General features: G+C 40.8%; 2 protein-coding genes and 2 long non-coding RNA genes across 5 annotated transcripts; 3 read left to right on the top strand and 1 right to left on the bottom strand.

Moving 5' to 3' along the window:
• The first annotated feature begins 11107 nt into the window (after positions 1-11107).
• On the top strand, positions 11108-29133 carry UBE2N (ubiquitin conjugating enzyme E2 N). The gene is made up of 4 exons (XM_065842763.2): positions 11108-11246; positions 27255-27501; positions 27698-27838; positions 28451-29133. Exons 1-4 carry the CDS (start codon positions 11217-11219, stop codon positions 28489-28491), a joined length of 459 nt encoding a protein of 152 aa, XP_065698835.1. The 5' UTR covers positions 11108-11216; the 3' UTR covers positions 28492-29133.
• A 5391-nt stretch (positions 29134-34524) lies between these two features.
• NUDT4 (nudix hydrolase 4) lies at positions 34525-65666 on the bottom strand. 2 transcript variants are annotated; one of them, XM_065839403.2, is made up of 5 exons: positions 65316-65666; positions 51422-51532; positions 42393-42437; positions 39914-40001; positions 34525-38182 (listed from the first exon to the last, which is right to left on the bottom strand). In XM_065839403.2, exons 1-5 carry the CDS (start codon positions 65412-65414, stop codon positions 37980-37982), a joined length of 546 nt encoding a protein of 181 aa, XP_065695475.1. In that variant the 5' UTR covers positions 65415-65666; the 3' UTR covers positions 34525-37979. The 2 variants fall into 2 exon arrangements, with proteins under 2 accessions (XP_065695475.1, XP_065695483.1); XM_065839411.2 differs by having other exon boundaries at positions 39914-39998; positions 65316-65665.
• Positions 65667-65735: 69 nt separating this feature from the next.
• Positions 65736-164608, top strand: LOC136102390 (uncharacterized). The gene is made up of 5 exons (XR_010651434.2): positions 65736-65872; positions 100688-100905; positions 101075-101160; positions 112609-113206; positions 164511-164608. It is a non-coding gene; the product is annotated as an uncharacterized lncRNA (long non-coding RNA).
• Positions 164609-164821: 213 nt separating this feature from the next.
• LOC139825785 (uncharacterized) lies at positions 164822-170594 on the top strand. Its single transcript, XR_011735986.1, has 2 exons — positions 164822-164979; positions 169187-170594. It is a non-coding gene; the product is annotated as an uncharacterized lncRNA (long non-coding RNA).
• The last annotated feature ends 40569 nt before the right edge of the window (positions 170595-211163 follow it).

Raw genomic sequence — 211163 nt, 5'->3', positions numbered from 1 at the left:
ATATGAAGGCCTACCCATGAGAAAGATGGGAGTAAAGGAGTATCCAGAGATGTTAAGGATGTACTTGTGAGAGAGAAGGGAATAGAAGAGTAACATTGATGATAGCAAAATTAGCCAATGAGATGTTACTGCTGTAACTTGTAACCAATAGTGAAGAGACACATGAATTGGTATAACTGTATAAAAATGCACTTGTGGCAATAAATGGCATCTACTACTTTCATCCTGGAAGAACTTGGTCTATGTCGTTTGTCCGTCTTAACCACGACAGTCCTGGCTAATGCAACCTCTTCCACATGTCTTCGAACCATTGTGTCTTTTCTGGTTGTTGGCTGTGGTACAGTGACTTCACGCAGTTGGTGGTGGAAGCCTCATAATTTCAGCAACATCTCATTTTGTTCTGTAGCTGCAGAGTTGTAGTTATGCTGATAACTTCCAGAAGTATAGCCGGAAATCACTAGTTAAGAGCTAATTGTTCCCATTAGCAGGGGCAAAGGTTTCTCTTTGGATGGTGACAAAGCTGGTGAAGGGTCTGGAGCACAAGCCTGATGAGGAGCGGTTGAGGGAACTGGGGCTGTTCAGCCTGAAGAAAAGGAGGCTGAGGGGAGACCTTATTGCTGTCTACGACTACCTGAAAGGAGGTTTTAGCATGGAGGGTGTTGGTCTGCCAAGTAACAAGAGACAGGCCAAGAGGAAATGGCCTCAAGTTGTGCCAAGGGAGGCTCAGATTGGATATTAGGAAAAAATTCTTCATGGAAAGGGTTGTCAGGCATTGGAACAGGCTGCCCAGGGAAGTGGTGGAGTCACCATCCCTGGAAGTGCTTAAAAGGCATTTAGACGAGGTTCTTAGGGACATAGTTTAGTGCTAGAGTTAGGTTATGGTTGGACTCGATGATCCTGAGGGTCTCTTCCAACCAAAATGATTCTAAGATTCCATGATGTTTTTCCCAACAGCAGAAGATGAAAGACATCCAAATGAGCCTTCTTGCAATATTAGATTCAGTAAGCCATGAAGAGAGGGGGCAGAGATGGGCCAAAATGTTTTCCATACTACTTGGAGAGATGTAACCAAGGTGGACGATCACATCTGTGCTACAGGACTCCTTCACCTTTGTGGAGATCAGTTCTCCCCATTATTCCCATCAAGTTTCTGTGTGCAGCTGGTCTGGGCTCAAGCCCCAAACAGAGGCAACACAGTTCTATGTATCTTCTGCCGTATCAGATCATCTTTCCCACAAGTAATTCCTTGTACTAGGATGAGGGCTGCCTTTGGGTGAAGAATAGCCTTTTGAAGCTGAATACAAGCAAGAGTGGTTATACTGATGGACAAAGAAAACACATTGAGGATTTTAAACTCAAGGAAAGTATTGACAAAAATAAATAAATGGTTATAAACTGTCTGAAACAAATGCGGTCAGGAATTTAAAATAAAGGAGTGAAATTTAATTTAAGAATTGAGCTTCAGGAATATGTTGTCCACAGGCACAGTGGGGATGAGCAGAGTTACTTCAAAGTGGCTCTTGCCAAGTTAATGACCAGGAGCAGATTGTGACAAGGAGGGGACTGCTGCTCAGGATTCTTCCCTTTCTCCTGGATGGCCACAGTGTGACACACCTGGATGTGAATGCACCTTGCCATGGTCCCTGAGCACAGAATGCTGCCACGTGTGCTCCATCTGTGCCTGTGTGTGAATTTGTGGCACAAGGACATTCTACTTTCCTAGGAAATATGAAGTAAAATTAAGGCTTCTCTGATTTATCTTGAAGGTGCTCATGACTTAGTTGTCAGAGCTTCTATAACAGATTACCTAAACTCAGTGGTGATGATGACTGTGGTTGACACCTCTGATTCTTAGATGCCTTTTCAAAAGGATATTGTTCATCCACACAGGTGACAAAAATCCTTTGCTGTCCAGTGGAAACCTTGAAATTAACTCCCTTCACAGCTGGACACCACTGCAAATCACACCTGCTTCTTTCCCCACTATAAGACAGGTGTTTGTTTGTTTGTTTTAACTTCTCTATATTAAGCAGCATCTGTTAGAAAAATTGATTTTTGAAAACCTCTTGCTAGCCCCTTAGAAAATTACGCTCTCCATAAAAAATACTAGATCTTGATATGCTCGAGTATATTAGTCATCATTCCAATATAAGCCTTCTGTGGTGCTCCTACATTATTGTTTCCTATATTGATTTACTAGCTTTTATCAAGCCTTTTTTTTTTTTTTTTTTTACTTTTCAGTGCCATATGTATTTTTTGAGGATTGCATACAGACACATACTCACAGGTATGTGCACTCTCTCTCCTCAGACACAAGTTTGAAAGAGTAGAGTTTCTGATGTTACTGGTGAATGTGACGAACAAGTCTTCTAATGGTGGGATTTTATAAGCTGGTGGTATTCAGCTGTCAACAGCTAAAGAGCTAATTCATCAACGAGATTGTAAAAAAACAGCAAAAGATCTTGAATTTCAAGTTGGGTGAGTTTTTTTTTTTCAAATAAATGCTGCAGCACATGCTGGCCTGTACTCTTTGTTTTCAATTGTTGTATTTTTTTCCACACAGCAAATCCTACATGGTTCTCTGTGCGGAATTTCTGATCCAGACAGGGGACAGCCACCTGGAGGATTACAGGTATCTGTTGCCCAGTGCTACCATGTATTTAGTCCACTTTCATATCACTCTGATGCAATATCACTTGTAGGGTTCATCAGAAACAGTTAGCAATTTTCTGTCCCTTGTAAGAACTCGCTGGGAACGCCTGACAGCCCTCTTGAATCTTGGTTCACAAAACAGCCTTCACTAGATTTTTTAGATTCCTTGGTTTTATACCCTCATTGCATAATCAGTTTTAAATTAGAGGTAACCTGTGGGTACTTCTGTAATGATCTTGTTCTGGAAATGTGTGCTTTTAAAGCATCACTGTAATAGCAGATTTTTTAACTTAAATCCTGGTTCTGAAAGGTTGCAATTGAAGGTACTACAGAACTTTATTTTCTTTTTTTAAAAAAACAAACAAACAAACAAAAACTAAGCACATTCCCTGTTAAGTTTCCAGGCTATTTTTAGACAGTTTCTATAATAAGATTTTTTTTTAGGAGAGAGTAGATGAGGTCTATCCCCTCCCTGACACATAATGTTCTGCGAGTCTATTCTTAGAAGCGTGTTCTGATGGATTACAGCTTTCTGGTAGGGAGAGGGAAATTGCTTCAGGACAGCTCAGAAGCGTGACGATGAACTTCTCCAGCAGGTCTGGGGATAGTGTTATTAATAACTGCCAGTGGCCATGCTTGCTTCAGCAGGTTGTAGACAACGGAGAGGAGAATCACTCACTCTGTACAGGCTCAACAGAAGGAGATTGTTCGCTCCGCTAACTGCAGGGATACTGTGGAGGCACCAGTGGTGAGAAGTTGCAGACCTCCGGGACTTCATGTCTTTGAAGACCTGGAAAGTTGTGTTTCCAGGTTGCTCTCTTGCTGAAGAAAAACCATCATTTGTTCTTACTCAAGCAGTCAGTTACAAACTTCTTTGGGAAATATTCTAACTGATGAAACAGTTGCTCTATAGTTAGGCAATAAATGCTGTGTAGTAATGAAAGCAGGACTACGTTGGTTGGCTCTGTTTAAGAATAAATCTATAAATCAGAGCTAGCATCTGGATTGGCATGGCTTTTGAGTAAGCAGCTGCACACCCACACACTCCTCCCTCCCTCCCCTCATTGGAAATGGAAGATTTGGACTTGACTGTTCTAGCTCTTTTGCTGCAGTGGCATATTTATGAAATGTTTTCTTAGTAAAATAATTCAGGCTGCTCATTAGCAAAATGAATATAGTAAATACTGCTTTTTTCATAGAAGCCAATGTTTCAAAACCTTCCAGGAGTAAGCATTTGGTTGCCTTTGTTTCCTTTAAATCTGGAGTAGAAAAGGTACTATACAATCATACCTAGAAGTGGAACTGAATTTGTGAATGGATAGGTTTGTTTTATTGCAAAGGTGGTGTTTTAACAATGGAGATGGACAAGCCTTCGATCCTGAAATAACATCTTAATCTTTGTGAAGTCATTCTATAAATTCAGGATACAAATTTCTAATGAGACATAGTTTAGTTATGGTCTTAATTTTCAAGTCTTCTCAAGTTATGCTGTAGCCAGACAGTTTTCTGTGTTTTAATCAATAAGTAAAGACCCACAGTAAATGCCAATGCTTCTGTCAACAGGCGATCATCATTCTCTAGCAGATCTCATGCCATTCTGTCATTTGTCCATCTAGTTACTGGTAAGGAATCATGATGCAACTGTAAATAACAGATGACAAAACTAAAGTGCATGTGTTGGTCATACACAGCCTAAATAATTCGTGTTCTTGTCGATTATTGTAGCTGAAGTAAGCAATATTATGCATATATTCAAGCAGCCACTTAATAAAAAAAAATCAAAATTTATTTGCTACAGCGAACGCTCCTACTCATAGCATCCCATTCTGATGTCCTAAGTTGGTAAACGACATAACTGGTGGGTTTTTTTTACTTCTCTCAGTACAGTTTCAGGCAGTACTGCCAGTTAAGATAATTCAGAAATTGTTCAGTGACTCTTAAAATTAGTGCTAAGTGAAAAACACTGCACTTCTGTGCCTCAGTTTCCCCATTTGTACATAGCGATAATAACAACTCGTGAAATACTCTGGGATTTACTGAAGAATATTTTTAATACAAAATCTAGGTATTTCTGTGAGACTTCATTCTGTATGCGTGCATGCATCCGTTTTTTGCTGCTGAACAGACTTTCTGCCATACTTGACTAAGATATAAAAATGCTTTTATGCAAAATAATGAATCTAGGGTTTGAAATAGAGTTGTAATTGCAGTAAGACTTTTTTAAGATTGCAACGTGGGGTAGGAGGAGGAAGTGAGATTAGTCAGCCACAGACCCAGCTGGCCTGGATGCACACTCTCAGTGAATAACTCAATGACAGTAAAAGCTGTCACAGGAAGACAGTCAGCAGCTGTGTTGAATCGGTCTGCGAGTATTAATTGCATAATTGCATTTATTTGTTTACCTTTTCTGCCTACAGTGATATTATAGAGTACTTTGTTGGTGAGTAAGGTGATTGCTTAACTTTGTTCTCAGAACTGCTGTAATCCCAGCGACAATGTGATGGTTACAGATTTGTGGGAAGGAGAATCGTGCTCTCCATCCTGGCTTCCACATCGTTGTGGTGGGGCAAGGTCAGCTCAGCCAGCAGAACAAGTCACTACTGTGGAAAGGGGTAATCCTCAAACTGAGCCAAAAATAACCTCCGTACCCCAATAGATATATTGCAATGGAGGGAGGGGATCAAGAACATAGGGCTGAGTGCAGGGAAAAGGAGCAGGGGCTCAGTGCTGCCTGCAGCTTCTCCAAAAGGTTAAGAGGCATATAGAATTGGGTTAATGACTCATGGACTGTAAAAAGGGCAATTCAGCTCCCACTTCTGTTGCTTGCCTTTTGTTGTCTCTGATGCTTGATAGAGCCCACTGTAAGCTGAACCAATTCACCAGTCCAGCAGAAGATCAGACCAAGTGGCTGTTTTTCTGCCAAATTAGTGCATTGCATCAGCTCAGCAGAATCTCCCAAGCCCCAGCAGCGAACAGTGGGGGAAATGCTGTGCGTGAGGAAGGAGGGTGAAAGGATTGAGATGGGAAGGGGAAGTAAGAAGTCCTCATTTTGACAGATTGACTCAGCTGTCTGGTATAACTTGACCTCAAATATGTGGCTTCACACTATCCCTAATGCAATGAACTATAGAAAGTCCCTTTCTCACATGCTCAGGTATGGGGTCACGTCCTACACAGCTGCATGACCGCTCATGGTTCACATCAGCTCACTGCTCACCCAGAAACTCTTCCCGCTTCTGATCAGCTCATCTTCAGCGAGATCACAACGTGAGCTGAGGGAGCAGCAATGTGTGGCAAAGGAGGAGGGCAGGACCCTTCATTAGCAGCAACACAGATACAAAGTGGTGTAACCCTGACAGGAAACTACGCCCTAAATAGGCACTGAGGAGGCAGGCCTGGGTGGAGCTGGGCTGTAGGAATGATCGCTGATTTAAACAGGGACTAAAGGTGACGCCCGTCTTACTGAAATGCCAATATGAATGTTGCTTTATAAAAGCCAACCAGCAGCAACTGTAGCATGGCAAGATTGCTTTTCAAAAATGAACCTGCATTTTCAGGTGCTCTGAACTTGGAAGCAAAGCACTGCGGAGCAGCAAGGGCAGCACTGCTCCCTCTGGGCAGGGTACCCAGGAGCCGCAGGCACCCCAAGGCGAGCTGAGCAGTGACCCCACCGCCGGGGTGCAGCCCCACTGCACCAGAGGCAGGTAAGCAGAGCAGGGTGGTCACTGCAACAAGTCCTGCAGATAGTATGGGGGTCACTGGGCAGGAGATGATAATGGGCTGAGAGTGAGGCTGGTGCAGGAACCCCCGACACTCAGGAAGGACTGAACACTTCAGTTCAGCGGAGGATGAGGTTTGAGGGCCCCACTGAGGCCATCACAGCAATTAAGGTCTACTTGTACACTCAGCACCCCAACACAAAACTGTGGAGTCACACTGGCGTCTGACAAAACCTTGACTGATCTAAGGGCAGCACAGCCATTCAGTTTATCAGCACACATCTGACAAAATACAGGCGTAAAATAATCCCAGATTTCCTCACATTCTGCCTGAGATGCAGGGTTTATTTCAGGATATTAAGGGAACAAACAGTCAGCAATTGCCAGTGCTAAGAGAGCATCAGATAGAACTTCAGGTGATGGGTCTAATGAAAAATTTAAATTTCATTTAAACAAAAATATCAATCTAAATGACTGCCAGACACATAGCATCTTAATCTTTCAACCTAGCGAAAGAAAAATATCTGATTGAGTCAGGGAGGGCAGCTGTCTAAATGAGGATGCCTGACATCACTAAGTGCAGTACTTGGGATGAAAACAGAATGTTTTTTTCCATCAAACCTTTATTTTACAAAAGAAAAAAAAAAAGATTGCTGAAACACTCTGCAAGTTTTGACAAACTACACATGTAGCACTGTGGAAAGCTAGTTTTTTAGATCTACTTTCTCTTCTTCCCTTCCCCCTTCCCTTCCCTCCCCTCCCCTTCCCTCCCCTTCTCTCCCCCTCCCCTTCTCTTTTCCCCTTTCCCCTTTTCCCTTTCCCCTTTCCCCTTCCCCTCCTTTCCCCTCCCCTCTCCTCTCCCTCTCTCCTCTCCTTTCTGTGCCCCCTCCCATGCCCTCCAAGAAGAGAATGAGTTAGGGGAACAACTGGAATTTTTGTAGATATGACAACAGAAAACAATGTTGTTGTTCACTGCGATCTCCTGAGCAAGTGTACTTCAAAAGCCTCTTCCTAAAAGGAGCCAGAAAGAGGGATGTCATGAAAACTGTGCCTTTCCCAGGACATGGCAGGCCAGTTGTTGAGCAATGAAAAATATTAAAACCTAACAGCTTGCCAGACTGACTTGCTGCAACTTCAGACTGAAGCAAGATTCCTGCTCTCCAACACTTGAAAGGGGACACAGAATGCAACATTCATGAGCATTTGTTTGAGCCAACTATGCTCTTCTCTGTTGTTGCATCTCACAGACACAGGGCGATGTTCCAGTACTTTCAAGAACCTGAATGACATTTTAGTTGCCTTGGGCCTAAAAGCATCTTTCAGCACATGTTTTCTTCCACTTAAGCCAGTCCTTTAATGGCCGGTATTCTTGAAGAAGGGTAAAAGCAAAAAAAAAAAAAAAAAAAAAAGGAGTAGGAGAAGGCATAAACAAAGAAAAATAAGTAATTCTGCAAGCAGAGTAACAAAATATGTTGGTTTCCAATTATTTTGGTCTTGAGGAGATGGCCCAGTGGAGATTCCTTGATGTCTAATAAAGTGTTAGAGTCATGGAGTCTTTCTCCCAGTGGGATTAACAGCAACCTTTTTTTTTTTTCATCTTCCTACTTTCATAAAACTCACAAGGAATTAATATCTTTCACAAAGAATTGCTTCACCTCTCCAGCTGTATCTTCATATTTGTTTGGTTCTGGCAAGCACACATAAGGGTTACTCACATAGGAGAGAAGGGTGAAAAAGGATCATTTGGTTTAGGGACCATTTCTGGTCTTGGTCCCTAAACTGCCTACTGTATTATGTGACATTGACACAACACAGAGAGAACAATTTTAAAAATAACCTAAATATTTTCATTCCTTCTACATATGTCAGCATACTTACTAAATCAAAATGAAGGCTCCTAGTGATTACTGGGTATCATAGCAACATGATTACAAATATTTTCAGTTATTTAGGAAGTTTCAAGATTATATGAATGTTAATTTCCTCTTTTCACTAACATTCTGTCCTGATTTTTTTTCTCCTGACTCCCTAGGCAAAGTTCACTGTAATCCCATTCCTCAAAAGCAATTAGATTCTCTACCCGTCTGCTCAGGGGTAAGCAGTTATTTACAAGCAGATCAGCGCTACATTGTGGTCATCACTATATGTTAATTCATTTACATTGACTTCGCTCCCCTCCCAAGCGACAGACGATTTGAGAAGGCATTACTGTATTTATGCCTTGTAAAGTTTACTGCAAAGTAAGCCTGCATTTGTGAATATCTGAGTTCTAGAAACAGGCACTGAATATGGTCTCAAAATTCTTCCACTCAAACCAGGATTGCTTGAGAGCCATTTTAGTACCAGCGCATTCTAAACCCCCCCATATAAGCCCAGGCCTGGCGTTTACATTTGCCCACACAAAGAGCATCTTGAAAACTCTACTTTTCATTTAGACTGTTCCCACAGAGGAGTGGGAAGCTGCTCTGTAGTCATTTGGAAGCGGCTTCACATCTCTGTGTGTGATCCCAGCTATCTTGAAAAACAAACAAACCCTGAAGCAACCAACTAGTAAATCATTGAGACTACTGCCCTCAGAATCAAACAATAAGTCACTGTGCATCCTTAAGAGAGCCCTAGCGGCCTAGATTATAATTGTTTATTCTAAGGCACCAGATGTCCTATAGATACTTGAATATCTCTGGAGCTAGGAAAAAAACATGCTGCTGATAAACATGTTGTCTTAGATTTTTTTTCCTCCACCTTACATTTTTTTTTTCTAGAGATCAGCATTTCACTTTTTTGGGTTACATGGTAAGTACTTTGAGGGTGCTGAGTATACAAAAATATCTACTTAGTCTTGTTTACTAGTAGCAACAGGTTGTAATAATAAAGTAAAAAACCTCCAGTATTAAAGAACAGTCCTGTGTTTAACTAGCAAGACATGGATATTTCACATGCTAATGTATACAAATGAACTCAATCATATCTGCTGCAGAATGAAGGGGCGTTATTGACAAATGCTTTAAGCCCCAGTTCTGCAAATGTGTTTTCATGCACTTTTCTTGGTGTGCATGACTTCATTGTTAGTTTGACAGACTTCAGGGGAAGTGACATCCAGACACTTGGGAGACAAATTGAGTGGAGAAAGGGCTGAGGATGTACACAACAGTTCACAGCAATTATGGGTTTTCATGAATTGACGTGAAGTTTGGAATTACTGGTGCTTTCAACAGCTGGGAATATCAAATAGTACAGATCAACCCTGTGCTTGTTAGTTGGCTTCTATAGTGCCAACGGCTTAATGAGAGGGATAGAGAAGGAAAAATAGGGAAGCTTTCAGGAAATATTGTGAGGAAGGTAAAGCACACCACTCTTCTGACACATGCCTCATGTTATCATAACCAACCTGTAATACTATAAATGTTTAGATTTTAGGATATAGAACATTTGTAGTATCTATGATAGGAGCGTTTTGGCAATTACATAGTCCAGATTTGATAGTATCGGAGAATTTTCCATTCTGCCAGAGTGTACAAAAGTTACGTAGATGATCTAGAAGTGCCAGTTTTAATCCAGGAGAAAACACTGAAGAGGGAATCACATGTGTGCAGGGTCCTGTTCCTGGCTGCACTGCCGGCCTGATTGGTAACCTGTGGCAAACAGCATCACCTTTCTGTGTTTTTATTTCCCATCAACAACAATGCACAGTCCTAGATGTTACCACTAGTGTCCTAGGATGCTTGTGTGATAATTATACAGTATCTTGCTTTCTGCTAACAAAGGAGGAGGTTCACTAACCAGGTGTTACTAACACAAAGACGGTGTAACGTGTAACAGGTTTAGTGACATGCTGCCTAAAATCAGGAAACGGTACAGGTTGTACCATCGTGGTGCGCAAGACATGGTATTGAAATCCTACTTGTGTCAGGCTGACTGATGAGCTCACACACTTGATACAAGCGGCTTCTGCCTTTGCACAGAGCCAGTGCCATCCCGGAGCGGGTAAACCTGAGGGTCGGTGAGCAGCCCTGGCAGCTGGGTGCTGCTGGTGCGTACCATAGAATCACAGAATGTTAGAGATTGGAAGGGACCTCGAATGACCATCTAGTCCAATCCCCCTGCTGGAGCAGGAGGTTACATAGGAAGGTGTCTAGGCTGGTTTTGAACATCTGGAGAGAAGGAGACTCCACAACCCCTCTGGACAGCCTGTTCCAGTGCTCCGTCACCCTCAGTGTGAAGAAGTTTTTCTCATATTTAAGTGCAACCTCCTGTGTTTCAGTTTGTACCCACTGCCCCTTGTCCTATCATTGGTTGTCACCGAGAAGAGCCTGGCTCCATCCTCGTGACACTCACCCTTTACATATTTATAAACATTAATGAAGTCGTCCCTCAGTCTCCCGCACACTGCCCCCGGGCATTACCCGCTTCTCCCGCAGGGCGTGGGGAAGCGCACGCCGCTCCCGGGCCCGCAGCCCCAGCTCACGCCTGTGCGCAAAGGCGGCGCGTCCGTCCCGCCACTGCCGGCTGAGGCGGCTCAGCCCCAAGCACAGGGCGAGCGGGCCCTCCCGCCGCCTCACGGCCTCACAGCCACCTCGGCTCCCTCACAACGTCCCCAGCGCCGCGTTCGTGCCCACAGACAGAGCAAGAACCCCTTCCGATCGAGGGGCGGGCCCGCCCGGAGACCCGGCGGAGGCGGCAGCAGTAGCTGCCGAGCAACGGCCCCTCAGAAGCCGGGCGCGGCCTACATTGCCCGGCGTCCTGCGCCGAGGGCGGTGCCACCGGAAGCGCGGCGCGAGCTACTTCCGGCTGTGCGCGATCCCCGAGCGGAGGCGAGCCCGCGAGCCTGCACCCTGACGAGACAAGATGGCTGGGCTGCCCCGCAGAATCATCAAGGTACCGCCGCCCGCCCCGGGCTGGAGGGGCCACCGGGCCGGGCCGGCCGGGTCTTGCGCGGCGGGCAGGGCTGAGCTGGGCCGGGCCGGGCCGAGCGCTGCTTCCGGTGCCCGGGAGCAGGGCCGCGGGGGGGCAGGGCCGCTCCCAGGCCTCATCCTGCCCCTGTGGGGCGGCGGGTAACGCGCTGCCGCGGGAGCCGCTGGGGCAGGGGCCGCCCCGGGCCTGCATCCCTCTGCCTCCCTTCCCCGTCGTTTCCTGTTGGGTGTGCGGCCGCTCGCTGGGGCTCCCGGGCTCGGCGTGTGTGCGCGCGCGGGCGGGCGGGAGCGGCGGGGCCCTCTTGGCCGGCCGGGGGCGGCGAGCGGGAGCGGCCCGCGCCCGTCACGGTCACCGCACGGCCTCCGGTGCTGCCGTCCGTGCGTCGGGTGCCTGCGCGCCCTTTTCGGGGCCCAGCGCTTGAAAGGCACCGGGTGCACCGCATCCCCTTCGCCTTCCGCCGGCGGTGAGGCTTCTGGCCGGGGGCGCCCGGCCCGGCCCCGGCTCAGCCCTCGCCACGGTGCTCGGGTTCCTTCTGCTGTGCGAGCGGGGCCTGAGCATAGCGAGTGGTTAAATCTGAGCTTGAGCTGTGCGTCGGGAACATCCGTACCGGTACAGCCAGGCCAGCCTGGCTTCTTCCACGTGTGCCCTGAGCTGTGGGCTTGTACCGTTTTGGCGTGTTCGTGCTGGCAGTTCAGTGTCTTTCTTTGACTTCCATTTACCAGCTTTGCAAGGACTCTCAACTTCGGGGCGCTTTCAGCTGACCACCTGACTACAATTTCAGCTGAAGGCTTGAATGATTTGGAGTCACTCAGCAGAGGTACAGGCAGCTGCATTGCAATGCCTGTGAGTCCTTTCAGTAGGTTGGTCCTCTAGGATGTTTGTGCTGGGCTGCTGTCTCCCATTCAATTTGCAGTGATATGAACTGAAGCCCTCAGATTGGTGATTGTTCCTTTTACAAAAGTTATTAAGTGATTCTAGTAAGGTTCCTTAGGTTACTTGTTGAGCTGAACAATTGCCACAAATAATTCGTAACACAGTAAAGGTCTCTTGGTTGAGTGTGCAATGTTGGCAACTATTGTAGAACACTTTAGTGTACAATATGTTAAATACTGGATGAAAAAAATAAAATGGATTTTCTCTAACAAGTCAAGTAATGTAATAATGAGGTAAAAACAAGGCAGGAGTAGCCTTTATCTTGTGTCAGATAGGCTACACTATGATTGTTGTTCAGAATTGTAATCAGTAAAAATTACAAAGACAAATCTTACAGAGTAAGTTTGACACTCATCTAGCTGCCTCAGTGCATGGCATGCAAAGCTGAATATATTTCAGGTGTGAGAGGAAACACTGATTCATAATACAGCGGAACAGGGATTCCTCACAGAGGTGTCGTAAGAGCTCCGTCATGAGGCTGTTGTCTCTGTTAAATTTTTTAATAGCTTTTGACAATTCCCCTAAATACAACCAAGAAATGCACCCCCTTGTAAACTGGTGCATAAATTTCCTTCTTGGTGCTCTTGGGGTTTTTTCATGCTTTTCTAGAAGAAACCTGGAGCAATTCACACGTCTTACTTCAAAGATGTGTGATGACAGAGGAATGTTTCTTCTCCTGGAGAGGGGAGGTAGAAGGCAGCAGAAATGACACATGGAAGCTCCAGATCCTCCTTAGAGTTTTCAGGACTGTTATCGTTATAAGGTGATGTGTATGGTGGGTTGTGTGTTTCCACGAATGTATTGTAAGTTGTCTGTAACCAGTCTAGAGCTTTTAAATCTTGGGTTGGTTGTGTTAGGTGACCAGTTCTTTAGCTGCTGTGCTGTGCACGATGTAGGTTGAAAGATGTATGTAAGGTTCAGGATGTGAATCTGACTAGTTACTGCAACCTCAAAAAATGTGCAAAGTCATATTTTGAAATATTGCAGGTGCAGAGGTGCAGGCCTAGAAATGTGCCTGCTTGGGTCTTCAGGAGTCTGGAGTGAGAGTTGTTTTGACCTTTGCTATCCTACCCGTCTTGATGTTAAATTTCCTACTGGTGGTTGCCCTAATGGGAGGGAAGGGAGTGAACTCTGCTGCTAAGGAGAATTTGAGAGATCAGGAAAGGAAAAGGAAGAGAGAGAGATAGAAAAGGAAAGAGCTGTAGAAAGGTGAAATAACTCAAATAACAAGAAGATCCAATTTTCCTTATGGACATTAATAAATTTGATGATAAATAAATGGCTTAGGTTACTGCTAGGAAAAGACCTTCTCCCTCTGATCCACATGCACCCTTTGTGTTGTTGCCCGAGGGAGACTGTTGATGGTGGATTGGGGATAGGAGCGCATATTTGGGCTGTAATGAAGTACAGAAGCTAGCTAGCCATTCAAAATGCAGTTGGCGTTTCTCGTCTTGACCGACTGCTGGCAGATGGCCTGGTGCTCTGGTTGACTAGCAGCCCTGTGCTCCTCAGCCTGCTTCTTTGCTATGTGCAGGCTGTCATCAAGCTCAGTAGGAGAGCAGTCGCCTTCCTCGTCTCAGCAGAGAGCTTTCTTTGTATTTCCAATACTTCCCCCAAATTCAATTAAAAGGTGTCAGCATAGATTTTGCGAACTGGTTGTTACAGGAGATACAGAATTACTCCTGGTTTGCTGTCCTCAGATTACTTAGAAACACAGATTTTAAACAAGTGTGGGGGAGAGTGATCTGTAAGATCTAGAGATGACTTGCTTTAGAGTTACAACCTAGTGTTAGCACATCACAAATGATGAGTAGAAGTTGATATAGTTTTGAGCCTTTTAAAGATATACTCAGAATTGTGAACACTCAGAATCTTGTGAATAGAGAGTAGGTATTTTTATTTTCTCCAGTAGTCCAAAACCAAGGGTCCTCTAAGAATCACCTTGACAAGAAAATCTATTAATGTAAGATAAAATAAAAATGTAGTACTGCACATTTGCCAAGATGTGTGGTTTTGATGCTGTAAACTTTTTTTACTACTGCACAATATTAAAAAGTGAGCCTTTGCAATATACACAATAAATAAGCCCAGTGATTTTTACTCGCAAACATTTTTTACACAGTTTTGCTCTAGTGTTGCAAAGTCACGTAGCTCCAGTCAAGTAAGGAGTTGAATTGCATCTGACTTTTTCTTTTTTTTTTTTGGCTGACATTCAAACCACCTCATTGCCGTGTCAAGTGCAGTTGGTATATCTGAATGAGATGGGCAAAGCTGCCTCGTGTCATTCTTGCAAATGCTTTTTCTGCTGTTTTCACTGCTGCAGTGATCTCATTATTCATGATTTGATGTTCAGGTCTGTGCTAACTGTGTAGCCAGTTGTTAGTGGTGCTTCTCTTACAATCACTGCAGCTACTCATATGATGAAGTAAACCATCTGAAGCAGTATCTGAGACTCCTTCAGATTTTTTTGATTAATGAATTTATCAGTGTTAAATTACTGAGGCTTTGGTTTCTTTCCCTCCCTGGTAGTGTGTTATTGTCTGAGATATTCCTTCCTTGCTGTTTATTGTGAGAGGCTATTTCCACATTGCTGTCAGTGCTTGCAATATTTTTAGAGAATCTGAGTAACATTTGGACTGCTGAGTTCTAAAATCCTATGTCAAATTATAAAATTTCTGGGAGGTTTTATGGAGATTCTCATGGTGTATGTGGTGATAGGGACCTACAGCATTCTGTATCAGAGGTTGGTATAATGAGCTTTATGTTTTTTTAAAAATATAAATCAGGTATTTAGTCTGCAACTTCTGAAACTTTCTAGAAATTCCTAAACAGTATTACTGGTAGCCACCTTGAAGTTTCTTCCTTTGTGTTGGAAGCTATAGGCTTCTGGGACATGAGTATCTGTCTCCACGTGAAAACTTAAGTTGCCGTTAGTTTTTGATTTCTCTTACATATCTGACCAATTTTTAATTTCCTGGATGAAAAAAAATAAATAAGACTGGAGGGAAACTTAATACCTTTTGCTGGTATTTGGCATTTCTTTGCGTGGCAGTTAGACATAGAAAACATTACTTCTGGACAGTGCTGATCCTTGGCATTTGTCAGAGAAGTGCCATATTTGGTCTTTGTAATGTCTTTCTGCCCCTTGTATGCTGTTTGGATCTTGTGGGTAACTTCAAATTTGGCAGAAAAGGTGAAAATTTGGGGAATTTTCAGAGGTTGTTTGTTTTTTTTGTACTGTTCTTAAAACCGCCTTCCCTGCTATTTCCCAACATATGCAAGAAGGTAGACAGATAGCACATGCTCTACTTTGTGACCCTCTTTGAGTCTTCTTGCCAGGCAACTAGTGGCTGTGGTAATCAGGGAGTGTCTAGGCAGGTACTGGAAGCCTGAAGTTTGACAGGACAGGACTGTGGAGATGTGGGAGGGAGGCTGAGGAGGAGACTTGGGCCCTGAGGATAAGAAAACTTTCAAATTAGACCCAGGTATCAGTTTTAAAAGGAAAACATGGAGTCTTATTAAAAGATCTTAAGGAGGGCACTGATAACTTTTCACAGCCTTTTCCTTAAAGAAGCTTTCAGTAGACACTAGAGAATAAAAGCTGAGGAAAAGGCAGTAAATAATCCAGCTAGAGGCCAAAATCTTGTTTGGACCACCTTCTTGTGTAGTACTTGAGCAAACTTGGAGGTATACATCTATAGCACACCAAGCTTTCTGAGTACTGATGCTCATGGTTTTTTTATAACTTAGCACATGGTTGTTTTATATGGTACTTATGCTGAAAGTCATGAAAACATAATGGATATCATCAAAATTTGTTTTGTACAATATTACGAAACAAACCCATGTTTTCATAGTTACACTCGGACAGATGGGTTAATAGTGAGAAACAAGTGGCAAATTTTTGCCATATATGGCATTTGGACAAAAACTCTTTGAGTTATTGTTTGCTTTAACAACACTTTGATAGTTGCTTCCACACTGTATATTCGTGCAAAACTCTAATTCAAATGTGCTTGATTAGTACAATTGCAGGAATGGTTTACACTATTAGCTCAGTGAGTTCTGTTATGCCTGACTTTACTATACCTGGAGATGCAACATAAAAAGCTTGATCTATGCTAGTACATAGCTAATCCTCTAAGAATTTGTATAGGATCTCAGCTTCACAATTCCAAAAGCCTGTAATCTGCTGTGGAATATTTGAGACTGAGGCCATCCTCAGGGAAGAGTGATGCTGACCTTAAAAACGCCCTTCTTCATGTTCCTGTTGTTTGGCAACAAGGTCTTCTTCCGAGAGTGGGTTGATTCTGTTGGTGTGGGGTTTTTTAATTTTTGTTTTCAGGGAAGGTGCTGTTACCTGGAGTACATTTGCCTTCATCTCACTGTAAAGTGACTTTGTTTGTATGGTGGTGGGAACTGGAAAACCAGAAGTGCATGAGGGAAGATTATGAGCAATCCAAAATTTGCGGCACTTGCTTAGCAAGGCTGTAGTTTCAAGTTGCTGGACAATTGTCCATAGATTGAGTACTAGTTAGTGGTTTGTAAATCTGTTGTGTGTGTGTGTGTTCATTTGTTTGTTTGTTTTTATAGCTGATGTCTTTTACTTGTTGATGCTCAGATTTCTTTTTTTTTTTTGAGCTGGTGGGGCGGGTCTTGGGTTACAGTCAGAGCTGATGATGGAGTCTGGGAAGCTGTAGGGTGGTGGAAGCATTAATGTACAGAGACATTAGCCCGATAATGAGTAAAGCAAGTGCAGGCATGTGGGATGCTGACATGCAGGGATTATATGGCAAGGAAGAGAAAAATTCATGTGGAGGCCAGCGACTGGAAACCACAAGTGCAGCCTTCTATTTATGATGTTTGACCTTTGCATTACAGTTTAATGGGCTTCATTGCTAATTCTTTCTTTTCCTAAAAGGTGGACGTTATTTTCAGGAGAGTTTCTCTAATGTTGTTGTTTTACAGTGCTATAATTTTAATCTCAACATTCTGAAGTCTCTCTGACAATACATCTGCTTAGGTACCAAATTCAGTAATGCTGGTTATAGCTGATTCTTTATATAATTGTACCTAGTGAATTGATAGGCTCTGGGAGAATTTGTGCCAAAACGTGAATTTTTTAATTAGGTCATTGTTTTCTGAGGCAGATTTATCTTTATATGTAGAAGACAGTTCTGACTGGTATGTTTCACTTTCTCTTGCTGCCTCCTCCCTCAAAAAATCAAAGCAAAAACGTATATGTGGTTTACTTTCTTGTGTGCAACTTACCAGTTCTTGGTGAAGGAGATCGGTGTGATCTTCCCCCTTATCCCACTCTGACAGAACAGGAAAGAGTTGCCATTTGGCAAGTAATTGTAATTTGTCTGCGTGCCAATATGCTGCTTTAAGTTTTTGCCTCAGCAGATAAAACCTTCAGTTTCTATTTCATACCCAAAACTATTAGATGTAGTTGGAAGATAATAGCACTGGTAGCTGGCAAGGTTTTCCTGCAATCACAATAAAAATATGAAACAAATATATGTTGTATGTAGTCTGAATTGAAATGCTAAAGTTGTTGTACTTCTGTGGTTTTTGCAGAGACCCAGCACAAGGCAGGAAAGTTAGCACCTAGTTAAGTTAGGTGAACCAGAAGTTCTCGAGGTGATCAGGCTGCAGTTGGTGTTGAGCAGCCTCACTGAATAAACAGATTTAGCCTGGCCTGTGCTGGCACAAAAATTTTGGTGCTGCTGCAGCAAACTTGGACTGAAGGACTGATTTGGCTGAGAAATCTGCAGTAAAGGCTGTTTTTTTAAGCCAAATCAGTTCTGTGATGTCATTTGTTGTTTGACTTGGCAAATGCTTGGGCTGATGACAGATGAACAGTGACAGCACACGTTAGCACTGCTGCTGAGAAGTTAGGGGTTCCTATTCAGGGAAATCCTTGTGTTTTGTGAGAAAAGGAAAAGGTGCAAGTAATTACAGATGCGAGTCAAGTTGATCAAGTACCAGGCTGAAATCCTGAGAAGAAAAGCAGTTTGTCTCAATTATGAACTCAACAACTGGAGCCAATGAAGAATCAAAGGACTTGCAGTAATTTTTAGTCTTTGACAGTGGTACTTATGTGTAACTTTCTTTTAAAATCTCTTTGCTTTTTGCTATTGGTAGTGACTTTACATCTGCTTTAGAAATCTTCCTGAAGGACTTGTCAACAGATGTCTGATCTTCTGTAGGAAGCAAGTATTGAAGACACTGATGAGCAATCAGTTAAACTGAAAAATATATCTTTTTTCCTTATCACATCTTCTCCCACATAAATTGGTATGTGTGGTACCTTCCAAGTGATAACTGTTATCATTTCATCTATAGCAGAAAATGGAGCTAGTGGCTTTCATTTGAAGTCTGTCATTTCTTTTTTGAAAAACTCTAATTTGCAATATCATCTGTGGAGTCTGAAACTGTCTACCACATCCTCTGTAAAAGTGCTTCTGGATACAACAGCTCAAACACATTTAAAATTAAAAGTTACTTTGTGATTTATTCTGTAGTGGGTTGACCTTTGCCAGGTGCCCACCCAGCCACTCTCTCTTGCCCCCCACCTTGACCAGGTGGGAGGAGAAAATAGGATGGAAAAGCTCATGGATCAAGGCAAGGACAGGGAGGTGACTTGACTTGGGGAAAGTTAATTAATTTATTGCCACATAAACCAGAGTTGGACGGTGGGAAATAATGACGAAGTTAAAACACCATCTTTGCTCACGTTTTCCTACACTCAATTTCAGTCCTTCACTTCTGACTCCTTTGCCTCCTCTGAACCTGATGGTTGCAGGGGGATGGGGAATGGGGTTTGTGGTCCATCCATAACAGCTCCTCTCTGCTGTTCCCTCCTCTTCATGCTTTTCCTCTGCTCCAGCATGGTCCTCTCCATGGGTTGCAGTGTGGGTGTCTGTTCCACTGTGGTCCTCCATGGGCTGCAGGGAATCTCTGCTCTGGTGTCTGGAGCACCTCCTCTCCCTCTGTCTCTGACCTTGGTGATGAGACTAGTTTTGCTCACTCTCCCTGCCCCGTGTCCCCCCCCCCCGCCCCCCCCTCTGCTGTTCTCTCAGTGTGACATTTTCTGTACTTTCTTAAATATGTTTTCTCAGATGTGCCACCAGCTTTGCTGATGGGGTCAGCCTGTGCCCTGCAGCAAGTCTGTTGAAGGTGCCTGTGTGTGGCATGGGCCAACCCTTGACCGTTTCCCACAGAGGGCACCCCTGGAGACCCCCTGCTGCCAACACCTTCATACCTACACCCCATACATCTGCCTAAATGGTCCATACTAGATACAAGTTCTATGTCTTAAAGAAGTGAGGCAAGCTGATGTGTGTTTCTTTCAATGTGGATGCCTCTTTCCTTTTACCAGTAACTTTGTTTTAGTGCATCTTGGGACTAGTCGTGCAGCATTGCATCCTGCCATTCCTTTTATAAGTGGCTAAGGCTAGCAAAGAGGTTTGTTTTGTAGCCAGCTGTTTAGAGACCCTTGCTTGTAGCACCTATGGAATAAATGTATCAAGAAGACATGCAGATCTTTAAACATTTGTGCTGCTGAAGATGCTTTTACTCACAGCCCATGCTGACTGTTCGTCAGTTTCTGTTGGAAGTTACTGCCCCCTGCCAGATGACTGACAGCATAGAAACTCTGCTGCCAACATTTTTTGGGTTAAAGATCTAGCTAAGAGAGCCAAACTCACTTCTCCTGAATTGAACTGGGAATGCAGATAGGGTTTACTTTCTCAGTAGATTAGCGGGATGATGATTTCTGGCAAGGGGGAAGCAGCAGGCACTGGCACTTGAGCTGTAAACTGTAATTCCTGTTGCAGATTAAGTCTTATTAAGACAAAGATACTTATCCATGTTCTATCTTCCCTGATCTGTTTAGAATGAAGCCACCTAGGGTTAGTTGAACCTACAGGTAAAGGTGGGTATTACCTGTTGTTTTTCACTGTCTGGAGTAGATTAGAGAAGGCTTCTACCTTGCCTTTGTCTGATGAAGTTGCAGGGGTCTAGCCTCCATCTTAGTAGGTGATGCTGAAGGTAGATTACTTGACTGCTGTCTGGAGAATTGAGCTCATAAATGTACTGCTGAAAATACAAGGAAAGAATCATTCCCCTGAGGCTTTGCATAAAGATGTGGTATTGTGTCATTTTAAATATTTATTAGCTCTAAGTCCTGAAGTATTTTTTTCTTTGTGTGAGAGACCTTATTAATGTTTTCTGTTTTGAAGTTGCAGAATAGTTTTATCACAGCTATGTTGACATCTGAAAGTTGTAATGATATCTCTCTCTTTTTAAGGTACTAGCATAAAGCTGCTAGTTGTAAGGGTGCTTTTCTGTAGTCTCAACACCATAAAAGGTTGCTAGATAACTGTTCATAACAAGTAAGAAGATACACAGAGTATTTGGTCTTTAAGACTTTTATAGATGACTGGAGACTTTAATTTAGCAGTTTACCATCTGTTACTGAAATTAGTCCTGTTGGTAGTTAAGCTTTGCCCTTTGGAATGAGGAGGTGGCCTCTACATTTCCTTTTGAGGTTGGTTACAGAATAGTAATCTGTTACGCTAGTTTCTCGCTGTGACTGACGCTGCAGTCTCAAGTCTTTAAACCAGCCCTTTCACCAAAAGGAGCAGTCTGTTCTCCCATCCTTCTGACAGCATGTGTTTGCACCCTCCTTTTTGTTGGCACAGCTGTTTGTGTGGACATGTGGTGAACTGCATCAAGGACTCTTCTCTGTTGCATGTGGGTTTTTTTGTTTTGTTTTGGTTTTTTCTCCTTCCAGATCAGGGCTATGTGCTATGTTTCACCATGAGGTCAAGAGACAACTATACAGACAAAAATGAAGGTGCATAATAGGCTGAAGTGGAAATGCAGCACAGCTTTTTTTTCTTCCTTTCTCCAGCAGCTGCTCATTTATCAGCTTAGAATGTTCAGGGTTTCTAAGATGTTGGGATCTCTCTAAGCTTCCTTTGTTCTAATGGATGTTATGAATTTCACCAGGTGATTTCACAGCTGATATTAAGGGACTGTGTAGAGCAGAAAGACCAAGCTAGATTCTGTCAAAAAGTGTATTCCTTCAAATATAACAGCTCACTGAAGACTACGGTATTTAACTTGTGGTATAATATGCAGATATTTTTACTCGTTGGAGGAAACTATATAGCAGTAATATTGAATATGAAATAAGAAAACTGGGATGTCAGGAAATTAAGCTTGCAGACAACTGAATTACTAGGCAAAGCAAATTTGGCTCAAGACTTGGAGCTTGGATTTCTTCTTTGAGCTAGTTTGTGCTGATCTTGCAAGCGGGCTTCTTTCTGAAATTCTAGTGGCCTTCATATGGTAGCCTTAACGTTCCTGTATTTTGTAGGTGCTAGATATTGATTTGTTCTTCACTTTTTTAGCCAACATCTCTTGTCAGGCAGTGTGAAACTGGTGGTGATAAACTATTGCCATAATGCAGGGAACAGAATTGCCATTATTCTTCCAAGCAAAGAATATAGTACTCCTTTTTAGAAAGTAAGGAAAAAACTTTAAATATTGTCTAATCCCATGCAACACTTTCTTCCTTCACTACTGGAGTGGTCATTGTCAGACAGGTGAAACTTTAGAGATTTTGGTTCAGCTGCAGTGGTTCTGCTGTATAAGAAAGAATTTTCCGTTATGTTTGTTCATTTTTTCTCCAAATACTTGGATTAATGAGTTTTCAGGTTGTTGTTATTTGCCAATATGTCACTGTTTGATCCTGCCTTTGTGTGTTGATAACAAGTAAGAGTTCTGAAGTGGCTTTTTGTTTTCCAAATTGTAGTATACAGAAATCTTTTTGTTGTTTTCACTGAGGCCTTGGCAATTTGAGGCTTTTGTAAACACTTCTGCAAGACTGGAAGTGATTAAAATAGTAGCCTATTACTAATGGATTCCTTCTTTCTGTGCTCGTTCATATCTCTGTGTGCTCTAACAATTGATTTTCATGCATGTCTGTATGGAAGCATCTTCTGGGTTGTTCAGTTCCCATCCCTAATGTCTTGTTCTGGGTTTATGAACCAGGAGAATCCTGGTGGTTATGTCTGCTTTGCAGTAACTTTTTTTCTTTCCTTCCGCTGAGAGCAGGACAACCAAGCAAAAGCTCAAAGAGTGAAACATTGCCCCCTGCAAATCAGCCTCTTGTATTTGCGTGGCTTCTCAGTCTCAGCACCCTGAAAAAACCCTCACCCCCACTTCCTGCTCTGTTGGTCTCTTCTAAAGATCACTGTGCTCTCCCTGAGGCTTCTTGTCCTCATAGGTTACTGTAAAAACAGGTTGAGGATTTCTGCCCCCACCTTGGGTACAATTACTCTTCAATTTAATGTCTTCATAGAAGAATAGCTATGCAGAATGTCAGCTACACCATCTGTCCGCTCTGCGTCATCTGTCACTCTGCTTCAGGCCACCTGCGTTAATAAGAAAAGCTTTGCTTGTCAGAACACCTTCAACACTTCTGTATTTTTTTAACCATTTAATTAAAAATGAGCAAGATAAAATAGGGGGGGGAGCTTCAGCCAGCTGTGAATGGTTGATGGTTGTGGGCTTTTTGTTTTGTGGGGTTTTTATTTTGGTTTGTTTGTTTTAAGTACTGATTGGCATGTATCTTCATTTTGGGTTACTTAGTTTTCTTTAGTCAATGGAAATTATGACATTACTTCACTTGTTCCAAGTTAAAAGCAGGAGCGAGAAGAGATCTCTATCTAAAATCATTGCTGAGTATGACAAATAGAAATAGCTGCCTATGGCAGCATGGGATTGCGTTTTAGAGCTCAAAATGCCCTGAAATCTGTTCTGTGAAATTTCCATCAGCATGCTAGAGCAGAGCTAATAAGAAACACTATAAAGTGCTGTTCTGGAACATTTGCTTAGATAGAAATTTGTGTTCCTCTGAAGACTAAATTAATTGCTGTATTGTAAAAACATTTGTGAGCAGCAGAACTGCAGAACCTTGTTTTCTGTGGATTTGTCTTTTTTTTTTTTTTTTTCCCTATTTAGTGTTTTAATATTTGAATGTCCCATCTCTTTTTAGTCTTATTGGCAGGATTTTTCTTTGCCAGGCAAGAATACTACGTATTTAATTGGAATAAACTGCCCCAACAGTATGTAATATCTTCATGTTCTTCATGTCTTTCTCTTGGGTAGCGCTGAGCTTGGTTTCCCTTATAGCCACCGACAGTTTACAAAATGTACAGACAAGCTGAAATTGGACAAAGTGTTCAAAGGCAGTTTTGGGGAGAAAGAGGGAAGTAACAGATTGCACAAAACTGACTTCCTCAGCTAAAAAAGTGTTAGAAAGGCTTTGCCTAAAAAGATACTGGAAAGTCAAGTATTGCATGTGCTTGATCCTCCTGATTAGTTAAAAAAGGTGGAAAGTTAGAATTTTAATTAGAAGTTATTTATTTACGTATTTTACTGTGTTTGAGGGACTGTTTTTCATTGGGTAACCATCCTCTAGGGGACGTAATATAAAATTACAAAATAATATCAACATGTAGTTAAACATTTCCTTGTTTGTGGAGTAAGTCTACATCTCCTGACTCTCTTGTGCATGACTTACAGGTGAGGGGTGGTTGGGTTTTTGGTAATGTACGCTACAAACAAACAAAACCAAAACCTTTAAGCAGTTCAGTTTCCTGACCTGGTCCATAGTGTTGCCTTGTATACTGACAACTGTATATCTCAAATATGACTTTTTTCTCCAGGTCTTATGGCAAATGAAATTGATTTTAATATTGGTATGTCTTTAAGTGACCATCTTACTGTAAAATGTGGAAGTTGAGTGCTTGATATTGCCTTAGAATTGGACCTACTTGTATGTTTAAGCATTTTGCATGCTTAGACCTTACAACATTTGTCCCTTTCTGTTACTTTTCCGTGATTGTCCCCAAATCTATTGAAGATATTATAATAAATTTCTTAATTGAAGGGTGAAAACCATATTTAATGTCAGATTTTAGCAGGTGGTGTTGATGTACTTAAGTACAAACATTTCATGTTCTTTCAATAAATGGTGTTTTTCTTGTGTTTTACATAGTCTAACAAGCTTGTCTGTTACACTGTTTTAAAAAGATGCCTTTTCTGAACCAAAGATGCTTCTCAGCTTTTGCATAAAATGGTAGTGATATAGGTTCACAGGCTTTGTGACCTATCATTTTGTGCATGTCAGAGAAATTTAGCCTGGTACTCGCGCTCTCAGCATGATGGCTGCATCAGAGCCTGCTGGGTATGAAAGATGAGTGTCGACTGATTTCCTCACAGGTTTCTTTCTTGTGAGTGTTCCTTCTCATCTCCGCTTGGAAACAGCTTCAATTGTGCCAATAGCGGTGGAGCCCCGCCCATGGTGCAGGAAGCGAGACGTGCTTGCTTTAAAGCATTTTTAATCTAATATTAATGTTCCACAGGGGGCCTGGATGGGTTCTGAGTAGCCACAGCACTAGCGTAGCTGGATGCGACGTAAATGCTTTTCTTTGCACTCCCTTTTTCTGCGGTCTTTTATAGTGAGGTAACCGCATGTGTGTAACTGAGAGGTGTGAACGCGATGACATACTAGCAGTGGTATAGCCCCTTCATCATAATGCAGTACCTTGATTAAAAGGATTGTTTTTCTCATATGTGGAATCTCTCATTGTTTATTGACAACTAGTTTTCAGTGGCAAAATGTGCAGCTTGCACCCGGGTGTTGCTGCCTCTGTTATGCTGGCAGGTAGAAGTGCTGATGCTGCTGCCAGAGAACTGCTGATTCTGGGTTATTTTAAGCCAGGACTGGCTGCCCAGTATGGTTGCAGTCAGTGTACTGGTGTAATTAGGGAGGCAGTCTGGGGACCGGAGTGACTGAGTGGGGGCTAACAAATGCTGAGATCAGCCCAGCTATTAAAATGTGTTACCCTTAATAAGAATCATCATTTAAAAAAAAATGCCTGTAAGAACAGAAAATCATTATCTGCCTACTGGTGTGTATCTGGCAAAGTCCAGGTGCTAGCAGTTATGAAGATGTTTGAAAATTGGTTCTTTTCATTAAGTTTGTTCTTTTTTAATTTCAAGTTGGCTCGCTATATTAGTTTGCATTTGGCATAAGACACAGTTTCCTCTGCCAGAACTGTCCAACTGTAATATACATGGTCCTTCATAGGTGGAAATTCTAATTGTCCCATTTACCTGTGGCAACACTCATGCTGAAACCTTGCTGAAAGAAATGGAGAATGTTTTATGCATTTACAGGGATAATCTATGGTTTCTTACTCACTGACTTTCATACCACTGAGCTAAAGATTTAAGCATTCGTTATAGCTGCATTTCTACAGAATTACTGTACAGGTAAATAGCCAGCAGAATACAAGTGCCGAGTATGATATGAATTTATGTGTATAGTTGAAAATAAAATACACTTGCAGAAGTGAGTGGAGACAGGTTGAAGAAGCTTGGATGGCCTTTCAGTAAGGTGTATAACTGGCTTTGGCAGCCAATGCCTATTCAGATAAGCAGGCAATATGTAGTCAAAACAAGGAATTAGACCAGATAAGTTTATTTTTATGTTTGTGTACATAGTTATAAGTTCAGTATTAGGATTTGTAAGACCTTGACAATTTTGAAATGGATAACTGGCTTCACTTCTTTATATTGTGTATTTGGATTTTTTTTTTTTTTTTTTTTTGCTAGTGTGAGGTGTTATTTAATTGCATCACGACAGCCACATCACTTAAATGCTGTGTGAGTTTATTTCTATGAACTGCCAGTATTGAAACAGTCCAGTTATGTTTGAAGAACATATTAAACCAAGTAGAGGTAATCTGTCCGGTTTGTGCTTGAATTAGTGCTACTATAGACATGCAGAGTAAATATACTATAAAACTAGAATAATAAATTACTATTATACCTACCAGTTACCATTTTTCTTCAGTAGAAACAGGATCATTTTTATTTGTGAAAGCCAACACAGGTGGTGAAAAAGTTAACTCTACACAGTAAAAACATGCTAGAGGAAAAGCAGGAAATGGGGCTAAAATTACCTGAGGAAATGAGGCTTCGGCAGGAGTTGTTAGGTCTTGTGCTTAACGTCCTGTATTCTGTTTTGGCCTTGGATTCTTTTTTATCAGAAGGAGTACAATGGAGCCTATAAGACTTGTGAGGACTGGCAGCAGAGGAGAAAGATGTACTGGCCTTGGTGGGTCTGCGCAGTGTGTTAGTGGGCTGGATGATGAGAATGTGGGCAACTCTCAGCTATGGTCACAGCGTGGTGTCCAAAGTAGGATCTGTGCTGTGGGTAGAAGAATTGAGCAAAGATGGCAAATCTCTGTAGGACGCCAGGCTTTCCTAATTTTACAGAACAACTTCTCAATCTCCTGTTGTTTGTTAGGGTCACTTTAAACATGGCTATTTGTAGGTTGAAAGTGTTCACAGTAAAGCTGTTTATGCATATATATGTGTATATATGTAAACCATTCCTATAAACACCTTTAGTGTTGCAGCAGAGTAGTACTTTGAATTCTTCAAAGTTGAATCTGATTCCAATACAAATGTTCATCATAACAAATCAGTCCACTCTTTGTTAGAGTAAATCTTGAATGCTTCCTGTGAGTGATTAGCCCTTTTGGTTTTTCATTTACGAGATTTTTCTGTTCAAGGTGGAATGTGAAATGGTTTTGATATTTTTACTGTGACATTCTTTGAAGTGCTTTTAAGTACATTGAAAAATAACAACTTGGCAGTAGTTTAATCAACAGTTAAGTTGTTGAGGACAGCTTAATTGTTATCTGTTACTTTGTGCTACAGAAGCACATACTCTTACAGCAGTTGAGGCATCTGAGAGGAGATGTCTACCAGTTTACCACATCCTCGTCTTTCTGCAGATGTTCTTTGACGTTATTTGCCTAACATGATCATCTCTGTGGTTATAGGTGAATAACTCACAATGAATACTTGTTTTTAAAATAGTTTGTAGAGATGATGTTTATTTTAAATGGGTTGTATTTATTACATTTCCTTTTCTTTTTCTTCTAGGAAACCCAGCGCCTGCTGGCAGAACCAGTCCCTGGGATAAAAGCGGAGCCAGATGAAAGCAACGCACGTTATTTTCACGTGGTCATTGCAGGTCCACAGGATTCCCCCTTTGAGGGTGGGACATTTAAACTTGAACTATTCCTTCCAGAAGAATATCCAATGGCAGCTCCTAAAGTACGTTTCATGACCAAAATTTATCATCCTAATGTAGACAAGCTGGGAAGAATATGTTTAGATATTTTGAAAGGTAAGTGCTGCCTTGTTTTCTTTTTTTGATATTATTAAGTACAGAAATTTCTATTAAGTACAGAAATCTCCAAATTATTATTATTTTTTTTTTTAAAGAATACCTTGCTTATTCTTTAAGCTGGGAGAGGAAAACTTTTTACTTCTGTAAACTGTGATGAATATGGTGTTTCATACTGCTATAAATGTCTCTTCAGATAAATGGTCCCCAGCTTTGCAGATTCGTACAGTTCTGCTATCAATCCAGGCTTTGTTAAGCGCTCCCAATCCAGATGATCCACTAGCAAATGATGTAGCTGAGCAATGGAAGACCAATGAAGCCCAAGCCATAGAAACAGGTGATGTATCTTGTGCCTTTTTTTTTTGTTTTCCCCTAGTTTTGGAAAGTAGCTGATATACTAATTTATTGGGGGATGTAAATCCTGACCTCCTGTTTGATGTCTGCAACTTGCAGAAACAACTACAGCTTGTAGTCATAGTCTAAGTACCCTGAATGTGCCTGCGGTGCTCTGTTTTCAAGTCTGTGAGGCCTGCTGGAGGAAAAATGCTCTCTTGATTTCTTTTATCCTGAGTTTTCATGTTCCTAAATTGCAAGCATGTCTAGTCTGGACTCATGGTAAAGTAAAAGTACACACCACTGCTTTTTCTATGAAGCTTAAGGAGAAGATTGTCTGGTTTCAGAAAGTACATCTCTTCCATACCTGCTTCTGTGGCAGAATATTACATTATGTCTCTTCACATTTGGATTCACTGCAGTCAGGCCACTTTAGCAGCTGTCAACTTTTGTGTATTATGGGAGTTCAAAATTGTACTTAAAATCTCAGGATGGATATATTTTGTATACTTGCAGCAGCAGTATAAAAGTGATCTTTAAAAATAAGTATTTAAAATGACTTTAATAAAGCCTTAAAAAGAAATATTTTCTTAAATGTGTTTCTTTTTCTTTACAGCCAGAGCATGGACTAGGCTATATGCCATGAACAATATTTAAATGCGCTTTGAACATCAAGTGTGCATCACTTCTCCTGTTCTGCCAAGACCTCTTCCTTTTTTGTTTGCATTTAATGGACACAGTCTTAGAAACATTACAGAATAAAAGCCCAGACATCTTCAGTCCCTTGGTGATTAAATGCACATTAGCAAATCTGTGTCTTGTCCTAATTCACTATTGTACCGCATGAGCAGAGGCTAGAAGTATCATCTGGATTGTTGTGAAATTGTTTGAAAGCAGCAGCACATCTCTGCTTTTAATCATTTTTCCCATCATGGTTTAAGTATAAGCACTGTGAATGAAGGTAGGCAGGGTTAGCTGTGGGGCTTTTGTTTTAATTTTGTGGGCTCCTCCTCCCTTTTTATGGTGATGCTAATCGCATTGGTAAAAGCAGCTAACCAGTTATACTTTAGAATATACCCTCTAGCCCAGTCTAACGTAGACGCTGTAGATGGACAAGCTTCATTGTTTGAACAAAAAATGGGAACATTAAACATCCATCACCTTCACTAATAATATTGTGATTCTGCTGTCAAGTGTAGAAAAATCCCTCCAAGAAAAAGCTTGTGACCATTTTGTATGGCTTGTCTGGAAAATCTCCTGTAAATCTTATGTTTTAGTAAAATATTTTTTGTTATTCTACTTTGCCTTTGTACAGTTTATTTTGCTGTGTTTTCATTTCTCTAATGTGACAATCGTATTTAAAAAAAAAAATGAAACCAGAATTGACAATTTGTCTTCACCAGTCTGACCGATTAAACAGTAAAGAGGTGGAATTCACAAGATTTTTTTGCTTCTGTTTACTGACTCTTTTATTAGCCTGTGTTGTGTGGGTGACCTGCCCAGCCAATTTAATACGAAGTTGCATTTGGAGTGACTTTTAGAAACAAGTCTCCGATGTAACCATTGTAACCATAATATTAGTAGTGCATTGATATGCATTTTCATGGGAATAACCATAATCAAGTAGGAGGCTGAGAGCAAATGACAACACTAATTATAACTTCTCTTTGCTGGTTGTCATCAGATGTTGGGCTACATGGCTTTCTAACTTCATTAATTCCTGCCCTCTATTAACAGGAGATACCAGGGTGCAGAACCGCTGTTGCAGCCAGCCTGCTATCGGCTGATGTTTGCTTATCCACTTAGAGCTAGCGCCTCAGACCACTGGTTTGCTCTGCAAGCCTTACTAAGCTACTTGCTTGAGCAACTGGTCTGCTTAAATAGCAGCAAAGCTTCTTTATTGGAGGGAAGGAAAGTCATTAAAAACTGCCTTCTCATCCTTGATTTTTTTGTGTGCATCTTGTCTGGGTGTCCAGCATCTTTTCTGAGAACTTGTTGCTTCCCTTGATTTCTTGTATATCTATTCTCTTCCTTTCCCTCACACAAAAATTAAAAAAAAAAAAGGAAAAAGAAATCTTAAAAGCTTTTGGCAGGGCCAACCTGAAGTGTGCAAGTGACAGCTTGCAGTGGTTGCAGTGGGAAGTGTTTTGTCATGCACTTCAGGGGTATGGTTATGGAGCCTGTTGGTATTCTCCCTCTTTCACCCCTTCTGACTCTGGTGTCATCTGAAATTTCTATAGAATGTGGTGTATTTATTGTGCTCTTATGTAAGATGAGGAATATCTATTAAAGCTATGTTTTCCAACAGACAGTGCTTTCAGTAGTTAGTAGCTGGTGTTGTCCCTCACAGTACTCTTCGTAACGTGGTTGCAGCTTGGTTCAGAATTCAGCTTTTTCACCAGACTGAGTTATATAAAAAAAACCAAACTCGTTTTAAAAGTAGTTTCTGTGTTGAATATCAGCCCAAGTTGTGTTCAGGGCTTTTAACAAATTGTTTGTTCTTCAGGGCTGGTAAGCGCTGTTGAGCCTGCCTTCTCCTTACACACAAGCATGCGTTTGGGTTTATCTGACATATGTCCCATGTTCGCTTGTTAACGTGGGCAAATTTTGCAGCAGGCAGCTGAGAATACATGAGCTGTACCCTAGACCCTGGATTCACTTCACCTACCTCTTAAAGCTTTACCTTAGGCTAAGTACACGCCTTTCCTCAGCTCTGGCTCTAGTCTGAGGACAAGTGGCACCCCCAGGGGACACTCAGACCCTCCTGAGTGTCCCTGTTGAAAGTGGTTTTCCCCTCCTTGGGTAGAGAAACAGGACCTGAGCTGGAACTTGGGCAGTTCGACTTCTAACTAGGTGGGATGAATCCAGACCCAAGGTCATTTAGCAGATGGGCAGGTATTTGTGTGTTCAGGGCTTAAAACTCAGCTGGAGTTGGCAGCTAATTAGAGTATGTAATTAAAACTAAGTTCTTGGTGGAATATTGTTAATATATGAATAAAAAAATCCTCTGCCTCCATTTGCTAGTGACTGAGTGGAGTGGATTATAGAACCGTTTGAGTACACAGTAGCCAGTATGTGTCGGTTTTGTGTTTGGTTTCTTTTGTTTCTTTTTAACTATCTCAACAAATTGGAGATTTTTATTAAAGAAGTCCCTGCTGTCTGAGTTTGACCATTTGAGCCAATAGTGATGGTGTATCTGAAATTCATGGTGTAAAAGGATGGCTAAAATACTGTGTTTTAAAACACGTCAGAATATTTTCAAGTGATAGCTGTAAGGAAGGAAATTTGGAATGGGCTTCCTAAAAATTGAAATTTATTAGTTGTGGGGTCTGTTCAGGTATATTTAATTGCTTTAAAGTTGATTATATGTATTAAATAATATGTATTTAACTTTTAAACCTGATTAAGAGTCCTGTATAAAGCTGAGCTGGGAGTTTCATTCTATCTTATGTTGAGGGACGTGTGACACTTTTAGACTAAATTATTTGAAGCCAGTTAGATGCAACTTTTTCCTCAGTTAAGCAGGTGTATATTCAGAACCATCACTTGCAACTTCTGTTACATCTACCATTACAGCTGGTGAGCAAATGCAGCTATCTTTTAGAGAACATGACTTTTTATCTCCATTTTTGTGGATGTCCATTGGATAAATGTACAGTAAACTTTAAATAAATGGGTTTCCTTTAGCATTACTGGTGCTATGTGTCAAAACTCCTGAAATCCTGACGGAGAGTGGTAACATCGCGGTTTGTGTGTTGGAGTGTGGAGACTCACTGTAGCTGCTGAGCCTGCGTAATCACACGGGCTCTAAAACCACACGTGCAAAACACTTTTGCAGTAGTTTCCTTTAGATCAAGAGGAGGGTTTGGAAGGCTTTTATTTCTGCATAACCATTTCGTGGTGATCTCCTAATGTGTAGCCATGTTCTGTCATGGGTGTGAAGTGTGTTATCACTGGGAGCTGATGGAACGTGGGTTTTGTATGTTAGCTGAGTTTAATCTAAACCAAGTGAAACATTGCTTCTATAGCTTTTGAGAAAGTGTATTTCCAGCACATCGAGATTATTGTGAAACATCTTAATGGAATAGTAACATAAAAAAATGTGACATCTCAATTTATGTACATTCTTGGGATTTTTTTTTTTTTGTTGAGGGTTACTTTTAAAATCAAATGTCTGGTAGGTTTTGTCAATAACATGTCTTGACTGTAATATAATATGACACAAATAAAAGGAAGAGTGGTTATTCATTACATAGACACTGAGCTTCATTTAACTGTAGTGGGCTGCCATCAGTGTGCAATAGTTTCTTAACAGCTCTTAACATCTGTTAACATAAGGAAGATAAGCATTGATAACTTCTGATAACTCACTTTCCAGTTGCTGTGTCTTTCCCACCCCTCCTTTCTTGTATGGGTAGAAAAGAGAAATTGCTGTCCTAGAGCCATCAGAGGGACTGCTCTGGTAAACAAGCTCAGAGGAGGATATTATTATTATTATTATTTATTATTATTATCACTTTTTTTGTCTGCCTGTGTTTAAATCCACCTGTTTTAGTACAAGACTTTCCTACTTATGTGCACAGTGTGCACAATTTCTAGTGCAGTCACACCGATAGATGTGTTAAGCTTTGCTAAACCTTGCTACGTTATGAGCACGGCTCAGTTAGTTGTGCCTGCTGTGATGGGTTTCACATTGTGCCTTGCAGTCTTTTCTGACAAAGCACACAGGAAGATTTTAAAGCAAATACCTAATTACGTTGCTTTGAAGTACCTTAGAAGAGCAGCATCAAGGTTACTGCTTAATGTGTTTGCTTTTGAAAACTCCCCTCAACACTTAGGATAAAGGGCTAGGTGTGAGCAAGTAGGACTGTTCTCCATTTGTCTACAGGGCAGAAAACTGCAGGTAAAAACTGCTCTGATTTGAAGGGTGGTGGTGGGAGGTGTCAGCTGAACACTACCCCCTGGGTGGCATCTGTGTTAGGAAAGGGAATTGCACCCCGAGATGGCTCATTTGGGTGCTCAGTTTGTTGCCTGGGAGTTGTCACGGATCATCAGCCCATCACTGAGGCAATGAAGGCTCAAGAATCCCAGGTCAGGGAGTACTGGGAGGTACAGGACTTGTGGTTGCAGGATATCACACTGCGTGAGCCTTCCCAGGTGAAAGCACTGAGGCAAGTGTGACAAGTACCAGAAGTATTTATATTTTAATTTTTTAAAAAGGAAAGCATGAATTATTAAACATGGGAACCTTCTCTCTGACCGGAGGACTTGTTGGAAAATTGCGTTTCAGATACTCTGGTGTAGGCTGGGCTCTTGTCTTCAGAGCTGCTGTGGTGTATTTCTGGTTTCAGGCCTCATCTTCACCTCCCTGCCTGACACAGGTACCCAAGCTCAGATGAGTTCCCTGATTGCCCTAGACAGGCTTGCAAGGTCATTATAAATCTGAAAGGATGGGTACTGCTGAATGTATGGAGGGGTGTCTGTGGTCTTATGTCCCACACACAATTATTAGAAGCAGGTGAATCTCAGAATAAGACAGGTGATTCTAATGATATTTTTTCCTTTCTTCAGTTGCTGTGGATGTTTTCCTGCCTTATTCAGAGACAGGTTGTGCTAGTGGAGTACCCAGAAAGCAGGGAAGAAGGAAGTGCTTAGGAGAATGAAGCAGTTGAATGGCAGCACAAAGTCTCTTAGAACAAGGGCTTGTTACAGTCTGGATGGAACAGACACCAGGCCACAGCAGCATTGAGGCCACAAAAGTATTGAAAGTAAGAGGGTAAGATTAAAAAAAAACCCCAAACATATTAAAAAAGCTTGAAGATTCCTATTAGCATCAGTCAATCATTTTGTCTTTTTCCTCTCTTGTGCTTTGACACACACACTCTACCCTTACTTGTGTGCTTCAACTGCATGTGCTGCATGGGAGACACTGACAGGAGCCAGACGTGGCTATGGTGAAACTCTAAACTCGGGAAAAAGATGTGGGAACTGTCTGCTTGTCAGAAGTCACACAGAGAAAGGGAACTTCAGCTCACTGGCAAGAGAATGTGAAAGGAAGCAGGTTCATAAAACAAGGCAGGGGGAGGTAGGTGTGCAGCAGCCTGAGCTCTGGCAGTGCTCTCCAAGCTGGGGTGTGTGTTAGAGGCATGTTATAAGATGGGGTATGTGGTGCCAAGTTCAAGGATGAGAACTCCCTCCCTTCTACCAGCCCCAAATAAACTGTGGTTGTCTGGGCAGATCCTGAGCCCCAGATGGTGGCAGACAGGGGCACTTAAGGCAAATACACTGTCCTGTTGTTACTAATGGCTCCAGGCACTGTTAAAAACAAGGCCCTGGGCTACACAGACCTTTGGTCTGATGTGATGCAGCTGCTCTCACTGTTGCTGTATGGACATGAAATGCACATCTGTGCTGCAACTGGCAGCTATGGGACAGCAAAAGGAAGAAGAAGAGTTAGAAATCTTACTAGTGTGGGCAGCAGTTCCATGGGAGAGAGCTGACTGTGAGCTGGGACATGCTGGATCCGCTTTTCAGAGGGCTCTTCCGGAGTGCTGGATGAAGCTGGAGCACAAGGATGAGGCAAACAGTAGGAGACATTAAATGAAACTAAGTCTGGTTTAGATGAGATGGAAGACTCTTGCACAAATGCTTCTTTTGCAGTATGGGTGATGGAATGACTACATCATCCACTGGACTAGTTTATATTTTATTCTGGTATTTCTCAAATATAAAAAGTCAAAATTCTTACATCAATCTTTAAAGAAAATCCATGCAAACAGGTCAAAATGTTTACAACTTAATTTGTGCCCCCCTCCCCCCACCTCCCCTTCAGTTTTCACTTCACAAACCATGTTGGTAAGAAAACCCAAGTGTTTGCCTCTTTTTTTTTTTTCACAGCACATTAACAGACCAATGCTCAGCTAAATCAGGGGTGCAGTAAGCACCAAAATAAGATTTTCCACTTTAACAGCCTCTCTGCAATACCTCAGTATTTCTTGTGTTTAAAACCACATCCATTTCACTTTAATTCTGGATCCACCTGATCTTCAACTTTAAGGCTATTTCTATTTGATACCACCATAAGCTAATGCACAATCTGAAACCCTACCAGCCAGGAAAAGCAGCAGTACACACTAGACTTGCTGAAAGCTGCAGATGACAACCTGTCTCTTCCCTTTCTACCAAGTCTAGACGAATTGTACAGAATTTGTGGCATGAGAGAAATCCCAAATCTGCTCTGTACAAAATAGGTTTGGCCCATCTAAATAGAGATGCATGTAAAAATTAAATGCTTCTACATTTAAACTGATAGGTAGTTAAAAAAAAACCTTCAGTCTTCTGTTCTTATTTTTACACAGACCCTTTCTGGTGAAGTTTAGAGTCAGGTTTCATTAGGACTGAAGCCACTGCCCATTCACTACAGTTGTTTCCTGTAGCATAACTGAACTCTTCTCAATTTACCTTTACAGTTCACAGAACATTTATCTTCAAAAGGGAGCAGAAGTCAAACTAAACAATAGAGCTTCATTCTGAAGGTTGCATAGAGACTGAAGAGATTTATACAACAAATGGTATTTAAAAAAAAAACCAACAAGTTCTGTCTGGCACTACTGAACAACTCAAATGTGTATGACCAAAAAATAACCAAAATATTTATAGGCAATCAACTCTGAGTTTGCTAGCAACAGCAATACTGTACATTTTTACATTATTATCAAATACATAGTTCAAGAGTTACAAAATAAGATCATGCATTACCACTAAATCTCATACAAGCTTGGATTGGTTTTATTCCAAGACTCTGAAATGGAGACAGAAGCTTTTTTTTAATGAAATGAAACCCCAAATTCTTGTTTTTTGCTTTCACAGATTCTGTATCGTCTTGTTACAAGAAAGCCTGTTCAAGTTTGCTCAATTTAAAGTGTAAAAATGACTACTGAACAAAAAAGCAAGCATCAAAGTGATCAAAAAAGGGAGCTAAATTATCCGCTCTTTAAAGGCAGCTTTAGAGCCAGAGGTGCCCTTATACACTGTGGGGATGATTTTAACAGAGATTAGATGTTCCTCAATATGCTCAACTTCACCTTCTTCTGTTTTGCCTGGCAAAACAGGGCTTTTGGTAGACAGTTCGGTTTAAATCAGCGAGCTGAGCAAACCGTGGCCCGATCTGGAGTAGGTTGAGTGTAAAGTACGTGCACATGTGTGTGCACTACAGGAATATTAACACCAGCCCCCCAGCTCTTGACTGAAAGGATGGAGCAGCTGTTGGCAACGCTTCCAGCTTCAGGTGCTCTGAACGGAGCTGCATGTTCTTTCCAGTTCTGGAAGTGACCTGGAATAGGAGATAAAGGGATGGAAAAGCAGCATCCTACCCAACACTTCCGAAGTCTTCAGCTTCGCGGCTCATGCCTCTTGTCAGTAGTATTTATGCCTCTTCAAAGAGAGCAGCTTCAAGGGATCAGAACCTTTGTCTCCCCAGTTTTAAGTCATTTACATATGGCACAAGATTGGTTTTCTAACGAGTAACTTGTGGCAACAACATTTTTTTTCCTAAAAAAGTGTAACAGCACAAAAAAGTTTAATTTATAGCAGCATTTTACACAATTTATGTTAAAAAAGTAGAAGTTGACCATTTGTGTATTGAGTAACAAAAGGTTTAAATTACATTTATTTTCCATTTTACACTCACTATTTACTAGTTGGACTATTTACAAAGGTTCAAATGCTATGTAAGAGAAAGAGCTTTACCCAGAATAAACTTCACACGTGAGGTAATCTACCTCAAGCTCTGTTTTGGCTGACTATAGAGGAGGTACAGTTGGGTTTAGATCCTAGAAAATTCAGAATTAGGATGTTGATATGAATTAGATTGCGTTCTTGTAGAAGAAAACCATACACACACATACACAGACCAATCCTATGGTAAAAACATTAAGACTAACAGTGGATTTAGTTTTTATCTTTTTGGCTGAAAAAGAAGAGAAAATAATTAATAGGAAAGTTGTCAGCTGCACCTCATTTATTCCAGCTAGGTTCTCAAGAGGACAGCTTTTAATTCAAGAAACTAAAGCAATTGATGTTTTAACAATAAAACTGAAATATTTAGGAATTAACTTAAAATTGGGGCTTTCAGGATACCTTCTGAATATTATTTATCCATTAATCTAAGTACATATCAACCCACCTGTGTTCAAGCCCAGGAGGTACCACCAGTAGCTCCTGCTGGGCAAGACACCTCAACACATGCTTGCTAACAGACACCTCTGGAACGTAAGGGTGACCCTGGGCTAAGTCTTGCTTTCTGCTACACATTTTTAAATGACAACAGACTGCAGGCACACTAGGGAAGATGCTTCTTATTGAAGATTAGAAGTTTTTGGAACCTGCAGTGTAATTACACCATGAACACCACACATATCAAAATGCTAAAATAAAAAATGGGGGAAGAAAGATCTACAACGCTTTAAATATGACAGTTCACCAGCTGAACAAGCGATGAAACAAAACAACAGCGGATAGTTTTGGTAGTTGCAAGACAAAGCTGTTGTTCTTGCTCTAGTTACGTGAAGATTGCATAGGACAAGGCAACCTTTTGGGTGAGGGAAGCAGTGCTTAGTGTCAGTGCCCTTTGCTGTTGAGGGGCCGAATGTGGTTTAGTCCTTTATTGTAGGCACGCTTTAGCATCTCTGCCTTCAGCACACTCATTCACCCACATGCTACCGTCTTAAGAGCTCAGCGCTTCATCTGTGGATACCAAATAAAATTTATTATAAGACTATTTGCTCAAGCTTTTTCTCTAAGCAAGTACTCCTGCAGAATTACTGGCTAAAACTGGCTAGTCTTAAATAAGCTGAACACCACCGAGATACATATTTTATTTTAGTAGATATGGAAATTTATATACTCAAGTTTGTTTTTTTTTTTTTTAAAGTGGCCTATTAAGGCATCTTAAAAAAATCCATATATGGCTTTGGTTTGCTGAAATACTATTTTACATTGTTAAAAAAGAAAAAAAATGTTCAAAGAAATTTGACATCATGACACATTCACATATTTCACTTAGAACTGACAGTTACACAGATGCCTGCATGTGATCACAGATGTCTCCCCTTGTGATGACATGAATAAAAAGGTAATCCAAATGTTTATCTCACAGTAGAGGGCAACCCAGAAGTCTGTGCAGAAGTGACATATAAGGAGTTATTATCTGGAAGAGGGGGAACCACAGAGTTTCCATTCGTGGGTGAACAGCTCAGTTTCAGTTTTTCCAAGTATTCTGCATGAACAGGCTTGTGACACTGAAGGACCTTGATCGCATCTTCTACTTTAAACCATTCTCTTTTCCTTCCTGAAGAAGTATAATCCATAAAGAAAAGAAGTTACAAATTTGTAACAGCACCATTTGTTGCTATCTGATCATTCACTTTTTCTCATTCCTTTTACTTCAAAATGCAAGTTCTCAGGCAAAGGACACAGTGAAAAGACATTGAAAGGACTGATGAACACAAGAGGTTGACTCAAGCTTACTGAAATGCAGTTCATAATAAAGCCTTTCAGACAACTCTCTTGAAGCAGATACTGGGCTGAAGCTCATATGACTTTTCATATGCTAGAAAGGTCATATCTAGTCCTTACAAAAAAGGTTTTATTACTCAGGTGGCTTAATATTGCCTTCCTACATTGTCATGCCTAGCAGAAAACCAACCTGAAGAATGAATGTGCACACATGCATGAAGTTACAGAAGGATGGCTTGGTCTGATGTAGAAAGCTGTTTTCCATACTCAAAACATATCTATGGTATGGAGTTACTCAGGTTAGCCATAAGTTTTAAAAAAGTAAACTACCTTATGCCAGAAATATCTTTAAATGAGTTCCAAGACTTATCTTGGCAAAATAGTTCTAAGACCATCTTGCTTATACAAGTCAGCCCTTTAAAATAAGAGGCCTCTGGAAACACTTAGAGACAAGGTCAGGGATAGTATTGTTACAAGTGGGATTAATTCTATTTTTCATTTGGCTCTACAGTGTTACAGGTACTATGCTTGAACATTTTTAAGACCTATACAAACTGCTGACTTAAGGCTGAATTCGGCCCTTTGAAAGCAACTGCGAGGCCAATGCAGCCCCCAGTGAAAATGAGCTTGACAGGCCTGCTCTAAAGTAATGGATCAGTGGCCAGTGTTGCTGTACAGGGCACCTGGCACGCAGGTGGGAGGGTGCACCCCCCACAACTCAGTGGCATCAGAAACAATGTTCTCTCTCCACCTGAAAAACTGAGCACAGGTGTGGAGCTGCGCTTACAATTACATCCCACTTGCTGACAGATTGATAGCGCTAAGGTTATAAATGTTAGCACTCCTGAAAAGGGTAAAGCATAACCAAGCAAGGTAGGATGTAATTTGTATCAATTCTTAGTTAACTAAAATTTCAGCTGGACAAATACACTGAACTTTTTTTGTAAAGTTGATGTTTACTTAATTAAATTAAAAGTAGAAGATCCATACAGCATCACAAAAGATGTTAATCTAACTAAACTGCATGACAGTGGTATCTGTATGACAAACATGCATACGTAGGATAAATACCTCTTAAAATCAGCACTGTAATTGAAAAATTAAGCTAAGTAAATACTAGTTATTCTTTTCCCCCACCATAGGAAAAAGAACTTCAAAACTTTCCAAAGGTTTCTTTTTTCAAAGACACTTTCAAAAACACCCTAGAGTATCAGACAGCAAAGCCTTCAACTTTTTAAAGAATAATTTATCAGTATAATATTCAGCCTAAAATAACCCAAAACTAAAAAGCTGTATTAGCAACCAATAGTGATGTTTATTCCATCATAATACTTAGAATACCCTAATTAATATAATATAACAGTAACACAATATGTTGGAAGCAACCCTAGTTATATGTGTAGAGAAGAGTGGAAGAACAGCATAAGAGTTTCCAGTAATTTCAGTTTGTAGAACAGAATTACTATTCCCCCCCCCAACGAATTATAAGAATTGCTTCAGAGAACAAAAGAATTTTGCTTAATACATTTTAAATGTAGCAGAATAGGGCAGACAATGGGTTTACCTATATTAACTGAATCCTCCCAGTCTTCCAGTATTTCCGTCACAGTAAGAACATAAACATATGTCCTATGCTTCCGATCCTGGTTCTGCTTGAATATTAGAAGTAGAGATTTTAATTCACAGAATAAAAACAAACAAAACCAATTTACAGACTTACCACAACTATAAAATTGGAAATTACTTACCCTGAAGGATCCTTGCCAGCAAAACCTGGCTTTTATTTTCACTGAACAAACATTTGTACTGAGTAAGCCCGAAAGAATGGGAAAAAGTAAGTTTTATTTGAAAGCACAGCTATTCTATTTTACTAGAGTCATCAAAAAAAAAAAAAAAAAAAAACAGGCAAAATTGAAGATTGACCAAACTATGTTCTTGGTCATCTAGTTTAGAACTAGCAGTTGACCACTAGTTCTGCACATTGCTTATCTTTTACTTATGTTGTGAGTGACCACAGTAGAGCGCATTTGCTAAAACCATCTCCACAACTCATGCTCCTAGGTGAAAGGTTATTAAAAAAAAAAACCTCTGCAAGATGGAACCGCTGCATCCCGTGGCCAAATCACCCAAGCAATGCTGGATATAATGTTTCACTCAGTAAGCGAGGCAAATTAAACAGCCTATGTTTGTAATCATGACAAATGCAAAAATCACTGCCATCTGTTCGCTCGACGGGTTCGCCACGTTAGCAGCACCAACCGCCAGATTTTGGGACAAGACAATTCCGACACGGTGGTCTGCTCGGGGCAGGTTGCTGAGGTGCAGCCAGTCCACGTGAGCTCTGTGTAGACACTCCCAACAGGCCAGCAGAGCACTCCAAGGTGCCACCGCACTAACCAAACCATACCACCCCTTGGAAAAACCGAGCTCCTAGAAAATCCAGGTCCATTTACAATTACAACTACATTAAGAACCAAGAGATGTTACGCTGTAGGTCCCCGTACAGAAGGTTTTATCCTTGTTCGAATAACCATTCATACCTACCACTGTTTCACTATAAACTTAGTATGAACTGTTGTGCTTTGCTATCAAATAAGAATACTCTCAGACAGTTGTTTGTCAATAACCATTATTAAATGGAATAAATACATCTTCAACAGGCATCCTTTTTGGCTGTAGTTCTAGAACATGAGGACTTGGCAGCAATATCCTTTCCATCTTCTCTTAGTTCCATCACCAGGTAGCAACATGTGGCCCCTTCAATCGTACCGACAACTGTTGGTGGGGCCATGTTGTAAAACTGAGGTAGGTCCTTGATTTAAGTTAAAAGTAACCTAAAAAAGTGCCACTGAACACAGATTTCTGTCTCCTCTAGTCTAAATGATGGTAATGGCTTCACAAGAACATACAGCTGAATTACCAAAGAGTCATCATCCCTTGCAGTCTGTATTATGGCACAAAAATGATTGGTATCCTGTATTCCTTTTGGTCTGAGCTGGGAAACAGAATATTTCTGCAGACTAATCAGCAAAGTTAAAACACAGACAAGTTTCTAACGTGTAGGACCACCCAGGTATACTCAAACCCAAAACAAATTAGAAAAAAAGGGCAACTGCCACTACCTACAAACAGGAACTTCTCTAATTTTGTCATTGTTTCCATACTTCACAACAGGAACACCTTTAGCACTGTATCAACTAGTCATAAGTAACTACGGAATATTTCACGTAGGAAATCCCTATCAGGAGCACACTGCCTCTGGAAGCTGTTTTTATAATTAAACTGTGAAGATTCACACCTAACTACCAGACTAAGGGACATCCACTCTCACCCATCATAGAGCACAACATGGTAACATTGGCTGTATTATGATCTGAAGACTCACACCTACATTTCTACAGCCTGCTCCTGTGTAGGACCTGAGCAAAACCAGGCAATGCCAACACTGAAAGAGGGTTGTATCTTGTGTGTGCCCTTGTGCTGTCAGTAGTTCGGAATCTGATGTTCACACTATGAAATTAAAGTTTTTAGCCACATAGTATTGCTAAAGGTTAGATTTGTCTGTAATCCAAAGTATTACCTTTTTTAGTGAATCAAAACCATAACGAGATACTTCACACACAGACCTATCACTTTAGGTGTGTGAAAGGTGACAAGTTACTTCAGCAAAACCTCAGAAAGGAAAAGTCAAAATAGCATCCTAAAAGAGGATATGTGGTATTTCAGAAATCCTAAATCTATCCACGTTGGTTTCACTTTTTTTAAACCCTCTAGATGTTGCCCGAGTACTAATTTAATCTTTCCAGGAAAGTTCTAAGTACTTTGAAATCTTCCTATTGAAACCTTCACATATCATGTAACAACTGAAGGCAAACACCTGTATCATGTAATACAGCATTTCCAGTACCATTGCAAAATTAAAGGCAAGTAAAACTTAACAACGTATGCATGATTATGTTGTGTAGATGTTAAATTTCTACAGTTTTATCAACTCTCACAAAAAAAAGAACATCTGTTTTTAAAAGGTAAAAGAAATAGCTCACCTCAAATATCCCAAGCAGTCTGCCTAGCTTTCCCTTTACTCCAGCCTACAAAACAAACAGGAAAAAGTGTTAACATGTGCTTTTTCATTCAAGAACACTAAAACATCAGTACCAGCCTCTTACAGCAGCATAAATGAATTACTCCTCCTTATTAGGGTTATTTAAGCAAGTGTTTTAACATGTTTTAATCAGACAGTGCTGCATTGCTTCTAGAGTTTCTAGACTACTTACAACATTGCAACATGGAAGCTTGTTCTAATGGGTAAAGAATGCATGAATCTTTCAAGTTTTCCATCCAGATCAAAATACTTTTTTACTTACCATCTTTGTGTACTTTATTTAATTGAAAAGATAAATGACATCTAATACTGAAATAATCCAGAGAAGCAGACAGGACAAGACATAATTTAAGATAGCATAATAATAAATTTAGAGAAGGAATCATTAAAACTCCATTGCTATTTTAAACAGAAACTTAAAGTCTTCAAAATACAATAACAAATTAAACTAAGTTACTGGGTGGATCCTACAGCATAATGACTTCACATATGCTAGTTTTCATATGAAAGTGTAGCTTTTGGGATATAAATTTATTTTTAAACTTACTTACCAAATTTTCTACTACCAGTTTTGAATTACTTTTCTGGTTAGTAGCATCAGAAAAGGTTTCACATTATAATTTCACTCCAATGTTTTAAAACAACCACTATGTCTATCAGCTTGTGCTTAGTAATTTTTATCAATAAAGTTCAGGTGGTTATTATATTCTCCTAAGATTCTAGGATTTGTTTTTCCAGAAGCATTATATGATGCCACCTCCAACAGAAGTACTTGATGATCATCCATTTATTCTAAATAAATCTGAGTCCTTATGCTTAAGATATAAAAGCATATATAGCCTACTGGTAGACAAAGCCATATTTAGAATTTTTTTTTGTCTTGTTGTATAATCGATATTTAAAATAGGGCTTCTTGGCTCTAAGATGACATTTTCTAGCCTTCAGTCTTTGTATCCAGCTTTAACCAAGGAAAGTTACTGATGTCTTATGTCTTTATATGAAGGACCATATGGATCTTAATTACATTTTAGTGAGTAACTCTGACAGACAACTGGGCAGGCTTTAGCATTAAGTCTAATCAAGATCTTACAAGTGAATGTTTTCTGTGTCTTTCTTTTTACAGAAAGCAGATGGCTGGTGGTGTTTATTAAGCAATTTTGATGAAGGAAGAATCTGATCACAGCCCTTGCAACTCAACCAGCATTTTGCTTATCTAGAGCAAGAGCTGGACCTAAAATTAATACAAAACTACATACAATATTCTTTTGGTCATGTGCTGTGATGACAGAGATACCTTGTAGAGCTCATGAAGCTGAAATACATAACTGGCCCTGCTGGGTAAGTGATTAGGCAGTATGTTAATTGTCACAGTGACAGACCCTTATTTGGGTCTGAAAAGGTCAGTTATGCCACCAGAGGCACTACAGACTGATTGTGCTTTACAGTGGGCAATGAAAAAGCATTTATTAGCCTGAAGGAACACAGGCTGAAGAAATGTTCAGGTTTTACTGATCAGTCCTGATTTCCTCAACATTACAGTATCTCTTCAAAAAGAGAAACAGAACCTAAAAGGCTACAAACTTATGCTTCTGTCCCCAATTTTTGCCTACCTTCTCATGCAGCAATATTTAGGAATCACCATATCCTTTAGGATTTGTACTTTGTGGCAAACAAATAAAAAAAAGGCAATTTTCTATCATCGTATTATATCAAAAGCAACAACATGAATCTGTGGGATGAGTAATTTTTTAATACGTCAGGTGTCCAAGTGTGCAGTTTAAGCTGCACAAGTTCTGTAATGTCTTAATTTCTTCCCTAAAGTTGCAAAGAACAAGACCGTTTAATATTCTTAAAGATATGGCAAGATACAGCTTAACAGCGTGACAGAAAGCCCAGTGCAGGCTCTGCAGATTTTTCAAGCATTAAGAAAAGCTTTTCCAAGTACCAAGGAACTACTGTAAAGGGTACTATGCTCCACCAGAGGAAGGAAAAAAAACCCAACTCTTCTTCCACCCCAAACCACAACGAACACTCCTCCCCAACAAAATCTTCCAGTTTTATAACTCTAAGCCAATGCCTTATTCAGTATTACAAAGATTTTTTTCAAAGCAGGTCTATGCCAACAGGACTGCTGAAGGACAGATGCAGGCTGGCTTCTCTGCGCTGCTAATGGGAATCTGACAATTCACTGACACCCAACACGTGGCACAAACACCACAACCAGGTAAATTTACCAATACTAAAGAGCTTTCACAGAGAAGTTTAACTTATTAGTACCCCACAGTCACAATGTATCTATATTTTCAATGTTACTCTAAGTGCAATTTACTTAATGGCTTCTCTATTCTCCCCCAAGCAAACCAGCAATTTAAACAAATACTCTTAGCTGAGTAATTCTGAATGACACAATTAGAAGCATGCCCACAAGCTTATAATGAAGCTTTTGTGCAACCTGATGTTGCTATGTAAATGTGATTACCATCAGTGATGTCTAGGTGCTCTCTGAGCAAAGATATGCTTCCAAAATGCAGCAACATCCCTGCAGATTGTAGTGTCTTTTGAAACCTCTGTACACAAAAGAATAAGAAGGTAGTAACTAGAGTCCCGTGAAGACCTGCTGAGAGTTGAGGTTGTTCAGCCTGGAGAAGAGAAGGTTCTGAGGAGACCTTACAGCAGCTTTCTAGTACCTAAAGGGGACCTACAGGAAAGCTGAAAAGGGACTTTTTACAAGATCATGTAGTGATAGGGCAAGGGCAATGGCTTTAAACTAAAAGAAGGTAGGTTTAGATGAGATATAAGGAAGAAATTCTTCACCATGAGGGTGGTGAGACACTGGAGCAGGCTGCCCAGAGAAGTTGTGGATGCCCCATCCCTGGGACTGTTCAAGGCCAGGCTGGACGGGGCTTTGAGCAGCCTGGTCCAGTGGAAGGTGTCCCTGCTCATGGGAGGGGGGTTGGACTGGATTATCTTTAAGGTTCTTTCCAACCCGAACAATTCTATGATGTTTCTCTGGAAGTAATATATTCAATTGAGTCATCTAGATAGTTTATAAAGTGCCATTAAACTGTGATTTTTTTTAAGTGCTTTTGCTAAAAACAATATTTCCTCCAGGTTCTTACCTTACTGTAATCCCTTCAAATGTCAAAATTAAGTGCTAACAGACCAAAAAAATGCTTCAGCTTTTTCCCTAGAAAGTCAAAGTCCTCGCTTTCCCAGTCATAAGCTTCAAATCCAATACACTGGTTATGTTCTAGACTTCAAACCATTTTGTCTCTAATAAGAATATATTTCTTTCTGTGGCCATGATGTGCCCATGACTGTTAAAATACAGTTCTTTTAGTAACCAAAAAGCTACAGGCTTCAATAAACGAGGCAGTCTAAACTTGGGAGAAAAGCCTGAAAAAACAGCATTTCTTTCAGCAGACAAGCTCTTGAATTAAGTGGTAAACCCTCCCAGATCGATTTGTTAACAAAGTCTGTGACTCCTATGTAGATAAGGTCTCAAACCTGAATTTGTGCATATATTTTAGTATTAGCCTAAATCCAATCACACGAGGAAAAAACTGGCGACTTCATCCCATAATCTCTCTGGCCTGGAGGTCATTCCCTGTTGGCAGCTGCAGATGTTCTGCAGTCTCAGGTGTGCAGTCTGATTTGCCCATTGTTTCCTGTAGATGGAGCAAGAGTCACACTGCACTTAAATTTCTAGTCTAACAGTCTACCAGAGCAGAAAGTTGCTTAAAATCTGAAAGATTTATTTTTAACTGCGGGATGTCAGATAGTACTTCAATGGCTGCGCTCCTGAAGGCACAGCGCAAGACTACTCCTGACCTTTCTTGGATACTCTTATAAAACCCCAAAGGTTTTGTAGTACCTGCCACAATCTTTCAGCTGAAAACATGGTTTATTTATTTATTTTGTTTTTAAAGTCTCTACCCAGTCCTAGTCTGTACCACCCAATCATTTCTCAAATATGAGATGCTCACTGGAGCAGATTCCTATTTCCCATGAAAAATCTTAGATAATATGACTGATATTTTCACTGTTACAGCAGCTTAACCTCAGGATCAGCCTCCTCAGAAGCTGTATTCATGCAGGTCTGGGAGGAATTGTTTATTTTTCAGTAGGCATTTCAATATACTGCTAAGTACAAACAAAGCAAGAGCCTCATTTTTTTGGTGAGATGGAGGAAAAGGAGAGCGGGATGGTATTCCTTCCATTTAAGAGGCTGAACATCATCAGCTTGCCGCCCTCATTATTTGTCGTATTTCTCTTTGAACACATGTGCACGCAGTTCTTATTTCCGTCTTTCACGCTACCCAATTAAACACTAAGCTCCAAAGTCAGTAACACACTAGCTCCTAATTTAGATGAGGTTTAATACCTTTCTGGGAATGCTTTATACTGTAGCTTCATTTTGGTGTTCTACCTCCAGGTTTGTAGAAACTTATTGTACTTAAGGAACTTGACAGGCTACTGTAATTACTGTAACCTGTAAACTGTCAGACAAATGAAATTCTTACTCAACATTTAGTAGAGGCAAAAAAATCAAATCACTAACATGAACAGAAGATAAGGATAAAAAAAATCTGGAGTCATGCACACAGGCAGACTACGGAGCAACTGCAGTACATATAGATTTGACTACAAGGATCTTTGCTTGGGTTTTAAAACAAGGATTTAAAATACATGACTGTTGGTGGGAAAGTGACAGATATTTAGAGCCAGGGGGCTATAATTTTACAAACTATGAGCACTCCTACCATTAAGAAATGCCATTACAACTTCTCCCACTATCAATTTCTCCATTTTAATAAATTACTGGAAACCAACAGTTTGTGCGTGACTGAAGGAACACAGTTCAAACCAGTGCCAGAGTGTGGCTCCTCTGAAGTTTATTCATTCACAAAACTCTTAATGGTTCACTTCATTGTACTGTAACCAGCTTGCCAGGTGACGCTGACCTTAGTATAAAAATAGAAAGGACATCCATCTCTAGAAAGGATAAATTTCCACGGCTCAAGTCAAAACTGAATACCATCCTGGCTTTTCTTTGCAGTCTCATGGCAGCACACAAGATTCAGCCTGTAGCTTAAGAAATTTTTACTTTAGGGCATGAACTTTGAACAGTCATCAGCTATGCAAGCTACCAAACCTTGGAAACTCCGAAGCTGTAGAACAAGCGCCACCAAATGATTTTTGCTTATTAAAACCCCTAGCCTTTAAAAAAATCGTTATGCATTTGCAAGCACAGCTCAGAGCTGAACACAGCTGGCAGTTTGTGTCTTCCTCCACACCACCATAAAAAAAAAAAAAACTGTAGCCACAGTAGTAAAAGTGAATAAAAATTGGTTTAACTTGGAGCAAAATTATTCTGCTAGCACCATTTAAAAGCTTTAGATTTGCAGGGTTCTTTACTTTTAGATACAGTTTCTCTTGGTGTGTATAAACCCATCCCTACAACATGCAGCTTTTCTATTATGAAGCCTCTTACTGAACTTTCGATGGCAACACATTTTCTAAGCAGCTACAGAACAGCATAATGTACAATACACTGAAAAGTAATCAAAGTATTTGTCTAAGCCACAAGTTTGCATGTCACTGTGTGATAGTACTTGAATAAAACACAACTAAAAGAGTACAAGTGTACAAGTGAAGGAGGCTGACATCTGTATTCAGGATTCAAAACAGTGTAGGTTGCTGAGTACTGCAATTCTTGACCAGAACCACCATGATGTATGTGCAAGTCTTTTGCTTTGCCCTGATAAAGAAGTGAGGGCAAGAACAAAACTAAACTACGGAAGGGCTGCTTCACATCATAACAGCAGGTACTCCTATTTTTCACTTTCTCATCTGCTCTTTTTTTTTTTTTTTTGCCTAGTGCTGTGAAAGCGTGTCCAAAGAGAAAAAGATCATTCCGAAGCAACTAACATTTTGGTATCTGTATGAACTGGAGTAGCTTGCAGTGTCTGGGTAGCGTATGCACTCTAACTGGACTTTTACAGTAACAAAGAAATTGGTAGTAAGTTTATACTATTTGATGTATCCATCCAGTAATATTCTATACTCATTCTTCAGCTATCCCAGCTTTAACCTTCCCCAACATTCATGGCTCATGCATTGCACCACTGCAGAAATTTGTGAGCAGAGCTCCAGCAAAGCCAGGACTTGGAAGTGTTTCTCAGAATATTCTCAGGACAGAACCATGCGCAGCATCAAAGATGGAGCCAATTTCAAAGTGAGTAATTTCAAAATAGGTCCATCTTTTTGAAACACCCTGTAGTTATCAGACCCCTCTCAGTCACAACTCTCACTGCTGTACTACTGTGCTAAAGTCAGTCCAAGAGCTTTGTGTGTAGCACTGCATTCCCACAAGCTGAGAAGCGAGACCACTCAGGCAGTTTTCAATAGTTGGTCAAACTCCCACAGCAACTTTGTGGGTGTTGGTCTCTTCTCCCAAGTAAGAAGTGATAGGACAAGAGGAAATGGCCTCAAGTTGCACCATGGGAGGTTTATATCGGATATTGGGAAACATTTCTTCATGGAAAGGGTTGTCAGGCATTGGAACAGGCTGTCCAGGAAGTGGTGGAGCCACCATCCCTGGAGGGGTTTAAAAGATATGTAGACATGATGCTTAGGGACATGGTTTAGTGGTGCACTTCGTAGTATTAACTTTATAGCTGGACTCTGATCTTCGTGGTCTTTTCCAACCTAGATGGTTCTACGATGACATACTAGCTGCACACAGGTCCCTTCAAGATGGTCTCTATTCTTCACCACCAGAGAAAAAACAAATGTATGACTACAGTTCAGTTAGCTCTAGTTCGACATGGAGATGAGATTTTTCTATTCCTCATCTTGGACTCTGCCTTAGGTCAGATCAGCATCTAAAAACACCAGTGTTCCGAACACTAAGTCAGTGGTCCTGTGCAAGCAGCATTTGGGGCAAGCTGCATCTACAAGAAGTTCCCAAACCTCTAAAACTCAGAAGAACCAGTCTTAAGGGTAAGGAAAATAAACCACTAGGTAGTATGGCTAATAAAAAAAAATCATTGTACATACACTAACATTGTTGCTAATTAGCGTTTTAAGAACAGTGGTAGTCAAACAGGGATGAGAAAACCGTTTATGCCTACCAGAAAGTCTGTAGTTCGCTCACTTGCCAGCATGCATCTACATTCTGTGAAACGTTATACCTTCTATTTCAGAAGTATGATATAAGGAATTAAGATCCCAGCAGGGTTCCACAGGGATCCATCTCAGGGCCAGCACTCTTCGATGTCTTTATAAATGACCTAGACTCAGGACCTGAGGGATTACTTAGTAAGTTTGCTGATGACACAAAATCGGGAGGAGCTGTCAACACTCCTGAGGGCAGAGAGACTCTGTAAAGAAACCTGGACAAATTGGAGAACTGGGCAATCACCATCTGCATGAAGTTCAATGAGCGCAAGTGCCAGATTTTGCACCTGGGACACGGCAACCCTGGCTGTACATACAGGCTGGGGGACAAGATGCTGGAGAGCAGCTCCATGGAGAAGGATCTGGGCATTCTGGTCAACCACAAGTTGAACCTGAGCCCATGGTGTGTCCTGGCAGCTGAGAGGGCCACCTGTGTCCTGGGGGGTGCATCAAGCACAGCATTGCCAGCCGGGCCAGGGAGGTGATTGTCCAACTCTGTTCTGCACTGGTGCGGCCTCACCTGGAGCACTGGGTGCAGTTCTGGGCACCACAGTAGGAAAGGATATAAAGCTACTGGAGAGTGTCCAGAAGAGGCTGGTAAAGGGTTTGTAGAGGAAGCCATGAGAAGCAGCTGAAGTTACTTGGTTTGTTCAGCCTAGAGAAGAGGAGACCTCATCACAGTCTACAGCTCCCTCACAACAGGAGGAGGAGGGGCAGGCGCTGATCTCTTCTCTTTAGCAACCAATGACAGAACCCAAGGGAATGGCAGGAAGATGTGCCAGGGGAGGTTTAGGTTGGACATTAGGAAAAGGTTCTTCACCCAGAGGGTGCTGGCGCACTGGAACAGGCTCCCCAGGGAGGTGTCATGACCCCAAACCTGACAGTGTTCAAGAAGAGACTGGACAACGCCCTCAGACACGTGGTGTAAACTGTGGGGTTGTCACAAGCAGCGATGGGTTGGACTTGATCCTTGTGGGTCCTTTCCAACTCAGGACATTCTATGAACATTCTAGGAGTCGATCTGTAGTCACTTATGCATTGCATAATTTCTAGCTAAATCAAATGTAGGTTTTCCTGAAGTTTTATGTAGCATAATGTGCTGGCTGCTAGATATTCAAGTAACATTTAACATTTTTAACAATTTGCCTAGGAAAAATAAATAGCAAGTTAAAAAAATTTGAATTTGAAATGTAAGCACCATACTAGAGTGGGAAACCACATTAATTCATCAAGATTTAAAACTCTGTTTTGCCTAGAGATAAGGTCAGAGATAGAAAGGCAGATTATACCTATGGTGGTTTCTTCATAAATAAAGAACCTTAATAAGGCCTTTTTATTGTTGAATTCTCAACTGCTTAGATACATCAGTTTCTAATCTGTTTAGTCTGGAAATCTCCTCAAAGGTCTGTTTATTTCTCTTTCTTATGTAGCTATACATTAATGGTTCATTCACCTAGAACTGTGAGTCAAATGTTTTCTGCACAAACACAGAAACGCTACACTATCATGTTATTTGGCATAAAGTCACAGTTCCACTTCCACTAAGTGTTTATGAAGGCAGACAGAAATTTAGCCACAAAATGAAAGCACACTGGGAAACAAGCTAATTAGTTCACCTCGCCACACTACATCCCAATTCTAACACACAGAACTGCAGTTCTTTGAATTTCACAACTGTGGAAATCTTAGTCAAATCCTTGATAAAGGAGGTAGATTTCTCTCTTCCTCCTCGATTCTCATCTGAAGATAGCAACAGCAAAAGGCAGCTGGATGTTTTGTTTTTGTTACCTCTTCATACACCTCTCTGACGGCTGCTCCCCCTGGCTCTTCTTCTGGTTCCATTCCTCCGCCTGGTACAATCCACTGATCTGGGTATCGGCTACTGCTTACCAACAGCACCTATGAATAATTGCAAATGACTGTTAAATATAGCTCACAAGTCAGGAATCTTGGTACTATCTACTTTTTCAGCAATGCACTTTTTCACCTAGCCAGATGGATTATAGACTTTAGAAATGAAACATAACAGGCAAGCAGGAGTTGTAAGAAGTGTGTGTGTGTGTGGCGGGGGAAAGATGAAGGAAAATTATCAACATCCAGTATTTAATAAAACTAAGTCAAGACGACTATGTCATTGTAATCTCCTTGCATAAACACTTTCATCAGATGTTTAGACACAATATGAAAAATACACAATACAATATGCAAAAGAATGAGGATGTGCCACAAAAATCTAATAATACTCCCCAATACTGAATAAGTCTGAGGGTCATACAGATGGTGAAGTGTGAAAATTAAGACATTTGCATCACACAGAAGTTAAACCAATTCTTCTGAAATGACATCTTTTGGCCAGAAAACTGGGCTTCTGAACATATTTTTAATTTTTAGCTTTTGACAAGCTGCTTTTCAGTAATTGAGGTGTTATGCTAGCATGGCATACTTACAATATTGCATAACTAAACTATAAGGAGAATACTTCATTGGCTCTTGTCCAATTTGGTTTCTTCTAATATTTCTGTAAGAGGAAGAACTGCAACACATTGCATTCTAAGTGATTTCTAAATTTAGTAACAAGTTGTTTTTTTTTTCCAAGGCACTCTGACTTAATTTGACTCTAACTTGGTCACACTATCAATAGATGCCAATTTAAAAACCACTATCTGTAGGACCCGTTCTTCAGAGCCGAAAACATTTTAGCCACCTGTCCAACAAACTAGGATGCCTCATATCGAGTAATTGCAGTAGAAGATGATGAAAATAAGACCTTGATTGAGGACCACGTGGAAATAAACAGTGTAACTTGTATTTACCGAGACATTTTGATTAGTAAGACCTACTTAATCATCTGTGCAGTAGCACACTTCAGTTTCTAGGCAATACTTACCTAAGCCCTACCCTGAAGTCAAAGGACAACTGCGGGGAGCAAAGGGACAGGGTCAACACTCCAATCTTTAGAAGCAATTAAAAGACTAACAACAAGAACCCCAGTCTAAAGGTTAAAGCACTGACTGAACTGACAGTCTTGTCCTCACCACCTACTCTTACAGTCTTTAAACTCAATCCCCTATTGAGTTATATAGCAAAATTATTCCCTGATGGGGGCAACAAGGGAATACTCATCACTTACACTGCGTTCCTTTGGCACTCAAGGAAATACAGTGTAGTTCACCTACAGAACCTGGTGAGTGTAATTAAGATGACTGCACACCTTTGTGAGTGCAACAATGCGTGTCCATGCTGAGAAGCACACAGAAGAGCCTCATCTGACAGGTATTTTCTTGTTGTAGTGTTTATTTGTAGTAAAGATTTTTCCTACTCTGAGGGATTTTCCACTGTGCTGATTTCCCCCAAGTTTTTCCTATGCTAAATAAGGAACGTGGCAGAGACCTCATTTAGTGCAGAACCATTCTCAGCATTTAAGTGTTTGCATTTTCAGTCAAATATTTTATTCAGCTATCTAAAAACAGCCAGAAATGGCAACAAGGTTAGACAAAAAAGCATCTCAACTTGATCCTTACAACCAAAGGTTATAGATTCCTAGGATCCTTTAAGAGAAGATTCCCAAAGAGGGTACACAGTTCTACCCAATATAGTTTTAGAAAAAGGTTTTGAACACATATGTGGAGCATCTGTATCAGTACCAAGAACCACCATGTCGGCAATGGTTAAAGAGCAGTTGTGAAAATCAAGTTATGAATTCACTTGCGGGATCACAGACATAAGCATCACACATTATTTTCTGCTGATGAAACCAGCACTCACTGCAGTCATGTGGAAGTTAGCAACAATGATGAACAAAAGGATGATTACATCACATTAAATCATCCCCGGCTTGGCAGAATGATTTTGATCAGCATTCATTGTCTAGTTAAGGCTAAACATAAAATTCTTAATTACTGCTAAGGGATAAATCAGGTTGCTGGTTCTGGCAGTGTAGCATAAAGCCAGGAATTTTTTTATGCCTTTGTCTAATAGCTGACTACCACCAACCTGATCAATAATCTATTGAGCTGGGTTTGTGTATCTATTAGCTTTAAATTACCCTTTTAAAAAGCAGGAACAAATACATCTAGCACGTAAGCAACATTAAAATACATCAGCTCTGGTAGACAGGCTTTACAGCTATATATAAAATAAACTCCCAAGTGTTACAGCCTGGGAGTTCATTTTGGCAACTACCCAAGTCTCCACTAAACCTGGGACTGAAGCATTTTCTCAAGCATCTTTCCCTCTATGCTTTATTCTCCTGTGTTCCCACTGCTTTCACAGTCTGAATTCAAGGGATCACACTAAGTTATATCCCCGAGACCTTCAGATGCACAAGTTTTTCCATCCTGGGGTATCCTAGCAAAAATGTACTCAGTTGTAATCAATTTCTCCAAAAGCTGAGAGCTGATAGCTAGCAATTAAAGATCGTGTGGTAAGGCTGAAAGCACTCCACACAGATTCTTTCAGTTATGGTAGTAAGCAATCTTGTGCTCACTTGCACTTTATTTTTGTGTGTTGTTTTTTATTCCATGTAGTGGATGTAGTTTTCAGGGGTTTCCACCTGCAAGTGGCCAGCAAACACATCCCCACAGCACTTGAACGACTAGGCTGTAAATATACAGATCACTTAAAAATGAGGGCACCAAAAAGCTGTCCTTTATTGACAATGCACTCAGGTGCAAAATCAGCAGCAAAAAGCCAGCAATTCATCTTCCCTTAATACAAGCAAAGCAGGAGAATAGAGATCTATGTTGCCTGGACACCCAGTCTTTTTTGAGGAGGTTCATGTTCATGCAGATTCCTGTAGTTTACTGAAAAGACTGCAGAATCTCACATCTACGCACACCAAATTTTACATCATAACCTCATTAGGTTCAGAAGAAAACAAAGAAACTATGCAGGGAAATCTGTATCTCATATCTCTGAATGCAGAAAAAGGACTGAGATTTCTTGTATTACTTGTAAGTGATCACTGCCCTCTCCATGTTTCTGAAAAAGCCTTACTATTGACAACCAACTCCCTTCTTTAAAAGATATCCAAAGTACAGAGTAATGTCACCAAATCTGCTTGCCTGGTTACAATCTTATCTTACTCTAAAAACTAAGGTAAAGCTGTTATTTTCCATAATACTGCCAAGTGAAGCAGTAAAGTTGCAGAATTCAGTTAAGACGAGAACAAGAAAACTCCTCCACTGAGTCTTACTAGCCAAGTTTTTACCTCGTTTTCAAGTCCAGGAATAGCAATGACCTTTGAGTGCAGTGGGGAAGACAAACTGCTAGCCAGCCTACTTGTAATAAGCACCTATCGATATGTTTAACCAAGATACGGTTAACCAAAAACCAAAAAGTAACTACAGAGTATGTAGCATCATGGGACTTGCTCACTATAAATGCTAAGCCTGCAGACAAAACAACTGAAAAATTCTAGGTAGGGAAAGATGCCAAAGCTTCAGCCTGTAGTATTCTCAAGTCAAAAGAAACCCGTGAAACTGTTAGTAGCCGTATATTCCAGAAGACTAAAATGGCAACAGCTCAGAGTAATACAGAGTATAATTAAAAGCTATTCCTCCTTATGTTTTTTTCCATACCAAGAAATCAAAGAGCTAGAAAATGACTTAAGGTTATACCAAATATCATTGCTTTCTATCTTTCTTAACTGTGGGGCATTATAGCCTACAAAAATAATTGTATTAAAAGTCAGCTTACATTAAAAAAGAAGGAAGGTTAAGGTTGAAACTTGCCAGACAGAACAAACCCCCACAGCTGGATTCTTTTGACTTCTGAGTAGAGTCATCCACAGCTTGAAGTAACGAAACAACAGCAGCAGAAGACACTATAAATCAACTGCAAGATGTGAATTTTTCTATAGTGGACACATTACTTGCAAGGAAAAACGTACTTACAGTTGAAAAGGTACCACTCCAGTTCCACAGAAATTATTTGTCATTAGACAGCTTTGTAAGCTCTCTCCTCCTAGTCTAACCACATCTATTCCTCTCTTCCCCACTGCACACCTCATTTTTTTTCCCCTTTCATCACCCCCACTAATCCACTAGCTACGTGCAACTTGCTGTTTGAATTACCTCACTGAGTTAGCTAAGTTTCCCTTTTTTTCTAGTAAAACCAGCAGCTAAAAGGAAAAACTTTCAAGAGGAAGGGAATCAATCCCTCGCCCCACAAGACCGCTGAGCACGTGCTTGGTTGCAAAGAACACTGGATTACTCAGGTGTACAACTAAACGCTGCATGGAGAAGGAAAGGAAAATGCAGGTACATAGAAGAGAAATTATTTAGTTCCCAAGTTTTATGAAGGTGAGAACACGTTAACTATTTCAGAAGCTTTAAACTGGTCAGAGTATAGGAGAGATCATAAGGGCATCAAGATGTATTAATACCTCTCAGGTACAAAACAAACTGTCAAAATGCTGTCAGAAGGAAGAGATGTACTGTATGTTCTCACAGGCATCAGAAACATTAAGAAGCAAAAAAAGAACACCAAACAATACAACCCTATTCTGAGAAAAGAACAGGACACACTTTGATGTAAGTTAATATAGTCTAACACAGCACACTTAACATGGAGAACTTCAGCCTAGATGGCTGGTCTGCCCAAGTTACAATCACCTGAAAGAGTCATAAAGATGGCTTCATCCAAATACAGCCAAAAGGGTCAGTCCAGCACCATGATTTATTTCAAAATGGCCATTAGCAGATTCTCAGAGAAGAACATGAACAGAAAAATTTTGCTGTTCCCTAACACTTCCAACTTCCAATCGTTTTCAGCTCAGGAGCTTCTTTAAAAGTACTGGGAAATTACTCTGAATGCCACAACACAGAAATATTACCAAGAAGCATGGAAAAAAAAAGCATATCTTTCAAATCTTATCAAACCACTAAAATACCCAAATGGACCATATTTGCAGGATTCAATACATGAATTTTTAGGCAAAAACACGTTTCAAATTAGACAGCACATTTCCACCTTCCACTCTAGCTAAAAGCCGCCTTTATCTAACACTTCTTGCTATTTTTAAGAATCCCTGCCTCATTTCTGTAGTTCTGAAAGAGTTTCTCAGTTCACCTCTAGATTACTGTTGTATTCCTTTTCCAAGAATGCTATTGTCTCTTTTTAGACTCCAGAAAGCTGAAAAATGCAATGGAGCTTTACAACTTGCAAGAGCAATGCCACACAGGTAGCATTTAGTAAGGAACATACTTCTGAATTCCTAAAAGTATTCTCAGTAGAGCAATTGCTTATAGTCCTCCTTCTTTACTGCAATAGTTTTTAACATGACTTTTCTTAACCTGGAGATACAATGCGCACAAAGTTATTGTAGAGTAGTAAAAATCCTTGCGACCAGACTGGACAGCATTTCAATAAACTATTTTAATTATAAGTCAAGGCTGCAACACCTTTAATTTCTCCCTTACGCTGACACAATGAGTTCAGGAAGCTGATCTGGCTGAAAACCAGCTTGGACCATTAAAGCTTAGCTTTCAGCCTGCACACATTCAGCTCTAATCCATACACATCTATACAAGGGTCAGCACCACACAAACTGGGGCAGAAAGGTGTAAGTGCAACTACCCAATTTCAGATCAGCCTAAGCCAATTCAAGAGCCTTTAGCAAAGTAGTTTATAGACAACAGACTGAAAAGCAGTCCCCAGCTATAAAGGAATTTAAAAAGAAGATTTAGTCTCAATGAACAGGAACTGTCAGAGCAGCAGAGAAATGGCCTAACAGCTAGCAGTACGTGAATCCCAACACTCATTACCTTGAGCACAGCATCTTGAAAGCAACTCAGAAAACTGGGTTATGTCTGTACAATTTATTAAATAAAGTCTGAAATATCATCCCAACTTCAAGTAAAGATCAGTTTTCAAAGCAGCAAAATGATGCTTGCACAGCAACTAGTACAACTTTACCGGTATTCCGAAGGAGAATGATAAAGAAATATATGCATATATTAATACTTCAAAATCAGATCCGCAAATCATTTTCCCTTTGGGATTTTCTGATTTTAAGTCTATGGCAATAGGGAGAAAAACATCAGCCTTTTCACAGAAGTTTTGCTTTAACCTCCAATTAAAGTTCTACTATTCTATAAATTTTATTTCCCATGAAATCCACATATTTGACCTAGCATGTTGATATAGTGATTCAGAATTCGAGTACCTTCCTCTGGCTATTTAAAGTACTTGGTCTTATTCCTTGGCTGAAGTGTTCATGTCAGGATCAGACATCACTATACTACTATGGTACATCAGTCAGAACACATTTCCTCATGTCAACGGGCACTCAAGTCGCCTGTAACATTAGATGCCCCTCGAGCTTTGGTATGCTCCGGAGAATCAGATATAACAGGTCCCATGGTGCGATGAAGGGTGCGGATCTTGCAAAAGGAGATTCCTGGCTGCAAAAACACCCTGCAAACAAAGAAACCCTCCCTCCCTGATGCCTCAAGTGCCTATAAAAGATGTTTTACTTTTCATGCTGGGTCAGGTCCCAAATCCACTTTACAGTGTGTCCTTCTTGCCTTATGCTTGTCAATACAGACCACAGCAGAAAACATGTAGGGTATTAGGTGAAGAGCTAAAACTCGCTTTGCTGACCCTTTCTTTGTAACTTGAAACCACAGCCTAATCTTGAGCAGGAGAACTGGGCTTTACCCGTTACTCAGCAACATAATCTGTTTGACTAAGGGATCAGCTTCCAAGCACTTGTCAGAAACAAGAGCTCCGAGTCTCTGAGAACCATTCAGCTGCAGGTAAAGACATGACAAGGTTGTTTTTTGACGAGTACCAGTTACCTTTCATTCTTTTTTGTCTTTGACATACTTGGAAAAAAAACCCAAAACAAATAAAAAACCCACCACACATTAATCTTTGAAGACAAAATTTGTTTTAAAATATTTACATTTATAGGACTGGTTCCACTGAAGTACTTAAGCACTATGTCAAATTGTAGCGTCTCCTGAAATCAGTGGCTGGCCAAAGCCAAATATCTTTCTTCAAGGTGGATTAACCAGTGAAAGCCACCTAATTAAAATAAACTTTTTTAAGTGCTCTACAAACAGGACTGGAAAAAAATTACACACCAACCTGTGGTCCATGAACTCTCACATCTACAAAAGATGTTTAAGAAAACATGGCTACAAATCCTAGCTAGAGATATATATGCACATGTATCTCTAGCTAGGATTTGTATATATTTCTGAAGAAGTCTGCCACTCTGCTATTTCACAGAAACCGGTAACTTGGAAGTTTATAGAACCACTGAGTTAACTGGGGAAAAGAAATAAACAGAAATTTAGCCACCAGTTTAAGTCCTCAAAGTAAACATAGGATGGTGCAAGTAAGAAATAAATTATATTTTCTCATATATCTAAACACTTAGCATCTCCTAAACAGGGCAAAACATAAAACAAGTTTTGTTGCAGGACACCTTAGCCTTATGTTAAGACAGGTACAGTCATGTTTTCTTCTCCACTCAGCCCATTTTGAACAACCATCCACCCCAGCAAACACATTTGTATAGCATAGACATATAATACCATAGGTACTGGTAAAAAGTAATGGAGGTTTTGCAATAAAAACCAGCTCATGGATGACCAATTTCAGTATCTAAAGAGGCAGGAGTGAAGACTACAGCTTCCAGCCATGGTGGACAGCTGAATTCCTACAGCTTTACCGAACTTGAAGGCTTCTACTGCTGGGATGCAGTTGCTGTTTGTCAAAAAAGATCCCAACGTGAAGCCGCAGTGCACATGCAATGCCTGCAAAAAACTGTTTTTCTGTGGAAGTAGGGACAACAAGGCACTTTTGTTTTACAAGTCAGTTACCCGATATAAATCCTACCACAGCAATCTAACATTGAATTATTTTTATTTAATATCGACACAAGCTTAGGCCACTGCAGAACCCCATGTGAGCCTGCAGGGATACGCCACAAGCAGACACTGTCTCTGTAAACACACAATAAAAAGCCATTTTGGAAGCTATTTATAGGTCTCCATTTCAAGCTATACCCCTTCCTACACCACACAAATTATATCCAAATATCAAGAGGCAAAACTAAGGCAGAGACAATCTCATGACAATTATTCCTCCTGTATGTTAACAGGGCAGGGACTTGAGACAGAACAAGTAAAAGCTACAGTGTGCCTTGGGTGCACATCGAAATGTGTATTCTCTGGTATTTTAAAATACGCCTATATTGTATTAGGCAATCATAGAGCAAGCCAGGTAACCTGTATCAGTCCACACATTGCTTTGGAGAGCATGCCAACCTTAAATAGGGTGCCATGGTCATACTCCAAGTTATATTTTAAACCACACATTATCTGTGTGTTTACACCTGAGAGCTTACACTGAAGGATGAAGAAACCACATGCCACATTCTGAGTTAACTATGGAAAATCTTTCATCACTCTGCAAGTTTATTTACAAAAATTCCTAGAACGTCCCATTTTGCCAGGGTAGCCAGGTGACACTTCTGGGCCCAGGTTTTACAGATCAGGTTACATTACAACAGGTCTTTCTGGTTTTCACATTTAGTCCAATGGAAATAAAAATAAAATTTTACTTTATCCTTTAATAAAATTGTTGCTCTTATGAAGCAACAGCTGTAAGAAACTGAAGAAAGCTACTATTTTTAAAAATAATAAAAGGGTGACCACCAGAACAAAGTAGATCAAACAAGAGTTTCTTAAATCTTTACATTCTACAGCCAAAGAGAGTTCTCTAAATCAGATTTAAAAAGGAGATAAAACAGTAGTAGTCAATCATTTTAAACTCAAAGTTAAGAGGCAATAATTAACAGGCAACTGTACACCCTTCTCCAGGAAAAAAATTAAAAATTTACATTTCCCACAAGTGTGTGACAATAGTTATCCTCACTACTGTCTCAACAGTAACAGGAAACCCTTCCCATCTATTTTCATCTCTTGTACAAAGCTCAACAACAAAAATAGCAAAATTAAAAACTGAAAAACTTGAAGACTTTTTTTGCATATGAAACTAGTTTTTAGATCTGCCACTATCAACTGCTGGCTGAACACTAAAGTAGGGCTTTCAATACTACATTCAATTACATAAAGTAGTGTTACAGATGCCAAAATAATTAGAACACACTCAAGTTTTATATTCAAGGTATTTAAAAATAACTGCCCATTTATTTGTATAATATGTAGTTGATAGAAGAAAAATTCAATTAACTTTTAAAATTGTTGTAGTTATCCAAATTACTAGGAAAAAAAAATGTTTATTACTATTTACTCTCGCTACTTTAAAGGCTTGCCTCATTCACTGCTTTAAGAGGCAAGAATTTCCTTCCCTACCCTTTACCCAGACACCAAGACATCAGCATTTTATGTAAAACCACTGTTTGCAGAGTCCTGAATGCAGAAGCAATTCCAACCCGTGGAAGCAGCTGGTCCTCACTGTACTGAGAGGTTCTCCTATGGGCTCATCCTGAAGCTGCCATCCACATCTCCTGGTTGCTCGAGAGTGACTTGCATTTCCCCACACAAAAATCCACCAGCCCATCCCAGCCTGCCAAATATCAACAGCTTTCTGTGCACACCTAACAGCTTCTTGCTTGCTCAAAGCAAAAAACCTGCAGCCCCCACGCATTTCATGCCCATATAGACTTGTTTCATTTTTCATTGGATTGCTCCTGCGTCATTTCCAGGGTTTTTTTTGTTCAAATGGCAGACAGAGCCTGCAATTACTGCTTCATTTCCATTAAGAACGACAGAAGGAGCCAGCACTTAGGTTCATATCCAGCCGTCTTGCTCTCTCTTCAGCCCAAATGACAGCACAGAGACCTAAACAGGCAATAGTTTTATGACAGTAGTCTACGAGATCATCTTCTAAAACACTCAAACAAATCCAAAGCTAGTGGCCACATTACTTGGCTATTTGGGCTTTCCCAGGATTTTGTTTTACACATCACAGCATGAGGGCTACAAAATCTAAACCGAATGGGCTACATAGCACTAACTGGCATACGTGGAATCACTTGAAAATGAAGCAAGAAACAAGAAGCGAGGATTTTTTGCACTGGTGCACCTGGACAACCATCAGTCATCTCCCAAGCACATGCTTTCAGCTACAATATCAGCTCTCAAGACAAAGCAGCAGCTTTTGACAGCTTGCAAGACTGCAGGCAAGCCCAGTTTCCAGCCCATAACATCAAAGAGAACTGACTCAACAACTCTAAGTCTGGCAGCAAAGACTGTTGGTAAGGCTATCTGGACAAGGTGCTGTAGCAGGAGAGCAGGAGTTCTGTGGCTGTATTTCAAACTGTTTGCAAGTACCACCATACTAAATTTTGCCTCTTCACTATTACAGAGAACACCTATGTTTCAAATTAAGAAATAAAGAAGTGAATGCAAAACAAATGGAAATACAGCGTGGTTTTACCAAAAACGTCCTTTGTTACCACAGTCTTTTTCAATCGATATCTTGCTTAACTGTCAGTAAAACTCAGCTGTAACACAGGCTTTAACAAAGCTACAAAGGTAGCATAGAAAGCACAATACAGATAGGAAACAGACCAAGAAGCCATAACATGCAGATTTTGCTAGAACATTATTAACAATAGAGATATTAAATGTTTTAGCAACTGGCCTGATTTTCATTGGTGATGATCACAAAAAGCCATTATTGACATTTGTAAGTCTCCAAATTGAGAGGCTGTGTCCATAAGTCATGATATTAACAGGAAATCTCATGCTGAAGTTACAGAAGAAGGATCACATTTTGTTAAGAACATATTTTTAATCTAATGCACAGGACACTAAGAATTTCTGGTAGAAACTGAGAATTCATGAGGTGGGAACAAGTTAGAGACTTAGATACCACCACTAATCACAAGATGACTAGCTTTACAATCATAATAAAGAGGGGTCCTGTAACAGTGTTTTTTTAATAGTACGGCTAGAGAACTATTAGTACCTTCTACGCAACACAGTGAGATTCCATCTAAAGCAACTACAACTGTCACCCACATTCAAATAATAGGGTTGTCAAATTGAAGGAAACGAAAGATCTACCCTGATGATCACAAAGAGAAAACTGGTTTTAGGAGATGAGGCTGCAAGGCTTCAAGTTCATCAAAAAGTCCTAAGAGAGGAATGACTGCTGTCTACAGACATGTCAGAATGAAAAGTGCAAGAAAAGGGGAGAACAGCAAGAGCACAGGCACAACTGGATATGGACTGGTCTTATAGGAAGTCTGAACAGAAGAAGGAAGACAGGCTCATTCTAAGATTTGTATCAGAAAATTGTTGCAGACACCTATTCCTCCATAGAGAAACCAACCAGCTGAAAAGTAGAACATGATGTATTGAGAGAATCTTGTAGATAGAATCTCAAGTTGGAGAAAAAAAAAAATATTGCTTTAAGACTGCTAAAACCAAATATATCACTAAAGATTGCTTCCAGTTGTCTATTGTCTCTCTTCCAATCTCTAGCAACTCTTTGCTTACAGGACAGTAATGCCATAGGTTAAAACAGCTATGAAAGCAAATTTTTTCTCTCAGCCTGCTGTTCCCCTCTTCTCCCTTCAGTCATCCAAGTATTGCCTTGGTGCTCCTCCATAGCTAAAGTTATGTTTCATTCAAAGATCCCTGGAGATTTAGGTCAGCTGAAAATCAATGGTACAGTCTCCAGCGAATTGGAAACACTGAAGTTCAAACTAGACCTACACAGAAGCATATTAAAGTAACAGTGTTCAAGAACAACAGAAGCAAGCCTCATCCAGCCAATGAGGGGAACCCAGCTGGTGATACAAGTTACTCATATGCATCAAACTTGGCAGTCAGACACCAAACTTCTAAGGAATAGGTTCTGTATTGATACAGATACAGCTGGCATTTGGGAAACAGTCATGCAAATTCAAAGTGTTGCCATCACTTTTCTGGAAATAACTAGTCAGAAAGTGATTGGAACTGTTTGCACATGCTGAATCTAGGTCCCAAGTCTGACTTGGTGCTACCCCATTTACTTCATCCTCAAGTGTGTCTAACTGCACAGCGTCCGGCCTCATGGCAGCCATACAGATGTGCCATTTGCTACACCCCAAATTGCTCCAGTGCAACAAGTGTCAGCATCCACTCTTCTTACATAGCACAGCCACTACTACTGTCCTCAGCCTCAAAGGATGTCCTTAGGCACAAACAATTTTTGAAGCAGCCAGTGGTCTCATTTGGATGCAAGATTTAAAGAGAACATATGAAATCGCAGCAGGAAATGAAGAATGAGCGGAAGTTACTGACAAAGGTGACATCAATCACGAATTTCTAACTACAACTGGTGCAAGAAAGCAGTAATAGTGGCCAAGGTGTTTGAAATCAAAACAAATCTGAGCTGGAGTAGCATCCAAAAATAAATACGAAGACGTGGAAATGCGGAAGCATGGTGGAGCATCAGAAGCGCTGCTAAAACCAAAGAAAATCTTGACTGATAGTAACATTTCTGCTTGGCACCTTTCTCCTTCATAATATTAGGAAAAGCTGCCCAGTGTGATCCCAAGGCTGTATTTACACCACATAGGGAATGGCATATAGTAGAACATCACGTAAAATTTTTTGTCTAAATTCAGGGGTCGGTATTTTGGGGTCAAGCCTCTCCCTACTGCATCATATTCCTTACTACATGTTTAAAAATAAGCAAGAAATCTGCTGACTGACAGTTTAGATAGAATGCTAATTTATTCCAGCATGTAAAGGGATAAAAATGAAAATAATTTAAAAAAAAACGAGCCCTAACCTTTGTAGTTATTTTATAGCTATTAACAAAACGAAAACTCAGGAAAGTGTACGCTTCCAGCCTGAGACAGTCCATAAACGCATTGTGCAATGAAACCATCAGTGAAGTTTCCATATAGCAGCCGGTGCCATTGACCTTGGCTGAGAACACAGGACAACTTTGTTGCCACCTCCCGATTCTGCTGCAACATAAAACCCCAGCTGAGTGCTCTCCTCTACAACCCAAACCGCAACACCCCCCCCTCCCGCCCCCGAACTCCTCCGACAAAAAATATTTTTAAGCGACATTTTACTCTCTTGGTGGGAAACACCCACCAAGGCGCAGGTTTTCCAAACGACAGGACTGTTGTGGGTATTTTTTAATACCGCTAAAGTAGGGTAGGGGGCTCGTTTTGAGGGCAACACCCTCAGTGCGCCATGACACATGAACCGGCTTTCGGCGCGTTCCGGGCACACAAAGGAGAACCCCGGAGCTGCAGCCGGTGTCCGGTTCAGTCCCGGGGGCCCGGAGGCGCCGCGGCCGCGCACAAAGGAGGGCGCCGCGCACGTGGGCCCCACCGCACCGCGCCGCCCCAAGATGGTGGGCGAGAGTCGGGCCGCGGAGCCGCCGCGCCCGCCCCGCCCCGCCCCCGGCCCGGCACTGCAGGGGGTGCGCCCGCCACCGCCCCCGGCGCGGGTTTCAGGCCGCCGCCCCCCTCCTCTTCAACTAGCGGGGAGCCGGCGCCGCCGCCACCTCCTCCGGTGCCGGGGGGAGAGAGCCCCAGCACAACTCTACATGTACAGGGAGTGTCCCCCTGGGAGGGACCCGCGCCCCCCGGCCAGACAAAGGGACGCGGCACCCGAGGGCCCTTGGGGGAACGGGAGCCCCGCCTGGGCCGGGCCCGGTGCCCCCCTCCCCACGTGCTCGGCAGGCTCACCTCATCCTCCCGCTCGCTGCGGAAGCAGAGGCACGCCGCCCTCTTCTTGTAGCCCTCCCGGTCGTACGTCCGCGTCTGGTTCGGCTTAAATTTCATCATAGAGTCGCTGACACGCCGGCTGCCTCCGGCCGCCACCGCTGCCGCCACGGCTCCGCTCTCCGAGTGCCGCCGCGCTCCCGGGACGCCGGCGCGGGTCCCCTGCTCGGGAGTGGGGCAGGAGGAACACCAGTCCCAGCGGTCGAGCTCCTGTCACAGCAGCGCCGCGCCGTTGCCACCGCCCCAGGAGCCACGCCGCGCCATAGAGGCTCCGCTCGCCGCCCCGGCCCGGCTCGCCCCTGAGCCGCCGCCGCCGCCGCCGCCGCCGCCGCCGCCGCGCGCGCCCGCCCGCCGGCCCCGAGCGCCGCGGCGGCCGCCCCTGCGCCCACTATTTAACTGTAACGCACATTCCTGCGCGCGCCGCTCCGCACCGCGCAGGCGCCGGGCGGGGTGGGGGGCGGAGAGGCGGGACGGGACGCGGCGGAGGAGGCGGCAGGCGGAGCCTGGGGAGCGGGCAGGAGGTAAAAGGCCGGTCACGGCGCCGCGGCGGGCGTGCTTAGTCACCGGCGGGGTCCGCTGGGGGTGGGAGTTGTGTCTGCCCCTGAGGGGAGCGGGCGGAGGAGGAGCCTCTGGCGTGAGGCGGGGCGAGACTGGTCCCGCCCATACAGAGCCGTGGGCTGACAGGGACCGACCCGGGGGACGGCTTGGGGGGCGCCCCAGTGTCCAACCGGCCGCGGTTGCTGCGCTGAGCCGGAGGTGGGGCAGGGGCAGGTGTGGTGGGGCGGGCCTGCTCCACGGGCTTGTGCTACCCGGTGGCCCCATGAGGTGCGAGTGGGCCCGGCGGGGGTGTGCGGGGCGGCGCTGCCGGGAGTGAGTCGGGAGAGGATGAGTGTGGCTTCCGTAGCGTAGTAGAAGCGGAGCTTTGACAACGCGAGTTAATTCGGTTTTCGAAATCACTTCTTTTTATAAGGTGCTGGTGTATGCCGGCTGGGAGACCAGGCAGCCCAAGTTGTTTTTTTTTTGTTTTTTTTTTTTTTTAGTTTAATAGCGTTATTTAAGAGTTAAAGATGGACCAACGACCTTCCCAATACTGATGACAGACCAGAAAAAAAAAAAAAACCAACAAACCAAAACAAAAACTCTACTATCTACATACCTTTATTATGATTTAGCAAGATGAAAGCCCAGGTTGTTTTCATTATAATAAATCCTCCAAAAGCAAAACAAGCAAATGCTACTCTTTTTGATGCCCCTGGAAGCTGTAGATTTCAAGGAGTCATGAAAGCACTTAGTGCTTGTGCATGAAGACTGCATATTTATGTTGGCAGATGGGAGGTAGCACACACTTACATGCTTGTAGAATTCACCTATCCAAAGTCTTTCAGAAACTGCTTCTTTCATCTGAATCTTACTGATGTTCGGTAAGCTCCTTTGTGCTTTTATTGTCGATCAGTGTGTGTTAAAATTCTACTTGTTTCTTGTTCCAGAACATAGATTTTTCCATTTGATTTTTTTTTTAAACAATTTTGTTGATCTGTCGCAAGTCAAAGTTTTTATATGCTTTTTGTGGTATGCACTGAAAGTAGATTGGTTCATCATTGCTGGTTCTTCGTGAAATTTAGACCTTCTGTTCTTCAGAGCATGAACTAAGTGCAATGAGTTGGTACAATATCACACTTGAAAACCATAGAAGCTAAAGGAAGCAAAGCACAATTGTATTCAATTATATTAATTTGTTAAAGTTATAATAAGCAGTAAAGTCAAACACTCAAAGATTAAGAAACTCCAAGTTCAATTTGCTTTTACACATTGATTACTTGTATATTTTTGTTACTACCCGTCACCAGTTGGGCCTCAGGCTACATACAACTTTAGTAGGTATTTAATGGTATTTGTAGTTTTTCGGTTGGTTGGTTGTTTTGGTTTGTTTTTTTTTTTGGGGGTGGGGAAGGACCAATACTGATTTAGTATCTGAAATTTTTAGTTCAAAGTTTGAAGGGTTGAGATGTGAAACCTTTGAGAATGCTGAGGAATATAAACATGGTTTTGATACCTGTATTGATGAACTTGTCCATGATATAGAAAAAGGCGTGAGGTACGATGTAATAAAACCCAAAGGCTACAAACTAAGATTGCACAGTTAGTCATTGCACCAACATTTCTCTAGATTTTACATGTTCAACCTTGCTGTCATTGCCATATTCCTGTATAGTTTTAAAGGTACGTCTTTACAAACAGCAGAGCTGTGCATTCATATAATGCATATAGTGAAAAAAAGTCTTGCCATTTGTTTGCTTTTTATAATAGACCATTATGATAGAACTCATTTTGCTTTGGAGTGTGCCTTGAACTACTATTTCAGTGTTTACCTTTTAAGATAAACACATTTTAAGTCTTCAATATGGCTCTTTCTGAATTATCTTTTTAATTTTTTTGTTTTGTTTTGTTTGGGATGCTTCACCTCTTACGCAATTGGAGGAAGTTCAAAAGTAGGATTTATACTTAACGAGCTCAGTGTCCAAAGATCAGCTGAGCTTAGGCCAGATTTTCCACTTTCATACAAATTGCCCATCCCACCCCCAAAAAACAAACCAAACATTTGACTGCCAAATCAGAACATAACACACAAATCCTATCTCTCTTGGGAAACTCGATGGTTTCTTCATCACGTATCACTGAAGTAGGAGCTGGAAGACCGAGGTCTGTGAAATGAGCCAGTCATTAGACTGGCTATAGTTATGTTTGCTAGTCCACGTATCCTCAAAACACAGTAACAACTCCAATGATTTGTAAATTCATTGGGGCTCTCTTTGTTTTTGTGAAAGCCTGAACTTCTGCCAAGATGTAATTAGGCTTTTATTTTACAAACTAAAAGAATCCCAACTTTGTGAATATAGAAACATATTAAAAATAATGACAGATGAATCCTAAAGAGTGAAGTGGTAGGGTGGGTGTTTTGGTTTTTGGACCTTGAGGGTTTTGTTTTGAGAGGTGCTGGCTTTTTTTTTTTTTTTTTTTTGAGAAAAGTGGAGATTCATTGTGCTAGGAATTAATCTTTAATGCCTGATATTTTTTTTTTTGGTTGAAGATGTGATTCTTAAATGGCCCTTCATTTTTAGAATCATCCAGAGGCTTGAATCTTCAAGGTTTTTATATATTTTTTTTAAGCATTCGATCTTGTAAATTGTGTGGTCTGTCTGTACACAGAATGCAGCAACAACTGTATGTGAAACAGTGAAATCATCAGTAAATAATTAACATTTACAACGCTATAACGTACTCATATTCGCAGTAGTTCTGTAATGATGTGTTGTTTCATATTTTGTTAATGCAGTGTATGAATACTGGGTATCAAATTATGATAACGTGGGATATATTACTGAAAGGAACTGCTAGTGTGGTACCAAAGGTCTGTATTATTCAGAGGTGGTTTTTTTGGTGGGTTTTTTTTGGAAGAGTGTCACTGGATTTTGCACTACAGCAATAGTAATTGTGAAGTAACTGTTGATGCCTTGAGTACAAGTGTGAACCAGCACTGAGTACACAATACAGGATGCAAAGACTTTTGAAGGAAGTTCAAAAACCTTTACATGCAGACAAAAATAACTTTCCACCTACCTGTAGCCACACTTTGAGTGAAGACTACTTAAATGCAGGGGAACAATTTTCTTTTTCTTGAGAAAACGTTAAAAAATTTACAGAGTAATTAGATTTTCTAGTTCCCTTGACCTTCATTTATTGCTGAGATTAGAAACTGCAGTGTTCAATAACTGTGTTCTGGCAAGTTTTATGCAACTTTCTTTTCTACTCTAAGTTTATTATGGTTAATAAAAATGAAATATTTGCTTTGGACATTCTTTCAGTCTGAAGAGTAATAGATATTTAGATTTTTTTTTTTTCTCACCTCTGCAAAGAGCACATAAAATTAATTACTTTCTATTAGGGATACCAGTGTCTTTAGTTATCATAATACTAGAAGATCATTTGTTGTGTCACAGTTATAACATTTCTTCAGTATTCAACAGTTAAACCAGCACAGAAATCCAAAAGTTCTGGAGCGAACAGCATATTGGGAATGCAACCCTCTAGTACTGCATTGTGTGGGCTTTTGGAACAGTAAATCCTCGTTCGGCTCATTGTAGCCCAGTGAAAGGCTGCCTGCAGCTCTTGGCCCAGTCATCGTTTCAGCAGAATTTACAATAACCATAGTGTTGAGGCTGGCAAGGTTAACCTGACAACCAGACTGGTTGTTACCTTTCCCAAACCTAGAAAAAAATCGGAAGCATGTTTGAATATAAGAAGGTTTGGTATAAGGAAAGGGTGAGTACTTGTCAGGTTAGTTCTTATTTAAGGTGATTTAATCCCCCAAGATACAATAGGAGGGAGCAGTAATTCTTCTGAGATTTTATACTACTTTCTGGTGAGCTGTAAGGAAGCAAATGAGAGCTCAGCCAAACTAACTTCCCTGCAAACTTAAAATGTCATCTTTCTAATGAGGTAGCAGTTATGAAAATGCCAGCATTTGTCTTAGAATACTTTTAAGTGTAAAAAAATATGCAAAAGGTTTGCCAAATCATATACACACACTCTTCTGGTAAACACTGAACAGAGAGAACTAACTTTAAAAAATGGAACACTTATTTATTTCTAAATCACGCTTCTGCATAAAGCAGCTTTTATATAGTAAGTCCCACGTTGTCTTTTCCCTTAGAGCCAGATCTTCACCTGAATCTGATGTAAAATGCACTTTAAAAAGAATACACATCCATGCTCGCTATGATAAGGGCTGCATTCCCCATCCACAGGGCTCCCTTAGTTTTAGGTGAATCTAGAGCACCGCTACAGCTGCCAGCAAATAGTTTTCCTTTGGTTTGTTGTCATTGAACAACTTCTATGAACTGTATGCAATCGCACTATTACTATCCGCCAACCCAGCTTTATAATATTGCCTTTTATGAAAAAAGTGTAGTTAGCATTGCTTTGATACTCCCAGTAAAGATTGGATTTTGCATTGAGTGCTTCCAAATGGGGATAAATGATGGTTACCAGTGAATGAAAAGGGGGATATCAATTAAATAGAGCTATGTTTATTTGAATGTAGGTGTCTGAGCATACTTATTTTTATATGTTAGTAGTATGCTTTTGTGTGCTTTTTTGGGTTCAGTGGATTGTGATTGTTTTGGATTTGCTTAAACTGAGCTTCTTTTAGCAAAATAGCAAAAGTCATATTTTACATAACTGTTTAGTGTATTTTATTTGGCTTCTACAATAAAGCTAGACTGATGATACTCAACTTTGTTAGAAGTACCTGAAGAAGGTTTTAAGTAATGCAAAATTATTTTATCTTTATCTTAGACACAAGCTAAAACCCCTAGGATTTTGCTAGACTTCATGAAATAAGTAAGTATGAATTAAGAACATCGTTGTGTATTTCAGATGTTCTCTGACATTATGTCATCTTAAACTTGGGTTTAAGCTCCTTAGCCTGTAGGGCTTTGTTAGTGTGATGTCCTATTTTGTAGTTTTATGTTCATAAATATTCTTTCAGCGAACAATCCATTTCACAATTTGGTCCTTAGTATTTTCTCCTCCCTAGTTACTAATTTGCTGCCATAATACTCTTGTTATTCAAGTTTTAAGTTAATTCTGGTGGACTATTTTTTATGGAAGTGGATGTAGTTTGGAGAGACTATATGAGTTACTAGGCTTGTTCAGTGATAAAGTTATGGCTTCCAGTGACTACAGGGAAATCCTGCTTTACCTGAAAACATTTAAAAATTACAAATGTGGCTCCATGAAGATTGTAGCAGTATGAGTAGGCTCTTCCTTGCTCCTCTCTTAGTTTCCTGAATAAAATAGGGTAAAATATGTATTGGTTTTGATGAGCTGGATTTCTTGGGAAAATAGGACTTCACTGACTCAAAACTGAGAAAACACCTGAATTATTTTGCAAGTCTACCTGTGGTTAAGATGTTATCAATCCCATAGAAGTAGCAGCCATCTTGTACCCAATATCAACTGTTCCAGCGTCCTAGTTTAAAGTAGAGAGGAAATGGGACTGTGAATTGGGTTGCCAAGAGATGGGCACAAGTTTGGTTTAGTTAAATCTACTGTGGAATGTGTTTTCCAGCAATGAGGTGAGGGAAAGAGTTGGTAGTGGGATTACCTCAAAACCATGCAGTTCTTTCTGGCAGACCTCCTCTCTTAGAAGCCAGGTTAATAATAAAATGGTAGTTGCATTGTATTATTAACAGATACGTCAAAAATGGAAGGACAGACTGGCATTTAAGCAATCTTCTTTCCTAATCTAATGGAAGTCTGCTTGGCTAGACTTGGCATCAAGTCCCACAGAACAGGTGATGTATTTATTGTGTTTGTTTTGGTATGTTTGAGTAGCCAGGTTACTATTTACACCTGTCTATTTCTGATATGATGCTATATAAATCTAGTAGATGATGATGCACATCTTTTTTGACCGTGTAGAAAAACATAGTAATTTGTGGCAGAAAAACAGTGGAGGCTTGGCCAAGCTATGCTTTATGAGGAACTGTGCTATTAATACAATAAATAGGAGTGGAAGCTATTTCGCATAGCTGTGAGTTCAAGAAATACTTGAGATAATTATTGCAGGTAATTCTGTGTGAGAAATAAACAGTGATTAAACTTTGATCTTATATATGGGTGAATTTCAAAGGTAAATCCTGGTAGTAGACCATAGTGATTTCTGAAATATCTGTACAATATTTTGAGTGCTGTTGTGTTGCAGGCTTCAACCAACTTGCTGGAAAAAGTGATTACTGCAAAGGTGTGGTGGCAGAAAAAGCAATAAAAACCCCTGAATGTTCCTCTCCACTGTGTTCATCTGAAGGCTTCATTCCAAAATGTTAACTTTTGACCCTGGTGTGTTTAGTCAGGCCTAACCTTTCTTACACAAAGCAACCTTTAAAAAAGATCAGATCTACAGGTTGATATGGGTGGGGTAGACTCATAATAGGTACCACACCAATTTTTAATCACAATTAGTCATGGTCATCTTTATAACCTATTACAAGAGTGTAAGATTGACTATGGGCTACCTGAAAACACCTGGACATGCAAGCTGATTATTGCTCTGTTTTTAAGGATGGTGACTGAATGTTTTACCAGCTTTGCAGCCAAATTACAGTGGGGCCTGGTATTATCACTTTTATTTCAGTGCTTTTGTTTCAGGCTGTGGTTTAGCTACTGTTGCTAAATATATACATCAGAGTTGGTTTTCAATTTAACAGTTGAACCTCCTAGTGTTAAGAGGGCCAGCAGAAGGTAGCATTTTGGCTGTGCGTAAGGGTCTGCTGGAGTCAAAGGCACAGATGTGTCCCTGTTCTGGTTTTGCATATAGAGAATCCTGCAAGCACAGTTTGTGGGCAATCATAAGATTTGCATGTAAACTTACATGTCGATAGCAGTAGGAAATCACTGTGGTGGCTCTGGATTTTAGCCTAGTGATTTCCATGTGCTTGGGGTTCGGTTGCTCAGCTTCTGAGCAGGTAGAGTAAGTTTTCTGTGTATGGTTACAATAAAATGGCATTGATATAGGGAATGGAGTCAAACAAACATGTTATTAGACCTAGCTAGAACTTATCCAAGTTATTTTTTTCCTAGAAAATAAGTTTTTGCTGAGGAATTATATTTATTTTGACAAACTGTCTCTGGAAAACTTTCCAGGTCCTCTGAGGCAGAATTTGTACTTGAGAAAGATCAGAGTGGGCAGATGGTTGGAGCATTGAGACCCAGTAAGCTCCAAATTAGGAAATACCAAGAAGTAAACTTCTAGTTGTTTCTCTAGCTAGTGCTCTGAGTGAATGTTTTTCTTTAGGTCACAATCCATATTTATTATTTAAATTTCAATTATTTAAATTGCATGTTTTGATAAGTATTTGTTGAAACTTGTCTGTTTACCTTTTGTAAGTTTTGTTTTTTTCCCTTCGCACAACTAGTATGAGGGAAGTCCAGTACATGTATGCAGGTGGTCTTGAGAATGCATTCACTAGCACTATAGCTTTTCTTAACAGTAATTTAAAACATCTCTCCCAAATTGTAGGGAGAGAAATGAAAAAGAAATGCAGTTACACAGAATAAACCCAAGTTTTTCTCGTGGAGTTCCTCCCAAAGTTAGTAAATCAGGTGTTAGTTACCACATTGTCATAACTACTGCTAATTCTCAATAGAAGCCAAATCCATCATTGCTGAACTGTGTCCTGAGAGACACAAATGTGGACAATTTCAAATCAAAGCCTGGGGGTGTTTGATTCTGAAATGCAACTCCTTGTTGAGATGTGTGTTAACAGCTTCATATCTTTCAGAGTAATAAGGCTCCGGTTTTACTATTCCCTTGATGACAACTGTTAAAATATTGATGGGAGTGGTGTTTAATCTAAGTATGCTGTGAATTATTACCTTTTGCCTTGTTACTGGTTGTAAAGTTGAACCACAGTAAGAATTAGTTTTTCCATTGTTTTATTAAAGTTCTCTATTTCCTGAATATGGGAAGAAATCCAGCTCTTTCGGACTCCTCCACAAAAAAAGAGAGTTCTCTACTGCAGTGATTAAGTCTTTCTTAGGAAGAAGAGCAAAATCTTTTTATAATTTTAGGATTTATCTGGTCTGTCTGTTGCTAGTGTTGCTAGACTATGTCTCTTCAGCTTGTGGCTATGTCATTTTATTGTAATTGTCTCTTCGGTCATCTGAAGGTTGCTTTCTTTTCGCTTTTGCTATGTTACTTCGTTTGTTGTCTTACCACATTAAATAATTAATGTAGCAATTTTAAAACCTTCACCATACTTGTGCAAACTTTATAGCTTTACCTCACTGACCCGATTAGATACAACTGTTCATGTAATCTTAGTTGATTTATATTGTGACATTGTGGCTCTATATTTATCACGTGATTTCCGAAAATACTGTTTTCAACTTTATCTCAAGGCTTCCTTATTTGTGTGAGCATGCATGTGAATTTTCAGGGATGGTGCTGAGTCCAGCTCATTCTGAAGAGATCAAGTAGGAGCATAGAGAACTTACAAAGTGTCAACAGTGTTATGCATATTACCAGTACGAAAATTTTGTTTTAAAAGCTTTGTTTTCCATTTAATATAGATTTAAATAGTGCTTTTACTGAGATAAATGAGTAATAAATTAGTAGCATTTCTGATTAAATAAAAATTGATTCTTCTGAATGAGTGCTTCATATTTTCACTGTCTACAAAGGGTAGGTGGAAAATAAATAAGTTTTTTTAAAAGACAGTGTCTCTTGGTCCTTTAGCTACATTTATGTAAATTATATACTATGGTACAACTCTTGGACAAGAGTTTAGAGAACACTTTTTTTCTTATTTTATTTTTTGTAGTCAGTTTTAACATTTCTCATGGGATATAAAAGGCCAAAGTTGTAAAAGGATGAGACCTCTTTTGATTTTTTTTTATGTTATTTCCTGAGCCTTACTGTAACTATTTTTAGAGTTTAGATAAACCATCTTTATATGTATGTTAGAGACAATTCTGACAATAGCAATGCCTCTCTGGCAATACACAATGTGTCACAAACAGCTTCTTTTTTTTCTGCTGGCAATTATGAAGCGGATTTCTGTGGTTCATTGTTTACCACACTTCCCTTCTGCTTGAATAATGGAGATTCATCCTGGGTAGAGACCAAGGATCCCATGGATTGCTAGAATTGGCAGGAAACTTGTAAGAAAGACACACCTAGGACAGTGCTTTACTACAGATCTTGCCATTTTGAGTTGTGAAAGAAATGAGGATATAATGGTCCGAATTAAATTTTGAATAGGGTTTAGAATTTCACTGAGGATGAATCAAGTTTGAGTGGTTAGAAGGCGTAGGTTTCACAGTTCATATCCTGATTATGTAAACACTAAAAGATAGTTGTATTTGCAACTGCAAATTTGATGCTGTTTGAAGTGATGACGTCTTTTGAAATAATCTGTTAAAGATACTTGGTTTGGAATGTGGTTTGAACCAGATTTTGCAATTGGATAATTGGACTTTGCAATTGGGTACTAGTTTTCCCCTGATAGTAAGGCCAAAATTTTAAGTGCAGATAATGTCTAGACATGCATTGCTCATAGCACCAGGATCCAGTAACATCAATGAAAACTGAACATCTGAATTAAAACTCCATGATATAAATGCTGAGTGTGTGCTTTTTAGCCTCTACTACTCCTTCCTTTTCTGATTGTCTTCGATTATCCCAATGACATTTCCTTATATATATAATATATATATATATAAAATATTTTTTTTTTTCCTTGAGCAGCATTATCCCCTTTGTATCAGTTTTGTGTCATATTCATACATAGGGTGCTGCCAGATGGACTTTCACAAAGGTCTGCTAAAGTCCTTTGGGACTTGAAACATGTGAAAGTGCCCTGAATAGATCCCATTGTGGAATTGGGATTATGCCTGGTAAGAGCGCTGTGAGCTTGATCCGTAAGCATTGCCCCAGTATTAGAGATCATAAGGCCATTTCTTTCTGGAACATTGCAAAATAGCATACTAATTGTATTATGTGGACTCCAGTTGTATGCTTTCCTGGTTCAACAGCAGTGGAACAGTCCCATTTAACTATGAAGTAATGTCTGTCACTTGATATGTCCTGAGTTGAACTCAATATACAGACCTCTTATATAATAAAGTCTAAAATACAAAGAACGGATGTGTAGTACAAGTACTTTATTACACAGATTTAAAATTAATGATGACAATATATGTCCTAAACAGTTTTAAAATACAATTTGTATGCATTATACAGAGATGTTAGTTTATTTTAAGGTAGCATTAGTTATTTTGCCAGTTTCCCTGCTACAATGATTTTGCTTGATGCACAGAAGCAGTTTCAGTAGTCTCATTTCCTAAGGTACTATAAAATTTGTGCTTGTGTATACTTCTACAGATGAAGCCATAAAATGGCTCTCTTGGCAGATATCTGAAGAGATCTTACATGTCTATAGCTATTGAGCATTAATCTTATTGAGCTTTAACTTGTTGTACAGTGTGTTACCTCATTATACTTATGGGTGAATAGACTTAAAATACTAAAGGCAATTTGAAATATAAAATGATATAAAGAAACTGCTTTCAGATATTTTATTTTTGAGTAATACTTTATGAAATAAATATTTAGGAGAAAAGTGAACAGAAAGATACGCCTCTACAGGTGAAGTTCAGCGTAAGTCAGCAATAGAAGTAAGATTTTGACGTACATCAAGACAACTCACTAAGCTGGGAGCAAAATTTGCATCATGGTCAGCATCGGAGAGACGGAGCTGAATGTTTTGGCATAGGAGTGTGAATAGGATTTGCGTGAATAAATTGTCACCATGCAGGAGCACAAAAATAAGTTAAAAACTCAATTTGAGAAGGAGCAGTAGGTAGCTGGGTTACTCTACAGAGCGCTAACCAAGAGCAGCTCCTCACTGAGATTCTAAGGCTGGGAGAGAACTGCATCCTCTTGTACAGCCAGTGTGCTGCAAACTACATTTGTGGTGTTTTCTAAAAAGAAAAAGGCCAACATATATTTAAGTTCTCTTTTACACGAATTAGGAAATAAACTCCTAAACTCATTTCACTTGGAAGATACAAACTGAATGGGAATCCAGCTACTTAGATATTATTGCATTGTAAGGATACTGTGAAGCACCTGTTAAATGTGGATATGATATAAACTCAAACAGGATGTCCTTCCATGTTTCTCTTTTTGGGTGAACCATTGTATGATTCTACTTCATAAACCACACAGTAATGCACATTTCCACTTTACCTTTTCTTTCTGCGGCCACAAGAAAACACACTGAACTTCCACATTTTTGTTTTATAACATTCACATCTAGCAAAACTTTGAAACTCTGTCCTTGAGAGTGATATATTTGTACTTTTAAAAGTCAAACAATGCTAGAGGAAGAAGAGGGTGTGACTGAGTGAATGTGGGGAAAAGAATGTGCTCAGAAACAGCACATGCAAGGCAATGTGTGGAGTCAGCCTGGGTGTGTAGGTATATAAGGTTGTGGCAGGGAATGAATGAGTCTTCCTGAGAATTCAGAGTGGGTAATACGTATATTTTAAGGGCAAAGAGAGATGGACCTGAATGTTTTGGCATAGGAGTGTGAATAGGATTTGTGTGAATAAATCGTCACCATGCAGGAGCACAAAAATAAGTTAAAAATTTAATTTGAGAAGGAGCAATAGGTAGATGGATTACCCTACAGAGTGCTAACCAAGCGCAGCTCCTCACTGAGATTCTAAGGCTGGGAGAGAACTGCAGCTGGTAAATACTCACGCAAGGGCCAGGATCAAAGCAAAGAGGGCAATGAAGGCGAGGGCTGCTGAGGTACAGAGTTAACTCCTGCAAAGCTAAAAGGATGCACAACAGCTGGATGGAAAAGAGTAGTGGAGAACAGAACAAGACCAGTAGCAACATCTGCAAGCAAGGAAGGAGTTCTGGAGAGCTGGGCATTGGTCAGGGCCCGGTTCCTGTTGAAGCTTGGAACTTTGTTTCTGACAAGGAAGAAAAGATTCTACTTCATGCAGGACGTAAATATGTTAAACGCTTGAGATTGGGAGAAAACATATAGAATATACATTGACTCACCTTACTTTTAAAAAATTCTGTATCTGTTGATTTCCTTTCTCCTTTTCCTTTCTTCCCTTTATACCTGCTCCTTTCTGTAGTGATCAAGTTATCCTGGCAGTAAGGAAGTGATATGAGGTATAACCATTGCTAATAGAAGGATAATTATCCCTGATTCACTGTGTGGAAGGGCTGGACTGTTCAAAGATTACTTGAACTTTTATCATAGTTGATTGTACTCCAACAGACAACAGTAACAAAATATCAGGAAGCTGCTAATTGACTGACATTTTTAAGGTTTCATTTGTATTTCATTTACATTTCATTTATTTTAATGCTTCATTGCTCTCCCTCTTGTTCCAGACAGCTTCTCTGAATAGCCTGAAAGAGTATTCATCCTTTTGGTATACATCAAATACACATCGTTGAACTCTTCCCTATAAAAATGCACAGCTTGGAAAAGATGTACAAGGTTTTCTTTTTCTTTCACATAGATTGTAAGTCTTCCACAACTCTCTTGAAACATGTTATTAAGTCTCTGTGACTCGGATGTGGAAAAGCACACAGGATGGTCACTATGTCACCTACAGAAGCCACATCAATCCTTTGCTAACAACTACAGCTAATCCACAGGGTGGGTCACTGGTGTTAACGCTGTTCCTTCCCCTTCAGGAGATCTTTCAAGACCTATGTTTTTAGTGGATGGCGCAAGGATGTTGCAGACCTTGGGAGGGAAAACTGGAGCTTGAATTCTAGATGAAAAAAGGCAGAAGTGGTCAGATGGTTATTTTCTTTCTTCTCTAACTCATTCTGATGAGGTGTATAGCTTTGTACACCTCTATTGCCTTAATGCTTCCTACTAAAAATTTTTGATTGTGTGTGCAGTCCAGAGACTGGAAGTAGGATCCACTTTCTGCCTTCATCTCTTATTATGTGTATTGATGACCTTTATAATTTGATGACCATGATAGGTTTGGGTTTGTTTTTTTCTTCTTTTTTTTTTTTTTTGTGCTTGGTAAAATACTTATTTGGTAGTATTGTGCAGTCATATATTCTGTATGTGTTTTTTAAGGGAAATAGAAAACTAAACTAAATGGATGTAGCTAGAAATGTTGTAGAAGCATAATTTGTATCTCACTGCACCTAAAAGTGATCAATATTTGGTAACACTTTTCCCCTCCCCACCTCCTACTACAAAATAACCAGTCCTATTCCTGTATTTTTCATTGTCATAAAGGAAAACCTGGAGGATTAGGCACATGGTGGTTTTCTCACATTTTTGTACTGTTTTATATTACCCAAATTGTTTCTATATCTATATTTTGGAAGAGCTTTTACTCAGTAAATGTGGGTAACTTAAAAAACTTCAAATAAGAGGAAGTCTTCCATTTTCAATTTTCTCACATCTGTCTTCGATAATATGTCTTGTTATGTGGATGTAGTTGAAGAAACCGGCAATAAGCGAAATAAAGTCTGTGTATTCGATGTAAAAATAAAAATATTCTCTGTAATTAAAAAGAAAATTCCCAGATGGTCAAGTTCTAGAACTTGTCGCTTCAGGGCTTCTTATAACCTCCTTTGAAGGATTTTTTTACAGGTGCTCATGGAAACAACAGGATCACTGCCTTATCTGGTAGCATTATTTCTATGACTTTAATGGTAATCTTGTGCAGAAATGAACTATTAAATGACTTAAGTAGATCACGTAGACTCACATTAGCCATGATACTGATTTTACTAGTAATGAGTACTTTCAAACAGTAACCCAGGCCAGACTGGCCCGTATAAATCCTAAACAACTATGTTGCAATGTTAGTAAAACTGACCATTTTTACTTTATACTATACAAAAATTTGAAACTTTCCTTTAAAAAGTGTGCCCCCCCAGCTCTTCTAGCTGTGGAAATACCTCAAATTGCCTGCTGCTGTGCAAAAGAAGACTGAAATAAATAGCTGCAAGTTAACTATTTCCCATGTGTGGTGGTTTTTTTTTGTTGTTGTGTGTGTTTGTTTGTTTGTTTTAAGCTGTGGCTCAGCTGTTTTCTAGAACATAATGGTGGTTGGTTGAGAACAACAGGTGGGCAGTGAGTTCTAGGCTGATCTGAAAGTAAGGTGAAGTGGAACTACAGAAAGAATTCCTGAAAACTAAAATAAAAAGAGCAAGCATCAAGAAAGAGAATGGAATATAAAGGAGAAGCAGGTATCACAGTATGTTTGGGATTGGAAGGGACCTCGATGGAAGGGAAAGGCTGACATGAATAGCAAAAAAAACAAAGCACAAAGATACTTTTATGGTGCATACTAGCTGCAGCTAGTAAAAATAGTATTTCATTTGCCTATCTAGATTAAGATTTTTGGTCTTTCCATCAGTACAAACATGTTTCCTGCTGCTGCCAGCTACCGTTTTGGGAATCTTCTTGGATATTGTATTTGTGATATTTCCTCCTTAACAAAGAGCCAACATTTTGTTCCTAGTGATGACTACTCAGGAGAACGCCTCAGAAAATGTACTCAGGTTTTATTTTTTTTTTTTTTTTACTTTCTGGGGTTTTTTATTACACAGAAGTAATCCATAGAGTTGCAGTAAGAAAAGATGAATCTCTTCAAAAGTAAACAAGTTAATTCCACACATTGTATATAAACAGGCTTTAAATCACATTGTCTTCAGGAGGAACATGAAGCATCTGATTACTTAGATGGCACTTATCACCTGTAGATTAAACTTTAATTGCTATTATTCCTTGGTGAGAAAGGAATATTTGCTTGCCTGCAAGCTGGACATGCCAGTTTGTGTGTCTAATGATGTCTGTACTTGGGTGCAACGTTTCTAATAGATGCAGAAGGTAAAGCAGGTATTGTTCTGAATTGTTTTATCAGCCAGTTGTTATTAATGGTTCTGATTTGTGTACAGTATACCAAATGGTTGTAAGCAATGACAAGGCCGGCAGACATGGGCATTCCTGTGTTCAGGAATTCCCAAACCCAAAGCATCACTTTCAAGGCACAACACTGCAGTGTACGGTAACCTCCCACAGATCAGACCATGTAATTCAAGTGCGACTCCTAGAGTATCACCCTTCATATTTTTTTCCATAATTAGTTTGCAGGGTGGAAACCTGGGATGGGGGAGATTTGCTTTCACTCGTATCTTTTAGTCATTCTGATATAGGCTATTTTAGATACAGACTCAAAATGCCAAAATATAGCATAAACCATAACAGTCATTTTAAGTCCTACTTTTTCAAGTCCCTGGCCTAGGAAGAAAGATTTTTGTCCTGACTCGTAGCCCTTGGGAGCAGGGTAGTCTGACCAGTAGCTGTGTCTCATTTATGCAAAAGGAGATAAATTGTCAGTCAGCTGTCACTGCTGAAGATCTGTGATGACACTGTGGCATGCAAAAATAAGCGGTGCCTGTGGGGGTATGGCATAAACCATTTAAGACTTTAAGGATTGAATGAAATATAAGTACTGACTGTAATTTTGCACATTTCTCTCTGTTTCCGTAAAAAGAAGAACGTCTACTCTGAATTAGAGTTGATTAGGATAAGACCTGTTTCTGGAAAGTGTTTCTGCGAATGTGGTGGGGAAAAAGACTTAGCATGTGCTAGCATTCTCACTTTTCTTTGACATTCATGATTCCTAGCACGGTTGATTTTTTGCCTTTTTTTTTAAAAAATGAGTATCAGATCTTGGTAATGCCAGCAAGGATGTCCCGTTGCCAGGCAAAAAAACCTCTTTTTACTCTTAAAGTAACTTGAATAGCACTTGAATAGCATGCAGGGGTTCAGAACAAGATGTGGTCTTTGTTTATTTTGCTAATAGCTGCCATATGCTATTTTTCCCTTTTCTTCAATCGTCTCTCATAAAGAAGGTTGAACACTAACAGAACATAATTCTAAAGAGAGTCACCTTAGATACATTCCATTGTGTTGTTATAAACTGATACAATCAAACTGCTTGACAGCCAAGATAACGTATACACAAATACATTTTGCGTATAAAATAGCTGTTAAATGCAACACAAAAGCTAGTTTCGTAGAATCATAGAATCATTTCAGTTGGAAGAAACCCTCAGGTCATCTAGTCCAAACATAACCTAACCTAACCTAACTCTAGCACTAAACCATGTCCCATCAAAGATGTCTGAAGGAAAGAGAGGGAGAATAGGGATTTACTTAATATTGGACTATGCTGTCAGAGTTTCTGAAGAACTTATGATAATATAGTGGTAACCAGCCAGTGCTGTCACCTACTATTAAAAGCCACACATAATGATATACCTCTCAATATGTCTATTTGTACTGGCTATGTGTCTCTTTTCTTGCATAACAAAGGTGAATTGTGCTTAAGAAATGCATGTATTTTTCTGCTTTTCTTCTGGAAAGGTACTGAGGCAGAAACAGTGCAGTACAAAAGCCTCTCTCTGCTGTTGGAGGGCAGAGGCAGCAAAACTGAGGCTGGCAAATGCATTTCAGAGCCTGATTCCCATTGAAATCAATAAGAATTGGGTGCCTGTGGGTCTGACTTCTGGCGAGCCTGCATAACAATGTTATTGGGAGGAACCACAGATGGGATGGGATCAACCAGCGTGATTTGGGTTCCGCTTCCATTCTCATGTTGGTCCTGCCCATTGTTTGAACAGTGCCAGGCAGCCCTCGGACCACCATCAGTGATGAGTTTGCCGACAGCTTGCTCTTTGTGACAGTCAAGTTGAACTTTCAATTGACAGTAGCCCACAGCAAAGACTCCTTAGTTTCTGTGTGTCGTCTTTCCTTATTTTGATTCCTGCATCAGCCACAGATGTCTCAGTGCAAGATACATGTTGTTTCTCACTTTTTAACTTAAAAAGATCGTCCTTTCTGCAACCAGTAGGGTATGTTTGTATTTGTATTTAAGAAAGGGAATGATCCCACACTTCGGAAAGCTGTTTGTTTCTTGAGTTCTTTTGTTTGTTTTCTATTTGTGTGCAATTAAATGCCCCCCCATCCCCTATGAATAGAAAAAAAAAAAAAAGGAAAAAAGGAGAGAAGTTTTAAACCCAAATTTGTGTAGTACCGTATTTTGTAGGTACAGTTGTTGCAAAGGTGATATGACAGGCACTGACTCTGGGTCTTCCTCCTCTTCCTCTCTGATATTTGTGTCCCATCTTCTGGATGCCCACAGTTCACATTCTCTGAACTTAAATGTAAAATATGCTCAATGTTTATATCTACTGTCACTACACTGTGCAAATGTAGCCATCAATGTCTCCTCAGCTGCAGACTGCCTTGAAGCTTCTAGTGGTGCTGCCCACACAAGAGGCGCTGCAGATGGAAATTGCAGCACGAGCTCCCAGCTTTTGCTTTCGATCCTGGGGTGGAAACTAAAGATAGAATTTGCTTATTGGCAGATTAAAACCCCCAAACCATTGAGAACAGCCTGGATACGCTTAAAACAAATTTGTCTTATGATGAATGTGGATATATGAAAGGTGGTTTGGAGTCAGTAGGTCTTTCAATGGGGCCATTCTGCATGGGATGTGTGCTCAGAGTTAGGTGATAGGAAGGTGGCTGTAGTATTTTGTAACTTCTTCCCTCTCTATCTGGAGCGTGGCCTCTTGATTATTGCTTCCAAAAGCATCAGAGCTGAAACTGAATAGAAAATAAAATTCCCAGAAATTCTAATACACTTTTAAGTTTCAGCATTTTGTTAACCTTGGTTCTCTCCTGAATGCTTAGATCACCGAAGTATTTTTTTAAAAAACAATTTATCGGTGAGGCTGTGTGTGTGTATAAAATGTTATAGTTTACCTGAACTTTATACCTGCACTGCAAAGTAAAATTACACATTGTTACGATGGTATATTGCTTTCAGAAAAAGGTCAAAAGGAAAAATTTGTCTTAGTAGACTAATAGAAGTTTCTCATGGCTTAACCGCTTCCCCTCAAATTTTGGTATAATTTGAGTTCATAAGAGCATTAGGTTAGGCAATCAGAATGTGCTGTAGTGAATGCCTAGCATCCCTTCATTTTGAAGTAGCAGTCTTCAGGGCGTGTTGGAAATTTGGCACAGTTTTGCACTGAGATAGGTAAAATTCCTGCCTGCTTCTCTGCTTTTTCATGTCACTTACTCCTTTGCAATGTCCTTCCAACTCTGATCCATAGTTTCTTATAAAACCTAGCCTACTCACAAAAATTCAGTGTCTCAAACAGCTGAGAAAGCAAATTGCCGATTTTGGTGTCTGAATTCGAAGCACTAATGACAGTTCATGACAAGTACCTGTGACTGCATCTACATTACAGTTAAAGGCGTGACAGCAACATGCAGAGATATTGCTTTGCGAATATCGATCTAGCTAGCCTAGGCAACGGCAGTCAAGTTACAGGAGCATTGAGACTGGCTTCAGCTTTACAAATCTGGGCAGTATCCTGGTACCATGTGGTAACAACAGCTTCTGCGGTGGCACTTTGCTTACAGCTAATGGGTTATGGTGTAAGTCAGCTTCAGTCCTACCTTTGACTGCAACTTAGAAGTAGCGTGCAACTCATTGTGAAGAAAGAGGAGATACTAATACTAATGAAAGGGATTTGTTTGAAGAAAGAAACCAATCAAAATGAAAGAGCTGATGTTGCATCTTATGACTACTTGCTTGATCTTACGAGTGCTTTCTTCACAGGGTAGCACTAACGTTGCAGCATCAGCAGCCAGATCATGTCTGTCTGGGTTTTTGTCTCAGCTTGACCCATAAGCTGTGTTTATATGCAGTTCATATAGACCATCCAACTATTTTCTTTGTCTTTTTCATCTCCAGACTAAACTAGTTTCAGCATACTTTGTGTCAGCTATTGTTATTGTCATAATTGTACTTATTGTTGTAATTAATGCCACATATATGAATCAGGTTCCAGGAGCTCACGAGATATAGAAAAAATCCACGTACACCTGACTTCTGTTTGCTTCCCAAGGTTTTCACTCAATGGAGGTTCACATTTTTAAAGTTTTCTTTAGAAGCATGACATCCTTTATAAATCCCTTTTAAAAATGCCAATGTCTTCATGCTTCCGAGAATGATGTAAGAATCTGGGTTTGAATCCCCTCAGCTGAATACTTCCCTGAGCCTCTAGACAGTCATTTAAAAGGTGGGGGATGTCACCTTCTGCTTTGTCGTGCTTCTAAGTGAAAGTGTGTGTTATACCCAGAGTTTTAATCTGTTCTTTGTGTGGCAGTTGTTCTACAGGCCTGTCTGTTGGGTTGGTCAGCAGACAAAGCGCAGGCCTGGTAGCCCATGATCAGTAGGCATGAGGTGGACCTTTGACACGCTCAGCTGAGCCAAAATCTTGGTGTGCAGAGTAGCAAAATGTCCAGCACTCAGCTAATGTCACAGGTGAGAGTTAGAGCACCGATGACTTTTCAGGTGCCAGAGCTTTGGAAGCAGATTTATATTTATAAATACAAATGTTACTCGGAGCAGAGCCAGTTGGCATGAGGTGACAAGCTGCTGTGCCTCAGTAGGTCTGTATGCTCTGTGCTCTTCACATGTGGCAGGCACAAGTAATTTACGTGAGCATAGTCCATAGTGAAGGGAGCTGAGCTGCTGTGAGTTACCTTCCATTTTTTCTTTTGCTGACTTGCACAGTAAATTACTGTAGTTCAGCTGAGGTGTGATACTTGATTAGCTTCCAGCAATTCATTTGAACCTTCGGGCTTTCAGACACCTAAAAATCCCTGTGGATGTGGCACTAGTGATGTAGAAGCAAATAATCTGAAAGTTCTTTCATCTGCTAGTTGATGAGGAAAGACACCTAAGCTTACATTTGTAAGAGAGGGGAGCAGCTGGCAGGGCATTTTTCCACACTGCTTTGGAACTTGCACTTCCCTCAGTACCAAAATAGTTCTGGGACATGCTGCAGTGGCCCACTTGTTTTTCTTAGCAGTACGGGGTTGGGAGGATTCTGGTGGAAGATTGTAAATATATCTTTTCAGCTGTTGGGCTATGTTTATTATCAAGTAAAAGGGATCTACTGCTTTAGTATATCTTTATAACTGACACTCTAAAAATATAATCTCAAGCAAAGGGTAAGCGTCCCTTTCTTGAGAGTGACTGTATTTGTATGGAGTGCCAATGAAAACTCATACCTGAGAAAGAAGGCAAATCCATTTTGCTGAAAACTAGCAGAATGTGTAGCAGTGTATATGTATCAATATACTGAGGATAAGATTTGCTAATAAATCGAGGGTAAGTAAGTTCTCAGTGAACTGATATTAATTCTGTAATTTTAGCTATGGTAAATCTACCTGATATTGGATTGCCATTTGCTTCCTTCCTATGAACATAATCACTTGAAGTAGCAAAATATTTGAGGGTGGAATTGTGGTTACAAATGACAGAAAATGGGAATAATTTTTTCAGCTTATTTTAGGTATGTAGACTTTATTACTTTCAAACAAAAAATAACACCTCCCACCATTCTTCACATTGTGTGTTCACTCCAAGGAATGGAAGATAGGAGGAATAATAGTGATAGGGGTTTGAAAATAGGCTTCCACATGTTAGTGGCTGGGATGCCATGATAAATGTCAAGAAAGAAAGTCAGTCTTACTGAAAACAATGTAACTGCAAATAGAAGTAAAGAGCACAAAACCACCAGTGGATTGCTCAGCATGAGAGTAGTTTCTCCCACTTGTTTTCTAACTGTCTTATCTCACTGTCTTTCAAAATTTTTGAGAGGGTAGGCAGAAAAATGTAGTATTACAAGGCTGTCCTAACTCTATATAGAAGATGATGAGCTTGTATCTCATGAATAAATATATCCCGAACCTCAAGATGCCACGCGATCATATTTCATTTACGTCATAAGTGATCCCTGCATTAGCTTTTCCCCTCCTTCCATCACTTCCTACCTTCCAAAGTTCTTCTAAATAGATTACAGCTCTTTAGAGTTATGTTTGATTTGCTAATGGATATTTTTGGCTTATCAAATGGCTTGCTGTACTGCTGAAGCTCTGTTTCAATGTCTTCTCCAATTTAGAAACTTACTTAGAATGGAAATTTCAAAGCCCTAAGTCCCATTTTCATAAGTGACTGAGGAGCCTAAGTCACTTCTGCTACTTTTGAAAATTTTAACCCAGACACTTTTCTTATAGAACTAGATACATGCAGAGAACAAGTTTGAAAATTTTTCTCATAGGCGTGATTTTAAATGCAGGTTTACTGTTTGTTTAAAGAAAGCCAAACCCACCTACTCTCTGCTGAGTAGTTTGGTACGTGCTGGACTAACTTGAATCAGATCCTTGCACGGATAAGATCTTTCTACTTCTTAGAACATCTTATAGAGACTGCATAAGATTTCCTGAAAAAAAGCAGTCTGCAGCATCAGAGAATGCACATGGGTGGTAATGCAACCATAATAAGAAGACTTAATTTTGCTTAGAAGTAAGATCTTAATGAAATGGCTGCAGCCAGCATGACATAGCCCTATAATTGTGATGACAATTGTGATGAGGATGCAGAAAGGTACCTCACATCTGTTACCCACAGTAGCATGGACTGTAAGCACAGTGGTGGGAAGCACCTGAGTCTTCCATTGTATTAATTTCTCCTGTTTAGTCTGATAGGAGTAATCAAATGATCTGTTACCTACAAAGAGTGAGGAACGGACAGAACAGAGAGGAAGGCGTGAATATAATTTTTTGAGGAATGACGTATACCATTCTGCTCCTCTGTGTTCATGAAGGATGAATTAAAACTGGAACAGGTGCAGGGAAAGGCTATAAGGGTGATCACTGGAATAGGCAGCATATTATGGGAGCCCATAAAAGCTTTGTTTTCGTGGCTAAATAAGCCCGCATCTCTATAAATATATGGGAGCGGAAATATACTTCGGCTGAAGAACAATGTGGGGATAAGAACATGTGGGTGTGAGCTAGGCTAAAATAAGTTAGAGCAAGGTTTTTAAAACCACATAACCTTCAAGTAGGAGGTGTGAGAATGGGAGCCCTAACTTCATTTAGGACTGATTAGTGTAAGAAAGCAACACTTTAACATTGAGAAGATTACAACCTGGCAATTGAGGTGATTATTTTCCATCCTGGCCCCATGTAGCTTTTACAAGGAGAAATGGTAAAAAAAACCTGTCAGTGCTATCTCTGTTTTAGAATTCAGAAAATGGCTGATGTTGGAAGGAACCTCTGGGGATTGTCTGGTCCAACCCTTGTTCAAGCAGTGTCCGCTAGAGCAGGTTGCTTAAGGCCACGTCCAGCTGTGTTTGAATATGTCCAAGGATGGAGACTCCACAACATCTCTTGGCAACCTGGTCCACGGTTTGATCACCCTCACAGAGTACAAAAATGTTCTTTTTCCTTCAGATGGAATTTCATGTGTTTTAATTTGTCCCCATTGCTTGTTATGCTGTCACTGGGAACTACTGAGAAGAGTCTGGGTCCCTCTGCTTTGTTCCCTTCTGTCTGTTATTTATACACATGGACAGCATCCCCCTGAGCCGTTTCTTCTCTGGGATGAGCACTTGCAGTTCTCTCAGCCTCTCATGTCAGATGCTCCAGCCCCTTAATCATCTACATTGCCTTTTGCTGGTCTCACCCCAGTAAGTGCCTCTCTTGCACTGGGGAGCCCAGCAGTGGACCCAGCACTCCAGCTGTGTATCACCAGGACTGAAGAGGGGAAGGATCGCATACCATGACCTGTTGGCAACGCTGTTCCTAATGCAGCCCAGGAGGCTCTTGGCCTTTCTTGCCACAAGGGCACGTTGCTGGCTCCTGGTCAACATGTTGGTTGGAAAGACCCCAAAGTCCTTCTCTGCAGAGCTGCTTTCCAGCTGGTTGGCCCCCAGCCCATACTAGAGTGTGGGATTATTCATGCCCAGGTGCAGGATTTTGCATTTCCCTTTTCTGAACTTCATGAGGTTTTGCTCTGCCCATTTCTCCTTCCTGCTGAGGTCCCTCTGGAAAGCAGCGCACCCACCTGGTGTATTAGCCACTCCATCCAATTTTGTATTATTGGGGAAATTGCTGGGGGTAACTCTGTCCCTTCATATAAGGTGTTAATGAGAGTGTTAGACAGCACTGGCCCTAGTACTGACCCCTGGGGTACACCACCAGTGACCTGCCTCCAGCTGGGCTTTGTGCCACCGTTCACAAGCCTTCTGGCCTGACCATTCTTGTTTTCAATCCACCTCACTGTCCACTGATCTACCCCAAATATTCGTCAGCTCATCTGTGAGGATGTGAAACAGAGACAGTGTCAAAGGCCTTGTGAAAGTTAAGACTGCAAAAAGTTTCAATAAGTTGCCAAGAAATGGCTGTTAATAGCACTTAGACAAAGTGGAGTAACATAAGGAAAGTAGCAAGGGTAGGAGAGATGTGGCAACCAGAAATAAAACCCTGGTAAAGATAAAAGTAAAGATCCTTATGCTTTTCAGAGCAAGAACTGAACAGACTTATCCACAAATTAGCTAGTGTACTTTGCATAACAGCTTGTACACCAACAGCTGTTGCCTTTAAAGTTGTTGTTATAGAAATACATGGAATAGAATTAATAAAATTGTATATTACAGTTGCAACAAATTACTTTTAGTATATACAAAAAGTTGATCATTGTTATTGGTATTGGGCTGTTTCCAGCAGTTGAGCATGGTGAAAAATTAAAAAAATCAGTGCCCTTTTCCCAGCTATTTTTGGTATGCTGTCTGTGCTGCCATTTGCACCGTAAAAGAACGCTCTATCTGTCCAATGGATAAAGCTGACTTTTGGAAACAGGATTCCTGGATATTTAAATTACAGGAAAAGAAATCGCATGATAAGAAGGAATGATTGTAGTGAGGTCAAAGGGAGCAGACCAATAACGCAGAGTTTTATTTGATTCTGCAGGCAGCTCAAAAACAGCCTTAGGGTATGAGTGTCCTGTACTCCTGTATTAACTGTGATCTACCAATGACACTAAAGTCAGATTTCCAGGTTTAATAGTGTTTAAGCATACATTTATACCCGTATGGATGATGGTATTCTAGAATACCAAATAAAGTAGTATCTTAATTAAAGAGAATGTAATTACTCTACAATAAGCATATTTAATCCTTTTCTGTCAGAAATGGTGTGGATCAAAGTTAGTAGATGATACAAACATTTTAAGTTATACCAAAGCCTTTTAATTAAAAAACAAAATGGAGTTTGACTTTGTAGAGAACCTAGCGCTGCCAGTTTCAGATGCCATACTACAAGGCGTGAACAGGTGTTAACAACACTGTTCATCTTTCCAGAGCAAAATTAAAGCAGCACAGCTGTGTGCAGTATGCTGTTTTAAAGCAGGCTTTCTGCATAAATTAAACAGTGTTTCAAGCATACTCTATTATATCATAAGACAAGCAGCTTCTCAAGTGACGTTCTAAGTGGGTTTTTTTAACACGTGCAGTTTTAGTGACGTTTACATAGATGCTCTTTTTAAAGCTAGAAAACAATTTTAGTCGTTCTCAGACATACAGACTATTCTTTAGTAAAAATAGGTCCTTCCAGCTGAGGTCCTTAATATTTGAAGAAAAGCCAGTCTCAGACACTCCTTATAAGCAAAAGGAAAAAATGCTTACAAATCCATTTCAGGCTGTTGTGATGCTCAAATTATGTCATCCTGAGCTTGAGGTCTTGAGGCCTAAACAGGCTTTTAGTTGACAGCAGTGCAGATATGTATTAAAACATGGTTGTTCCCTGAAAAGCTTACAAGAGGGGAAGCCTGTAGACTGAGGAAGCTTGCAGTCTGCACTCAGAGAACAGCACATAAAACATTCATTAACCCAGAGTTAGCCCTTAGCCTGTCTCAGTCACCAGAGGCATAAACGAGAAGTGATACCCCACCATCACAATTCCAGAAATACATCTAATTGAAGGGAAAAAGATAATTACCGAAACGATAAGCTTAGCTTTGATTATCAAAGTTCATATAAGAAGAGCTGTCTGCTAAAGACAATGCTAATAGGACTTACAGTTTCTGCATGAACTATTCAGCAAGGAAAGATCCACCAAGATTTACCCCACCCCAGGCCAGAAAACATGCTGAAGGAATATCACACTGGTTGTCTCTATCTCATCGTAACCTGCACCTGCTTGGTTTGTGCCCTAAATGGTATTTGAGAGGAGGTGGAGCTTTAAAGTAACATTAACCCCAAGAGGTCTTCTAAAATATCCTTTTTCCATCCATCCTACATTTCCTATTTGGAATTTAATAAGGCCATAATGAGAAAACTGCTTCCTGCAGCCAAAAAAAACAGTTTTAGATTGCCTTCCATTTAATATACCAGTCATTGCTAACACTCAAGAGAGATAATGTTTATATATATATTTATACTATTTTTTTTTAAATTGATTTGATTGAATTCTAGTCTACTGAGTTGTTCTATTAATTCTTTAGTTTGAACTACCTGCTTTAAAAAAGTAAGCTCAACAAACAAAAATATCTGAATTCATAGCTGAACTCATGTGTTACCCAGCTAGCCTATCGCTAGACCTGGCTGGAGCATGGTCTTAGCTTTTATCCTAAAATCTGAGGTGGTGTCCTAGAAATACTGGTTAGAGTGGTGATTTTCAGAACTGACCTGGTGGTGGTGCATAGGTAAAACCATGAACAGCAGGTATTGCAAAAAAGATTTGTCTATAACAATTATCTGAAAATGTCTTTTGGATTACTGAGATTTAAAAGGGCTGTAGACCAGATTCTTTCTGGCGTAGGAGGGTATCAGAAATAACTCCTCACAACAGTGTTAAAGTGGGAAGAATAAGTAGGTGGGAAAAATATCCATCTCTGTTGATCTGAACAACATAAAACTTGAATAGCTACATTTTTTCAACCAGGACTACACCAAAGCTCAAAGATTTGAAGAGCCAGAGGGCTGGCTTACATTGTACTTACTTTTATGATATTTTTGTGTGCTCCGTGATAACTGCTTTTTAGAGGAAAATTATTTCAGTGAAGGTGCAAGTATTACTGAGCATGAGTGTATCTCTAACACATTCTTTAAAAATGGATGTCTTAACTCATGTCAGGATGAGCCAATTCTGTAACCACTCAAGTCAAAAGCCAAACTCTCACTAACTCGTAAAATGAGGTGGTTAAAGAGGATTTCTGAAAGGCTTTAAATTATAAACATGATTAAATTTACATTTTAAGTATAATATTTCCATAAACATATTTGCTAATTACCTGAGGCCTTTGAAATAGTTTGCCTTATAACCTGTATGAGCATTTTAAAGAAGACTATTGGATAGTAGTAATAGGAAGCTTTCTTCAATATGCTAGTTTGTTGCAACTTGAAACCTGGAGAGAAACTTAAAGTTTGTTTCCTTATGCTGATGCCTCTCAAAGACTGAGACCTGCAGAAGGCAAGTGGTATTTGTTAAATTTCCTTATTAAGTTTGAATTATCCCTTTAAAAATAGAATAGATTTTACAGAAGTTACTCCATCTTTCAGGGCTACAGAGTATATTGTTGCCTTCAGAAATTTAATAAGTGTAAATGGTCTCTCTAGGCAGTTTGGTGATGGATACCTCGTGTTTCCTAACCAGTTACTGAATGACTTCAAAGCAATCATGAAGTTCACCCAAGTTTTTGACAAGCTTGGTGCTCTAGGAAATCCATCTCATTTTGAGCCCCAGCCAGTACACCATGGAAATACGTTCTTTCAGCTTTTCTCCTAAAATGAGCAGAATTTCTTTTGCCACATTATGAAAATGGATCTCTGAAACATCTTGCTACCTCAGAGGTGGCAGACTGTAGTTTCTCTAAGTCAGCACTTGTTTTCATGTCTCTTTCTTCTCCTAATGGTCTTGATCAACTTGTTTAAGTTACTAATAGGATCTGAATCAGAACAAATTCGGGAAGGCAAGAACTTTCCTAGCTTTAGGATCCTGAGCTGAGAACATGTAAGTGGAGTTCGTTACAGTGGGAATCATTCGTTGTAACTCAGCTGGACGGAACCATTTCACTATTGAGTATGCCTGTCCAGGATCAGTTTTACCAGATACCAGAAGTTCTCATAAATCTGTATTAATGCTAATTGTAAATACTGTATAGTATTTACCACAGAGAACAAATGATTATTTTTGCTCATGTGACTTACAAGGTCAACTTTTCTATGACATTGCTACAATATTTCTGGTGGAGATCATGGAAATGTTTGCGTTTTTGCTTTTGTCCTAGTACAAGCATAAGAAATGGGATGGATAATTGATTAGTTTCTTATTTATCTTTGCATACAAATCCCATGGCTACCTTAAGGCAAGGCGGGCATTGACTCTTCTGTTATTTCAACAGAGCCCACACTTTAGTCTATATATATCTATATATATCTATATATATCATCACAGTATTTGAGTGTGTTCCTGTCCTCCATTGGGTCATCTGGCTGCACTTCTGTCCTGTACTTGATCTCATCTTCTCCTTGCGGGGATGAAGATGATCTGCTAAAGTATTTCATTTGACAGAAGGTTGGTTTGTTTGTTTTGCTATAAATGTCTTGCTATGAATATGTTAAAGAAGGGTTAGCCAAAATTGTTACAGATTCATTAATGTACTATAGATTCATTAATATACTATAGCTTCTGTAGGGAGGATTCCAGTGTAACTGTAGCTTCCTTGTGCTAACTTGTTAGTTTGACAGTAATTACATCTTCTCTCCCATACTTTTCATTAATAAAATCCCTCTTAAAAAACAAAAAATGTAAAGTACTTTCTAATACTTAGCTTTCTATTGAAGATAAAAGAAGCTGAAAACACAAAACATTTCTGTTAAATTAAATGTTGAACATTAAATGTTGTGGGAAAATGGCAAATCAGATGCCTCATCTGAGTCTTTTATGTGGTTGAGCATCAGAGTGTGTTTAGGTTATTCTCTTTGATTTTTTTCCTGATAAGACTTTCAAACCCTTCAAAAAAGTTTAAACAGGATCCATGCATTCCTGTAAAGTTCCCTATTCATTGCCTTAGTAAACTTATTTTAAGAGAACTTTCAAATACCTACTTAGTTTTCCAGCAAGGTGGTTTTATTGTTGGGCAAAAGGCAAAATTGTAGTGTGAAACATAAGCAATGGCTTATCAGTTTTGGTAGCACAGTGTATCTGTCCTTTTCATTTGTCCTAATGCACGGCCTGTAAAGCAACTTCAGGGTGGTGTCTCCTGGGGGTAACCAGCTGGAGCACTAAGCCTGTAGTGTCTGTTGCAGCATATGAAACCTCACAGAATTCTCAACTAAGTCCACATTTATAGAGTTTAACATCATTTTATTTGGCACTCACAGATATTTTCTGCTCTGTATTTACAAGGTTCAGTATGGATGATGGTGTAAATGGACATGCTGACTGGTATTGACTAATGACTAGAAACAGTTGTGAAGATAACCAGTGCCACCTTGTTGGTTGCAAAATGTTAATCCATCCAGTTAATACTGGAATCTGATGGAAATTCTGAAAGACAGTGGAAATCCATGGCCTTCTCTGAATGAGGAGATCTGGCTGGTGAACAGGCTGTTGGCATAGTGCAGCTAGCATGTTCTTTTGGCAGAATGGATTCACATTTGGCTCCTTCTGTTGGCAATATATTTCTTCATGGCTTCAGATTGTATTGGCAAAATACATGTAGCATGTAAGAGGATCTTGGTAACTGTATCTGTAGTGCTGTGCTGTACTCATCTTGAAGCCAAATGTGCTAACTATTCCTTCTGCACTTGTTAGGGCGTCATTATTACTGAATCTGGGGACATATGAAAACAGTAATTTTCCAGCAGGAAAAAATAATTAGTAGCGTTAGAGTTTTATAGCTCATTCAAGAGTGTCCTTACTGCTATGTGGATAGGCTGCATGCCTGACTGATTCAGGTGTCTGTGCAGATAAGATGGTTCCATGTCCTTAGGACAGATGTGTCATCACTTGCTGTGAAGGGTGATGGGGTTTATGGGCAGTCTGAGGTGTCTATTTGTAGAGCCAAATATATTAATGTGCCCTTATTTGGCATGCAACTAGGTGAGGCTGCTTTTGAATATTGTAGAATGCTGAGTGAGTATCCTTCAAATAAATGAGGGAGCAGCACATTAAAGCCACAGAAACTGCTTCCTCAAGACTGTAGTTAGTGTTCTCCACACCTTTTCCCATTCCCACCATAAAATTATTTGTGGTGGAAGGGACCTCTGGAAGGTCACCTAGTCCTGTCTCTTGCACAAAGCGAGTTTGACAGGATCAGGTTTCTCAAGGCCCTGTCTGCCTGAGTCTTGATCATCTTCAAGGACATAGACTCTACAATCTCTCTGGACAACCAGGTTTTTGACTAATCTCACAGTAAAACTTTTTTTTTTCTTATATCTACTTGGCATTTCCCCTGTTCAGCTTGTGTCTATTGCCTCTTGTTCTGTCACTGTGCATTTCTGAGAACAGTCTGGCTCCATCTTCCTTGTATCCTCCAGTGAGATAGTTGTAGACATCAATAAGGTCTCCCCCGAGCCCTTTCTTCTAAAGACTGAATGACACAAATTATTCCATCATCTCTATGTATGCCATGTACTTCATCTTGGTAGCCTTCTGCTGGACTCACACCAGTACACTAATGTCTTTCTTGTGATGAGGAGGCCATAACTGAACATGGTACTGAAAGCCATCAATAAAATAGCAAAGCTGTCCTAACAAGTGGAGGGATCTTGTCTGGTGTAAGATAGGCAAAACTTTGTTGTATAAGCAGAGCCAAGGTGCCCAGAATGAGTGATCACCAAAGAATAACCTTGTCTAATGAGACATTTGTTTTATAATAGGTGAAATAGTGATACCACATGTTGTATCCTACATAACTTTTGCAACTATAATGTCACTTGTGGGCTTGTTCAGGTGGAGAAATAAGCTGTTTCTACTAACTGTTGAAGTCAGAGATATGCTGGTTCCGCATGCCATGTGTACAAATTGTGGGAGCATAAAGGAGAGCACTGTGATGGTATGCTGGCTAGACTGGAAGTGAGTTAACTTTTTTCATGCAGTTAGAAACCTTTCTTTTTCATAGCTAGCATAGTTGTTGTTTGAATTTAGTTTGAGAACATGAGAGAACACCCCCGCACAGAGTTAATGTTTTTAATTGCTCTGGTCTGAGAGCCAAGGACATTCTGAGTGCTCTGCCCACAGGTGTGAGGCAGCGAGGAAGGGGGGCATGGATGGGGCAGAGCTTGACTGACATCCAGACTGATCTATAAGATTATTCCATCCCATTAGTGTCATGCTTCATATTTAAGGAGAGTCTGGATCTTCCAGTCTCTCTCTTGCTTCTTCGTCTTTTTCACTCTTTTTGTCGGAGCCCAGGGAGTTCTGTTTGGGGCATTTATTTCAGCCTTTTGCCATCCCACCCTTTGCAGAGGCCTCTGGGCCTTTCTGCCTTTTTCTCTCTTCTCTCTCTGGGACCGGCTGTTCGAGACCAGATGCTGCTTCCTGGGACTGGCTGCTTGGTGTGGATGGAGTTCATGAGGAATTGCATTGAGTATCTTCTATTTTATATTCTATTTCTATTTTATATATTTATATACACACATATACACGTATATATATACACTAATAGTGCATTAGTATTTTGTTACTTTATTAAACTGTGTTTATCTCAACCCAAGTTTCTCCTTTCCCTTTCGATTCTCTCCCCTATTTGGGGGGAATGAGGAGGGGGTGAGTGTGCAGCTATCGTGGTTGTATTGCTAGCTTGGGTTAAACCATGACAGATGGTATGCACTAACCAGCCTAACTGATTTTTTAATCACACATACAGAAATTGTTTTAGCAATTAATTTTAGGGACTTTCCATCTAATACAAAGTAACATAAACCTGGATTTTCAGAAAATAGACCCTTATTAAACTTGATTTATAGTATGGTCAGTATAAAGTATTTACCTTGGCATTTATAGCTGCTTCTAAATAAGAAGATGCGTAGCACACCTTCTCCTCCATTGGTATTCAATGCTGCTATCCAATGGAGCAAGGAAAGTACTGTAGGCCCTCGACTAAAGGGGATTATTTTTCATGCTGCGTTGTGGATTCTAGGTTGCTAGTATTTCAGTTCTCTGATCAAGAATGCAGCTTAGTATCCTCTTTTTTTTTTTTCTTTTTCTTTAAAAATGTATCAATGCAGGGTTTTTTTCCTTTAGAAATGTACCAGTGCCGTTTTCAGTCATTCAGTTTCTGTTATATGACTCTGCAAAGGGAGGGAGTTTGTGTTGCCCATTCAGGAAAGATCTTCTCTGATCCATTTCTTTCCCATTTACCATGTAGAATATTCTACGTGGTAAGATGTACCTTCCACGTCCATGTCAGTCCACGCAGTAGGATCTGATACCTTGGAATATCCCATGACTCCACAGTCTATCAAGAGCTCCTGTGGAGGAAGCCCGGTTGCCCAGCAGCCTGGAAGTGATGGAAACTGTAACAGCTATAACAAAAGTTTTCTGGAAGGAGTGAATGTATGCCACAGGCTTACTGGGCAGGATCCATCTTACCAAAACCAGATAATTCCTCATCTTGACTTCATTTATTGTGTATGGAGGGAAAAAGGCATTCCTAGGACTTGATTTTTTCTTCATTTTGCAGCACAATTTATCTCATTCCAGTGTCACTGTCTAAAATATATCAGATGAATCACTTGTTAAATGCTTGTTTTCTCCATTGGTTTTGTAGGAGGCCTGAGGTGACTCTTTCAGCTCTAAACGCCTGTGCTGTAGCTGGCTAAAGCCGGTTGCAATAGGTTGCCTTTTACTGCAATGGCAACAAGCCAAGAGAGAACTTCCCTTGCTTGGGGGAACTGGTTTAACGTTCCCAGCTTTTTGCCCCTGGTGTTCTCAGGGGGACTGGAAACAGAGCAGGAACGCACACAGACTTGTCCTGGCTGAAAATTATTTTTCCTGGCTAAGAGTTCTTTATTGTCTAATGACTGTTCCTGGATAAAATGTCGAATTCATCCATGCCTAAATTTTTCAGCATTTCAGTCTGTCTTCCTGAGGTTTTTGAGCTTATTAGAAAAGTGGACTTCATGCTGTCAGATGCACAGTAGGTATTTTTGGAAAAGATGCTACTGACTGATCATCTCTGTTTCTGGGATTTGAACAGCTACACCGTGCTCTAATTAGTTTCTGAAGCATTGGATTTTGCTTCTTGAAGGCATCCTGTGTATTTTTTCAGAGTGGCGTTGTAAGGTGCACATAAGTGTGAGCAAACTCAGTCAACAGGGATCAAGACTACTTGTAAATGTGCTTTGGAGACAGCAACAAAGTGAAACAGACCAAGGAACTGTATCACAAGCTTAAATTCATGTAACAAATTTACATTGTGCTCCTCCTTAAAACAGTTTCATTTGTGTGTTTGGGCCAAACAGTAGCCTGTAATGGAGCCTTGTCCTGACTGTCAATAAAAGGTATCTTTTCTCTTCAGTAGCTTCAGAAGGTGTCTGATTCAGTATTTGCATGTACAAGATGTCATTTCAATTACAGAGTAGTGGCCATGGCACTTGTGTAGGCTTTCAGAGTTCTGTCTTTTTCTACTTGCTGTCTATCCCATATCATAGGAATTTCTGCTTAGCCTTTGGGCTACTGTGAGCTACTGTGAAGTGGGTCTCATTTGCACACAGTATAAGAACAAATAACAAACTGTGATATTGTGTCCAAGCCAGAATTGTTTTGTGGCCTTCAGTCATGAAGATAAAGCATTTGATAAAGTTTGTCTAGTACCCAGAAAGAAGGACCCGTGTTTTCAGTTGGACCCATGATGTCTGTAAGATTGTTATACGGGTAGTCTTTGCTTGTGACTACACCTGAGCAAGCTTTCAAGTCTTTAGATGAAGTACCAAGGGTAAGGTAACTTTGATACTTTTTCAGTTACCTCGCTAGCCCATTCTCCAGCAGATTCAAAGAGCATCAGTGGGTACTCCTGCAGAAGGTGTGTGGGTCAGGTAGGGACTTGGTGTCATAGTGCTAAGGAGGGGAAAGCATGTCTTCCAGTTGCTGGTGGAAAGGTCTGAGGCTCTCTGGTGCTCAGCAGGATATCACAGACTTGAACTCAAAGTCCTCAGCAGGTTTGTTACAATTGCAGAAGGGACACTGTAAGGGTCCTCTGTCAAAATTAATTAATATGCTGTGGAATGCCTTTTTTGTGGATTCAGTTGGCCGTGTAATGTATGAAAGGCATCATTCTACCTCTGCATTTCCATTGCAGTGGCTGGATAGACCTGGGAAGAAACCTACTACTGTAGAGGCACAGAAGTTCCTTGTAGGAAGAAGTTTCAGTGATGACAATTGCAATAATGTGCATTATGCCCAATCTCGGACTATTATGTGTGTTTCTAAAGCCTTGGCTCCTGGAATTGGATATTTAAGATGGAAAGTTTCAAGCACTTGTATTTACAGAAGGTGCAAACCTGAAAGATTGAACCAGAAGGCAACAAAACCATAAATATATTTTAAAAAGCTCTCAACTTCTCTAGCAGTCATGGGATTTGGGTGTAAGTTCATTGTTTTGGAATGTTAATCTTAACAGTATCACCGTCTTTTGTCATGCTTCCTTTCTGCTGCCACTGAGGACTTCAAATGACAAAATAACTTAAAAACACCCAATATTTATTTTGAAATTATGTGACTTGGTCATCTGGTGTTAGATTACTCCAACATTTTCACCAAGGGAGTTGAACACAGCCACTCCATTCATGGCTGAGCCTTATTACAGCTGATTTTTAGGGGCTTTGAACCAGTTCCAGTTCCAAGCAAAAGCCAGTGGGAATTAGGGCTATGGCCATAGGACCAAGTTTGAAACCTTAATGACCAAATCAGGCCTTTTCTCCCCTGACACTCTACTGAGTTACTGTGGCAAGACAGGGGAATCTCTACAAGGAGATTGTATAATAAGCTTCCAAGGACTTTGCTATGTGCAGTTTTAAAACAGTATCTGATTATGAGCTTCCCAGATTTGAGCTCCCTTGTATGCGAAGTTTACATTTAGTTTATAGACCTAAACATGAAAATGTATGTTCAAACATTGAATATCACGTTTTCACTATATATGACCTGCCCAAGAGTTTCTCATACCGTTCAGAACCGAGTAACCAGTGCAAAGCCTCACTAGTCCCTAAGGCAGTGAGTTTAATACATACTTGTTCGAATTTCTCTATTCTGCCTGATAAAGGAATTTGATATCCTTGTGCTTGCTCTTCCTGAGTACCTCCATCAACAGAATAGCATTGGACATAGGCACGAAAATGTATTTTCAACTTATTTCTGTGAAGAAGGGACTAATTGAAAGGACATTTCATGACAGTAGAGGAAAGACTGTGACTTTTTCAAATCTTAAAGCTTGGAAAATTCAGATTTGTATGTGCTAGATTTAGCCAAGCTATTGTTAAATTGAAACATTATATAACATGATTTTCTGATCTTTTCCTGTCTGTTCTCTTTTACTTGCTTTTCCTTCTGAGTTCTGTTTGTGAACTTCCTGTCAAAATAGTTATTTTTAATATGTCTTTACAAAATATTTTCAGTTTTGCTTTTCCATGGTTCCTTTTTCAAATATGAGGTGATACTATTTCAGCTGTAGAGTCTGATGACAGTGTCAGTGGTTGTCACTTTTTGAGTCAGTTGAAAGACTTGACAAAAAAGTCAAGAAGCAAAAGGGCCTCAAAAGTTGCATTTTTAAACTGACTGTGTTTTTACAAGTTTGTTGTCTTTGTTTTCTTTCTAATTCCCCAGATTGAGCTGAATAACCAACTGCTGTATATTGATGTTAACTGTATCAGAGGATTCTGCTTGGAAATCAGAAATTCAGAAGGCTGTGTAAGAGCAACAGTGTGGCAGAGACCTCTAGTATATATTTAAATCTAATGGTCAGCTATTGCTTAATGCCACCGCTTTCTCGTGCTGAAGGTCTGATTTCATCTTCCAAGTGACTTATGCAATCAACAGCGCAGGTATGTGAGGGGAGCTGTAACTGGCAGTAGAGACAAATGATTAGGAAGTGGAACTTTTAGAGAAATAACTCTCGTATGTACTGAGTTGATAATATGATAAATATCCATCATTATTGCTATTTCCACCCTTGCTTCTCCTAACTTTTAAATTGCTGTTATTGTTTTCCAGATTGAGGAAATGGGAGGGTGAATTTGGGAAGCGAAGTTGACAAGAAGTCGACAGAAGTCAACACTGTACTGATAAAGGAAAGTGAGGTATGTTGGGCTGTCTTAGCCACAGATGCTGCTTCTGAGATATGTAGAGACCGAAGTTTAGAAATTGTCTATTTCTTTACCCATTCACTCTAGCTCATGCCAGGCAGTTTGTATCAGTAGGTGGATGCCATTTTTAGCAGGAAATTAAGGAAGCCACCCGGCTTCACTCTGTTTTCATTCTCTCCTGACATAACCTTTCTTTAATTCTGGCAACCACAGGAAAGTACCATATGTTACTACAAAGATACTTACAAAACAATCATATTATGACTCCATCTTACGTAGAAATACTTAAGTTAGTCTTAATTAGCATCAGTCAAATACTGCTATCCATATAGATTCAGCAGCAAAGAATTCAGCACAGATAAGCTTTCTGAATTTGCTTTTCAGGCAGGCTTTGCAGTCTGTGCCAAGTTCTGTAGCTTCAGTGATATGCTGCTTGCAGTCTATATGTTTAAATATACCTTCATACGATGCAGTCATACCTTGCTGGAAATGTAGGTGTGCCATATTGGGCTATATAACACCAAGCAGAATGGGTTTCTCTCATGGTTACAGTCTTTTACTGTAACTTTGAGATACTTAATATAGCTGATATATTTTGTGATTGTGTCTGGAATTTTATGGAAGGAAGTCCAAGTTTCAATGGCATAAAACTAGATGAAGACTGTAATTCAGTTTTGAATGTATAAGCAAAGGCATGCCACTAATGTTAGTGATGAGAAACAGCAGGTTGGGACAAAGTTTTGAGATATGTGTATAGAACAAGTGGCTACTGCAAAATAAATAAACTATTAACTATAAGACTGTGGCACTCATTGGATTTCTTGCCACTAGCAATATACTTTCTAAAGAGACCTGGCTATAAATTTGTTACCTTGGAATAGTGAAAATACTTGTGTTCAGAAAGAATGCACTAAATGGACAGTATTGAAAAACTATCAGTTAAAAGCTTAATAACTGCTGAAGGCACACGACTAATAGTCTAAACTAACTGGCTATGATCACCTTACGAAATTGGAAAGTCTCTTGCTGACTTCTACACTTAACACTGTTTTCTGAATGGAGTGCTGTGAGATAACCAAGGAATTATTGAGAATACCCCCAAGTGCTGTTGAAGCTTTCACACTGAACGCTTACAGATACAGTGAACTACAAATATACCTGTGTAATGATAGAGCCTAAGATGCAAAAGCTATTGTGGGCCGTGAGTTTATGAGGCAGAACATTTATAAATTGCTGTTGCAAAGGAAACCAGTTGCAGCTTAACAGTATTAGAACTGTTTTTCTTGGACATGGTAATAATGCACTAATTTTCATGGCCTTACTTGGATCCACGAGTTACTTGAATCCAAGAGTTAATGAGATTAGTCACAGAAACATTAGCTTAGAAGATATTTTCTAAAAGAAGTTTAAGGGAAAAGACCCTGGATCACCTATGTTCTTAACATCTTAAGATGAGATAATTCTCATATAATTTTAGGCATTTAGAAGATAAAACTTAGTACCCTCTTTATAGCAAATAGTGTAAAGTAAGTGGACTGAATTGCCCTCCAGAGGTGTCATTCCTCTTTGACACCTATTTTAGTATAGGAGGAATTATCCCATTGAAGCCTCAGAACTTCTTCTCTTAGTACAGAATGTCTATGCCACTGGTGAGAACGGACACCTGACTTCCACCTGGGTAGACAGATTCATCAGGACAAGTGGATCCCACCCCTAGTAGTTAAAGTAGTATTTATTTTACAGTAAGAAATCCTAAGAAGTAGCCACTGCAGGAATTTCTGTGTCCTCTCAAAAAATGGATAGATCCTGTTTCTTAGGGCAAGATTTTACAATTTTTTCAAAGATAGGTGTTTTGAATATATCTACAGGAAATATGCAGCGGGAAATGTAAGCCTTTACATTAGGCATAATGTGTGGAATATAGATGGGGAGGAGTACAATTTTCCATTCCCTGTAAATTTCATCCAATTTAAAGGCTACTCTGTATTCCGACAGTTGAAACAGTTCCTTGGGGACATTTTCTGAAGGGAATGGGTCAGATTATTGGAGAAATTTATACTTTGGCATCTACCCACTTCTGATCCCTATTTAATAATCCTATTTGTTGGCCTGCCACCACTTAGGGGCTTCCACATGGATGGGAAGAATGATGACCACTGTCTGTTCTATTAGTTTCACTGAGCAACCCAAGCCCAAACATGGGAAGATAAGTTTTGGTCTTGCTGAATGCAAGAGCAAAACTGGATTTTAGTGGTATTAAGATTTTACCTCTGATATGTTGACGGCCACTCTGAACTTTCTTTTCTTTGCACTTCTGCCCCGCTCTGTCATTTTATTTTTAGAGAACAGGAAGAAGTGACTACTCCTTTGTTTAAGCCAATAAATCTGAATAGGGTTTTTTTGTGACTAGAGTTAAAGCACTGCTTGAGGTTGTTGCTGTAATATGTAACAATACAGTCTAACAAAGTACCAGCCTACAGTTATTTACCGTACCATGTTTCACACATGAACAGGAGTCTAGAGGCAATGGGCAGTAGTTCTGACAGGTGATTGGACATCAAATGATTAAAACTGTCATTCTGGCCTTAGGAGACACAGAACTAATTGAGCAGATACTGTTTGCCTCGCCAGTAATTCACTAGACCTGTGAACACTGTTGGAAACTCTGCTGAAGTTCGGAGAACCATTGTTGACTTCAGTCATGCTTCTTTCAAAGTATTTTATTTGCCCCTGTAAGGGACTGGTGGTGGCTTTACCGGGGAGTTAAAAGAGCAATAAATCCCACTCCCCTTCCCCGCCATCAGCACTGCCCAGTGTGGTGTGCACTCCTCATCGCATGACGGGACATTGTCACGTGGATGTACGAAGCGTATCAATACATGAAGCACATGCACCCAGTGCTGGTTATGACTGAAAACTGATTGAGACTTTGGAATTGGAGTGTTTGACCAAAGCTGAGGGGAGAATGGAAAATAAAACCCAGTTGTTAAGTTGTTTGGGCATTTACTAGTGTTTTCATTGTAAACAGGGAAAGGTGAAGAATTACTTATACAAAATGAAGCCTCATGTTTGGAAGCTGTGCTCTGCAGGCAGAGCTCTGTTGACATAACCAGATGAAATTCCTGCAGAAAGCCTTTTCCTTTGCCAGTCGAGTAAGTCTAATAGCCTTTCAGGCTAAAACAAACTTTAAAGGATTTGTAACAACAACTTGCTATGGTACTACAGAGACAAAAACATGTTCATAAACTGGGACTAGTCATCTGATAGTGCCTATTTGTCTGACCTACTTTCTACTTGCACTCTGTAAGGAAGCACAAGAAGCAGATTTGGGGATGACAGAAGAAGGGGCAGACCAGAGAGGCAGAATGTTAAGTGGCTTACACACACATTGTATCTCATCATTCTTCAAATATCATAATTTATGGCCAAAAGAGAACGAGTGAGGGGGGATGATGAAAGAATACTAATGTCTGAGGAAACATAAGCCCAGGAGAGTAATTCCTTTCTCTTGGCTGTCACCAGTGGCTGCTGCGGCAGTGGCTATCTCTGGAAAGTCATTGTAAGGATCTCACTGCTTTTTATTTTCCTAAGGTGGATAGAAAAAACAGTCTGTATTCTGAGAAAAGCTTTTTCTCAGATGTTCATGTTCCCCTTGCCAAATGTTGCTATCCCTGAAACAAGGATGGCAGAATGTGTGTCAGTGTGCCAGCCATCCCAGTCAACAGTCTGGTTCACAAGGTGGGTTTTGTTTATTTACCAGATGGTAAGGTGGAGCAGCTAAAGTGTACTTTGCCACACTGCTCTATGCAGCTGAGCGTTGCCTTTTTGGCCTCATTGATCCTGTAGCTGAAGCTTGAACTTAAGTAGTGTGAGCTACTCAGCCACATTTGACAGCCAGCAGCCATAACAAAATCTTACTGGATGTTGGTTTGGAACATTTTAGATATAAAATGTGCTGATGTTTGGATTCTTGAAATCCCTGCTCTTTCTTATGAAGGCAGAATATCTGTTTTACTCTGAAGCTGAAAGCTAAAAGAAAGCACTGGATGCTTTCATTTTCTATTCAATTGAAAACTCAAGCCACTTTTTTCTTAATAATTATGCTTTTTTTCCTGTGCTTCACAATTACTTATGGCAAATATCCATGGCTACTTGTTAACCTGCTGCAAAAACTATTAAAAGTCTTACTGAGGCCAGGAAGTTTGCTATTAATACTAAAGCAGCCTAGTTTGCAGCTCTGCCAACACGACGCACATCCTGATCTGCCCTGGCTTCTGACATTCAGGAAAATTATTAACTTGTAAACTTGTATGGTTTTCCTCATGAATGAATTCTGCAAGAGATACATGTGTAAGTACAGCTTCAATGCGCAGGCAAGGCAAAAGCACCATTATGTTCTCCAGGTCAGGTAAATAAAGTTACGAAAAACGTAGATTCCAACAGAACTATGAGTGGAGGGGGAGCCCTTGAAGTCAGTGAGAGCTGTGTGTGTGGATCTGGTGCAGTGCATAGCACTCAGTTCTGAAATAATTGGGCAATAAGACACAGTGGCCATGTGAACAAAGTAATTAATACACTCAGCAGCACTTATGTTTTGACTGACCTCTTGCCAGAACTAAAAGCAAGAGCTGTGCCAGTCGGCTAAAAGGAGCAAAGGTTCTAGAGCAGGGAGCAGGAACAGCTTGTGTTCTCTCTGGATTTCCAAAGGGGAAAAGGTGTTTGCACACCGGGAGGGCTGGAGTGCCACTCGCCTTTCCTTCCCCTGAGGGTTGCTGTGCGCTGCCCTGACTCCACCAGCCTTTCCTCTTCCTTCCTCACCTACCCAATGGACTCACTAACTTTGTTGGAAAACATGAAGACACTGAAGTTCTCAGCAGCTGTTCCGAAAGTAGCGTAAAGCCTGGTTTATTTCAAGTCAAGTTTTAACGGACAAAATTTTTCTTTAAAGCATTTTCTCTCTTTGCTATTTGTACTGCTGTTGCATCATAACTATATGAGGGATGATAATCACAGCTTTGCTAGCTTTTGCAGCTTTTCCAGTGAAGTATGTGATAATACAGCAGCTTTCATAAAATCTTTAAAAATGTGAACTTGAGTCTAGGCATAGAAAGCCTAAAGAAGGAAGAAGGGCAGTAGGGCAGGGCAAGGTAGAAGAGATGGAGACTTCCACCTTCTAAACATCTAAAGGGTGAGATAATCAGAGGGCATTAGAATTTAATGTTTTTTATAGGGCCTTTCTATAATAAGTTGTTGCTTTTATTCTAGCCTACAGCTGACATACTATAAACAGAACTGGTGAACTAAATAGCAGTCTCAAAGGCCAAAGAATGGCTGGAGGTGGGGTCAAACTCTTTCTCTAGTGCCTAGAATTTCTCCAGGGGCATCAACATGGCGTAGTTGAAACATTTGAAAAGAACAGGTGATGTCATATTATATACTGTAGCTTTCCTATATGGATCATGATCAGCTGCTTTTGTAAGATGACATCTCTTTGTTTTCTTTTTCAGTTTAAGTTAGGCTGATGTGAAACATTACTAAAGTTTTACATGCTAGTTTGCACTTTTTAAAGTGGCTGATGCACCCTTACACAGCTAATCGTAATACTAGCACTTTTCCTTCTGCAGTGAGAAAGAAGGCAGAGCTAGACAGAGAAGAGGTTGAAAATGAGGCTGAGGGGAGACCTTATTGCTGTCTACAACTACCCTGAAAGGAGGTTGTAGCATGGAGGGTGTTGGTCTCTTCTCCCAAGTAGCAAGTGATAGGACAAGAGGAAATGGCCTCAAGTTGTGCCAGGGGAGGTTTAGGTTGGATATTAGGAAAAAATTCTTCACAAAAAGGGTTGTCAGGCACTGGAACAGGCTGCCCAGGGAAGTGGTGGAGTCACCATCCCTGGAGGTGTTCAAAAAGATGCGTAGTTGAGGTTCTTAGGGACATGGTTTAGAGGGGGACTTGATAGTGTGAGGTTAAGGGTTGGACTTGATGATCTTGAGGGTCTCTTCCAACCAAAATGATTCCATGATTCTACTTCTTTAGCATCTAGCAGTTAAATGACTTCATACAGCAGATACTTTACATCCTTTTTCATAACACTAACTGTGCGCTGCACATATCAAACCTCTCTCATGACTGGAGAAATGTCTCCAAGGCTGTCCTATTGATGCTTGAGTTAACAAACTGTAAAGGTCTGATCCTACCTCTGCACTTTTCCTGTCTAGAACTACAGGAATCTGTATCCACATTTTGCTGGTTTATGTGATGAACAAAGTGTAAGGAACAGATGCATTAGATTTGCAGCAATCTTTTGGCCCTGGACATGTATAAGAAACATGGACTTTTTTCATTTGTGTTCATATAGTTATGCCTTGAGTTCATCCTAGTGCCTTGACTCAGTCCAGTAAGCTCTTATTGGCATATTGTTGGTTTCTGAACTAGCAGTATCACACTGGCCTGCAGAGATTTTTTAGCAAAATTGGAATGATGACAGATTGTGACCCTCTTTCACTATCCCTAACAGAAAGCAGGTGCCTCTGAAAAAATATCCTTTAAAACTGTAAAAGAAAACACCCAAAGAGACCAAGGACCCAGCTTCGGCCAGAAATGACCTGAAAAACAATGGAAAAGAGGAAGTTCCCTCCCACACTAAAAGTGCAGGGTCAGTCACTTACAGGCAACCTCTGTGGTGGTAATGGGAAGTTTTAAAGGCAGGAGTAGTGGGAGCCAGGCTATGAAATTTCTGGATATTGGTCCTTCTGTTAACTGGTGATGTGTGAGAAACACTTGGCAAAATCTCAACAGGAAGAGCTCATAGCCTCTTCTCACTTATCCTTTTTCTCCTTTCTTACAGAGGATCAAATGAGGAAGATCCAATCTCTGATTCTGCCATGCTTTTCCCACAGTAGGAGGAAAACAATCAACAGTAGCTAACTAAAGGAACAGTGTTTTGTTATTCTTTTTAATCCAGGCTTTTGGATTAGTCTAACTCAAACCACAAACGAAAACAAAGGTATACTACCTGATAAAAAAATAACCAATATTGACTTCTATACATACCGTATCTATACAGATATTTCCCTGTGTTTGCTGATTCGTACAAATGCTACTGGATAGCACAGAGAACTCAAACAATACCCCAGATGTGTTAACCAAACTAGCACCAGCTGCCAGCTACACTCACTAAAGTCTCATGCTAATCAGCAGGGGTTGGCTGCTAACATGTCATTTTTACTGCTCCTTAGCATAGGGACTGAAGGTCATCATTGTGTGCAAACCCCAGTGTTGGCAGACAGACACAATAATACCAAAAGCTGGCCGTAGCAAACTATTATAAGATGGATCTCTAGAAAGGCCTTTTTATAAGGCCCATCTAATGTGTACAGACTCTGTCATCAGTGGGATATTCAGGATGAATATTTTTGATGAGGGTCTGGAAGAAAATTATCTACAATGGACTCTTTTTTTTAGAGTGTATCTTTGGGCCCACAGGGAACCCAGCTGTTTATACTAATGTCCATAAACTGCTGCCAAGGTTTTGTTGGTCTAATCTAAGAAAAAGGAGCATTAGGTCAAATGCTTATGTTACAGCACTGTGGAAAAAAATATTTATGCAGGCTTCATGTAGGAGGTTTAATCCACAGTTTCTGGTTTTTAAAAATATAATTTAAAATATTTCAAAACTTTTCTATGAATATTGTAAGAAAATATAGGCATATGATGAGGTTTAACTTCAGAATCTATTACTTCATGATGATCTTGACTCAGGAACTTTTTCAGCCACAGGGAACACTCGCTGGCTGCGGTACAACCTAATGACTTGGACTGTCCCTTCAGACTTCATTCCTGCTGCAGCAGACGCAGTCGTGTGCATCGTCGAGGGGCGCTGTGTAAATTATTTCATGCTTAAGTACTCTTTCATCCTATAAATTCTGTATTGCCTTTTATGTCAATAAATTAAGGCATATGATGATTTAACCCCATAAACTATTAGTAGATAGTAAAGCAGGCTTAGAGCAGAGATACATCACCACTTCACAGCTAGCCGTGTTATGGTTAAAGTGGCTGCCTGCAATGTTGGTGGCTGGGGAAGAAGCAGCAAAAAGCCTGTCAGTAAACAAACTTTATTAATAGAAATGTTATCACAAATGTCAACATGTAAAAGCAGATGTGACATTAAATTGCATGTGTTAATTCGCAAGGATTAATTATGACTATTTATAGTTCAAACTATATGAAACAGTATCAAATTTTGAGGAACAGCAACAAGCAATAGTTCTGTTTAGCTGTAATTTCCAACTATTTAATACGTGCTTCTGAAACAAAATGAGTTCCACGGTTGCTGCACAGACTGACTTTGGTGCATGAATGGCATGTACAAGCACCTGCGCTATGCAGCAGTATCTCTCTGGATCACGGTGATCTCAGTTTTACTAGTCTCTTCTGAATGTCCCAGGGACATTGCTGGCAGTTCCACATGTGCTGGAGAAGGATGGGACTGGTTGGGCAGAGGACTAATGATAGATGTAGGAGATCTGCTGCAGGTTTCCTTTGATTCTGAGTTGGTCATTTAGCTACTGAATCTTCACTGACTGGTGTCAGTGTGGATTATGTCACTGACTTCAGCAGAGTCTCCATACTTGTACCTATGCTGTGCCCAAGTGGGCTGGACTACTGAGAAACCTGACACGGGTTTGATCCCTCACCCATTTCTGTGAAGCCATGTTGTTACCCACTAGATACCTTTTGCTGAGTGTGTGTGGGTCTCCTAGGCTGTCTAATACTCCCATCGTCTGCTTTTACAATGTATGATGTCTGAATTATCTTAAGCACTTAGCAGCTGTCTTGCAAGAAGGGCAGATGGGAAAACTGTTGATGGCCAGACAAGTGCAGCATGGTCATATGGGCATTTGGGCAGCCCTGCCCATATGATCTGTACATGTGTACACTTGGATTCGTGTTAAGGGAAATGTAGGTCTGAGTTTTCTTTCCTCAGTCTTCCCTATATCTTCCCTTTATCTTCCTCATGTATGTGACTGGATTTGAAAGTTTAACCAAAGCACAGTTTTGAGCTCAAATTATTGTGTAGGTGTGACATCTGTACTTCAATTCCTCACCTCCAAAAATTTATGAAATAGGACCTTGCTGCTATTTCACTCTCAATGACGATACCACTGCATGTTAAAAAGAAAGGCTGAAGTACTTGAGTACTACAGTGACTGGGGTCATAAAAGTATCATACAGGATCGTATTGTAGTTATGCTGCTCGTTTCTATGGCAACATTCAGCCAAGAATCTCAAGGCTCTTTACAAGTATTCATGAATTAAACCTATGAGGTAAGCGATAGTGATTATTCTTGTTTACAAATAAGGAAACACAGAGGCTAAACTAGTTGATGAAGGTCACACAACAAGTCTGTACCCAGGCCAAGAATAAAAGCTGACTCTGTGGTCTGTGCTTCAGTCACCAGGCTGATAGTCTGTTGGAAGTGCCGTGTGGAGCTGAGAGGAAAGCCTTGTACAAACTCTACAGATTTGTTCATTCAGAAAGTACACTCCAGCTCAGATTGACTCACTGAAGTGACCTTATATTTTTATCTCTTTGTCTAGCTGAACTTTACCCATGTGAAAACATCATTATATCCAGTCAAAGCAGGAATAACATGATTTAAACATGAGTTTTGCAAATCTCTGACAAAGCAAAACTGAAGCCTGTGCTAAAAATGTATTACAATCTTTACATGTATGATTGCTAATCCTTCGGTGGCAAATAGATAAACAGATCCAGTACATGCCTGGTTCATTTCAGTGGCTACATAAATCAAAGAAAACAAATGCATTTACCCTGAGAACAACTATGAGTTTTTTTCTGAGGTTACCACTGAGATATTGAATTCATTATATGATGAAGAAATAGAGTTTGTTGATAGATGACAACAACAAAAAACCACACCGTTTTGTGAGTCTTTTTAAACCACTGATAAGGAAAAACTGTAAAATATTAAACTTTTTTGGTATCCAGCCTCTACTCCTCCCTCTGAGCATCATGCTTGCCAACACTAGAATATTGCAAATGGAGGCATTAGAGGAGAACAACAGCCACACCTTTTAAACTCCGTCTTCACACTGGATCCTGGTTGTAGAATGAAAGAGTGGAAAACAAGAAGTATGTTCTTAGGGATGTTTTTTTCCCGTCCGGGCTAAACAATAAAAAATGCTTTCTTGATTCCCCATCTGTTAGGCATATAGATGTCTGACCTAAGGCCCACTTATTTTCTTTCTTCTAGATACCATGCCTTACAGTTGTTATTATGTGGATGTTGGTCTGGTTGTTTACTATATCCTTGTGGTCATGCTCTTTTTTTTTGTCTGGGTGGCTGTGACTGAGTATTTTATACTGCTTGGCAGAATGGTTTGCTGCTGTTTTCTCACGACCACTGACTACTATGGATGTATTACGGTTCTGTTGAAGAAGAAGTCAGCTGGGTGGATGGTGGTAATTTAGTGAGGAGAAGTCTTGTGAGAGCCAAGGATCATGTTTAGCAACGTTTCCAAGTCCGACTAAAAAGTTCACAGAAGTGCAAAGCGGAAAGGAGGCTTATGGACTGGTTTTACTGCTTAAAGGGGGCAAAGCAGGGGTGGGATAAAGACAGGAATGGGGAGGACCGGCATTGCCCCACAAAAGATAAAGCATATAGGCATATATATCCCATTCTGAATCAATATCAAATAATTTTCTCAGCTGCTCAGAAATCCCCCCCCAAGCATTAAAATCAGTGAAACACTGAAAGGATAAAGTGTAAATGTCACTTAAGGTCTGATAATCAATCTGCATTTTGATCGCTGTGTTGAGTGACAGCTGTACCTCAGCTGCCACTGTGCCCTCTGGGCTGGGCAGTCAGAGATAGGGATGACTGTGTGCTGTGCTACTTCTCAAATTTTTCAGTTTATTTATTAAACTTTTTGCTAGCTGTTTTCTGAAATTTTTGGAGCAGCCAGGCTTGCTTGAAAATTTGTAAGTAGCCGAACCATCCAGTATTACCAGTCTTCAGCTTGTGTTACAAAGGATCATTTGAACGTACAGTGTCTCTGTCAGGTATGGGGCCAGACTTGCCAGCTGATTTTGACCAGCTGTGGATCCAGGTATACTGAAGTTTTACAAATCAGAGAAAATCAAACGGGAGAAATGTAAAAACAGAACATAGTTGAAACATTGACTCTACTTGACAATCTCAGGCTCAGGCCATTAGTTATTCTTTTCAAAAATGATATTCACATTAATCTCACATAGATCTTCACCATTGTGTCAATAAACATTTAAGTGGGAACACTTCAAAGAAATTACATTACTGGCTTTGTATTAAAAAGACTTAGTGATCTTTTAGTGCACTGAGATTTTTTTAGAGAAGATGGCTTCTTCTGTATATATCTAGTTTTGCTCTCCTTTCACAGATTGAAGACGAAGCAACCCACTGCAATGAGATCTGTAGGGAAGACCACCTTTTAAGTCCTTTGCCTGCCGTGTTGCTGCTTATGAAGGAAGAAAATTCTGGTTGCCATCGTGTCAGCGTGTTGCAGCTCTGTGGAAGATGGGCAGTTAGGAAGTGCTGAGTGGAGACATTTGGTTCTGCTGAACCCACTGGGTCCATGATCCTTGGCATGATTGGTTTCACTCCCTGTCAAATGCAAGTGCTCAGTGTTTCCTAGACTAACCTGAAATTTCTCCTAACATTGGGCAAGATTTATCGATGAGGTAAAATGCACTGAAGAAACTCTGTTGCATTTGGAAACAGATGAATAAATGTCACAGAGAGGACTCTAATGATTAACTGCATGTCAGTGTGAAGTTATGATCATCTTTGTCTGATCAGACCATGGGGTTGACAAATCCAGTGAAGAGAAAGGTTTTGCAGAATGTACAGCTTAGGTCCTGATAGCTGGTCTTTGAGGGATTTTCCTAAATGTCAGTGGAGTGGCCACCCGAACTCAACTCTACTTTGCCTGAAGCTTCCTCTTCTGAACTCTTGTAGGCACAGGAGATCCTAGTCAAGTAAGTAGACCCCTGTTATATTTCTGCAGCCTTGACAGTCAAACAAATTAAGATATTAAACTTATCTTGCTACTTAGGAAATGCAAGTCTATCACTATATAAGTTTCTGATCGTTGAAAGTGCTTCTCTGAAATGCATCCTGGAACAAGTAGAGAAACCAGCCTATTGATAAAAAAGATCCTTTATTGCTGTTCAGATTTGCCTTTTTCTGGACTGATTTGTAAGATAAACTCTGAATTGTCACAGCAGCTGTAGTGCAAATGGTTTATAACGAGTAATTGCGAAACTTTATTGGTGATAAAGAGGAATGCAAGCTTATCTCTAGTTTATGTAGAGACTAAACCTGCTAAGTAAGAAGATGAACATGAGAACAGTGGTGTTTGTGGAATATACCGCAGCTGCCCATCATACCTAATGCTATTTTTCTTCTTCTGTTAGAGCAGAGAAAGCGGTGGGCTAACAGAACCCCGATAAAAGCTGAATGCACCAGATACCTCATATTTCATACCTGGTAACACCTCCGCACGTTGTCTTATTTAAATGGACTTAATAGACATTTCTGAAGCAAATACTACTCAGACAGCATGTGGCCTTCAGGAAGAAACTAACTAAAGAAATTCTACACTCAGGCTGTCACTCCGTTGTTGACACAACTGTGAGGGGATTGTGAACTGGATCAGAGGACCAGATAAGGTTAAAAATAATGCAAACAAAAAGGGGGCAGGAGAAGGTACCAGCTTACTTCTGTGGAAGGGGGGAGGTTTTGCGCTTCTTCCTTGAGCTGAGCTGTGCTTTGCTCTGGCTCTCTCCCCCTCCTGGACAACTGCTTCAATATTTGTCAGGCCCTTCTGTGAAGTGATTTAACTCTCTAGATATAACAGCAGAAAACTAAACAGCCCTGGTTTTTGCTCTGCCATTTTAGCACATTAAATTAGCTCAAAGGAGGGCCTGGTGAGTACCAGAGCTAGCAGGAGATAAACTGCAGAAGCATGACCTCCTTCTCAGAGTTTCTGGGAGCTATTAGTTTAGCTTAGTGCACCTCTGGAAACCCTGTGCAAATAATTGCATCATTCCATGTGGGGCAGGAGGGAGCTCCAGTGCTGAACAAAACAAGTGACTGGCAGAGATGGTAGAGGAGAATTCTGTTGCCAAAATCCCCAGTTATCATGAAACTGCAGTGTCAGCATGAGACAGAAGGGCAACCCATGTCTTTCTGATTCAGAAAGTAAAAATTAGGAGATAAATGATCTGGAGAAGACTTAGTGCTTAGAAGCTGAAGTGCTTTATTTGAAACTAGTAGGAATTTTAAAGAAATGTAGAGCTGAGTATGGAACAACAAATGGAGACTGTAAAGTAAATGGAGATTTTCCCCCTTTAAAAACAAAGCTAATCAGTTGAAAGATAAAATTTAGATTTGCTTATAAAGCAATACTCTGTCTTATAATTGCCTAGAAAATAATTTATTTCTGATTTCGGTAGCAAATTCCAGATCACATCACAGACTGGTAGCCAAACAGCCCTGGCTGGATTTTGAGTACACACATTCTGCATGTAGATCTTGTCTTTCTGGCTCTGATGATGTGTTTGCCCCCTAGGGACTATCACCAATGGACCAGCTCATGATTTAAATTCGTAGTACTTCAGCAAACTTAATTTCTTTCCCATTACAATCATGGGTGTTTAATTAGAGGAAGCAAACTGCACATAGTAGAATAGAACTGAATTAGGAGTGTGTGGATGTAACGAGGACTTCTTCAGTCCCGGAGACACAGCAGATTGTTAGTAAGATGCAAGCATTAAATTCTGAGGTTAGCAAAGACCAGGTTGAGGTAATTGCTAAAATGCCATGGGTAGCTTATATCTGCTCAATGCTGCTGAAAGTGAACATGGAGCTTTAATCTGGTTCTTGAGGACAGAGTCTAAATAAGCTCACTACCGCCTCTGACATTATCACAGCCCATTTATGATCAGTATTTGTATCAGTGATTTTGTGAAGAAGCTGAAGACTGGACATGTCTACGGGAGACATTAAACTTGTTTTGTGGATAGAGAATGTCATTCCTCAGCCATGTTTACTGTAATGCTCATTTCTGATTATATACAATACCTATTAAAGACAAACACTGACATGTGACCAGCCACAGTTTGCATAAAACTACACTGATATACAGAAATTCACCATGAGGACTTGATTTGGTGAGACAGGGGTTTTGATAGGAACACAGGTTTATGGGACTGCCCAGTCTTCTTGGTGATGCTAAAACCCCTGCCAGAGGAAGGTGTTGCTCTTAACATGGATCAGCTCTTTGATCTGCTGCTCAGTGTGACCCCACAGAGTTTCACTGGCACAAAAGAAGGGCAGGAGGGAACAGCTGGGTTTGCTTGGTTGTGTCACTGAAGCACTTTTGTAATTAGCCTACAGCCAGAGAACTAGAAAAGCAACTTGTTTATCCACCTTCAGCTCTCATCTAAATGGGGAACCACTCGTCCCTGTTCTTGTGCTGCTGTTCACTCTTTTTTTTCAGTTGTGCTGTTGGAGGTTGCGTGAGGCTGTCTGTAAATTGTTCACTTAAATGATTCATGTTGAAAAGCCATTCCCATTCCTTATTTTAAGTTCTGACAGTTAAACTGATACTGTGTTAAACATCAGTCCTACATAGGTAGTTGCACAGCACAAATAAGAAGAAAAACTGTTGGCCAAGGATAAAGTACATTATTGGTTTGGTTGTAAGTGAAAATCTGAATAGAACTGCCCTTTAAATGAAAGATGCAGTTTAAAACTGTCTTAGATTATTAAAACAGTACACTTTTGTGGGAAGGCAATCTTGCACTTTACATCTTCCTCTGTGAGGCAGGTTTGAATCACTCACTGATACTCATGGAGAAGCTTGTACCAGTTTGCCTATGTGGTTTGAAACTGATGCTCTAGTCATACTGATTGTTCAAATTCTTTCCTCATTGCTTAGTTAAAAGCATTGATCATCTTGCTCCTAATGACCTTCCGTAGCCCTGAAGGGAATGCTGCTGTATGATTACCTTGTTGTTGATCAGATTCTCTTTCCTTTTGAATTGATAGTACTCTGATAAGGGCGCACAGCATTCATTAATTAGGTACAGGAAGAAGCAGCTCTGCTGGTGTGATTTTAATAGTTACGTAAGATCTGAATACAAGGCAAACTCAGGGTGACACATCCTTGGAAAGGTTCCTAGTCAAAACTGTCCTGGAGAGAGCATATCCAGCAAACAAAATTACTCAGGGCAAGGCTTGTCACTGCAAACTGAGAAGAGGCAGCTTGGAAAAACAAATTGAACATCGCCGTAAGAAGGAAATCATGCCAATGAGTTCTGCGAGACTGAGCACATGGTGAGGGTGAGGACACCCTCAGACTTGCCCTCCTCAGTGACACTTGAATGGGTCACTGAGGGCAGAAGAATTAAAAAAGTCATGACTAATACTTGGTGTCTGTGACATGTCTTGCAGCAATAGAACACTCAAATCCTTTGCAGTGCTCTCATTGTTAATTATAGGTCCCTTCAATCATTAACATTGGGTACCTCACAGAGTCCACATCACCTTGCAATTTCAAGATATCTTCTTTACCTCAGGTTTGGTTTTCTGTCTGGTCTAGTTTTAAAACTCCAAGTTAACATGACAGCTGGTGCCAACAGCATGCTAATTACTGAACTTCCTGTAGTGTGAGAGGAAAAAAACCACCCTTTTTTGAGAGGAGTTGAAATTTCTGTGTATGGATGGATGCAACCTCCCCATATTCTGCCTACTAATTACTCCAATCTTGTCCTTTCATATAGTTATTTAAATACCAATCCATAGTGCAGCTGAAGAAACAGCCAAGATAAATTCTTTCTCACAAAGCAGTTAAAAATGCAGCCTCAAATTGAAAGTTATATTTTTCTTAAAACTCACTGTTGTTTGTTAGGCACAGAAGGGGCTTTTTTTTCCCTAAATGATAGTACACTGGGTTAACTTTAGCAAGGAACAAAACAAGGTCTTAAGTAATGCATACATTACCTTCCCATCCCTTGAACACATGGGCTGCATTTTTGCAGGGTATAGCACTGTACCAAAACCCCCAGCATTGCAGACATGATGCTGCAAAGTAATCCAGACTCATTGACAATAAAGCTGGAGGTTTTTCCCACAAAGTTCTTATTCCCAAAGAACATGACAAACAATTTCAAGTTTACGGGTACTCCTGCACTATTTCATGCTATAATTTCATTGGTTGCTCTGCTTGTATTATATTTTTATTCAAGTGAAGAAGCTATGTAAATCCCAGTTAGTAAAACTTCACTAAAAATTTCACTGAACAACCCCTTTCATTATTGGCATTTAATGAAAGCATAATACATAACATTTTCTAATAACATATTAATTCTTTACAAGTACTTCTTTTGGGATAGATGTGAAGAAATAATACACACATGGTATTTTTTTTTCCTACTATACCAGATATTATTATGTTTGAGTGAAAGGTTAGGCAGCTGTTTTCATTTTTCTGGGTGCTAGAGTATGCTTGTGTATGAGATCTTGGCTTATAGGCTGGTATTATTACGCTAGACAGGGGGAAAGATGAGATAGCATGGCTGTAATGTTAACCAACTGTAAAAACGCTAAGTTTTTGAAAAGCGAACACTAATTTGAAAAGTCCTGTCATCTGAAGAGATGTGATCTTTTTGAAGTATATTGTAAAATAGTAATATATTGCATCTGTGTTCGTTGTTTGTTTGCTTTGGTAGAGGGATGGGAGGCTCACAAGAAAGAAGTTTAACTACAGAAGTACTTAGGTTTATGTTTTGTTAACATTTGCAAGGGTTTTATTTTGCATTGACCAAGTACAAGTTCATGTTGACAATACATCATTATTTTTCCAGCTGCTCCTCTATGTGTTAACAAACTAAGATATTGCTTTGACCACCATATCACTTCGATTATTATGTGCCTTAACCCAAATGTAATATCTAATGGATGTAGAAAATTACAGCTCTTGGAGATATTTAAATATGGAACCTCTTCAAGTGTTTAGCTGATGGACTATCCATTTGCCTATTGGAAAGTCAACAATAACCACCACAGGACTGTATTAAAATAATCAAAATCTCTTTAGAGATATTGAGTCACATAAACAAACAGATTATGTATCTTGCAAAATATGTCATTAGTGTTTATTCTTAACATGGTTCTTAGATATTGAAAATACTGAACAAATTGGCTGTTGTGCATAAACATTTGTGCAATTAGTACTGCAAACAAGCACAAGCAATGCTCTTAACAAGGGCTATACAATTATTTCCACAGCATTCCACAAAAGCCTACCTGAATTAGCCTAGCATACTCAAACAGTATGTTTTTTCCCCTAACATAAGAGATCCTCTGTGTATTTGAAAGATTAGCTCATATGAATCTGGCAGCCCGAACTGGAAACCCATGTGTTGTCATGCCAGTGAGCCAGCACTGTTCTGGAGTCTTGCTGAAGGCATCCATGCTTCATTTTTTTTCCTGTGAAAATCTGCACCGAAGTTACTATCCTTAAGTAAAGGACACGTGTGAGTGACAGTGGTCTCACCATTAGTCTCACTTTTAATCTGTGGGGCTTTCTCTGGCCAGGTTCTTATAAGGAGTCAGAAAGAGGAGACCAGGCCCAAGCTTCTGCAGGCCTGCTGAAAGCTGGTGGTCACCGATATGCCCTTTTCTATCAACAAATTAATTTAAACAGGCAGTGAATAATGCTGTTTTACTAAAGACTGAGAGTGTATTTGTTTTGTGGCTTAGCTGATAAACTCTTGACTGATGTGTTTGGGCCTTAATTTATCTCTTTCCAGTTTTACTGGATTGTTTATCACAAGAGCATAATATGGAAGAAAATCTCTCCAGCCCACTCACTGCAAGGCACCAAATAACTCCCATCTTTCCCCAGCCTCACCAAACTCATCATCAGAAACAATCTTCCCACAAACCTTATGTATCGCTAGTGGAAGCAAACTGTGTGAGAACCACAAATGTAAAACTAATACACACATTTCTACAACAACCACAGTAAATGCTCCAGTCTTTGAACAGAAGCATCACTTGTCACATCATACATCATAATGCTTCAGGGTTTTGAATGCTTCTAAAGAACAATTATTATGCTCTAGGTGGTAGTGTGAACATCAAACTGATGACTATTTTTTTGTGAATAGCAAAACTGCCCAAACATGCAGTTTTATGAGGGGTGAAACTAATAAGTTTGAGGTTGTATACGCAAACATTTTTCCATAAAAAAAGAAAAAAAACTGAGAAGCTAGCATAGTTCATTTTGTAAGTTTGTAAGTTCAAAATTTGGTTTTTGAAATGGGGTTTTGATTTGGAAGTTGTCTTCTTTCTTATCATTTTAATAGGAAACCTGACAACCTAGAGATGAAACAAAATACTGGTTTTAGAATAAGTAAAATGTTCTGGGTGAACTTGAAAGGAATGTTTTGTTTATTTTATATTATCCACAACTTGGCCAATTCTATAAATGCAAGGCACACAAAAAAACCCTGCTCATAGGTGCGTGTGATTTTAATTTGCTTATAATGAAGTATTTTGCATTGAGTTTTTCTTGGCCTTTAAATAGATGTAGTGTATACATATGGAGAGCCATGCTTTACAGTTACAGCAGTTTTGAGTGGCAAAACTGTTGCAGAAGCAGCCAGAAGTTGGTCTTCTTTTGTTTGCACAGCAAATGACAATTTTACTTTTCATCTAAACAATAGATTTCTTGTGATAGGGATGTATGTGGATTTTTTATTCCTTAGACTGTAGGACTTTTTGAACAGGACAGTGATGAAACAGAGGGCAGCTATTAATTGATACATGCAGTGTCAGTTATTCTAGTATATTTATTACATTTAAAAAAACATTCTCATCTCTGTGGCTCACATATTAGATGGGTAGCTGGTTTGGTCTTTCTGGTTGCACTACTCTCACTCCCTTCATGCAGCTGTGTCTGTTTTGAATTATATGAACATCAGCTCATGCTGAAACAGTAGCTTTTTAAATTGATTTCACACCATTGTGTCTGTTGAGATCAATCCTTTTGATAGTGGTTTTCTGTGCAATCAGTATGGACAAGAGTGAAAGGCAACTTCTGGAGAGTACATCCCCATAATGTCCTCAGGAGAGTTGAAACCTTGGGCAGACTATGACTTTGTGAAGTCACTCACAACTGAACCTTCTTCCCACCAGCATTGGGCTACACCTTTACATCAAGAAGACTCAGAAAAGCTTTCTATGGCTGAAGAATCAACCATAGAAATGCGTTTATACAGAACAGAACGAGCTCTGAAGAAAAGTGGAAAAATGTTTTTGTTCATAGCATTTAAACTTCTGGTTTCTAAACATTTGTATTTGATTAGCTTCACCCTCAATTATAGCTCTGACTAAGCTTGCAATCCATAATTCTGAGACCACAAAGAAGAATTTCAGCAAAAATACAGAATGTCAGAGTTGACATTCTGGAAATGTGTAAAGGAAAGGATAAACAAATAAAACCAGCCCCCACATTTTGTGCAGGAATGTTCTGTGCACTGGAAATACCTTTATCAAGTACAGTCACAAGAATCACATGCAATGGCAAAGAAAAGTAAGCAGTATGAATTACTGAATGTACTTTTTGTTTTTAAAAAATGTTCTCTAATCTTTGTGCTGGGATAAAAGTCTGAAGAGGATGTCTCTTGGAAGAAAAGTGAGACGTAAAAAGTTATTAAAGAAAAATAAAGATCATCAAACATCCATATGTGATGCAATCTAACCCAAGGGTTGCTAGAGCTCTGTTAAGCCAAATGCAGTAGTCTCCCAAGGCTGTCTTCATGCACAGTTAATTCCACAATCAATACCTTCTAGCAAAATGTGATTAAATATGGTGAAGTTAAGACACTGCTCTAAATTGCCCCCAGAAGAGTTCTTCTTTTTCATCAGCCAGATATCCAAATATTACTGCCAAATAGTGTAAAGAATACATCTCCTTCTCTGGTTTCACCTTTATAAAGCAACAATGATAATTCTGGTGAAGCTTTTAGAGAAATAAGGACACAATACTGAATGACACCTAGGTGTTGCTTTTAGTAAAATTGCCTGTATGCCAGCTTAGCTAGATATGGTGTTCAGAGTGTGTATTAGACTACAAAAAAACTACAGGATGAATTGTCAAAAAGATTTAGGGACTTAAATCCTATTTCCAAAATTGAGTTGAAAGGGGGATTTATTTAATGAAGTGTTGATATCTAGAGATGAGCTACCTCTGAATTCAGGGGAAAGAAGTGGGTACTTCATAGAGTGTTTTGTTTCATCCTGAAGGCAAAATCCAGAACAGGTCAAGTGTGTCTTTGCTGACCAGCTCAGGTCTTTTCTTCAGACATCTAATCCAGCATGATGAATTCTACTCATGGCCATCTAGGGCTTTATTCAGAAGGTCTAAGTTCTACCTACAGCTGTCGATCAGTTATTTCTTTTTGCACCTCTCAAAGCCTAGATTTGTCCAGAAGGAAATGTTACGCAAAGGAGTCAGGGAATGTTTAAATAATCTGGCCTGTAGCCTAAGGTCTAAGTCTTCTTGAAAGTCCAAAGGATTAGGGTCCTAAGTCACTCTGGCACTTTCAGAATATTTATTTTCAGTGCTGTTGGAAAAGCTGCTGCTTTAGATAATAAAACAGCACTTCCGTTTTGTGACAGATAGGTTTTCATCACATTGACAGCACGCATTGCTGAGCTTTTGTCTCATGATTCTGGGCCATCTTGTCACAACTGGTGATAAACCCTTAAGAAAAAGAAAAGCACAAGAAGGGAAGAAAATTCAGTTCTGTCTGCAGTATTCAAATATATATGTGTATATATATATATATATATATTTTTTTTTTCCCCATCAAATGGAAAAGGACACTGAACTAAAAGTCTTTTTTTTTGGTGATGGAGCTAGGAGGTCCAAAAGAATTTCTGCAAATAGAAAATGTAAAACAAATGGTAGATGTAAATCAAAAGAACATCCTGTTCTTGTTTATCTTGCAGATAAAACTAGAAATCCACCAACCTTTATGTAGACTTGAAAGCAAGTTTAAGACAACCTGTTGTCTGCCTATGATCTGAACAGCTGTTTGCAGGAAAATTTTCCACATAGGTCACCGCAGAAAAAGAGTAAGGTGTTGACAGCCTGATGGATGAGTTTGGCTGGCCTGATGCCTATCCAGTTGTACGACTAACACTTTCATGTACAGTATCGCACACATTCAGATTGCCTGGAATATAGTAGCACATCTTCTAAAGTTATAAACTGAAATCAGAAGATCATCTGAGTTCCTAAAGAGCAAACCACTCTTCTCCTAAATGCTTTGCTGAAGAGTAGTGAAATTTCAAATTAAGCTTATGAAAAGCTCTTTTTGTGAAAAGTTGTAGCTCTTAATATGTGGAAAGGATCATGCTTGCATGTGTACAGAGCTAAAAGATAAGCAAAAGTCCCATTGCTACGTAGAACTGCTCCCGGTTTGCCAGCCAGGAGCAGAGCTTTTTGTCTTTCAGAATGTTGCGGCTGTTGTGCAGGCAAAATTTTGCCGAATGGTCAGACAGACATGGACATGCACAGAGAGTCACATCATTGTTTCAGTTAGCTGGCATTGACTGGTATATAAAATCTCAGAAATCTCAACCTTTTGCTTTGCGCATGAAACTTAGTGTTGCTGCAACACACAAAAAAATCTTCAAGCTGTACTTTATATGAAGGAAAAGAAAAACATTTTCTTCTTTAATTTTTATTTTCCAAAAGATAAATACTTGTCCATTTCTGCTAAACCTTTCCCTGACATTTCCTTTCAAAAGGTAGACTCTTGATCTGTTGACCAGTCCTGGTCTGTTAGGGTAAGGAACTGAAAATGTGCGTTTTGTTTTAAGTCCCACTACAGTGTGGTTCAGTGGCCATATGTGAGTCATCTAACTTCCCTGAGGAACCTGTACATACCATGGCAGGTGCCTGCAGGTTGCTGGTTAACCTTGGGCTGGAAGTGAATTTGGGAAAGCTTTGTTCTGTGTGTGTCTGCCAGTGACTTACAGAAAAGAAACAGAACTGAGTTCCTTAACTTCTTCATTCCCCTGCTGCCATATTTGTAAAGTTGATGTTATATTTAGTATTTACCTGCTGTTTCAAACTGGTGCAAGGCATCTGCAAGGTGGGTATGCTACTGTACGGAGTGCTCTTGTGCCATGAGCCGAAAAGCTAAATGTGTCATCACCAGCCTGGCAAATACAAAAGCAGTACAAAAGGTTTCTCCTTGCCTTTATCATATAGGAGTCTTCATTATCCTAATTATTTTAAAAATAATATTGCATATATTTATACTAAATATATATTTAGCAAGGTTTTGGGATCTCTCTGGCAGGGAGTGTTAAAGAGGGAAATTTGGTTTCACCCTCTACTTTTTATTGTAAGAATAGGACAGCACATGGCACTTGATTTATCTCCCCAGCGGGGATGTGTGGCTGCCCTCCTTCCCTGGCTGGGGGAACCTGCAGTGGTACATGCAGAGCGAAAGGTTTTTGTAGGTGCTCCACCTTGTTCCGCCCCAGCCCCTTCTACGAGTTTTTCTACCCCTAGGAAAAGAGCATATTTGCCGTGTTACACGGGTAGAAGGTAATCTGGTGTCTGCTTGCGCTCTGTAGCCACATAAGGCAGAAAGGAGTGACGTCTGTCTTCATTTTATGGACGTCAAAATGGACAAGCATGTTGCCAAAGGCCTCAAGGCGCATCTCTGCTGGATCCACCACTGAGTTACTTCTATCAAGCCTATTGTCCTTGGTATATTCTTGGAGCGCTCCTGCCTGAAAGCACACAAAAAAGAGTCAAATTTCTTTTGACGTCAATACTTTTAATAAGAAATTGACAGGAAAGATCCCTGCCATGTTGGAATATATGTCATGTTTTAATTACACAGCTCTGATGGCCTGATTTATTTTTTTTTTCTTCCTTGATTAACTTTTTCCTCCTTGGGTTTTTCTGGGAAACCCTTTCTGAATGCCTGCTCTGCAGAAACATCAATATTTTTCTACTTCTTTTGACTACTAGAAATTCCATACTGTGCTGGCAATCTCACTGTCAGCTGCTATGTTGGCTAATATGTTAGCTAATTAGCTAGTTAATTAGGGTGTTGTGGTAGGGGCACAGTAGGGAGGATGTATTTCTGTACAGGTATTTCTAAACTTCCCATACAATCATTAACTGTTTTATTTTAGTCCCAGCTGCAGGGAAAGGAGCAGGAGAGTGGTTAACATTTAGCTTTGTAACAACGCTTTGTTTCACTGCCCTACTTATAAATAGCCCAAATTTAAAAATATAGCAGAAACCCACCTTTCTTGCAGAAACAAATGGAAAACACTGAAAGTACAGATTGCAAAAATGATGACATAGAAACTGGGTCATGGAACTGGAGAAGAGCTCACCAAACACTGATTTTTAATTATAAACCCTTCCTTCTGCAATATGCTGTGGCTCAGTGAATGGCTCAGAATCAAAGCCCCGGCCTTGCAAAAACTTATGTGGATTGAAATCCAGAATAATTCAAATATGAAGAAGTCATTCTTGAGTCATCGATGACCCTCCAGAATTTTTAGTGGCTTGACAAACTGTTCAAAATAAACTGATGCTGGGTTCTGTTTATAGATAAATCCCAAGGTTCGAGCCAAGGTTGCCAAGTCTCACATGCAGTGAGCTGAAACAAAATGTAAACTCTGAATCAACAGGGAACATTATGGGTTTTGACCAAATGAGGCACATTGCCACAATTGCCTTATTAGTGCATGCCACTGCAGGCTTCACCAGTGCTACAAAAGCCGATCAAACATGAATTAAGAGTGGCTCAGCAGGGCAACTGGTGATTTTTTTGTCTGGTAACTGGACATAAGCATATTCTTGCAGGCTCCCCACCTGCCTCCCTGCTGGATACAAACATGTACAGCCTTCATTCCCAGTGCCATGGTTTAAAATTGTTTCCAAAGCTGTCTTCTGGGATGAATCTGAGTGCAAAGAGCAGGTTTAACCTTCCCTGTCGCACTGAATGGCCACTTCAGGAGGGGTGCCGGGCAGAGCAGCTCACTGGGGAATGTTTCTGAAGAGGGGGCACAGCCCTAAGTCATACAGGTAAAGCTAAATGGGTTCACAGACAGCGACCTTAGTAACAGAGGAGACACACAGAGCTAAAATGCAGTGGATATTGCATCAATTCTTTCTTTTCTTTTCTTTCTTTTTTTTTTTTCCAAATCTTCCTTTTATTGAAGGAACTAAAAATGGCTATAAAGAGAACTATCCTTAGCTACCTTATGTAGCTACATACGTAAGACATAAAAGACGTTCAAAACAGAGGAGACCGCTTAGAGACTGTTGTCTACCAAAGATCTGCAGTAATATTGTAACTTATGTTGACTGTACTTTGGATTAGTTTGCAGATAAAACAACTGCAATGAAAGTTTCAGTGTATAACATAAACTAGGAGTAGAGTATAAACTTGACATAGGACTGAAGAAGTAGGTGACGATCCATAAATACGATTTGTCCTGTAGTAGAGGTCAGCTATTTTGTGCATAGTGAGTAATACTAGCCAGTCGTAAAACATGAGGAAACATCCAATTTAGATGATTTACCCCATAAGATGTTGTCACCTGTTATGTCAGATCCTTTTGATAAAGTTACAAGAACAGATCTATTTTTATCCAGCTCTGTTCAAATGTCATTTACTAGATCTGCAAGTGCTTTGGTCCAAAGCCTGAATGAACAGGTGTAAGAACATTATCTGACCAAATATGAACTCATGTATTTTATATATTGTACGTGCTCACACTTTTATTTATAAAATGAGTTCACTGCCCTTGGTATTTTACTTGTACTGTTTCTGTGTTGTCTGCTGAAATCTGAAATGAAAGAAAGCAGCACCAGTATCTTCAAAACTTTCATGATGAACTAGCAGAAGTAAAAGTTAAGTGAAAAATGAGAGGTTTTTTCCTCTAAGCTGATTTAGTGAAAGCACATAAAATTTAGTTGAGTTTTCAATTACTTCAGGAGTAAACGAAAGTAGTTATTCGTAAGTTTTTGTTTATGTTGCATGTTATATTTTCTTAATTTAAAGTTTTTACCTACCAAAATTACAGAGAGATATAAGAAAACTTCTAAATTCTATGTAAGGTACTTTTTCAAGAGTAAATAGAATACGAGCAGGATGTTAATATTTTTGTGTGGGCTTATGTGTTTGCTTACTTTTCCACAAAGGTTTTGGAAGGAAATGCTTAAAACATTATGGCTACGCAGGCTGTAAGGATCTTTGCACTTCATGGTTTTGTTTTGTGTATGTGTGTGTGTGTTAAAAACTGAAGCTGACCCCCCTCTTTATTTAACCAGGGGCAATATTTTTCACTGAAACAACGTTAAAATTAATGAAGCTAATGGATATTTACTCAAGCCAATAATCTAAATGAAAGCACCTTATATACACCTGTAGATAAGATTCCAGGAGAGGCAGGCAGCACTGTGTGTTGTTAAAGCTGCACAGCGTGTCCCGGTATGACTCCTTGTGTTCAATTGCTCATAACTCTGAGAAGCTTTAACAGTTTCTGCTTCACTTTTCCATAGCGGATGTCTGCTTGACGTAGTAAACTTTGACAAATAGCAGCCAAGTGATAGAGCTGTTTCTAAAAGGAATGTTAATGGAAAAATATGTTGCTTTTTTCCTTCAAAAATGTCCTTGACATCTGGTCTGTGAAGTGTTGTAGTTCAGCCTGGGAGCTGGGGGGTGGGAACAGGGAAAGGAATGGGAAGCAGCTGGATGATGAACTGGAGGGAGGCATGGAAATGGTGCAAGAAGAGGGAGTGAGGAAGGAAACTGGGGCTGGAGAGAAAACCAACATCTGAGAAGGCTGTAAGCTGGGACTTGGGTGGGCAAAAAAGAGGACAAGTAGCCACGGGGATGTAGAGGAGAGTTCACATGTCAAGGTCAAGGATGGAGACTGCTTGGGAGAGACACTGAAAGAGAGGCAGATTGGACAGGGTTATTGAAGACAAGGCAAGAATGAGGTGACTGGTACACATCTGAACAAGGAGCTGGGAGGATATATCAGTCTGGGAGTTGGGAGGCTGATATTCAAGCAGTGACCTTGGAGGGAAGGCAAAGGGAGAGAGCTGAGACTGGCTTAGCCGGGATGGTGGGACTGATATAAGAGCCTTGCTGGAGAAAGAGGAGGACATGGAGGGATGGGCCAAAGGCATGGACCTCTGACCAGGAGCTGCTACTATAGAAACCCTTATGCATGGATAGGGACAGATAGGAAGTGCTGTGCATTGTGAATAAAACCCAAAAAGAGTGGGTGAGATTTTTACGTGTCATAACACATTCTTCTGTGATGGAACCCACTATCCCTGAATTAACTTTCCTGTCAGCCAATAATGGTGGTAATTGTTACCTGACAAGGAAAATGCCTTGCAACCTCTTCTGCTGGTTCACTGACAGGAAGGCAGCTTGTCTGGCTCAGGGACAGAGACTTGTGCTTTGGGTCCAAAGGCTTGGCTTGTGGAGGCATGGTGGGCTCCTGTGACATGCATGCGGGAGTTGGTGTCGTGATTTACTGTGGCATTTCTGTGCTTTTCAGGTTGTGATCTGAGAAGAGTCTAGGAAATTGTGCACAAAATGGTACTTTTAAGACTGCAAAATTGAATGTGTAGAAGTTAGGAAGTAGCTGCAAGAGGCTGTTCTGAAATCAGAGTGATTAATTTCCTAATGCACTTTTTTTTTTTTCTTGTGCATCCCTGTTTACCTTATTACTTAATACTCCTGTGATGTGATGGGGCTTTCGTACCCTCTCTTTGTTATTCACACGAATTTGTGACTGACATGCCCAGGAGCTGATATTTGAGTACTCAAGTGTTTAGTACTGCAGATACTCAAAGCAAAGCATCCATAGAAATCAACTGCAAGCTGATTCTTCAGCTCTGCTACAAATTGGAACCCACAATCTCAAGCCACATATGGGAAGATGAGGAATATGCAGTTGTTAAAAAACAGTGAAAAGTGTGATTTAAATGACTTGGCTGGCACTGCAGAAGAACTCCATGGCAAAAAGCCACATTCATTTGCTTTCGTTGTGATACCTTCTGGTTTCTTCAAGTTCACCTTTAATCACTTGCCAATTTTTGCAACAACTGATATAGAGGAAAAAAGAGTGTCCAGAAAGCGTAGCCTCCATCACTACATTGTCTGGATTTTGTCCCAGAGGAAGTCCGTGTAGTAAACAGAGTAAAGCAAGGGCCCCAAAAAGGTGGTCTGTAATAATATATTTTAACACCTTTATTCACTGTACTTAAATAATCGTAAGCACAGCATCGTGTCACAAACTGAGGTCCTTTTGGAGCTTGGAAAGTACTTAGAAAAACAGGCTTAATGTTTTGGCTTGAGAGGTCTGTGATAACCAGGCCATGCCTTATAATGTGTGCTGTGATGCTACTGCTGCTGGAGGATTGGAACAAAAAATAACGACACGAGTTTCTGCTTTTATTTTGCAAGTGCATTCTTAAATGTCAATATACTCAGAAAAATGACCACCTGACATCAGTTTTCCATGCGTGTAGCTGTTACTCTCATGTCAAACATGTTCAATTTGCCAAGCCTAATGACTACTGTATCTGCTTCTAATCCAGCAAATTCGACTGGGGCCATACAAAATGAAGCAATATTTTTATATGACCATTCCAAGCTGAGTTTTATAAGCGTAGACAAGTGTTGGTAGAGGAGGAGTATTAGCTTGTGTGTTTGCTCCTGTGTTCTTCTGAGGATCTGGATTCTACACATGCTGTTGTTATCTGTGACTCTTTTGACTTGATGTGCCACATGTGGCTGGGTTGGTGCATGAATAGGAATGGCAGTTCTGCCCGGCACCTGAAGAAAGCATGTTTTCTCTCACGACATTCCCAAGTCTCGCTCCAGTGGGCAATTTACTCCTGCCTGTGGTGAGATAATGGCTGTTGGCTTTGTCCTGTAACTTGATGCAGTGGGAGAATCAGCTGCCTCTCCCAGCCTGTTCTTGAGGAGGTTAAGTCCAGCCTGGCCACTGTCAAGAATTTTAAGTCCCGCGGTCAGAATTGTGGCAACTGGCCAGTTAGTGTAGGCAGAAGACTAGAAATCAGTTTTTTCCCCTCCAGCTGATTTATCTCTGCCATTCCACCAAAAGTAACACTTTGCTAATGTCAATTAAGTTAGAAAAGAACCCCTGAACACCCTGGAAGCAGACAAGCAGAGTAATCAGGTATGCATGCCATTTTATAGAGCCACTTCAGTGCTTATAATTGTGCTTTAGAAGAGAAACACCTGAGGGAAAGTAATTAAGAAATTACAGTTATGTAGATAAATGTCATGCTTTATTTTTAAATGTAGAAGTGCAACACGTACCAAAGATGTGCGAAATTGCTATATTGGAATGGCCAACACTGTGTCTGCTCAGGGCACAGAATTTTTTTCAGTAGTTAATTGGTGAAAGTTTTTCATTTTTAAAGGAGAAGGGAAGGATTTGAATGTATTATAGAAGGGAATTATTTTTAAGAGGCAGATCAGAGACAGGGGACTGAGACACAGGTGTAAGAGGTCCTAAGAGAGGAAGAAGAGTGAGTGTGGACTATGAAAACCTCAGGAGAGTGAACAAGGGGAGACCCTGTGGATTTTACTCTTTTCTGATTTATGGACACTCCGCCCTGAAGGTGTGCATCCCTGGTTGGTGTTTCTGAGACTGTTAACAATAGCTTTCCTTTATATCTACCTTCCTCAGGCTCTCCAGCAGTGGTCTATAAACGTCCTGGGATCTGTGACCCTCTTGTTTAAAGTTACTGGTTTGCATAAAGAGAGTAAATGTTTAACGGTAACATCAGCACCTCTCTTTGGGAGGAGGAGCCTAAGCCAGGTATCAAAACAACATTCTGTCCTGAAGGAAAGAAACCGGCCTTCACTTTTACCTCACCTGCCTGCAAATACCGCATTTTAGGCCAGTGTTTGGATACAACTTTTGGATAAATGAAGTGTATATGTTAAAACATATTCCAAAGGCATAGCTTTTCGTTGTAACAATGAGAAGACTTAGAGCCAGAGGAGCTGCTTCAATAAAGCAATACCAAATACAAAATGACCTCTGTTATCTTCCACTGAAGTCCCTGGACTGGGAGGGATTTGATCGTTTGCCTAGAAGGTGCTTCCTCTGTAATTGTTTTCCAACCATTGAACTTTTAGGTGGGAATTTACCCTATTAATGTGTTTTTGTTCCAGATGGCACATTACATTTGCAAAAGACAAACACCTGTATCTTTAGCAGGGCTGGCTGCTGCTGCTTTTTTTGCTCTTCCTGTCACTGATGTGTGATCCTTGCTGTTCTTGTGTCTTTCTGTGGTTTAAGAAAGACCTCTCCCTTAAGAAGGACTGTGAACAAAGACCACACTTTAGAAAGACAGGTAAACAAATAAAGAAGTAGTCAGTGGAGGACAATGATATTTCTTTCTTTAGCTATTATTTTAGTATTTTCTTCTTCATGGGCAATTCTACTCCATTGTCATTTTATAAGAAGTTTGTAGGAATGAACAGACTTAGGATGTCCTGCAGGCATTCTGCCTATGTGAAGAATGTTCACTATCTGCCAAGTGGTTGAAAATAAAAGGAAACCTTGTTCTGAACCTCATTAATGTGTAATGAAATGGACTAGCTTGTTATCTTGGAGATACGGACCACTCTACCCTGTAATAGAGAACATCTGCAAAACAGAGAAAGGGAAAAATTATGTGCTTGTAGGAGGAGCAGCGTATTTGCCGTAACCAGAATTGCTCTGAGGCTGCGGTGCCTGTGCTTTCAGCCTGGGCAGTCACAGAGCCTCTGGTAGTGGTGTGATAAAGAGAGGTGTGGCCCTTCCCCTGTCAGATAAGTGTATATGTCATGTTCTCAGAATCTACCTGCCCTGTTGTCTGGCTGACACACGTCCAGGTACATGCGAAATGGGTCATCTCACTGGGGGCTGCCTGTGTGTCCTGTTACGTGGCTGATGCAGGTTTACTCTGTCCTGTGGTCACCGCACAGTGTGTCATATGGCCAGAGGTTGCACGTCTGTCCTGGCAAACGTGTACACAGCCCTGCCTTGCATCTTTCTTATAGTGATGGGACCTGCCTTTAGGCTATAGATGAGATGAAAGCAAGTGGCAAAAGGTCTGTGAGGCCCTCAGAAGAAATGTTTGGTGCAGGCTGCCCAGGTAGTCACCTGGTTTGTGGCTTGCTGCCTGTCCACATCTCAGGGATGCTCTGGAAGGAGGTATTAAGACTGGACTGTGGGTCTGGATGAACTGCTTGGTGTGCTGGATTAAGGTCATCAGCTCACCACCCCTGCACTCAAAACACTCTGACTCACTGGCTAGAATATAATCCATTAGTGTAATTAAAAGTAAAAAGAAAGGAAGCACAGCCAATGAGCCTTCTTTAATAATCTCAGTGGACATCTCTAGAACATAAACATAGGAATCATTTCGTTTTAGAATAATTAGACTTTAATTCATTGAAGTTTCAAAAATGACTAGGTTTTGGAAGTGCAATAAGATGGGTTTAACCAAATTCCAAATTCTAAAGCAGAGGTCATGACTTGTTATCAAACATATAAAGTCTTGAAATTTTTTCTCATGTTAGGATTGCAAACAGATGTTCTGAAGGAGTAATACATTCAAGTTGTTTTGTAAGCAAGACATGGGAAAGGGAATGCTTGTCTGTTTTTCCCTTGTGTCTTCTGAGGAAGGAAGAAAGGCCAGCAAAGGGAACAATGTTCAGAATTTCCTGAAATGGGGACTGACCATAAGTAGGAAAGCCAAAGTATATATGCTACTTTCCTAGTTTCCTTTTCTCCTATACTCTTCTCCAAGCTCCTGCTTGGATACATAAACAGCCTGCTTTTTACTGATCTAAATCTCAAATTTCACGTTGTTGTTATGCAGAAAGACTACAAAACCTGAAAACATACAGGGTTTGTGCTGATGTGTAGATGCTGAGCTCTCCTGATTTTGCCTGAATTGTGTTGGAAATCAATGTATCAGAAACTGGGAAAGACATCCTTATTTAATACACTTTAGCGTGAAACCTCACCAGCAGACAGGTTCAACTGTGAAACTGAGTGTCACCCAGAGTCAGGCATTGGCTGGGAACCAGCACAGTGCCTCACCTGTAGTCCTGGAAAAGCTTCAGGTTGTTGTCCCTTCCCCCAAACTGTGGGTCCTTTAGGTAGATGAGGATCGCTCAGCTCTAGGACTATGTCTACTGTGACAGTATAGTAGGGATAAAGAGCTTGAAATCCTGGAACTGCCTACTTAAGTGTGATTGGTTCTAGGAATTTTTGGATGGGTTTACATGAAATAAAAATAGCAAGAAACTTGTAAATGAGTCAGTTCCCTATTTTATTTTGTTACGAAGTATACGTGTCTGGACTTCAGTTCTGCTTGGGAGGAAAGGCTGAAAGGCCAGGTGCCTTTTAGGCTGCCCAGTGTTGCTGAATGCCTTGGGGTGCGGATCTGCTGGCACACTGGTTCCAAATGGGTCTGCTGGTTTTCTCTCTTGATCCTGGCTGCATGGTGCTGCTCCTTCCCATTCAAAACCTGCCTGGACGCCTTCCTATGTAACCTCATCTAGGTGATTGTGCTCCAGCAAGGGGATTGGACTGGATGATCTTTTGAGGTCCCTTCCAATCCTTAACATTCTGTGATTCTGTGACTCCAGTGGTTAGCTGCTTCTATGCTGATTCAACTCACTGAAGCAGCAGGAAAAAAAAAATCTATTTTATTTTATTTTATTTTATTTTATTTTATTTTATTTTATTTTATTTTTTAGATTAGTTTTCTGCCTCTTTAGTAACATGAATTGTTTCATTGAATGGCAGCAAAAGGCAAGAAGGAAGACAAGATAACATGCTGTGATTCTGTGATGAATGAGAATGCTATGAGAAAGAGGGGACCTCGCTCCTCTGGTCGCTGTAAGATGTTAGATGATACACTCAGCTTGTCTTGTCTTGGGAATTGCCCTGTAAGTGTGATCTGCATGAATAGAAATACCTTGTAGGTGGGTGTGGAGAAGGTAGTTCTTATTCATTCTCCTGAAAACTGCCATGTGCCTAACTGCACATACAGCTCTTTTCTCCTTCCCATGGTTTTGTGAGGGCTGCCCAGGTTGGCATGAACCATTATAACACGGTGTGTGTGGGTGGAGAAGGGTGTGTGGGCTGGGCAAGACCTGAGTGCAGAGCATGCACAGCTGTAGAGGCAGGAAGGAATGAGAACCAGCTGGGGGACAGAGAGGTGAGGACAGGAACCTTTTAACCAGAGAATTAGCTTTGATCAGAGCCCAAACTTTTGTAGACAGACAAAGGTGATGTAATATTCCCAGGAGCTGGAAATTACTTCACCTTAAACACTCCTCTGTGTTTGACTCACAGAGAAAATGACTTTAGGTAAAATGTATTTTGAAAACATTAGGGGGAGGATTTGGATTTTATCTTTTGTTTTATTTAAAAGGTGTAAACACAAAGCTTATTTCTGGCACTCCAGAAAATCAATTGGCTTCCATAATGTCACAAAAGTGATGGAGAAGATTGCCTCTGGATACCTGTTCAGTAGAAGTAAGCACTAGCACTAGAGATTAAAAATCACGGTCTCCTTTCTTAAAAGGCTCATTTTAAGAGCTTGGTAGGTATTGCTACGTGATGGCTTCAAGGGACTGCCATTGTAAGAGGCAAGGAACCCTTGTGTCAGCTAAACTCGGTGGTGGAGGGCTGATTGTTCAGTGCTCTCCCTTTGCTCAGAAACAGGTCCAAGGAGTGCTCTGTAAGCAGAGTGTGGCAGTGGGCTCAGGCAGGCAGGGCAGGTCTTGTAAGGATGCTTCTCCTTCCCTCTACAGGATGCTGGCCAGCAGTGACTAATGCTGGACAATAAGTAACAGAGAAACCAGGTATTTGTCTGAACTTTCAGCAGAAGATGGAGGATAGTAAGTTAAGTGATTTATTTGTATTTCTGACCATTTAAAGTAGTGTGTAAGTATGCCAAAGAGCTAACAAGTTGAACTTTATCAATATTCGCCCCCCCCTCGCCCCCGCTAGCATGGATACTTCAGCTTTTTCTGTAGAAGTGGGAGGTGGAACTGATCAGTGCAGTTGGGGCTGAGGCGATAACCCTGGGCTGTGGAGCGTTTCAGAGGAAAGCAATGAAGCTGGCTGTAGCACTGACAAATTATTTTCCACTCTCTGGAAAGAATCACTGACTTCCCTTCTGTGTCTTTAGGCCAGGAAGAAGTACCCAGAACAATGAGATTAAAAACAGATGGGACCACTGTTATGTTAGGAGTTGGAAATCCTGTTTTTTCAGAGTTTTAGGAAGAGGAATCAAACATGCTTCAAGTTCATTGCACATGTAAGGTTGCAGTGCTATGTGCAGCTGATGTGCATAAGCCTTTCCCAAATACTGTAGACATTAACAACAGCTCTCCAGTAACTGAAAGAGGATACAACTTTAGCAAGAATGTCAAGCATTTGTAGGAGCAGATAGTTTGAAAACACAACAGCTTTGCCTCGCCAGGTGGCTAAGTTTTCCTGATTGCGTTGACAGGAGAGTAAAGCAATACAATGCACTGCATAGTTTGTTCCAGTTACCAGATGGGACTGGTTGGTACTGGCTGAGCAGACTAGGCTGTTACTGCAGCTTTCCTCTTGCCAGTGTTAGTCTTCGTTCATCCTGCTTCTCCTGTCTTTACAAATGGTGAGAACAGCTTCCTTGAACAGCTCCTTTCTGCCCTAATTGTGCTCTGAAATAGTGTGATCTTGCAATGACTTCAAAACTACTGTATTACAGTGCAAGCACTGGCATCTCTCAATAAAATCAGAAGAGTGGAGCAGCAGGAACCTAACAGCAGGGACAGGACATGAAGGTGAGGCTTAGAAAAGCTGTCTGGCAGGAGATGAAACAAGGACTGTAAGTCTGAAAGCTTGCAAGGAAAGAGAAGTGGTGCTATCTCTCTTAAGAGTCACTGCTAGTGGCGGTGGGATTGCTAGCAGTGGAAACGACCTCTGCACTGTGGTAGAGTCAGGAAGAAAAAAGTGTTGGGGAACAGGCAAGCAGGCAAGGAAGATGTGGCCCCTTATCTGTCTGCACCTCACTTGTATCTTTTGGCCTGACTGTTGTTGATGTCTGCATAGCTTCCTTCCTTCATTGAAGGTGTCTAGGAGAGCAAGAGAGGGGCTCTGCCATTATCTGAAATGCTCTGTATCATGTTCAGAACAGGCAGGTCAATTGCTTTTGGGGGGCAAAACCTTTCTTGCCATCATGGATGTCAACTGGACCCTTGTTTACCCTCTGTCTTTGCATAGTTCTTGAATGCAAGTAGCAAAACATGTAGGACACTGTTGCTGAGTCTGTGGGCTCAGAGAGAGATCAGGTGGGGAGATGAACTAAGCCAGCAATGACTAGTGCACCAAAATTATCTCAGACAAGTGGAGCAGCAAGCATGCTGAAAGTATCCACCCACCACAGATGAGCTGGAGAAGAAAGAGAAGAATGGCAGAAAAATGTGAGGAGTGCTCATCCAAGGCAGTGACTGCCGAAGTGAGTCCAGATGTCCAAATTATTTTCCGGGCCATATCTTCCACAGTGTAATACTGGCTGACTGTCAGTGAGGAATAAGGTATTAATATTTTGACTTCTTTTCAACTCCTGGTAATCTCAGTATCTTCTCTGTATTTATAGGGTTTGTGTGCATTGTCTAGCAGAGTGCTTAAAAGCCAAGATATTCCTTCATCTACACTAGATTTTCACTAATAAAAGGTGGTGTGCCAGCCCTCCTCAGCATATTGCTGACTGATGCCACTGAACTGGGCCTTCTACAGTAATGGTTAGATTCCTGTTTCTAGCCTGGTTTTATTTTATTTTATTGGTTTTCAGATTAACTGCAGAAAGTGCCTGTGGACTTGTCCTTGCATAGTCTGAGCACTCTGAACACAGTGAGCTGAGGTTTACTGATAGCGGTGGAGGAGGAATCAAACCTGTTGTTTATCTCTCTTGGGAGAAAGACAAAGCAGACAAATGTATGCGAGACGAGGGGGATAATGAGGTGGAGGGGGACAAAACAACAGTTCAAGCAGTGTGTGCTGACTTCAAATTGTTGGAAACATCTTGCTCAGGTGGCATATGCATTTGATGAGATCTGTGCTTGCAAATGCTGTAATTACCTGTGCATATCAGCTCAGTGTAATCTTTTGTGGGGTTAATAGCAGTAAATGATCAACTCAGATTTTCCAGATTGTCTGGAGGTTAGATTTCCTTAAATCTCTTTGGGTGGAGGTAGAGCAAGTGAATAGCTCGGGCTGTGTGCTGTGACCTGTAACAGGATCTTGCTGGAATACACTGGCATGGGTGGCCTTCGGGAAGGCAGGCAGATGTTTATTGATATGAGGGGAGTGAAAGGGGGAGTAGAGGGAAGTTTAAAAATTAACACAAAAACTCTCAGCTCTTTAATTCCAAGTAAGACCTTTCAGCTGTGCCTATCAGTAAGAAGATGAAAAACAGACATGCCACAAATCCGTGTGAAAAGCATGTGAAGAGCAGTGGCACTGGAGCATCCTGAGGTCTGAGCAAAACAAGTTTGCATGCCTCAAACCGCCTTACACTTACACTATTAATATGTATGAGGTTGGTGTAGCACAACAGTTGTGCAACCTACCAACAGCGGTGGGGGTGCTCAGAGGCACCTCTTGAGTGGACGTGGTGGTGGCCCTGGGAACAGTGTCTGGCAGTCACAGGTGAGGTGGCAGCTAGATACGGATCATCAGATGTTCCTTATTATTAAGTGCTGACAGAAGCTGAAGGAGTGGAGAGAGAAGGATGCCAAGAGCAGGTCAGCATTTGGGAAGTTTTATCAATGGAGATTAACATTAATAAGTAAGAAACTGGAAGAGGACAGGCCCTGGAGCAAGGCAGGTAAGCATGGCAGCAGAGGCTGTGTGCAGCCTGGCAAGCTCACCTGCTGACAGGGGCTCACTCAGTCCCCTCCCTCCTCACACCTCTTCGCTGTGGCATCTGTTATCTCCATTTCACCCAGCACTGCCAGGTTTCTCCTGTGAGGACAGGCTGAGAGAGCTGGGGTTGTTCAGTCTGGAGAAGAGAAGGCTCTGGGGACACCTTATTGTGGCCATTCAGTACTTAAAAGGGGCCCGTAAGAAAGATGGGGACAGACTTTTTAGCAGGGCCTGTTGCAATAAGACAAGGGGTAATGGTTTTAAACTAAAGGAGGAGAGATTCAGACCAGACATGAGGAAGAAATTTTTTACAATGAGGGTGGTGAAACACTGGCACAGATTGCCCAAAGAGGTGGTAGATGCCCCATCCCTGGGGACATTCCAGGCCAGGCTGGCTGGGGCTCTGAGCAGCCTGATCTGGTTGAAGATGTTCCTTTGAAGGGACCTTTGAAGGTCTCTTCCAACCCAAACTATTCTGTGATTCTCCTGCTCCATGACTCTCTGCACTTTACCAATTTGAGCAGTATCTGCTTGCAGGCTGTATTTGCCATGTGGGAGTTGCAGAGGGAAAAGCCCATGGGATATTCATCTCCAAGCCAGGGTTTGTGTGTGCCCCTGCACCCCCATCCTGTGTGCCAGTCTCCCATGCCACTGGCCACCCTTTCCTCCCACTGGTGTCAATGCCCTGCATTCCCTTGCCCACAGCCAGAGGCTCTGTGAGCTCCTCCAGCCCCGTGATTTCTCCAGCAGGTTGAACTAAGCACAAAAAAATGCATGTATCTCAGCTCTAAACAGACAAAAACATCACAGCGGCGTTATCAGCATTGCGAAACAGCAGTATGAGCTAAAAGGCAAGCAGAAAACCTGATTTATTCACAAAAGCTGAGTTGCTTGGATTGCTCATATCTTCTGTACAGGTTAATGTAAGATTAGTATGGTTATTAGTCTTATAAGGAGTTTGTGTCCTTGTGCACAGAGTTTTACAGGATGCTTTAGTCATTTGCAAGCTCTAGCTTTTTTTTTTCAATGTATGGTAAACCTTTTAAATCAAAAGGTTTTCTGCAACTAAGGGCATCAGAAGGAATCAGTGTTCTTAGCAGAAAAAAAAAAGGCGTTATCCAAAATAATTAAATCAGAAGCTAGAAACAATAAGACTTAAGAGGATCTTATTTCAAAGAATTTGTCACGTAAACCAAACCTCCTGGATATGCATACACAGGCTGGATCCCTAGACAGAAAATGCATTTCAGTCGGCTGAAATGTTGACAAAAATAATCATTGTGCTGAAATTTCTTGTGCACTATGTGTCCTTAATTTCAAATATTTTTAATCAATAGTTTTATTTCTGGAATGGAACTTTCATATAGTGCCTGTGCCTATGGTTGTAATAAAGTCCTGCAGTTGTGATAACAATCTTGGTAATATCTTTCAATCTCCGATAGCATTATCTCAGAGTTATTAAGTTTGCATGTAAGTGTCCTGTAATTGATGTCAGTGAGGATTCAGGACAGTACTTAGGCACATTTGTAAACACTTTAAAAATGTATTTAGACATCACAGTCAATATGGTGTTATATACCTTTTTTTTGGAATGAATGTTGGTTTAAAGCTTTATCAGGCATTGTGTGCAATGGACAAACTCTGTGTGTCTAGTAAGAGACAGCATCTGAGAAAAGAAATGCCTTCCTTAGTACAATGAGAATAGCATCCAATAGGTATTAAAGTAGCTGTCTTCTCGTTGAGAGAAATTGGAGATAAGAAGAGTTAGTTATTTCTGACAAAAGAGATTTGTCCTATAATGCATTTTGTAGTCCTTCAAGACAGAATTCAAGTGGTTGGTAATACGAAGTATTTAGCAGAAGCTTTTTGTGGATTAATTTCTTCTCAAAATTTACGGTTTTTCTCATTATTTTAAGTAACTATGTAATTGTCACGTACAATACATGGGATTTCAGAGCCGTCTCATGCGGACTAGATCAGTTTTCAGTTCTCCAAGTGTACAATGGTAATGTGACATCCAAGGTATGGGACCACTGTAGTGTCCTTCAAAAAACATGTTTTAAGAATAGTTAAGCCAACTTGGGTGTCAGTTCGTGTTGTAGTTTAGATTATACAAAAGGGTGATTTTACAGAGTGGGGAAGCCAGATGTCGAAATTTCATTGACTTTCAGAAAAAAGTTGTGAACATAATTTCCCTTTGTGCTTTTTACAAACCTGAGTGTGGAGTTCATGTAGTTTTGCTTCCCTCCCCCGCCCCCCCTTCCCACTCGTATGATCTCTTTCTGGTGTTAATCAGAACTATTGTTCTCCCAGGGGCTGGTCCTGCAGGGTGGTGAGTTGTTAATCGAGCGGTGCGTGTAATCTCCTTTAAACCATGTATTCCAGGGGTAACTGGGAATAAGTTTTGTGAAGCTGGTTTCCTGTTATCGTCTCTTTTTTATGAAATGGGCAGCCTCCTAAGCCTGTCCAAATAAACAGAACTGAAAAAGTAAAAAACTCGTTTTGATGGCGGGGTGTTGGAGGTGTATGTACCAGTGCTTGTTTTCCTTTGCCTGGGCATGATGAAACGGTATGTCGTAACCACCTTATTTTGCTTGGCCATGCACCTTAGTTTCTCTTATGTGGATACAAAATAATAAAAAAGAACCCGAGCCAAATAATATTCAGGAACTTTTCATTTAAAATATGTCCCATTGCACAGATTTGCACCACAGAGTAGAAAGTAAGAATTACAACTAGTTTAGCTGTTTTGATATGAGGTACTATAAGGAATACTCTTGCACTGAGTTTTCAATGAAGTCTTGCATACCTTCTGGCTTCTATTTCTTTCAAGCATTGTCTTTTACTGCAGTTGCTTTTGTTGAATCAGTTTTCAGCTCCACATGGAAACAGTTTGATCAACACGCTTGAGGGACAGGTGAATGGCTGCTGGAGCGACAGGGACCGGCTTAGGCTTTGGTGCTGGACCTGTTGTGTTGTAAAGCTGGGATAAAGGTCACAGCACCTGTATTTGTGTGGCTGTGACAGTCTTTCTTATCCTTGTGGTATTTTAAGTGTCGTTCTGAGTATTTCTTAAGTGCCACTGTCAATGTAATAAACTGCTCCCAGCTTCCCATTCATGTCCACGCAGTGCTGCAGCCTTTGTGCTGTCACATCTGTTTGGGTATTTGCACACTTAATGGGGCTGAAAATGGACCCAACTGAAAATAACAATTTATTCTGCTGGGTTGTTTTACAGATGAATCAGCTCTCTGATCAAGTTCATTGCTTGGTTGCTCAAACAGCTTGACTGGCAGAGCAGAGAGGGTGCTAAGATGGAGAAGTTGCTCAAACCAGCTGAAATAGTGTTGTTGCCAGCCATGAAACCCAGCTCTTATTGCTTTGCTGTGAGCTGCTTGTTCTATACCCTGTGCATCTGATGGACCCAAGACATTTCTTGCTGTCTTTTTGCTTAGATCATTCAGTCTTGCATAATGCTGACTAAGGAAAATATCCTGGTGTATGGTTTTAAGAACCCCATTATTTCATCTGCTTTCCTCAAGAACCTTGAGGACTTTCTCACGGTTTCCTCAAATGAAAGGTGAAGCCATGTCCAAGAGATTCAAGCCAGCTTCCTGCACTTGCTGTTAGCAGCAGATTCCATCTAAAAGTGATGAAGCAGCATTGTTGGCAGAGGAGCTACTGGATGATATTGATGAACGTTTGGATGCAGGTTCTCAGTTTTGTGGCAAGCAGAAACATGCTGAATGGCCATTTCCTCTCTTACTCCGTTGTTTCTCTTGTCTTGCTATGTTTTTTCCACAATAGGCAGAACCAAAGACGCTTCACTAATCACATTTGACACTGGAGCATATTTAAATCTGTGGGTTTGCTTTCCCTCTGACCTGTAGTCATTATTGGAATTGAAGAAGGTGGTACGTAATGGCTATCTTCCAACATCAGAAATATGTTTAAACATTCAGCTCTGTGGCAAGGAGCGTAAAGATGTGACTATGGTTAGAAACTACAGAAATCGAGTTATGCTAAGGGGAAAGGGTAAAAGATGCATTTGTTTTGCTTATAATAAATGTAATAGGAAAGATGGAAGATTGTCTCAAATTTTATTCCCTTCATTATTCATCAAATAAGGTACAAGTATTTGAATGAATTTAAATGACATTTTCTCATTTTTGTTTTAAGTGAACTCTTCTGAAACTGATACATCCAGCTGCACAAATTTCATGTGAAGATCTTCTTTTCCCATGCCATCCTGATCTCTGTGGAACTTTGAACTTCAGAAATTACGTGTAAAACTATCATCCTTGAACTAAAATTGCTTCCATGTGTAAGAGACTATGCCAATACTGGCAAAGCATTATTTTTCATATCTTGTACTCAACATGCAAAACCTCTTGGATTTTTTTTACTTGAGTAGTTTTTAGATACTTTGATTTTTTTGACTAAGAAAAACTATCTATGCAGGTAGTGGCCCTCTTCCTATTGGTAGTCAATTAAATGCGGCATTCATATGTGATTTTTAAACAGCTGGTCTTAAGTGACTTTACAAGGATGTGTACTTAACATGAGATAACCTCTGCAGTTGCATTCACTACATCTGTTTATACTGTTATTGCATCAATGTGAGTCTCGTATTCTTGGAAGCATTTGGCATTTACACTATGAGGCTTCTGTGCTCTTAAGTTCCCAATACAATGCATTGGCTTCTCAGAAATGAGCTGGTGAGCTGAAAAGGGATAAAAGTGATTCATGCACAAGCTGGCAGATGTAGGTTTGCTCTTATTAACCCTGAAATGACACCATATGTTTATAATTGATTTTTATAAGAAATAAGTGGCCTTCAGTTCCTCGATCCCTTTTAAATTACCTGAACTATAGCAGATCTATCGAGAAGCCTACGTCATTGTGCATTTTTAAGAAAAATGGTGGCTGCCTGAGATTATCTACACTGTTGAGGATGACGTTGAGACAGTTCTGAGGTTCTTTATGTTATGGCAATAGATTGCTTCATGTTCTGTTTGTGGTTTCCTGCACTGCTAGGTTTTGTCCTTCTGCCCACTATGTATTTGTGCAATTAATTCTCCCTGAGCGCAGTACTTTGAACTTACCGTTTCTGAATAGAATCCTACGTGTCCTGTATTTTTTCAAGACCATTTTGAAGTCTGTTTCTTTCCTCTGTGGTGCTTGCAACACTTTGCGGCTTGTTATCATTTGAAAGATGTCTTTGCTACCTTATCAGCAAAGACAGTACTGAAAACATATAATAAGATTAATACACATCTAACATGAAACTCTGCATAAGGTATTTTTAGAATGTGAAATTACTTATGGTAATCTTATAGTGAAAATTACTCTTTGAATACAATTTTACAACTTGTTTTGTGGTCGGCATACCAAATTTGTAACATGACAATACCCCCATGTTTGATTATGGGAATGTTGTGTGAGAAAGTATCCAAAGCCTTATTAGAACAATGCTTGTATCATCTCCATGGTATCTCCTACAGCCACAGGGTATTTTTCCTTCTAACCATCCTAAGAAAGGGGTATTTGCTATGGGCTTGTTGTTCAGTTCAGCAGGCTATTTGTTGAAAATAGAAGTATTGACATAAGCAGGTTTTACTTGAATGAACAAAATGTAAGGATTCCCTCAAAGGAATGTTTTATTCACTTAATAAACATTAGAAACCAGTCAAATAGTTAGGTAAATAAAATTCTTCTGAACAACCTAGCTATGCCCTCAAAGCTGGTGGTGCTGTAAAATATAGATATCTCTCACAATTAAATACTTCGAGGTTTCTGAGAAGAGAATCCTGATTGTTACCTACCAAACTGAAAGGAAGTTACAGCTTTAATGAGTGTGTCTGGATTGCAAGTTGTAACAAGAAAAATCCAATTAATTATAAATTCCCTGCTTCAGAGGCATCTTAGAAGAGCTCTGAATAAAGATGTAGTTTACTGCAGCTGCCAGAATCATATTTCTCTCTTTTTTTTTTCTTTACATTTCAGTTTGTAGAAGTAGATAGTGTGTCTGATTGTCAGGTAGCTATGTGAAGAGTTCTTTGTATATGCAAATTCAAAACCAAATGTATATTCTTATTAATATAACTCCATACTCAATATTCTGCAATACAGATGAAGCCATGAAGTGTGTCTGCTGCTTCTCTTCTAGGGTGAGTAGGCTGATCTACTGACACAGTGAGAAACTGTTCCTTGTAAACAAGCAAGTCCCTGAGCAGTTCCTACCTCAGCACAAATATATTGATTTTGCCACCTTATTTCCTTTTATCTATTTTATCTTTTAACACCTCTCCAGTCTCTTATGGTCATAGATTGACAGTTAGCTCTTCATAACTTCACATAGTCATTGGTTAAAAGACATTTTGAACATTTTCATTTGCAGTGCATTTAAAGCAGTCGATCCTTGTATCTCTTCCACTGAAAGTCCTTTGCCAGAAGACCTTGATTTGGTGCTACAGCCGTGCAGGATCATGGAGCCGCTTATACAAAACCCAGGAAGGTCTGTTGTTTCACAGGATAGTTTTGATTTCTGCAAAGCTTGTTTAGCAGTAAAATTAGAGGTCACTTATTGCTGTTGTTGTATTGGTGCAGCACAGTGATATATCAGTTGCAATGTTTCCTTAGACTAAGATCAATTTTTAGAACTAAGGTCAACTTGAATGCAATAAATCTCATCAAAAGTCTCAAAAGCACAGTTTGTGATGAGAGACTGAGAGGAGCAGGTTTGTTTAGCTTGGAGAGTAGAAGACTGAAGGGAAGGATGATAACAGTCTTCAAATACGTGAAAGGTCACTGCAGAGAGGAAGATGACCCTTTGCTTGTTTCATACTTCTTGGCTTTTGAACCCAGTCCAGCAAGGTCACTAGATCCAAGATTTATATTCTTACTAGTGCTGCTGTGAAGTTATTGGTACTGTTGTCAGTCACTGAACCAGTGGAGCAATTATGTTTTTGCTGGCTAAAGTTGAAATATCATTTGCAAGCTGTTGCCTTATAAGTGAGTGAATGCAGGAACCTCAGCCTAATACTCACCTCAGCGGCTGAAGGCGGGTCCTGATATCACACTGAATTAATCTTTTCGCCTTTCTGTTCTCTCACTGTGTTTTGGGAACCAGCTAGGGTTAGCTGCAGTGGAGGTTTTTTATTTCATGGTCAGTTGCCCACTGGAATTTGAGCTGTCCAGTCACAAAGGCTACTTAACTTTTTGTAAAAAATGAGGGGAGAAAATTGTGTAGGAAAATACTGTGGTTGTGCCTATAAGGTGTAGGTTCAGGTGCAGATGACAGCTACCAGCTTGATCTTGAGCTCATTTGATGGCTTTCTGCCTGGAGAGGTTGCAAAACTGCCAAAGTTTTGCAGAGCTGATCAGTAGTAATCTTTTCTTTATTGCTAAAATATAGAATGACACAGCAGAGGGGGACTAATAACCTCTGCTCTTGTGCACAGGTGTGGAAAATCTTCCTGTTGGGGACACCCACTAATATTTATTTTTCCTCCGATTCTTAGGAGGTAGAGGCATATGCCTCTACTTAGGCCTCCTAGCCATTTGGTGATGTGGCAGTTTTCAGTCTCATGAAAATTCTGGGACAGTAGGAAAATTGTAGAGTTCTGTAGGACTTTGGATCCCTGTTTACTGTTATTTCTCCTTGCTAACCTTGAGAGGTCCTGGAGTCCAGCAGCTGAATAGCTGCAGTTATGTGTTCAAAGCTAGTAGGGCTGATTTGTAAATTTATTTTTTAAATCTGATATTTTGAATGTTCTGAGAGAGCTTGAGCAATTTTTGTTTTTCCTTCCTTTTCCAAAATATCTCCACTCTGAAATCTGCAGTGACCATCAGATTGCCCACATATTTAATCTAGTGGGCCTTCTGACCCATGAGTCATTTGGTAGATGTCCAGCAATATGTCAGAGTTTCAGATTAATAGGGTTTAGGACAAGGGAAGCCTGCAGTTATTAGATATATTTACAAAAAATAAGGAGTCAGCCTTTCTTAAAGTCCAAAATAAATTCCTTGCAGTGCAAGAGCAACTTGCAATTCTACTGTAAAACTTGTAGGCTATTTTTGGTGTTCAGACATCTGCTAGAGATTCAGATATGGTTTCACAACGAGCTGAAGACCACGCTGCTGTTGAAAATCGTGGTCCTGCACTGCAAATATATTGGTGAGTTTTCACCTGGATCATCCCATTGTTCTGATTTAGTCCCTGGCTGGGTGAGTGCTACAGCTGACGTGAGGGCAGGAGCAGACAGGGAGGGGAGGGCTGATGGCGCCTGTGGAAGGACACAGTGCACGGCTTGAGTGTGAAACTTTAGGCTCAGGACTGGGCTTAGACCAGGCAGCAGGATCTGCGCCAGCACCGTGTGCTTTGTCCGGTTCTTACCATGCACTGGCAGTGCTGTTTGCCCTGTTTGCCAAACACGGTGTGAATTGTTTCTTTCGTAAGATCATGGGAACTTGTCCTCCTTGTGTTTTCAAATTCTGATTACCTAGGCTAGATGACTGAATGCCTTTATTGTCTCTCTTCTCTTTGCTTTTGGATTGACTCCTCTCTCAGTCTTGAAGAATTATGTTGTTTCCCAGCAATGCATTCTCTTTGCCCTTGCTAATTCTCAGTACTGTGACATGCCAGGTTCCCTATCAGCATACTAGGAATTTCTTTTCTTACTCTTTCCAGTTTCTAGAGAGAGAGGTCAGAGCATTAAAAAAAGGCAAGAGTTGGTGGGTCATCTTCTCTGGCTTCATGCAAACTATGTCTCCTCACGGACGTTTCTAGAGCTGACTTGACTGGATTATCTGATTGCTGGTAGGAATCATGTTAATTATGAGTGACTCTGAGCGATAAGGTTCCTCAGGTATCTGTTGTCAGACTGGGCCATCACATTAAGAAATCATCAAATTAACTGCAAGCGACTAGAGTGAATATGAGAGGTGTTTTATTATTCATTTGGGGGTTGCTACTTCAATCCATGACATTCTTGCTGTGTATACAGTTACAACAAACAAGTGTCTTCATGTCTGCACCAGAGAAGGGCAGTGTTAGGGCCCACAGGACTGCAATTCCATGGACACATGGACTAGCTAGGCCAGTCTTAGGCGGGGTCCTGTGGTTCCCTGTCCCCAGGCACTGGCTCACACCCTCGACTTTGTACACGTGAGATGAAATAGGTGGAAAATGCATCCCTTGAGAACTGTCTGGAGCAAAACAAAGGTGAAATCTGTTTTTCAGCTGGGTAAATTCCCCAGTCCTGTTTATTGTAAAGCTGCAAAAACATCTGTGTCTGCCAAAAGGAAATGGAGATATGGGATGGGAGAGAATGGGTGGATCCATGAGGTGAGGGACTTCTGTCACAAGCAGAGCCAGCTGATGCTAAAACCAAGTGTTTGTTGAACAATGAATTAAGGCAAGTGGAGGCAAGTCTGTTTAAGCTGTCCTAAGCATCATCTGGGCATGAGCCCCATCTTTCAGGCAGCATATTTTAATTCCTAAATCTCCCAGGCTGCTGGGACCTCTCAAACATCTGCCCTCATAAAGAACAGGATAAAACTGCTAGTGGTGGGAAGAAAGTGGGAGTTGTTTAAGCTGACATTGCCACTAAAGAAAGGGATGAGCAAACTGAAGGAGACATGCATGTGTTCATATGAGAAGGGCAGTTATTGTTGCTACAAACACTTTTTTTTTTTTTTTTTAATTGGCTTGAAATTCTGCATCTTGTCTTGAGACAAAAAGATTTCTCTTTTTCCAGTGTGGAAGCCAAAGCATTCATTCATATGTGCTGAGAGTCTGTTTCATAACTCACATTTTCAGTCACTGGGCTTGTCTTTACTATTTTTAATTCTCTTCTGTAGCTGCTGTGTTTCTTCTGACTCTCTCTACTTAGTCATATATGAGTCTATTTTTTTCTACTTTGTTTCATTCACTGGAGCACATTATCTGTTCTGTTTCATCCTTGCACAAGAATGATTGGATTCTGTTAGTCTTCCAGCGTAAAAACAAAAAGAAAAGGAACAAGAAAAAGGCTGTGATTTGGAAAGTGAGGTTTATGCTCTAATATTTGGCTCTTAACATGTGTGAAATTCTCTTTGCTAGTCATGGACCCATCATCATATAACGGAAGAAGTAGACTGAAATTGAGATCAGATGAAAGAATAGTTCTCTAATTACTGTTCTCAGTACTTTTCTGTCATAGATATCCAACTGTCTTCTGTTTCAGGAGGATGAACTGTCTTTGTGTATCATGAGGCGTGGTAGTAATGGTAATGGCGTGGTAATGGTTTGCCATATGACCTCTTGCAGTGGTAGAAGAGGAAACAGGGATGAGAATCTGTGGTCCCCAGACCTTGATTTAAACTTATCCATCTTTAAGCATATTTCTAGGCTCTGTCTTAGAGTTGTCTTGCTTACCTATCAATGCAGCTGGTTAAAATGACAGAACGTGAATCCTGGAAGCATCGGGGATGTTTACAGTCCAATGGGATACAAGTTAATATCCTAATCAGTGCACTTACACTTGCTACCCACAAAGTATATTTTCTTTTGACGTCCTGTGTGAGAGATTGATTTCCACATGCTACATAATTCTAGTCAGCTGAACAGTTTCCTGTAACGGCATTGAAGCCAAAGTTTGCACCATTCAATATGGGTCCATCATGTAACACACTCTTACCTATCATGAGACCTGTCTGTGCAAAATAGATATCTGGTGTAACTATATACTGGTGTGAGCTGCGCAGAGCTGGTGTCACACTCTGAAGTCATCCATTATTTTCAGAAGGCTTTGCTTGTCCCGTCTGCCTAGCCTCTCAAAAATAGGTTTATATTAATAACTTTATGGTAGGCATTTTATGTTGAAATACATTCATACTATATTGGGACTTTTGTCCATCCAATAAATGTCCACCATGATAAACAATAGAACACAGTGCTCACTAAATTTAGAGGAGAGATTCTTAGTCTTAAATTATTCACCAAAATCTTATTTATTTTTGTCACTATGGGCTAGCTTTTAAGTAGTGAATGAATTCCTGAGTAGATCTAAAGAAGACCCTGTCAAGTGATTGGTATTTGAATTCAATAGCTTCATCAAGACCAAGATTCCAGCAGAAACGAAGGAAGTCTTTCTTAATTTGTCAGTCTTTATAACTGAGACTGAAGCAGAGTTATAAATTACATCTTTCCTCTACTGGGAGCTATTCATGGTGGATAAGTGTTTGTTACACTATGGCGTTATCCCTTCTATTGATGTTTTTTCATGCTCACTTACTCAGACTTCCTGTGCTGCTGATTTTAATTCCATATGGATGTGCAAAGTCATAAGAAATCATCTGTGCTCGCGCAATGAGAAATCTCTTATGAATGGATTATGACAAAGTTGTACTTTTATAGCAGCTAGAGAAGCTATGAAATTAACAATTGATTACCTCACTTTTCAATTAGTCTTAGCACTGTGACAGGAATATTACTGCTCAGCTTCTCTGCCTTGCTAATGAGGGAAGACTCAGCTACTGGGAGAGATTCAGGTCTTATCTTCATTAGGTGCTAATGCTGCATTTAACCTGGGTTTTCTCCTTCAACATGGGATGCACTGTTGAATCTAAAGCACCTGTCACAGTCACACATAAAAGCACTGTCATAAGCTACCTTGGTCGCCTTTTATCAACAGTTACTGCCAGGTGGATTCACTGATTCACATGTACTCGTACAAAGAAGTAATCAGTCTTTTAACACCTACCCACAAGCCTTCTGGGCACTCATTCCCATACACTATGTACCTGTGCTGGCTCTCTCTTTGCATCAATGGCCTGAAATTGGAGACAGAAAACCTTTTCTTAGCATCTGTTATCCCAGCCTGCCTACATGTCTTCATTTTCCTTCATCTCTGCAACTCAAGCACCAGAGCAGTTGGCCCACAGGAACCCAACATTCTTTATACTAATTGCTTGATGGCAGGAGCACATCAGGTGTTTGGTGTCAGACTGAGCTGAAGAGAGCAAATCCTGCTACTTTAGCATTGAAGGAGGAACACTGAACACCGAGCTGCTGCTGTTTGACCAGAGGGTTCGGGGATCTGAAGATCAAGGTAGAGGAGAGATAAAGGGGTTGAGAGTAGTGGTGGAAAATCCAGTGGTAAAACTTGCAGTGATGAAATGGGCTGTACACTGGGTTCCCTGGTAACAAAGGGCAAGGGTATCCATGTCAAGCACAGCAGCTGCAAAGACCTGTCCACCCAGACAGCCAGCAAAGGGACAGGGAGAGAAAGAAAGGGGGAAGTAAGTGGCCTTACCCTGCCCTGGAAAAAAGGTCAGCTTTGGTCTGCGAGATGTATACCACACAAAGATATAAGCAGCACAGATTACGACTCAGCATCTCAGGCCAGGAAGATGGAAGCAGTTGTCTTGATTCCTGTTTCAAAGGACAGTGTGAAACATAAAGAGTATGCTTCATCTTGAAAGGTCACCTTCAGCTTTCTGTTTGGAGATAGCACCATTTGCCAATGGATTTCCTACTTTCTCCTTCATTCATCCTGATCATGCCATGTAGACTGTTTGGTTTAGGGTTGAGGGGGCAGAAAAAGCAAGTGATAGTTCATTGTTGGGTAGGTTTTCCATATGACCACAGCTGTAGCTCTAAGTTGGTGGAGTGGCTCTGCTATGGTTGTAAATACTACTCTTCTCTGCCAAGTTCTGAAATCCCTTTTTCAATCCTGCACTTCAAAATAGCTGTGAAACAGAGGAAAAGGAGGAAAACTAGCACTTCTCAGCAGGTGAATTCTTTGATAATTCACCTGAGAAACATTTATGTAGGACTTAAAACATTGTGTCTATGTTTTGATCAAATCTAAATTGCCAGGTGTTGTAATGACTTGCCTATTTAGACAGCCTATAGAATATCACATACCAGACTATTGTCTAGCTGATTTTAGTTTACTTCTGGAGAGGAACAAGACAAATTTTTTCACTTGCTAGACTTCCAGTCAGCAATTCTTTTGAAAGAAAAACATCTTTTGTTTGCTTCTGTAGTTTGCAGTCCCTGTCCAGTCACTTGATTACCTGACTTCCTTCAGTGCAAGGCAAAGATTTTCGTGATACAAATGGGAGGTATCAATTCATACACTGTAAATAAACAGATTTATTTTTTCTTTTGCTGTAGTATGTAAGGGGGAGGTCTCACAGTATAGCACAGCAGATCTAAAGGTCACTGTCTTGTGAAAAAGCTCATTTCTCTCATTTCTCCCTCTGTTCCCCTCTTCCTCCTGTCACCAGCTGCACAACTCTCTCCTTCTTTCATGGCACTCATCTTGCCCTTGATGGGACAACTGAGCTCACTAAACCCACAAAAAACTAACTCAACACAAGAAAGGGAATATTCTTTTGAGAATTCAGTGGGTCAGATGAGCTCAGTTGAGCTGCCAAGACCATGCAAGAGATGGAGCAGGAACGCAGGGAAAGGAATGGTGGAGGAGGCAGCGCACCCCGTGTAGCAGCAAGATCTGGCTGTTGGATCTGGCCAGATGCAACGTGAAACCTTACCTGAATGGAAGCTTGCAAAAGTCTGCTGCAAAAGGGCACAGCATAACCACCGCTGCTATTGTGTCTTCTACTAACTGACCTACCCACCTCCTTTGCTTCAACAACTGTAATGAATAATTAGAAGTTTAATTTAACTCCAAATTTCTTTGCTGGGGACAAGTCCTTCTAAGAATAATTCTCAACAGACAGAAGATTAATGACAGAATGAGCAAACAACAGGAGCCAACGGACCTCAGAAAGAACAAAGATGCGACTAATGCGTCTTCTAATCCCTAGGAGTGGGTCCTTCTCTCTATTGTATTTGTACATACTTTGACCAAATTAGGGCAGCTACTCTTTTAGCATCAAGGATTTTCAATGCATGTGGAAAAAAAAAAGAGAATGTTTATTTTCGTAACATGCACATAAGGACTGTATCTACTTACAAAATCACGACCCCAGTGCTCCATACCACAGTCCAAATGTACGACTTTGTCCTCCTTTCCAGGCACTCTGGATGGGTGAGAGAAGTTGTATTCCTTGGCGTCTTTGCTCTGGCAGCTGCATTGCTCGCTGTGGCTGTGTACAGCCTCAGGGCAGGCGTAAAACATGACAGAAGAATGCTGATGTTGTGAGTGCGAGCATACTGTAGCAGGGTAGGCCAGCACATGTGGATAAGCTCTGATTAATTACCTCTAGCACTGGCAAAAGTTAAGACAAAGGTGTTTGCTTTGTGCCTCATGCGTTGCCCAGCAGGTACGTTATTTCCCTGCCTGGCAAGTGATGCTGGGATGATGAATGCACTAATATTTGTGTAGCACTCTTGCTACACAAGTCTTGAACTGACTGACTCATCAGGGTAAGCTACGGAAAGGGTGAGCGGGGACATAGTCAAATCCATACAGAGGTAGCTCCTCCAAGCTGGAAGTCAGGGACATGGTGTGTGGTTTGAAGGTGTTTGTGTTGTAATAAGTCCCTGCCACAGTTTCTTTGCCATTTCTGTGGATAGATTGCATCACGTTCCTGTATCAAAATAAAAGCTGCTCATTTAACAGTTAAAATAAATTGCATTTTATCATCTTGGGTAGTGCTGTTCTTCCAGCCTGATGCCCTTGGAGGATATTGCTTTAGATGGATTTTAACGACAGACATTTCTCCTCCGCTAGATTCTCAGCAGACAGGGATTAGGATGCGGTACTTGGCTGAAGCCATCCTGCTGACAGATCGCAGTGACCTTGCTGTGACTTCTGTTCTGATCTCACTGGCACTGCTGGAATTTGACACACTAGAACATGAGATACTGGATCCATTATACCACTAATTGGTATCCAGAGCATTGTGTTCCTGCCTCCTTCACCATCTGATGTAGGTGGCAGATAGTTCTAATTTATCTTTGCCGTGTGATTTAGAAGGCTTAAATCTCTATCATCAACCAGTTGATACCCTTATCCTTTCATGTGGCTGTCTTTATCATATGCAGGTGAACAAATTGACACAAGCTTGTATTGCAAGTGTGGTTGGTCTCCTTATTGCTGCGTGCTTTTCTGGAATGAAAGGAAATTGCTCACTGAACACGGATAAAATACGCTAAATATTTTCTCATGCATCTTTTGAGGTTGATCTTGAAATATTTTCTTTATTTGTCAAGTGTACAGTAGCATGATATTTTATTTCTACAAGGTTATTTAATTTTTTGACTGCATAGATTGGCTTTTATTTTTGTCTAGCAGTAGTGTGTAAGGTAACAAAGTAGAAAAATTCATATCCTTAACCAAAATATTTCAGAGTTTGCTCAGAATGGCAGGTGTTGTTTTTTTTTTGTTTGTTTGCCTTTTTTTTTTTTTTTGGTTCAATAATCACAAAGCTGAACAAAAAGTTCAACAAACTGCAAAAGAAAACAGGTCCATGTAGTGTGATGTCTATAGCACTTTATTTTTCCCAATGGACAGAAAAAACAAAAAGACAATAGTTTCCTAAAGTTCACTATTGTCAGTCCTACAAGTTGATATTTCATGCTGTTAATGTAATCATTAGGGAAGTTTATGACCCTGAGGAATATGACTTGCAAATGCCTTGGTATCAAGAGGAAACAAATAAGTCTGGCCTTGAGGGAGCAAAAGGAGCAGTCGTAAGCAGCAAATTACCTGATTTGAGTAACAGAAAAATACATTGTGGATTTATTACTGCAGCTTTGCCAGCTGAAAGTGATAGTTATTTCTTTGCAGTACTGGTTAGATACCAATGGTTAAATCTACAGGGGGACTTGAGCATTGTCAAAGTGACATCTCAAAGGATCCAGGCTCCCCAGGTGGAATTCACCACCCTCTGTTGGACCCTGTGGCTCCAAGGGCATCTGTGGAGAGGCAGGTGTCTTGAGAGTAAGGTGCAAAGCAGTCTGCAGCTACGTGAAATATCAGACAGAACCGCAGAGCAGCTTTGAACCCTACTTCTTTCTCGTGGCTCATACTAGGCTGTAGGAGTATGCCTTGTCTCAATGAGAATCCATATCCTCTTTTTAGGTACCTAAGTTCACCCTTTGAAAATGGGGTAGGTGACCACTGGTGCGTAGAAGTTAGAAGGCAGATGGGCTGTGGATGGCTGGAGACAACTCCCTGCTGGGGAGGCTCTTTCTCATCCTTGATTCAAGGACTGTTCATACATTTTACAGTAGACTGCCCACAAGACCCAGTCCTCCATCCGAAGAGTCCTATGTGGGCACAAGAATTTCCAAATCTTAGAAAGAGGGTAAGGGCAGTGGATAGGAGAGCTTGCAGCGCAAACCACAGAGTGATTATCAGCATAAGTGCTAATGCAGCTCACATCTCTGAACTGGTTTATTATAATTGTGCCGCATTTTTCCTTTCTCTGAACAGGGAGTAGTTGGCAAGCTATAGAAGAGAACTTCTGATAATATTGACGAGGTGAATTAATGGCTCTTAAACTGTACTAATGAGGCTATTCCAGAATGGAGTTCAAGCAGGAATGTTCAAAAAGAGTTTAATGCACAGGACATGTTGAGGACCAAGGTCTGTCTTTTATCGTTTCATCTCACTGATTATTTTTTAATGGTCTACAAAACCTGACAGATCTGAACAAGCAGACACTCTTTATTGGGAAACACTGAAGATTGATTTCCTGATCTTATTAACTCCCTTTTTGAGTACAGGTGCACACAACTAAAGGTAGGTTTATTTCTTCAATAAAGATGTGACAGAGATAGGCTGGTAATAATACTCTTTTCCTTGACCTTAGTCACATGACCTAAACTGGGATTAGAAAATCCCACAGCAGAGGTTACCATCTGCTGAGTACAGCAGTTACAGCTCACAGTGCTTTTTAATAATGATCATACAGCTGAATTTAAAGCTTTAGGCAACTGTGTGGAATGATGATAAACTACTGCCCAGTAGTTTGATGACTTAAGAACAGACTACACATGCAGTTTACCTATTTGTTTTTTCTAGATCATACTATGGTTGAAGAGCATCTTGGTCCCCTTTTCCATTGTATCCAGGCTCCTCATATGTTGATTGCTCCTCGTAAGTGTATCTTGATTAATCCTCACAATTTCCTTGGCCTTTCTCATGTCATCATAAGTATTTGAAATGCAGACAAGAGGGAGGTCTTTGTTTTTTTACACAGGAAGAGTGTTAATCAAGAGACAGTTGCCCAAATAATTATAAATTGCAGGATTCTTTACCAGGCAACCTGTACACAGCAGTGTTCAGTACTTCAGCAAGGTACCACATTCAAAACTATTAAGACATCACAGGATGACCTGATTCTTTTTCTTAGAAGTTGGTTAGACTTTTTTCAAGAGGCTGGACCTCTCAGAGTTTGGGACCTCAGGCTGTGGTTCCACACTATGAGGTTTCTGGTGGTAGTGCCAGATAAAGGAGCTCCTGCTTCCTTCTCCTGGTACCTTCCTTCCCCTGCACTGCAAGGAGCTAGCCCCTCGGTCACCCAACACAGAAGTCACAAACCAGATCAAGGAAATATTCCATGTTAAAAAATAACCTTTGTTTTGTTTTTTGGAAGTGGAGGTGCAGGGGTGGTGTTTCACAGTGCTTGGCCAATGGGAGGTGAAGGTGGAGCTCGAGGACAAGATGTTTCTGCCAAAAATTTGTTACTGTGAAAACATGGTTTCAGAGTTCCCATCTTCCCTAGAAAGAACAAACTCATTTTATTTCCTCCTTACTGCCTCCTTGGCCTTACTTAAAAGGGACCTGGGACCTGCACTACTACTATTTAACCATTTATTTCAATAAGGCCATTGTGAGAGCATTCTAGGTTCACTCTATGAGCAGGTTAAAGTATTTTATTTCACTATTGGCCACTTAGGCCTTGAACGCACACTGATTATTACCTACTTCCTGTCTTCAGTTGTTGCTGAAGAAGTCATTTTATTGAATTGCTTAAGCATAGCATGGCCAAAGGTTGGAGAAGCTATAAAACCACAGGTAGCTAAAAATTCTCCAACCTAAAGACAAATTTGAAGAGTGATATCCTATCATCAACAGGTTTGCAAATGGAAAAACTGACTCTGTTAATCATTGTGAATAGTCTGTTCTGAAAAGTTCAGATATTGTCACCAAGGAGTGGTCCAGTCCACCCCTCATTAGGGTGATGAAACTACTTCAGAGGGCTGAGGCCAAACCTTCAAGGTACAACCAGTTATCCTGCATTGCTGGGGTGTGGGCCCTTTCCTGCACCCTTGGGAGGACAACAAACCAAAGGTGGTGCTGGCTAGAAAAGCAAAAGTTGCCCAACTGAACAGCAGTTTCCACAAACCAAAGTGTAATCCCATAATCCAGGGGAGAATCCCCCCACTCCTGTACAGACTGTGAATTCCCCCAGGCCTTGGTACCATGACTGCTCCTGCCCAACATCCCCCCTCCTGGGTCACACAGTTGTACAAACCTGAACCAGATGACAGACAGGCACATGACAACGTTTCTGTTGAACGCATTCTGGTGTGAATATCGGCTTTGTGTGTTTTTTCAGGCTTTACAGTGGCCCTGCAAAGATGGGCAGTGCTTGATCTGGTGTGAAATCTGACAGGGCAAAATTAATCCATCAAAAATGCTTTATTGCATTTGAACCAGGAGAGTGAATTTATACTGGATGAGCACCTAATGTCCCATGGCCATGGCACTTCTGGGTCCATTTGCTGTTGCCTTAGAGGAGAGTTTACCATACCATTGAAGATTTGTAGACCAGAAGTGGGACTGGATGCATTTAGGGCAAGTCATACTGAGGGCATTTCTCTGACAGGTGGAGACGAGCTGGTTTTGGAGCTGATAATCAAGATGTTTCATGAAAACTATGCTGTCAGGAAAGACACAGGGCACAAGATCTCTGGATTCAAAAAGGCAGCAGTGGGAAGCCCTCTTGAATGAAAGCAGAAGGTGGATCTGTCTTGTATTATAGAGTGAAGGGAGCTCTTACCTGCTGTTGGATAGGTATGTCCCAGAGTAACTCCTCTAAGGGGTACTGCTTAAAACACCCTACTTCTTCAGTTTCATTGGGTCAGGGACGATGTAGCCTGTTACTGTCATTTGAATAAAGAGGTGTGTGCATCTGTGTGTACAAACACAAGCAAGGCCATGTCATTATCTGAGAAACTTCATATCTAAGTCTAGACAGTCATGGTCTGTACTTTGAAGGTTCAAACTGGAAGCACTACTTAAAAAAAAGAGTTTAATTACTATCCTTGGAGCCTGGTTCTCACCCAGCACTGCCTGGTCTCAACAGCTATCTGCTGTCTACCATTCCCTGCTCTCTAAAATTAGACTGAGATAGAGGCCATATAAACTGGAGGCATAAAGAGGTAGGATTAATTATTTTTCAGGGTAAAAAGGCAAAGGTATAGCTTAAAATGCAGACGTAGGAGTGGTGAGTTTGTCATGTTACCTTTAGAGGAAAACCCTATTAAACATTTACTCAGGGCCTAGAGATTCCCAGATACGTTTATCTAGAAAAGGAAGATAAATTTAAAAATAAAGTTAGGAATAACTGTTTGTAAATAGGCTAACTATCTCACAAAATTACTCAGCCTGTGGGGAAAACATGTCAATCTCCACATCAGACTGGTCTGCCCCTCCCTCCTCACAGGTGAATGCTCTTGGGAGCGGTGACTTGTCCCGCTCCTTTGCTGGGTAAGCAAGGAGCAGCTCGGCTGAGAAAATATTATTTCTAATGCTCTGTTTGCAACCTTGAGAAGATCTCCATGGCAACAGGAGTTGCTGAATAGAGTTGGTCATGACATTTTGACAGAAGTTTTCCACTAGAAAATGCTGTTTTAATGCGGAAGTGTTGGGGAGAATGATTTGATGTTGATGATATTTTGGTCTCAAAAAAATTGGGGAAAATCTGAAAAATGTCTTGGAAGGAAGAGGTTTTTTCTTTTTTAAGCCTGCCGCTTTCCCTCCTGGGATCTTTCATGTCAGGAAACAAGACTACTATCTCTTCCTTTTCTATTTTGGGACTAGTGGTTGAATTCCCAGTTCATCTCCTCTTTTCGACTGTTTATTGTTAATACTTTTCTGAAAAGGCTCTAAACAAAACAGGAGATGAGAGAAGCTGTAAATCCTCAAGTATCTAAAGTATTGGGGTTTTTTAAGTTCTATTTTAGGAAAGAGAAATTCTGAAATAAAAGCAAAATAATACAGTGGAGGAGTGTACTATAATTACTTACCCATTCTGTTTTGAATAGTTGATTTTATACCATATGGCCTAAAATCTTGGATTAAAACTCACTCTTCTTTGCTCTTCATGAGTTATCTTCATCCCTCCACTCCTAGACCTGAACTGCTGGATGTAGTGACAGCCAGAAACACGTCATTGCATATCATATCCTCTCGCCAACATTGTTAGTTTCACTGAGGAAAGGTCTTGGGACCTGCAAATGCCAACCTACCACTTTGTTTGTTTTCCCAGTGATGGCTCCTTATGAAACCAGTGCAGAAAATAGTACAGGTAATGAATGTTCCTGTAGAGACAGTTTTCACAAGTTTTCCACTTCATGACTTCTTCCTTGACCATTCAGTATTAAGAATACGAATAAAGATGAAAACAGTAATTCCTTGCAGTCAGAAAAGACAGGGAAATACACACCTGTCTTCCTCACTGTCTTCAGCTAGAATGACATTTTTAAGAGCTTCACTGGGGATTTTTGGAGCTGGACTTGGTACTTGAGATCATTAGTCAAATTTGCTGATTATTTCAGCCACTTGACAGACTGCTGTCACTAGTTGCCATTTCAGTGCCACCTCTCCTCACACCACTCAGCTGCCGAGATTACAGCAGCTTTCCCATGTGCTTTCTTTCCCCCAGCCTTGCCAGGTCTCTTGGAGGATTGTCTTTTTCCAGGGTTTCACAGGTGAACATGGGACTGTAACTGCACCACGCAGGGCCAGGTGGTGCCTGCACTCCTGAGCAAGTGCTGGATGAGTTTGCTCTGGGCTCACAAGTCCAACGAAGTGGTAGAGGGTCAGACTGCTGTTGGAAACACAGCAGTGGACTGATTTACAGACAGGTACGGATGCAGTCAGCTGTAGCAGGAGTCCCAAAGCTGGAAGCTGCTAGCGGTACTGCAGCTACACCAAAGCAGTGGTACACACAACAAAATCCAACCTGCTGTCTTTTAGCCTGGAGAGGACAGGAAGCAGATATTTTGGCATCTGTCTGACACCAGATAGCTCCTCATGCACCTGCCTGTTATCCAGCCCAGAGTCAGGAACCTCTGCTGCTGCTGCTGCCAAGGAAGAACACAACTCCCATTCCAGAAGCCAGCCACCACCAGCAAGCTATGCACATTTGCATGGTGTGGACTCGTTTTATGTAAATTCGCCATGCAGGAATGTGCCAAGTCACTGGAGGTGATCGTACCATGTAGCAAATACTGAGAAAGGTAGCATGATTTGTTAAATAAGGTATTTGGAGAAAGTGTTAAGTTTTCTAACTGGAATAGCTAAGATGAACGAAAGGAGCAGAGAAACAAATAGCCCAAGGTCACGGAGCATGTTAGTAGCAGACTTGCACTGAACACCCAGTATCCTAATTGTTAGGCCATTTTCCTATCATCTAATCCATAGACTAACATTTTAGGTTCAGTGGGCTTACGTCTGCTTGGGATACATTTTTCCTGGAAACTGTTGTCTCTGCTTACCTCAAACTACATCACACCACAGGGTTTGCACTTGTTTTGGCCACTCAGCATCTTGACTCTGGTGTTAAAACTGGTGAAGGGGCAGATGATAGCCCCTTTGTCAAGGCTGACTGATGGAAAAAGGCACAAAGCCAACATCAAATGCCAGCTCTGATATGAGGTTGACGCAAAAGAGACTGAGGAACCATATAGGATTGCTGCTCTGATTATATAACCTGGAATATTTTTTTTGTAAATGCTCAAACCGACATGCATTGTGTTTTGGCATGTGTTTGTCAGTGCCCTTGTTTTATAGCCTTGCTGAAGACTCATTGACAGATGGCACTCAAGAGAGTGCTTTTTATAGGTGTCAGTGTCCAACTCAGATACAGTTTCTGAAAGCAAAAGGTGTTTGGGGGTGGAGGGTTCTGACGCACTGCCAAAGCATTTTGTAAAAGGTGCTTTAGTGGTACTTCATACTCTTCAAAAAGGGAAGGTATGTGGGAGATGAATGAGGAACATCGACTCTCATGGATGTTGAGTCACCAGATGATTCTGGTAGACGGTGAAGAGCATTTATGCAATAGAAGAACAAGAAAACAGGAATTTAAAGGACATAAACACTGCGTTCAGGGGAGGCAGGATTTGGGCACTGCCTATCCAAGCTGATATTCTGATATTTCTTGTCACAGCTTCTTACCTGGAGGTTAAATGTGTTGTAAGTGAACCCAAACGTAGGGTATCTCGTACTTTGTAGCACCGTTCTCCTTGTGGGACAGGGATCTTGGGGCTGACAGTCACCCTAGTGCAGGCGGTGCCCTAGCCGGTGGGTGCTTTTCCATGGGGGACAAACATGGTGGGCAGAGCCTGGTGCTGGTAACAAGCTCCATCAACAGCCCCAGACTGGGGGAGTGATGATCCGGGCCCAGGGTCCATCCAGGGTGCCCGTCTGGGAACAAAAGGAGACGGGGCCAGAGACAGGGTTGAAGACAAGGCTGCAGTGTGGATCTTAAGTCCATTAAGGAGGCAGAGCTAGAGGCTGGCACTCCTATGGCATCGCTAGCATAGGGGCTGATGGCTCTGGGCTGAGCTGAAATGGGGTCCTGAGCCATAGGCAGGGTGGTGAGAGAGGCCCTAGATGAGGTTCATCAACACCAGTAAGGTCTCTTGGTCACTTAGGACCCTGACGTTCTGACATAAAAAGGTATGCTTTTGCTACAGGATGACTCATGCAGTGGCTGTCCATTTTCACCAGAAGGAAGAAACAGAGGTGGTTTCAGCTGCAGCACATGCTAAGAGTGCTTTGTCTCTATGTATTAGTTTGCAGTTAGGTAGATAAAAGTAGAGGATGCATTCCTTATTGTGCTGTCATTAAACCCTTTATTTAATGGAGATATCTGGCTCTCAGTGTAGCTACTATTTCTAGCTCTAAGGCTAAAGTATTTGCAGGCTCTGACTTCTTCCCACATTTTTGGGAGCCAGGACATGGCAGTCCAGTCATCTCCAGTTCCCAGTTTCTGGCTGGCGCATGTTCTAGGTAGTAGGGATTCTGGCTCGCAATTGATGCGTTTGGGGACAAGATGGCAGGCAGGATGAAAGCAAGCATAGTCAAGGGGTTCACTAACCACAGGCACTTTGCTCTTTACATGTACTAGGGAGCTATACATATCACTGAAACAACGCAGGCCCATAAAGTACCTTTTGTGGAAGTCTGTGGCAGAGACAAATATAGAATCCATTTATTCTTGGAAGCGTTCAGCTGTGGAATGATCCTTTCTCTTCTGGAAGATATAAATCTACTTTACCACACACTTTACAACTTCTACAGTAATTCTGAAGGGCCAATAGTCTTCTCTGGAAGGCATCTCCGAGTAGGATCTTGTGTGCACTGAATGAGGTACAGGGTCTTTGCAAACCAATGGTATGTATTCCTGCAGTGAAAGATTGTACTGTAGAGCAAATACATTGTAGTGCAGGAAAGATGAAGATAAGGTAATGTAAACAACTGCATCATTTCCCAATTCTTTGCTGCAGCTTCAGCTTTCTTTCTTTATTTTTTTCCTGTGACAGGTTTGTTGTGTGCCACTGTACAGGGCTGAGGAGGCAAATAGAAAATGCTTCGCAGTATGAGGCCTACTTTATTAGATTCTTAAACACTAAGAAGCAGCTTCACCAACTTGGCAATTATGTCGATGCTCTGTGTAAGCAATTTGAAACCTTTAGATTAATTGGATGCATTCCCATCTTTCCTGTGTGCCCTCCGCAGAGTGGAGGGGGTTAGTTTGCCCATGTCATGTTTGCTACAGCAGAATGGTGAGGGGCCTTATCTGAAGGCATCTGTATCCTAGTGGGCTTCAATCCTTCTGGCTTGTGCAGAGAGCTTTTTCCTGTTCACCCTAACTTTTTTCCTCATTTTTGAAATTAAATCCTAAAGATTCCTGTCCCAGGCTACCCTCCTGCCCACCTCCTCTCCTGCCGTGTATGTGAGAAAAAGGTCTTCTCTTACACAAGGCTGTTCCCTGCTAAGCTTCAAACTTTTGTCCCCAGATATGGGGACATAAAGGTTTCCAAAGGAGAAGTTTACCTGCATTTTTTTTTTTTTTATATGAGTAAACTGTGAGCAAAGCTGGCTTTTCTTTGGATTCATTCTTACACATTGTTGCGCTATTTTGACTGATACTTTCTTAAAGCAGATGTCCAGCTGGAAAATTTAAGCTATGGGGATGGAGATCTGGCAAAGTATTCAGAACTAAATAAACACCGTGGAATGGGAATTGTCAGACAATGCTAATTATAGGTGTGGGAAGCAGCGGTAACAACCAACATGGCAATTTCTGCTCTCTCTCTGTTTTGCAATTTAATGCTCTTACGCTCTGTTGCCTAATTTTAGAGGAAATTCACAGTAGCAGTTCACAACCAGGTAATGCTTATAGCCATCTGGAACAGAGATTATCTTAAAATGGGAAGTAGATGAAACGTTTTTCCATGTGGTTGTGACGCTGTCTGTTCCTGACCGCTCTAATGACTGGAATTTTGGGAAAGCAATCATTAGAGGGAGGAGAGGAAGGAAATGCAGGGGGAGAAGGTGGAGCAGGACAGAGTGCCAGAGCGTCAGAGCCAGCAGAGTCAGTAGGTGCACAGACACAAGTAGGACCGAGGATTCACAGTGAGTGAGAAGCAGAGTCAATATGTGGATAAAACCAGTATCAGGGAGTGTAAGGAGCACGAGGAAGGGAGGAGAATGCAAAAAATTAGTTTGAGGAAGCAAAAATGACATGAATGGGTAAGAGAGGCTAAATAAAAACTATGATCTGAGACTAATAAAAACCACCAACAAACATGCATGGTGGTCCAGTCCTGTTCAGAGAAGCTGCTATCCCTTAAATCATGACAAGGAAGGTCAGCTGTTAGTTTTGAATTATAATAAGTATTTGCTCTGAATAAAGGGCAAGGGGGAGGGAGCCTATCCACGAAGTATTGGACTGAAATCTATGCTCTTCATATAAAAAGAAGAAAAATAATTTGCATTTCTGTAGCTTTTTTTTTTTTTTCGGTCCATTAGTACATGAATCCTGCCCAGTGCTTTTATTCAGCCCATCTTACCTGCCTCTACTTTCTGCCTATGAAATCTGTGAGGAGGTTCTGCAGGGTTTTTGGTGAGAAGAGTCTTCAGAGCTCAAAGATGCTTTGTGTAGCAGCTCATAAATTCCTAACTATGCAAGTTTTAGGATGTGGCAACAGGTAGTTATTTAATTTCGTTATTTTTAGTATAGTCCTGTAATCAGATCAATATTATCAGACTGACCAGCATGAATGATAAAGACAGGCGTAGTTTTGTGTCAACTGTCATTAACAGTTGTTCATTCACTTTAATGTCAACCCACTTCCAAATACCATAAAAATAGATTACATTACATCTGGATGGAGTAAATAGCACAACAAAAATGTGTGTGGTTGTATTGTGTGGCAGTCACTCTCAAAACACTGTCATAGTTCATCACAGTAGGAAGGTAAAGCAACAGCATGATTTTGAGTGGGGAGAGGAGAGGAATGGAGAGGAAAAGGAAAAGAAAGTGGTATATTGTAAAGATAGTTACCTGCCCTTCAGAAATTACATTGAACTTTGTACATAATGTTTTGCATGGCAGAAAGTCACCAAGTCTCTCTTGAATATAAAAATAATAAAAATTCCTTTGAAAATATTCCTATTCACAGCAGAACCAGAAAAGAGGTTAGGCAGGACCATGTGGGAACCCACCTGGGGTAAGGAGCACTGGTGGCCTTTGACAGTCTTTAGCTACCTCAAAAAATGATGGGCTTATGCTTAAAAATAGAGAAAAACCGCAGTTTGGAACAGAAGTTCATATCTCTCACTTCATTAGAAAAGGATAAATTTAATCGCAGTGCAGAACTATGCATTATAACACTGTTTTTGAAATATATCAAAATCTATCTTGCAAATCTGAAAAAGTTCTGAACAATGGAAATCTTGAAGAGGATCAGTACACAATCAGCTTGACTCCAATGTTACAAGAGCCTTATAGTGTTTGGGGTGTAATTCTCCTGCTGTGAAGTAAACCATGTTTAATACCATGCTTGCCCACAGCATTGTTTTTCAGTCCCAGGAAAATAATGTAAATCAACTTTTATGATTCTGGAAAAAAAAATCTGATATTTAGATTGGCTGAGCAAATGGAGATTTTTTTTTTTTAACTGGTTTCAATAACTTTCTGTAAGATAACAGTTGGCTTTCAACAGATAAAGTTGAGTAATTAGTCATGACTGAAATCAGAACCATATAGCTGAAACCTGTTGTTTAATTAACCGTCTCCCACATTTGCAAGTATCATAAGATAGTAAATAGTTCTGAATCTTCCCAAAAAAAATAATGGTTGAATACCTGTAAAATCCATTATGTAATAACAGAAGTGCTGTTAGCATTATATTAGTGAATTTGAAGAGCTGGCTTTGCCAGTCCTTTCTGGATTTTCTTTGGAACTTTTTGTCTCAGGCATCTCAGGCATCTCCAGCTGTAAACTTACTTGATGATTTTGCTCCCACAGTATGTTGTAGCTTTCATCTCCGTGGATTCACTGAAATGAATTAAGTGCCATTTGGAAGAAATGTGCCTTCTGTTCCTAAAATATTTGATTTTTGCAGAGTTTTTGACAGATTGTCTACCATATTTAGGGAGTTCTGACCTTTTTTTCCCCACTTCAGACTCTTATACAAGGAGCTTGCATTTCTTTTTTCACAGCTTTAGAGGCATTATGTGAGGCATTTCTTCGAAAGCAAAGCCAATGCCTTTTTCTCTGGAGTGTGCTTCTGATTTAAGAAAGAACAAAGGTGCTTGGTGACACACTCACCACTTAATTTTTCATGTCTTGAAATAATGCAGTTTGATTGCTGTGATTTAACTAATTCTATTAATTGGCTGGAACTGCATTTTATAAATGCTTATGAAAACTTCATTTAGGATCTTGCTGTTCTGAATGATATGTTAGCAGGACAAGTCTTGGTGATTTCCAGAGTCAGTGGGTCTGTGTTCCTCTTGGTTCCTCCAGGTGCCGTCTTGTTGCTGCTCCAGACATGAAAGCTGTTGTCTCAGACCCACCATCATACTGTTGTTTTCGATAACTGCTCAGCCAGATGTTGCAGGCATGTAAGTCCTGATTTCTGTTATTTCATTTCAGGTAACTGGATTTGTGAGTTTGTTTTTGTCTCTCTCTCTTTTTTTTTTTTATTAAAGAGATTTCAAAACCTCAGAATTATTTAGTTGCTTTCAAATCAAATAAAAACTCATTCTGTTTTAGTTACTTAAAAATTATACATCCAAATCTAAACTGGCCTTCCTTGGCTTTCTTTGCAGTCAAAAGAGAGAGAGTTTGACTTCCAGAAAGCAATGAAACTGATGGCAGTCACAAGCTAGGACAAGATGATTCGTCTGGAAGAGGTACTCAGTATATTCCCTGACTACACATTGAGGCAAGAATGACCACCTTACACTTTGGCATCTGAGTTTTAAAATCCTGGGTAAGAAAAGATGAATTCTATCCTTCCTGTCATAAATATGTGGGGTTTTTTTTGTTTTTGTTTTTGTTTTTGTTTTTTTTTTTTTTGTGGTGATGTAAATACCTTGATGCTTCTTGTATTTATTATTTTCTAGCGAGAAAAATATAGACTGCTTAGAAGTTCCATATCTTGATTAAATTGAGTTCATGCATGGCAACTGTGTATCTGTATAACTGGAGTACTCCATCATTCTCTTCAGACTAATTAAAGCATGAAAAATCAGTCAACTAGGATGAAAAGAAAGAGAGATCATATTTCACAGAGTTATGTGCTAAGAAAATACTAAGTTATGGTGGATAAAGTATCTCAGAAATGTGAATAAAATGAGGTATTTGGTTTCTGGAGCAGGCAATGGAACAGAGAGTACATTATGACAAACAACAGAAGTTGATCTATTTGCTGCTGGGAATGTAGGATTTTTCTTATTTCTTCAGCTGTTTGTTGATTGGTTTTAACACTTAAAAAAATGCAACTTTTAGCTGTACTTCGCATGGCATTGGATTAGAGAGCTGAAACACCTGGAGGTCTCTGAGGCAAAATCCTGCTCACATGCTGGTCACTGCGGCCTTTGTGGAGCAGCCCATGTCTGGCTCCTTATTGTGCTGGAAACAATCTGCTTTTCTGTTTATGAACCTGAGACCATCGGTTCCTCTTTCCTCCCTGTTCCTGACAAGTGAAATAAAATTCAAGGGGCAGCTGGAGGCTCACTTGCCTTGAGAAAGCTGAAAGTGCAAAAGGGCTGTTGACTCTTTGGTCAGTTTGTGCTTTTGTGGAGAACACTCGCTGTGCTAGGAGGATGAAAACAGAGAAACACTGGCAGGGAATCTGCTCAAGAGGAGAGGTGGGATCTGAACCTGCCCCAGATGGGTGGTGCAGAGATGGTCGTCCTAGGGCAGGAACGGGAATGAGAAGCTTCTGTGAGAGGAAGAGGAAGAAAGGACTTCTGGTGGAAAAAAACACAGTAGGAGAACAAGAGGACTTCACGTAGGAACAGAAGGTACCTCTTCACAAAATAAGGAGCCCCTTCACAGCCAGGGAAGGAAGAAGCCAGACCTTCCTATAGAGTAATTCCTCAGCTTGGAGGTAGTTAACATTTCTTGATTGTTCTTCACGGGGAAAGAGAAAGACTCAAAACTGTTGAGAGCACTATAGAAGTGTATGCTGAAAAGAAAATGGATATGTATAGAGCGTGGCCAGAGGTGCGATAATGAGTCAGGCAGCCACACCTGCGGCAGGTGCACTCCAGCTGCCTTGTGTGCAGTCACAGCAATGCGGCCATGGTGGGACCTTCGCTGCAGGCCAGGAGGTCCAGCCTGTGCCACCAACACGAGCTAGGCTGTGATAATACCTCAGGGAGCCTCTGCCGTGAGACTCTCACCACCACAGGAGGGACAACCCTGACCACATCGTATCACTGCAGAGGAGACATAAGTAATTCCTAGGGGACCAGCCCAGATACAACAGCCAGCCCAGCTATAATAGCTAAACACTGAACTCTTAACTATTAGCTCACTGTTTTTTAACTACATCGCCTTTTCCTCTGAGCTAGTGAGGAAAACTATCTTCAGCCCCTGTCTTTACAGACTTTGATAAAAAGGTAAAAGGCATTGTGGTAAGGTGAAGTGTTGGTAGAAAAGACTGAAGGATCCCAATAAAAAATGTAGTGACGTAGAGCAAGTGAGGAAAAGGAGCTGGGTCTAGGGAGTTGTCACAGTGAGAGATTGTGTGGGGTTTTTTTCTCTTCATTTTTTTTTTTTTTTAAGATGCAGAAGAAAATTTAGTATGTGCAAGTTACATCTGTTGACTGAGTTACTGTAGGTCATGTAAATTCTTTCTTTCAAATAATAAATTATTCAAGATTGGGGTTTGGAAAGTCCTGGGTATGCTATTTGCCTTTTTCTCCACTGGCAGAGGCCAGCTACAGGCATTTTAAAATACCACAGAATTTTTTTGCACTGGAAATTTTTTTCAGAGCACTGTACTTCTAACCAGCCCACATCCCAGTGGGATGAAGTATACTTAAATGGGTATGCTTACAGTGACATACCTTATTCTGATCTGAGAAGGAAAATAAACTCTCCCGTATAAAGCTCTTTGATGCTATATATGGTGTCCATCTTCCCCAATTTAGGCACATATTAATTTGTCAAGTGTCCTGGACCTCCTTTTAGTCAATGGGAGAAATAGTACCTTCAGTATATGTGTGTAAAATCTGAGATTAATCAGATAAATAACCCTGGAGGTGTCAGTCCCTCTCCATCGATTGTACAGAGTGCTTAACACAAATCGGATTTAGACATGTAACTTTCAAATGTCTAGATTGGAATGCAATAAGTCTGACCATATATATCTGCACTAGAGCTCGAATAATTGCAGCCACACCAGTGCAAAATGATGAATTCAACCAGCAGAGTTGTATGGGTATGACTTTCCTCCCAGTGATGTAAACTAAAGCTTATGCTTAAGGCACATGACAGAGCTTTCATATGCTGTAGGTAGGGACTTTGCTACATGGTAGGAACAGCAGACTGAATACTTACGTAGGTGGGTTTGCTAACTGTGTGCTAGAAATATTACTGTGATAAGTATCTGGTAGCTTTTTAGTGCACATCCAAAATACAACAGCTGATAACGTTTTGAGCTAGTGGTATAGAATTAGAAGCTGTCGAGATAATGCTGCTGATAGTTAAGCTTGCCAAACATGTTCCTCTATAATAGCAGCAGTGTGTTTCATCCCAATGTAAGTACAGGTGATTCCTGACTTGAGTGAAAATATTTCTGATTTTTGTGGAATGCAGAACAGGGAATTATGAAAACAACCCATGAGCTTTCCAAGAGAACCTCTCTCCACCTCTGCCGCCCCAAATAGTGAAGGGGTGGTTCACAAGGACAATGTTCATCATGGATTGACTTTCATATTGTGTGGATAATGTACTGAACTGTTCTGAGCTGGTGCTCTGGGCAGGGACCCCAGAGTGCCTGTACTTTATAAAAGATGATCTAAGTGAATGAGCCATTCACCTTTGATGGTAATAATTAGGAATGCCGTTTGAGATACACATCTAAATATGTTCTCAGGATGATTTATTTATCAGTAAACTAAAATTTTAAAATGACCTCTACAGCTTGGTGAAAACAGAAGTGCAGTTTTAACCGCAAAGTGAATGACATTATCCCAAAATGAGCAATACTAACATCCTAGTATCTGTTTATCAACCCTTTACATCCTCCTACTCATAGTCCAGTTTATAAATGGTTGCTTGCATGGCTCAATATGAACATTATTTGTGTTTGCAATCAATTACTAAGGTCTCAGCACATGGTTCGGTTATGGTGGCTTGAAAAGATGTCCCTGAGCTAATAAAGTTCAGAAGAGCTTTATTAACGGTGGGTACTTGTCCAGGTGTGTGAACTCAGCCTACTGCAGTGCTAAGGTGATGTGACTTAGCTTAAGCTTCTATAGAAGATACTGAGATAAGCCATATCACCTCATATTTGGGGCAGTCTAAGAACATGCCCATGGGTAGCTGGCATGGTTAATCTGACAGGCTGTAAGTTGTTAAGGTGCCATAATTTGATCGTGTGATTGAGACCAAAATGCTTGGCCTGACGTAGGCTTAAGATGACACCCTGTAGTCTTTGAGATAAGGGTCAGCGTACCCTTGCTTGCAGTGGCAGAGAAGATCCCTTCCCGTGTACATGTGTGGTTTTTCTGATCCTCTTCATTTCTGGGTGTGTGTATGTGGCCATCACAACACACACCGCCCTGTGCATGTCCATGCAACTGTATCCCAAGGGAGCTCTGCTCTCAGTCTGGACAACATGGAGAGTTTCCCAGGGAGTGCATGTACAAAACAGGTAGGTGGGAAGGACTCCTGCATGTAGCCGAGGTGGCAGAAGGTTGGCATGTGGACAAAATTTAATGATGTTGTTGCCTGTAACTTTGTAGAGTGATTATTCCTTTAAAGATGTGGGAAATCATGGATAAGCACCATTATGAAGGATGAATCTTATTATTTAATTTCTTTTAAGGTTTCATGGGAATACCTACTGGACCACACTGTGATACCCTCCCACTCTGCCTGTCTACAATTTCTTCTTACAGAAAATAGAGTTTGTGGAGGAAAAAGGATAAGAAAGCAATCTGTACACTTTTCTTTCCTTACAGGCTGGATGCCAACAAGTGGCCCTGAGTCTTGATACGCCCCAGCTCAAGACAAGACATGCCAGACAAGACATCACCTGAGATTTGCAAAACACTTCTGCTTCCTACAATCCAGACACACCTTGAGAGAATTGTCTGAGCAGGTTGCTGAGGTAGCACAAGGGTCCAAAGCAGCATGTGTGTCTGGACTGAACAGGAGCAGTCAAGGGGTGGGGAAATCAAAATTATTTTATGACGAATGTATTGTAGTAGCAGAAATTTCTTCAGTTCCTTTTATCCACTTAGATCAAGCTGTCTGGAAGCCTTTAATGTCTTTTGTTGCATCACATGAGGAAAAAGATGAAAAGAAGAGAAGAATGCTGTGCTCAACCCTTGCTCACTGGGTTGAACCCTTGTTCACTCTAATGAACTCAGTAGGATCTGATGCAGAAGTTTGTTTGTTTGTTTGTTTGTTTCTTTTAAAGTTTACAGGCTCTGGAACATAGTGGAAACTATGCTTCTAAATTCTCAGCAAAAGGCTGGGCTGATGCCTGTTTCCAAGGTGTGCAAATATACAAGTTTACCGACAATTATGGTGGTTAGGTTTTTAATGAAAGCTTAGTTCTTACTTGTCAGGAACAAAAAGACTTAGATATGTTTACAGATCAGGCTGCTGGTGATCTCCACTTTCCATTTTGTCATGTTTAACATGCAGTTTTGATGTTCTGAATTTTTGCTTAGCAGGCTGAGAGCTGCACCATAACACTTTTAAAATTAGTTTTCATAGCTTAAATGTTAATTGGAGTTTCTGTTGGGGAGGCTGAGATTTAAATGCTGCCAATATAGCTTTACATGGGGCAAACTAACAATTAGGACAATGTGAAATATGTCCTGGTGTTGCATCAAAATGAAAATATGCAGTGCTACCAACTGTAGACTTGTGCAGGGCACCACAGAAGCGTGTTGTGTAGTATCTGTGGAGTAAGGTTGTTACCTTGCAAGGCAGAAGACAATTGAATAAAAACTACATCAACCCACGTTAGCTATTTCTTCTTAGGAAACACTGGATATTGTTTTTCTTAGCCACACTTTATGAAGCAAATGTTATGATGATAATTGTCAAGTGCTGTGATACTTCTTCTTATTTGGTAGATCTTGTACATGTGGATGAGATATTATTTTTCCATGGGTATGTTTATACGAATTGCAGCCAGTGCCTCTACCTAGAAAACTATGTCAATGTAATGCAACGTTATGTAAGTTTTGTTTAGGTTCTTATATGCTGCACGTCATAGGGTTGAATGTCTTCCAGAAATGCATTAAGTGATGGGATTGTCATGTGCTGCATATGGTTTTCTCTCTCCTATTCTTTCCAAAGGTGGTTTTCGTGCTCTTTTTATTTTCAGTATCTTTTAAAATAGTTGTTACACTATCTGTACACAGTCCTGTATGTATTTATGTGATGCACATTCAGAATAGAAGACAGTGAGCATTGTGCTGGGGATAATTCCAGTGGGAACTCATCCAAAAGTCTGAGGCTGGCCCAAGAAAGCTCTGTTCTCTGCTGAGATTTTCTTTGGAGATGGATAACCCCACTGCACCTGCATATAATGAATCTGCTGTCTGGTTTTCCTCATTCTGTCAGTGACCTTTCACATAAGTGTCAAGAGTCCCAAACTTCTGAATCCCTTAGGAATAAGGATGCAACACTGAAAGTAACATCACAGATTAAATACAGGTCTCAGACCTGCACCCATAGAATCACAAAATGATTGGGGTTGGAAGGGACCTCTGGAGATCATGTAGTCCAACACACCTGCTAAAGCAGGTTCACCTGGAGCAGATCTCACAGGAAGGTGTCCGGGAGGGTTTTGAATGTCTCCAGAGAAGGAGACTCCACAGCCTCTCTGGGCAGCCTGTTCCAGTGCTCTGGCACCCTCAAAGAAGTTTCTCCTCATGTTTGGATGAAACCTCCCGTGTTTCAGTCTGTGCCTGTTGCCTCTCATCCTATTGTTGGGCACCACTGAAAGGAGTCTGGTCCCTTGACACCCATCCTTGAGATATTTATAAACATTGATAAGATCCCCTCTCAGCCTTCTCTAAGCTGAACAGGCCCAGCTCTCTCAGTCTCTTCTCATAAGAAAGGTGCTCTAGGCTCCTAATCATCTTCATAGCCCGCTGCTGGACTCCCTCCATTAATTCCCCATGCAGGAATGGTTCTCACAACAGCTGTATCCTGTCCTTGCACATCTGCAGTGCTGATAGTGCTGATAGCGCTGATTCTCTGTAATATGCAGCGGTGCAGGGGATGGCAGGACCCAGGGTAGGGTGCTCCTAGGAGGACCCCACATTGTAACGAGTGTTGCTGTGGGACATTCCTCTTCTCCTTTCTTGCATTCTTTCCAGCTTTTTTAGGCTGAAGTCTAATCCTAGGTCTCAAATACAAGTGTTAAAGCTGAAGCAGCGGCCGACATGTATCACACGAGTGATTATTAGAGTAGTGCAAGCCCTTTTGACCAAGTATTACTGCTGTGTAGTTTTTTGTCTTTGGTGTTTTTTCCCAGATGGATATTGCTTTTGAACTGAAATGTCTCATAGGAGCTGAGCTGTCTGGAAAACATATTGACAAAATTCCAACACAGTTTTTCCAAGTGTGTTTGTTTTGCTAGCTACTTCCTGATGCTGTTTATCCAAAACACCACCTGCTGTTGAGGGCAAAGCTGGCCATCTGAAACTTCTCCGTGTCCGTGAAGCAGCTGTACCTATTAGGCTTAATTTCTGCAGTGATTTTCCAAGTGTATATATTTTAAAACCCACTCTTCTTCTCTGCACTCCTACCACCACCAGTCATCTCATGTCATCTGCAAGCAGTTGTGGAATTAGGTTGCCAAGAACCTAGAAGGTTTGCTTTCCTTATACCAAATTTAACATAATATATGTATGGCTTATGCAAGAAGGACAGGTGTTTTTTCCTGTTTTTGTGCCATATCAAGTAACTTTGGAATCTACTCTCTTCATGAATAGCAACATTAACTATTAATTTCAGTTCATATGGAGAAGAAGAAAAAAAAGGGAAATGAAGACTAAACTTGGGAAGAGTGCAATAGGAAGATACAAATAAATATTTTAAAATTCCAAGAGACTCTGAACTTGGGACTGGTATGCAAGAAAACACAAAAGAGTTACATGTGGCATGGATGCCCAAGAAGTCTGAATCAAAGTGAAACTGAGAATATAGTTTTGCATTATAGTGATCTGTGCTGTATTCAGATCAAGCAAAGAGAGAAGGAAAGAAAAACTCAATTATTTGAAAGTACAAGAAAGTACAAGTTAACTCCAGCATCATAATAATGTCTGAAATATTTTATTTTATTTTATTTTATTTTATTTTATTTTATTTTATTTTATTTTATTTTATTTTATTTTATTTATTTTTTATGTTCAGTAGATCCTCAGGTACTGTGGAATAATGGAAGAGGGTCAATAGTGTATTTGAACATGAGCTGTATCAGCAACTGAAGGGATCTGTGAGGACTAATGTAAGTATTTGTTCCAAACAAGCTACATAGCTCTTTTTTGCTCCTTTTGACAAATATCCATGAACACATTTAAGTTTTAGAAAGCCTTGAAGTAATCATTACAGCTATATTTGATCAATGGATTGCATTGACTGCTCACCATCTGTAAGTGATAAGATCTTTTCAGCACAGACAGCCCAGTCATTGTAAGGTTAACAGTTTGACCCTTCAAAGAATCCTTAAAAATCATGAGACTGGGAAATTTAGGGGACAGTATTTTTAAGTTGTATAAGTGATATTGTTACTGTCTTTTGATCAAATACACCCCCCTTTATAAACTAATTTTTCTCCTTCCATCCTCTCCATGTTCCTATATCTTGCCAGCCAAGTTTGTGAAACTGCTTTTTGCAGAATTCTGTTAGAACAGAGTATTGAGTCTTGGAACATTTCCGAATAACTCATAATGGAGTTGAATTCAGTGATGGTGTTTCAAGAAGGTTTTTGCATTGTTTGAACAGCTCCAAGACTTGCTTACCTGGCTCCCCTGCAACAAAACACTCAATTTTTAATATTTTCTGTGGTTACCACTAGATATTACATCTGGTGCCAAAGTCTGTGACACATGATTAGGTCTGTGAAAATCTCCAATCCTCACTTGAATAAACACCTAACAAAAATATACGTTGCATACTTGGCAGTGAAGAGATGCTGCAGTTAGATGACAGAGCCACCCTATGAAAAGGGACACATCTTCTTAAAATAAATACAAATAAAACAAGAACACATCAAGAATAGTGGCCTGTGTATTTCAAAGGCAACAAGGTATGCCAAGAAAAACATTGTAGTCATGCTTCCAGCTTAAAACAACATTTGAAAAGTATTTTAAAAAGCTTTCTAGTTCATTTTCAGTTTGGTGCCACTGTGAATTTTCAGGCTTATAGGACTTTTTTTTTTTTTTTTTTTTTAATATAGACACCATATAGGAAATACAGAATTAAGAAAAAGTATTCATAATATTAGAACCTATTTGTTATTCTGTCTGAAAAGACATTATAAAATCCCCAAACAGGATGTCCTGGAAGAGAGAGAAAGACGAATGTCCTAAAAAATAGCTTCAAAACCCAGAACATCTGCATTGGATGCATTTATAAGCAGTAACAGATAATATATTTATCAAACTGGTATTGGTTGAAAACCTAAAAACCAAATTAGTCTTTCTTGCAATAGCAATAGCTGAACTAGTGATGAAAACCTTTGTTTTAGCTACCTGAGGTCAGGCTTAACAGTCTCAGCTGCAGTGGAACACACAATGTCTCTTTAACAATATTATACAGCAGCTTCTGCTGGCTGCATACTACATAAAATCCATTTTGCTGAATATTGTTCCTTGAAGCAATTATTAGCAGAATAGGAATGGCACAAACTTGGGGGAAAAAAAACCTAACAAACAACCCTCCCCCCGCAACAAAACTCCCAAAACCAAATCAAAACAAATGTTTTTTTCAGACCACATTGTTATGGAAAAATAACAATGAAGACTGCATGAACGGTAAGGGAAAGGACATGGAGAGTAAAAGGGACAGCAGGAATGCTATCTGGCTTCAGGTGACATCTGGCAAAAGGTGGCATCCAGAAAACGTTGCTGATTTGGACAGGAATGAGCTACAAACCAGCCAAACTGAGTAGTGCTCAGAAGGGAACGTCAAGGCTTGCGTTTTGGATCAGTCCTGCGTTTCCATCTGTCCCCGCTCTAAAGAGCGCAGCAGCCTTGGTGCCACTGTGTGGTTGCCGGCTCAGGCCATGACCTGAGCATCTGCTGTGTTTTGCTGGGTTTTGGTGTTCCCACCACCAAGGGAGTGTATGGAACTCTAGAAAGTGAATCTGTACAAATGAAAGCAGTAACCTAACCCAGCTGTAAAGCGGGAGGGGAAGGAGGGATGCTGCACTACTCTTGCTGCTGTGCAATGGGATATCCATGCCGGCCCTCTTGACATCTCCAGTTTTCTTCTTTCCCCTTTGGCTGCATTTGTCTTATGGCTGCACATTTTGTTTCTTTAGCTGCCTCTGTGTGATAGTTCAAGCTACAAAACTGGACGTTGTTCTATGCAGTTGGTTCCATATATTTCCAAAGATTAGAGCAATGTGCTCCTGGGTTTTAGACAGTGACATTTGAGATGGGCTGGGAGACATGGGTTAGAGCTGTGTGTTCAGCCTCAGGAGAGCAGGAAGCCCACAACACTGCAGACCAGCTTCAGCAGAATGACACTTGCTTGTCATATCTCCACCAGTGTTTTTCGATGTGCTTAGATAAAACAACCAAACCAAAGCTTTGGAAGGGGACAGAAAATGGAATTTCTGTAAGTTCTATAACTAAAATAATAGAATCATAGAACCATTTTGGTTGGAAGAGACCCTCAAGATCATCGAGTACAACCATAACCTAAATTTAGCACTAAACCATATCCCTAAGAACCTAATCTATACATCTTTTAAACACCTCAAGAGATGGTGATTCAACCACTTCCCTGGGCAGCCTGTTCCAGTGCTTCACAACCCTTTCCATGAAGAATTTTTTCCTAACATCCAATCTGAACCTTCCCTGGTGTAACTTGAGGCCATTTCCTCTTGTCCTATCACTTGCTGCTTGGGAGAAGAGACCAGCTTTCTGAAAAATAATGACATGGCACTTTGTCTTCCTTTCTCTGGAAAGTGTCTGAAGTTTCTTAAGCTTCCTGATGGGTGGCAGTGAAAGCCCAAGATCCTATAGGCTGCTATGTCAGGGAAAAATGTAACTACCCTTTAAAGATGTATTTCTTCCTGCCTCTCATAATACTGGGCTATTTTCTGCACTGAGTATTTATAAGCTACGTTGGTCTTCAGAAAACAAAACAACCCAAACAACCCCAAAGAAAAACAGCTAAGGTAATTTAAAAACCTTTTATTTGACAAATAATGTGTTAATAATATAAAGAGTGTCAGATTAATGCAGTAGCGGATAGGGGAGGGGAGGCACATTTCCCCAGCATTAGATACTTAAGACAGGCATTGATGATATCTTAGCCAGCCCAGGTGTTGGATCCCATGGCCTCAGTCACCAAACCAGCCAGCCAGGCTGCTCAGGCTTCCTCTGTAGGTATCAGTGAGCGAGACCCCTGGACAAGGCAACTGAAAACACCTGAGTTAAGAGAGTCGTGATCAGCCCATGAGGGAACCTCTTCCTCTCTGCTGGATATTGTGAGAATTGCTTGCTTGGGAAGTGCCTAACATTGGGTGAGGCCAATTATCCTTACTATATACATTTTTAAACAACTAATAAATTGCTTCAAGTCTTCTATGAAATGTCATGGAGACACTTTCTGTTGGTTTCATTTCCCAGGAGTATATTTTTATGACTTTCATTCTCGTAAATTGTCCTTACCTAGTTTGCACGTCCCATTTCTTGCACTGTTATGCTATGATCAACAAAACTTCATAATTTGGCCTTATCATAGGTGAACCAAAACTGATTTAGAGTGGGAAATAGTGCTTACTAAATTTAAACATCAAGGCAGACGGTTATTTACATGCAAGACAGCTTTATTGTTATCATCATTTATTTATTGCACTTCCAGTGTATGGGTAGCTTTGCAGCACATATTGCTAGGTGTGCTTTCTGCCCTGTGAATACCAATATTTTGGAATTCTCCTGAGAATGAAAGGCAGGTTCATCTACTCTTGAAGCTTGACAGGCAATATTCTTATTGATTTTTTTTAAATGAGAAGACAAAATCTAATCACCATTCTCTCTGAGCATCTGGTAAAATGTGTGCAGCAGACACGAGCAGTTGCAATTCTCTTCCTCTGTTAATCACACTGGGTAGGAATATTTACAGGTTTTATGATCTGGTTGCCTTCTTCACACAACATAATTCACCATCACGGTTGGGGATAAATACTGCGTGGAAGGTACCATGGAAGGTAAAGTACACATTCTTCTTCAAGATGGTGCATTTATCTGTTTAATAAACCTGGTTCACAGCTTTCAATAGCTATAGCCAGCCATTAATAGTGTAATTTATGTCAGCCCATAGAGGCCTGGTAGCAGAGCAATTAGGACACTTGGCCACAGAGCCAGAGTCACGAGCATGGGCTTTGCTCCATATGTGTGCTACAGTGCTTCCCAAAGGATCCCGATTTAAGTGGTGGCTTACTCACTCCGTCTGGCAAGTGAGAGGTGGGCAGGGGAGATGCCAACGGGCCCATCCTTGCTGTTTTCTGCAGAAGTGGGCATACTTTTAACAGTATTCATCCAGGTCTCACCCCAAGACTTGGTTGGGTGGTGGATTTGCTATAGATGCCTGTCACTGCCCTCTTATGGACAGAGACAATAAATGGGCAATAAACTCTCAGTTCCTCACAGCAAGGTGCACAGTGTGCTTCAGATTTAGAAAGTCTCCGTGCATCAAACGGTGGCAGCCTTAGCTTTCACAGCAGTGAGATGTAAAAGCAATATATGCTGTTGCTCTGCCATTCTGGAAAGCGGACAAGCACACGGAATCACACCCTTGCTACACATTTGTTATAACTTAGTGGTTGTAGTTGGGAGAAACACTAATCCAAAGCTAACAACAACACTTAATGTGCCTCAGGATATCCTGCTGGGCCTCCCTGGATGCAAGGGCATTGACGCAACAAATAACATCTTTACTATGTTCTGCTGCACAGACCCAAAGCTTTGTCTTGTTGAGGATGGCCACCCAGTACCCCTTATCCAAATGCACAACCTGTCCTTGAAACACATTATGAAAGCAAAATAGATTAGGAAAATGGTATTATAACTGAATAACAGTATTAAATCCATTGGGCTAACAGTGTGCAGTCAACTGAAACCAAGACTTAATAACTTCTGTGTTAAGGGAGAGAGTGTATTCTTCTTAGCTAGCAGTAAACTTTCCTGCCAACATTTTTTTGGGCTGCTACAGTTTCAGTTTCTTTAAAAAAACAAAACAAAACAAAACAAAACCCAAAAAACACCACCCCCCCATCTCCGTTGTACTGTTTATGATGCCTTTGTCAATCTCTTGGATTCTCTTGGAGCTCTGGTGTCTGTGATGGATCAGGCCTTGATCACCCCTTGCTGCTGCTTTTCTCTGTACCCGTGCACTGCTACCCCAGGTGCCTGTCACTCCAGGGCAGTTACATGCCATAGTTCCAGTTTGGGAAATTACTGATGCTGAAGAGGGGAGACCCTGCTGCTGTTCCCTGCTCCGTTCCTCCCTCTTCAGGCTTCATAGTTCTGGTTGTCCTCTCCACTGTCTCCAGGACTCACCAACTGTATGGTGACCTGACTCAACTTGGCAGCACTAAATTAAGCCTGAAACAAGAAGTACAGCTTTTTGCTGCTTAGTACATTGAACTGACTTTATCATACAGATAGAGCATCAGAGAGGAGGTGAGGCTGTGTGGTTGGGAATGGGGATACAGGCAAGGAAGAGGGAGAAGGAAGGTGAAGGAGCAGGACCATTGCATCCTAAGGCAACCAGCTGTTAAATCTCCTCTGCTACACATCTAGCTATATTCATAGCATCTCAGCACCTCTCTCTCTCTCCAGGCTTCCTTATGCCATGTCCATGGAGTAACAGTGGTCTGCTAATGCCATTTTCTGGGAGAAGGCACAGAGACAATCAGTGGATCTCCCAGTGCCATGCAGATTAGCTGAGGCATGGCAAGGAATTGGAGTCAGGTGTCACAAACCAGAGGTGAGGGTCTGAACTGCTGGCTGTTCCTCCTCACCAGAAGGTGCAACTCATCTTTCTTCCTCCCTCTCTATTCTTGCGCTTATATGGTAACTGTACTTCTGCTCATGAGCATACAGGGGTATTTTAATACTGCATGGCAAAGGCAGAGGTTTGGTATCCTTCTTCTGTCCTTTTATCCAGCAACTATTGCAAATAATCTGCTAGCCAGGGAGTAATATGGAAGTTACCTTCCATTTGTTGCTGCCCTGCTGTGGCCTGACTAGTTAGCTTCCAGAATCTTCTAATTTCTAAACTAAATGTGCTAGCACTTGGATTTCAAAGTGTTCAGCATATTCATATGCAGGAGTGCTTCTAGTTGGAGTTTTTATTACATTTTTCTTTGTAGTCAGGATTGGTAACATGAAAATGTATTATGCCTTTTGAAAGCTTCAAGCTAACATACACCAAAGATCAGCTTGTTTCTACATAATAATCATGCGACACTTAAAAGTCACTGTGCAGACTGTACGTGACACTCAGGGACATGTTTAAAAGTGGTATAATCAGCTTTCAGTCTGGTCTTTCACTTTGCATGCATTTAGAGTAAGTCAGAAATATTATACTTGCAGGTCTTGTTGAGACCTCTTTAACTACCCACTTGTAAAATCTTTCAGTAGCATGGTACAAAGGCAGAAACCAGCTCATATAACATCTTGAAAATAAAGTAACACACTGGAGCTGAAAGCTTCTGAATAATGACCTATTAATGGCATTTCATATTAGTCTCAACTAATTTTTTTTTTGCTGGCTGGGTTTTGCTCCGTGAACATGACCTCTTCTGTTTGTGGAGTTTGTGCAGACAGGCTGTGCCTTCCTTGTTCATATTCCATGAGTGTGTTTGCAGTATGGAATACTTGGTATCCACAATACAAGCGGCACTATTTAGCTGTGATTAGTTACTTAAGTCATTTGTTATTATTTCCATTACCTAATTGGGGGAGAAGAATTTATAATTAGCAGGGTGAGTTTGGCTTTCTGAATAAGGCAGTAATTTGCGGGATGGGATTTAACAGGGAAGTAGAATTAGGGCATTTTCCCTTTTCTTAATTATACAGGTCATGTCCATAGAATCAATCCTAGAAAACTATGTAATTCTTAATACTTTGGGAAGGGAACATATTAATTTTTAATACTGTATTCTCTTTAAGAAGGAACACAACTGTGCTCTTTTTATTAACTGTGAGAAATACTGTCAGTTCAGAGTTTGGTTTATGTCAATCTGTATACAACATGTGTATTGTGTGTGTTATGTACTTAGATGTCTTTGATCTGTGGGCTGTGGCTCTCTTCGTCACCTTTCAGCTGGAACCTGTAATCAGTGACAGAGCTGCAGGCAGAGGCTAAAGGTTTGGTACAGGGTTCCAGTTAAAGCCACTCCTTGCTGTTAAGGCAGCTTTTATGTTCTACTGATGTGCTACATGTGCTGAAATGATTTAGGAATTTTGACAGTTACGAGCCAGGAGCTTATTCCTACTTCCACATTTGGTAGGACTGGAAATGTTTATGGGGATACATTTAATGTTAAATTCAGGGTAACAAGGAGAGTCAGGACTATTTGGAGACCTCAGCTTCTACTCAGTCTACATGGGAATATTATACTCTGGTTAGGAGTATTATCCTTAAATCTAGGCAGATCAGTGTCAATCAAATAGTTTTAAAAATAAGCTCAACCTTCAGTAGTGGGTTGATCTTAGTAAGCATTGTCTCTGGCAACTCAAGTTTTAGCTCAATCTGTATTTGGCTTTCAAATTGCATCTTGAACTCTGGCCAGAAGAAATGAGAGACTGAGATTGGACTCAAAAGTGACAGGGCAGTGCATCTATCCTCTCGCTTGTCGATGATGAGCATGAGGGTTTGAGTAGTGCTTGCAGGGCAGTCTTGACCTCTGATGGGCTTGTACAGAAATGGCAAGTTAGATGTCGGGATGAGTTATCTTCAGGGAATGCTTGCTACTCTTCATGGACTACACAGAGAGCCTTGTGTGACCTGGCTTCCAAGTAAGATGTTTGCATTAAATACCTACTGCTAGATGGGATGAATCAGGTCTTTTTTGCATGTTGGCAATAGCACTAATGAGGATCAATTGCCTGAATTTTCAGCACATCACTAGCAACCTAGTACTACTCTGGAATTTACTCAGATTATTTCGATCAGTGGTTACTCTCCTTGTCAGTTATTTTGAATAACCTTTTTGATCCATTTGACAAATATGGAAATACTGTGAAAATGGGAAAGCTGGAGCCAAGGTAGGTGAGTTCATTGCAGCTTTGTTCAGGCTTGATCTAATTTTGGAGAAAGTGCCTTTCCACAAGATGTTGGGTGGAGACACCCCAGGTTCTGTAGCTCAGCCAGTCTGGCTATTTCAGTTGGAAAACTTTATTCTTTTATACTTGTGTTCAGGCCAACTTTATGCTTGCTTTTAATTTCTACCAAATGTACAGATTCACCTGGTTCTTACACATTTGGTAGTCTTCCCAATAAGTTCAGTGGGTGTGAAAATAGTAAGTAAGCAATGTCTATCATGCCTTTTATCTTTCATCTGCAAAGTCTCTGAGATCAGCCACCTCCCCCTTGTACAGAAGAAGAAATTGTAGTTGTGAAGGGTCTTGAATAAGAACTGAATCTTTCTTCTCTGAGGGTTGGGCTTGGCACAGAATTCATTAATCTGCAGCACTGGCTCAGGCAGGCATTTTCCTCACTTCTTCCTCCTTCATTCCCTTCCTCCTTTTGGCTGCTTGTCCTTGTCTGGCTCTTCCTCCACCATGCTAGCACAGTTGTGAGTAGGACTGCAGAATCGGTTGGACTGGGGAACTGTTCCAGCTAAAAAAAACTACTATATTGGAGATACAGATTACATTTCAGCTGAATCACTTCCTTCGGAGACTACATAAATGTTTGTGCTGGGAGAGCACTGCAAGAACTAGGATTGGAAGTGAAGTAGGAATAATTTCAGCTGTCAAAAGCATCATGACTGCCCAAGCCTCATTCCCAGGAAAGTCCTTTGACAACAAGGGCAAACCTGATCAAGTGGGGTGGTGGAGTGTTGGCAAGGGACCTGCTTTGAAGAGAGGATCAGACTAGGCGAGCTCCAGAGGTCCTTTTCAACCTCAATTATTCTGCAGTTCTGTGATTCAAACTTAAAATGAATTTCAGGCATGCTTTTACTCTGTCATGCTGTTCAACTCATGTCTTCAAGAGCACAAATACAAAGCTAAAATCAATACTGTCCAACAGAGATAAGCGCCCTCTGATCAACTGGTATGGTCAACATAGTAAACTATATTCCTTTCCAGCTGCTCGGCCTTATATGCAAAATGCAGAGGGGGTGAAAGACCAGGTAGTGCCCACTCTACCTGCAGGGATGCAGATGTTGAAGAAGGTGCTATGGTCTGCAGTTCCTGTCCATCTGAGGTGTGTCTCCAGGTAATCCAGCTCTGTCAGTCACTGCTACTTTCCAATAGGGTAATATTTCAAAAGAACACAGCATATTGCATGAAGAGATCCAAGGCCAAAGAAGAACACTGTGTCTGGTGTAAGCCTGCACAATTTCAGTTTAAAAAAAAATTAAAAAATTGTTTTCAGTATTCATGAAAGTATAGGTGGGAGACGCAATTCTAATTTTTTGCTACGTTTAAGTAAGAATCAACTCCAACTATGCAAATGTAACTAGAATAAATTAGTTCCAAGCTGATATAAATGTATCCAAGTAGGTATTTGTAAGAAATGGTGCAAGCAAATATGGCTCCACTTGTTTGACATCTAGAATGGGATTCATTGATGGATTCAGTGGAGAGGAATAAATACTTCGCAATACATGAGTCATCTCATTCTAAGGTAGATATATAAATTAATTCAGATGAGTTGTACTCCAGAAGTGCTTCTCCACTAGAGTAAAAAGGTTGTCTAGACAACTAGCTCAGTTTTGCATGCTGACATTAAAGGCATCAAAAGTTTTAATGAGGAGCTTGTGGTGAGGATGGAAAGATGTATACTGACATGCAGAGCCATGGTCAGAGCCAGGCCATGGGGGACATCAGCCACACAGGGGCTTCACAAAGGGTGTCACAACTTGGGGAGCATACAGCCAGGCTGTACAGAGGGATCTGGACCAGCTGGATCGATGGGCTGAGGCCAATTGTATGAGGTTCAACGAGGCCAAGTGTGGGGTCCTGCACTTGAGTCACAACAACCCCAGGCAGCGCTACAGGTTTGGGGAAGAGTAACTGGAAAGCTGTCTGGCAGAAAGGAACCTGGAGGTGTTGATTGGCAGCTGGCTGAAGATGAGCCAGCAGAGTGCCCAGGTCACCAAGAAGGCCAACAGCATCCTGGGTTATATCAGGAATAACGCGGGGAGCAGAACTAGGGAAGTGATTGTGCCACTGTACTCAGCACTGGTGAGGCCCCACCTCAAATACTGTCTTCAGTTTTGGGCCCCTCACTACAAGAAAGACATTGAGGTACTGGAGCAAGTTCAGAGAAAGACAACAAAACTGATGAGTGGTCTGGAGCACAAGTCTTATGAGGAGCATCTGAGGGAAGTGGGAATGTTTAGCCTGGAGAAAAGGAGGCTGAGGGGAGACCTTATTGCTGTCTACAACTACCTGAAAGGAGGCTGTAGCATGGAGGGTGTTGGTCTCTTCTCCTGAGTAGCAACTGCTAGGATGAGAGGAAATGGCCTCAGGTTGTGCCAAGGGAGGTTTAGATTGGATATAAAGAAAAATTTGTTCATGGAAAGGGTTGTCAGGCATTGGAACAGGCTGCCCAGGGAAGTGGTGGAGTCACCATCCCTGGAGGTGTTTAGAAGATGCATAGATGAGGTTCTTAGGGACATGGGTTGGTACCGGAGTTAGGTTAGGTTATGGTTGGCCTCAGTGATCTCAAGGGTCTCTTCCAACCAAAAATGTATGCCAGTAGCAGTTGCTACCCAGACACAGGGCCTGCAGGTCCCTGGTGGCAACTAGTAGGAGTGTGAAAAGCAGGATGAAGCACCACAGTGAATGGTCTGCGAGAGGGATGCCCCCAGATCTTCTGGTGACAGCTCTGACTGCGTTTGTTGCATGCCAGCAAGCATTGTGTAGGACACAGCGGGAGGCACACAAGTTGCATTCCTTACAAGCCAACAGCAAATTATTATCTGCAGCGTGTAGGGGATATTTTAGAGAAACTTGACTTCAGAGAAGTATAGTGGAGGGTCAAGACTTCTTGGGCAGCTCAGGGATGCATTCTCAAGGAGAATTCCCTGGTGGCAGACCTGATCCCAACTCAAGCCAGATGGCCCTTTTCTTCATGCCAACACAGCTGTTCCTATCACCATGTGAGAGACTGGACTGAGAAACGGATACCACTGAAATATAATGTGTTCTTTATTATTTTGTTGTGTGGCTTGCTGCCTTGTGTGGCCCTGCTGCCAGATGTCCATGGAGAGGTTCACACAGCAACTCTTGCTCTGAGCTGCTTTTTGAAGCCTCAGCGTAGCCTGTTGCATTGTCTCTTAGATTTCTGTTTACGTCCTGTCAAGCAGCTCTTGCTAGTGACACAAGTCCTTACACATGTCCCTGGCTACCCTTTGGCCAGTCTTCAGAGATGATGCTATGTAACGACCAGCCCATCTCCTCCAAGTGTGATGAGCCCAGCTGTAGTCATAGCACCTGTACTTGTTGTCAGCTACCTCACTGGTGAGACAAATCAATCCTGAAGGAGGACTTGCTCTTGTAAGGCAAGTCAGTGAGCCTTTGCACGTGACAGATTGGTGTGATATGTATTGGCTATTTGAACTAGAGAGGGCAGAATCCCTTGGGTCTGTTGCCCAGGCTTTATGAGTTTATTTGGGGATAGCTGACAGCTTGCTATCCCCAGCTCTGTGTCTCACCCTGGACATACAAGGTGCCTCTGAGTCAGCTGCTGCATCACCTCAGTTTACATCATGGTTACTGTCTGTGGTATAATAGGTCTGATTCAGGTTGATTCATCTGCAGCTCAAATGTCCATAGGGTCTGTGCTGGGCAGAAGGCTGGGTCACTATTTTCCTCATGTTGTCCTATCTATCTAAAGCATTCCTAATCTTCACCACAGCCCTTGGCCAAACTTGAATATGGGGAGATTCGCTGTTGTGCAGAGCATTGCTAGAAGTTCTTATTTCTCTCTCCAGCACCCTTCTTTCAAGGGATTTTCTTTAATTTTCACTTCAGTTGCAGAAACATGGTGTCCAGTGGGTCCTTGCTGTGCCACCAACCTGTGCGTGTTCGCAGGGTGCTGCCCCTTCAGTTCTTGATGGCCCCTTGAGGCAAATACTTGAGACTTTTCCTTCCCTTGCCTTTCTTTCCCTTTGCTCAGTGGGGTTCTAACCTGTTCTTGTGGCTTTTTATCCACTCACGCAGAACTGGAGAACGCTATGAGACACAACAATGCTAAAAATATTGCAAAATGTTCCTGCATTTTCTACACCGCAGCTGTGGATAAAGCTCACAAAATGCCGTGTTATTATGTACCACGGGGAAAAATACTGCCTGTTGTAGGCTGGCTGCTTCCTTGCTACCGAGAAAGCTCCTTTCTGATACACTGGCCTTCTCCACAAGGTGCAGATACCTTAAGGTGTTCTCACCCTAAACTCACTGCTTTCCTCCTTCACCCTGTGCTCAGACTTTCATTCCCATCCCTGCTTCACCCCCCAGCTCTGTTTGCGTGCCAGGCAGTGGCTTGAACCCTATCACTGAAATGATCAAAGCTGAAAGGAACTTAATTTCTGAGGGTTGTTTTTACTCCTGATGGTTGCAGTGATATAGCCCCATTGTGCAGTTAGCCTGGCAGAGAAAGTGGCTCTGGCTGGACAGAAATCTCTCCGGTGGCTTGGTCTCACAGAAGACAAAGTTTTGTGGAACTGCTCCTTTGACAGAGGTCTGTCAAAGGGGCTTCAGTATAATGAGAGTGGGGGATCCAGAAGATCTGCTCAGTGAGGCCTTCAGGTGCTTGTGGGGCAGGGTGAGAAGAATAGGAAGAAAGGTGGAAATGAAGGGACGAAACTCAGTGGGTCCAGACAGAACTGTGAGTGCTGTCAGGATGGACATGGGGTTAGAGGAGGCCTTACTAGGGAGAAAGAGAGAGCTGAGGTTCAAGTTGAGGAGAAGGGTATTGAAGGGAGTTGTCCTATCTTTTACTGGACAAATATAGCTAGAAAAAGCTCAGACATACTTTGGAGCACGCTGACTTTTCAGTGACACGGAGATGGGCTTGTGTGCCTGACAATATGTCTGTTTCTCTGTCCAAATACACAATTTAATAAAAACTAGGGCCTGTCTTTGAAAATATTGCATTCCTTATGTCCTGAGACCATCACAACTCCAACAGCCACCCTGTTACAATCAGAAGTAGAGACAGAATGAAATTTGGGGAACTGGCAGTTGAATTGGAGGAAAAATTCAAAGGCAGTCCTTCTTGCTGGCTTTCCCAAGGTCATGTTAAAAACGAGCCTCCGACTTCCTTACATAGTCTCTGCCCAGCAGTAGATTTTACATTCTCTAGGGTCCCTAGAGTTCAAACCCATTTAATGTCTAAGAATGCTTGCCTCTGGTACATAGCCAAGTCCTGCTTGGCTTTCTCCAAAATGAGCAGAACTACCCAAACAGTAGAGATGACCAGGATCAGTCCCTTCCTGAATATCTTTGTGCTCAATGTCTCCTGATCTTTATCCGATAAACTGCCTCAAGCTAAATATGTCCATCAACATACATGTCAGAGCTCTGTCCCTAAGCTTGCCACAGTGTGGACACAGTGTGAAAGAAGTCCCCTAGCATGTGATAACATACTGCCTTCATGTTTCTAGTTTAGTGAAGGGTAAGTGATGATATACGGTTTCAGGGAAGACCACTGATCTGCAATTTCTTCAGGAAATTGTAATGTTCACTTAGACACTATGCTTAGTCTGCATACATTAAGCCCACTGGCGGAAAGATAGCCACAATTTAAGTTAATTGTACAGTTGCTGGAAACAATAAGAGTTCTCTTTGTAGTTAGTCCTCCCACTCGCGGGATCAGCTAGTTTCATGTCCTTACTATCTCACACCACAAAACTGCGGGGAGAAAACAGTAATTCTTCACTCTCTTTTTTTTTCTTTGAAGTAGAGGAAGCAAGGAAAGGACATTTTTGTATTCTGTACAGCTTTATTCAGCAGCAAGCTTACATTTAATGGCAACTTTCAAGTGTCTCACAAAAGATTACCACACCTATTCTGAGGAATATTGGCAGTGGAACTGTCACTTTATTCTGAAGAAAGAAAACAAGACAAAAGGAAGTAAAATAGAGGGAAATAGTGTCAGGACTTTCTGGATCTAGATTTAGGTTTAGTTTATTAGAGTCTGTTCAATGGGGAGGTGGGCTGTTTTCAAAAGATTTTTTGATAAAATGGGATCAAATAGTAATGCTTCCAGACATTTTTTTTTTCTGATTTACAACATAAGGCTGTGGAACAGGTAGGCAGGCAGTATTCTGTCTCATCAGTCTCCAAATCTGGAGAAAGTGAGAGAAGGGGAAATATGCTGTTTGCCTCTGAAGTACTTGCTGTTGACTCCAAAGGATCCTTGAGCTTCTCATTGATAGGAGAAAGCTTTTCTTCAGGTGTAAGGACACTGTCTTGGACATTATGGACTTGGTCTCAAACCCAGGCAAGAGTTAGATATCGCTGTGCAAAGAACTTTTCCCTGGGCATTCAGGAGGAACCTTCAGTAGCTCTGTGCCTGTTTATTCCCCAAAAGAAGAGTTTCTAGGTGCTTTCTGAGGACAAATGCTGGTGGAAGCAAATGCCAAACCATGGCACCACATTAAGGCCAGCATAGCTGCTGAAAAAAGTAGACTGCTCCCCCATCCTTCTCCCAGTCAGTCATTCCTGTTCTTACAGAAACCTCCTTACAATTGCAGTGTAAGCATTTTTATGACCTTGTGGGGAAGTATATTGGAAAAATTGCATATTTTTTTCTCCCAAGGGCTCTTTTTCAGCTGGATCAGTTCCCCGGTCTGGTTCACCATGTAGCCACACAAATATTTATGATGGCACAGTACAACAGATGATCTGGGAGAAGATGTGGCAGTGGGAGAAAGCACGGATTGCTTTATTGGCAATCATGTTCACTTGAAAGAATACCAGACTGTAGCTTAAAGAAGAAAGGAATAGTAGTGGGATGACTTGTCTGAGAAGGGAGTTGAGGCTTTTGCAGAAATGAAAACACAGCTTCGAATGTCAAATGTTGCAATTACAGGGGGTGAAGATCAGGTAGCACAGCCATTTCCAAATGATGCAGTCAGCAGGCAGGGAGATTTTCAGTATTTCAGCCACTCTCAAACTTCGTTTTGAGGGAGATGGGAAGTGAAAGATGCAAATGATGAATCAAAACAGCTCCAAAAAGCAATGGATCTGCATGTGGATGACCTTCTACTCCCATGGGATCTTCAGGCTCTGAAGTGAGATCCTATGTGAGATTGTTTTGGATAAATATGCTGCTCTCTGTGTGTTTGTGTGTGTGTGTGCATGTGTGCAGGTTGGGATTCTGTGAGACGTTTTTATGTGGTTTTCTTCTCATTGTGGGTTCCTTTTACAAAGGGTTGTCACCAGGAGGAGAATATAACCCACAGATTTATTTACCACTATTTTCTTACTAAACTGTGCTACTTCCAGCAGCATTCTGGGCCCTGCACACTGCAGTGGCACAACAGCCTGGCCAAGTCCTGACAGAAAGATGACGTGGGGCTCCATGTCCCATGTTGCCAGTGCATTTGCTTTAATATGTCTGGGTTTTATGCCAAAACATCCTAGTTCCAATACATCCAGGTGGACAGGAGAGAAACTGAACAACTGTTGTTCCCTGCTTTGTCAGGCTCTATTGCATTTTATAAAACCCTGCAGAGATAACTCCCAGTCCAGAAGGGAGCTCAGGACATGCTTCCCCATTATTAAATTAATGAAGTTGCCAAGTCAATTCAGAGTCTTACAGCTACATGTGTGCTGAAACACTTTGCTGGACAGTAGTCCAAAAATGCTGGTCTATGACTCTGCTGCAGTCTTGAGCAACAGCTTGTATCTTGTCTTTTTCTTCAGGCTTTAAGATATAACTTAGGCACATCAAGCTAATTTTGAACTTGTTAGCTCAGCTGCCTACAGCAGTCTAGCTAGAAGGGCAAGTTGTTCACCAAAAAATTTCCTGCCAGAAAATCAAGGTAAATTAGGCAGCACTCAGCTCCGTGGTTCTGCAGGTTGATGGCTGTCTCTGCCCCCAAACACCAAAGTTTGAGTCTTTTCACACTGGACCTTGGTTTTGGGGTAGTCATACAGTTATGTTGTAATGGGCTGTGCTTCTTGCATTCTACTGAGATAAGGTTTCCTTGTTTACGCCTGTATTTTAAAAGATTTTGTACCCCACTATTGTGTATGGTCTCATAGTTATACATGAGGTAAGATAAGGGCATTTGTGCTCTGCAGTCAGTGTTGCGGGAGGATGGACTATGTGCAAGTACTTTGATTCTAGACTAAATGCCAAGTCTGATTGAGCGTGGCAGTTCTTGTACTAATGTTCCTGAGGACATATGAACCAGTTCCTTTGAGAAATGTTTTTTAATGAATGAAGTTCTGAATATCCAAGTGACTCTTCATTATTCACTGGTACTTTATTTCAGAAGATGCAATTTCAGTCAGTATCTCCCTAGCTTTTAAGTGAATGATGTTATTATACCTCCACTTCTTCAGAGGCTCTTAGGATCTGCGGTGAGATCAAAGATGTCAACCACTCTGTGATCTTCATTAAAAGCAAAATACAACAGGGAGCGGGCTGGCTCAGGCAGTGAAAAGATCTTTTAAAAATCTTTGTCTCTTCAGACCGTAATAACGAAGCAATGATTCTCACATGGTTAAAGGATGCAGGGTAAGAAGCAGAACAGTGCCGGCATCAGACAGTTTGGTAGTTTCCTTCTTTTGCCTGTGGGGAAGGTCCTTTCCAGAGCATTACAAATTCTTTGTTGCCCCTGCATTTAACAATGTTGTAGGAAACCTGATGGGTAGGAATGACCTTGGGAATGAGTTTGCAATTCCAGCTCCTGCAAATTTAAGGACAGGGCTTATAAAGCTATGAGTGAAAAGGAAGCAAAAACATTATCTTCATCAATTCCAGGAGCAGAAAGAACAGTGACATTTTTCTTAGTAATTCTGCACCTCTGCATGCCAGTGTTGGTGCCATGTGGGCACCCCTAGCCCTGAGCCCCTGCCTAGCAGCCTCCCAGGACTCCCCCACCCTGCCCACAGCCCAGGACCCCATTTCAGCCCCCTGGGGCTGTTGCTTGCTTCCCTGGTGATGCTGCAGCAGGGATGGTCTCCAGTTTCCCACAACCCTGCCCAGCCACGGAACCCCGAGCTGGGCCTACCCATGGGTCCCTGTTCCATCTCCAGGGAGGGGCTCAATGCCCAGGGCTGGGGCTGCCTCAGGTTACCCTGGTGCCACCCTGACAGCCCTGTTCTGGGCTGTGCCCTGCCACCCTCCATGGGAACCCCCCCACACCCCAGTCCCAGGAAGCCCCCAGCCCTTGTGAGGTGTCCACGGTTGGGTTGTTTTTGCTGGAATGCAGCCAGCACCTTTCTGAGGGCTTTTTCGTGGTGCTTTCTCAGATGCATGAATACATCTGAGCTGACTAAAAATATTCTTATCTATTATTCAGTAATCTCTTCATCTTTCACCTTGCTGCTGGGTTGCTTTGTAAAACTTTAACAATAAGCTCTTTTGATTGAAGTGGAGATAAGGAGTCAGCAGATTTTTTTGCTGGAGAACAGTTGGGAACCCCATGCTTATTTGGTCTGTCTGCTCGTTACAAGACCTATAGGCACTACTGTAAGAAGGTGCTTGTTTGTCTCCACAGACATTTTGAATACGTAACATAAGACAAGCATGTTCTTTAACCTTTATTTAAAAATATCTATTGCAAAAGCACTGAGCTTGACTCTAATACCCAGAATAGCAAATGAGCTGGTCACTAATGTGAAGCAAGGTTCAAAATAGAGTGTTTTCACTACTGTATTTTTTTTCATTTCAATGATTCTTTTTCATCAGTGACAGAATGTTTGGTGAATGTGTTTGACAATATTCCCTTAAAGAGTTTATGATGTGAGGCTGGAAGAGGAGGAGGAAGAGTGTGAGAAGAGTGAGCAGACCACAACAACCCCCCACCCCTCTTATCTTGTTTTGGGTATTATAACACAGTTCTGGTTTTAGAAATATGTGATTTCCTTTTTTTGCTCAAAAAAAAAAAAGGGAGTGCGTTTTTCAACTAGATTGTGAAGAGGAATTGCATCCTCCAGCCTGCTCAACCTGAGCATGCATTGTGCACAGGCAGCATGAGAATATCTGTCTCATAAAGATACCTGCTCAGGAGTGACAAGGGAAGCCTAAGTCTGATCCAGGGCATGGCATATACATGCTCTGAAATGTGAGCCTTATCTATGTTAGGAAATTCACTATGAAGTATCTATCTGAGTGGTTGCCCTAGTATAGATAGGTGGATACCTGTCACCTTCTGTGGCTTTTGCCACAGAGGTGGTAGGTGCAGTAGCAGTGGCTTCTCCATGCTACCCAAAGCATCTCTTTCTCTTGAGACATCCCTCCAGGTTTCCTATGTAAGCAGGACAGAAAAATAAACCATCTGTTTTCTCAGTACTTCCCTGCATCACAATCCTGAAGGAAAGGAGGGTTAAAAGCATGAAAAAAAAAATCTTGTTAATTAACTATACTGAGAAAATATATTGATTTAGCACATAACTTGCACAAAACACAGTTGTGTTTAATAATGTGGTAGCTTGTCACAAATTTCTGCCCTTGCTCATTTCAAGGACGAATGAAGTTTAACATTTGGATAGTTAGGAGACATTTCACCTCATACATTTTAACACCGCATTTCCCCTGTATAGTGTCGAGTGTAGTTATTCTAATTTTATCTTCTGTAATGGTTTCCTAATTTTATTGTTGTGGCTGTTGTTCCCTCAGGCATTTGGAAATGAGATTCAGCATTTAAAAAAAACCTTAGCTGTAACAGACTTTCAATAATTAAATCAATGAAAAGAATATTTCTGACTAAAGATACTTTAACATGGATACGTAAAGAGTTGCTACCATTTGTTCAGTGCTGAGTTTTCCAGCTGTGTTTCATCTGACTGTTTCTTTGTCCCGATGATATTCTGTGCAGATCTGGAAACCTCCATTCAGAAGAACCAGCGGATGACATGTTTTCCACTAAAGCATTTGTCAGATGTGGTGGAGTCCACAGGAAGCCTTTCAAAACATAAGAGGACTGTGTAGCCAGTGTGGTGTTATGGTATTATGACCAAGAAGCTATTTTCACTTTGAAGCAACAGCAGACATTTCCTCTGAGATATAAATAGGTGCAATTTTTCTTTGACTTTGAAAAAGTTGGCTACTCTAGATCTGAAAGGAGATATGTATATGGCTAGGTAGGACTCTGGGGGCTTCCAGCAGCAGCTCTTCTTCACCTGTGTAAAAAGGTGACCAGTGTCTTGCTATTTGTGCATTCCCAGGAGATGGGATTTTCTCTTGGGGAAACTCTTCTCTGGGTCTCGTCACGGGCTGCAGCTTGTCTGCTCTGCCTTGCACCCCTCCAGCATTTTTATTGGAATCATTCAGGGCATCTGGACGTAAAAGGAGAGCCCCTGAGCAAGTGCTTTGTGATGATCAGGTGCTCACTTCCCCTGGTGGCCATAGCATCAGCAGAGAAGAATCAGCAAAAGTGCCAGTGGGGCCCACACTTGCAGACTTCCCGATTTACATATCTGTAGATTACTCTAACAGGATAATGCGTTTAAAGAAAAGATTATCTTGCTGGGTCTTGTTTGACAAATATCAGCCTGGAGCAAATTTTTATAGCCAAAATACAATGGCCTGATAGCAATGTTTATGATAGAAATTCTGCCAGCTATTTAATGCCAGCAACAAACACACTGGCCACTTAGTCACTGGAAGACTTTGTTGTCAAAACGACTTGTTTCTTTTGCAGATGGAAATATGTTTGGGAAATACTGCTTGGTGCTTCTAAGAGTAAAGGCTCCACACTGGTTTGTGGTTAGCCAAGCCCACAGGCACTGCCTGCAGACCTCCCCACGCGGTGCTGCCAGGAACAATAAGGGCTGGTGGGTCGGCAGCACTTTCCATCGTCAGGCTGGTTGGCAGAGGAGGTGGGACCCACTCCTCACACCCCACTGTGGCCGCAGAGCTGCTGTGGCAGCCCTCCTGTGGCACAGAGAGGGAAGGGTTGTGCCCGTATGAGGGACACGTGCTGCGTGTCAGTCACACATGGCTTGGAGAAAAAGCAGCGTGTGCCCTAAGCCAGGACATGCAGCACATCCCAGCTCGGGCACTCATCACTTACCAGGGCTACCACATCACGGCTGCCTACAGATAGGACTCTTCTATCAGATCAAATAGACAAGGATCTCTTTATTAGGGTATTTTTGATGGGAAACATTCCCATGAGGGACCAGGGCACTATGGCTTCCTAAACTCTTTTGACTACCCTGTGTGTCACTGGGGGTGGATTTTGTTCCTCTCAAGGCAAATGCTTTTTGATCTTGATGTGATTTCCCAGACTTGGAGCACTCTTGGGTAAAGAACACCAAATACAGAATCGTTTCAGTTGGAAGAGACCCTCAGGATCATCGAGTCCAACCATAACCTAACACTAAACCGTGTCCCTAAGAACCTCGTCTAAATGCCTTTTAAACACCTCCAGGGATGGTGACTCCACCACTTCCCTGGGCAGCCTGTTCCAGTGCCTGACAACCCTTTCCGTGAAGAATTTTTTCCTAATATCCAATCTAAGCCTCCCCTGACACAACCTGAGGCCATTTCCTCTTGTCCTATCACTTGCTACTTCGGAGAATAGACCAACAACAAAATTATATAGTATTTCTACAGTAGTGTTACTGAATAGCATTCAGTGCCATTGTGCCAAAAAAGTTATTACTCAGCAAGCTTGTGACAGGGGACTTTGCCCTCGTGGAACTGCAGGATAACCTTTCTGCAGATACGCCCTTGGGAGATACTCAGAAACGATGGTCTCACATGTTGGTATGGGCAAAAACTAACTAGAATTTGGATAAAAAGGAGGATGTATTTGCTGAGCCATTTTGGTAACACAACAGCTCATACAGTAATGCATTTGTTGTCATTGGCCTGGTTTCAGTAGCAGAGTGTGTTCAGCTCCTACTCAATCATATAAAAAACTATGAAAACGACATTGTCATCCAAGACCACTGAGCCTCAGCTTACATGGTACATCACCTGCTTTCAGCTGGGATCAATTTGAAGAAAACTATTGCCAGTTGCATTTCATTATTTCACCAAAAAGAGGGCTGCATTTTTGTTTTCCAGAAAGTTGCTGAATCACATCACTGTGCAGAACACATTCCTCAAATGGCCTCTCTCTAATGATGCAAGACAAAAAAATAAAAAGAAAAAGGCAAACCTGTATCAAAAGATGAAACATGTTATATGGGTTAGCTGAGGAAAAGTAATATTATCTTTTTTTAATGCCTCATGCCGCAGTGCCTGGGAATTGAAGGGCATAGAGTGTTCCTTTCCTCTTTTACTGCTGCGTGATCTGTACTTAACTATTTATGTTGCAATCCTAAGACCTGCTCTCGCTCCCCAGGAGACAAACATTGAAGTATTATTAGACCTTAGTGCGTGGGGGGAAGAGCTCTTAGTATAATTTTAATGTATAAATATTGTATGCTTTATGCCAGTCCTTAGATTTTCACAGGAATCTAAGTTAGCTGGTGCACACTCTGGTGGCCAATCTTTCTACAAAGAGAATTTGCAGGTACAACATGGTAAATAATGCTTGTGCATTTACCATGTATTGCACACCACTTTATCATTTCTAATTGTTATTTTTACGTTGAGAACACATATACTACTCAGTCAAGCATCTTACAAAGGTCATTGCTCCTAAACAGGTATTTTTCAGTTGCTAGTCTTTTGATCTCAACGGCTGACTTTGATAAGATCCAGTTTCTGTTAAACATTTTTTGGTCACATCTGCCTATTTGTTTCAAAAAGTGAAAGAATAAGAAAAAAAATATTCTCTGTTTCGTTGGACTACAATAAACATGGTAAGGCAAAGGAGGGTCTTGGTACAGATTTGTGTCACGCTCAGCAAATGCAATTCTGACTAGGCCGGGCTTCTGGGCTTTACAGTCATACAGATAACTACCAGCTTTCTGGACCTACAATACAGGTATACATGAGTTACAGATTTTTAGAAATTTTTGTGTATGCATATGTAAATTACAGTAAACATAATGTTCAATTCAGGTACAGAGCCTCTACTGACAATAACTAACTCTTTGATATTTCTGTATATTCTGTTTTTTGAAGGCAGTTTTAGTACTGGTTATGCTTAATACTGTTTCTCTTATGTTGTCTGTGACATACAGTTATGCATTTTCTAGTTATTCTTTTTGTTCAACAGGAAACGCCAGGCTTTTCTTGTTGCATTCTTCCCTTACTCATAGGCAGCGCTCTATTCGGCTGTAGGTGCTGGAAGATGAAATTCAATTTCTAATCCAGCAAATCTCCATCCTGCAGTGTCCTGAAGTGCCAGGACACCACAGCGACTGCAGGAGAGGGAAAACACTGAGAGATTCTTGACCCCTTGTGATGCTCAGGTGTGAACCTCTAGAAGACAGAAAGAGGAGAAGATGGTGGATGTGGATCTGCAGCCCTCCTACCCATGCCCAAGCTGCTGTTGCTCCCTCTGGCCCTCGGGATGCTCCCTAAGACATTTTCATCCTCTGACTGTGTTTCTCCTTTCTCTCAGGGTCCGCACTTAAGGTTGGAAGTGCCTGTCACTCAGGAAAAGAAGGCGACCTGCTCCCTCTATAGGCTTTCCAGGTTGTTGCTTTCATGAACCAGCCATCCAGGGGATCAGAGCTGCAGTCAGGCTTTGAAGGCTGGCAAAAACTCCAAACTGAGACATATTTTGTATTTCTTTTAAATTTACAGATTATTTGTGTGTGTGTATCTGTGTGACTATGTATATGTGTGTGTATGCATGTGTGTGTATATATATTCACATTCTCTAACACCTATGGATAGAGATAGGTTTTTTTCCTGCCAAACTCACATTGGAACAATTTTTATTCTTTAGTCTTAGTCTTTTTTAAACCAATGCATGATCCTTTTTTGTGTGAACTTTCTGTTTGTTAACGGTTTATGATAGTGCCTTTCTGACTGTTCTACCCTTATAAAGCAGAAGAGACACCCTCTGAACAGGCAGTTCCACGAACACAGGCACAATTCCTCCCTAGTGCCTGCTGTCCCAATGGCTTTTCTCTACTCACTGTCCCAGGGCCCAACCTCTTCCTTGCACCAGCACTGCAGTGTCTGGTATCATTGTTATGATAGGACAAGGGGTAATGGTTTTAAACTAAAGGAGGGGAGATTCAGGCTGGACATGAGGAAGAAATTTTTTGCAATGAGGGTGGTGAAACCCTGGCACAGGTTGCCCAGAGAGGTGATAGATGCCCCATCCCTGGAGACATTCAAGGCCAGGCTGGATGGGGCTCTGAGCAACCTGATCCAGTTGAAGATGTCCCTGCTCATTGCAGGGGAGTTGGATCAGATGACATTTAAAGGTCCCTTCCAACCCAAACCATTCTATGATTCTAATGATTATGGTAAGAAGAGCAACCTATAGTAAGAACAACCCTGTGAATAAAAAAGGTGATTTGTAACTTGGATCAGCTCAGCGTTTTGCTTTCCAGCACAGCCCCAACAACAGTTGCAGAGCAGCACGAGTGTGAAAAAGCAGCCGGAGGCGAGGTGGGAATGGGAGGCAGACGCTCTCGAGCTGCCTCATAGCTGAAGTCCCCTTTGGTGAAACTGCAGCTGCTAGCATACCTTTGCTCTGGCACAGGTATCAGAGGGAATTCCCCTGCAGTGCCTGAAATAACACTTAAAGGAAGAACTGTCACATCTGTGAGTTATATATTAACTGCTATACATGACCTTTCAGAGAGTGGCAGAGTAACAATCTCACTGATAAAGAAAAACGGCACATTTTCCATTATGCAGGGCACAGGTATTAACTCCTAGGAAAAGACTTCCCAGCTCTTTACATTAAATTATACCATTTTCAGTTCTTCCATACTTTCTTAAATGTGAATAAATTGTTAAGATGTCTTCAATACTAAATAAATGCCTCTGGCTGTTTCTTGTGGGGAGCAGAGGGGAGAAGGCAGGAAAAGTTTTAGCTAAAATGTTGAAGCCATTTCCAAGGAAGTATCAGAAGAACAAAATACAAGCTTGCTTGAGTTACAGAAAAAAACAATCTTAGCAGTCATTCAGCACTGTGCTCACTTTTCCTTCCCAAGGTCTGACCTTGCTTTGTGCTCAGCATTATCAGAGATCTGCTGCAATGAAGTTTGTGTCCATATGTCACTTAGGACACAAATGAAATGCTTTAACTTAAGCTTAAAAGCAAAACCCTGCCAGAGATGGCAAAAATGAGTGCTATATATGACCGGTTAAATGACTAATGATTTATTTGTCTTTGAAGCCTCTGGTGAAAGTTGTGAAGCATAATGGTGAAAGAAAAAAATAATGTAAGTTACATAACACTTCACATATGGAATTGATAATGATCTGTTTTTATGTAGAAAAACATGCTCTTCAATGGTTATATACATAGAAATAATTAGGATGATTTCATTTGGTGTCCAATGTCTGCTGTGCATATATTCAGGAGATTGAAACTTTTGGACTGAAGATGAGATGGTGAGATTTTCAGAGAAGATCCTTCTTTTGGTCAATATATTCCACTATTTAATGAAAAGAAACCTTGGCCATGTTTCAAATCAGTTGTTTATATTTGAAGAGCATTTTAAACCCACAGGAATTATCCTTGTTTTAGACCAAATTATCATCTTTTTGAATTGCAAAATAACACCTTTTTTCCCCCCCCCCCCAAAGAACTTCTTACTTCAGTAATAATATATTTGTTTCAAATATTATGTTTGGATTTTATGTAGCCAGGGTTTTAAGCATCCTAACATAAGTATTAATATAAACCAAAACCCCTATGATCTTTCTATCAGGAGCCCAGCTAGACAGGCACCTACAGAGACTCTTTTCCACTCCATCATTATGGAAAACATACTCTACAAGGTGAAATAAGCAGGGGTTCAGGTACCGAAAGGCCTGTAATAATTACCAAACACCACAGGAGATTTGAGGGCAGGCCACGTTCAGGGCAGGACATTGCTCAAATGCATTTTGGGGAGAGAAGGAGTGACCAGGGCTGCTTAGAGCTGCCCTAAGAGCTGCTACTGCTTCACGTGGGTCAGGGTTGTCCTGGGATGTGAAGGCCACATCTCCTTTCATCCCACCCAGCCCTCTTCAAGAAAAGAGAGGCATGAGCAAGGGAGAATATTAATCATTTTGATTAAATAGCTGCTGCTGTGGCAGTGAAGGAGACAACCTGTGACAGAGGAGAGGTGAAAGTCAAAAAGAAGTAGCCAGGATTAGGTCAAAAGAAAGACTAAGCAAAAGCAGAGAGAGAAATGCTGAGTCAAAGGCTTAGCCCAGAGATGAGTGATGCAGAGTGTCTATGGAATTGGTAGAATCCACGATTTAAGTGTGCTTAGTGTGGTAGTTACGTTTGGATGTAAGGGCATTGTATGAACACTTGCATTGCAGATATTCAATGTCTTTAGGCTGATGCCAGAAATCTGTCACATACGTCAATCTTGGAATTGCTGCCAGTTTTCCAAGTACAGCGTGTCCAAATGGTTATTACGTCAGACTGCAGTTAGAAGCATGGAAAATGAGTTGCACATAAGTAACACTTGTGTTTGATATTTGGACTCTGAGATACGGGAAAGAGATATGTCTTACATGTAACAGTTTTGATCAGTCTTTTCAGAAAAAATATTTCTTTGTACTTTCCCAAAGTTAAACTTGTGTTGCGATGAAGAGGCAGTAACATAATTTTCACTTGTTGGAAATGTTTTGCATGCTGGCTTTCCATCATTTCTCCTCACAGGAAGAGGACTGTAAGAAATCCCAGCATTACCTTTCAGATGGTTATACCATTGTACTACTATATTGCAACACCATGGCGTTCCAAAGAATGCCTTACAATGTGGAGCTACCTAAACCTAAAAAGGCTTGGGAGTGGTATATTCTTTACTGTATGCATAACCTCATCGTAAAAAGGAAGATTATCCTTAATCAAACTAAAGATGATGAAAAGTTGGGAGAAGTTGTTAGAAATGTAATTTCAGCAATAATGTGGTTCAAATAAGAAAAAATACATTATTGTCATTGTCCTCTTTGCCAGTTCTACCCATATATATATTTTTAATTATTATTATTAATTTCAGAAAAGGCAATTGCCACAAAAATCAGGATGAACAAATTTCCTCCATATGTGCCAGGGCAACACTAGAAAGTGGTGTGCAGAGCAGCTGGTGTTGCTACTTGGGCTGCCCAGCAGGGTCGTGAAGATCATGGTCTGGGCTGGATGCCAGCAGCCAGCTCTGGTGTCAGGGTTATGCAAAGTATGACTAAAACAATGTTACTGCTGCATACAAAATTCCCCCATTTCTTTCTGGCTGTAATGAAAAGCACTGCAGATGTGGGGAGAGGGACAAAAGTAGCCAGTATATCCTCCCCTCGCCTCGCCTCGCCTCCCCTCCCCTCCCCTCCCCTTCCCTTCCCTCCCACCTCTCCTCTCCTCTCCTCTCCTCTCCTCTCCTCTCCTCTCCTCTCCTCTCCTCTCCTCTCCTCTCCTCTCCTCTCCTCTCCTCTCCTCTCCTCTCCTCTCCTCTCCTCTCCTCTCCTCTCCTCTCCTCTCCTCTCCTCTCCTCTCCTCTCCTCTCCTCTCCTCTCCTCTCCTCTCCTCTCCTCTCCTCTCCTCTCCTCTCCTCTCCTCTCCTCTCCTCCCCTCCCCTCCCCTCCCCTCCCCTCCCCTCCCCTCCCCTCCCCTCCCCTCCCCTCCCCTCCCCTCCCCTCCCCTCCTCTCCTCTCCCCTCCTCTCCCCTCCTCTCCCCTCCTCTCCCTCTCCTCTCCCTCTCCTCTCCCTCTCCTCTCAAGAAAAGGAGATGCTACTCTTTCAAGTGACTAATGAATCATCCCTTTTAGTACATAGCATGCATGACTGCATTGTTAAAAGCAGTCTTAATCACTCACTGAGAAAAATGGTATCGATCATTTCTCCCATTTAGTTGTTAACTGGACGCCTTGGGAGTTGTGACTCACAGCCCATGTGCTGCCGCAACCCCAGAAAGACTACAGAAGATTTTTAGCTAGTTGAACAACTCCCCTGTGTCTTATTCCTTGCGTCTTTCTAGTATGGCTGTAATTTGGAAAAATGACAGATTTCTTGGTTTTGTACCTTTCTAGGAATCACTGTTCTACAGATAGATTTGGCCCGAATTTTACATCAAAGTTCAAAGAGAAGCATTGCTGGTAGGCAACTGATTCCTGGCAAAGGACAGGGCAAAACCACTCCTGGGCTGGAGGAAACCTACCCTCCATTTTGTCTTTAGCACTGTAGCAGTGTTGAATAAGGCACAAATACAGCAGTTCACCCGGGTTTACGAGTATAGGACTGTGTGCCTACAGGACAGTGGAGTAAGGAAAAAGAAGTAATAAGAGTAAATCTGAAGGTTTTTGACAGCTTCCTGGAAAGAGGATGAATGGGTCTGAAGTGAGAAATAAATTCTGTTGTCAACTAGGAATTGCCAAAGGCAGAGCAAAGTGAATAGATAAGAACTTTCCAATGTGACATAGGAAAAAATGTATCTGTAGTTGTTTCAAATGTAGACAGATTTACTGATAGACATACTTGTGTATTCATTGCATAAAACAACTAGACTGAAAGATTGTTACCAACACCGAATGGTTCAATATTCAACTAGTGGAGAATGCCAAAGACAGACCATACCTAATTACATTGGTCCTTCTGTGTATGTATGTGCATTCTAAGAGCATAACATGGCTGAATTTTGTTATTACATCCAACTTATTTAATTGGATCAGGCTCTCAACTCTCCATGAATGCAAAAGAAGCTACGGGGCCTCCATGGAGGAGGACGTGTGAGGACGTCACTCAGTGTTAGTGAGTGATGGAAGCATGTTTGTTGTTATCAGTGCTTTCTGTTATTTGCTCTAAATAGCTCTTGTCGTTCACTGTGTGGAGACCGTGCCTACATGCTCCTCCAGTTCTGACACTACATGACAGGTCCTACCACAGCCTTCCTAAGCTGCTGGAAAAAAGGCATTCCATGAACTAGTGATTGCTTGTGGAATGATTGTCTAATGATGTTGAAAACACACATTATAAGACTTCATCACGTTCAAATGTAGCTGGGATCAAAGGTGATGTGAAACAACACTGGCATGCTGAGTGTTCAGGGTGGAGAGAATAAAACTGTTTGCCAGGAGATGTCTGGATGCTGAATGTGATGTGTCCTTGCCAACGCTAAATTGAGGTTGGTGACATGACATCTCAGTGATTTGTTGGGTGCTGCTCAACCATCACCGCTTTTTGTAACAGAAGGCATAATATCCTGAGTCACCTGAAGTCTGCAGAAAAGAGGTCTGTTCAAATAGACCAAGTTTATCCACTGTGGATAATGACCTTTTCTTTCCTCAGCAGGCCCTTCTGGCAGCTCAGGCTCCATTCTCAGAGGGAAAGGACAGAAAATATTCCTTCCAAGACTGGTTCAACATAGGATTAGGATCCACTTGCATGCTGCTCAAATGCAGTTATGTGTTTTCTGTTTGCTGCCGTGAAGTATCAGCTATAAAAATACATGTAGTCTACTCATTAAATGCAAATTAGTAAGGACAACGGGGATAAAGACAAAAAAAAAGCATCTCCAGTTAAGTGGTAGGCTAAAATGTGCTTCAAAAAGGCACTAGTAATCATTATGTGATCTGCCCTTTGGTAGAGGTGGAAGGGTGGGATAGCTCAGAGATCCTCTGCTTTAGCAGGGACTCCTGGGACACGTTTACTCCATCTGTAGGCCGGATGATCATAGTTTTCTTTCAGCGTCTTTGCTCGGCATTGGATGACTGGCTTTTTGTTTCTTGGGCTGCCATTGCTGTAAAAAGTATTGCCATCAGCTATAGGTCTTAGAAATATCCTTTGTTACACACGGAGGGGAAATGAGATTCCATTTGTGTCAGAATCTCACTTCCCTGGTGTGTCACCTGATGGAGGTGGTCACTTGATGGAGGTGTGCTGCCAGGGGGGACAGCCCCTGGGATCTGCCCCTGCATCAGCTCACCTCTCAGAGAAGCACATGAACCGCTGTGGGGGAAGCAGATGTGCCCAGCGGTATCACAAAGAAAGACAAGACAGGAACACATTTGGGAAGAAGGGCATGCTAAAGGTCCTGGCAAATCTGCTTTTGTTGGGTTCAAGGGAGGAATCGGTGAGAGCAGAGATGAAGAGGGAGCTTTGCTGGTGGATAGCTCTGGAGCAAAGCAGAGAAGCCCCAGAGGCCTTCCCAGCCACCTCAGGCTGCCAGGGTGGTTCAGGTTTTCTGTGAATGATCCTGCAGATGCAGAGGAGTGTAACTCAACTCCACAAATCCCAGCCATGCTCTGCACTAAAGGGTCAGTGAGAAATACCAAACAGAAACTGTACAAAGTTCCAGCCTTTACATAGTTTTGTCTTGGTAGGAAATAACCTGGCCCTTGGCAACTAAAAATGGACAGACCTATTATAATCATCTGTAAATGTTTTTGTGATGCAGAGTTAGTTAGACTAGCCAGCACTTGTTCTCTGTAAGTAGGGTAGCAGACATCAGGAAACCAACATCTTTAATAACAAGCTGCAATTTGAATTCCTGACTGCAAATTGAGTTTAATATCTCTTTAATACTTTTAAAATATATTTCAGGTTAGTAACTTCATACAGCATCAATTTCTGCTCTGATTTGAGAGTACTTAAACATGAGCAGTGGGTCCTTTATAGAGACGCTTGGATCACTTCAGTAAATCACTTATTACAGCTAACTGCTTGCCACTTCACAAAACCCCTTTCTGCTTCAGGGCCCTTCCTTGCAAACCCCCAGTGAGACTGAGGTAGCTCCATATCTACTATCCCAATGTTTAAGATATAAATTAGTGATGCTCAATAGATTTTTTTTTTCTCCTAGATCCCACGTGTATCTATAGGTAGGCATGGGCGTCCTTGTGAGACCTCAGAGTGGAGCCCTTGCATTGTGCAGTGAGAGGATTCACCCTGGTTCTCACACTCAGCGGGACCCATTGCTGTGGCCTCACACACCTGTGTGACAGGTATATGTACACATCATCCACCTTTCCATATCAGCTGAGTCCCAAGCTGTGCTTCTACCTAACAGTGTACCCCAGTCCTTAATGAGAATCAAGTCAGGATGACCAGAAAAGCCTTGCCTAGTCACGAACCATGTGTAATTCTCTTTCCTTAGGGTAGACTGGAATATTGATTTCAATGCCTCACTGAGGTCAGCAGTAAAATTCCCACTGTCTGCAAGGGAGCCAAGAGTCCAGCCTTCAGCCTTCAATATCTGACACCTATTGGGAGATTTCTTCGAATGCTTTGAAATGAAACACTGAATGCTTGCTCATTTCTCTTTCTGCCTTGGGCCAGGTTATAAAATGGATGTCCTACACAAATTGGCTGTGGACATCATGTCGCTGGGCAGCTGAACAATGATGTAGCAGCAATGACTCTCATCTCCTTTGTAAAGACAAATGACATTTTTAACCTTTTATTTTTGCAATTACAATGTCAGGGTCTGTGATTACGTTACACAGGCTTAAAAAGGAAGGATTTCTATACAAATCAAAATTGTCCAATTGCCTATCAAAAAAGGCTTTATTATTGACTATGGGAAATCTCTCTATCAGATCAGAAATGTCTAATATGAATAAAACATGCCAACTTCAAACACTAAACCTGATTTTCCATTTCTTGCTTATCCAAATCACCTCGTAAACTCATCAGGTGATTTTGGTGCACTAAACACATATTGTAGCCAAGTAGCCACTACTAGAGATATTTTGCAGATTGCATGGTTTTAATTGGTTTTGTAACCTTTATTCTTAAAAAGTTTTGGTTTAGTTTTTTTTTTTTTTTAGAAGATTCTTTTTCTTGCTTATTTGGTTCAAAAAAAATTGACACAGAGATGGCCCATGCTATACACTTCTACAATATATGATATTCAGATTTGGAGGAGCCATTTCAGTATCATTATAATGTCAAGCTAGAAATAAGGAGTGAGCAGTTATTTTCTGAGCATATGCATCACCGGCATTGCTTTTACCATCATAGCTAACAACTGTTTAAGAAAAGACAGAGAGGCCAGGCTATGGTTACATGTCTTGGTAAATCTGGCTTCAGAGAACTTAACGGCGGATCAGAAAAGTTACCAGTACAAACAGTAAAATTGCAGGTCTGGTACAAACTTACCCTCTCTAATAAAATCTGTTAGCATTGTTTTAAAGCAATAACTTTTTTTTGGTCAGTTTTATAATGGATTTGATTTTTTTTTCTTTTTTTGGCCTGCGATCAACTTACAGTCAACAGAAAGTATAAAACTGCTTTAACACTATATCCAGCACTCTTGTTGGTTCAGAAGAAAGAGAAATACAGTGGTGCACATGTATTTGATCCAGATTAAAATGGTATTGTCAGTTGACCCAGTAATGCATGTTGCTGGCATTAATGAAAGGGAAGCCCTACCTGTTGAAGAGTTGATTCTTGAGAACCATGTAATCCTGTAGCATTTCATCATACCACCGGAAATGCATTTGTTACTTTTGCCATCACTGATTCCCGGTGCCTGTTTGCCCTAGGCTTTTGCATAAACATGTTGTTTTCCATTTATAAATTGGCTATTTTTTTGTTTGCAAATTTTATACAGTGTTTTATGAAATTACAAATCTTACCTGCTCTATACCAGGAAAGGAAGATGATGAATGAAAGGTCCCATTCGTTCTTTTAGTGTGAACATTTTAACTTAAAAAAAAAAAAAGCTTAAGAGAGATTTGTAATCCTTCTTTGATAATTCTCAAGATTCTTCCTCATGTCTAAGTCATTACTACAATTGCTACACAGACAGGTTTGGCTAGTACTGCAAGAAAATCAAGGGCTGGCCAGCAGGGCATTTAGCAGTGTAATACTCTACAGCTTAAAAATAGCATTTTGGATCCTAGATTCAGCAGATTTCTAACACTGAAATACAAGTCTGGAATACTTGGAGAGGTTAAGTTTATACCATTAAGCATTGCGTGATTACTGTAAAGCTACAGGACTATTTTTTACTGTTTCAAGAAAACTTGTCAACCTCATTTTATAGTTAAAATTTGTCCTTTTTTTTTTAGAAGCCTCTATTCTGACCATTTAAATATATTTAACTCAATTGCTGATGCAATCCAAGTATATGACTCCCCACAAAACCAATATTTATTGCATCTGCTTACATACAAAGCCATGAACTAAGAAGGCATTCGTTTTCAGAGAGAGAGAGGACAGTGTTTGAATCAGTGCTGTACAGACTTTCATATAAATATATATATATATTTTTTTTTAAAGCTCGTTTTTACATTTGATTAGTTTGTGTTTGAAAAAACTCACAGACCTCCAGTTTTCTTTTAATTTTTCAGAAGGCTGATCAAAACAATGCTCATAACTTTATTATCACTAAATCTTCATGATATTGAAAATCCATCTTATGTTTCAGCTGTAACTGAGAGAGTCCTAATAAGATTAATTTAAATGATCAGTACTACTGGCACCCCCTACAACCTGCATAATTAGGAGCGCCCCTGCTTATTTCATTTGGCATTGTAATAGTTTTGCTGAAAAATCTTTGAAATAGCCTCAGACGTGCTTAGACTGATGGAGATGAAGACGTTTCTGTCTAAGACCCAAGGAAAGAGAAGCTACAGATGTGTATTAGCACATACCAAAGGGAGCAGATAAGTAACCCCAAGGAATGTGTTTTTTAAAATATTTGAATTTTACTCTGCAGTGGAATTCCACAAACCCCCTGTCATCTTCCTATTTACCCATTTTCTGTGCCATTTACTGGAAAGTGTCCAGGCAGCTTGCCAGCAAGAGCTAATGTCTGTGAAGTAACGGGATCAGAATGGCCATGGTATCACCACAGCTTTTTCGGGTGGAATTTGAAAGTCTTTGTTTTGTGGCAGGCTTTCAACTTTGTGCCAAATAATTTCTTAGCTGAGGCATTTGGCAAAGAATGATCTGCATGACTCAGTGGCAGATCTTCTCCATCTCAGATTTTGGTTATATTAATATCAGGTTTATTTTTTGCATGAACTCATACATATTTATGACTTAAGCTCTCTTGTGTGCTGCTGGGCTTTTGCTAGTTCCAGTGCCTGTCTCTCCAGCTACTCCAGCAAACCTACGTGGCATATTCCACACAGTGATTCAGTCTTGGGGTAGGTGGAAAAAAAAAAATCAGTCACTGGAGCAATTTTTTGTTGTTAATAGAGATAACTCTATTATTTCTGTCTTTAATTGGGGTTACCTGTGCAAATCCTGCAACGTTCAGGTTCTGTAATACTAGACAGAAGTCATGACTTCAAACTCTTAGATTTGGTATTAATGCTAGCCAAGCAACCTTTATTAGTACACACGCTCATTACTCATGCAACTAATTGCACGGACCTGAAAGAGGCTTTCTGTAGCACAGGAGCTGGCCTGCAGCTGTCAGCTCTTTGTTACAGACGTCATCATGGGGTGAGCCTGGTTCTAAAGGAGCTGGGCAAACACACTCGTCCCAACATATGCAGGGTGAAGCACTGGTAGCCTGGCCAACCTCTTCAGTACTGCGAGTGAAGAGTTGAAGAGCTGTTATTTTTCTCTGTATTGAGAAGGCAATGGGTCAGGAAAGATAGGTGAACAGTTCAAACAGAGACTAAAACCACCTTGCGGGTTGTGCTGAGCTCCTTAGGGAAGCAGAGGTGACCTCTTGTGTCTTTCAACGTTCTCTCCCTCTGCCACACACCAACCATGGGACAGTTTAAGTCTAAACAGAAAGAGGCGTAGATGTCTCCAAGGTAGTTAAATTTCTTGTCTGTCTGACAAAATTGATGACTGGGTAGAGGTAAAAGTTCCACATTTATGTTACTGGAAAGATCAGTGAGGCAGAGCTCCTGTGCAGCTCTGGAGTGACCACAGGACACACTGTCTCCGGTGTGGTGGGGCCCTGAGGAGCCTTGGAGAGACAGAAGATAAAATTTCTGTAGAGGTGAAGAGGTGGGATATGTTCTTCACAGGGCATTAGACTTCATTTCTTTCACTGCTCATAAATCATGTAGTTACCACCACCTAACTGATTGCTAATATCTTTACATTAATAGTTGGATCTTCTATAATGCTTTTCATCACTAGATTCTGATTCCTTTAACATATTTATTCTCACAGTATCCTGTAAGATAGAGAGGCATCAGTACTTCCCTTTTAGTAGATGGGGAGTGTCACTCAGAGAACTTGCTTTAGGCTGAGTACAAAATTATATCCAGTCTTCCAAGTCTCAGACTAGTGCCTAAGCCACTGGATAATCTTGATTTCCTAACACCAGTTTAAAAACACCATGAATATTTTTTCCAGGCTAAACACATTTGTCTCCCCTAACAGAGCTGAGAAGGACCAAATAATAAATAATAATGAAATATTGAGTTCAGTCTGACTGAAGGCGATGCTGTCATTTTAATACTCAGCCATTGTCCAGTTTAAAGTATATTCCTACACAAACAGTAAGATCAGTTACAAATGAGAATTTTTGTATTTTGAGAACTCCAAGAAGCCTTTTAGTTGTTCTGAATTGGGTATCTTAGTTCTCCCATGGTTATTATGGAGCAGATGTGCCCTGTATATACAGGTAGCAGGCAGTGAGGGACTGGCAGCTGCCTTCCTTGACTCTGTCTGGCAGGGACCTCCAGGGTCCACATACATCCAATGTGGAATTTCTGTGGTTTCCAATCTTTTCCAACTTTTTGACTTTCCACCTTTATGTGTCACTTTGAAAATTATTTTTTCTTGATGTACTGTCTCCCAACCATCTTACACTTATTTCTCTATATCACTAGTTTCACAAAGAACGTAGAATGATAGAATCATAGAATCGTTTAAGTTGGAAAAGGTCTTTAAGATGACCAAGTCAAACCGTTCTCTTTTCTCAAGTGTTTTTGGCTGGTAAGTCTCTTCACGCTCATTGGGGCTGCTTGCAATAGTGATGAGTTCCAATTGTAGTTTCTCAGGAAAACGAAGAAACATGAATTCAAACTGCACTCTGCTTATTTTAATTGGAAATATTTTTGAGACATAGCAGTATCAATAACCAAAACATTCTTATTCAGGGTAGTTTTTCCTTCCTACATTTTAATCTATCCAACCATGTCCTTAAATGACAAAAGCAGGCATTTTGATGAAATGCCGCTTTGATTTAGGAATACCCAAATCCCTAATTTTAGATGGAATATATGCTCATAAGACACTTGGAGAAATTTGAAAATCCCAGATGCCTGTTTTCTCTTGGTTTCAGCAATATTGTAACTTCTGCTGTACCACTTATGAATTACAGTTTTGCACTTAGAATAGCTTGCTTCTTTTTCTAGTCACAAATTTACTAACTTAATCTGTTTATGAAATGTTACGTACTTTACCTTTTTTTTTCCTTTATTTTGGCAAGTGACCTGTTAAGCATGGTGAACCACTCCATTATGATGATCCATCATGCTAGAATCCAAACTCCCAGTGGCAGATTTTCTAAATCATGAAAGACTGAATGGGAGATGATGGCCATTATGTTTATCTCTGTATTGACTCATTGGCTGACATTTCATAAATACGCACAGTAGTTTTTGTGGGAATATCAGAAAAAATTTCCAAGAGCTAACATATTTGCTATGCTTATCTTGTGTGAAGTATTTTAAGATAAAAGACATGTTTTAATCATAACTTTCCATATGGTTAGTAGCATCATCCATCTATCTATCTATCTATCTATCTATCTATCTATCTATCTATCTATCTATCTATCAATTTATTTATTTTGAAGTTTTCTTCATATTTAAATTGTATGTAGAAGTCAATTGTCTCCAATACCTTGAACGTGGGTTTGTTGGAGGAGCTCAGCTGGGGAGATAAAGGGGAGTTTATGGAAAGTTTTAATCTGTGAAAACAGATGGTTGGCAAGTTTTTAATGCTCTTTAAGTATTTATCTTTAAGTTTTTAATAGTCTTTAATCTTATTATTTCTCTTTATCTGTTCATGGTTTGTGATGTGGATTTTTAACATATTACTTTTACCTGCTAGTTAATATAGTTTTTAACAGACAAATCCCTTAAACAAACTGTTCAACTGAGATTCATAGAGTTTAACTTGAAAGCAGAGAGCCTCAGAAAGATGTAAATTTGAAAGCTACTTGCTGAAAACATATAAGCAGCATATAGTGATAGCCAAAAAAGTACAGTTAGAGAGCTAGGGAAAAAAACAAACCCAACCAAACAACCAAAGGCTTTCTGATGATTTTCATAAATAGGATACTTAAAAGCAATATCTTGAAAAAATGGGATACTTTTCCAGTACAGCACATCACGAACCCAAGGAGCTTGTGACCAAGAGATTTTGAGGTCAGGAACAACATGATTGAAAACAATAATATGTATAAATGCTGATAAAATGCAGGAGATTAGCCCAGAATCTTTGAAAATTTATAAGCCACAGGTCTAAGCAAGCACGTGCTGTGCGACATGTTATTTTCCCTGCCATTTTGTACCAAGTGATGGTGGTTCCTGATGGCTCTCAGTGATGGCAGAAGTGATGGCACCGATTCCTGTGAGCCATGGGCCAGGAATTACTGCTTTTATTTGGCTATATGCATAACCAATTAAAAAAAAAAAAAAAAGGCATTTATCTGTTGGAAGGTCTGAGAGGTGCAGATGCATGTTGGCCAATTGGAAGATCTGAGAGGTGCAGATGCGTGTTGGCCAATCCTGAATACAGCTTGTAGAGTCAAAAGCTTGATTTCAGTTGTCTGCTGAAATAAAGGCATTCTGGTTTCTCCAGATATGCAAGAGGTTGATGTAGTTCAGACTTTGAGCCTTTGGCTTCTGTTTTGAGGATGAAATACCTGCTTCCAGGTGAACATCTGGGTCTTTGCTGTCACTCTGGTCTGAGACTCTTTCTGCCACCAACGGACTCCACAGAAAGGCACCTTTTAACCCTCTTGTCACCAAACCCCTCACAGAGTTTGTGAGGTTGGATGAGATAAAAATTTACAACTCCCATGCCTGAGGACATAACCCATATGCTAACAGTATGAGATTTCAATATTAGTGTAGCACATGATATGAATCTATAAGCATTACCATACACACAACAATTTAAAAAAAGGGAATTCCATTGGAAGTGGGAGCAATAACTTTTTTTTTTTTTCCCCCTAAATCTCTGTCCCATGAGTGAAATTTTATGCACATTCTTCAGTTTTTAGTAAAAGCAGTCACACTGCATTCTTTCCTTTACAGGCAGCAATCAATAGGGTCTCTCTTCCCTGGCTGTCTATTTAAATTTATAGGAACTTAGTATATTTGAGCCTTATCTGGCTCTGTCATTTTCGATTGAAATTGGCCAAGGAATTCATAAATTACTGAGGGAATGACAAGTGGACAGAGAGAGAGATGCATATGTTCAAACAAACATCCACACAAATAAAGGATCATGCATTTCCTTGCAAGACTTGTCTAAGAAAATCCTGCTCTGATGTAAGACTTTTAACTAGTTTCCTCAACTGTGTATCACTTTCCTCTGAGCACTCAGGAATTGCTAACTTGGGAGAGTAAAAGATGTGTTGCAAAGATGGGCTGTTTAATTTACCTGGCTATAGCAAATTGAGCACTCCAGCAATTCATCATCTCAGCTGTCAATTGCTCTTGTTGAAATATCTGGTAAAGGGAGTGAGATATAAAAATCTGCAGTAATTTTCATTAGATTTAGAGTAAATGTCTGCAGTGTGCCTAGATATTTAAGAAACTGTAGAGCCATATTAGAACAATTCTATTCCCAATGTTAATCTCATGTACAAAATTCAGAAACAAATGTAATTACTGCCATGCAGTGTGCCAAATTTCAAAGCCGTTTCATACAATGGACACATAAATGAAAATGATCTAACGGATGTGACGAAAGATGTCACTGCTCATCAGCTGAAGCCATGACCAACTGCATGGTTGCTCTTAACCCACCCCAGTTGTGGACTAAATCACAGTATCGTGATGCACACTGGTGCCTGTAGCTGGACTAAACTGAGTTCAAACACAGCATGCTGCTCTGCCTCAAGCCTTAAGCTGCTGCAGCTGAATCCTTCTGCTCACGTGCTCGTAACTCAAGGTAAGTCAGAGGATTTTAGAGTGCTTAGAAATGTCAGCCTTTGAGTGGAAAAATGTTTTCAATCCTTGCAGCACAACTGGTGCTCTGCTACAATATTTGCTTTACTCTCCACAACTAATCATTGAACAGGTTTATTATTTACTCATGACCCTTTGTCTTGCATCCAATATGTAAAAGTTGCAGCTTTAGAACAGAGAAGTGGAATATAGTGTGTTGAATTACATATTGTAGAGGCTACTGGGATT

Source organism: Patagioenas fasciata, chromosome 1, assembly GCF_037038585.1.
Source record: "Patagioenas fasciata isolate bPatFas1 chromosome 1, bPatFas1.hap1, whole genome shotgun sequence".
Taxonomy (NCBI): domain Eukaryota; kingdom Metazoa; phylum Chordata; class Aves; order Columbiformes; family Columbidae; genus Patagioenas; species Patagioenas fasciata.
The sequence above is the reverse complement of the archived record's forward strand: the minus strand, read 5'-3'. Positions and strand labels throughout refer to the sequence as shown.

What these genes read in the sequence shown, in the direction of transcription:
- UBE2N (XM_065842763.2), top strand. Translation starts at nt 11,217, where the DNA reads ATGGCTGGGCTGCCCCGCAGAATCATCAAG. An exon ending in TGCCCCGCAGAATCATCAAG is followed by an intron (nt 11,247 to 27,254) that starts GTACCGCCGCCC and finishes TTTTTCTTCTAG; the next exon opens with GAAACCCAGCGCCTGCTGGC. An exon ending in ATGTTTAGATATTTTGAAAG is followed by an intron (nt 27,502 to 27,697) that starts GTAAGTGCTGCC and finishes ATGTCTCTTCAG; the next exon opens with ATAAATGGTCCCCAGCTTTG.
- NUDT4 (XM_065839403.2), bottom strand. Translation starts at nt 65,414, where the DNA reads ATGATGAAATTTAAGCCGAACCAGACGCGGACGTACGACCGGGAGGGC. An exon ending in GCAGCGAGCGGGAGGATGAG is followed by an intron (nt 51,533 to 65,315) that starts GTGAGCCTGCCG and finishes AATTATTCATAG; the next exon opens with GTGCTGTTGGTAAGCAGTAG. An exon ending in GGAGGATTCAGTTAATATAG is followed by an intron (nt 38,183 to 39,913) that starts GTAAACCCATTG and finishes ATACTTCTTCAG; the next exon opens with GAAGGAAAAGAGAATGGTTT.